General features: G+C 52.1%; 8 protein-coding genes, 1 long non-coding RNA gene and 1 other non-coding gene across 19 annotated transcripts; 5 read left to right on the forward strand and 5 right to left on the reverse strand.

Moving 5' to 3' along the window:
* Positions 1-224: 224 nt before the first annotated feature.
* MGAT5B (alpha-1,6-mannosylglycoprotein 6-beta-N-acetylglucosaminyltransferase B) lies at positions 225-75,839 on the reverse strand. The gene is made up of 17 exons (XM_067308192.1): positions 75,746-75,839; positions 67,801-67,913; positions 48,590-48,734; positions 37,153-37,265; positions 34,422-34,495; positions 32,774-32,944; positions 31,909-32,073; positions 30,994-31,163; positions 17,370-17,501; positions 16,150-16,283; positions 14,695-14,825; positions 11,673-11,828; positions 10,743-10,889; positions 9,391-9,507; positions 2,721-2,795; positions 2,124-2,395; positions 225-841 (listed from the first exon to the last, which is right to left on the reverse strand). Exons 1-17 carry the CDS (start codon positions 75,811-75,813, stop codon positions 643-645), a joined length of 2,382 nt encoding a protein of 793 aa, XP_067164293.1. The 5' UTR covers positions 75,814-75,839; the 3' UTR covers positions 225-642.
* An 11,842-nt stretch (positions 75,840-87,681) lies between these two features.
* MFSD11 (major facilitator superfamily domain containing 11) lies at positions 87,682-136,358 on the reverse strand. 7 transcript variants are annotated; one of them, XR_010886071.1, is made up of 16 exons: positions 135,577-135,819; positions 135,201-135,371; positions 133,018-133,073; positions 131,849-131,956; positions 131,324-131,403; positions 131,129-131,225; positions 128,967-129,025; positions 126,401-126,542; positions 125,503-125,543; positions 124,299-124,364; positions 122,111-122,236; positions 120,959-121,133; positions 119,771-119,906; positions 117,796-118,409; positions 112,477-112,699; positions 87,682-87,780 (listed from the first exon to the last, which is right to left on the reverse strand). XR_010886071.1 is itself a non-coding variant. In XM_067308309.1 (15 exons), exons 3-15 carry the CDS (start codon positions 135,294-135,296, stop codon positions 118,245-118,247), a joined length of 1,347 nt encoding a protein of 448 aa, XP_067164410.1. In that variant the 5' UTR covers positions 135,297-135,371; positions 135,577-135,736; positions 136,330-136,358; the 3' UTR covers positions 114,579-118,244. The 7 variants fall into 7 exon arrangements, 4 of the variants coding, with proteins under 4 accessions (XP_067164410.1, XP_013799190.1, XP_013799189.1 ...); XR_001292716.2 differs by lacking the exon at positions 87,682-87,780 and having other exon boundaries at positions 112,269-112,699; XR_001292715.2 differs by lacking the exons at positions 87,682-87,780; positions 112,477-112,699 and adding an exon at positions 113,297-113,969.
* Positions 136,359-138,339: 1,981 nt separating this feature from the next.
* Positions 138,340-141,885, forward strand: SRSF2 (serine and arginine rich splicing factor 2). 3 transcript variants are annotated; one of them, XR_010886058.1, is made up of 4 exons: positions 138,340-139,068; positions 139,445-139,755; positions 140,842-140,950; positions 141,451-141,885. XR_010886058.1 is itself a non-coding variant. In XM_067308221.1 (4 exons), exons 2-3 carry the CDS (start codon positions 138,707-138,709, stop codon positions 139,746-139,748), a joined length of 666 nt encoding a protein of 221 aa, XP_067164322.1. In that variant the 5' UTR covers positions 138,340-138,471; positions 138,675-138,706; the 3' UTR covers positions 139,749-139,755; positions 140,842-141,885. The 3 variants fall into 3 exon arrangements, 2 of the variants coding, with proteins under 2 accessions (XP_067164322.1, XP_067164321.1); XM_067308221.1 differs by having other exon boundaries at positions 138,340-138,471; positions 138,675-139,068; positions 140,842-141,885; XM_067308220.1 differs by having other exon boundaries at positions 140,842-141,885.
* Positions 141,886-142,707: 822 nt separating this feature from the next.
* METTL23 (methyltransferase 23, arginine) lies at positions 142,708-144,892 on the reverse strand. The gene is made up of 5 exons (XM_067308219.1): positions 144,776-144,892; positions 144,475-144,579; positions 143,935-144,172; positions 143,518-143,602; positions 142,708-143,052 (listed from the first exon to the last, which is right to left on the reverse strand). The coding sequence occupies exons 1-5, from the start codon at positions 144,890-144,892 to the stop codon at positions 142,884-142,886; spliced, it is 714 nt and encodes a 237-aa protein (XP_067164320.1). The 3' UTR covers positions 142,708-142,883.
* Positions 144,893-146,044: 1,152 nt separating this feature from the next.
* On the forward strand, positions 146,045-159,506 carry JMJD6 (jumonji domain containing 6, arginine demethylase and lysine hydroxylase). Its single transcript, XM_067308550.1, has 7 exons — positions 146,045-146,215; positions 147,611-147,999; positions 151,110-151,396; positions 152,817-152,952; positions 153,060-153,198; positions 153,888-154,015; positions 155,525-159,506. The coding sequence occupies exons 1-7, from the start codon at positions 146,087-146,089 to the stop codon at positions 155,559-155,561; spliced, it is 1,245 nt and encodes a 414-aa protein (XP_067164651.1). The 5' UTR covers positions 146,045-146,086; the 3' UTR covers positions 155,562-159,506.
* Positions 159,507-166,232: 6,726 nt separating this feature from the next.
* On the forward strand, positions 166,233-200,635 carry MXRA7 (matrix remodeling associated 7). Of its 2 annotated transcripts, none has more exons than XM_067308551.1 (4): positions 166,233-166,739; positions 178,630-178,690; positions 183,054-183,153; positions 199,520-200,635. In XM_067308551.1, the coding sequence occupies exons 1-4, from the start codon at positions 166,242-166,244 to the stop codon at positions 199,632-199,634; spliced, it is 774 nt and encodes a 257-aa protein (XP_067164652.1). In that variant the 5' UTR covers positions 166,233-166,241; the 3' UTR covers positions 199,635-200,635. The 2 variants fall into 2 exon arrangements, with proteins under 2 accessions (XP_067164652.1, XP_067164654.1); XM_067308553.1 differs by lacking the exon at positions 199,520-200,635 and adding an exon at positions 194,612-196,371 and having other exon boundaries at positions 166,235-166,739.
* A 21,855-nt stretch (positions 200,636-222,490) lies between these two features.
* On the forward strand, positions 222,491-233,929 carry ST6GALNAC1 (ST6 N-acetylgalactosaminide alpha-2,6-sialyltransferase 1). The gene is made up of 10 exons (XM_067308624.1): positions 222,491-222,582; positions 222,903-223,325; positions 223,689-223,947; positions 228,325-228,493; positions 228,688-228,859; positions 229,259-229,397; positions 229,781-229,884; positions 230,485-230,574; positions 232,199-232,298; positions 232,726-233,929. Exons 1-10 carry the CDS (start codon positions 222,491-222,493, stop codon positions 232,894-232,896), a joined length of 1,719 nt encoding a protein of 572 aa, XP_067164725.1. The 3' UTR covers positions 232,897-233,929.
* A 9,792-nt stretch (positions 233,930-243,721) lies between these two features.
* On the forward strand, positions 243,722-259,131 carry ST6GALNAC2 (ST6 N-acetylgalactosaminide alpha-2,6-sialyltransferase 2). Its single transcript, XM_067308160.1, has 10 exons — positions 243,722-243,928; positions 252,745-252,837; positions 252,973-253,030; positions 253,728-253,902; positions 254,855-255,020; positions 255,438-255,576; positions 255,738-255,841; positions 256,456-256,539; positions 257,271-257,370; positions 257,634-259,131. Exons 1-10 carry the CDS (start codon positions 243,804-243,806, stop codon positions 257,799-257,801), a joined length of 1,212 nt encoding a protein of 403 aa, XP_067164261.1. The 5' UTR covers positions 243,722-243,803; the 3' UTR covers positions 257,802-259,131.
* A 1,355-nt stretch (positions 259,132-260,486) lies between these two features.
* LOC106485389 (uncharacterized) lies at positions 260,487-264,137 on the reverse strand. Its single transcript, XR_010886098.1, has 4 exons — positions 264,078-264,137; positions 263,177-263,293; positions 261,261-261,357; positions 260,487-260,564 (listed from the first exon to the last, which is right to left on the reverse strand). It is a non-coding gene; the product is annotated as an uncharacterized lncRNA (long non-coding RNA).
* LOC136993707 (small nucleolar RNA R38) lies at positions 263,363-263,437 on the reverse strand. The gene has a single exon (XR_010886112.1). It is a non-coding gene; the product is annotated as a small nucleolar RNA R38 (small nucleolar RNA).
* Positions 264,138-266,959: the final 2,822 nt, after the last annotated feature.

The raw sequence follows: 266,959 nt of genomic DNA on the forward strand, positions 1-266,959 counted from the left end.
CCCAGGGCAGGTGACGGACTCCCCCAGGAGATGGGGCTGCTCTTGGCTTCTCCCACCCTTCCTGAGCCGCAGGGACCATCCTGGCTTGGGCACCAGGATCCCATCCGTGGTCCAGAGCCGCTCATCCCACCCCGCGCCCCAGCGGGGACCCTCAGCATCCCGCCGGACCTGCCCGAGCCCAGCTCTTCCCAGTAACTCCTCAAAGGACTGGGTGTTGTCTCCCCTTTAATTTACCACTTGTTGGGATTAAAAATAAATAAATAAAACAACCTGGGATGTTTGAAGAGGATGAACACCCTGAAACTGGAGTCTGCTGGTGCCTCGTCCCGCTGCCAGGAAGGGGGGAGGGAGGCCCCCACCCGCCTCCCCTCTCCCGGCCACCCCGACCCAGCGCCAACACGGTCCAGGTGGGTTTGGATGGGGAAGGATGACACGCCTCGAGGAGAAACGGAAAGAAACGTCAGGACATGGGCATTCACAGTCGACTGGCAGACGAAACAACCCACGGAGTCTGACATCCACGGCTCACCGTGAGCCTTCCCACGGCAGGGACCCGTCCTGCCTCCTGGGCTATCGCAGAAGCTTCGAGAAAAAGCCCCTCGTCGCACGCCGCGCGTCGCACCACCCGCCGCCGGGGCCACGTCACAAGCAGTCCCTGCACAGAGCCACTTGTCCTTTCCGGTAGTCGCGGCAGGGGCAGAGCCGCCGGTACTTGGTGTTGTAGCCGGCGCAGCTGAACAGCAACGGCTCCTTCTGGAGGTAGCACTCATGGACGTTCTCAGCCACCGCCGGGTAGAGGTGGTTCATCTCGTACTCCGTGCTGTCGCAGGTGATGCTGAGCCTGGGGACAAACACAAGCGTGGGTCAGTCGGGCCGCGTCCACCCGCTCTCAAGGCGGGGAGGGCTGCCGAGCGCTTCGTTAAAGGGTTTTTAATGCTGTCCTGTCCTTCCTGGAGCGTTTCCTTTGCCAAGTGTTGGGCCAGCTCGTTGCTGCTTGCACCAGGAACCGCAAGTGCTGTGTTTGGCAGGGACGTGAATGCCTGTGATCACCCTGAAGGACCATGCAAGACACAGGTGACCCTCGCAACTCAACTGTGCAACTCAGAGATCACCTCAACCTTCCTACAAGATGCAGATGACTTGGGAAATCACACACAAAGCCCAACCACTGCCATCAAAATCTTTTATATTCCCCCCCAACCAACAGACAGAGCTCCGTCTGCTTTCTGTGGGAACCTCCAAGAGCAGTTTTTGGCCCCTAGAAGGACACAAGTCAAAAGGAAGCACGTTCCGGAGGCTGGCGTGTCCGCTGCTAGCAGGGATCAGCCGGCAGAACAGCGTTGGGCTGGCGTCAGCAACCTCCCCCGAGAGGCAGGAACGCACGGCACAAATCTCAGCTTCTCTCTCGCTCCCTCCGATCCGTGCTTGTGTCTGCAGATGGAGCTGCAGTGCTGGAATTGCCTCGGCTCAGCCCAGCGCCCAGGGCGTCTCAGCACCCCTCGGCCCTCTCCGGCAAACTCCCACCTCAACCGATGAGAGAACCAACGATTTCCCTGAAACGGCTCATTTTAAAGTTTGCAGCGGGGGGTCACGAAGGGGGAAGGAGTGGAGAGAGTGAAATCCAAGCTGCGGCTCTTAATTTATCATATAAAAATGTCACGAGGACTCAAACTGCCTGCCTGACCAGCGTGACAGAAATGGTAATATTCGCGTTTTAATTGTCCACAGAGCAGCACGGAGTCTGGTGGCAGATTTATACTCTATTAAAACTTCGCCGCTGTGCGTTCAAAACGCAGTTTCATAGAGGAAGATATAAAAAAAGAAGAGAGACGGGGAGCGAGCATGCACGAGGTGGAGAGAAGCAGGGCGGGAGATGGAGGGAAACGCGCCTGGAGAAGCCTTCGGCGGCTCTGGAAGCCAGAAGCTCTCCAAGGCCAAGGGGTGCAGCGTCCCGCACACGTCACTTGGGGCACGAAGGCCACCTCGGCAGCCCTTCACCACGGGGGACACCAGGAGACCGGCCGCTGGGGACGCCGGACAAGGGGGACCGTCGTCCCGCACCCCGCTCCCTGCCTTCCCCCACCCGCCGCCGGGGCCGCGCCGGGCACGGTGGCCGCACTCACTGGAGAAACACCTCCTTCTTGTTGAGGAACCTGAAGAAGGTGGGCTCGCAGACCAGCCCGCGCCGCTGGCAGGTCTCGGTGCAGGTGTGCCGGCCCTCCGACACCCACACCTGCAGGGAGCGTGTCGGGGGCCAGGTGCTGCCACCGCCACCCCAGCCGGCCTCGGGCGACCACACCAGGTGGGTGGCGTTGGGGGCCAGGGCCAGCGGGCTCCGAGGGCTTTGCATAGCAGGGCTCTTGGCCGCGGGAGGCGACGGCGTGCCGCAGAAATCCTAGGCGGGAGAGAAGACGGGGGTCAGCGAGCGGAGACAAGCCCGGGAAGCCCAGGCAATGGTTTGGGGCGCTGAGCGTGGGCTTCAAAGGTGGAGGTCTCCCGCCCTGCAAGTAGGATGGGCATCTCCAACCATGGGAGCCGGAGGCATCCTCCTCTCCCGGTGCTGCCTTGCTCCCTGCGGCAGAAACGCCCGCACTCCGCCGCGGCGCCAGAACCTCCCAGCGCCCTCCGCCAACCTCCCCGGGCTTTTTTGGCCCACGACACCCCTCCAGCCCCAAATCCCGGTGCTCTCCGCGCCCCTCGCCGCGAGGACCAGCGCCGACCTGGTGCTGAATGTAGGCGTGGATCCGCTCCAGCATCCCCTCGCAGGTGTACTCGTAAGGCAGGTAAGGGTCCACCTGGGAAAGAGGGAGAGGGGCCCGTAGCGAGCGGGGATAGCCATGCCCTTCCCCTCGGCCGGCAGGACCCGGCGCCAGCAGAGCCCCCGGGCGCGAGTCCCGGCAGCGCCGGCACCGCTGCGGCACGGCGACAGGGCTGGCGTAAACGAAAGCAAAGTGGGTTTCCCGCTGCTGGCTTAAATAGGCGAGTTTTCCTGCCCTTTCGTTTAGCGCCGGAGCACAGAGAGGCGGTAAAATCCGCTCGGTTCCCGCAGGAATCGCCCCTCGTAATAACAACCGATAACGTGCACGGGCGCCGCAGGGCTCAGACTCACGGTGGGGTTGGGAAATCTTTGGTCCAACTGGGAAGAAAGCTAAGACTGGAAAAAAATCGCAAGAAAGCAAGCGCTCAGGAGAAGCGGGGGGAAGGATTAACTCGGCTCCAGCCCAAGGAGCGGTTAAAACAAAGTCATCCTGTTCCATTTGGATGTGACTTTTTGCACTTTTCAGGCAGCCAGACCTTCCAAAATGAAAAGTTGAACCATTTCAGCCCAACAAAGTTTCCACCAGCTCAAAAGACTTTGCTCCAGCTTTTGCTCCACGCACAGAACTTAGCCCAAGTCAAGCTGTTGGGCTTGGTGCCCCAACCGCTCCGGAGCCATCACACCCCGGCAGAAGGTTGTTCCCAAGGGTCTCCTCGCATCGCGAGTACCGGCAGCCACCAAGCCGGCAGCTGCGCGCGCACGATGCCGGGGCTCCAGGTTCCCACCCAGACGGTTTTCCCGGGCGTCCCCGGAGCTGCTGCAAGCGCCGCGCGCCGGAGCTGGCGGTGACGCCGGCGGCAGACGCTCGCCGCCATCTGCTAGCGGGCGGCGCGCGAGACGGGAACCCCGGCGGAGGCAGCGCGAGCGGCCGCCGGGCAGCTCCTGCCCTTGGGGCCCGTCTCCTGCTCCCAGAGCAGCGCAACTCCTGAAGCCCGGAGAAGCGCAAAGAGATCCGGGAGAAGAGCCTGGAGGGGCCTCTCCGCACCCGGCAGCAGCGGGATTACATCCGCGTCTCGCTCGGAGCAAGCCCTCCTGGTACTGCTGCTGCAGCAGCAGGAAAAGCCGAAGCTTCTCAGAACATCTGGAATGAGGTGGCTCTTCTCCGGAAACACCCAAGCAACCGGAAAGCCGGCACTTTGCCCCAAAGAACCTCTGCGTTATTAACATCTATTGCAAAATCAGCAATAAAAAAAATTTAGAAAAATCAGTGTTTTTCTATCGTTAGCGTTAGCGTTTTCCCTCCTCTGCCCCGTGGGCTGTTTGCTGCTGCTCTTGGGGGGGGGGGGGGGGAATTTGGAAGTCGGGAAAGTTTCGCTCCCGCCCGCAGAAACCTTTCGCCCCCGGCACCACGCAGGACGAAACGCCCTCGGCACGGAGCTCGCGCCTCCGCCGAGACCCCCAACCCCCCCCCCCCCGAGCATCCCGGCCCCGGGGGCGGCTTTGGGCGTGCGAAAGAGGCGAACAAATCCTGCCTGCTCCCCCTGCCGCCTCCCCGCTCCGCTGCTATTTATACCGAGCCGCCGACAGCTCCTTCCCTCGCGCTCCAGACACCGGCGTATTTTTAGCTCGGGTTACGCAACGTCTCCGGGAGCCTCCGCTGCGCCTCCCTCCCGCTGCAGCGACCCGACGCGCAAAGCCGCCGCCGGCCTCGGCCGCCCCCCCGCTGCAGGGATTTATCCGCTTTCCACCGGAAAAAAAAACCCAAAAAACAAAAAAAACCCGAAAACAAACAAAAAAACCCCGCGGTCGCCTGTGCTTTCCCCTCCGGCGGCCGCTCGGGCAAGGAGGGAGACGGGAGCCACCGGCGAGGCGGCGGCCGGAGAGCCCATCGGCCGCGGCGGTTTTCCCCGCGGGTCTTCTCTCCGGCACAACCGATTTTTTTTTTTAGGGAACTTTCCGCCCCGGAGAGAGAGGTTTTCTGGCTTTCCCTTATTTCTTCTTTCTTTCGGGGAGACTCTTTGCAAAGCGGCTCCTCCGCGCACGCAGCTGGGAAACCGGGAATGGGTTCGGAGGAGCCGAGCTGCTGCACGCGCATCCCAGGAGCGACGGGTGCCCACTGCGACAGCCGCCTCGCCCTGAAACGCCGGGGGCCATCCGGGCTCCCGAGCCCCCCGCGGGGCAGGAAAGCGTCGCGGGCTGTTGCCTCCGGAGCCCCCCAGGTGCCGGGGGAAGGTGCCTGGGAATGTTTTATTTGTTTGTTTGTTCGTTCGAATGGTTTCCCATCAGGAATCCCAGCACGGAAGAGAGCAATCAGTCTCCCTCACTCGAGAGGGAAAGAAAGAAGGAAAAAAAATATATATCCAAACGTCATCGGACAAATAAGGAGAAAAATAATACAGTTGTCTGCCAGCGTGTAGCAGCAGGCTGGGAACGCTTTAACCAGCTATTTTCACCGCGATGTTTAATATGCCATTCTTCCAAGCATAGTCTGAAATGTATAATTTTCCATTATATTCCTGTATGTTTGACTTTAATATAATGAAGCCTTCTCCCTTCGCTACCCCAGAATATTGGGTCTATCAAATTGCTTGCGTGGGGACTATTTTTGACGACGGAAAAAGCCGAAGCCCAGCAAAATGACTGTGCCCGAAAAGCTCCTTCCTTCTCTCGCCTCTAACCTCCGCCTGAGAGCGGTAATTCATCACCGGGCCAATTCCTCTGGCGTCGCCTTTCCCGGCGGGCTGCAATTTGTCTCGTTTTCCTCCCCGTCGGGCCGCGGGCGACCGAGCAGCGGTGCGATCGCTGGCGCAGGTGGCCTGGGCGCCTCTGCTCATCGACTCTTCCTTACGCACAGGGCAGCGATCGGAGCAAGCAGGGAAACAAGGAACCGCCCGGAGCGGGGGCAAGCGGCGCAGCCCGGCTTTGCCGCGAGCATTTCGGAGCGCTCCGACGGTGACCTGGAGCGGGTGCCGCTTCCCAAGGGGGGACTTTCTGGCTGCTCATTAAAATTAAATTTAAAAAAATTAAAAAAAACACATTGCAAACTCCAGCCACGTCCGAGCCACAATTCCAACCTTTCTCAAGAAGGATGAGGTTTCTTCCGAGCAAACCTAGGCTGGCGCACGGAGAGGGATGCCTGCTGAATCTCAGCTCCCGCACTGGCCAGGCGTGCAACGAGCCCGGGTGCCCCAGCCCTGGGGAGACACAGCTGGCACCCGGGGGGGGCAGGAAAAAAGACAAGGACACCCGAGGCGATGCCGAGAGAGACGCAGGCGAGGAGAGCGGCTGCTACTGCCGCCGAGAGGCGAGGGCAGAGGCCGAGCAATCCCCGCCACCAGCTTGGAGCTTCCCTGGGCGTCCCCACCCCCGCCAAAAAAAATAATTACCAGGTTTTGATTCAAAGTTGCAAAACTAGAGCTGTGAGATAAGTGATTTTTCAGCAGAACGAGAATAGAATAGAATAGAATAGAACAGAACAGAACAGAACAGAACAGAACAGAACAGAACAGAGAGTTTCAGGTCGCTTTTCTATTTCCAATGTTTTTGCACACCAGGAAGGAGAAAAATGCTTCGTTTCAGGTTAGGCAACGTGTTTCGTCTGGGGAAGCAGAGGGAAACGCATCATTTCAGAGAGCGGCGTGCTTTCCAATAAACTAGCAGGACGCTTTCAAGCAAAGATATGCAGATGGGAGACAAAACCACGCTAGTTTGTTCCCGTAACGCTGAAATGAAACGTTTCGAGTAAAATAAATAAATAAATAAATAGACAGAGATTACGCTGCAACGCAGACAAATCTGCCAAATGCTCTGATAACAAAATGCACCATTTTTCCCTGGGGGAAAAAAAAAAGGAGTCAGTAAAAGAGATTCTCCGAGCCCCAGTACCCGGCTGAGAACAGCAACATTAAACTGCCCAGCTACTGCTTTCTCCCCCTCCTCTTGCGCTACATTTGTTTTCCTTTCCGGCCATAGCAAACATTATTCTGAAGACAAGACACCGAGGGATTCCCGAAGCAAAAGCCCATAATAAGGCTCTTAAGCTTGTAAGGTAGGTCAATTTTCAGGCTTAATTGCCTTGATGGTGTCTCTAATAAAGCAGACCTTTCTATTAAAAAAAATAAAAAATAAAGTTGCTGCGAGCTGCTCATGTTCGCTCCCTCTTCTGTTTCCAGAGGATTTATATATCGTCTTTGAAAAAACAGCACAGGCGCGTTACGGGATTAACCCAGGACACCGCTTCCCGGGAAGAAATAACTCGCCGCCAGAGTTAGTGCGTGTTTTAAAGGGAAGCGCGACATCGGCTGCTGCTTTTATTCATTTGAGGTGATTCAGTGCTGAAATCCCCTGGAAGGCGAGGGTAATTGCAGGGGCTTAACTGCTTTGCGGGGCCTGGGGAGCCCTTCGCCGAGCAGCGCCCGGAGCCGGGGCCAGGAGGGAGCCCGACGCCTCATGCCGAACCCCGGGGTCCGGCACCCGCGGGGGAGCCCGGTCCTGCAGGGCACCGCTGCGCCGCCCCTCCGAAAAGAGGCTTTTTTGGGAGGCGGCACCGCAGTCCCCTGCGGCTGCAAGCGCCGCTGCTGAGACCCGGCACGCTCGCTGCATGCCAGGGCAGCTCTGCAAGCCCAGGCTGCCTCCTTTCCTTAAAGCAAAGCTCGCTCGGAGCCGGCGTGGCTCCTTTCCCCAGCCGCTGGGGTGCCACCGGGCCGAAGCGCTTTGGGGAACGAAGCCGTGTTTCCACCGCGGGTATCGCGCTGCGATGGAAAAAGCACGGGAAACGCGAGGCGAGCCCCGAGCCGGCCCCAGGACCTTCGCCTCCGGGGGCGCTCTGAAAACTCCCCCGTTTCCCATCGGGTTTATGGACGCGCTTGGTTTCTCTTTGCTCCCCTGCCTTGTCAGCGGTTTAGCAATTTAAGAAAGGGCAATTAAGCGAGGAAGGCGGGATGGGCCACCGCTGCGCTGGATCTGCCTTCGCACAAATGGCTTCAACGGGAACGGAGCGAAAACCGGAGAGCGGAGCCTGTCTTTTGGCAAAACGCGGATTAACTTGGCGGCAGCGGCGTTCCCGCAGCCGGTCCCACCGCTCCCCTCCGGGCAGATGCCCAGCCCAGCCCTTCTGCTTCCGCAGCACGAGTCCATAAACCCCCTTTCCGCACAAACACGGAAACCTCAGGGATTTCCATTAAGCACCTAAACGACCTGGTCGACCGTCAGCTGGTATCTGCAGCGCAACGCGGCTGCTCAGGCACCAGGTCACCCCCAGAGCCAGAAGCGCCTTTATTATTTTTTTCCCCCTTCCTAAGTTCTTCAACCGGTTTTTAAATCCACCGCGCAGGGGGCTTTAGGGAAACAGCACCCAGAGACCCGGGTGCAAGCGCACGTCCCTGCAGGGACGGCTCCTGCCCCTCGACTTCGCAGCCTCCCTCCTGCGCTGCCGACGATTGCAGGAAAGCGGCTTTGCAAAAGGCGGCGGACAGGTGCTGGGATCGCCCAGCCGGAGACCTAGCTGCTACTCATTTAACTTCCGCACGGAAAACGCTGCGCAGAGATTAGTTTCCCTCTCTAAAGCCCCCGGTTCCCTGCCGATTTCTTTCGAAATGCTGGAAAGATCCAGCACGCGCGGTGGCAAAGTGACCCCCCCGTCCCCGTCCCCGAAACGCCTGCTCAGCCACCGCGGTTGCCTCTTTTGGGGAACGCCGCTCCAGGCCAGATGGCGTCGGGTCAAGCGCTGCCGCCCGCGCCGGCTCGCGGTGACAGCTGGCCAGGCGGCGCGGCGGCAGGACCGTAATTATTCTTAATTTAATATTAATCGGGAGAGCGTAACGAAGGCGCAAAACAACAACTGTTTCCCCGAGTCGCTTTTTGTCAGCTCTTTGCAAACTCTTTGGAAAAACGAGCTGGCGACGAGGCACCCGAGAGCCCCGCGGCAGGCAGAAGGTCTCGGCGCTTTTCTCCCCTCCGGGAAAACTGACTTGAATAATTGGGACAAGCCGAAAGGCTCCTGCCACGGGGCAGGGAACCGTTTGCCGCGGGCGCGTTGCAGGAGCCCGAGCAGGTGGCTCGCGCAGCGGGAGCTGAGCTCTCCGCCAGGTCCCCTCTGCCCCTTGCCTTCCCCCTCCTCTTTCTTTCCTTCCCTTCGTCCTTCACGCAGACGAGTCTCGGGGCCCTTCCTATCGGCTGGTTCGACGCAAATAATAACGATGAAGAATTAAAGGATGGAGAGACCCGCTGGGTTTGGTGCTTGCTTCCCGTGTCTGGCACTGCCGGGCTTCTCCGGCCACCTCGACCTCCTGGTCCCACATCTCCTCCTGGTCCCACATCTCCTCCTGGTCCCCCCTCTCTTCTCAGCCTCCGCACAGCAGATTCCCAGGGGACCCTCAGAGGCACCAGATCCCCCCCTTGGAGAAATGCCTTGGACACACCATGCCAAAGCAATTTAGGAGCCCGAGCCCCACCGATGCTGCGGAAGAGCAAACTGCAGGAGACCGGGGTCTCCACCTTGCGCCTACAAACAACTTCCGAGGGGGAAACGAGGAAGCAAAAGCACCGGCAGAGCCAGAGCAACCCCTTCCGCCCGCGGCTCCCGCAGATCCGACAGCGGCGGCGCTCGCCCCGGCGCTCTCTCCTCGCCTTACCTGGCTCCTCATGATCGCTTTGATCGCAGCTTCAAACTCCTCCGAGTTATTGTAGTCGACGGTCCACACGTGCGGCTTCCCGATGAAGTCTTCGGCGTACGGGTGTTGGGAGGACACCTACGAGACGGAGGCGGAAGCCGTTTTCTCGCGGGCCCTGCCGGGACTACGGATATCTCCTGGCAGCGCCCACCGAGGGAAACGGGCTGCGGCAGACTCCGTCGCGGGTGCGTTTTCTTTTAAGCCGTTGCATGCGGACGTGTGTGCGAAAAAGAACATCTCACCCGGCCCCAGCTGCCCCCGGCGCCAGGCCGAGGCTTTGAAATCCCTGTCGGGCTGCGATGCCGCTGGCCCTTAATGCTACGCCTCCGCGTTATCCCCGTCTCCGTAATTCAGCTAAAATCTAACCTCGACCTCAAACTGTTCCTGGGAGCAGCAAAAACAAACCGAAACGGCAAAACCTGACCGCCGCGGTGCCGTCAGAGCTTTGCCAGCTCCCAAAACAAGGCAAAGGGGAAAAATCCGGTGCCACCAAGGCCGGGGCGGTTTCGCGTCAGGATAAATGGGCGCCCAAAGCCATGTGGCTGCCGCCCGACGGCGGTTTTTCCTCTCTCCGTTTTGGGGCGTTCCTCTGGTATTTAAACACCAAAGCCGCCCTCGCCCCCCCCGGCCTGGCGGAGAGGCAGCCAGAGCCGCGGCGCTGCGCTCGGGAGGGAGACGCCGGCGAGGGCCGCGCGGGCACAGCCGTTCCCGACGGGAGCGAGGCAGGCTTGCTCCGCGTTATCCGCTTTATGAATAATAAAAGAGCCAATTTTCTCAACCCTTTAACTTTTAAAGGGGTCCAGCTTCCTTTCGATTGAATTCACAGCGACGGGCAAAGCCCGGGAGGGATTTTGCGCCGCTGCAACCACGCAGAGGCCCCGGCGTCCCTCTTATTCTGCAAAGCGAAGGCGAGGAGCAGTAGGAACTGGGGGCTCAGCTGAACAGGGGAGCATCAGCGCCGGGTTTGGGAGCAGGGCCTGGGCGAGCGCCGAGCCGTGCAGCCGAGGGAGCACTTGGGGCTGGGTTTTGCGGTTTGCAAAAGTTTCCTGAACCGTTGCTCTCTTTTGCAAACCAACACCCAAGGCAGGGTCCCCTTCATCCGAATGCTCCGGACCAGCGAGGACGCGGGGAACAGACTGCGGAAAGGCGACCCCCCCCCCTTGCACATCTGGATTTGGAGGAAACTTCTCCAAAACCCTCCAGTTAGCCACTGCTCTTCCCTGGGCCGGCCCAAACCCAGGAGCTAACGGGGTGGCCGCGGCCCGTCCGCTCGCCTCCTCGCACGCTGCCAGACCGCCGCGCGTCGGACTTGCCTCCCTCGACGTCGGCTTCCCCCGGAAGAATTCGTGGTTAAGGGAGCTGTGCGGAGGGTTGAACCGAGCCTGCAGGAAAACGCAGCCGTTGGCGATCGCCTCCAGCGGGGCAGGACCTTCGTAGGGGAACCCGAACCCAATGAAGAGCTGCAGGAAGCAAAGCGAGGCGCTGATGAGCCAACCTTGCCCGCATCTCCCGCAGTCTGGGGTTAAGCCCACGGGAAACTCCCGAATAACCCGCTGGTGTCTCTCTCCACTGCTCTGGTCCCTGTGCACCAAGCCTTTACGATTCCCTGTAGCTTAAATGGATTAAAAACTTCTTCCCGAGTCAGACGGATGCTATAAGGCTCCCAGCCCACTTGTAAAAGACAATGGGATGTTGGAGCTAGCGGGAGCCGCGGCTTCACTCGCGGTGGCTTGGCCGGTCATACCGGTCCTGCCTGCACAGATAGCAGTTCACCAGCGAGATTCAGGCCTAAGAGCACCAAGAGGCTGCTGAATCAAGGTTATTTCCCGCACACATTGGCTCGTGGTGACCCCCCCAGGCACGCTTGCACCCCTCACGCTCGCTCCGATATTCCCGTTTATCATCGTCGCTGCTGAGGCCAAAAATAAAATTAAAATAAAGAAATAAAATAGCACTTAGCAAATGAATTAATCAAACTGCGCTCTGTCTGCGGACGGGCCGCAAGGAGGAGAAGCTCATCAGACCCAACTTGATTCGACGTTAGGTGCTCCGCGCGGCCCCCCGAGTCATTAGCCCTGCCGCCAGCGCCCGCGAGCCGTCACCACCAGCGAGAACGGCGGCGAACGCGAGCTCCCACCGCCCCGCGCGTTAATTAGGTTTGCTTTCTCGAGGCTCCACGGTCCCAGCTCCTCGTCTCCCCGCGGACCGACGGGGGGGGACTATCACCGCCGGCTCGTGCCCACCTTCGCCTTGCGCAGCAGCTGCTGGAACTCGTGCTGCGGCAGGAGGCCGTGGTTCTTCACGAACGCCGGCACCTCCGGCGGCCTCTGCGTCTCGTAGTACACCGTGCCGTGGATCTCCATGTACTTGTTGAGGATGGCCAGGAATTTCTCTTTGCCCTGGGGAGGAAGGCAGAGGCGGGCAGTTGGCCGGGAGATGGGTCTGATCCCCGACCCTGCCACGGCGCAGGGCTGAGGTTCAGCTCCAAAATCACCACCCCAAAGTGCCGGCACGGCAAGGGCAGAGCCAGGGCACCGGAGCAACCCCACTGTGCCGACGGGGATGCTCGTGCCAGCCAGTATCCGCAGGCAGCCCAGGTTGAGCCACCACACGGAGCCCCAAGTCCCAGCGCTGCCGGACCCAGCAGCCGGGAACGCGCCACCAGCTCCCGCATGGAGCCCCTCAATAAAAGACGACAGGATTCAGCGGGAAGTTTAGAGAGGCCAGAGCTTGTTAACAGCCTGTTATTATAAAATAACAGTCTCCAGGATTTGTTCGCTCAGGTTTTCCCTGGTTTGCTATCGGGAAAATCAGGGGGCATCAATTTTCTTCCCTTGGGGGCTCTCTTGCTTTTGCACCCCGAAGCACCCTTGCACTTCAACAATTCCCACGTTGCAGGAAGCTTTGCTTCAAAAAACGCACAGGGAGCGCGCTTTGGCTGCCGTATTTTCAACCCATCCCAGTGCTGCAGCAGGCCCCCAAATGAGCAGAGCCTGGGAGGGAATACGGAGGCCTAAAGGAGGAATTTGAGGCAACCCTACACGTTGCCTTAAAGCCTTTCTGAGCACCCTATTTGTGCACTCAGTCGCGCATCTCTGGACTCCTCTACGGCTAAAAGCAAGCGCTGCATAGAGGGAAGCTGCCGAGCATCCCGAGACAAGGCTGCAGGGGCAAATCCTTCCCACGGCCGGAGGCGCTTGCACCCTTCCCGGCAGAGCGAGAGCAAGCAGCCCCCGGCGCGCTGGAGCGCCTGGCTGCTCCAGCCCCATTCCGGGTTAATGCCGCGGCCTCGGAAAATGGCCTTTCCGGCTGATTAAAACTTCTGCTCCTGTTGCGAGCGGGAAGCGGGAGCTTCACAGGGCTAGGAAATGAAAAATAACGGGAAGGTAGGTTTAATCAAATGTTTGGAAATGTCAAAAAGGTTCTGTTTTTAGAGAGCGCGCTTGATCCAAAGCTTGCAAATAAGCACTTGGCTCTTCGAGATGGAAATGTTCCAAGAAGCCTTAGCTGCCCTTTCCTTCCCAGACCTCAGGAGCACGCTAGAAGCAGAAGATACGCTTCCCCCGTCCTATTATAGGGGACACGGGGCAGAGTGAGCTGCTCCCCCAGGCTCACGCGCAGCGTTAGACCTTCGCCCCCGTCTCCAGCGAGACCCGCGTCTCTGGCAGGCCCTGCCCGTGGTTAGTCCGCAGAGCCAGAGCCAGCTTTTACACCGAATAACAAATTAGCCGAAACATGCAGCTTGGGGGAAGAGTGAAACTGGTCGTAAATCCGGGCTGAAAGGAGCAAACGTCTGCAGCGCTAAAGAGGGGAAAGGAACCCGTCCAAGGAAAGCCAAATGGTTCGCCTCAATAGCTTGGCTCTTTTTGACTCCTTCCCAAACTGACCTAAGCTCCGATGAAACTTCTGAGCAACAACAAGAGGGGCAGGAAAAGCAGAACAAAATGTTACAGTTCCCCTAAAATGCAATTCAGCGGGTTTCCTTTCAGCTCAAAAAAGAAATCAGGAAAATATCCTTCCGTATTCGACTCACAGCAATATCCCCCTGTTTTCTTTGGCTGGCAGCAAGACCCAAGAGTCATATTTACTCAGCGCTAAGGCGATAAGACTCTGGGGCTTCAGCTCGCTTTGATGCCGCGACCGCATCTCTTATTCGACACGAGCTCCGTTGTTGCATGCACCACAGTAAGCCGTGTCGCGCTCCCAAAATCCCAACGGGATCCCGGCCGGCATTAGGCATCGCGGCTAGGGCAAAGCCGGCAGAGCTGGTAATCAGGGAAGATGGGCATGGGGAGGGGATAAAACCACTGGCTGCATCAATCTCGGCAGCTTGGGAGGGCCGAGCCCGCAAAGGGGCACATTCAACTGCTGAAAAACCCATTTGCTATCACGAGCGGACATGCAGAGTTAAAGCACAACGGCAGCTCGGTGCGATACAGCGCGTGCAACACGGTACCTGCAACTGGAACGTCCCAAGGCGGTGCATAAAGGGGAAAAAAATAAATAAATAAATAAATAAAAGTCAAGAGACAGTGAGAATTTGCTCCTTTTTTCAAACCCTGGAAGGAAAAGCACCTGGCTCACACCAGGCAAGAGAAGGGGGAGTTACAGCCGCTGCCCCGTCATGCTTCCCGGGCGTGCTACAGCGCGGTGGCTCTCTCGAGGAGGGTGCCGATGGCGCTGTTGGTCTTCTACTCGGTGGCAGAGCAGTTTTGGGGCTGGAGGAACAGGCAAAGGCTTTTGCCCCTCGTCTGCTGGCTCAGACGTGGCCTCAGCCGGGACAAGCCCCACGTTGCTCACACCTGGCTGAGCGAGGGTGAAACTGCACCTAGTCAGCTCCAATCTCACCCCCTGTCCTGTTTCTCCCACTAGCTCTTTCCATGTGAATTAGCAGGATGAAGCTCCAACCCCAGGCACCACCAAGGTCCTCGCAAGGACCAGCATCAGCCACCGCCGAGGACGGAGCAAGAGATAGGCGGCACAAGCACCATCTCGCAGGACACTCGAAAGCAGGAACAAACCATCAGGAACATAATGCAGGAAACCACCTAAGGGCAGTCATCGTAATTAATACGTAATACTAGTAACGTGGTATCAATGGTACAACCAGCCTACTGGGAGGAAGCATCGCCTACAGAAGAGCATGGGATTGGGTCTCAAGAGCACGGGATCGGGTCTCAAGAGCCTGGGTGCAGCTCTTGCCTCTGATAGTGCCCTGCTTGCTCGGCAGCCCGGGGCGCCCGCCGCGCCGGCGAGGACACCCACCTTCCAGATGCTGGCTTCCTTCCCGTACACCACGGCCATGTTGCTCACTTTGTTGGACTTGATGAATTGCCTCTCGGTCCTGTTGAGCTCCTCGGACACGAAGCCCATGAAGGAGTTGTCGGGGGTGTGAGCTGTGAATGCCAAGGGGGAAAGACACGCGTGTTTGGATCTAGCCTGGGAACCGGGGAGGTTTTCCCGGCATCCGGACCTGCTGCAGGTCAGGCCCGGCGCATGGAGCTGCCCGTCCTAGACGGCCGCTGCCTGGCTGAGCTGAGGCCTGGCATCGCTTCGCGTCCCCCCCCTGGGGCAGCTGAGCCTGGAAAAGGTCATACGTCTCCAGGCAGAGCTGGGAAAAGTCCTAAAAAGTGGTAAAATCAAACCAGCAACCGAGGCAGCTTTGGAGAGGGCTGTTCAAGGGAGGTTTTCATCCCTCTGCCTGCCACTCCAGCTATTTCTCTATCCCAGAGTGAGGTTTTTCTTCTCCCCTCCTCCCGTTTTCCTGCCGGGAGGCAATGCCCCATGGGGCACGCCAAGGAGGGCCAAGGCCGGTCCCCTGCGGACGCGGCAGCTCAGGCTGCAGCCCAGCCGGACCCACCACGCAGCCCGTCGGACGCTCACTGCTGCACCTGGGCTGAAGGAAACCAGGCTCCAAAGAGGTCCTGGAGCGCGTTAGAAAAACAGCGAGAAACCCCATCAACAGCAGCGAGTACAACACAGGCTTTGCGACCTGCTCGAGGGGCTCTTTAAGATAAAAAGGCACTTTTAAGACTGCCGAATGGGTTATATGCAGCCAGGAAGACACATCTGAGTCGCCAACGGGTCGGCAGGCTTGTTTCCGACCAGCGAGTCTCCTTTCCACTCCGCAGCTTATCAGACAAACCTCAACCACTGAGTTGCCTCTCGCCTCTAAATCCAAGCTGCCCTTTGGCCAGAGGAGCGGGTCTCGGCTGAAATAAAAGCACGCTTTGCAAACAAAAACGGCCCAGAGAGACCCTTTTGGGCACTCGTAAGCTCTGTCCGCACCCGAAGGCTGGCCAAGGAGCCCGTTTCCAGCCACCGCCACCAGCACCCAGCCTCTTTCTCGGCACCCAGAGCCGCGAAAGGGAGCTGCTGGCCGCGGGACGGTGCTTCCTCCCGCTCGCCCTTCGCCCACAGAGCAGAGGACCGACGCACTCAGCTGCTCCGGGGATCACCTCCCCGGGCCGAGAAGTCACAGCTCATCCCTCGGCTCCAGGAGGAGTTTTGGGGAGTTTTGCCATGCAACTGTTCCTAGAGCAGGGCAGGTGGGAGGCAGGCAGGAGCAGACCTCGGGAGGGCGGCACCATCCGTGCATCGCCTCCTCGAGGAATTAAGGCCTGCTCCTTGGCGTCCTGCGCGGCCACCTGCGAGCCCCTGACATGGCCCCGACACGCAGGAGCGTCCCCGTCCCCGTCCCCATCCCCACCCCCTGCTTACGGAACATGGTCATGAACTGGGTGGGCTGCAGGTTCCAGTAGCCCCAGTTGGTGCGGTAGCCGCGCAGTGTGGCGTACTCCTCGTGGTTGTAGGCCGGCTCCGTGCCAAAGGTGTCGATGACCCGAACGCGGCAGCTGGGAGAGGAGACAGGACCAGGGTTACATCCTGCACCCCCGCGTCCCTTCCAGGCACAGCAGCCGTCCCAGCACCACGCAGCTCAGCGCACTGCACGAGGCTGGAGGGCACCCGGCTTGGAGAACCCCGCCGCTACTCCAACGTAGACTTTGCCCTTCAGGAGACCTGTGCTGATGCCAGCAGAACCAGCTTCATGCCTTTTCTCCCTACCGAGCAGGGCCTAAACCACCCGGCCCAGCTCGCTGCTCCCTCCCCTAACGAACAACTTCCCATTATATTTCATCTCCCCGATGTTTTTGAAAATGATGCATCTCCTGAAGACTTGCTAATGCTCTCCCCAATATCCCAGGAATGCTGAGGCAGGCATTACCAGCACCAGACCGAGGAGGGAAGGGGAACATCAAACCAGGGAGGAGAAAAACAAGCCGAATGCGAGAGCAAATGCATTTATAATAAAAGCAATAACACTGCTTGTCATTTTTCTCTCTAATAAAATTGTGTAGGATAGGGGAAGAGATGGGAGAAAACATAATAAATAGCAGGACTATCAGTGCTAAATTAAATCGCATATTTTCCCGGCTGCTGATATACCAGGGGATGATGACATTTGTCTTGATGCTGAAGGAGCCAGGGACAGGGCTCTGCTTCTTGAAAACACAAAAGCATCTTGCTTCCTTGTGCGGCGCGCCAGCCTGCGCCTGCAGACTGCAAACGTTATTTGGGAGCACGCATGGACCCGGAGACACATGCCAGGGGGTTTCCAATCCAAAGTCTGCTAATGAGTTTTTGTCTTAATGAAGCGGTTCGCAAGGCAGCAACCTCATGCCATGGCAGTGGGGCCGCAGCGCGAACGCAGCCCAACGCCAGGACCGAAGAGCTTCGGCCGAGCTCAAGCCGCGTTGGAGATCTGCAGCTGCGGGGGAGCAGCCAGCAAGGACCAGAGGGGAGTTTGCAGGTTATGCAGCCTGTTGCTGATGGATTTTGCAGCATCTCTGGTCACCCTTTGTCCTTCAAGGTCATTAGCAGTCATCGCGGCTTGCTAACGAAGAAACCGCAAGGCAAGAAAGGGGGGTGGCTTTGCTTACCTGTATTTCTTAAAGGAGAGCCCCATGTGCTGCTTCATCTGTTGGAGACCGTGGTAGTCGGTGTAAATCAGGTCGAAAGGCAAAGGAATCATCAAGGGACAGTTCCCCCGTCCCGGAGGCACCCCTAGATTACTGGAAAGAACCAGGAACAACTGATCAGCTCCCAAACACCATAAAAGCCCCGTCACCAACCCAGCAACACAAACACTCATTTCCCTGCCAGGAAATCATGAACCCGCTCCCTTACATCTGCCTTGAGCTCCACATTGCCCGTGTCCCCTGCGGACAGCAGGACAGCCTTGCTCCCCTCATCCTTCCCCGGCAAAGCTCTCCGATGCAACGCTGGACGAGGATGGACTTCGTCGATGCATCATCTTTGGGGGCACAGACGGCTGAAGACAGGGCTGCAGCTTCTCCTCTCCAGCTCCCCGGGGTCAGGCTCGCCAGCCTGCCTGTGCAGCCGTGCTGGGAACGACCTCCCCAAAGCATGCCTTAGTTATTTTTCAGCTGGTCCAGGTCCCCGATCACTGGTTCATATCCCTGCCCACAAACAGCTGCATCTCGCTAAGAGGTTAGTGCCTCTGCAGCAGGAGGACAGCAGATGCTTTACACCCAGCTTGCCTGCAAAGGTATCACTGCCACCAAACAGATCAGTAAAACACTGCCAAAAAAATCTGGGACCTGCTGGAGGCTCCGCGCCCACCGTCGCTGAGCAAGGCAATGTGCCTCCTGCACGCCCTCGGTATTTGCCTCGTGCAGCACAGGGCATGGGGACGCTGATCCCCATGCAGCCCTTCTGCTGCGCGCCCCACCGGCACGAGCCTTGCCGGGGACTGACCAGGCACATCCATGACCAAACGACCCATTCGTAGCTCACGCCAACACTGGGCGTCAGCTTAAACCGCTCTGATGCTGATCCTGCCTTCTCTACACGGAGTGAGACAAATGGCAAAGGAATCATTCCCCCCCCTCCTCAGCTGTTGTTTGCAGGGCTGAAAGACATGAAGTTTAGGGAAGGTCCCTCCCCATCTTTGCACCTGCTCCAGGCGAGCTCATCCTTCTCAGACATGGAGGATGCGGCTTTTGCAGAGCATTTCCAGCAAGGGCTCGCCAACACCTCGTTGGACACGCACGCTCCCCTTGCGCAACGCGATCTCTCGCATCAAAGATGCCAGATTTCGTTTGCTTTCTTTGCAACCACATCGGCGACTTAGTTATCCTACAACAGGTCTGTGCAACCACATCCCTCCCCTCCTCTCTGCAGGCAAGGTTCCCCGCTTACCACAGATCTTCCCGTCACCAGTCCCCGAATCCCTTCCACTGCACACGTGCTATGCCATTCCTGTACTCCCATCCTTGCAGGCACTGATGGCTTCCTAGAGGACCCTAAGATCCTCCTGCACGTTGGGGATACTGCCTACTTGGCTGCTGTGCAAATTTCATCAATGTTTCCAACTTTTTGTACCACGGCTGGAGCCAGAGCAGAACCTCGAGGCAGTCTGACACCGGGTCTCTCTCAGCACCACTGCACTGGTTTTCAGGCAGTTCCTTACAACCGTACTCGAGCCCTCTTCCCCTCGGCAGCGTATAAAATGCTTTATGGAAATCCAGATAAACTAGATTGACTGCAATCGCTTTATCGAGATCATCAGTTACCCTGCCGCCAATGCAATATGTGATTAATCTGGCATGATACAAGGCTGGTAAACCTGCGGCACGTCTCGTTCCATTTTCCATTACCTCTGCGAACTGATGAATCTGCCTTTCCAAAGCTCTTCCATTAAGTGTATCTCTGATGTTAGCCTGACAGCCCATCTGCTTGTCTGGACCATGTTTCCTCTTTCTCAGGAAAATCCGTGACACCTTCCAACTTAAGCAGGTGTCTTAAAAATCCTTGTTACATGTACCTGTGATTTCTGAGTGCAAGTTCCTCAAGAATATAAATGATCCATCGCTCAGTATCAGTGTTCTTGTAATTTTTTCTCTTAGACACTGTAATTCCTTCAGCTCACTCCCATTTTACTATCTCACTCTTCCCCAAAGACTAACAGCAACATCCTCATAGAAAACTGAAACATTGCATTCATTTGGTCCATCTGGGCTTTGCCCCGCTCCCACTGTGCAACAGTCCCATTTCTTTCGTAGCTCTTTTTTTTTTTTTTTTAAACAGGGCTGAAGAATTTATCTTTTATTTTGCAAGTCTGAGCTCAGTACAGTGAAATTTCTCCCTCAGCTCCTGACTGCTAATATGTAGCTTTTCTTACGCATTAATATTTTTTCATTTTCTTCTGGGCTCTTTGCTTATTCCTAGCATCTATTTGGAGATGAGAATTTACGCCACACATCCTTATAAGTACTTTTCCTTTTCTTAGGAATACAAGATTCAGTTCATTTTTAAGTTTCCAGGTTCTTGAAGCCCTCATGCTATGTGACTTCTCTTACCGGTTCTCTTAATTTCTCTACATTTGCCCCTCTGAAATTGGGGGTCCTCTTTACAATCCTACTGGGGTTTTACCCTGCCGTTCAGTGAAACTAGAGTGGGTCTGCAGTCACATAGTCCACGGGTCCTTTCTCTGAGGAGCATTTCCAAAAGGTCCTCATCCCTTGCCCAGACCTATGACTATGACATTTCATCTATCAATCCCATGGCTGTTCAGAGAGGACATCAACGGCTCTTCCACTTGAGCAACAGCCCAGTTATACCATTATGAGATGCATTTGCTCTCCAAATTCTCCCTAGTCTTCACCAGCACCATTAGGTGCCAAAAATACTTCAGATGTGACCAGCATGATTAGTTGGTGATTATACACATGATACAGGGCTCTTGGTCTGCTCCTGGCCATATCTCCCTCTTCTTCTGAAGTGGTTTGCAAGTCCTTGAGTGCTGGGCACTAAGACTGCAGTTGGCCTGGTGCATAGGAGAAGATCCTTCTCCTTCCAGCCCCATTCCAACCTGAGAGCCAGGCAGACCAGTGAAGGGCCATTCTGAAGTCATGGATACAACCATGCCAAGCAACTCCTGAGAGCGAGTGCATGTGGAACCGCATCACTCACCAATGCCAGAAAAAAACACAGATTTTCAATTTAAGGTGAAGAGCAGCATTTGCAGCCGCTTCACTGCTCTTGTCACAAAGAATATAAGCATCAGCTCAGGGCAGATCAGGCTGGGTCAGCCGCAGGCGAAACCAGCTGCAGTTTTATCACTTTTATGGGCAATTTTACACGAAGCGGCTGATTGGGAACATGACAGGAATAGAACAGCTCTCACCTCCAAGAGCCACCGCAGTAAGATAAATAGAGGAACAAGAAGTCCCAACCCTCCTTGGGAAGCCAAAGTGGTTGCTTCAAAGGATTATATGCCCATAGCACCAAGGAGGAGACATTGCCTGGTGGCTAAGAGGTGGCCTCGGAAGCTCCTCCTCACGCTCTTGACATGCCAGCAGGTAGGATGCGGTCTCAGGAGATGCGGGCTCAAAGCTCAGCTCTGCCATACCCTTGTTGCATGACCAGGTAAATCACTTTGCCATTCCACCTTGGTCGTGCCCGATTAATGCAGAGCCCTGGGCAGCAGGGGTGGCCTCTTCGGTGAGTGAATACAACAGGGCTTGACCTCATCTAAACGCAGATAGCAGGAAGCAGCCCCTGGCATCATCCAAAAACTCTGTGCTCCAGAAATAAGGTGCTACTTCAGATAGTGGTATTACAATTTTATAATAATGCAGGATATTGAAAAATAAGGCAGGGCCTGGGGAATCCCTGCTCTGAGCTGTGGTGCAGCTGAGGGCTCTGGGCATTACTGGCCCCCCAGAGATGTGGCTCTGGGTGGTGGATCATGAAACAACTGAACCAAGGTTTGAGCGTTGCACGGAGAGGCCACTCTCTGCACAGGGGAAAAGCCAGCAAACTGGGTCAGGAGCAGGGAAGAGGAATTTTTTTTTTAAGTCAGTTAAAATCCCAGGGATTTTATAGAGATATAATAACAAAGACCACATTTCTTCACATACCTCCTATTTTTTCTCTGCGGACATGCTGTCCTCAGTGATCCAGAATGTATATTCAACAACTACAGCAGCGTTGCTGCTGGAGGACGAGCACCTATTTCCCCGTTTCCCTGACCACAGGGGACGTACAGCACCTTGCGCTCTGCTCCATCAGCAGAACTGCTGCCTGCGAGCCAGGCCTCCGCACGGTCCTGCAATAACCCCAGGGTTGTTCTGCGTGCCCAAGACCCCAGGTAACCTCGCCACGTCCATTCGCCCCAGGATACCCATCCTCAGAGGCAAACACCCTCTGTGTTAGAAAAACATCCATAATTTTAAAAAGCCCTAACCAGGCTCGACAAAGCACTGCGGGAGACAGCAATTTGTGCACCTCGTACCGAAGCCTCCAAAAACTTTCCAGGGTTAGGTATAACAGGACTGCCTCTCCCTTTTTCCGGTTCGTCGCCACGCTCTGCCACACGTCCTCTCTGCCGGCATTTGTTATTTGCCAAATCAATTCACACTCCCAGCATCCAGGTTGCAAGTTAGGAATAAATCTAAAAGCAACACTAGAGCCTTTGAAGCAGAGCATCTCTCTGCATTTATCCCCTCCATCCCTCCTAAATACTTTATAACTACTGATTTTAGTATTCCAATCATGCAAATCCTGGCTGTACCTTCTAGGTGGTGAGATTTTTTTCATTCCTCCTTATTTAAACATTCTTTATTTGAGCTTTCATCATTTGCCAGTTAAGTCAACTAATTTTCTACTAAACCCAATTTCACTCATGGCTGGAGTGAGATTTCCGTGATTTTTCCTTGTGCCATGTACTATTAATGGCGCTTGAAATTATGCAAATAAAATTGATGAGCGCAAACGCCTTTTTCGCAGCGAGCTTAGCCAAGAGATTTGTTTTGAAAAACAGTCGATCCCTGCACCACCTCTGAAAAAACTTCCGCTCGGAAGCGAGGGAAGGACGGCAATCCGCTCGCGCACCCCGCGCAGGAGCCCGGGCATGGGCAGCCCAGCCACTGCCTGGGCGAGCGCCTCGGTCCCGTCCTGACGGCCGAGATCAGCACGTCAGCGTTGCTAAAGCTCAGCTCTTGCTTCTGCTCGCGAGGCAACAGCCGAAGCGGCGCTGGCTGGCGTTCTCTCCTTTAATTAAGCCAGTTAAAAGAGCTGCGCCTGCCTATAGCATCGGCCCTTTTGCGCTGCTCTCAGCCAGCTGCCTGCAACAGCTGTGCCTACTCCAGAATAAATCTACGGCAGCTTCTTGTCCTGCTATTTTCCCCTTATAGGTACTTCAATCAACCAAGGGACCCATTCCCTTCCTGAGCTTGGTGAAGGCTCTCTGAATTCAGATGACTGCAGGGTTATCTTTACATCCCATTGACCTATTTTCAAATTAACCCAACCTTTCCTTCCAAGTTATTCCTCTCCGGGCTGGAAAAGTCCAGCACTAAATCGATCTCACGGGAACCTGCTGACAGACTGGGCCAATATCCTGTATCATATCTAATTGCGTCTCCGCTGCCCGCCTCCGCTGTCATCAGCGAGCCGGAACGCAGCAGCGGAGGGGGAGAAGGGCTTTGCGCCGAGCCTGCAAAAGCAGACGTCTTCCGACACTCGGCTTCCTCCTCCTCCTCCTCCTCTCGGTGGGACCCCCCAGCACTGAGCACAGCAGAGCAAAAAAGCAAGAAAAAAAAAAAAGGCAAAAAAAAAGTGGCTCATCATGACTGCTAAAGCTGCCTCGGGATTTCAGCGCCTGAGCTCCGCGCGGCTGACGGACACTCGGCACGCACCGCTTTCTGCAAAGGAGCAGTCGCCGTCTTGACCTTCAACATCCACATTGAGACATTTGGCTCCCATTTCTGGGAAAAGCCCATAGACTTGTCACCAGCTTTCCAGTGCCCTTTTTTTTTTCTCTTTTTTAATCAATGAGCGGGGCATGTGGGCTGTCCCACGCAGCCTGCAGTCCCACAGGTACACGGTGGAGGAACTTGTCTCGATTTCTGCAGCTCTCCGGCACGGGCTCGTGGCACCCGCGGCCTCGCTCCCCGGCTGGGCCCTCTCGCCGAGGGCAGCACGTTCACCCAGCCAAAAACCCGGCACACGAGTGAGCAGAATGAGCCCGAAAGATTGATTTTAACGGTCCGCTGCGTTTGAAGAGTCTCACCCGCAGACTCTTCCACTCCCTTCCTAAACTTCTTCAGCCTTTCCTGTTCGGCCAAATCCTTCGGAGACCAGTGACGGATGGTAGAGCCGCTTTAGGGGGAGCCACATGGGTTTGGAAGGAGCTTTCTGAGCCCGAGGTCTCAGCCACGATTCCCACCACCGCGCCATGGTATCAGCCCGTCCAGACCCCCTGCAGACCGGCGAGCCCGGGGGGTCTGCAAACCCAGCCGCCTGCACCTTCCTCTCCCTCACTCCTGAGCCTTCCTCCGGTGCAAAACCTGGGCTTATTCCTTGCTGGTTTATGCCCTCTCTGCTCCGGCACTGACATCTCCCTCCGCTTCTCCCAGTTTCCAAGCACGATGCTTTTACCCGCCGGATAAAGGTGCGGGGGCCAGGCCCAGCTGCACGCGGCGGCCGCGGAAAGCCCCTCACGAGCAACTCAAAGCGCAAAGGGGAGCCTGTGGGATGGACAGCCCCCACCGCACTGCCTCGGAGCCCAGCTCTTCTTCCGGCTGGAAAGGACGCTATGACCTCAAAAGTGAGCGGTTTTAAAGAATTTATAGCATTCGTTTGAAGCCTTCTGCAATGTTTTTACTTCTGCAATGTGCTGTGGGCACCCGAACTCTTTCTGGCCCATGATCGAGCCCATGTGATGCAGCAGAAACAGGCTGGGGGTGAGGTTCAGCAATCCATCCACTCGCTCCTGAGGTTTTCCCATGCCATGGCAGGAAGCGCACTCGCAGGCGCCCGGAAAGACGGCAGCACTCGCTGGAGACACTTGCAGGAAACGGCAGCGCCAGGTTCCTGCTGCTCCCCCGAGCCCGGCAGAGCCCTTCCACCGCTCGGTGCCCGAGTGGGCACCCTTCGCGTTTCTCTGGGCCGCGGAGATAAGCCGTGAGGAGCGAAGAGGGATGCTCACGTCCCAGAAGAAGAGTGAAGCCCTCCGGAAATTGGGAGGCAGCCGTCCTCCGGCGCTGGTGGCGGAGCTTGAACCGGGGGCTCCCGGTTGAACCGTCGCCAGATTTGCCAGAGCCACCAAAACGGCTGCTCCATCGTCCCGGCTCCCTCCCCGGCTCTGGGCACTTGCAGGGAGGGTCGACGCTCCCTGTGCCCAAAGCACGACCCCTCCGCTCGCCTGTGCTAAATTACACAGTATTATATAATAAGGTTATGACAACCTCTGGGTAATAAGACCAGGATTTCGACAACGGGCAAAGAACCCAGCTCCGTGAGTCACCGTTTGGCTCCAAAATAAACATATTTCACAAAGAAGCGCAATTTAACAGCTCAGTAATTCCTGCTAATTTATGCACCTTCCTCTCTCGCAGGATGAAGCCCTCAAAGGCGGGAGAAATCCCTCCCTGTCACTCCTCGCAGCTTATCCGCAGTCCTCACGCGGGAGCTGTCAGCAAAGCTGCCTCCCCGGAGGAGCCGGGAAGCTGCTGTAATTAAAAGCAGCCGCTTTCGCAGCCGCCCCGGCGCGCTGGGCTCTCATTTCACCCTACCTGGCTTTTCGTTTTGGAGCTCCGCGGCTGCACCCCGCACGCAGCCGGAGCCGGCTGCGAGGGGCCAAGAGGAGCAAAAGGGCTCGGCTCCGAACTCCAACCAACTGCAGCAATTAGCTGCGCTCGGAAACGCTCTCTGCCCCATGCACGGCTGGAGCAACCGGCTCTTTCCGCTCAGAAGCTGGGCAAATAATCAAGCACCTTCCTGGGGAAGGCAGCTAAATATCTGGGCTAGTCCAGCTAGTGGCAGAAGCTGAGCTCAGCCCTAGCTGTACTGAGCCGCTCCAAAACACCTGCAGCAGCTCGAAATAACAGGATATTTTTAGCCAGATCTTCAGCAGGTGCAAGTAGAGCTAAGCTGATTTCCACCAGCTAATGTCCTGGACCCCTGGCTACCCATCGCCTAAGATGTTTCCAGTGGAAACGTGTCCTGATTAAATAAGGACCGGAGAAAACGGTCCCGCTTAGACACACAGTTGTGTGCACAGCATTTGTGCAGCCCCCCGGGTCAGTCCTTGCCACCTCGCCCTGTGCAAGGGTTCGCAGCGGCCGAGTACCTGCGGCCGGGGAACCACCCTCGGCTCCCAGCGAGCCCACGCGACCGGCCGCCGTCGGCCGTTTGCGCTAGCGATGCCCAGCTTGCCCGCAGCACGTTGGGAGCCGTGGGGCCAACTGGAGAGCAAAGCCTGAGCCTGGGCGTCGCTCTGGTTTTCCGGTGAACAGATGCAAGACAAAGATGGCTTTTATCTGCCAGAAAATAATTAGAAATGCCTTCATGTGGACATCGCGTTTCCGTTTGAATGGCCCTTTTTGTAGTCTGAGCGCACCTTGGCGGCTGCGGAAAGCACAGGAAAATAGCAGCTATAATTAAGTACGTGCCAGACAATGCGACTAGAGCCCCGGGAGCGGGAGCGTTTGCTGGGAAGCTCCGGAGTGGCGTCTCCTCTCCTCTGGAGCTCCTCCGCGCCACTGCACGGAGCAGAGCTGCGTCCCACCGCGGCACCCGGCTCCAGCCCCGCCGTGCAGCCCCCCGGCTGCTGAACCACACGCTGACCACCGTGAAAAGTCAACGCTGCAGCTGCCCAGCAGGTAAAGGGCTGCAAGCACAGGATACAAGCGGCTGCTTAAAATGAACTGCCTTGCCAGGGCCCAGATTAGGAGCCCAGAGCTCGACGCCGGAGCAGTTAAACTCCGAGTGCGCTTCGTAGAGCCCTGACCCCATGAGGCATCAAATCCCGTTTCCTTCGACTTTCTGTCCTTCCTTACGAGCAGTTAATTTCAAGGGGGCAATTTCAAAAGCACCTTCCAAAGTCACCGAGATCAAAATTCCCAGGCGCGTTAGCAGCTTGCAGAATTGCACCCGCGGTCTCCTACCAACCCTGCAAAACCAGCGCGAGAGGCTGGTTTGATCGCTTCCGCTGTTTTCTGACCATGTGGCACTGTCGTGCCTCTTCCTCGGAGGAAGGAGGCGACCCAGCGAGGCCACAGCAGAGGAAGGCCGCATGCCCACGCCCGCGCACATCCTTCCCGCCGGCAAGGCTCGCGGCGCCCGGCCGGATGCGCTGCGCCAGCGCTCGGGAGGAAGAGATCCATGTGCCGTGCAGCCAGCAATTCCTGCGGCTCTTGCGCCGGGAGAGCTGCCGCTCTTAACGTACCGCTGGTGGTCTTTCAACCTCTACGTCTAAGCTGCCTCATTAACAACCCAGCTCAGGTTTTCCAGGCAGCCTTCCTTTTCCGTCCTCACCCGCCTCCCGCACCGAGAGATTCGTGCACGCACGCTGGCCTCGGTTCTCATTTCCCCAAAAGCGCCTTTCGGCTACCAAAGCGACGTTAAGGGGCCTTCAGCGAGAAGCAAGCCTTCACATTCAAAGCCAGCAGGGTCCTTCCTCCCTCTTCAAGGCTGGACGAGAAACACTGCCTTCTTCCTACTGCCGCTATATACCTAGCACAACGTTTTCAAGGGAGACAACTCGTAACTAATCGGTTCAGCTCGAGGCCTTTGCTGCAAACTGCAGTGGGTATTACAGTGCAGCTAAAAAATGTCCAGCGATGCTTTGCATCGGCCACCAGAAAATCATGCGTTTCACCTCTTGCCCGTTGACATGCATCAGAAGGAAGCTACCAAATTCACTGAGAAACGCAAAAGAGGACAAATACCTGCAGTTAGTTCAACTAGGGGAGAAGCAGCTGCCTCTGATAAGCCACACAGCAGCACATTTCACAGGTTTTGAAGCTCCCAAGGGGAGGGAAGATAAGCCAGATTTGTCATCTTACTTGTAACTCAGTAGCCCCTGCAGTTCATCAGGGTGCACTGCCTTTGAAATACAAAATATGGCCAATCCAGAAGCATCTGCACCCTGGGCAGGCCAGGCAGACGGCAAATGTGGTGGGGAAACACGGAGAGGTCAAAGGAGGTGACTGAGGGCACACAGCAGGCCGGTGGCACGGTCAGGAATACAGTCACCTCTCCTGGCTCCCAGCAGTGACTTTGCATGCGACTGTGTGATCTCTCCTCTGCAAAAGGAGGAGCGATTTGATGAAGACCTGGAGCCCCATTTTGACTGCCCCATGGAAAGCCAGGGGTGAGCTCAGTGGATCTCATAGGGATCCCAGGCACTTGGACAGTCACTCGCCAGCTGTAGAGGAAGTCTGCAAATCCTCAGAGTTCCTTATATTCACTCAAAATTAGCACTCATCCGCAAAACCACCTGGGAAAGCACAGTTTAACACCCTGTGCTATTCACCATTTGCAATTTGCCATCTGCTCCTCTCCCAGTTAGAGCATTATCCCTCAGGGGACAGATGCAATGCGACATGATTTTGGCTGACCGGCACACGCTGTCACGCTCCAGATCCTGCAACCGCACGTGTGGACTCTTCCTTTTCACTTCCAACCCAGCAGGGCTCCCATCGAGTACCCAGATGCCCCAGCATGGACCAGAACCTCTGACTACCAGCTTCTGCGGTCAGATGTTGTCTTTTCCTACTGGTCTGCATGATCCCTGGCATTTCAGACCCAATCCTGACCAGTGCCTCCGGGCATTGCTGCATTGCGATCAATATACACACTACTAATGAACAGCTCTTAGATAACTATTGGCTGAAGTGTAGACACGCAAACCTTTTAGTGATCCCTTGCCCATGATCAATATATGTATAAAAATCAGCTCAGAAATTTGAAGAGAGAAAAATCAAACCAGGAGAGAGGCTATTCTGTGTTGAATAATTTATGGGCACCAGCCTTTCTGCTGCGAAGGCCATGCTGAGCGGGAGAACTTGCAGCTCCAAGCCCTGGAAAGAGGCTGCCAAAGAGAAATAAAGAAAAAGTGGAAGCAACGCTTCACATTTCTGGGGTAAAATATCTCCAAATCTGGAACCCGAGTTGGTTATTGCTAGGCTGCGACAAGACCCAGTCGAACCCCCAAGCCTCTGCAAGAGTTGGCACTGTTAAAGAGGCTTCATCCAAGAGTCACCGACACCATCTCAGCTCCTCCCAGCACTGCCTGTGGCGTGGACCTCATCACTGCCCATGGTGGCTGGGACCCATCTGCTTGTGTCCTCAATAGCCAGTGGATGGCCCCTGTGCTCCTCTAGCCTAAAATGACCTAATCTGTTGTCTGCCATTGACTGGTGAGGGCGGTTGTTGCATGAGTAAGTATAGTTAAGTCCTTATGGAGGCACCTCAGGGTGCTAAAGATCTGGGCTGGACCGCCGCTTGGCCAGCAAGCAGAACGAGGCCGCAGAGGAGCAAGGAGCTCCCTCGCTGAGCTCAACATGCGGGGGACGCGGGCAGGTGGGAGTCATCCTGGACCGAGAGGTGGCCCAGCCACCCTGTGGTGGTGCAAGCAGACTGCTCGGCCACAGATGCACAACGGGAGAGGACAAATTTAGCCTTGGTTTGCTGTGCGTGTTTCTCACCTGGGCTGGAGGGAGTTTTCTTTCACGTGCCCAGGAAAGAAGGGGCCGCGGGACCCCGGGTCCCATCCCAGTGCGCTCCCGGGGCTCTCCCCGGAGCAGGGCACCAAACCCAAACTCGGCATCCTCGTGCATCCCTGCAGCTCTCCCTGCACACTGCCCCTGCCCAAAGTTGTGTCAACGGGTGAAGTCGTCTGCCAGGCAGGAATTAATTATGCAAGACTAACGATTAGCACAACTCATTATTAATCAGCCATGTTCTGCTAAGCCTCCCGCTTGCCTGTGGCAGCGCGAAGACTTATCTCCACACTCCTCAGAGCCAGCGCCTAACGCCGTGCCAACCTGACAGCAGGGACGTTTCCAAAATATCTCCTTCCTTGGAGATATTCAAAAGCCGTCTGCACACAATCCTTGGAAACGTGCTCTAGGTGACCCTGCTGGAGCAGGGGGGTTGGACTAGATGATCTCCAGAGGTGCCTTCCAACCTCAACCCTTCTGTGACTCTGTGACAAGGTTGCAAGCAAAGCAACGGATCGCTGGCATCTCTCGGCCCTCTCATCCCACCGCCGCTGCAAGACAGGCTCACCAGGCCACTGAGCGAGGGCCATGACAGCACCGCCCTTGGCGTGACAAGCCCCAAGGAGCATTTCCCCACCGCGGCAGCAGCCCCACACGCTCGGGGAGGTGGAGGTGGTTTCGATTGCTGGAACAGAGAGAGGTTAAAAGGCTGGGCAAGAAAACAGCCTCGGGACGAGCAGCGAGGCAAGTAGGTCACGCTGGAGTCTGAGGCTTGGCCACTCCTCAAGGTAAGCCGTCTCGAGGAGGCAGCCTCACTTACAAGCCGAACTTCACGGCAGATAACCAGCGCACGCAGTTCTGCCGCCGCAATCCAGCTCCCTCGCTCCCAATCCCAGCTAAGAAGAGGAACAGTCGGAGCTGTCATTCACCGCTTCCTTCCTCGGCGTCTCAGGGGACACGTCCAAACCCACGTAGGGAGGGAGGGGAGATTTCATCAGAGCTAGTGGATGCCTGAGCCCCTATTTCTTAGGAAGGCAAAACACTGCAGGCAGCACGGCAGCCGCTCTCCAGAGTCGCTCGCCGAGGGAAACGCATGCTTCAAACCCCCCGGTAAGATTGAGCCAACTCCTTCCCATCATTAAACGGCCACCGTGAGGCTCTTCATTAAAAAACACAAACAAGAATCGTACAACAACAACAAAACCCTCCCAGCCATTAACTTCTTTCATCCTCGAGTACATGGATATTATTTAGCACGTCAATTTAGCTCAGCACGCAGCGCAACCCAGCGATCGCCGGGATGCCTGCCTGCCTGCCTCTCGGAGAAGCTGCTGTGCTCTGCATTAGGACCAGGATTATTTTTTTGAGTTAATTAGTCGGGAGCTAATTCTGTTCATTAATTCTGAATGCTGCAGGGGCCGGGCTGGATTTTGTGCATTGTTTTTTCCAGCATTGTTATTTCTCCCTTCCCTTTTCAGCGTGCCTCATTATGCGGCAGATGCTGGCTTAGCATTGCCCAACATCTCCTCTGCCCATGAGGCGACTTCAGGCTGTGCTTGATTTATATCCTGTTATCACTTGCATTTGCACCAGCGCTCGCCCTCCAACTTATGATCTCTGCGAGGAGGAGAGGAAAGCTCGCGAGGTCCTTGCAGCCACCGCCAGGACACCGTGCAACGAGTTTGGGGCAGCTCCCGGTGACGGACCCCTCAGCTGCAGCTTTTCCTTGCAAGGGATGCAGGTTATTTTTGGCAGCCCGCCCCGGCTGGGCAGGAAGGGAGGAAGGGAGGGAAGGAAGGAAGGAAGGAGCAGAGTCACCTCTCAAACCACGCCGGTAAAGCCCTGGGACTGCGCACAGCCGTGCATGCATGGCGGGGTGAGCCGGCCGGCCCCCGGGACACCTGCATCCTGTGGCCACCAGCCCGCAGGGACGGTCCCCGGGGGACGGAAGGAGCCTTTCCCGCACCCAAGCCAAGGCGGGAGACGCCACGTGCTGCCCAACACCACCAGAAGGCGAAGCAGCACCTACCTCTGCAGCTCCTTGAGCGAGACGGTGACCCGCAGGCTGTGTCCCAGGAGGAAGAGGGCGGTCAGGATGTCAGCCCACTGCACCATCTCCCCCAGCGGGCCCCCCTTCAGCACCCGCGGGCTGAAAACATCCCCCGACTCCTCCGTCAGGAAGCCGATGTGGATCAGGATCTGGTGGGACAAGGAGAGGCGATGAGGCACAGACCGCAGGCACGAGGGGTGGCATGGGGAGAAACGCGGTTGTGCTAGCGGGGAGGGTGGATTTGCCAGGATCCGGTCAGAAAGGAGTTACAGTCCTGATTCACTCCCCGCTCCTTTTGCGGGCCTTAATACCCAAGGAAAATCACTCGGGTGTGAAGACAAGCAATCCATGTCTAATTAGCAAAGACCCAAAATTCAGTGGCTACCAGCCCCCACTGCCTGGCTCGCTGTATCTCAGGACCAGGCCTGTTTTCCCAAAGTCCATCAGGGTCTGGCTCATGGACTGGAGGCTGGGTTTCATTGTAGGAAGGCATATAAAGGCCACGCTAAAAAGTGCAAAAATGTATATCATTTGTAAAAAGCATTTGTAAAAATGCAAACAGAAGGGCCAGCGACCTCCAGCACCCCCAGGCAGGAGAGGTGCCAGCCCCTTCCAACCTTCTTGCTAGAGGTCTATCCAGCTGGATGTGTCTCGTACCACCAGGACCCATCTCTGAAATTCAGCCCATCTTTCAGCCAAGCTGATCCCGCGGTGTCCTGAATGCAGAGACATGCCCATTCCCGCTACGCCCACAGACCGGACCCTCCAGGCCCACATGCATCCCTAAATCACGTCCCCTCCCAGCCCATTCCTGCTCCCAGCTGCAGTCCCCAGCGTCCCTGATGGTGCGGCCTCCCTCTCCCCCTACCGAGACCCCATGCAAACTGCTCGTACGTGTTTCTGGTCTCTCTGCCGGCCCTTCAGCTTCTGCTCCAGGCGCCGGGCCGCCCGCAGCCACTGCTGAGCCAGGTGCCGGATCCTCTTCTTCATGAAGATGAGGGACTCCTTGCCCGTGCCCACCAGCTCCAGGAGGCGAGTGAGGTCGCTCCGGAAAGCTGCCTAGGGAAGAAAGTGGCTTTGCTGTCCGAGTAGAGGGGAAGCAGCTGCGAGAGGAGCCCAGGGACTCCTGGAGGACCAGAAGAGGTTTGCTCTCCCTAAGCATCTGCTGCACAAGGAGCCCCCGGCAAGGAAGGCTCTTTCCAGCCTCCGGAGCTGTTGAGTATCAGCTGGGGGCTAGCAAGAGGTTTCCCTTGGAAAATCTGGGACAGGAGAGCAGGCAGGAGAGGAGGGAATTTAGGGGGTGTTTTGCCTTCCCCACTGCCTCTCCTCTCAGCTCCCGAACTGACAGGCACATAAAACTACTCAAAAAGGATCTTGAATTATAAATGAAAGCTCACGTCCGGGGATTGTGTTGGCACAGCCGATCCCAGACCACCCGGAGCAGCCCGTAACACAATAGCCCATTGCACCAACTGTAAATCCTGCGGAGCTGACGTGACACCTGGCACGTGTCACCTGGCACCTTTCCTGAGCCACAGCCCGAAACCAGAGCTCCTCCGCTTAATGCACCAAATTCCCAGGGCCCTGCTGCATGTGATGATTCCTGTGACACTCCAGATGTGAGAAAACTCATGTGCTGCCTTCGGATCCATCTCAGAGACCTGCTGACACTGCTGTCTCTGGGAACGCTTGTCTCAGCGGCTTTAAACCCTCAAAACCCCCCTCACGCCAGGCAGGACACGAACTGCCATGGCCTTACCTGCCCCCTGGGCAGCGGCCCGGGCGAAGGCAAAGCCGCCGTCTGGTTTCTCCAGGGCAGGGGAGGGCAGAACCACTCGACCTCGCTGAGGTAGATGAGGAAGGAGCACTCTGTGCCGTCCACGCCAAAAAATGCATAGCAGGGGTCAGAGGTCCACCTGGCCCTCATCCACTGCAAGGGAGGCAAAGAAACCCGTCAGGCTCCCGCTCCCGACGGGATGCTTCGGACCCCACCACGAGAAACCTGGCAGCCCAGCGAGGCACCGGCATGTCAGTGCCTTTCCGCACCAAGATCCCTCTTTTCCACAACCTTTTTTTCCGTGGAAGCTAAACCAAGGATTTAGGCACAGATTCCAGCAAGAAGGGGCACGCTCCCCCAGGACAGTCACTAATTCCTAGCAAACGACACGCTATGGGGATTGCTTCTCGTTAGCTTTGCCAAGGAGCGAGCTGACCTGCCGCTTGCACAGCCCTGGGCACGACGGGGCGAGGATACAGCTCCACGGCCAGTCCCAGGGGATGATTTCCCACGGAGGAGAAGAGCCAGCAACCGCATCGCCAATCTATCATCCCCTGGAAGGGCTTTCGCCGGCCTCCTTCTAATTCAACTACAAAAGCAAATCTACTCAGGAGACAGGTCACTGCCTGCAATATGTAAAATGCACCAATCATCCAGACAGGAGATCGAATTACAGCCTTCGACAATTAAATTACACTCCGAATATACTCAAATCCTGGAAGGAAAGGATGCCTAGTGCTAGGGGAAGAGGAAAACACAACCACTGGTAACATTTCAATATACCCTTCAGTATCGTTTCATAGAGACTCAGCCCTACAGAAATCTAAGCAGGGTTTGAAGCAGGAGGCTGGGAGGGGAAGGGAGATACTTTTAATTAGTTCACGTAAATATGCTCTCTGTCAAAGCAATCATGCCCCAGGCCAAATGCCAGGCTGCGTTCAGGTGTAAGGAGCACGCTGTGGCAGGCAGGACATAATATTTGAGATCAAGGTCCTCGTCACCTGAACAAGATGCTCTTCTGCGCAAGGCTGAGATTGCTCCCCAGATACTAGCTAACGCTCCAGATATTTAAAGAAGATGTGACAGCGCTTTCTCCTCATCATGCTTCTGTCATTAAACAAAGAAAATGCAGGCGGTGAGGTCTGTAGGTGGAGGTAATCTCCTGGAGCTGACTGGACCGCTGCTTGCAAGCCCTGCTTCTTCTGCCCTTTGGCTACTGCGGCTACAATGCTTCACGCTACCAAGACCTATGTGTCGTTATTGAGGAAAACGGTTACATCCTAACAACAAAAGCTCCAAATCTGTCCTCCGTGGGATGCCTACCTTTGTGTTTTCTCCCCACGGGGCAGCCATGCCCCGTTTTCTACATGGGCCCTTTGGCTGGCCACAAAAGGCACCTTCTGCTCTTCCTTCTTCAGTGGGCCCGACCTGGGTCTCGTTTTAAAAGGAAGGGTCATTCTGGGAAGAGTCACCCTCTGCACCGTGCGTCCCAGGTTAGACTCCCATAGTAGCTGCTTTATGCCTTTCCCCAGCAGTTTCCACTTGAGGACGAGCCCCTCTCCCAGAGGAACCGGTCCATCCCGAGACGGGCGACCGCCCCAGCCGAGGAGGGAAGAGAGCCCCGACTCACCTCCACTTTCCCAGCGCAGTCAGGGTACTTGGGGTCCCTGGGCACCTCGCACTGGTCTCTCCTGCCATCCATCACTGCAGAAAGAGAATTTGGGCAGAGGAGAGCCGGGACACGCCGGCAGGTCAGCCAGCAGCACCGGGAGAGGCAGCAGGGTGATGGGACCGGGCTGCTGGTCCCTGCATGCACCCGGCTGTGCTCCCGCAGGCTCCCGCTTGGCAGCACACGCCCTGGGCACCGCGGCCAAGCCGGGCAGCAAGGCACACAGCCCTGTTCGATAGTCCTCTTATATATATATGTGTATATGTGTATATATATATATTTTTTATTATTATTATTTTTTTTTTTTCTGCTCTCTCAGCCTAAATTACTGGATCTGGTCTAGGTCCCAGGTGCCACCTATTCTCGCTCCTTTTAATAAACAGGCTGCAGGATCCAAGGAAGTACTTGACAGCCTTTGCACTGTAAACTCGCAGCGAAAATTGTCCCAGTCGGTGCTGCTCACACACTCCAGTGCGATGCCAGAGAAGCTGGACCCCCCCAAGATGGACACCCAAAGCAGGGTCTGACACACAGAGCCCCCGGGCCCCAGACACCCTCCAACGCAGATCGACAACATCCTTGGAATAAGGCACGAAACAGGCTAGAAATGGTAACGAGAGTTTTCCATCCCCTGCTGTCAGTTTAGTAAAAGACACTACCCCTTCCATACACTCTTCCTTTCCTATAACCAAAAAAGCTTCCTCATGAGAGATGAGACCGAAGAGGCAGAGCAAGCATCTCCCACGTGAAGACTCAAGCCCCCAGCCTCCACAGCCACCCAAACTGCAGCAGTCCGGGGAGCCGTGCTGCTCTCCAAGCACTGCCGGGATTGGAAAGGGAACATCTCCCAGCTCTGGGTCCAAGTCCCCAGGCTCCGGTTCCAAATCACCAAGTCTTTCGATCTGGCTGATGGCACTACTCCTTGCCCCAGGGCAGGAAGGCAAGTAGGCAACCCGCTGCGGGAAGACTGGCTCAACCGAGTGCGACATTTAACTCTGACTCAGTTCAGATTTGTCACCACTCCTGCCCCTTGCAGGCACGAGTTTCACAGGTCTCGTGCATTGATTCCCCAAGCTCTCAAGTCGTCCTGGCCAAGTAAGGTAACGCTTTAAGGAGGAAGCTGCTGGTGCCAGAGACCACACAGTGTGGTTTCTTATCCAGCCTCCTTTTCCAGCCCTCCTGGCTCTAACGGCAAGGCGTCCTAGATGCCTCCAAGATGGGCTCAGCCCAAACTCAGGACCTCCTCTCCCTTGAAGGGATGCTTCCAGCGTGCTGAGCTGCGACTAATTACAGACGGTGAACGTGTCCTGTATTGGCACAGGAGACAACTTTCAGCCACTGCTCCCTTGGCCCAAGCGTAGGCAGACATCTGTTATTCAGATCCAAAGACTGAATAAATGAAAATGGGTCAGGGGCATGATGAGAGGCTCCATTTGCTCTGTCTAACATGGTGCTGCCAGTCATGCAAGTATTTATGCTGTTAACACTAAGTATACTCTCCTCCGCTCCTTCGCACTGGGAAATGGGTCTCCATAATAGAGATGGACATTAAATATTGATATCAGGAAAGGAATCTGCTGCCTGGCCCAGATCTCCCCCCGTATCAAAGGGGGCAGAAAAGGCTCTTTGGAACATTATCTGTGGCCAGAGGAAGAAAAACTAACAAGTAGCTAAATATTTCATACCCCAGGGGTGGTCTGAGTGCACAATGAGGAAGCCAGTCATAAAATGCTCTTGTATCTGCTACACTGATCTTGGGTATTTTACCCTTACGCATTTGCTGTTTCCAAGACCCTGGTTTGGACCCAAGGACAAGAGAGGACAACACACTGAGGTTTTGTCACAGAGCCCAGAAAATGGAGCAGGAAAACTTCTTGAGAAACCATCAGCCCAGCCCTCTGTTTGGTGGTAGGACTGGTGATATTAAACCACCCAAGATAAGGGTGCCAGCTAATGAGCCAGTGTGACGAGGCTGATTTCCCCTGTGAATGGGATGCCGCAGGAACAGACACACAGGCAGGTATAAACTCCAAGTAAAATTTTACAGCCTGGTCCGCAAAGTCCTGGAGTCTCTGAGCATCACGGTCTGATGTTCCCCTTCTACAGGTTGGGAAACTGAACAAGGGAAGTGATGGGACTCGCCCAAGGCCATCTTGTGAGAAGGTTTGGCTATTGGTAAAGCGATACCACAGCCAGAGCAGTATCCGTAGAACAACAGATGTATGTCAACCATCTCAAATAAAGTACAACCTCAGCCAAAACACATTTGCTCCCCCCAAAGCAAGACACCAGTTGCGGATCAACGTCTTCAAACTGCTGATTGGCAGAAGTGAGGAAGCCCCAGTGGGACCATGACCTCTCTGTATCTCTCCATCGTTTTAATTCTTTCCCCAAAAGGCAAAACAAGATTTGGGCTCACCGATGTCTGGTCTGACCACATACTACACTCCCACAGAGTTAGACACAGGAAGTCCTAAGAGGTCTGCCAAAGAGCATGAGACGTCCTACTTAATTTTGTAGACAGGAGTGAGGTAGGTAACCTCAGATCAACATCCCTTCCCCTGCGTTTTTACCAGGCCTTCTGTGGTAGGCTTGGCTAGATTTCCCTGTTGCAACTGCACAACCCATATGAATTTTGGAGCATGTGGCTGTGTCCAGGGCATAGGCTACGGGGAGCCCCTCGCACGCTTACCTTTTCCATTCATGAGGCTGTTCCGGAGAATCTGATCTACTTTTATTGCAATGTCCGAGACATTTTGAGCTATAGCTTGGATCCTCTCCATCAAACCGGCTGCTGGCTGGAACCTGGAAAGAAAACAAATAGACCCTGAAAACATGATGTCTTCTTGTTGCAGCATCCAGGTTTGTTAGAAAGAGCCAGGAGGGCTTCCTGCTTCACACAGCAATCTTTCTTTCTTTGCAAGCTGCTGGCACATAGAGCTTAGCCCCAGGATGTAAAGCAGGAATGCATCTTCCAGTATGTGTCCGGCAAAGATCTCATTGGCTTTAAAGAGTTTTCACTAAAACTACATAATCAATTCTCTGCCGTTTTGTTCAGTGTGCTGATAAACGCAGATACATCTGTGTTTTACATGGGGAAATGAAATGTGCTGGCAAAATTTGTTTTCTTTATTTCAAATATGTTATGTCTGAAAATCCTTTACCGAGATTATTGATCTTGCAGTGCATGCAAGAAAAAAAAAAAAAAGAGGACTAAGAACAAAAAATCCAGAAAAAGGAAAGGTAGAAAGTGGAAAAGAGACTAGGAAGCTAGTAGGGCTGGAGCAGCCTACCGATGGCCCCAGCCACAAAACACACAGGACATGAGGATGGGCTGAACCGGTCTGGCCAATCCACTACGGATTTAGGTCAGCAGATTTCCACATCCTCCAGTGATTCCCGGCCAACTGGAGCGAGCACAGCACTGCAGAGGTGCAGCCACGAGGTATCCCTGGCGAGCACTCGTGCATCACCCACACGCAACCTTTTTGCTCGGGAGTTTAGCATTGCCGGACTACATTTAATCTGCGAACAAATACAAGCTGGCCCAGAAAAGAAACGACCTGGTTGCCTCCATGAAGAGGAAGACAGTGATGACACCTTCATTGGTTGCGTCTGTCGCATAACTGTGGAGGAGTTGCTGTCTCGTCCATCTTGCAGAGAGCAAGAAAGGCTGGGTGCAGGGTACAGAGGGCTTTGCACAAACCGCTCACCCTTGCTCCCCAAACACTATCGGGGACAGCTTTGCTCCTTCAAGCAACCGGTGAGGAGCAGCAGGTGAGGGCCACATGGGGCAGGGTCACAGGGCGATCACCCACCGCAGCAGGGCTGAATGCGGCATCGCGGCACGGGGCAGCTCCAGCAAAACACACGTGCACCTTCCTGCTAAGGCTCGAGACCAAATTCCACCGGTTTGAAGAGGACTTAGCCGCGTACGCTGCCTGTTGAATAAAAACTCACTATCGACACCAGCCTGGGTAAACAGACATCAGCCCCAGTGTCTCAGCTGCACCGGGTATCACCTGGGCTGGAGCTACACTAGTGACTGAGCACTGCAAAGGGGCCTTGATGTGAACGAAAATCTGCTGCAATATGTAAAAGAGGACAAGAACTCAGTCCACCAACAGCGATGTCCTACCACATCCGACAAGGAGCCAGCTTTCCACCTCAAACGCTTCGTTTGCCACATCCACCGCAAACGACGTCTTGAGCTCGGTTATCGCTGTAAATAATCTCCCCTTCTGCAGCGTCTGGGTCATAAGCTTTTCCCCCAGCTGCCCAGATCATTAAGATGTACAGAAATGTCATAAGTTGTGAGCAAACCCAAAAGAGCTACCTTGAATACTCTTGGCACAAAAATATTTGCTGATTTCAGGCCCTTCCCACTGAAGTTTTATGTTTGTTCTCTAGCAGATCAGCGAACCTGAAGGCTGGGATTTAAAGCGCCTCTGTCCTCAAGGCTAAAAAAACCCTAGTTTTATGAACCGATACTGCTTCGGCTGTTGATTTAAAGTCCATTCTGTAGCAGCAAGCAGCCCACATTTTTCCTTCTGGCATGGTTTATGACCGTCAATACTGAACCTTCATATCTCCACAGGGGACCACATAACCTGGGCTTTTAAGAAATAATAATTAAATGCAGAGGACACCATTGCCCCCAAGTAGCTTTCAACCTTTCGCAGAGAATAAACCCCGAGTCTCCTGCCAGCAACTTTCACTGCTGAAACAGGGAGGCCTGGTAAGATATGGGCACAAAAAAGACTTGTGATGCTTGTCAGCATGGCTCCAAGGAGATAAAATGCTCCTGTTCCGAGGGCTGAACAGCCTGGCCAGCCCCGAAAGCTCTCAAAACCCCAGTTTCATTTTGCAACCTTTTTTCCATAAGAAAGCAGCAATCAGACCATGAAGGTGATACACACGCACTCAGAAAAATCGGGGAAAGCTGCAGTGATCAGTTTAGCAAGAAATACCCCAAGAATTCACTGAATTTACAGCTCATGGCCCAACCGCCAGCAACAGAAGGGGAACGTCCACATGGCAGAGATGCTTCTCTGGTTCCTCCACCGCTCCAGGTGCCGAGACACACAGCTACAGCACCCCTGCTCCACCTTTCAGAGCACCTAGATCAGCCCATGACTCAACTTTTACCTGCCCCGACACTCGCTCAGGTCTGAGCCAGCCCCAAAAAGCCAGGTAATTGCCCAAAGGCTGAAGGCCACCTTGGTCTCCATCTCATCTCCAATGGCTTGGGGGGTGAGCTCAGCTAGGGCTGAGAACCAGCACAGGCAAGTGCATTCAAACACAATCAGCATCGTTGTCCCAAATAAACTGCTTTCTTCTAGGCTCAGCATCCCAGCCAGTGAAAATCCTGCTGGAGCTCTGGCCGCAGCAGAGGTTTTCCCCAGCTGATGAATCCAGCCCTGCATTTATGTCGGCTTGCCCAGCTCTTGCAAGCTACAGATGTTCCCCCAACAAAAAGATTTCAAGCCAGAGCCCTTTGATGCAAAATGTATGTTTGATCATCACAGTCAGGCAACGCTTTGAGTTCTTTGAAACGCGAGCCCCAAGTCACGTTAGCGCTGCGAGGCTTCCCACGAAATGCGGAAGGGCCACCGAAGGGGAAATGAAACCTGAAGCGACCAGTATCAAGAAGCCAAGGGAATATTACACTCCCTTCTGCTATTTTGGAGCTGGAAAGTGACACAAAAAATGTCCATCTTGGTTCTTTCCCATTCAAAACGTCCCTTTGGAGCAAGCAGCCAGCGCGTAAAGCCGCGCTCCTATGCGGACAGTGCTGATGGACCGCGGCTTTTGCGCTAATGCGGGCGCCCGCATTCACATCGCTGGGCAGCATGGGTACGACTTGAGCATGTTTCATTTACGGTATTAAAAAGATGACCAGAAGGTTAAGCATAAGTTACCGAAACTATCATTAAAATGATTTGTCACCTGGGCAGAGGACAGGAAAATAAGGTTTTTAAAGCAAAACCTCAAACACAAAACGGTTTTCTGCAGCTCATCAGAATCTGATGCCCTGTCCTTAGTAACCAGAGACACCGGGAAGGACAAGGTAAGTGGCTTATTCCGCCAAATGCCAGCTAAGCGGAATGGAAATATTTCAACGCCCTTGTTCATTATCCAAAAATGGGAATGAGATCATCAACTGTTTATCCAGCACAAAAATCAGTCCGTGCAGAAAATCAGTGCAAAGCTGCAGCCTCATTAAACCTCACTTAGGACAAGGGTACCCGCAGGAGGCAAAGGACGCATCGGCATTGCCCAGCCGGGGGACGGCATCGCCGCGTTCAGCGGAGGGACTCCCTGCCGCAGGCTCCCGCGCGGAGACCTTCGGCCACTGCACGGCCTCAAGGCGCAGGGTTTCGCGCACGTGACCCTAACGCCACGACATGCAACTGCCGCAGCGCAAAGTGACCTTTGCATTAGCGACGAGGGGTCTCGCCCCCAAATACCGACACCTACAGCAGGCAGCGCAGGAGCTGGCATCCTTTGCACGCTGCCCATACAGAAAAGCTTTATTCTGTTTTAGCTGGAACGCCGGCCTCGCCTCCGCCGGCGCCGCTGAAAGAGGAACTCGCTTCCAGCGCAGGCAGCGGCGACGTGCTTTTGTCCCTTGTTGTTGTTTTTTAAAATTTTTCTATAGTGACAATATAAATGCCACCGAAATAGGCTGGGGCTGTGCCAGCTATTGAAACTATAGTAAATCGCTATGGGTTTCCTAGAACAAATTTTTCCCTGGGACCTTAGAACCGTTTACTACAGCAAATATAAGCACTTTTACTTCTAACCATCAATATTGATTTCGTCTTTATTATTTTCAGATTTATATTTCCCCATGATGATTAAGATTCAGATCACAGTGTGGCTTATAATGCACCATCTACAGTATTCATCTCGTTTCAAAAACTGCTATTAAGATATATCTTTCCCCACTGGCAGATCATTTGGCACATAATGTAGCTGGAGGTTGAGTTTTCTTTTACTTTTTTATGCATTAATTTGGTTCCCTTCGCTTTGTCTCTTGTCCCCAGCCCTGCAGCGGCAGCTCAGATTCAGCCTGTTTATCCCTTTACAAGGCCCTGTATTTTTATTGCCTTTTATAAAAGGGGCATTATGAAAAGATGAATCTCTTTCTATTTGCGTGTTGTCTTCATAATACAAGCCCTAAACATATTTGCTTGCTCATCCTATATTTCTTGCTATTAACTGCCGAAAGCCGTGACTTTGGAAAGACCGATATGGAGGGAGAAAAGCAGATGTTTCAAAGATAATGCATCACAAACGCAACATTCGCACAGCGAATCCAGGGACACGCGGCTCCGCTTTCCCCGTTGCGCCACGACACTGAACCGGGCAGGACGAGCGTGCAGTCGGACACTAGGAGCAAAGCCGAGGGGTCCTGGGGGGACACCAAGAGCTGGGAAAGGAAAAAGGCCATTTCGAGCTCCAGAAAGTCGGCGTGACTCAGAGCTTTGCTCCTCTGGCGGAAGAGAATCAGGGTAAAACTCATCAACGCCGGAGGCAAAACTTCCTCGGGATCCACGTCCTTCTGCCCGTCTCTTTGCACCCCTCCGGGCTCGCGCATGCAAGTGCAAAGCGGAAACCGTCCTTGCAACCCTTGCATCCATGCATCCTTGCATCCCACGCCGAGAAGAAACAGGGAGCCCGGATCGCCCGCAAGGGCAGGGGGAGAAAGCAGAAGGAGAAGCCCGGGGCCCTCGAGGGCTTCACCTAGCGGCCAGCGCTCCTCCTAAAAGCCAGGTTACTGGCCCCTACCGGATCCCGGCAGACAACAGGGATCAGCACAGGAGATACAGCGGCGATGGGCCGGGTGCCCCGTTCAGGAGGATCAGCTGCGCATTTCTGTGTTTATTTGACTTGTAATCCTGCTTTTAATCCTCATGAACTCCAGTGCTGGAGCTCTCGCCCCAAGCCTGGATAAACAAGCGCTTGCTCGGTTTTTTGCAGGGGGCTGGCGGGGAGCGAGGGCACCGTCGGGAGTGGGGACGCAGCCCGAACCCCCCCGTCGCTCCCGCCTCATCGGAAATTTATAGCATCGTCGCAAAGAAAACAGCAGGGAAGGACAGACGGCGCGGGGCAACCGTGCGACGCGTCACCGCGAACCTCGCCTCCAGCACGGCAGAAAGCGGTGCCGAGGCACCGGGACCGCGGCTCCGGCTCCGGAGGTAGGACGCGCTCCCGGCCTGGCTGCGCCTCCCCGGCACGGACTTGATGGAGGCATTCGGCCCCTCCGCGCCTCAGCTTCCCGGTGCTAAAACGCGGATAACGACGCTCCGCCCGTCTTTGCGACTTCCCTCGGACCCACGTCGGAAAAGGCCCGTTCAACTGGCAAGCGCTTTTCCGCTTCGCGGGCAGCTCCATCCACTCAATTGTATAAAAAAAACCCTAAAAATCACAAAACAGCGTACACTTCAAATGTAATTCCTGGTATTTCTGCATTCCGCAGTCTTTTCTATTATACCTCAGGGCTGAGACAAACAGCTCAATCTCTTCTCCATGAATATTTGAATAAAGACCTGACTCCGCTCTGGCTGTGGCTGCGCTCCTTCTGAATTCATATTGGACAAATATCCTAGAGAACGCGTTTCAGGAAGGGCACGTTCCTTGGAAACTCATTTCAAGCAAATATTGGATGATGCACAGGCAGAATCGTGTTCCAAACTCCTCCAAAGCTAGGAGTTACTTTCAGCAAATTCGGGAAAGGAAACCATGGCACGTGACCAATCCAAGCTGTCCAAATGATAGATCGTAAAATAAATACCGGGGCATTTTACTCACTAAAGTAATTCAATTTATTTTAATTTCAATTTGCATTGGGCAAACTTTCTCGCGCAAATGTATTTACAGGATTGAATCCTTAGCTAACAGAAAGCCAGCGGCTGCACAGCCTGCAGGAAAGCTCCATTTCAGCAAGCTGGCAATAAATTTCGAGAAAAATAAGATCTCGTCGTGAAAACGTTGACCAGTTTTGCAATCAAAGCCAGCATTGCAGACCCGTAACGAACAGCTCACGCGTACCCCACACGGCAAAGAATTTGCCAACACCATATAAGCAAGATGGTTAATTAAAATATTTTACAAACGCTATAAACTGCTCAGAGCTCCTTCTTAAGCCTGAATACGAAGCTGGAGTTAAAGCTGAACCCAAGCCTTCGTCTTCCTAACGACTTGCAGAGCAGAACGGAGAGTCGAGCCCAGGCACCAACAAATTTCGTTCAATATATGGAGGGTCGCAGGCGCAAGGGTTACTGGGGTCACTTTGATGTATGTTGATTTTTCCTCAATTGAGGCATAAATCAGAGATATTCGTTTACCTGCTTAGATTGCCCGATTCCCACGGGCTGTGGGAAATTTGGCATTAGGGTCCCCGGCCGCCCGACCACCCTCCTCCCCTTGCACACGTGCACCCAGCGGCCAAGCTCACCCATCCGCCCCACCGCGGAGGTGGCTTTGACCCCCCCCCGCCATGGCACCAGCGGTCAGGGCTGGAAATGCACCAAATGGACCCAAAACGGAGCCCGTTACGGAATCAGGTGCAGTGGATTGAGCCGGAGGGGCACGAGGGAGGCTCGCGGATGCCCATCTCGCCCCGAGGCGGCACCGGCGGGGAAACCGAGGCAGGTTCGCTTTCCCCCAAAGAGCACCCGAAACGGCCGTTTCTACCCCCAATATCAATCCAGGCCTCTACAAATAAGCTAAGTCAGCCCCGCGATGCACCAAGGAGGCGCGGGGAGGTCCGGGGGCGGCACAGAGGGCCCCATCGCCCCCTCTCCAGCCCCGCGCGGGGCCGGTGAGATGCCGCAGGCTCGGCTCTACCGCAGGGACCCGGGAGCATCCGGCGGCGGTTTATCGACAGCAATAATTTAGGAATTAACAGAGCCGGGCCAGCAGGAGCATCGCCCAGTTTAGCGTTGTAGCGTGCGACTTTTAACGACGAGAGGAACGTGGGGTCCCGTAACGAGCGCAAGAGCAAACGCTCGGAGCGCGCGGAGGCGATCCAAGCCGCGGCAGTAATTAAGCTTCAAGATTAATCAGTCATTAGCGAATCACGCCTCCCGCGGGGAAGCGGGGCCGGGTGCTGCAAGCGCTGCGGGCAGCAGGGGGGACGGCGGGGCAGTCCCGGCTCGGAGACGGGCCCCCGGCAGCTCCCGCTTGCGGTGCCAAGCTTGGATCCGCCGCTCCGCGCCCCGGCCCCCCTGCTCCGAGCTAACGCTCCCCTCGCCCAGCAAACTCCCGCAAGCGCTTCCAATTTCCGCCCCGCCGCCGATCCACGGGGATTGCATTCGATGAACGGCCACACAGATTTCGCGGAGGCCGGCACGCCGCTCGCGGCCCTCGCCGCCGGGCAGGCATGGAGGGAGGACTCGGCAAACCCCAGCGGCCCCCGTGGCAAGCCGGGGTGGGGGGACGCCTGGGAAGCCGCCGGGCGGCTCCCACCGAGGACAACGGTGCAGCTCGGGTCACCAAATGCTGTTTCTAAAGCGGGGCGAGAGGCCGCTGGGCTGCCCACGGGGGCAGCCGTATACCCAGCCGCAGGCAGCAGGGGCGAAGCTGCCCTCCCCGCCGCCCCCTCGCCTCGGGGCCAACCCCAACGCGCCACGCTGGCGGCTGCACGGCGGCGTGGACACCAGCCAGAGGGGTCCCAGGGCAGCACGAGCCATGCCGATGCCCGGGGAGAGCCGAAAGGGAGCCAAGACGCAGGCAAATGCAGCGGCCGCTCGCTAAGAAACATCCTGGAATAACTTTGGGCAGAGCAAAGCTCTTTGCCCCGCCAGCTCGGAGGCTTTCCAAGGCGGGTAATTAATTGCACCTCGTTTAAGTCGCTTCCTTGTGCTTTGGAAGTGAAAAAGCCATCCCTGACCTCCCGGCTGCGCAGACCCGCGGAGCAGCGCTGGCAGCGGACAGCCGTCACACGAGCGCTTCGGAGGCAGCTGCGCTTCGGCAGGGAGCGGGCAGCGATTGATTAGACGGATATTTCATAAAGCCCAGCGAGGGCTTCGGCTCGTTCTTCTTCGGGAGGTGCTCCGCAAACCCAAGTCCTTCCGATTTCATTTGGGACCCAAGAGCAAGGAGAAGAGCGCTTTGTAAAACCGAGCGGCAACCCGCTTTTGCTCGGGTGGCATCGCGGACGGCTGCGCAGCGGGAGAGATGACCGCGGCAGCCGTGTCAACCAGAAACGCTTTAAAGAAAAAAAATCCCTTTGAAATTATCCCCCTTTAACTGCACTATTTTGCTGACAGCTTCAAGTCAGTCACTGGAGATCCAAGGGACAGAGATGGGGATGCAGGGAGGAAGCAAACCCCGATGGAGTTCGGTGCCTTCGCACCCAGGACCGCGGGAGGCCCCGGCCCCACTCTGCACTGGGGTTCCCGCGGGACCCGCGGCGCATCCTCACCCCCCAGCGCCGCAGGGACCCTCAGCTGCAGCCCGTTATCCTCCCGCAGACGGTTTCTTGCTGCAGCATCAAGGTTTTGCCCTAGCTGCCATTCGGGTTGCCCCAGGTTGCTTCGCTCAGGGCTGGACAGCAGGGACACAACCCGGCACCGCTCCCGTGCCACCCATGCGCCTCCTTCCGCTGCGGCGCAGACCCCAGCCGAGGCTCCGGGGAGGAGGGAGGCATTAAAAAACACTTAGGAAGTGTTTGCAGATGCTGCTGGCGCTTCCCTAAGGATCACGGTAATAATCCAATATTGGGCTGGTGGGTGAACTGAGATACTAGGCAAGTACATGAGTCAGGTACCAAGGTGGAGAGAGCCACGGAAAAAAGAAAAAAATACAGATTCCTACGGGGGAAAGTCGGGAGCCCAGGTAGCAATTCCTCCCGCGTCAAGCCTGGCTGCCCCCGGCAGGTGCCCAGGAGCCCAGCCTGGAGACGGAGCATCCACCCTTGAAGGACCAGAGCCAGGAGATACCCTGGTGATGGTGCTTCCTTCCCTGGAGACGCTTTGCCCCAGGAACTTGACCCAGCTTCAGCCCTTTGGATTCAAAGGCTAGACGAAAACAAGGACATTATGCAGGCATGAGAAGTGTTTGTACTGCACCATTTGATGTCCAGCCTGCTTTCCCACCTGCTGCTCTCACGTACGGCGGTATACGAGCTATGGGAAAGTCCAAGTTGCACAGCTCCCTGGAGATGCTCGTGGGGCTGGATGCATGGGACGTTTCCTGCTGGCGTTTCTAGCACGCAGGTGTGCACGTACGCACACCCCTACTTTTTTTTTATTTGCACTTGGATTCATCTCAGCGCTTCTGCTCTTTGGATCTCCGTTCTTGGGTTTGCTCCCCAGGCCGTGCAATGTCCCCAAGGCGCTCTCCCCCGGCATCGCCACCCAACGATCAGCGGGCTCCTGCCACGCGGGACCCAAAATAAACCCAGAGCAGCTAGGAGAAATCGGCTCCACCAGGGAACCCCTCGGACAGCGAGATAATCAAGAGAGACGCGTCCTGCATCGCCCCATTGCCGCCAGGCACCTTGCAAACAGCGGGAGCAAAAATAAGAGGCGCTTTTGCCGGCTGCTGCCCTCCCATGTAGGCACCAGCCAGCGCCTTTCTCCTCCGCTACAACCAGCGAAGCACCAGTTGCAAAACCAGCAAGGATTTCCCAAGTCCCAAGTCCGACTGGCCAAGGGGACCGAGACCACCCAGACCCACCTGCAACAACCAGCTCCTGCAGGGACGCTGGGTACCATAAACCGACCTGGAACGCGATATTTCCATCCTAAGCAATCACTGCCAGTTCACACAAACGCTTTTAAGCCCGTCTCTTGGCTGCTGCTACGCAGAAATTACTGTAACCTGAAATTACTGGTTCTTTTTTCACCAGAGAGTGGCCAAGAAAATCATCAAGCGGGCACAAGCTACCCCGGCGTTTTTTCAGCATTGCAAAATTTGTTACGAGTGCTGCCCCCCCCCCCTTTTTTTTTTTTCAGTTCTCTACCCCTCCATGTTCCAGTTGCTTTAGTTACAGTTTTTACAGGCCTCGGAGTGACAGCAAAATTAGCATTAGTAAATGCTTAAAGCCTCTCCAAGCAAAGGGAAACGTCTCTTTGGTAAACCAGCGTGGCGTTGCGGGTCTGATGACATCTCTCAAGCCGGCAGCGCGTGAGACGGATGCGGGATGTTCCCAGCAGCGGAGCCAGGAGCACCAGGCCTGCGCCACCAGCATTTCGGGGCCGGGCAGCTTGCTAGCATTGCGTTTGAGGCGCTGCTCTACCCCAAGGCTGAACATATCAGCCCTGGATTTCAAACAGCATCAATGGCTGCTTTGGCCTGATCTTTGCATTTCAGAAAAGGGAGGATGGAGAAGAAAGGAGAGGAAGTCGGGGAGAGAGAGGAGCCGGTGGCTCAGTGCCCAGCAGCGCTGCAGGAGACCCAGATTCGACTCCACTTACAACCTCTTCCAAGATCTTGGGCAAAGACCTTTTTTTTTGAACTATCAAACACGCACACACTCTGCTAGCGCGTGCCATCTCCTTAAAAGCCACGCTCAGTTATTTGTGGCTAACTCAAGCAAGGCTTAGCTCCGAAGGAGCCAGCACCTGCGTTCAGTGGGGACAGGCCCGAGCACGGACAAGCCCAAATAGCTGAGCATCTCCCCCCTGGCGCGGGGAGTTAATAGCAGAGGAGGGAGCAAAGTTCAGGCCCCTGTGCAGCAGCTGGTGCTCTGGCTGCTGGTGGTTCCCACCTCCAGCTCTACCACTGATGAAAAGACACTCTTCCACACTGCAATGCTAGCAGCTGGGACCAGCACTACAGACGGCCCCAAAATTCATAGGCATTTCAGAAACTCCAAAAGATTTCCAAAAGCAGCAAACAGAACTCCAAAAAGCCCAAGCCCTGGAGGGCATCGCATGCCCCAAACCCCATGCGGCGGCTCAGCCTGGTGTTTCTGGCACTGTGCAATGCCTGGGGGGGGGGGGGGGGTTTGCACCCCATCAGCATGGTTAGAGCCACTGTCGGAGAGGCTTTGCAGAGGAACGTCCTGCCCGGGGACCCGCTCGGCCCTGCCGCCCCCCCGGCAGGAGGGGACTAGCTCTGCCTGCCCCAGCCCGGCCCCGGCCCCTCGTGGGGCATCGGCGCGCCCGACTGACCTGTCCAGAGGGAAGCGCGCTTCGTCCCCTTTGTGGAAGTCAGTGCTATTCTCCAGCCTGGCCAGGATGTCCATCCTCTTCATCAGCATCTCCAGCATGTCGCTCATTTTCCGCAGCGCCCCTCGGGACTCCAGCGCGCCCATCACTGCGGTCACACAAAGAGCAAGCGAGACAGCGTCACGGGCCGGCCAGGGGACCGAGAAACCCCCCCCGCCTCCCCGAGGCTTCAACCCCAGCCCCAGGGCACCCAGCGCACCGACCCTGCGGCTCGCAGACCTCCTTGGGCTGCACCGTCATCCTGCGCGGGTGCTGCGGGTGCCCTAACTTAGCCGGGCTGCCGCGGCTTCTCTGCTCGTCGGCAGCCAGCAGTTACCCCAACTTCAGCCCTGAGTTCAGCTGCCTGACCTGCTTCTCCAAGGCGTAAAACCTCGACGCATCCATCCGACCCCTCCTGCTTGTCCCGAGTCCTTACGGGAAGCCAAGTTTTCTTCAACGCTAAGCAAATAGCTTTTCATTATGCACTTTTTTTTTTAAAACAAGGACCCACCTAGTCCAGCATCCTGTCTTTGACAGCAGTCTTTAGGGGATGCAGAGGGAAAAGCATGGGAAACGGCACAAATACGTGGGCCTCCCCCAGCATATCCTCCCGGCAGCGCCGGCTTTTCCTGTCGCAGAGGAGAACCTCTGCCCGCATCAGCCGGCAGGGTGGGCGCCCCGGCGCTAGAAATAGCTCAATTCTTAAAACGCCGCCACTACGTCGCGTCTCAGGAAAACCCCGGAGCGGGGAAGCGGCCGTTCCCCATCGCCGCAGAGCACGCTGCTTGCCGGGGACGCGCAGAGCACTGCCGTGCTCGTGGCGAAGCCCAGGCGAGCGAGGGCCAGGGGCACCCGCGCTCCCAGCGTCGCCTTGCCTCGGGACGGGCGGCCTGAAACCCCAGCACAGAAAATAACGTTCCCGTTTCATCTCAACCTGGCTCATTCCACGTTCGTAACATCTCGATGGGTGAACAACCCCCCACATTTCTCCCGTTGAGGGGAAAGCTCCCCCGCTCGGCCCGCGGTTCATTTGCCAAGCAGCAGGAGGGAACGGAGAGCCCATGGACAAGCTGCCGGCCGCACGCGCAATCCGAGCCCGCAAGCCCTCCTAGGAGCCACCAGGAGCTACGGAGAAGCAGGAGACCTTCCCAGGGCAGTGCGGCAGCCTCGAAGGCCTCCCGAGCCGCTGCCGAGCTCGGGGTTACGGGACGCTCCGGGGGGGAAAAGAGCGGAAACTCGGCAGCCAGCGCCCAATTTTTGCTGGCCAGGAGCCTCCCCAAACACAGCTGAGCAAACGAAGGAAAGACGCAGCCGGGGAAAAACAGAGTAGCTGAGAGATGGGCTGAAGCCCGAAAAGCCACGTTAGTTATTTCAGTGTAGGCTTTCACCCCAAGAGTGTTGGAGCTTGGGGACAGGCCAAACCCAAGCCCGAGCTTGCAGCATCCGGCATCTCCTGTCTGTCCGTACGAGTTTGGCTTCCAGGACCAGTGGCCACCGGTGCAGGGAGCTCCGCACAGGACTTGCCACCGCTGCAACGTCCCGGTGCTGCCGAAGGTCAGAGCAACACGGCAGGAGCGTGATGGAGGCGGTTTCTCACGCAGGGACCCCGTCCCGCCACGGCACTCGCTGGTGGCCGGAATGGCCGCAGCCTCCAGACACGTTGCCGTTGCAGCCAGAAGGGAGGGAGAGGTCGTTGCATGGCCAAGGCCACCCCACGGGGCCTGACCCCATAGCTGACCAAATGGAGCCAAGAGGGATGGCTTTGAGGAGGACCCAAAGAGCTGGAGGAAGCCACCAGCGAGGAAGTAAACGCACCTCTGGCAGCACAAGGAGACTCGCAACAGGAGCAAGAGCCCATGGGTCCTTTTCCCAGGACAAGAAGTTAACCAAAGCTCCGCGGCTGTGCAAAGAGGATGTCTTTGCCCCCCAAAAAGTGCAAGCTGGCAGCTTTGCACTCCCTGCCGTGCTCACTGCATGCGCCTCTTCCAGCTGCAGCGCATCCTTCTTGCGCACATCTCCGCAGGCCGCCGAGTCCAGAGGACAGCAAGAGCACCCGATGCAACAGCTATAGCCAGCTACAAAGAGCTTAAAACACAGCCACAGTGTTTTCTACGCCCACACGGCAGCCTTGGCCCCGGCTCCGCAGGTGCGGGACCCTTCCCACGGAGCACGGCTTCGAGCCCGGAGCTGGCTGGGGCAGAGAGATGCAGAGATCGGCCACGAGCGACACGGCCGGGAGCGCGGAGGTGACTTAGAGCCGCTGCCGCCGCCTTCGCTGTTCAGGGCCAGGCCGTCACCTCGATCGCAGCCGGACTGCATCTGCTTAATTAAGGCGGCTCGTGTAGCGGCGCGGCTCATTCGAAATGGAAACGGCAGCGTGCAAAGCCCCGGTGGAGCAGCAGCTCCGCACGGGCACGGAGCTGGTCACCGCAGACGGGACTTGGGGCCCGGGAGCCTTTCCAGCCGCGCCAAGGGGTCCGCGTGCCGCAAGCCTCTCCCCCCGAGGAAGGGCGCGGAGGCGTGCACGCTTCAGGAGGCCCCTTCTCGCCTCCCGACGGCCGATTTTGAGGAAGGTCGGCACAAGCCAGCAAATAAAGCAGCCCTGGTTCCCCCGCCAGCGCACGGGGCAGGATGAGCAAAGCGCTGTCTTAAACGCAGCGGGCCTGGAGCACCAAGCAGCGCAGCCCTTTGCTTGCGGCTCCTTCTTCATCATCGTGAAGGAGCATTTCTGGGTTTCCCTTCACTTCAGCGCGAGCAGCCCTACGGCATTTATCACCCCGTTCTCCCCTGCGCAAGCAGGCGCTAATCGTTCCTGCGCAGAAGGCAAGGGAAACTGAGGCACGGAGCGACACAGAGGATCACGGGGTTATCTTTGCAGGGAGGACTTTCCCTGCCGGAAAGCAGAGCTGTCACAGGACTCATCTCCCCCTCGTCCTCATCCCTCCCCGAGCTCTCAAAGATGAATTCTGAAGTCTTTCCTCATCAACACCTATTTTTCTTGTTGTCGGAGAGGTTTTTTTTTTCCTGTTGTTGTTGCTGTTCCAGAAGCTCAAGAAGGATAACAAGAGTGATTTGACATTTTTGGCAATGATTATTACATCTCTTGGAAAGCGTGCCTCATTAAAACCAAGAGCAAGGAGGAAAAAGTGCTGAAGAGATGCTTTTGGGAAAAAAAAAAATGCAAGAGCCGGGATTAATTTGTTAACCTGAAGTGGAGTCCCGGGCACCCGCAGAACTGCTGCTCGGCTGCCTGACAGCCAGGCAGGAGCCAGCGACTCTTAAGGCAGGTGACGGAAACAAAGAAAGGAATAAAATAAATTCCTTTTCCACGCCGGGTGACGGTGTTTTGCAGCACCCGACAGCGTCGCGGCTGTGCGGGTGGGCAGCTGCGGCCCAAGCCGGGATGCTTCTCGTGGCGCTCACCACCGCAGCCAGCCCCATCCGAGCCGGGGCAGTTTTGCCTGCTCCTTCTCTCCAAAGAAACTGTTTAAAACCACCGGCCGGCAACGCAAGCTCAAGCCGGGCTTCCCTGGACACGCACCCGCGTGCTGGGACGGAGGGGTTCTGCAAAACGTCGGGGATTTGCAACCCCATAAGCCAGCGACAATCCTCAAGAGAGTGGAAAACAGCACCAAAGACAGGCAGGATAAACCAAAACCTGGCTCAGTAGCACGAAAACCCGGCAAAATAGTCGTGCAAGTAACTTTTGTTTTAAAAAGCAGCAAGAGAGCCGCTAATTACAAAGGAGAAATAGTCTAATTACCCTTGATAATCAGCAATGATGGGAAAGACGACACAAGCAAAACTGCTCAACAGATTAATTGCAGTTTGCTAAAGTATGCCAGGTTTTTGACAGGTTTCCTGAGTGGCAGACGCTCTTCTAAGGCAATCACTGAACCTGACAGAGGTTTTCATAGCAGCACTATGAAATAATGATTGCAATCAATCACATCTTACTGGATTTCATGAGACATGCTGGTAAACACAGCAGAGGGAGGAGAATTATTTATGGTGCTTCAGAAGAGCATGCAGCTAAGTAATTGGATGAAATCAGGGGGAAAAAAAAAAGAAGGCATCCCCTAAGGGCGATGTCTATTGGAAGAAGAAATAGTTTCTCTGCAAAACCAGGGGAACAGTCAACAGCTGATATGTTCAAATTTGGATGGGTCAAAACCCTGGAGAATTCACTAATGATACACTTGTCTTTAAAATGCCTTGTCTGAGAGAATACATCTCTGGGCAAACATCCCATCCATCGTGTTTATTCGACACCGAAACCTCCAGAAATGGGAGCCGGGAAGGACGAGCCGGTCAGTGTTGCTGCACGCACGGACCGGACGTGACAGCGAGGTTTAGCACCAGCCGCGACCCAAAGGGGCGGGAAGCGGCCGAAAAAGCGGCGTTGCAGGCAACACCGCCCCACGCGAGCTGCTTGGCCGCCCAAGGACGGAGGCGGCTTGGAGGGGAGCGGACGCAAGGGAGGTGACTCGGCGGCCGCAGGAGAGCGGGACGCCGAGGCTCGGCCTCGACCTGCGGCTCCGCAGAGCGGCGGCGAAACGTCCCCCCGACGTTTAAAACGCAATTCCGCAATACGTCGCCGCTGCTCGTAGCACAGCTGATGCGTCATTGCTTTTCACCCCCCTCCGACATAAGCCGCGCTCCTGCCCGGCGGCCGCCTAACAACCGAACACTCCGGTACAAGATGGGAATTTGCTCAGAGACGGCAAAAATATTACTTATGTCCCTTGCAAATACCAGCCGAATTCATTTCAATCTGAAGCGTCATCTGCTTCGCTTCGCTTCCCTCCTTTAAAGGACAACTCCGTGCCGGTTAAACCCCTCGAAAGGGCAACGGGCTCCTCAAGAAGCGGCTCGCAGGGTGGAACGGCCGGGCGCCGAGACCCCAGCGAAAGCCTCGCGGGGGGTCAGACGGAGCCGCCGGGCCCGCGGAGCCGGGACGGCCGACAGCGCCGGGCACCCGCGTCCCGCGACGGCGGATGCCACCCGCCCGCCCTCCCTTCCCGGCACGCTCCTCTATTTACTTTCCCTATCGATTTTGACTCGAGCAGATTAAACGACCCGAGAGCCAACTAGCCAAAGGCTCCGGCTAACCCTGACACATAATCCATTAAAATCGCAGCCCGGAAACCCGGCGCGAACGGCGACAAGCAAGCCCGAGGCCAAGCTTGCCAGCGAGCCGCGACGGCAACCTCCCCGTCTCCGGCCCAGCCGAGGGCCTTCGCCGCCAACCGGAGAAGATTGAGGTCCAGCGCGGTGGCCAGGGTCCTTCAGGGGGGACCTTGCCCCCCGGCGCAGGCAGCCCAGGCTGGAAGCCGCCTCCTGAGATCCACCAGGCTAGTTTTGCTCTTAGGCCACGCAAAGACGGCCCCGTCGAGCAGGCACGCCGCAGCAAAGAGCGCCTGTGACCAGCCAAATCCCATCGCCTTACGCCACCAGCGAGCGGCTGAGAACGTAGGTCATGGCCCGTCTGCTCAATACCGTCACCTGCACGAGTCACCCACCCCTCGCCCACGCTTGCGATCGATGGCAGCTGACGAGGCTCCAGAGCGCTCGCGTTTCTCCCCAAAATCCCACCCTAAACCTCCGCACAGGAACGAGCCGGCACCGCGGTGGCACCGCCAGCACCCAGCTGGGCTCTCGCCACCTCTCCCACAGCTCCTTCGGGCCCTGCTGGACTCAGCACCCACCCGCTGCCCCAAACCCAACCCCTCTGGGGTCTCGCCGCTCGCCCCTTCCCTCGGGAACGGCCCCGTGTGGGTCCCGGGTCCGGAGCGGCGCAGGGGCAGACGGGGCTCCCGAGCCCACATCCTCCTCGCTAACCTCCCCTTTCCCCGTGCCGGCTGAACGGGGATTCCGTAATATTAGACCGCAGCTATATATCTCCCCACTAACACATGTTTGCTCTCTATTTCCATATAAATAAGAAAAGGCAGGAAGCTGAGCAATACAAATAGACACTTATATTTATAGGTAGGAGTATTTCATTACTGCACGGGAGAGCGTGAGGCTGCTCCCCCCTCCCCAGCTGGAGACCCGGCGAGGGAAGGACCTGCTCCGTGGGAAACGTTCGGCTCCGCGCTCGGCGTTTGGTGGAGAGGGAAGAGCAGCTAGGGCGTCTCCTCTGCCCCCCAGCAGCCCGGCGGGACGGGATGGAAAACGCATGACCCCCGCATGAGCCGCACTTCAGGGCTGCGGTGCTGGTATCTATTTTTTACTCCCATTTTTTTTCCCCCCCTCTTCCCTTTCCACTTAAAATAAATAAATAAATAAAGCCTAGCAGGGTATTTTTAGTTGTTCCTCTATTGTCAGTCAGCGCTATTTTAAATTGCATTAAGTTACTCCGCAGCGCTCCAAACACTTCACGCTGCAGGGGAGGCTCTTGGGAGCGACGAGATTAGCACCGATTTAAAGACGCTTCTTAAAACGCAAGGGCTGCAGGGCAGGGGTGGCTCAAGGGCAGCCGGAGCTGAGCCCCGGCCCGGAGGATGCCGGCGCTCCCAGGGGCACAGCTACACCCCGCCTCGGGCTGGGCGGCCTCGGCCCGCGGGGCAGAGCCGGGGTCCGGTTTCAGCGGTTGGGGACCCCCCGACGCGGAGCCAGCTCGGAGCAACGTCCCCGGCAGCCCCCCGAGCGCCGTCCTGCCCCCGAGCCGAGCATCTTTCCTCGCCCGTGGTTTTTGCAGCGCAGGCATCTCTCCAAGGACGTCTGCATCGATCCCAACCCTTCCTTTTCCCAGCAGCCAAACAGCCGCTGCGTAACGATCCCTTCGGGCACCGCCGGCCCAGGGAAAGTTGCCTTCGCAGGAGCTGACGCCCCACGGACGCTACGCTAGAGCGGGGGCTGCCGCAGCTGAGCACCAAGAAGACACCTCCGAAAACGCGCAGGCCAGGCAAAGAAAACAAATCACTGGCCTGACTTGGGAAAACTGAGGCAACATGCAGGAGATTAGGTCAAAACCGAGGTCACGACGCAAGTCCGTTCTCAGCTGACCGCTCCAGAGCCAGGAGAGGCGCATGGGCAGCGGTGGCGGGAGCCAGAGCTGTGCAAAATGGTTTTCTCACAGCAGCTGAACTAAAGCCGTTTAAAAATTGGATTTCTCTCACTTGATGTTTCTCCATGGAGAAAAGGGAGGGGAGGGACCCACAAACAACCCACCCACTCCCACCTCCAGGAATGCAGCTTTCTGGAAACCCTAGGGAACATCAGCTGCTTTAAGGGAAAAAGGGACCCCAGGGCTCCAGCCTAAGAGGGAGCAGAGGAAGAAGGGCCACCACAGCCCTGCAGCCAGACAGACCCTGGTTTCAGGCATCCTGTCTCCATCTCCAAACAGGGATTCGAACCGGGGGGGCTCCGGTTTTGGGAAGCACCACAGGCACCAGCTGTAACACCTGGGGGCTCGGCAAGCACAAGACCCCCGACAATCTCAGGAGAGCCCAGACCAAAGGCGAAGAGAAGCAACAGTGGTGGGAAACCAGCTCAAATCCCACAGGCAGGGGGAAAATTCAGACCTGGTGTTCACCTGCCCCAGGGCCTGCTGTGCCATGGCAGGAGACCCAGAAGCCCCCTTCCTCCTCTGCACATCTAGCACCAGAGCTCCCAGTCGTGTTTACAAGCGTCCCAAAATATTATGCTTCAGAAGCAGCAGAACTCACTAATTTAGCACTTCCAAGCGATTATCATTTCTGTTTCAGCCAAAACTATTGGCCAAGTAGTTCCAGGCATCTTGCCACCCCATTTGCGAGGGGGGAATAAATCCTCCCCTTCCTCCAAAAGCGTTTGCCTCCACCCAGGTCAGCAGCAGAGGGAGGCAGCGGCCCCGCAAGAGGCAGGGGCACCGGCAGGGCCTAGGGAAGAGCCTTGCCTAATCTCTGACCAAGCAAAACTGAGCCCTAGTCCCTCATTTAGGCCAGAGCAACAAATAAATCAGTGGGAGAAAACAGCTTTTACAGCAGCTGCTACGGTTCCCACTGCGCTAGTTCCATTTTCTGGAGTACCTGCCTGCCTCCCCGGCTCCGGGTGAGTTTTGATTCAGGAGCGAAAGGGGGTAATAAAAGCATAAAGAGCCATTAACATCCCTCCTGGCCTTGGTGGGCTGTTTGCGCGTCACACGTTGATGGAAACACCATATGACTTTCTTATGAGCTACAGAAGAGAGAGAGAAAAAAAAAATCAATTAATTTAATCATTCTCTCAAAAAAAATGCTGCTTATGGAAATAACAGACTGCCACAAGCCACTGTTGCTCCCGCCGGTGGGACAGGGCCGGGGAAAGGGCGCAGGCAATGCTCCCATGGTGGCACATGCTTGAACCCCAAGGACCCTTTGCTGCAAGCAGCCAGAGCTGCTCAGAAAGACCGTGGAGGATGAGGCCCCCGACCAGGCTCCCAAGGCAGCCGCGTCGCCCCAGACGGCCACTCAGCAGCGCAAGCGGCCACGCCAGGGCTCGGGGCATGCCGCCGCTGGGTTTAAGCCCCTGGAGGGGCATCACGCCTTTTGGAGCCGCGGGAGGAACCGAGGGAGACCAAAAAGCAACGATTCACATCAAAGCTGCAGCCAGGGCAAGTGGACATCGCTATGGTCTTCTGCTCTGCTCCTCCCCCCAAAATGGGCCACTCCACCAGCTTAGGACTTTTGAATTAAGGTTTCCACCTTCCAGCAAGTGTGGTGGGACATTTAAGCCCACAGGTCTCCGGCTCTGAACAGTGATGGTATCAAACGGGCACTTCTTCAGCCCCCAGGATGGACTAAGTCTCAAACACCGCTTTTGCTTCAACAGCGTTTCTGCTTTTTGACACCTTCGCCCTGCAAAGCAGCCACCTGTGCTTCACCCCTCCGCACCCATCGCGGGCAGAGCGGCACCTTTGCTCTCCCCGAGCACAGTCGGCCACCGCAACGCGTCACCGGCAGGACCGCACCGTCATCCTCGGCACTACAAGCCCAGGGCTGTTCCCACACTGCTGGGGCACCGGCATCAGCCTGGGGAGCGCAAGACCCCGGCGTCAGGCTTTTCTCGAGCAATAACTAGTGCAACAGCACCGAGCGAGAGCGTGGACCGCTGCCTAACGCCTGTTTGCAGCCTAACGCCCACTTACAGCTATTTTTCAGCACAGAGCACAATTTTAATCATTAAAAAAGCCACCCCGTACTCAACAGGAACAGCAGAGCAAGTCGTTACTGCTGCCACATGCGGCGTTATCTCTGTAAACGAGAGCCCCCAGAGCAACCGAACATCTGCCAGGGAGCAGGGCTGGGAGGGAGGCAGCAATCAAGGCAGAAAGCCCCCGCGGCGCCTTCAGGCGCTTTCTGGAGGTGACGAATCGAGGTGGCAGGGCAGGTCACAGCAGCTCTGCTGCCAGCCCTGCGGCAAGAGGCACGAGATCGTCCTCAGCCCTCTCCCTGCAGGAGGAAGATGCTGGTACCGAGGAAGGACCAGCCCTGAAGGGCAGCTGTTCAGGTAAAGCCACCGGCGATGCCAGGAGCATCGGCATGCTGCGGCATCAGCCACCATCCCCAACCACAGTGGCCATGGTTCCCACCCAACGGGAACGTCTTCGTGGCTCGTCCCGCACTAGCGGGAGCTCTGTGCTGCCACCTCGGCGCGGCTTCGCCCTTTAATTCCCTTCTCTCCACCCACATGCAGGCAGCAGGAGGGAGGGAAGGAGGAAACCGTGCCGAGTCCTGCCGGAGCTGCCCGCGGCAGAGCCCAGGCACAGCGTCGCCCAGCTCAGCTCGCCCTGGGGCCGGCTCTGCCATCCTGGCCAACGCTCCGCTGGAGGAGGAGGAGGCGGCAATCTCGGTGCCAAGACTGGGCAGCCTCTTCCCAGCATCACGTGGCTGCTCCTAATGAAACGAGACTTGGCAACATGCCTTCAAAAGAGCAAAACCCTCCGCGGCTGCTTGGAGCTGCAGAAAAAGAGACTTCGGACTGGGACAGCAACAGTGAAGCTGCAAACGCATCACTGCAGCAGCTGCAGGATGTTAGAGGCCCTGGGGAAACCCGCCAGCAGACTCCCCACCCTGGCCACCGATTCTGTTCGCAGCCTCCATGAGCAGCACCAGAGGAGAAGGAGGAGGAAGATGGGGACAGGGAAACCTCCTGCTGCCTTTACGCAGAGTTTTGCAATAGGCAGATTCCGAATTCAGATCACGCGTGTCCGTGAGAACAGCCTTATCTCTCAGCTTGTACTTGCCAGTCCTCAGCACCCCGGCCGCTGCCCTGCACGATTCGAGCGAGACAAGCTCACAGTGCAAACAGCTCCCGACAAGGTGCTTACACACCGCTGCAGACAGTTATTCGCAGTTACTCGGCAAACATCAAACAACGAAGCGGCCCTGGAGAACATTTTAACTCACTCGCAACGAGATGGGGAATGAATAGTGCTGAGCTTGCACAGCAGAACCGGCCCCGCGCGGGGCCTGTGCGGTCCCCGTCACCGTCACTTGGTTACACAAGATTTTGCAACTGGTTCTCCTGTTGCCTTCACTGTGCATTAACGGCAGCAAGACCAAACTGTAGGAAACCAGCATCCCTGGAAGGGCAGATCTATGCATTGCTTCCCAGAGGCAGCAGGCCAAGCTCTCGTGCCCAAGCGCCCTCTCCAGCGAGAGGCCCAGACCCGTCAGATAAGAAATGAGGTTGTCAAACCCACAAAGCAACTTTTGGTTTTTTCCCCCTGCTTGTCTCAACCCAAGCTCCTATCAAAAGAATTGCATGCTTTGCCAGAAAGCAGGGGATGAAACAAGACCTTCAACGCAGAGCCCAATTAAATCACCCAGACAGGCTGCCCATCGCTCACACGTGCCACTAGCCCCTGCCCGAGATGTGTCAGGGCGCATCAAGACTGGAAAAACCCCGTGCCCCCCGGCACTGCCCCGAGCCATAGAGCAGGGGAAGGGAATGGCCAAAGACTGCTTATGCCAACCCACCTCGTAACCGCCACCACCTTCAGAAAGGCCTGCCGCAGCCTCTGCAAAGGTTACCTTCCACGCTGCACATTTGTTCTGCAGGCAGCTTGTTAGCAGTCCGACAGCGGGACACATGGCTGCTCACAGGCACAGGTTGACTTCTGCTTCGCAAGGCTGCACTGGGTCACGCACCATGAGACAGGTCCTTGGAGGAGGCAGCACACTCAGGCCTCACGGGCACGGCACAGGCTCCTCCGGAGCAGGAGGAAGGCAGTATAGTGGCTGCACATTGGGGACCAGATTCGGATGGGCTGTGCTCTCTCCCCAAAATGAGTGGTGGTATGTGCATGAGCTGGCTCGTGGCACCGGCAAAGTTGCCACCACCACATGGCTGCACACCTCGCGCAGCAGAAGCACAGACCCTAGGACACCCGTGTACGTGGCAAGCTGACCAGGCAGCCCAGCACCCAGTCCCAGCAGCGTACCAACCAGCTGCAGCTTTTCTACATGCAATTCATCTTCCCAAGCAAGAGAAAGCACAGCTAGCCAAGAGACCCGCTGTCAAGGGAAACACCTTGCCCCTTGCCCTCACCCACGCCAATTACTCAAAACCATTTATTAGCATCGTTACCAGTTTCAGGACTGACAATGTGGCCTTGCACGTGACAAAGGACAACTGTCCATAGCCCAGGATGGCTCTAGCTGCACTACCCACCCTGCCCGGGGAGCACATGGTGGGTCAGCAGCTTGCACACAGGCTTCCCCCTTCCCTCTGAGCACAGCTGATCACGAGGGAGGATGACAGTTATTCAAGCTCACTCTGTCAGCGATTTTGAGCTTGACCTTTCTGCACCTTCTGTGAGAACAAACGAAGATGGTATCTAACCATGTTAATCCAGCCAGGATGCTGCTGGAGCAGAAGAAAAACCAGCATAGACAGGAGCAAGAGCAAAGGACCCCTCTTAGGAGATCATGTAGGTTCACGCATTTCCAGTCAGCCTCTTTGCTCCACTCCTCAGGGAGCCATTCAAAGGATTGAACTAACACGAGATCCCATCATTTCACAGTACTAGGACTCTAGAACAGTGAAGATGCCCTACAAAACCCTGAGCAACCTTCAACATTATCTTCTGTAGCACAATTCCCTGTCCTCCACCTCCCGTCCTCCTCCACTAACATCCCTCTCTTGATAGAAATAGAAACCACAAACTCCAAAATATTCAGCTGTTCTGAACAGCCCTGAACAATCTCTCCCTCCACTTGTGTGCTCATTGATGGAGGAAATTGTTTTATGCAGGTAAGACTCCAGGAACTGGAGCAAGCAACAACTGCAGCAGAGGCAGAGCACTTCTGTAGTGGTAAAACAGGAGGGGCACTAGGTTTTGAGAGAGCAGGGCAAGCTTTCTGCCAAACAGCATTAAGTAGCATTTCCAGCACAAACTGCCTTGGATGTCATCTGCTTAACCTCTCTCAAAAGCCTCGTATCCCAGCACAACAAGCCAGAGATGTTCAGAAACCCCAGAAAAGCAGCACTGCTTGGACTTAATCATAGCTTGAACCCAAGGCAGGATACCTTAACTCCTTCAGCCTAACAAGAAGGTCTACCTCAGCAGCATTTTTCCACCACCTTTTCAAAATTTTCTTTTCATTCCTATGCAAAGTAAAAGCTAATGACAAATCTCAGAGGCTTTTGCAGAAAGTGTTGCTTTCTGGCCACCTGTACTGCACACAGCCCCACTCTGCCCTTGCCCTTCATAAAGCCAGGCTTAAGCTACTGCTTGTGGGTTTCTGCGCATTAGAGAGAGACCTGGGAGAAGGTTCCTGGGAGACAAGGGTGGAGGAAAAAAAAGTCTTCTCCTTCAGCAGCTGATTGCAGATATGAAAATTCTTCCTAATTCCACAGAGACGTCAAATTTTGCAGATGGCCCCAAAGGCACTACAGCATGCAAGTTATGACAGTACCTTTGGAAACCACTTTCCATGCTGGCATTCAGCAGAGCTTCACTCCAAACAGGCCAGCTCTTGCACTCGGTTCCCCTAGCAAGACCGAGCCATGGGGCACATGCATCTCCTCTGACTTCTGCTACACCACAGACCAAGGGAAGAGTCCCCCAGGGGAGCTTTGCTCCAGTCTCCTGGATTTCAGGGAAGCCCCAGGCCAAACTCCGCATGTTCTTGTAAAAGCCATGCTGCTCGCGTGCATTTTCCAACTTGCTCTCCGAAACTGGCCCTGCTCAGCTCCTTGCCCTTCCTGCTTTCCCTGTCCCCCCAGCAGTTGAGAAAACACAAGTAGCCCATTTGTGGTCACCAACAGGAAGCCATCTGGAGATGCTGCCAAGAGCTCATTTCAGGGGGAAAAAGAGGCAGGTGTTGAGTTTCTCAAGCTGAGCATCAACCAGACAGGAAACACTTGAAAATGGGTTGAAAACACAGTTATGGGAACAGAATCAGTAAACACACAACTCCGGTGCTCAGCAGACAGCCCAGAGACCTCTCAACGGTTTCCAGATTCATGGATATCAGCAGGAAAACTTCTTTTCCAGCACACAGACCAAAAGAGCACTGACAAGTATAGGAAGCACTTGAAGTACTTGTATCGAAGCACTACCAAAGTCAGCTGAACTTGAGCCAGATCTCTCAAGCTAGCACCATGCAAGAACCAGCAAGCTACAGCAAGAGCAGTGGTCAGCTCTGGCCATTTTGGGAAATCAAGACTGTCCTACGTCCCCTGAGCCTGCAGCACTGAGCTCCGGGGCAAATTCCTCCAGCGCCTTATACACTCATGTATGGGAATCAACAACAGGAGGATTAGAAGTCTTTCAGTTTTTAAACTAGCTACAGCAGTTGCAAGCAATATTCCAGGCCGTATCTAACTGTGTTTTAACACTTAATAACCTATTTCTCATCACTAATCCCCTGCAGCAGCAAGCTCCACCAGCCGGTTGTATATCACCACAGAAAACCAAATTGGGACCCACAAACAGCTGCCACCACCAAGGGCAGAGGGACTGCTGGCCATTTCCCCCATCGACCACACTGCAAGCTCTTGCTATTAAATTTCTGCCCATTAAAGATTTTGGCTTATTTTTAAGATCAGAAATCTGCCCCAAGACAGCTGCATGCCAGCAGTAAAACAAGAAAAAAATTTTCAAATTCTGACAAGGGGGAAAGAAATGGGCAAAGAGAGCCGGATCTCTTGAGTCTGGAGCTGTTCCCAAAGTTTCTCCTATATTCAAAATTTATAGACTTGTCTATTTTCTTTTTTTTAATCTGGATCTTTGTTTGCAGAACAAATTCTCTTGGTGGCCACTTCAAAACAAAGGAACCTTTGTCTGTGTTTACTTGACAGCAGCAGATTAGGATAAATAACTTGCATTTCAGAAGGTTTTTCATTTATTGTTAAGACGCAAAGTCTCTGCAGCATCAAGCCATCAAGCAGAGAATCCATCCGAAGAATGATTTCTGGCACACACCGAGAAATTCAGTTTCTGGAGAGAGCCTCCTAGAAGAGGATTCACATATAAAGATAAAATTAAAAATGGGATTAACTTTTGGACTGTGGCATTATCCATTTCTCCTTTTCATGCTTTTGCCTTGCATCTATCTTCATTTTGGTTTTCATCAGCTGCTCACACAGCCTGGAAGCCAAGAAAGCTCCCGGCAAGACTACGGTGTTTTCAACATGTGCTTCTCCTGCCACCCTCCACCATCCTGGGCACTCACCACCTCCTTCTGGAGCATGTTTGGGGTAAGTTCACATCAAGAGTGGAGTTTGGCTGACAACATGCAAGGGGAGCAAACCCACAGCTCACATTAATACTCCCAAGGTTTAACACTGGGTTGGGCTGGGCACCCAGGGAGAAATAGGAGCAAATCCCCCAGGCTGAACCCCTCGGCTACAGCATGGGTACAGCACACATCGGATTTTAAACAGGCACTGGGTCAACGGCCTTTTCCACTTAACCACAGCTCAACAGGATTCCTCTGATGCAAGTTATTTTTAAATGGTCAGGTGCTGAGCTTCACCCTGCAATTTTTTGCAGTCACCCAAATCCTGCAAGCGTTCAAGCGGAGATGTGGGTTCACTTGTGCAGCTCAACCCAGCAGGACACGCGGAAACACGGACGCATCTGTGGAGCTGGAACCAGAGGGCACAAACGCTAGAGCCAAGATCACCACCAGGAAGGAGTGCAGGAGCGGGTCCTCGCTAGCCACAAATGCGCCTGTGTAGATACATCAGCCTCAGTAGCAGAGCAGCACGGGGAAGCTGTGCTGCCAGCTTGCAATACAGAAGGAATAAATTAATGAATAACGCTCAACAGGGCCAGCTAAACCCAGTGTTTCAGCCAGCACATGCTGAGAACGGCAGCAGCAGGGACGGTTCGGCACTCCTTCCTCAGGCAGGACAGCCACTGCACTCCCCAGGGTTTCACACTGCTCCGTGCACCCCAGGACAGGCACTCCGTCCAGAGAGATATTTAAGCCCACGCATAGCCACTTGGCAGACTTTAGCAGGTACACCCAAATAATCCCTCCAAACTGGGCCAGGAGGCATCTGAATGCCAGCGTGATTGCCACCATCACTCACATCAGCAGCTCATCAGCCCAGTCAAATTAACCTGCTCCTCAGAGCAGCACTGCACACTTAACAGCAATGTAACAACCAGCAATATTTCTTTAGTTTCCTTGGGATCCATAACGCATGTTAATTAAATACCAGTTTATTATTCAAACAGACCTACTGAGACTTTGCAGCATTGTAATAAAAAGCATATCCATGTCTGTTCCCCTCAACTCTCATTGAATTAAACATGCATTTAGTGCACCTCCACTCCAGCTCAGCCTAACTTCAGTCAGGAGAGACCTCCTGAGCCTCTCCTGCACAAAGCAGAGCCAGCATGGAGATCAGAGGGGTTGCTCAGGGCCTCATCCAGAGATGTTCTGAAAGTCTCCCAGGAGGGAGCTTCCACCAGCCCATCTGAGGACATGGGTCATGGTTTCCCCAGGGCACTGGGGAGGATGGTCAGCACGAACCTCCCTGGAGCCTCCCGCTGGCCCTTCTGGAGGACAGGAGTGACATTTGCTTCTTCCACCCATCAGGGACCCCCAACTGTCACAACCTTTCAAAGTGGACAGAGAGGGGTCTGCAGTGGCTTTGGCCAGTTCCCTCAGCTCCCACCCAGCCCCAGGCTTGTACGTGCCCTGTGGTCTTGGTCTCACTTTGCCTTTGGTATGTTCGGCCACACATGATCATGTACAGGCCAACTACACTGCAGAGGCTTAGTTACTCTGCAGGAAGGTCAGACCCTAAGCACTGGTATCACAGGAGAGGTTGAACCTCAGCAGTCTGAACCCTGGGCTAAAGAGCCAGAAAATGCATTTCAAGTTGCGCCTCAGAAGCCCTGGGTACAAAGAATACAGTCCAAAAAAGTATCCTTCCTAAAAAAAACCCACACACATAGGAGAAAGAATCCTTCACTTTCCAAAACTGAATTAGACAAATGAACCAGATCTTCCCAAGCAAGAAACGGATAACAGCCAAGTCTGCAGCAGTTCATCTGGAAGCAATAGCTTGTTCTTGCAAATCCCATCCAACAAAGAAAAAAAAATGGTTTTATAGTAAGTTTTTTGTGAGTTCTCTAATGAAGCAGTACTCGCCTGAGCCAGAGTTACAGACCTAAGAAGCCAAAAGCTTGAGTGTTAGAAGACCTGAGTCAAAATCCAGGGGTTCTCCTCCCCTCCACCCCCCCTTTTTTTTTTTTAAATAGCATATAATCAGCAATTACCAGAATTAACATCCAAACCTTCTCAGCCTAGGAACGAAGCAGCAAACATCTATCCCTCCCTACCTGCAAGGAAGGCAGCTTTTTAACAGACATCTGCTGCAGCTATCAAAGCCAAGCTGACCCACAACTTGGAGCTCAGTTGCAAGAAAGTAAATCAAAACATATAGATTGGCTCAGTCACCTAAAACAATAAGTGTGGATGAGTCAGAGGTGAGACAGTCTGAAAAGGGATGGTTTTTGCTCACTGATGAGTCCTTACTGTGCTGACACTGCATCTGTTAAACAAGAGGCACACAAGGACGGGAAAGCAAGGTCTTGCATGTCAGGATCTAGCTTAACTTGATGACAAGTATAAGGGTGAGATGAGCTAATCCACTTTAAGGCATCCATAAAAGGGATAGAGACAGAATAATTGTCTTTTTGCCTTAGTTTCACTACAGCTTTGGAGACTCCTTAGGGGTGGGACCAAGGACTTCTGCAAGTTTCCCGACACCTTTGCCTGCTGTTTGCATTGTGATTTGTGCTATCTCTCAGTTCTAACTGGGTCCTACAACTAAACAGTCCCCCTCTCCTTTCTTCTAGTTCTCCATGTGCCCCCTTCTCCCACCGCAAGCTCCCCGAGGGTGCTGGGGCTCTCCTGGGACAGAGTGCAGGGATAAGAAGTGACACTCTTATTCTAAACTTGGGAATTTCTTCACTAAACAGCTCCTAAAAAAGGATGAGTTGGGACAAAGCTCTGGGCTCACACAGCACTTCTCACCCCAAAGCTCAGCTGTCAAGGCCAGCAACAACTCAACGACTTTGCGTTAGCTGCCACCTGGCCAAGGGGAGCTCAGACCCGTGCCACGACACAGCAACCTCAGGAACAGCCTCACCATCAACCACAAAATACAGGGAGAGAGCCCAGACGGCCAAACTAAGGAGCAGCAAGGTGTCACCTATAACCAGCTTTGATCCACCGGCCACCAGCCCAGGGGCTGCACCTGGCTTGGGTACAGGGGTGTTACTGCAGTGCCCTCGCACCCCTCTCCTGCCTTCCCCCCTCTGCAGGAGCAGATGTCCTGACCACAGTAACGCAGGCAGGAATTAAGGAAAGGCAAAATAAGGAAACTCGGCACTGCTTGGGCTGATGTCAGCTGCGCCAACACCAGTCCCTTGGAGAGGGGACTTAACGGAGTTTGCGATGGGAACAATTAGGGGAGCACGGGGGAAAGAGAAATACGAACTGCTCATACTCTGTCCACCAGGGAAAAAGCTAGGACAACCGCCAAAGGCTGCGTTACACGCTAATCTCTCTGGAAGGCAGCTAGTTTACAAGCACCACCCGAGTTTTGGAAACCGCCTCTCTGGCCATCTCCTCTTCTAGGAATGCAACACCATCTCTTCCAGCCCCACAAGGATTTAACACCAGAGAGCACGTTCCGGACAAGGCTGGGGAGCTCCAGTCCCTCCACACCTTTGGTATATACCTCCCAAGCTGGCCTTCCCAAACCTACCTCGGCCTCCTCACAGAGGTCAAACAGGGCCTTTTCCTCAGAGCATTTTGGTTGTCCTGCTCCAGGCTGAGACTAAAAAGTCAGTGCAAAACTCAGCTGAGTGCAGCAACGTCCTCCCTGACCAGCAAAACCCCACAGTGGGAGGAGTGCTGTGCCCCAGAGACAGTCCCACGCCCCGCTTCTCTGCTCGACTTCCCCTGCCCGGCCTGGGGCCAAACTCAGACACTTTGCTACCTCTTGCTGTGTTTGTCTCATGACTGAAATGGAGACTTCCCTCTGCAGCCCTGACTGGAGAAGAGGAGCCAAGCCGGCTTTCCAAAGAAGGACACCAACTCCCTCCTGATGAGGGAGCTATCTCCTGAACTGACTGCACATCTTGCCAGAAAAACCATTTTGGAAAAAAATTAACAGAAAACACACTTTGTTAAAATTGGAATATTTTCTTCAACACTTCAGAGCCTCCAGGAAACAAAGGCCTTTTGTTTTCCCAGCCACATGGAACAACTTCTAGCCCCTGCAGACCAAAACCTCTCAAAAACACAAAGCCCTCAAAGCACCAGAGCCAGATCCCTGGCACATGGGACCAGGCGCAGGCCCATGACCAGCACCACAGCTGCCAGCCCCCTCACCGGTGTTTTCCTCATCACCCCGCTGCAAGACAGGGTCTGCTTCAACATGCAACACGCGTGCCCCAGCTCCTCCTGCAAAAGCCTGGATGCCAACACAGCCACTTCCTAGCCACAAAGCTGCAAAACTGCCCCAGGCCATGCGAGGAAAGACCAGCAGGACCTTGGCTGTCCTGACACATCTGCAACCAGCCAGGACAGCCAGAGGGAGCTCTGGGAAGAGCAAGCACCCAAGCACCATCCTCCCTGCATCCCCAGAGCATGGCCAGACCACGGACCCGGCAGCTGTCAGGCGTCACGAGGGATGGGATGGGCACCGAGCAGCCCCACGTGGGCCCTTACCTTCAGTGCGGATGGTGAAGGGCGAGTCCCCCAGGCGCTTGGCCGAGAACTGCCCTCCCAGCGACGTCATTAAGAAGCACAGGGTGAAAAATCCAATGCCCAGCACGAATATCCTGCGGGAGAGAAGCAGAGCGGTCAGGAGGAGCGCCGAGGAACCAGCCCCCGCGAACGCCCCTCCGTCTCTCCAGGCCCGCTCCGGAGTAACCCCCCTGCACGTTTCTGCTGCCCCCAGCAATGCAAGCTCGGACCATCCACCCACCCATCCCACCTCCAGCCACAGCCAGAGGCGACCACACTTCATAGAGAGCCCCGAGCAGACGCTTCTGCCTGAACGCGGGCAAAGAGCAGCTGGGCTTTGCCCGATGATGCAGGCTGGCATCCCTAGCCCCAGCCCCACAGCGACAGTCCACCCTGCTTTAAGTCTAGTCGAGGCCTTGGCCAGGCTGCGGGCTACCAGGTAGCACCTTGCAAATTCGGTCACTCTCTCATAGGACAATTTGCCTGCTAAAGAGGGTTGCTAACATCCTCCCTTCCAAACCACATGGTGAAAGAGGCAAAAGGCCTCTGCTCCATCAGCCCGACACCTTCCAACAACCTTCCACTCCAGCGCAGCCAGCACATCCCAAAAATCACTGCAACCTGCTCTAGAGGCCAGAGCCCTAAGGGGCATCAAAGACCCAACCTTCGGTGGGAAACTTGGGACAGACCAAAACTCACGTTATGAGGCATTGCTATATCTAACCCAATAACCCCCAACATCCCCTGCAGATCGCAGGAGCCGTTACAATAAACAATACCCATTTTCCTTCGGAGACGGACCAAAAGAAAGAGACCTTGTACCTTCCTTTCCTTCCAAAGGATCTAAAAAAAAGCTCCTTTGTTCCTCCTGCAACTAGGCCACTGATACTTGTCACCGCGCCCAGCTCCGCACGCAGGGAGAGGCCAGCTCCATTCACAGCCGGCGACGACTGACTGACTGGTACGAGCGGCAAGAGCCCGCAGCTCGGGCACGCTCCCCTCGCCGCTTGCTTTGTCCGGAGAGCAGGAAACCAGCTCCCACGGGGAAACGGGCGGCAGGATGCCGATCTGCACGTAGCGCAGGGCAGAGCTCGTGTCACCTCTTGCTTCGGGGGGTGCAAGAGCTGCCAGCGTTACTCTTACTGGCCTGGATTTGACCAGAGCAGCATTTTGAGGGGTGAGAAGCTTGAATGCAGGAACACTGGGCAAGGGGGTGGGTTATTGCACAAGGGGGAAGCACAACGCAAAGGCCTTCCAGCCTCCCCGGCAGACGAGCATGCAACAGGCAGCATGCTGCACGGAGGGATGGCGAGGAAGAGGAAGGGCAGAGGCCTTGGTCCAGCCAGGTTTCTCCCAGAAAGGATTTTGGAAAATGCGTTCCAGAAGAGAGGCCTCAGGTCACACACGTGAGCTTTAAAGCCTCTTCTCCAAGAGGGAGGAGGGGGAAGAGTTTTTTTATTAATTTCTGTTGAAGGGCATTTTCTGGAGGCCATGAAGGAGCTCAGGCACTCGCGAGACCTGACAACCGGCACTGGGGGACAGCAGCACCCGGGGCTTCGCAGCAGAATGGGGCACGCCAAGGTGCTGGGATAGTACCTCCTAAACCCGTTCCCCCACAACACCTCTTCTAAAAATGACATTTTTACAGCAAACACTTTCGAAAGCACCCAGAGCTCAGTGCCTGGAGCGCTTCCGTGGGCCACATCAGGGCCGTTCAGCATGCAGCTCCCGTCAACAGGGAGCAAAAGTCCCCTTACTCTTTCAAGAGAGGATTTGGCTGCTGTTAACAGGAATGCAGCACGCTGAAAGAGCCAAGACACAGCAAGCACTGCTGGCCATTTTCCACAGCCTCGGAAAGGAGCTGCTGCCACGTCCAAATCTCCTTCAAGGTGCAGCGTTCTCCAACATGCATGCAAGCAAAACACAGAGCAGAGCGGTTTCTGCTCGCTGTGGGCAACAGCTCCCAGAGCTGTGCAAGTAATGCGGGTTTTGGCAAGCCAGCCAGCCAAGCCCAAAGAGTATTTCAAGGAGAAAGGGGAGCAAAGACAACTGCCAACCAGCCTTGTGAACAAAGGCTCAGTCTTAAACAGGCGAGTGCTCTGTCCGCGAGGGAGCCCACCACCACCACACATGCGCTCATTAGCATTTCTGCCTCTTGGCATCTCCGGACTAAAGGAAAGTAAGCCAGAGAATAAGAAACAGCAGCTCTCGTTGACAAGTTAACAGCATTATCTGCAGAGGTCTGGAGCCGCACGCAGAAACCCAGCACGGCTGCCCAGGTACAACAGACGCTTTTCCAGAGGCCGGTTCGGAAAGGAGCACAACATCCCAACACAGAATCATTATACTGTAGCCAAAAGGGCAGAGGATTAGGAGCCAGCTGTAAGCTTGGCCTACAATACATAAGCATTGCAATTATCTACCGCTACAACGGGCTGGCAAATAAAGCGACTGGCTTTGAAGCACTTGTTAACTACAGGAGATGTTTGGGAGGGATGAAGTAGTGCATTAAGCACTTTCCCAGGGAGGAGCCTGGAGGAGCACCCACAGCAGGTCCCCAGGAGGCCCCCCAGGCACAGCCCCAGCCATCACCAGCTGCCCCCGTGAGACATGGCACGCTTGGGGGAGCCCGCAGGCAACCTACCTCCCCACGCCAGCATCGATGCTCCCCTCGCATAGCGAGGGCACGCTGAGCCTGAGCCCCACGCAACATTGCTCACAACACACAGCCAACTCCAGAGCAAGGTGCTTGCTCCAAGGAGCCCAGGCCCTGCCCACCACAACAACCCACCCAGACCCAGCCCCATCCCTCAGCACCCTACAGCTCCTGCCCAGCTCACATTTATAGACTCTCCCCAGCTGGGTCTCACAGCAGATCAAGGCCACCTGGCCACACTTCCAGTGACCGTGCAGCTCCCAAGCAACTTCTGACCTCATACTCAACCAGGAGCAGAGCAACACCCTGCTCGTTATCATTAATTTGGTGAGCCTGGAGGAGGAGCTGAGGTCTTTGCCTCCTGCATGCAGGGGGAAGGCTTGCAGCACATGGGAGGGAGGGAAGGAGCATTTCTCCCATCTCCGCCCTCCTCACCCCAAAAAAGATCACCTCCTGCCCCAAGGGACCAAGGCTGCAGCATGTCCCTGCTCCAGCTCCTCGGGCAGGGAGGGAGGCAGATGGCGGTGAGGGGCTCTGCTAGCATCTGGTGGTGAGTGGCACTGAACGCCAGCACCAGCACTCACAAACTGCTTTGCGGACCCCCAGCAGGCATTCAGAGGGCTGATCTGCAGGAGAGAGGACATCCAAGCGGATTGGTAGAACCGCCTAAAAGCCCCATGTAGACAGTTCAGGAGCGAAGCAGATAGAGTCCCTTTCATTTCTGAATGAGCAGCCCCTTGGGGACGGAAAACAGTTTAAGCAGGCTATGAAAAGCATCACACACTTGGCTAATCCAGGCTCATGTCCTTGAAGGCCTTTCTGCAGGCAAGTCTTGAGTGCCCTTGAGCCACCACCTCCCCGGCAGATGCTCGCTCACCACCGAGCCTCTGCTTCAGCATGTGGAGACACAACTACCATCTTCAGCCCCCTCTCTCACCAGGTCCCAGAGGCACCCAAAGCGGACCTCGGAGCAGGGTTTACTGAGAGCCTTTTGGCTCAGCTCCGGGAGGGAGCTGGGTGCCGAGGCAGTAAAGCATCCCTGACGCTGTGAAGCAATGTGGTTCCCCAAGATTTGGGGACCCAACTCGCTCCCCATCCGCCCCATAGCACGGCCCTGTGCCCAGCCATGGGGCGCAGTGATGGGTCCAGAAGAGGCTCTCCTCTGTGATTTGGCACTTGAGAACATGACAGAGTGGATGGCAAGGGCATTGCTGGATCCCAGCTCAGCCTTAGGGAGGCTGAATTTGCCCTAAAAGCAGGATAGGGGGAAAGCTGCCTGCTGGGGCATCTCCCTGGCAGAGGATGAAAACGGCCTTGTGGAGAACGCACGAGCTGAAGAAGTAGGAGGTCAAGCCCCAGTCAAGCCACTGACTTCCTGCATAATCCTGGGTGAGGCCCTCAGCCTGGGACCGAGGGTCCTTTCTGGGGGCAGGTCATGGGTGTAAAACCCACCCGAGGGCCCCATCCTGCCTGCCAGCTGCTCCCCCTTCCCCAAGGCACGTTTCGGTGAAGCATTGCCTGAGGAACAGCCATTTAAATCATCAGAGCTGATCCTGTTCTTCATTCTCATCCTTCCTATTGATAATATCTTCATCATTATGCAAGACCTTGTTTACGCATTTTAATTTTCATAATTATAATCTGGTAAGGAGTGATGGTTGAGCACAAGAAAGAAAGAAAAAAAGAAAGAGAGAAAGCTTCAAAGGTGATCTGTGCTCTAGCATCTCATTAGGAGACAAATTCTCTTTGATTTTGAATGGACTACAGAGATAGTGGGGGAGATTCAGAATGCTTTTTTAAAAAGGAGGCATCAGAGCCTAACCCTAATTAATTTACCTAAGAGAGAAGTGGCATCCAGTTCAACAGAAATGCCCCAGTGAGTAAGGAGATTTTGGAGACTTGCTTTTAGTTTGAAGAGCAAGTCTCTTTTACTCTGTGCTGATCTCCTGATGAATAAAAATCCTTGGCCCTGCCTCAGCCAAATGTAAATTCCTTGTGCAGAAAACTAAAACCGTGAAGCTGATAAAATATACCATGGCCCAGACCTTCAGAATTGCCCAACAAATGCACTGGGCCCTCTGTCCCCCAAAATAAGTCTCACTCACTGAAGCTCACACAGCTTCAATGACCAAGTAGCATCTCCTTTGCAAGCTAGCTTTGGCTGTCATCACACGTCACATTTAATTCATCATCACGGTGCTCTCACTGCGCATAGTTCTGCCGCCAGTTCCCTCTACAGATCCACCCCAAACTGAAATTTTCACAATTTTGCATTCTGGCTTCATGCCCGAAAGAGGAGGAAGCCAGGTTCTGCTGTGTCTTTACTGCAAATTGGAAATGATGCCCCAGCATGGCACGGTCACGGAGCATTTTAGCCTGCACAACTGAAAGCTGAATGCGGCCAGGAGGACCTGTGTCACGAGGTGGGACACGACCGAGCGGGGGCCCCGGGACGCGGCGCGGGGACGCAGGGACCACGGGCCGGCTGTCCATGGTGCTGCAGCGCCAAGCAGCCGCCCACTGCGCTCCTGGCCCATTTGGGGAGAAGGCTACTAAAACGCTTGGGGACCCCAGGGGAGAAAGACAGTATCCTTCATTAGACAAGTTTTCAAGATTCAAGTCCCCTGAGCCCAAAAGTTGAACCACAATTTCTAACAGCAGCAGCTGGGCGAATGAAAAAACACTCCCTCTCCCACAAACCTTGTTTTGCTCGGAGCCCTACGCTGCCACAGCGCTGCTGCTGTCGAAATGATGCTCAGCCACAGGAATCTTCCTCCACACCAGCAGAAGGGCAGGTGGAGTAATTTCTGTTATCGACCATTGTTGAAGACACAGGGAAACCCCGGCTTTGGTTTCCCGCTGGCAAACTTTCCCAAACTCCCTGCTTTAACTCCCCGCGCTCCGCAAAACCAACACTTGGGCTGGCTGGTGCCAGGACTCTCCCAGCCCCCCGGTGGCTTCCTGCCTGCATCTGGCACTGTCACAGATTAAATACTCTTGTGCTGCTTAGGTTGAAGTCAGAGCCGTCCCTGGCTGTTTCAGCAAATTGTTCCTACAACGGCTTGCTCTGCTTCCCGTTTGCTGCAGGCACTTGCACAGCTCAGGGCTTTGCACCGCTTTGCTAAACGTGTCTAGAGCATGATTAATGAAATGTTTTGGTGCACAGGGTCAGGTTTCCCATTCGGTGTTTGCTGATGGCACCGCTGCCAGGAGTTTACACCAAGCAGGGGATCACACCACGGGTTTCTACAGAGCAGCGCAGCTCTGCCCAGCCAGCAACGCGAACCTGACTTACACGACCTGCCCTGGTTAATGCCACAGCAGTATCTTCTCCTGCTCCCAGCAGGTCACCACTGATTCATACTGGCTGACGTGGGGTGCCGATTTTACAGGAGCAGTGTTGATCTCCACCAGGTTATGGCTGGACTTGGGCAGCCCATGCAAGACCATGCTGGGCTGCATACAAGGTGACAACACCACAGGACCGAGATGCTACGAGGCATCAGGCTCAGTCGGCCACCAACACAGAGGAAACACATAGCTGGACACTGTGGGACAACAGGACGAGTGGGTCATGGTAGACACAGAGGGAAATTTCTCCTCTTAGGAAAAGCCTGACTGCTTAACAACTGAGTAACCGCATGGGTTCCAGTGGTACCCTTAGTGGTTTGCTCTGGTTTGAGAGCAGAAGCCAGCTCAGGGAGTGCCAACAAGACTATTCGGCGAATTTGCTCTGCTACAGGCACCAGGGACCCTCCAGCCTGGTGGTCTCCTTTCATCACAAGACCCTCACATGCCCACCTCCTCGTCTCTGATCAGACCTTGCCGGCACCTCACAACTCGCTCCCTGGACTCCCTCCTCCTGGAAGTCCGATCCCAGGTCACGGCTGTTGATGAGCTTTCCCCGCTCCGGCAGTGGGGATGGGGGGAAGAGGGATGCTCAGGCCAATAACGTCAGCATTAGGGACTAACTAAACCCACTTGGGAAAATAAAATAGCCACTCTCCAAGCTGTGCTGAGCATACACCGCCTCTCTGGGGTGCGCATGTCCTGCCCGTCTCTCACGGCCATTCCCACTGCAGTCGCACACTCAAAGCCTCAGAGCTTCACCCCTTTCTACCTGACCACCGGCAGGCAGGAGCCAAAGTCTCTCCCGCGATGACGGGGAGGTGCCATCCCCTGCTGACCCACCTCCCCACAGAGCTGCCCACACGCCCCGCACCTGGAGCAGGGCAGACCCTGCTCAGAGCATGACCCAGGCCACGGGGACCCCACCACCCTGCTCTGCTGCCGCTTTCCTGGGTGACCTTGGCCAAGTCCCTCAGCCGTCCCCTCCAGGGCACTGCCACGGGATCCAGGAGCAGGAATCCCCCAAGGAAAGTGGTGCAGAGCTGTGCAGCTCCTGGAGCAAGGCAGACAAAACCTCCAAACCTGACCGCAAGCAAGTAGCACAAACACAGCCCTTTCCTCCCTCCCCAACCCCAGACCGGTAGCCTGTGGCTAAGTTAAAAAGCCAGCGGGCAGGTTCCTCCGACTCCTTTACACAGCAGGCACCACTGGGAACTGCTGAGATAGGCTCACCTCACTCCCTTTGGGCTTTGCTCCCCGACACTTTCCCCTCGTGTGGGTTTTTGGTCCCTCTCCCCGTAAAAAAAAAACAATTATTGATGTCTCCGATGCTTTTCAAGTCTGGGAGTGACTAAAGCGTGAATAAGGAAGCTGGAGAGCAAAGACTGGAGAGGGGAAAGTGAAGGCGAGGAGGCAAAAATGGGGAGATTTACAGCAAGGGGAAACAGCAATAGGTGGGCATGGCCGTGCTGGAGCCGGAGGGTCTCAGGCTTGGCTATCAAGCCCACCTCTGCTGCCAGTTACCCAGGGGTGGATTTAAAAATGCCTGTCAGCACCAGGGGATTTAAACCAGAGGAACCGATTCCCCAGCGAGTAGAAATACCTCTGAGGACGGTATTAAAAAAAGACAGCAACAGCAGACCTGCAATCAATACCCGAAGGATACCTGCGTGATGAGCGCATGACGAGCCGAGGGGCAGCGAGCGCCGCAGCACCGGCTCCCCGCACGCTGACCTGCGGGCAAACTTGCCTGCATCCCTGACATTTTCATCTGGGATCTGTTCCCCCCCCCCACAGCCCCGGGGAAGCTCCCGTGCAAAACGTGTTCAGATCCCGCTTGCAGTCGCGCAGGGGCCGCGCAGGGTGGGGAGAAGGCGCCGAGGAGAGGGGGGAAGAGGAGGGACAATAAACCAGCAACTTTACCTAAAGGGTCTCAAGGTGACCAGGCATCTTCTGACCATTATCTTCCCATCCGCGTTGACTGTGATCATCGTTCAAAGTTGCGGCGGAGCGGGGCGGCGGCGGCCCCGCACCCCCCGGCGCCGAGGCGGCGAGCGGCGCTCAGCGGGCGCAGCGCGGGGCGCCGCGGGGGCGCATGGCCGGGCGCGCAGCGGGCGCGCAGCCGCCGCCCCCAGCCGCGCCGCGCTACCCGCTGCCGCCGGCGCCCATGCCGGGGCGGCCGCCGCGCTCCGCTCCGCTCCGCACCGCGCCGCGATGGGCTCCGCGCCCCGCGCCCCGCGCTCCGCCCCGCGGGCAGCTCCGCGCTCCCCGCGCCGCCCCGCTCCGCGCCGCCCCGCGGAGGCTGCGCCGGCTGCGCCGGGCACGGCGTGCCATCTAGCGGCCGCGCGGCCCCGCCGCTCCGGGCAGCCCCGCTCGGGCGTTTGGGGGGTTTGCTTGGGTGGCTGGGGTTTGGGGGGGTTGTTTTTTCTTTTTCTCTTTTTCTTTTTCTTTTTCTTTTTCTTTTTCTTTTTCTTTTTTTTTGTTTTTTTTTTCCAGAATTTAGGAGTCCTTAAGGGCACTGGGGTTCAGGCAGCCTGCGGCAGCGAGTGACTTGCAGAGCGTGGCGGCGGCTGGGGGAAGGACGGTCGCTTCTGGGGGAGGACTGTCGTTTCTGGGGGAGGATGGCTGATTTGGGGGGGAGGATGGTCACTTTGGGAGGGCAAAGACGGCCCCTTCCTGGGGGGAGAGGATGGCCCGGGGTAGGCGGTTTTGGAGCAGGGGTGGCTGGGGGGGGGGTGGCAGTCAAAGCAGAACCACCACCTTGCACCGCACGCTGGGAACAGGGATGCTGGTTTGCTTTTTGCGGCAAGAAGAGCAGGGCAAGCTCCACTTGGAAAGTGGGGGAAAGGAAAAGTGGTGTGTGGAGCAGGCAAGTCCTTGGGTCTCGAGTCCAGCTCTGCACAGCACCGACTTGTGGCTTTCTGCCAGAGTGACCTGTTTTATTTCTGTTGCGGAAGGCCCTGGGGGCTGCTCGCTCCCACCTCCTGGACCCCACCATGAGGAACCGTTGACCTAGTGCCTTTCCAGCAAAAACAAGCCCTTTTGCTGGAAAGAAAAGAGAGATTTGCCCTAGATGCAGCCCAGGGCACCGACTGCACCTCCTTCGGCAGCCTGCAGGAGAGCGGGAGCCGCGGAGGTGCCACCAAGCCTCCTTGCACACTGCGGAAGGACTGTTCCCCGCGGCCGCGGCTTCCCAGCGCCTCCTGGGCCCCATAGAGAGCCCATCTTCTGGCTCACCCTGCAAGGTGGGTGCTAAATCAAGGAAAGGAGCCCCCCGCCCCTGGTCTGCGCAGCGTTTGGCCGGTCTCCAGCACAGGACCAGGCTCTGGTCTACACGGGCTGTAGTGCCAGGAGGACCCCTCGTGCCACGCTCGCCCAGCTGGCCGTCCCGCTGTGAACCTGGCACCGTATCACGCCTCTGGGTAACACCCTAGGAAAGGAGGCCTTTGCCCCCGCCGCAGCTGGGCGCTCTCCTCGCCCTTTTCCCACTGGCTCGCTTCCCGGGCGAGAAATGTTCCTCCCGCCCCAGCTGCCCGCCGGGGCTCAGACGTGTGCTCTGCTAGTGCTGCAGAGTTACTACGGCTCCACCACGATAATACGTCAAACACCCCCTCTTTTATAAACTAATCGCAGGCTTTTTTCGCTTGTGCAAAATCCTGACATTTTCCCATAAGGCTGATCAGCATAAAATGCCGTGTTACGACTGCTGTGATACCGTAACTCCAATTTCCACAGGGATCCCAGGCACAGACTCTGCTTCCAGGTCCCTGATGTAAATCAGGGGTGACTTAAGTCAGCAGAGCGCCAGGTGGCAAACGCTGCAACGGCATCAGACACAGGCAGCCTCGCAGACGGAAGGCAGCTGGAAATTTTCCATGAAACAGCACTTCCCCCCCCAATGAAATAGCACTTTTCGCCAAGGAGAAGTGAGAAGGAAAAGCGTATTATTTCAGGGAGTTCACGAATACAAAAGGATTTCTGTGCTCATCCGTATTTTTCATGGGCAGAGGAGAGCCAAAGTCATTGCCCCAGCAGGTCTGAGCAAGGTAGTACTGGGCAAAGGTAGGTGGACGTACAGATATAGACTTTAAAAGCTGCTTTTTCCCCTCGCTCGCTGCTCCAGAGCAGCACTCCAGCAGGCAATGGGAGGCAAGGCCTTTCGCTCCGAGCCCAGCGTGGCGCAACGGGGCTGGAAACCTTCCTAATGGGCATAAATGCACAACATCGAGTGGTTAACGGAGCGGCCAAATTGCTGCGTCCCGCGTGCCGGGAGCCGGGCTGTGCCTTCCCCAGCGGCAGGGAGGCCAGACGGAGCGTCCCATGGCGGGAGGCGCGGAGTAAAGGGCAACGGGAATGGCGGTGCGGGGCGAATTTCATCGGGATGGAGGCGAAGCGGGGACAGGAGGGTCCGGGGAGGGGACGGTGTCCCCAAATGCCTGGCTCCTGCGCAGCCGGGTCGAGGAGCCGCCAGCGACACCGGGCTGGCTGCCTCCTCCGTCGGGCTCGCGCGGGCCTGGCCGCTTGCTCCGGCGGGCTGAGGGCAGCCTGCGCTGGCTCCCGCCAGGTGCCTTTGGCAGCGCCAGCCAGCAAAAAATATGCATCAATCCTGTCTTGGCAATGCCCGTTTAACAAGCTTTTATTCTGGCTCCAGACGGCATGTTAAATGGCAACTGTCCATTAGCCGGCATGGGAGCGTCAAGGCATTAATAATCTTATAACAGCCCCATTAGCAATGTGCAAAACCCCATAAACACAGCGATTAGCCGGGGAACCCTGACTCGCAGGGACACCTCCATGGCCAGGGAGGGCAGAAACCATGAGAGCCTGCTGCTTTCCTCGCTGCGGACCTCGTTGCAAAATGTTTAGCCTCGTCCCAGGTGTGCCAGGCCGTGCCGGGAAAAGGATCATCCAGGGAGGAGGAAAGGCATTTCCCATGGGAGCAGCCCGGCCTGGGAGGGTGCAGGCGATGGCAGGGAGCAGCTGCATTTCCAGCAAAGCAGTAAATGCAATGGTCCCCTCTGAGCCCGCAGGTGTATGCGAGAAAGAGCAACTCCCGGACCGTCTGGGGGGTACAAAAGAAGCCAGTTTTCCACCAGAGTTAGAGCTCCTGCCCAGCCAGAGCTAGGGAGGGAGCATCACCTCCCGCTACGGCCCCCAGAGAGGCAACTCGACAGCCCTGCTCATACCCAGGGCCGAAGTACGTGTGTAGCCCTGGCACAAGGCAGTTGCTCTTCAGCTCTCATACACTCCTATTTTTTTGCATCATCCAACTTCCCTGTGTGGTTTGGCACCATTCCCTTAAACGGATACAGCATCGGGGGAAGAAGCATTTTCAGCACGTAGTTAAGGCCTGGCTGGTGTCCTGGGATTACCGTGCGCTCCCAGGGCCCTCCCTGCCCTGCTGGGGCTGCGGAGGCACCCTGGGACCCTCCAACAGCTCCCTGCTCCAGCCCAGGACACGTCTTCAACGCTTTCCAACGCTTGGGGCTTGGATGCTGCCCACGTTTCTCCTTGGAGTCTGCTCTTGAGCCTACAGCTGCCGGGTCTTCATGGAAAAGTAATGATCACAGAGGAGAATCACAGCAAACCGCTGCGCTGTCATGTGCTATGACAAGCTTCTTTCTCGAGTTCTCCCTGCACCCAACTTTGCCCTTGAGATAGAAAATATGATTTGATTGCAGGAGCTGCAGTGCCCAAACGCTCTGGGCGTAAGATCACTTAGTCACAGGAACTTCTCCGTCCCCCTCAAGCGACACCGCACTGCTGTTGCTGGACACAAGGCCCTCTTTACTGATATGAAAAAATCTGCGCTTGATCCCTGGCTCAGCCTCAATTCCTGCATTCCCGCCTCCGTCCATCTCTGTAGCAACAAGGCGTAAAGGCTCTGAGCCAGGTACCAACCTCCCCGCGCTGGTGAGGGCCCAGTCTACTCCCGGTTTGCCAGGGCGCAGCAGAACAGCCCCAAATTTGCTCACCCGTCAGCATCCAGAGAGGGCACCGAGCAAAGAGCAGGGAGATCGTGACAGCATCCTAAAGGCACCTTTATATCCCAGCCTGCAGGGAGCGCGGGAGCCGAGTACCTGAGAGTCCAGGCCCGTTGGGGTGCCCGAGGGGACGGGAGAAGGCTGGGAAGCTGCCCAGGAGGTGACACCTTCTCCAGCATCCTGGTGGGGACGGGCTTGAAAAGCTGAAGAAAAAGAAAAGCTAAAGACCCGTCTGATGGCGTATGAAGTCCCCTGTGTTTGCAGCCTCCAGAGGACGCAACATTTCCCATCAAAGCTTGAAAACTGCAAGCTCTGCTGGGCTAAAAGGAGGCTGTGAGAGCTCCTGAGCTCCCCAAGGGGGTGGTTTCCCGGCGCAACGGTCCCTGGGGCCGGGGCTGTTCCCTGCTCCCTGGGGCCGTTTGCTCAGCCGAGGTCTCCGGAGAGGCAAAGCAGCAGCAGGCAGCCGCCTTTCCCTCCTCTCCTCCTGGGAGAGCAGCCGGGATTCGAGCGGCGAAGCGCAGCATGATGCACTGCTTAAAGGTCAGAGCCGGCCCGATCCCCCCAGGGACACGTCAGGCAGGGTAGAGGCTGCCTGCAGCCCTCTGCAGCTGGGGCAGAGCCTGGAGTCAGGCTGGGTTTTCCCAACTAACCGTCTGCACGCGGGGGAGCTGCAGGAGCGTTGCAACCCTTCTGGGGCTGAGCTTTTCCCTGTCCGGCACGCACACGCCGAGGGGACTGCGGCCGCTGCACGGGGGACACCGCCTCGGATGCTCCGGTACCTGCGGGAGACGTGCCGCCAGGGCCTGGGCCAGGCGTACGACACGGGATCCTGCAGCTCCTCTCGCTACAGGGCAACACAAGGTCAGCACGGCCTCGCACGGGAAATTCGGGAAGCTCCCGTCTTTGCAAGCCTGCCAGCACGGTGAATCCTTCACTTCCATTAGCTGCTAATTCACTTACAGCAGAGGAAAATCATAGAGGTAAGGATCGCTGCTCGGCTCCCGATAGGATTATGTGTTTTGAGAGTGGAAGGGATGCTGAATTTTCCCTTTTCTTTCGGGGAGAAAAGAAGAAAGAAGTTGCTGCATTTTTCTTCTGCTGTTAATTAAAAACAGCGATGGCCCTGGCTTCACAAGGGAAAAAAGGGCAAAAGGTAAAAAGGGAGAAGAAAGCCAGAACCTCTTTATTGGTCGCAAAGGTTTCCTGGCTGCCCTGCTGCAAAGGGAGATGCGCGGAGGAAACAAGAGCAGCAATTAAAAATTAAAGAGAGAGAGATGTACAGCAAATTACTGAGATGCTCTTGGATCCCTGCAGTGCATTAACAGGGCTGTCAGTCCCCTCCCGGGCGACTCCTGCCACCGCAGGGCAGCAGCTCTGGGAAGGCAGCGGAGACGCCCGCAGTCGTGACAGCAGTGGCCAGTTCTGGCCCCTTCAGAGCCGGACGGGGAAGAAGAAGCAAAGAAGGGACCAAGTCGGGAGGAAATGAGGGCAGGAGGAAGGTGCTGAACGGCAGCCCCCCTCCTTCCCCCAAGGGGAAAGCGTCTTCCCTCCGGAGAAGGTTATCCGAGGTTAAACCCGCTCGGGAGCCCCAGCCGGGGAAGAGGACTGGGCAGCAAGTTCCCGGTTGGATCCAGACACCCTCAAAAATCAAACGCAGGGGCCGGATCCCATCGGGCCGTTGCCCTGAGCTGCCGCGGCGAGGGCTGCCGGCGCCAGCGAGGACGTTGGCCTCCGCCGCCCCGCAAAGCTCGCCGGCCCCGCGCCGTGGGGGGACACAGGGGGACACGGCGATTTGGAGAGGCGCCTGAGCTCGGGCAAGGAGGAGGGCGCACAACGGGGCCGCGAGGCAAAAGGGAGGAAGGCAGCGCTCGCACCCGCCGCCGCCACTGCCGCCGCCTCCCGCACGGACTCGGCGCTGCCGCGAGCGGCCCGTGTCCGAACCGGGAGCCCTGGGAGCCTTGGTGGGACGGGCGCAAGCTGCCACTGACGGGTCTGGGGAGCTTCCTCCAGAGCCCGGCGCGGCGGGGTTTAGCAGCAGGCTGCTGAAAGGAGGTTTGCACCAGCGTCAGGCTGATTAAGAGGAAGAAAGCACGTCGAGCTTCAGCTGTAATTAAAGCAAAAAAGCCGGGCGTTGGGAGAGCAAGAACTCGCCAGCCTCGTAATTACTGCGGGAGACCCCCCCCCCGGCTAAACGGGGCTCGCGGCACTTGCCGCTGGGGTTATTAATGAGCAAAAGAGACGGCACTGCCCGCGGCCGAACGGGGACGGCGGGCACCCGGCCCGCTCCGTGCCCCCGGGGCCAGGGATAGACCCAGGCGCAGGAGGAGAAAGCTGAGATCGGCGGGACGAGGGCGCCTTGGCCCTGTCCTCGCTGCCACGACGCTCCTCTCCGAGGGGGCGGCCGGGGGGGTTTACGCCCCGCACAGGCGCCTTCAGCTGCAACCCGAGCAGCCGGCGGCAAGCAGCGCCCATCCCCTCGGCCCGGGGACAGAGACGCCCCGTCCCTGCCGAAAGACTTCAAAAATCACCCGGGAAATCGTATATCATCCCGACTTATTCAAATTCTTGAAGCAACAATTTGAAAGCCCCTAGCCACGGGCTGTGATCGTGCAATTAGACCATTAAAAAAATAAACCTCTAAAACCCTCAGACATTTAAAGCTGATAGTCTGTATAAAGAAAAATGTTCGCTTTTCGTGTACGACGAGTGGAAATCATTTTAGATTTTTATTATTATTATTTTAGAAGGGAAATAAGCATATTTCAATCCAGTCAAGAGTGAAATTGAGTTTAACAACAAAGCAATTTCTATTAGTGGAGGCCCAGGAAAAAATATGGATGAATAGAAAATTCACAAAGACGGAGAAATGTGTCAGACAATGGTGGAATTAAGAATTAAAAGCGACTTTGCTTTACTGCCGCTAATATAAGCACATAATGATCCACCTCATTGCAAATGTGCTCCCTTCCCACATAAATATTGCAAAAGCGCAACAGCAGGAAAGAGTAGGATTACACTTTATACATCCCCCCCGCCAGCAAAGGACAGGAAAAGGTGCTGAGTTTGGGGATTTCTGTAAGGGGCCCGGCGAGGGGACGGGGTTGGCGGGTGGCACGTGGGGGATGGAGGGACGAGAGCAGCCTGGCTGACCCCAACACCGTGAGCGGTTGCAGGGCAGGCGAGGGCACGGGCACCGCCGCAGCCTCGTGCGCCCAGACGGCACGAAGACCCGGGTGCGTCGGCTCACACGGAGACGTTCAGATTTTTGCAGGTGAGATTCCTGTTGCTTTTTTTTTTTCCACTCAGTGGGATGAAAAGCTCCCTTTTAATTCAGGGCTTCTGATGGGTTTCCACAGTGGTGAAAACCCCTCTCACGTCCAGCCTTCGGAAAATAATTTTTTCTTATTAGATATAACAAGAAAGCCCAGACGCAGCTGCGGGAAGACAACGTCCCCTCGCTCCTGCTGTCCGAGTGCCTTCGGGCATCAGCGTCCTCCAGCAACATCCAGGTACCTCCCAGTTGACATCCGACATCGCAGCACCAGCAAAGATGCTCCCACCCGCCGGGTCCTGCCGTAACGGGGACAAACGCAAACTGCGGGCAGGAGGGTGAGCGCGGAGCCCCCCTCGGTGCCTGCTGCCGGGGGAAATCACAGCGCTGCCCCACGAAGGGGCAGCCACCACCCCGCTCCCGAATTTCCCTCCGTGTCCCTGCTTCACCCTGAGGGAGCCGGCAAAGCCCCGGGCTGCGCCAGGCGCCCGCGTCCCCGGGGTCCATGTCCCACGTCCCGCGTCCCGCAGCCTCGCAGCGCTTCCTCCCCACGGTGCTGGCGCAGAGACGCGAGGGCGCCGTCGCTTCTCCTCTCGTCTCGGCCCCCTTGTCAAAGATCTAGGTCGTTGGGTTAAAAATTAAAAGTTTGAATAGGCGAAAGCGTCAAATCTTGAAGCAATTACACTGTCCTAAATCTTTATTGGCTTTAAAGATTAACTTCTCATCTCCGACGAGGCAGCTCCGCTCGCTTCTCCTCAGTGGGCTTCACAATTGGAATATGGAGACAGATTAATATTGATCGCACTGTGTATTATTAAATGACTTTTTTTGCATCATTTTCTTTAATTTTCCTTTCTTTCTATTGCTCTTTCTCTGTAGACAAGCCAGTGAAGGTGAAGTGCTGCAGGAGCCGCAGAAGGGGCTGCGAGCCGCTCTGTCATGGGCACCGGGAAGAACGGAAAACTCAATTTAAACCACGTCCCGTTCCCTTTGAAATTAATTCCACAGCTCCCGAGGACCTGGGTCAAAAGGAGACAGACTGAGGCAAGCGGAGGAGAGGCGGTTTACTAAACGAGCAGCGAAAGCACGGAGCCGTTCACTTAACTGCTACCGATCCATCAGCGAAGACAGTTTTGCAAAGGCATCGCGGAGGAAGACACGCTCTCGGCACCTCGTTTGGCACAAGGCTTCAGCCGAAATCCCCCTCGGCTGCGTCGGGAGCGCGGCTGCTCCGGGGCGGAGCGGGGCCACGGGAAGCTGTCCCGGCTGGAGGGAGCCTGTAGGCCACGTGGTGGGTTTTCCCGGGAGTCGGAACCCAGCGGGGGGAGCCCCGCGGGCGGCTTTCCCACGGTCGCGTCCACTTGGAAAGAAACCTCCGCCAGCACCGAGGGAGCCTGTCCCCATCCTGGGGAGGATCAGCAGCGCTTCAGGATCCTCCCGGCGCATCGGGGATCCAGGCACCATGGCAAACGTGTAGCAACAGCAGTGCCGCTCCCGAAGGGCCCAGACGGTGATGGAAAGCCAGCTGGGAACAGATGGTTCCTAAGGGCCTGATGTTTTGGGATTTTTTTTTCCCCCCCTTACATTTATTTAGGTACAAGGGAAGAGAAGGCTCCTGGCAGAACACGTGTTCCCACATTTACCCACGTCAAAGCTGTCTGGGAGCCCTTCTCTTCTGCGTTTCCAAAACCGAGAGGAGAAAACCAGAATCAGCAAACTGAAGCGTGGTTGGAGCTGCGCTTGGCATTTGCGAAGATTAATAAATCTCCTCCGACATAAGTAAATAACCAGACTTCGCCGCTCACTCAGAGGAGAGAGCATCCCCCCCTTTAAACACCTGCAATAAGACACTTGCAATTACTGCTTTGTCTCCTAGAAACTAGTAAATAATTCAGACTAACTCCTCTTTTTGCTTTTGTTTCTCATTTTAATTAATCCACACAGAATTTTGTCCTCCAAACGTAATCACAGCAGAGCAGGAACAGCAGGTAGAGAATCTCATTACCCAGCTTACCAGCCAGATCCTGGAGCCATTATTAATAGAGACTTCGCTGCACGAGGAATTAATAAAACCTGACTGCGAGGGGGCAGGGAACCGCTCCGCCTGGAGTGCATTACCTTGTCCCCGGGATGTCCGACTTTTAGAGATGCCGGGGGTTGCCGCGCTTTTTTGGGCGACGGGCGCCTTGCCTTCTGCGGCGTCTGCAGCCCTCCGGCCGAGCCCAGCCGTGCAACCTTCCCGCGGGCGGCGAGTACACGCCACACGGGAGAAGGCACGGGAGTCAAAGCAAGGCGAGATCAGGAAACGGGTGTCAGGTCAGCGCACAGACTCATGGCCGGCCGCTGGCAGAGTTCAGACATGCGTTCCTGTGGCACCGCATTAATTATGCCTTTGTCTCTCATTATATTAGTGGCTGAGCAACAGATATATCCATAGAGCACTGCCTAATTGCTCCCATCCGTGGGTGGCATTACAGAGGCACAGACACCCAGGTCCTCCATATCTACCACAGGTTTTGGAGAGAGAAGAGCACCCCAGACCCCAACCCCCAGGCCAAGGTACCCCAGCAGGCTGGGAGGGGGCAGCTGGACCCATGCTGATCCCGCTGCAGGGAGGAGCGGTGTGATCCTGCCCCCCCTGCTCCCCCCCGTGCCCCGGGGCTCACGGCCCCCCAGCACCAGGAGCTCGGCAGAGCCATCTGTCCTTGGGATCCCGGTGGGGCTGCTGGGCTCTGGGGACACTTTCCTGCTGCCTCCGCTCCCCGGGGACAGGAGGTTTCTGCAAGGCTCCCAGAGCAGAAAAATGCCCCTGCTCTTTGCAGCGAGAGCGCGGTGTGGGACAGTGGTGCCCTGCCACCGTGGGCACCACGGGCCAGGCTCCCTGCTGGGTCCCCGAGCCGGCTGAACCTGGCTGCTGCACCGGCCCTACAGCACAGCGAGTGGCGCAAAATGGGTGCCAGCACCCCAGCTGTGCTGGTTCATACCCCAGCATCCTAACTGGGGACACCGCAGGGCTTCTCCACAGGGCACCTTCCTCCTGCAGGGCTCGGCATGCACGGCCCGCTCAGTAAGGACTGCCAGCGAGGAAAACGCCAGTATCGCCTGAAGTTGCCTGCATAGACATAAGACACGGACATCACTGACTGATAGCACACGCTTGTTCTGCTATTTTTTTCCTAGTTGGTTTCTTTTCTTGGAGCTCACCGAGGTTCAGGGCTGAGAAACACAGGGGTTCGGCATGCAGGCTGCTGCATTGCAATACCCAGAGGTGTGATTCACTTAGGTTCAATGGCTTCTTTGCCTTGATCAGCCGCACTTATACAAACAGCAGTACATCAATAAGCAGCTTTAATTAGAGGTGTTAATAGTGCTGGGAGCTGGGGGGAAGCACATCAAGGCAGGAGGGAGAACAATTTGCAATCTAAGGAGAACAACAGGAGGAGCTGCGAGACCTGGAGACCTCAGGACCTTCCCTTTCTGCTGCCGGGGAGTCACTCACATCCAGCAGGTGGGAAAATCAAGCCCCCAGGAGCCCACGTGTAATTGCTGGGGAAATATCACCCGTGCTGATTATCCTGAATAATTCATGCAGATGTTATCATACATTCAGATTTTATGGGAGTCCTGCAAAGCCATGATCCGAGTTATTCACAACTGTCTGCCCCCTTCCAGGAGAAGCCCTGCCAGTGGCAGGGTGCGGAGGTGCAGGTGGGGTGCGGGTTACACCCCAGGGACCTCAGCTCCCCATGGGTGCTGGTGGCAAGGAGCAGAACCGCGTCGGGGCAACTGCAGCCCCTGGGCACCAGCTGGTTTTCACTCCTCCTCCCCAGCATCTGTCCTCCCCAAGTACCCCCAGTGGAAAAGGGACCCAGCCTGGCTGGCATTGGGACCCCAGGGCACCGGAGGGGAGGGGACAGGAGACGCTGACAGTCACCGGTATGGCACCACAGCAGCCCAGCTCCCATCGCAGCCCTGCTCTTGTGGCCAGCTCACTCGCACCCTGCCGTGGCCCTGATGCTGCAAAGCAAACAGGGCTGCCGAGGAGGGGACAGTGCATGCAGCGCTGTCCCCTCTGCCCAAGGAGCCGCCACGCAGGGGGACAGATGCCCCAGCTGGTCACAGCAACGTCGACTGGGACGAAAGGACGGGAGCCGCTCCTGGGGAGAGCAGGTCCCCTCGGCCTCTCCCCGGGCGGGCTGCGGGCCACGGAGCAGGCTGCTCCCAGGACCCGCTCTGATGTCGAGCTGTAAAATCTTTAAGGCTTTTAACGCTTTTATTGCCTTTCAAAGCAGGCTGTCGAAGCGCCCTCACCTGCTGCGTGCTCCAGGCATGAACCGCTGTCTCCTTGGAAACTGGAGCCTGGCGGCAGGAGGAAGGAAGGGGGAATTATTTCCCTTTGGAAGAGGAAGGGAGACAGCTCCACGTCTTTGGTTTCAGCAATAGCGATGGGTGAGAGGCCTTCACCCTTCTGCTGCCCCTTCGTTCCCCGCAGCTCCTTGGGACGAGCGAGGGTGGCAAGCCGTTCCCACATCTTCCCGTTGCTCCACGTTGCCATCCGCTTCAGGGTCCTTCTCTCACCGACAGGCAAGGGGAGAAGACCCGAGGCCAGCTGGGGAGGTGACCGTCACTGCAGGAGGAGCAAAGGGCTTTGCTCGGGGGTTCCAAGAGGGAGCAAAGGAGGGAAGGGGCAGGTGGTGGATGGGCTGGAGAAGAAAAGGGAGGAAAAAGTGGATCAGGGAAAAATTTGAGGAACAAGCACCAACAGAGGAGGTGTGGAGATCATGTTGGAGGAGGATGTAGCTCCAAGGAAGCCCCCTGTTACCCAGTGGAGCAGGAAGTTGAGCACCCCCCCCCCCTTGGTGATATTAAACCAAAAACACCGGATATTTGAGGTCTCCGTGGTTCCTGCTCCTCAGAGGGCAGCAAAGATACTGAAACACCAGCATCCTGCCCAGGCAGATGGGGACTGCTCACTGGGACCCCCCGTGTCAGCCTGACTCCACGTGCACCAGCCACGGCACAAACCCACAAGCAGGCTCGATCCCCTGGGTGCAAGGGGCTCAGCCTCCCAGGGCGCATTTCAAAATGTGTTGGCCACCACCATCCAAAGATGGCACACAGAAGAGCAAAGCAGTCCTCTACCAGAGGAACACTGGCCCTTGAGCCCCTCTCCTCCTTGCCAGTTAACCAGGGGTGAAAATCCTGGTGTGTCAAGCCAGGCTTGGGGGAGGACAGCTGGAGGGGTGGCTAGTGCTAGCAGGCAGCAGGGAAGGGCGACTTGGCTGCAAGATGCAGGTCATGACGGACGCCCTTCCCTGAGGTTGCACCTGGCTCATGTTGACAGTCTCAGGCAGGGGGAGTGAGGAAGAGCTGCCCCTCACTTCTCGGGTGCCCTCGCACACCCACAGCACTAGGACTCAAGTTGCTCAAAGCACCAGGGACGGCTACCAGATTTTCTCCCTTCCTCCCATGAAATTCAGTGCAGCCAACGAAAGCCCACCCCTAGCGCTGCCCACCTCACGTTGCGATGGAAGGACTTGTCGCACGTTACAGCGTGGCTGAAATAATTGAACAAGAGGCATCTCAGTCTGGTTGTTCAGACTTCAGCCTCTCAAAGGCACAGGGAGCACAGCAGAGACACAGCCCTGCTTCCTATCCAGAGGCTCCTGGCGGAGGAGGGATGGGCCCGTGCCTCCAGCAGGTCCCGATGCCCATCCTCAGGTCATGCATCCCTGGGGGGTCTCGCAGGGCACAGCAACACACCTGGCTGCCCTGCACAGCCAGTACCGCGCCAGCAGCCCCAGGGAGGGCCACCGGCACTGAGTCCTTTGCTTTTTCCCTCCTCTCCCCACTGCCACCCCCTATTTTTTGTTATTATCGTTCACCTTCAGTGGAACACCAGGGAACGTTCACTCGAGCTGCCTTGTCTCTGCCTTCAGCAAGTTTCATGTATTTCGATTACGGAGCCTTCCCCAGAAAGGCCAGAGACCTAAGCTCCTGCAATGCAGAGCAGAGGGATGGAGACAAACAGCCTCCGGCATGCCTGGGCATGCTGCTCAGCACCTCATTTATCACTTACCAACAACACGGGCATGCCAAGCCTGCCCCAGCACCAGGCACAGAGTGAGCAGCATCCTGACAACAGCTGGGGTTAATCAAGCTTGGCCCCTGCAGCATGGGGTGATCAGGCAACATCTCCAGCTGGGGAAGGAGCACACTGCATATCCAGAGGCAAGCATGAGGCCAGGGCCTCATCCAGAGCTGAGTTTCCTCAGGGGGCTTGCATGGAGACCAGTTAACACAGCACCAGTGATTTATTAGAAGAGCTACTATTTGTAGCAGCTGCAAGCCGTAAGGCTGTAGATACCAGCATCTGCTTCATCAGGGAGGGGTTGTTAACACCACCAGGAGACTTATGGGGGGAAGGCTGTTGTTTTCATGGAGCATATATAGCATGGAGTGACCGTCCAGTCTGGCTGGGGTCAGGAGAGCTGTCACCAAGCCTAAAGGGCCTCTGCGTTTGCCTGGTGATGAGCCACGAGTAGCAGTGCCTGGAGACAGGGGCACCCATCTGTCTCAGCACGGCCCAGCCAGCAGCTGGGATGAAGATCCTTGCTGCTCCACTCCCCCTGCAATGCCAAAGGATCACTGCAACACCTCATCCATGGGGGTCTGCACCCCTCCAGCCCCATGGGACCAAGCACCTCCTCCTAAGAAGGTCCACAAAGGAGGACTGAGAGAACCAAACCTGCTGTCAAAGGGTTAACACTCACACCTCTGCATGGGGCCCAAAAATCCCCAAGGCTGAAGTGCTCTGAGCCAGCAGTGTCCCAAGGTGACCTTGGCAGGTTTGCGGCAATATCTGCATGTCAGGGGCCATTTGCCACACTTCCCACCAGTGGCCATGCTCCCACCAAAGTCAGGAGCAACTCTCCATCTTCCAACGCTTCCCCTCTTTGTATGTACCCAGTTGATTAGCTAGTACTCCTTAGCTTATTAACTGAGCACCTCTGTGGCTGTGACAGAAGCATAGCACATCTCAGGATGCAGCTCTCAACAACCAGCACCATCCTATATCCAAAAAGACCTTCTCCAAGACAGCTGCAGACCCTGAAGGCCTCTGCTCTTGGCAGCATTAATCCTCCAGAGCAGAAACTTGGAGCTATAAATGCCCTGATGCAGTTTCTGCAGGGAGATGCTGAGGAAGCAAGAACCAAGCACTGTTTTCACAGGGATACTTCAGTAATACCTTTTAATTGCCAGAATATTTGATTTTGCCACAGTTGGACAAAACAGCTCCACAGTGCTCAGATGAAATAGGAACATGAAGGGCCGCCATAACCAGTCTTTGTGCTCCAGCGCTGTACTCAGTGTGCTGTGGATGTCTTCAGAGGGAGACGACAGTGATCTGCCTGTGTTAACTCATCTCGACTGCAAACTCATCTTGACAGGAGAGCAACTCAAACAGGAGACAAAATGAAGTCCTGGGACCTACCAAAGCATTTTGGCCTTGAAGAAGTGAAATATTTTAATTCAAGCTCTTCCACAGAGCGTTGCCTTTTTCTGCATCTTCCTCCCAGATTTTCATTTTGGGAGAAGTAGTAATTTTTTCTTGCTGGAAGAAAAAGATGGTTTGTGCAGCACAGAAACCAAAACCCTCATACGTGGCTGGAGGGAAAAGTGTCACGTGCTTGGAGCAGACTACTGTTTTTCACATGGTTCCCTCTCAGAAAGGCGGCCTCTGAAATGGGCCTGCCTGCACGCATGCGGGGCCCTTGCCCTCGCCCCCTCCTGCAGGCAGGGCACCTACAAAACATCTCTCCTCTCCGGCCACAAAGGAGCTGACATCTTTCCCCATCACGCAGCTTTGGCCCAGGAGAACAGCAACCCTTGCCAGGCACAGGGGAGCACAGAGCTGGGGAGAAGAAACTCCATCCTTCCCCCAAAAGACCGGCTCCCAGCTGGGCTCATAAACGGGGCCAGCAGGGCTGGACGCAAGAGCACATGGGTGCCGGGGTGGCATTCCCCCTGCAAGGACACAGGGATGGGGCATCCCCATGGCGACCACCAGGCCACTGTGACAGGGGGTGGCATCGTGCCCATCACGCCATTGTGATGGGGGGCGTCCCCATGGCAACCACGTCCCTGCCAGGGCCAGGGCCTCCCAGGCTCCCCACTCCGAGGAGAGCAGCCCCATCAGGAGGCAGCAGCTCCCCTTGGTGCCAGGGCGGCAGCTCTTCGCCACAGCACCCAGGAGGTGTCTGTGCAGAAGGTGGAAAATGCCCACTCCCAAGCCCACTGACGGGCTCCCGGGCGAACAGGAGGGCAGCCAGGTGAGCCATGCCGCTGCAGGGCAAGGCCAGCAAGGGACACGGCACCCGCACACACAGCGAGAGGCCCGTGGGGAAGGGGAGCCGGGGCGAGACAGCCAGCCTGGAGCTCCTCCAGCAGTGGAGGAGATTCATTCCTGCCTCGGGGCACTTTCTCTCAGGCACGGCTACCTCATGCAGACACCCCAAGGCCCACACAGCCACACAGAGACCAGCCCTGGGCTGAGCTCAGCCCGGCCAAGCTCAGCCAGCAGGTTCCCTTGGAAATGGGGCTGGGCTTTCCGGCACTTCGGGGCCACGCCTGCCAAAGCCACCACCTCCGTCACGCATCTTCTCCCCACAGGTGTACCACACGGAGCCGCTCGCAGCCACGAAGCATGGCCACACCCCGGCTTCGTCCCACCGGGACAGGCTGCCCTCGCTCCCCACCCCAAAGCTCTCACAGGACAACGCACACAGCAGCCAAAAGGTACGCAGGTGAACAGAGACCGTGCTCGAGCCTCTTTGCGGCTCCTCGGAGCTGCCGATAACCGCAGGGGACGTCCTGCAAGACAACAGGACGGCCCCAGCACCCCCCCGCAGGCCCACCGCCTGCTACGCACGGCGGTCTGCAAAGCCACCCCTCAGGGCCTCCCTTGCCCCGCGCTACACAAGCCCTCTCCCAGGACCGCTCTTGCGAGCGCGGTGGCAGCGGCCGTCGTGGGTTCGTGGGGGAGCTGCCACCAGGTCTCGTGGCAGGGGCTGCAGGACGTCTGGTAGCTGAGAAGGACAGAGCGTGGTGGGGAAGGACTGCAGTAACTCGGCTCTTCTTGGTTGCTTCTCTTGCAGAGCGACAGGGTGTCCCCACAGGGTCACACCACACACCCGCCCAGGCTGAGCCATGGAGGGCTGAGCACTCCACTCGAGGGCACCACGACACAGGTGCTGCACCGCACAACAGCCGTGGAGGCGATGGCCCCCTACAATGGAAAGGTCACGCAGGTGGCGCACAACATTGTCACCAATGCCCTCCACGCAGCCCTCGACGCAGCTCACGATCCCCGCGCCTCCATGTTACAGAAGGCTCCCTCAGAGCGCAGGCAGGGACCCCATCTGCTCTGCTCTCTGCCTCCCCCAAACAAGGCGGCAGCCAGCGCTGGGCTGTCCCTGGACACACCACGGGCAGCTCAAACGCCAGGATCGCCAGCTGGAGACAAGCTGCCCCGTTTGCAAACGGCCCAGGGGCCTTCTCCCAGGACCAGCGCAAATGCCGCACGCAGAGGAGACCTGAACAACGATACCATCAGCGCGGCAAAAAACGTCCTGAAGAGGCTGACTGCCTCTCAGCTACCCGAGCAGGATGCTCATGGCCTCCTCAGCACCAGCAAAGAGCCACCTTACAGAGCAGTGCTGGGAAAGCCAAGCACACTGCATGGCCAAGGCTGCAGCATAACTCTTCCCCCAATCACCGGGAAGACTTCAGCACACTCCCCTTTTCCTGGGGGAGACAAGAGCCTTCCCCAAGGGGACAGCCAAGGCAGGCCAGCACACAAGGAGCACGACGAGCCATTGGTGACCTCTCCCATTGCACCAAGGCTGCCACAGCCCCTGCCTCCGATTGATTCTGCTCAACGCGGACAACAAACATGCCATGAGCTAAGCAGCAGACTGCTCCCGGCTCCCAGAGATGCCTGTGCCCACCAGCACAAGCCACAGCCTCCAGACATGAGGGCGCCTGGCAACGACTCAGCCTGCAGTGAGTGCTCAGGCTCCCAGAGCACACACCTGCAGCCTCCCGACCTCCAAGGGCCTCCCGCTGAGACGCCCCTGCTGATCACCAATCTTGGTCCCGTAGCTGACGGCCTGCAAGAACACAGCTCCGCCGTTTCCTCTGCGGATGCCGACGCCAGGCAGGACACACTTGCAGCAGCTGAGAGTTGGAGCACTCTCGTCACGGGAGAAGTTACCAACCCCCCGGAGCAAGAGGCGCAGGGAGAAATGGCATCTTTGGCCCCACAACCCCCCCTGCACTTGGATGCCACTGACAAAGAGTTTTCACAGGCGGCTGAGCTCAACCACACCCAGAGCCGGGCTCCCAGCCCTCCCTGCCCAGACCTAACACTCAGTGGCAACCAAGACACTCTTGATGGGTCCCAAAGGGAAACGGCCCCATGCCAGCCCACCTCTCCTGCCCCCACTGAGTCTGTCACCCTGGCTCCGCACAGCCTCGACGAGCGTGACACAGCACAGAGGGCGCAGAGCCAGCAAACAGCACATTCCTGCCTGCCTGCTGCAGATGAACCCACCAAGGAGCTTGGCACAGCCATCACGCAGGGCACAGCAGCAGATGAACCAGCCACCGAAGCCCAGGACAGGACCACACAGCATGGAGACACCCCAGCCCCCATGGATCAACAAGGGTCTCAGCTCCACGTGCCTGGGGGCGAGGGGGCTGCCAGCGAGGCCGTTGCGCCAGCTTCCCCACGCAGGGGCCGTGAGCCAGGGCACCTGGCACCACCACGGCAACGGCAGCGCCCATGAGAGCGGACGGTGAACATCGTCCCCTGCATCCAAGGCAGGCAGCAGCGCCTCTACACAAACGTCCTCTCAGAGAGCCTCTCGGTGCTCTCTATACAAACCGAGCCTCTGGAGGAGCTCAACAGCACCTGCCTGGCCCACACTGGGAAGACCGTGGCCCAGCTACGACGAGCTGCTCTCCACGAGTGGGAGGATGGCCCAGAGCAGGGCCAAGTCCCGCAGCACAAGGGCAAGGGAGGACGTTCGTCCTTGGGAGCCTCGGGACAAATCAACGCCCGACCCTACGAGGTGAGTGCAAAGGACGGGATGGGGCAGCATAGCCAGGGAAACGGCTGGCATCTCCCAGCACTCGCTTTAAGCACACCCCCGTTGCCTTCTAACCTTCCCCACGCTGCAGCCAGCTGCAGCACCGTGCTGCACCTGCCTCAGTGTCCCCTGCGGCCCTGCAGGGGGACAGCACCCACTGCGGCCTGCTCTCCAGGAGCCCCTTGCCACCAGGAAACACAGCTCCCTTCACAAACCTCCCTCTCCCCTTTCAGATCTTCTGCAGAAACTCCTTCTACAACCTGCAGAAACCTGAGGTCACCCGAGTGCAGCTCCTCAAGGATGTGAGCACCTGGTGGAACGGCTGATCGCCCACGCCCCCAGGAAGCAGCACGGGGGGGCAGCAAGGCAGACAGCCCTGCCAGCGCGTGGGGGCAAGCAAGGAGAAAACACAGGCAGCAAACGCAAGGAATTTACCGTGAGCACCAAGCTGGACCTGCCAGAGCAGCTGCTCGCTCCATGCTCCTGCTGCTCCTCTGGGGCGTGGGCAAGGCAGACAGCCCTGGGAGTGCACAGGGGGAAGCGAGTGCAAATGGCAGAGGACAGGAAGAAAGGCCTCAAGAACAAGGCTGTAGAAGTGGAGCAGCTGAAGAAGCCCATGGCTTTCCTTTCCACCACAAGCACCTCTGCCCATCCCAACACCCCCCCTCCCAGGCAACGGCCCTCGCTCCTCAGCAGGGCGCTGCGGGCTCTGCGCACAGCTTTCTGCTGTGGCAAAGGCTAGCAGGAGGGACTGTGCAAGGCTGCAAGTGCCAGGCACCTCCCCTGAGATCATGGCTGGCCCCGGGCACCACCAGAGCACCGTGTCCTGCTGCCTGCCCTCACCCACGGCATCGAAGGAGCAGTGCGCTTAGGCACGCTGCCAGACCTCCGCCGTGCGAGACCTTGCAGAGTGCAGAGCGACTGGACCACACCTGAGCACTCCTTTCCTTCAGGAGAACCAACAACCCCTTCGGAGAGGGGCCACCACCAGCACACGGGGGACACCACGCGCATGCTCTCGTGCGCAAACACTCCTCAGGCTACAGCCATTCTCTCCTCTGAATAAAAGCCTCTGAACCTATGTCTCCCTCCGACATTTTGTGCCAGGTACACCTCACGAGAAGCTCCCTTGCAGCCAAAGCCCATGAAGACACACACGCCTGCACACTAACCAGCCCAGGCTCTCACGCTCACAGAGCAACTGGCGGCCAAAGCCGGCCTCAGTCGCTGAGCCGAGCACCCGGACACGCTTCGGCACTCGCGAACCCCACGGGGAGCTCAGGCAGCACCTCGCGGCTGCTACCTCCGCAGCCCCGGCCATTGGCGCGGCAGGGCCACCACGCGCAGCCCCGCCACCAACACCCAGCCTGCGGTGACGGCTTTCTGCCATCCCGCAGGGCCTCAGAGCAGGGCCCGCACGCAGCCTGCTGCGCTGGGCGCTAACGGGGCAGGCGGGCAGAACCGCCCGGGGCCAGTCACAACCGGTTCCAGCCGGTTCCGGCTGCCTCCAGCAGCCCCGCCAAGCCTGGACCAGGCAGAGGAGTTTCCATGCAGCAGTCTCCACACCATGCTGTGTTTCCCTGGGTATTTGGTGAATTCCTTCCGATTTCTTTTTCCCTCAATATCAGAATCAGTAGTCAGAAGTTTGTGTTAATTGTCAGAAAAATACATTAAGGTAGATTCTCCGAGTCAAGACTGTTTTGCCCACGACACCTGCTACTGTAAGCAAATGCAACCCTCTCTGAAGCCTCCCGCTGAGGGCTCTGGGCTCCCTAAAAAGACTGGATGCATTTCCCTAGGAATGTGCATGCAAGAGCCAAGTTTTCCCATTTTGGCTCAAGACTGCTGTTGGTCACGAAGCAGAGGCAGAGGCTGCCTTTCTCCAGGGCCAACGACACAGATCTGCACCCCAGTGCAGGGGCACTCTGGTTTCCCTTCGACTTTTTACACCTGAGCGTGTTCACAGCCACGCTGGGACCCATGGGGCAAGACAGAGCAGTAACCCGAGGTGCAAGCAAATCCCAGGCGTCAGAGAGACCTCACCGAGGAACAGGAGGACAGGAAAGAGGGGCTGGTAGGAAAGGCAAGGGCTGCCTAGCATAGGTCTGGTTTCAAATCTCAGTTCTGCGCTCAGATGGCATCAGGAAGTCCTGTAGCTTTTTTGTGCCTCACCTAAAAAACAGGGTCTGGCTCCCTTGCTGACCCCTCAGCTCAGACCACGAGCTCCCCCGAGTTGGGCTGTCCCCTTGGTGTGCATCCAGGGCCATCAAGAGACAGGGCATGCCAGAGCCACGCAGCCCCGAGGCTGCCCAGACACAGCCGTAACATCGCGAGGCACTCAACGCTCCCCTCGGACCTGGCCTGAGATCAAACAGGGAGGGTGGAGGGGGAAACGAAAGCCAGCACCTCCCATCCTACACGGGCATATAAACGCCTCACCCGGCACTGAATTTGTCTGCAAGCCCTGTAATCTAAGATGACACTGGCCTGAATCAAGAGAGGCAGTGATAAGTGCAGCAGTGACCAAGCATCTGTGCACACAGCCGGCTGATTGCTGGCTCTGAAGTGCGCCCAAGCTGTCAAATTGCAGGGGCCTTTGATAGCAGATGGAGAGTCTGATTGCATTTGCTGATAATGGATTAGGAGGCTTATCTTTGATCTCGACTTTCTCCTGGTTAGCTGATTTCCTGAGGGGCTCTGCGGGGAGGTGTTACAAGAGATTTATTAACAAGATGAACTGCAATGCCAGGAAAAGCTACTTCTGCAAAATGTACTTCCCTTCTCATGAACAGGTTCAAACCACTCCCTGTCTGAATAAACCCAGCATCTGTACTCCTCCAGGGACTCAAACAGAACTGCTCCTTCCCTCTCTGCAGATTGGCAAAGCTGCGTAGATGCAAGCAGAAATTGCTTCAGTCCGCCCTCCCTACCCACCCAAAAGCATCTGAAATATATTTGTCAACAACAGCAAACATAAGCACCTTAAGAGTTAGGCATCCAGCACAGAAGAAATTGCAAGTAGGAGGGAGCAACAGAGGAGCCTGTGTCCCAAGTTATTTCAGCACTGTGATTCAGTGATACAGCCTTTTTCTGAGGACTAAACTCCTCTGACTTGCTTTTGCAACTGGGCCTGGGAGCCCAGCTGTTCCCCGTTGTTTTCACAGTTCAGCATCTCCAGAAATACCATGATAAAATTATCTTTTTTAGTGCCTAAGGGTTTGACTGAAAGGCCAATCTCCCAGCTCAGTTTTTGGAGAGCAGGTGAATGCTCCCCAATTACCTTAGACAAACTTAAAAAATAAATGAGTACTTCCAGCAGTGTCTCATGCTCTCAGCTCTCCCTGAGACAGTGGAGCAGCAGCAGACATGCAGTCCCCTCCTGGATAGAAGTCTGCTTACTTTGGTTGCCTGCAGCTAACATTTGAAATTTTGCCATATTTGCCACATTTGAAAATGTCACCTGCCACCCCCCCCCCCAAACTGTCCCTCAGCATGTCCAACCAGAGCCCCGAAGCAGGGCTCCATTTCTGCAGAGGCAACTGCAGATATCACTCACAGCCCAAAGAAGAGCGAGTCACTGACACTGCAAGTTGCTGGCCAGCATACTTGAATAATAATTCATTTTCAAACGTTTTTCCTCAAAGCTCCTCCATGCATCCACCAAGCACTCTTCATGCGACCCCCTAAAAGTGGGCTATTTTAGTAATGTTCCCATCTTTCAGATGGGGAAAACTGAGGCCTGCTCTGCCAAAGTCACTTTGCAAAGCCAGCAAAAATGACAGGATTAGAAATTTGGACCTCACAGCTCAGACCACTAGACCGTGTCTATACTGTACCATGCACGGACACAGCACAAGGTGACACTGCTGGCCTTTATTGAGGTAGATGTGACTACAGCTACCTACCATGCAGTAGCTGTAGGGGAAGGAAGGGAGGAGCAAGGAAAAAGAGAGATCAAAGTGATGGGGGAGGCAGGAGAGAAGCAAGGAAAGCAAAGGAATGAGAAGAGAGCAGGGAGGTGACTTGTGCATTTATCACTCTGAGTCTAACAGAGGTTTCTGTGGGGGCTTTTGTTTTCTTTACACGCACAAATCTGTGCTGCTGCTTTTTGCTGCTAGGGAACAAAATTGCCCTGCATGTACTGATTTCGTTCTCAAGCAGAGCGGTGCAGCCACACGGGACTTATGCCGCCAGCTCGGACTGCTGTCTACCTCAGGCCAGATCGTGCACAGCAATTGGGAGAGTACTCAGCACTAAAGAGGAAAAAGCAGGCCAAAACCAGCCCCCTCTAACTTCAGGATGTCCCAGAACACCTCCTGGAGCAGCCTCAGGAACTGGAAGGTAGCTCTAGCCGTTCATCTCCTCTGCCAACAAGGCAAGAGAGCTGTCTTGAGCTATCTAGTAACACTCAGCTTGTAACCCAGCCTGCAGCCATGCTGTATTGGCCAGCCAGCTAACGCAGTTTACCCCTGCTCCCTTCCAAAGCAAACACTGCAAGTGAAAATAAAGCAGAGACCCCAGCTAGATGGCTTCCTGATTTTCTCTGCCAGCAATTATCATCAGCTGTGATTTCTCAGTGCTTTTGGATTTTGCTGCTGATCTAGAAACCCCTTTGCTAGTTGGAAGAGCATAACTCCCTCTTCTGCGCAGAAAATGAACACCTCCAAGTGATGCAAAGCCAAAGCGCACATTTATTTTCCACAACAAAACCACCCACTGATCCATGGCATAGCTCTGCACCACAGGACTTGCCATTTCCCATTAACATAATTATTCATATTGCAATAGCATTCAAAAAGCCCCAGCCCTGGACCCAGGTTGTATGAGAAACTCTACAGACTCTGTTCCAAAGAATTTGGAATCAAACTAAACAGTCATTTATACGGCGCTCTCTGCTGCTCGTGTGATACATCCATGCTGTATAACAACAGCCAGCCTGAGAAAAAGGTTTCACAATTAACTCCAATGATGGCAATAAGGAATTGGCCAGCCTCTGGATTTACACCACAGGATGCAATAAATGAGTGCCAGTATATGCAAGGAGAAGCGCTGAATGACAAGCAAATTTGATGCCACTCACAGTTTGGAAGCAAATGTTTCTTCTGGAGCTCTGTGTCACTCCAGACCCTGGGTACATCGGGGACGTTTCTGTCTGTGGGCAGACGCCTCTGGTTGAGCTTTAACCGGCTCAGCACACTCACCCCTATGATTCTTTGGGCCCTTCTAAGCTAGGCTGAACATGGCCACTGACTCTGTACGGCCTGTATATGTGAAGAGGCCTGGGGGGAGGCCTGGAGAAGTCTTAGCTCAAGTGGGGTCCCTTCAGCCAGCTTTTCCTCACACCTCCTGACTCAGTTTCTCCCAGGCAGCTGTGTCTCTGCCACTCCTTGCTCTCAGATGCCCCCACTTTGGGTTTAGGGTCTCTGGCCCTCACCTGTCTTGGGGGGGACACTCGCACACTCCTTCCGCTCAAAGATCAGGACGTGCTAACACTGCCCTGAGCCCTGTGGACTTCTGGACCTGCCTGTTTCTCCCCTTCAGAAACCCCTACTCAGCAGTCATGACCATTAGGTTTTTTGAGAGAAAGGAGTTTACTCAGCAGCTCAAAGCAATAAAGAGGAAAGAAGTAGCTCTAAAACAATAAACAGCCTGCTGCATATTTAATCTTATGCCTCACTACAAGCTAAATAAATTGGCTTTCCTCTTAAACGCTGTCACTGTGCCAGGCAGTCTGAAATGCCTGAGAGCCTGATGGCATCTCAAACCCTGTGTCCAGCGTGATCCATTCACATTAGCAAGACCCCAGGTCAAATCAGAGTGGTTGTGTTGCCTGTGAACAGCCCATTCGCTCTCTGAGAATTAATCACTGATCTTGTTACCTTTCCTCCCTGAGGGAGGATGGGGGAGCTGGGGAAAGGTGTTGGATTGCCTGGTTCATGAACACCATTACAAGCCTAAAGCATAAGTTACCCCCGGGGACACAAATCAACAAGCCTTATTCTGCTTTCTACATCAGCATGTGGGATACTTGCAGCAAACAAGGCCCTGGGCAGAGGGAGAACATGGTAAATCGGCAGCTCAGACTGCACAAGAGGGTGTTCTTGCGTCTGCTTGCAGATCCAAGAACGAAAAATGAATTCAGCAACCAAGCCACAATTCATCTCAGCTAAGTTCTGCCTTTAAAGCAGGGATCCAAGCGTAGACACCACTTAGCCTGGCCAATTTCTTGTGTTGATGCTTCACCCAAGACCCTGGCAGAAGAGACTCATTAATTACAGAGGCTGGAATTGTCTCTCTCTGCTAGATAAGGGGGAAGCCTAATGCAGGTCAGCAGCTGTACGTGCCCAACAGAGCAATAAACTCTGCTAGTGAACACTGCTACAAACTAGCCCTAGCAGGAGACAACGCGACTGCTGCACGCTCAGCTAACCATCCCTGTGGGCTACCCCAGCACTGTTGCAACAGGTCATTTTGTGGGTGGAATAATGATGCCATGGGGACGAGAGATGCTGTTGCATTCATGACGTCATTGCCAGCTGTAGAAAAGGTTTCCTCACCTTTCCGAGCACCCCTGGGCTCCTAACATCTGCTCATTTCCATCCACTCATCTACAGGTACTTTGCAAAGGAGGTCAGTAACTCTACAGAGGCACCTTGCCCCACGGTCACCCAGCAAACACAGGGGCAGAACTGCTTCCTGCCGCACGGTCACCACACACTGGCTGGAGCATCCCCAGCCCTACACGTGGGCAGGTACGGATGGGAACCGGCCTCCTGCATCCGGGGCCTGGCACGACCCGTGCAGCCTCACTGCTCTGTGCCTGGCAGCCCGTGCAGTCACCCTGGGAGGGTGAAGGCATGATCAAGGTCACACATGCAACCGTCCCCAGCCAGGCCACTGATGAATCACATCAAATGCAAAAAAAAAAAAAATCAAAGTGATATACCACACACTTCTCAGGATAGTACTGCGAGCCTCTTAATCACCTTCCTTAGTCGAACGGATGAAGCTGCCACCCCACAAAGAGCAGGGGAATTTTCAAGCATCAATCCCATCCTCAAATACGCATCAAAACTAGCGATTATAAAGATAAAAGCCATCTTCCATCTCTGCTGTACAGCACCAAGCACCTTCTTTAACCGAGGACAATTACAATTATTGGCACAACGGAGGTGAATGCAGGGACATCACCAGAAGGGCTCAGATTTAGGAGCAGCTTCATCCCCCTACCTTGCATCCAAGAGCATCATGTTCTGGCTGCTTCGGGAGGATGTAAGAAACCCTGGGTAAACACATGGGACTACCTGTCCTCACTGAAGCCTGTTACTGATTTCTACCAGTTAGAAATTGGATTACATACCCCAACATTAAGAATCCTTCTGCTACCTCTGTGGTCATTAATTAAAACAACTTGGTCTATCAGGGTTTTGCATGCTTGAAGGGCTGCACGTACAACAGCTAATTAACATTATGCACACCCTATCGCTTCTCAGTGCCCCTGACCTCCCATCCAAGCCCACGGCTCTGCAGAAAAAGTTGCTACAGAGAAGGGTGGGGAAGAAATGAAATTATGGTCACTCCTAGCCCAACACTTAAAAAAAAAAAAAAAAAAAAAAAAAAAAAAGACGCATTTCAGGAGTCTGCTGGCTGGTAACCTCCTTCAGTTACAAGGGAGGCTGCTCTTCAAGAGCTGACCTGAGCTGGATTTAATTGAAAGCCAGCTGCTGGCAGAGGGAGTGAGCTATCTGAAAGGGCACCTTCTTGCTGGAAGAAAAAGATGGTTTGTGCAGCACAGAAACCAAAACCCTCATACGTGGCTGGAGGGAAAAGTGTCACGTGCTTGGAGCAGACTACTGTTTTTCACATGGTTCCCTCTCAGAAAAAAGGCCTCTGAAATGGGCCTGCCTGCATGCATGCGGGGCCCTTGCCCTCACCTCCTCCTGCAGGCAGGGCACCTACAAAACATCTCTCCTCTCCGGCCACAAAGGAGCTGACATCTTTCCCCATCACGCAGCTTTGGCCCAGGAGAACAGCAACCCTTGCCAGGCACAGGGGAGCACAGAGCTGGGGAGAAGAAACTCCATCCTTCCCCCAAAAGACCAGCTCCCAGCTGGGCTCATAAACGGGGCCAGCAGGGCTGGACGCAAGAGCACATGGGTGCTGGGGTGGCATTCCCCCTGCAAGGACACAGGGATGGGGCATCCCCATGGCGACCACCAGGCCACTGTGACAGGGGGTGGCATCGTGCCCATCACGCCATTGTGATGGGGGGCGTCCCCATGGCAACCACGTCCCTGCCAGGGCCAGGGCCTCCCAGGCTCCCCACTCCGAGGAGAGCAGCCCCATCAGGAGGCAGCAGCTCCCCTTGGTGCCAGGGCGGCAGCTCTTCGCCACAGCACCCAGGAGGTGTCTGTGCAGAAGGTGGAAAATGCCCGCTCCCAAGCCCACTGACGGGCTCCCGGGCGAACAGGAGGGCAGCCAGGTGAGCCATGCCGCTGCAGGGCAAGGCCAGCAAGGGACACGGCACCCGCACACACAGCGAGAGGCCCGTGGGGAAGGGGAGCCGGGGCGAGACAGCCAGCCTGGAGCTCCTCCAGCAGTGGAGGAGATTCATTCCTGCCTCGGGGCACTTTCTCTCAGGCACGGCTACCTCATGCAGACACCCCAAGGCCCACACAGCCACACAGAGACCAGCCCTGGGCTGAGCTCAGCCCGGCCAAGCTCAGCCAGCAGGTTCCCTTGGAAATGGGGCTGGGCTTTCCGGCACTTCGGGGCCACGCCTGCCAAAGCCACCACCTCCGTCACGCATCTTCTCCCCACAGGTGTACCACACGGAGCCGCTCGCAGCCACGAAGCATGGCCACACCCCGGCTTCGTCCCACCGGGACAGGCTGCCCTCGCTCCCCACCCCAAAGCTCTCACAGGACAACGCACACAGCAGCCAAAAGGTACGCAGGTGAACAGAGACCGTGCTCGAGCCTCTTTGCGGCTCCTCGGAGCTGCCGATAACCGCAGGGGACGTCCTGCAAGACAACAGGACGGCCCCAGCACCCCCCCGCAGGCCCACCGCCTGCTACGCATGGCGGTCTGCAAAGCCACCCCTCAGGGCCTCCCTTGCCCCGCGCTACACAAGCCCTCTCCCAGGACCGCTCTTGCGAGCGCGGTGGCAGCGGCCGTCGTGGGTTCGTGGGGGAGCTGCCACCAGGTCTTGTGGCAGGGGCTGCAGGACGTCTGGCAGCTGAGAAGGACAGAGCGTGGTGGGGAAGGACCGCAGTAACTCGGCCCTTCTTGGTTGCTTCTCTTGCAGAGCGACAGGGTGTCCCCACAGGGTCACACCACACAGCTGCCCAGGCTGAGCCATGGAGGGCTGAGCACTCCACTCGAGGGCACCACGACACAGGTGCTGCACCGCACAACAGCCGTGGAGGCGATGGCCCCCTACAATGGAAAGGTCACGCAGGTGGCGCACAACATTGTCACCAATGCCCTCCACGCAGCCCTCGACGCAGCTCACGATCCCCGCGCCTCCATGTTACAGAAGGCTCCCTCAGAGCGCAGGCAGGGACCCCATCTGCTCTGCTCTCTGCCTCCCCCAAACAAGGCGGCAGCCAGCGCTGGGCTGTCCCTGGACACACCACGGGCAGCTCAAATGCCAGGATTGCCAGCTGGAGACAAGCTGCCCCGTTTGCAAACGGCCCAGGGGCCTTCTCCCAGGACCAGCGCAAATGCCGCACGCAGAGGAGACCTGAACAACGATACCATCAGCGCGGCAAAAAACGTCCTGAAGAGGCTGACTGCCTCTCAGCTACCCGAGCAGGATGCTCATGGCCTCCTCAGCACCAGCAAAGAGCCACCTTACAGAGCAGTGCTGGGAAAGCCAAGCACACTGCATGGCCAAGGCTGCAGCATAACTCTTCCCCCAATCACCGGGAAGACTTCAGCACACTCCCCTTTTCCTGGGGGAGACAAGAGCCTTCCCCAAGGGGACAGCCAAGGCAGGCCAGCACACAAGGAGCACGACGAGCCATTGGTGACCTCTCCCATTGCACCAAGGCTGCCACAGCCCCTGCCTCCGATTGATTCTGCTCAACGCGGACAACAAACATGCCATGAGCTAAGCAGCAGACTGCTCCCGGCTCCCAGAGATGCCTGTGCCCACCAGCACAAGCCACAGCCTCCAGACATGAGGGCGCCTGGCAACGACTCAGCCTGCAGTGAGTGCTCAGGCTCCCAGAGCACACACCTGCAGCCTCCCGACCTCCAAGGGCCTCCCGCTGAGACGCCCCTGCTGATCACCAATCTTGGTCCCGTAGCTGACGGCCTGCAAGAACACAGCTCCACCGTTTCCTCTGCGGATGCCGACGCCAGGCAGGACACACTTGCAGCAGCTGAGAGTTGGAGCACTCTCGTCACGGGAGAAGTTACCAACCCCCCGGAGCAAGAGGCGCAGGGAGAAATGGCATCTTTGGCCCCACAACCCCCCCTGCACTTGGATGCCACTGACAAAGAGTTTTCACAGGCGGCTGAGCTCAACCACACCCAGAGCCGGGCTCCCAGCCCTCCCTGCCCAGACCTAACACTCAGTGGCAACCAAGACACTCTTGATGGGTCCCAAAGGGAAACGGCCCCATGCCAGCCCACCTCTCCTGCCCCCACTGAGTCTGTCACCCTGGCTCCGCACAGCCTCGACAAGCGTGACACAGCACAGAGGGCGCAGAGCCAGCAAACAGCACATTCCTGCCTGCCTGCTGCAGACGAACCCACCAAGGAGCTTGGCACAGCCATCACGCAGGGCACAGCAGCAGATGAACCAGCCACCGAAGCCCAGGACAGGACCACACAGCATGGAGACACCCCAGCCCCCATGGATCAACAAGGGTCTCAGCTCCACGTGCCTGGGGGCGAGGGGGCTGCCAGCGAGGCCGTTGCGCCAGCTTCCCCACGCAGGGGCCGTGAGCCAGGGCACCCGGCACCACCACGGCAACGGCAGCGCCCACGAGAGCGGACGGTGAACATCGTCCCCCGCATCCAAGGCGGGCAGCAGCGCCTCTACACAAACGTCCTCTCAGAGAGCCTCTCGGTGCTCTCTATACAAACCGAGCCTCTGGAGGAGCTCAACAGCACCTGCCTGGCCCACACTGGGAAGACCGTGGCCCAGCTACGACGAGCTGCTCTCCACGAGTGGGAGGATGGCCCAGCGCAGGGCCAAGTCCCGCAGCACAAGGGCAAGGGAGGACGTTCGTCCTTGGGAGCCTCAGGACAAATCAACGCCCGACCCTACGAGGTGAGTGCAAAGGACGGGATGGGGCAGCATAGTCAGGGAAACGGCTGGCATCTCCCAGCACTCGCTTTAAGCACGCCCCCGTTGCCTTCTAACCTTCCCCACGCTGCAGCCAGCTGCAGCACCGTGCTGCACCTGCCTCAGTGTCCCCTGAGGCCCTGCAGGGGGACAGCACCCACTGCGGCCTGCTCTCCAGGAGCCACTTGCCACCAGGAAACACAGCTCCCTTCACAAACCTCCCTCTCCCCTTTCAGATCTTCTGCAGAAACTCCTTCTACAACCTGCAGAAACCTGAGGTCACCCGAGTGGAGCTCCTCAAGGATGTGAGCACCAAGCAGGACCTGGTGGAACGGCTGATCGCCCACGCCCCCAGGAAGCAGCACGGGGGGGCAGCAAGGCAGACAGCCCTGCCAGCGCATGGGGGCAAGCAAGGAGAAAACACAGGCAGCAAACGCAAGGAATTTACCGTGAGCACCAAGCTGGACCTGCCAGAGCAGCTGCTCGCTCCATGCTCCTGCTGCTCCTCTGGGGCGTGGGCAAGGCAGACAGCCCTGGGAGTGCACAGGGGGAAGCGAGTGCAAATGGCAGAGGACAGGAAGAAAGGCCTCAAGAACAAGGCTGTAGAAGTGGAGCAGCTGAAGAAGCCCATGGCTTTCCTTTCCACCACAAGCACCTCTGCCCATCCCAACACCCCCCCTCCCAGGCAACGGCCCTCGCTCCTCAGCAGGGCGCTGCGGGCTCTGCGCACAGCTTTCTGCTGTGGCAAAGGCTAGCAGGAGGGACTGTGCAAGGCTGCAAGTGCCAGGCACCTCCCCTGAGATCATGGCTGGCCCCGGGCACCACCAGAGCACCGCGTCCTGCTGCCTGCCCTCACCCACGGCATCGAAGGAGCAGTGCGCTTAGGCACGCTGCCAGACCTCCACCGCGCGAGACCTTGCAGAGTGCAGAGCGACTGGACCACACCCGAGCACTCCTTTCCTTCAGGAGAACCAACAACCCCTTCGGAGAGGGGCCACCACCAGCACACGGGGGACACCACGCGCATGCTCTCGTGCACAAACACTCCTCAGGCTACAGCCATTCTCTCCTTTGAATAAAAGCCTCTGAACCTATGTCTCCCTCCAACATTTTGTGCCAGGTACACCTCACGAGAAGCTCCCTTGCAGCCAAAGCCCATGAAGACACACACGCCTGCACACTAACCAGCCCAGGCTCTCACACTCACAGAGCAACTGGTGGCCAAAGCCGGCCTCAGTCGCTGAGCCGAGCACCCGGACACGCTTCGGCACTCGCGAACCCCACGGGGAGCTCAGGCAGCACCTCGCGGCTGCTACCTCCGCAGCCCCGGCCATTGGCGCGGCAGGGCCGCCACGCGCAGCCCCGCCACCAACACCCAGCCTGCGGTGACGGCTTTCTGCCATCCCGCAGGGCCTCAGAGCAAGGCCCGCACGCAGCCTGCTGCGCTGGGCACTAACGGGGGAGGCGGGCAGAACCGCCCGGGGCCAGTCACAACCGGTTCCAGCCGGTTCCGGCTGCCTCCAGCAGCCCCGCCAAGCCTGGACCAGGCAGAGGAGTTTCCATGCAGCAGTTTCCACACCATGCTGTGTTTCCCTGGGTATTTGGTGAATTCCTTCCGATTTCTTTTTCCCTCAATATCAGAATCAGTAGTCAGAAGTTTGCGTTAATTGTTACAAGTTACAAGGGAGGCTGCTCTCCAAGAGCTGACCTGAGCTGGATTTAATTGAAAGCCAGCCGCTGGCAGAGGGAGTGAGCTATCTGAAAGGGCACCTTGATGGAGGCTCGGTGCACAGAGCCGCAAGGAGGGACAGGGCGAGTGAGGTGGATGGCAGCAGCGTGAGCAAAGAGCACCCTCTGCAGCTAAGCCAAGGTGGGCGGGCGATGCTTTAAGAGCTAACCCTTCATTTGGGGAGTCTGAGATTTTAGAGTTTCAGTTTGAGACCCCTGGGCTCTTTTTCTGTGCTGCTGCCTGTTTGATTGGATTCAGCCTGCTTCTTTCTCTGTGATCAGCACACACTGAGGCTTCGGCAGGGTAAAACATCTGACGGCAACTGCACTACTTACATACAAACACTGCATTAAGAGAGCCTGTGTCAAGGCACCAAGCCCAAAAAATCTGGCTTCACAACACTTGGAAGCCCATTTTCAAGGTGTTTATCCATAGAATTGCTAAATGCAGGGCGGACACGGTGCATTTTTCTCTGCTCCCTCTGTACAGCTTCCCTCACTTAGGCCAAATACACGTCTTTTCCATCAGCAGTAAGCCCTGTAAAATCTAGGATGACAGCAAACCAGCAGTAAGCTGCTGGTGTCTTCCCCCACCCTCTGCTACTACAGCGCTTAGAACAGAACAGGTACACAAACAAGCAAGTCCTTCGAGTCCTCGCAAACCTCATCCATTAACCATCTTGTAAAGATGTAACACTAGCCGCCTCTTGACCCTCAGACAAGGCGGCATGCGTTAATTTTAGGAAAGCATTTATAGCCCAGGGTAAGAGCTATTTATGGATGCAACAGGCTCCCAGGATGACACGGCTGTCTGAAGGCTTACATGTTGGATTAGCTGAGAGCAACACTAATGCTAATCCCAGCTCCACCACTGGCTATGCCTGTAGCCTTGGGCAAATCATTTCACCTTCTGTCTCAAAGTTATCCTGTTTTGCAATATTTATCCCCTGTATGAAGTTTTTGGGAAATTTATTAGCAGAGGGAAAGCAAATGAAGCATTGCACAGCAGTACTTTGCAGTAGAAGATACTCAACAGTCTCTACATCTAAGTACTATTGATATTTTAAAGCCTTTTAATCAACTAGAGAGAAAACAAGTTAATTTGGGAGTTTCGGTCAATGACCCAAGAACACAGTCCTCCTTGCTAAATATGGCCTCTCATAAGAACGCTGTGCTCCTGACCACCACACTGTACTTTCAGTTGCTTATAATTTATCAGGGTATTCTGATTCTTTTCTGTGTAGCCTAATGCCCTAATGCTATAAAACTTCGTCAACATCTGAAAAGAGGTTTAAGTGGCACAGCATTACCCTTCATTCACTCCAAAATAAAGTGACACATGCACACACATGCAAAGAGCAAAACCAACCTACATCATTGTGCACTGTTCAAAAGCCAATGCACGGACACGGGAGCTCTTTCTGCGCTGTGTACAAGCGTGACCCGTCCTTGCTGAAGGCATATGGGCCGATCTCCATGGACAATCAGGGACTGAGCTTTGCTCAGCTCACGTTATTGCTACTCGATATACTGCATCATCATTTTATAACTCACTATTGCCTTAATACAAAAAACAAAACAATCCCCTTGTTTTGCTTCTTTTTCTTTTGCTCACCACTGCCTTGCTCTATTGCCTCTCTGCTTCTCACCTTGCTTGTTAAGGACCACACTCTGCCACGTGTAGCTAAGGCCTTTGCTCCCTCATGAACCCAAATCTTTTCCTTTGATCCTGCAGTGAATCCAGACCAACAGTGGAGGCAAGCTATAGCTGGAAACCAGAATCAGACACGTATTTTTTTTCCACAAGTTCACAATGGGGTGTGCAAAATTGCCTAAGCAGAACCAGCCTATGTAGCGGGAACCCCCTCCCCAGCCCAGTCATGAAAATCAAGTGATACCTCAGTTGCCTGGTGAAAAATTGCTCACATTGGCTAAGAAACAAGGTCTGATTATCCATAGTTTCATGACAGCCATACGAAAGCATCCATCGATCCGGAGCTCCCCCCCACAGCAAACCCAGAGGGGTTTAACAAGCGTGCATGGTTAACAAGGCAGCCGAGCTGCTCAGCATCAGGGAGCAGCAGAAGCGGAGGCTCTGCAAGGTGAGCTGAGAGCAATGCCCTCACTGATAAGGGTGCAGGCCCACAGTACCCAAACGAGGCGAGCAGAACAGGTCCACTGATGGTAGGCAGGGTCAGCCAGAGCCCAGCAATCACCAGACAAATCCATAGTAACAGGTCCAAGGTCAAGCCAATAAGTCACATCAGCAAGGCATGGTCAGGATCAGCACAGTACAAGGCCAAGCACAAGTATACTGACTTCACAGCTCAGATGATGACCAGCAGCAAGGGCCTGAGCTTAAGTGCAGCTCCTGAGCTGGGGGCAGGCAGCAGAACAAGAGCATGCTGGCCAGGAAGGCTGGAGTCATGGAAATGGGCACATGGAAATGTGCTTGCAGCTAGCATGCAGGGGGGAAAGAAAAGTCTCTCTGAACATCTCGGTGGTGGCTACAGTGGCTGGCCTCTCTCCAGCAAAGTCTGACAGGCACTTTCACTAATGAATGGTGTTGCTTGGCATGCCTGAATCTCCCTCAGCACAAAGGTGTCTTATCTGGGGAGCATGTTTTGAACATGAGGCTTCCAATGCTACATCAAGTCATCATCTCCTCCCAGTCCCTGGGACCGGTGGTTTATTTGTGTGCTGCAGAACACAAAAAGTACTTTTATTGGCTGGCAAACTTAAATCCGATAGCTTTCCCTGTGAAATGAAACTCAGTGTGCACCCTCTCCTTCCCCCACAGTCCTTTTTATGTGTATATCAAATCACAGCAGTGCTAGCGTGAAGCGTAACAAGCAGTGTTCCATGCTGATTCTGATGAATACCCGCAGAGGCGCTGAGCACTGTCCTCTGCCACTGACTGGGAAAGGGCAGCACTTCCCATCTTACTGACGCATCGGAGAATTTGCAGGATTAGGCTCTTATGAAGTATAATTATTATAATTATCCACAAATGTCATTGAGATCAACCTGCAATTGCTGCTCTATTTCACTCTGAAAGGAGGTAAGGATGGCATATAAATGCGAACGCTGGAACGCTTCCCTGTTACTCCAGTCTCACTCATGCAGTATTTTCTTTAGAACTTCCAAATACGGCATAAGTGGTCACTGCATCAGTGAGTTTAGCACTGCCTAGCATCTAACAGCCAAGCGACCTAACGAGTCAACGCAAACCATCAGTCTTACTCCCACGCACTTAGCCTGCTGCCTCCAAAGGCAGCTAGTTTCACCATGCCGCAAGGCTGGGTCACCAGTGCACACTGGGGAGAAAACACCCAAATGGAAGTACCAGCAGATGAATGCGTTTTTTCTACCCTGTGTCAAGCTGAGGCAAGACAGCGTTCATTTATATTGTATATAGATATCCTACAGGAAAATGGATACAAGAAAGAGAAAGTTAGTCTAAAGATTTAGCCTGGAAATTTAAGATTAGCAGTAAGGAGAGATTTACCACAAGGGGAAAGGCTGAGCCTTCATTGCCATCCTCCGCCTGTGTTTTCCTCCATCAATCAGGCTGCTTGAATGGGGCAGAGGTACTCTGGCAGCTGTCGATTATTTCCTCCTCTTCCCCCTTTTAGCACCACACTCTCAGTCTTGGGGCAAAGGAGCTCAGCATACAGCCCTGGGCACCCTCAGCCTTTTTAAAGGAGTGATAAAAGAAGCATCCACCAAGATCTTTCTAGGGATTCCGAAAGCTTTCGTAGATGAGTAATACCCAATTTATATTTAACCCAACTTTCTATAGAAATATGATTGCACATTTCTTTACCTATCTCCACCTGATCATTTTTCAACATGCTCCCTGACTGCAACCCAATTTGTTAGGAGGCGAGTGGAAGGCAGCTCAAAGTGGACCATTTTCCTCCATACACAGCACAAACAGGCAGCTAGGAAAACAGGAGAGACCTTGTAGTTGCTCTACTGTCAAGAAGGATGTGCAGTGCACTCAGGCAGTAGCAGGCACCAGAAAATCCATGCAGGAAAGCATTTGTTAAAACATCTGTAGCGTAGGAATTTCAAGCCGAGCTTTCTGTCAATGGCGAGGCACAAGGCCAAAGCAGCCAGGCGTCACTTGTGTCAGTGCTCACTTATTTCCCAGCCGTTTTCTAAATCACACTGCCCTAAAAGACTGCAGTGACCTGGATGCTCAAGTTCTGCCTAAGCACCCTTTTAAGCAGGTAAACACTTCAGTAGAAGACAGCTCTACTGAAGGAACCTTTCATTTCAGAAGGCAGGTTCAGATGAGAATAATCTACGTGGCCAAGGCACAGAGCAAAACCTAGGCATTACAGCTGCATCTTTAATATCCGCATCCAGAATTGCTAAACAATCCCTTCATCCAAGCAATCTCCACTGCTGTGTGCTATTACGAATTAAAAGAATCATTTTGACCACTTTTAAGAAATGAGCCCTTAAGTGCTGAAGTAGCAATGCTTAGGACAAAAGCAAAACATTGTCTACAGACCATAAAATTAAATTTGCTCTTAAAACCGTATCTTTTTATCAGGAGTAAAGTCAGTAAATTAGCCATCTTTCCTACTGTTACCAGAAAATGCATAGGTCCCACCAGTTCACAGATTCAAGTGAAGGATTGCTTGAATGATCTGTGTTAGTGTTCTGTTTGCACTGCTACAGAGGAAATATATATATGTATTTTTTTAATTTCTCCAGTACAATCAATCAGCACTGGAGCAGTTAAACAAAGACTCTATATCACAGTTATACTTCTGCAAGCATGAAACAATGATGTATGATAGTATGGCTCTTTTAAACAGGTTATTATCTGTGTAATTGTTCTTTTACAAAGATTAATAATCGTAACAAACTCTGCAGGTCAGACATTACCACAAGATGAGTGGTCCTGACAATAAGCAGTGACCATTGCATTTAGTCAGGTTGCTTAATTGAAGCTAATTTCAGTAAGTGACCTTAACAAATAGCAATTTCCCTTTAATATGACAGAATGGATGATTTTTCATTTGAGGCACAAACCTCCTTTCCATTTCCTTCCCTTCATGACATAACTTTGAAATGCAAACTCCAAAATGTCCCTTTATCCCAAGATTCAAAGGGTTTTGTGTAGAGAAAAACTAACCTAGGAAGTTTTTATATTTGTTCATATAAAGGATTTTAAAATCAGCTATTGCATATAGATTCTATACCTTGGAAATCAGAATACTAAGGCCATCCCATCTTCACACTAGTGGAACTACAGCAGATTTCAAAGATTCCGCAAGTTACAGAATCTGCAGGGAAAAATGCAGCAGGCAAAGCTCCTTTGTACTGGCCTCCTGGCATGAAGCACTTCATACTTTCCTTTGGTATCTTCATCTCTGCAGTCTTGTTCTTTCACATACAATCCACTGCTCCCTCCAAGCCCTCCAGCTGCAATAAGAAAATAGGACTTGGACTGAATCATGTGTTTCACCTACCTAGTTTCTGATTGAACAGCAGCCCTCCTCACCTACATTTAATTTGAGATAAACAGGATCCAAAGTAACAATCTATAACCCATAATTCTGACCAGTTTTGCAAGGGACCATCAGACATGTACACACGAAATTAATTGGGAAGAAAATACCTGCACTTGTGGGGGAGGATACTGGAAGATGGACCAACACACTAAGAAAAGGTTAGAACACATTCTCCTTTCTACAGCAGGGTCAGTTTTCACAAGACGAGCTCTCCAGTGGAGCAAGGGAACGGACCAAGACCAAAAGTCAGCACCGATTTCCTTAAGGCATCTCACTAGTCTACGCCATGACTAGAATTAAGTGGCTCAAAAGGGCTGTTTAGTGCTAAACAAGACACATTCATTTTCTTAAGCGGGCCCTTACAGGTGACACAAAGCACTTAAAGATCCACCAGCCAAGACTATTTGTCTCCTTTCTACAAAGCCCCTGGCATGACTATACAGTTTAAAACAGCGACAAGAGCGAGTTGACAACTTAACAAGCATATTAGCAAAAACACTGGCTGTGATTCACTTTTATTTGCATGGCTGTGACAATAGGAAGAAACATAGTAAAGAGTCTGTTTTCACTCTGTACACTCCCTTGAAATCACTACTTTCATTAGGATAATAATTTTGTGAGTCTGTTCTCAATTAGTGTATCACCAGCTCTAACCCAAAGACACCTTTTATTAACGTAGAAAAGGTTTAAACCAATTTAAATTAGGCTTTGCACAACATCGAGATGCAAACAAAAGAGAAAGGATAGCTTGGAAGAGGACTAAGATGAAATAATAACTAAGACAGCAGAGAAAATATGAAACAAATAGAAATTGAGCAATGCCAGCAGCAGCTAAACGCCTAAGCTCAGCTGACCAAAGCACTTCCTTCACTTGCCTGCTGTGAAGTATTCTGCCTGGTTCCAAATTTGCTCTCTATTGCACTCTAAGGATGTTTCTTCCACTCTCTGCTCATTAGTGCTTTCTCTGTGGCACTAACGCAATTTCTGGAGTTAAACTAATCAAACATCCTTCTGAATTTATCCATGGAAACCACAACAAATAAGAGTCTCGGCACTGCTTCTCAACCAAGGTGGTCATATCAGAATGTCAAGTAGTATCTTGTTAAGCAGTTAACTTCTTGCCTCCATCTCCACCTTTAAATTCTGTCATTTTCTGTATTTCTGCCAGCATGTTAGAAAACCTAATGGAGAACATGGAAAATATAGTATTAACTAGTGCTCACATACAATTAGCTTAAGTGAGGCATGGATAAAATCTTAGAAAATACATTTTGCTAGAAAATTCAGACATGACCTTAAGGTCCTATATTAACTAATATACTTGCACAGAGTCACAAATTTGAATATTGTGTTCACTGACACGTTGAACACAGTGGTTATTTACACAGATGGCAAAAAATTACACACTGCCCTAAAAAAACACAGTCTTTGAGATTCTCTTCATACACAGCCTACTTTTCAGAGCCAAGCTCTTAGGCAACCTCTGTAACATTAATTAGTGGCATTTAGTCATGACAGTAATCAAGGAACCACATTCCCCAGCTAAAGTAAACTACTGGAGTTCAAAGGGAGTCAAATGGAGCTTTGTCAATTTTGTCAACTGACACAGCGTCCTGAATGTAGAGTTTTCTAAACGAAAATTATTTTTTCATAAAGTTATACCAGCAAACTCCACCAGGAAGTTTTCTTTCCAGTATAGTTTAAACCAGTTACAAAAAAAAAAAAAAAAAAACCACAACACTATACTAGCAGAAAACTTTCTTGCTTTTAATAACTGCACCACACATGGGTTTCCGCTAAGATAGAGACCGCAGTAAAGGTTGCAATTTCTTTCTTTTAAATGCCCCTTACTGGTTTAGCTATACCTGCAGAAATTTATATAGATTAGATTATTTTATAAGGAGTATTTTATAAATGGTTCTATTCCTTATTTCAACTTTCTAACATAGATTATACTTAACCAAATTAACACAACAAAAATAAAAGCATATCACTTAATTATGACCAAGGTCTACAGAGAAATTTTCTCTTTGCATACATTTTGATATTATACCAGAATGAAAACCAACTGCCAAGACAAATGCAGATACGATCACATGCTTATGACAAGTATGAAAGACTAATTTGTAACAGCTTCTTTAGCACTAAATGTCAGGAATATCAGTTTTCATTTCCTCTTCAGCACTTGTTTGAAAAACTTTGGGATGTGATATGCCAGAATATTAAACCTTACTAACAACATAAAAGGATAAGAGGAGTGAAAAACAAATGAAAGAGGGGTTTTTTTTAATTAACCCAAGCAACATAATGTGCAATTTTGTTCATAAAGTTAAATTCCCAATATAAACCAAAACCACAATACAACAAATACAGCAAAAGCCTTTTTCCAGTTCCACTGAAAAAAACCAGAAAACTCCTAACTCAGATTCATAGGAAATGGGTTAAATGCCAAGGGAGGCGAGATGAATGGGGCACAGTCACAGGGCCTGTATATGCTGATAAAAAGATGGAGATAGAATCATAAATGGATGTCAACGTTATCGCTCTTTATACTGCGGTTCCAAAACTGACGGATCTGACTGCCGTCTGTAGCTGGATGCATTTTTCATCTCCTGACACACCGAAGAAATATGACTAAGTTAAAAGTAATCATGTGTCATGGCCTGCTTGAATAACTGAGATTTTCTATGTTTCTAAAGATCAAGTGTTAGAAGTGATATTCATATGGTTAATAGTTAAAAAACATTGGCTATCCATGATGCAGGTTTGAAAAATTTGTGGATTTCTTGTAAAACTTGTCGCAGAGCAGTAACAGTTCACTTTAATGACCCAATAAATAGTTACAAATGGCCCTTTTACATTACCTGATATTGAACATATTGGTGATGAACACCATGATATCGGTGCTGAACATGCACAAGCCCTATTTCATTAGCATCCCTGAAAGTCAGTTCAAAGTTCTTGCTGAAAACAGGCACATTCAGAGAAGATCTTTTTTTAACTTTTATTAAAATAGTCTATATAATTCTTATATCCCAGATGAACAACACAGAAGTTCATTAAAAGGGATCAGTTTTAAAAGCAACCTCGTGAGAACCATTGCCCAGCTAAAATTAAATTGCATTATATTAAATGCACCTATAAGTTGCTCATCGCCGCAAGACCTGAGAATCATTTTGTCTTCTACGTACTGTAAGACAAAATTGCTCCTTGTGGACTTTCAGTCTGTCTTCTCTCATTGACATGTAGGGGAGAACAGGTCCCAAGAACAGTTTGAGGACTAAAGTCAATAATTCCGTATCTTAAGAAAAGCTCTTTATCCCTTTTGGTACTTTAGAGAAAGTACTAGCAAGTATCCAACAAGAGAAATCTAATCACTGAAAGCATCCTGTCATCTATACCTTTTACAGTGTACAATATATAAGAATAGTATGTTTCAAATTACAGCATAGAGACTGCTTAAGAGACATTGAAGTGCAGCCAGTCACATTAACCATATATATTGATTGAATACCACAAGCACTGCTTTTTCAGTTTGCCTGGCAAATTAGAATGGCTACAGTAACCCCTCTCTTGACTTGTGTTCTTCTCCATCTCTTTTATATCACTTACTGAGTCTCCTGGAAGACAGGAAGGCTCTCCTGACTCCGCTAATTTCTTTGCTTGCCAACTGTTCAGGTGCCCACTAATTTCCCAATTAACACCTCACTGGCCTCACAGCAAAAGCCTGGAGTGAATTCAAAACTCCTTTCTATCTGCCTCAGAAAAAATGCTTCTCTGCTGTTTTACCATGCACGAACAGGGATTTGCCTCCAGAGAGCTGCGTTACTCGCCCTGTGAGAGCAAAATTGACAGCCAAAGTCACAGGAGATACCATACTCCCTCTTCAAGTTTAACCTCTGCTACATCTATGTAGTTATGACATGCAGGAGCTACCAACACATACTCCAAGGCAACTTTCTGACTTGTCTTTAAAAAATAAGACATGAACATTCTGAGTGTGCATAAAAAGGTTGACAGACAGTACTCTCCTAAAAATAGCCCCATGGAGTGTCTTAAAAATAAATAAATAAAAATCTTTCTCAGTGTTCCATATCTGCTCTCAGTTGCATCTTGTTTGTCAACAGGACAGAAACATAACTGCAAGTACTACAAAGTCAAGCAGATAAACAAAAAATCAAGGTGGGTTGCATTTGCTGTCTATTTTATATGACCATCTATAACAGTTTTGAATTAAAACCTTAGTTGCTATGGTATTAGCCTTATTTTTGCATTTGGCAGAATAAGCTTACAGCACGTCTTCCCAAAATATACTAAATAAAACAACCTATGTCAACCTTTTCAGATATTTTTAGACTATGCAGTAGGATAAATACTGCAAGATCATTTTTCCAGTTCATGTTCTGAGTCTATTCATACTTTAAGAGGGTATCACAGAAAACGCTCCCATCACAGAATGCCTTTACTAACAGGTAAATCTAACACAAGCTGTCATCACTCTGCAATTAAGTTATAATAGCAGATGAGAATTTCCGTGAACTCAACAGAATTATCTGGGAGCATAAGTGATTTTGGGAGGGAAACCATGTCTTCATACAGCATTATATGAAGAAAGTTACAGCACCCATCCCAAAGCAGTTTGATTCTGAGAAATGGTGAACACTCCACTCCAACAAATATACCACTGTCAACTGTCAGTGCTCCGCAGATCTCGGGATCATGTCCTTGAAAAGGACAAAGCAAAAGGGTCTTTGCTCAAATTCTTGTAAAAATCTATTACATCACACTACAGAAGAGTCACTTCCTCTTAAAAAAAAATGCATCTGATAAAATTTAAAAACATGAAATAGATTAACAACAAACGCCTGGAAATCAAGGAACTGGGTAATAATACCGAATAAGAAGACATCAACTTCCACAGAAATGCCTCTGTGTATGTAATTGTTGAAAAAGTCAATGGCATGAATTGATTTGTCAGTCATGCAGACACACTGAAACATAACGTACCTTATAAAAATATCACTCATTCAATAGAAGAATTTGAGCGTCTGCAGAACTGGAACCCAGATAAAATAATTAAGGTGAGAGGAACAAAACCGTAATTTCTGTAATGCAGGACAGAGTGAAATTAGGCAATTGAACATTCAGAAAGGGATGTCTCAGAACAATGTTGTTCGATGCACAGATCTCCATTTCCTCCCATTTCTAATATCTGATTTTTGAGAACCTGCATCTCATGCTCAGTTGATTAAAGCAAAAAAAAAAAAAATCCTTTCAATTTTGGCATTTTTCCCCCATGTTTCCTTATCACAGTTCCCACCAGTTAGATCGACAGTGATTTAGCAGCGGCTTCCTTCATCTTAGCCTCTGCAGCTTGATCTTTTCACCTTCTCACATCACTTCACAGTAAACGTGCCTGTGCTTTTCCTTACGCTGGGCTAGACACGGCACCTCTCTCAAATGCTGCTGTAGTCAGAGCCACGGGCAACAAAGGCTGCTGCTTCCCACTCCACGGTAAAGAAAGTAATTGTTCCAAAGAACCCCACAACCACCATGATCAGGAGTTGCCACTGAAGGAGGAAGTAGTTGCTGTAGAAATATGCAACTGCAGCACAGATGGACTGAGAGGGGAAAAAAAGAAAAAAACAAAGCAAAAGATTAGCAGTGGAAATATACGGTCTAGCATTACTATACAAGTATTATCAAACTGACATACAGTTTAGCATGCAACTTATCGATGTCTTGATAGTATGTCTCTTCAGTAGATGGTACCGTTTTAAAACTTTATTATATTCCAGCACGTGTCTTGACACCACACACAACAGATTTAGTTTTGACTTGTTATTTAAATAATGTTCACCGTAGAAAACGAACGCCCACACTCGGAAGCGCTTTTCGCATCACAAATGCGATTCTCTGGTATTTAAGAACAGTTAGTCTGGAAACACAGCCAAAGCATGAGTGGGATTTAAGACAAAATCCAGAGAACCTTTTTCAGTTTTATAACATCACAAACAGTTCTATAACAAAATAGTTAGAAGCTCTGACAAGTATCATTGCTTACTTGCAATCCATCCTTTTTAAGGATAAATATTCATTAGACCTCACGTAGCGTAAAGAATCTTTATATTCGATATCTATCTCGTAAGTTATTACGCATCATCCAGAAAGATATTAAATGGAGCACTGCATGAAAATCACTGAAAATAAGAAATTTTTGAAGGAAGCACCTGCGATCTATTAAACTAGACAAACCCTAAACTCTGCCCCCAGCCCTAGCTTACTATGATGTGACCACGCACGAACAATTTCAACACTTTGTACACAATTTTTCTACTGATACCTTTCACCGACACAGGTCTTGACCTGCAAAGTTCAGTACCAAACAAGGCTAATGCCTGTAAGTGAAACGATCTATCCAGAACACAGCAGTTGCATTCATATAATACAAAGGACTTTTCATCCAGTCTCCAACTAGTAAAAGTGCGTTTATTTGGGGATTATGATGACTTTAAAAAATAATAATAATAATACAATTTAATTCTTATGTCTACACACTGGCAACTCCCAGTGACATGGCACAACATCTGCAAACTCTTCAACCACTATTTAAATAACTCTTTTCCTTTTAACTTACTTCTCTATCACCAAAGACTTCCTTCAGTAAATAAATTTGGTAAATAAATATTACCAAAAAACCTGCTTAACTGTACTTGCCTTTTGACTTTAAACCAGAACAACCAACATCTCTCACCTCCCTCAAAACACATTATTGAACTATCACTTATGAATCACTTGCACCAAGCTACAGAATTTAGCGACTGCTACCTGAAAACTTCTTTTCCTCCTGTGAACAATAATAATAAAAAACAGGTCCCTATCCTTCGCAGGAACAGCAGAATTAATTTTCCTGAGCTCATTAAAAAAGTATTTTAATAGTATACCAATAAACATACATTCAAAAGGCTGTATGATATAATACCTGAACAAACTTAAAGATGGCAAAGGCAGGAGCGCTGTCTTCTGAATAAAGGAATCCCAAAATACTGAGGAGTTGCGTGTTAAAGCAGCTGTCTCCCAGGCCCAACAGAAAGCTGCAGAAAATAGCCACCTCTTTGCTGAAGAAAAAAAGAGGAATCAAATCTAAAAGCCATTTGTTCAAACAGCCTACACAGCTACTGATTAAAGTAATGCTCTACCCCCATAAACTATTGTTGTCAGACTTGTTTGGAAACAGAGCAGAAGAAAGTTATCAACCTCTAAATTTCAACGGAAAAGAACTGTGAACATTTGGCTGGCAGGAAGAATAGTTTCATTGGATTTTAAATCCTGGAAGGTTAAGATTTCTGCTACTGGTGCCTGCAGTCAACTCTACACTGAATGAGAGCTGCTAAAAGAACTCATGGTGCTTGGAGCCATGAAGCCCACAAGGCAGTGATCCAAAGCTGACAGACACGCACAGCGAGTTCATAAAAACGGAAGGAGCGTGACAGAAAGACAGAATCATTCATATTGCAGAAAACTGTACGTACTGCAAATACTACAGTTTGAAAAATAGTCATCTGCACAGTCACAAATACTTAAAACTGCAAATTAGCAGTTGGGTCCAAACAAAGTGACAACACTATGTTTACAAACAAACTGGCAAAAAATACACCCCAACAGAAGGTTGCAAGGATGAGAAAAAAAAACTCCCTCAATTTCTTCCCTAACAGTGAGCCATGTAAGCGACAGAGAGAGTCTGGCTCCAGGTAGATCCCCTGGACTTTGACAATAACCATTCAAACGCCTTGGGTATCAGTATAACAGTGTAAGGCTGGTGCTCTGTGCTGTAGTAAAACTGACTGAGCCCAACGCTGTTTTAGAAGAAACTCAGTTCCTGACATCTAGTACAACAGCTATTTCTCACACCTGTTACAGTTATGCTCTCAAACAACAGAATTGCTACCAAATATCATCACATGCTTTCTATTCCCATGCCATTTAAATTCCTAAACTGGGTGTGAAATGGTAGACTACCTAGCGTTAATGAAAGCTGAGAATTCCTCATAGCCTTTTCTACGGGGTTAGTCTCTACACAGAAAAATCTTTGAAGCTGCTTTTCTATTAGAGGAACAAGCTTTTTATATATATCCTCAATTACAACAGTCAAAAAAAAAAGTTCACATACCTTGGAATCATATAAGCAATACCATCTGTTCCTTCCATAGGAGCAATAGGAGCATCATTTGGCATGTTGAAAAAAATTAAATAAAAGGCTATGAAATGCACAATGATGCCTAGCATCACAACAGGGTTCCTGCCAAAGCGATTCTTCTTGCTCACTAAACCAAAGATTCCACCACCTGTTGGAGTGGAAAAGATTGGATAATCATTGTTACTTAGGAAAACAGAAATCTGAGAGTTTAGTTACTTCCCTTTAAACCAGAACTGAAAGATATAAAGAAATGAACCAAACTCAAAATATTGCAACAAATGCTGAAAACAGATTATGAACTTCTCCATATTAGATACTGAAAAAGAGACCGACAGAGCTGAAGCCAGCCCCAAGGAGCTTGCCACACCTGACAGCCCTATTCGCCAGATGACAGAACCTCTGGGTTGTACATATTTTGCCCACAGCCACCATTTCCTCCAGTATTGCAATAGTATCGAGTGACAGGGGATAAACTTAGGCTTAGCTTTATCAATTGCAAATGCATGGATCTCTATGGATTGCTAGCGCTAGCGTTTAACACTGCAGTACTTTAGTTTTAGCAAAAACCCAGTGTATTTACTTAATGAACTTTATTGGTATTCAATTTTATTTAAATATCAAACTCTCATTTAACATAAGCTTACCCTTTTTTTCCCCTCTGAATAAATTTAGCTGTGCAATTGCTATTGTTCTTTTCTTTAAAAAAAAATAATTAAGAAGTATTCACCTAAGAAAAACTACAAATGTAAACAGACTACTATTTAAAAACAAAATACTGAAATGCTGAAAATTTCCTAATAACATGATGGCCTCGAGTTTCTAAATCTTGTACAGTGCTTTGCACTAAGCCAAAAAGAACACAGAATCTTAAGATCCGCAGTCAATAGTATTTCACATCCTGGTCTGCATACACTTTCTTTCAGTACAAACAAGGTGTAATGCACAATTCACAGTGCGATAATGAACAATGTTGACAATTTTTTTTATATATTTGACTTTTTTTCATGTAATCATTGTTAGAAGCTTGAAAGACACTACTGAGTTAAACACAAACAACATTTTGAATAACTGCAGCATCTTAATCTTTTTTTTTCTCCCTCTAAAAGTTAATAAGTTTAAACTCACCTAAAATTTCTCCAACACCAATAAAAATACCAGAGAGACCAATAAGGCTCTTCTCTTCATTACCAAATCTATTCACAGCACCAATGCACGTTCCATATACTCCAGAAAAGAAAGTTAATTCCAAACCTTTGAAGGAAGCCAAAAAAAATGACAGATGAACTGTTATATATTACTTAAGAAACAGTTATGAAAAGAATTATGTCTAAATGCTGTTTATCCCTAGAGTATCTTGAAAATACATATTTAACTGAGATATATGTAATAGAAGCAAACAGGGGGTGATTTTAAGCTATCTAATTATGAAACACTGTCAGTTTGTGTAAGCAATATTAGAAACACACTCTGTGCCACACTTGCTAGTGTCACACATGCACTTAAGTTCAGTACTGGCTCTATTGATGCAATTACATTTGGGTGATTTCCCAAAATTCATAAAAAGAGCCACATGAAATAACACTGCACAATAATTAAGGAAAGGAAATAAAACCTATTTCAGAGTAAGAAATGCTATAATTTGGAAAACCTTTTCTGAGGAAGACCACCTAGATCCCCAAATCACAAGTAGCAAGATTCCTAATACAGAAAAGCAGTATAATATGTTAAGTTTTAGTTCATTATGTATGTAAGGACAATGTTTTTAAAACTCTTTCTTTCTACTGCCATTACTGTGAGGAAAGGGAACAGAACTGAGTCTAGCTAGTATGACCATAACAATTTTTCAGTGTATAAATATCACTTTCTTAACAGAAAGTATATTTTAAAACAAAGTGTTATGCTCAAACAAGTAAAAAACAGTTTAGAAATTAAACTGTTTTTGTATTTCACCTCCTCTGTTCTTTGCCACCACAAACCATAGGGTGCACCACATAATCATCTAGCAGTAGCAGGCCACCTAATGTGGTATGAGAACCGCAGAGCCTCAAAAAAGGATGATTTTTGAGCAGTCTTAATAATCAGAATAACGTTTGGAAGCAAAAGCTTTTGCTGACCTTATGAAAATTTGTATTTTCCAATATAAAGTGGCAATCATGACCGTTAGCCACCAGATGGCAGCATCTAATCTTTCCAAGCCGGATTGATTTTTTTGAGCTACCTGGAAGTCCAAATTTTGGATTAATCAAGCAAAACTTGACGTCTTGCTTCACATTCCCATTGCACTAGATGTTTAAGTCTAATTCAAATTAGTCAGTTTGGGTTAAAGCAACACTGGAGATACTGTTAAGTAATTTGTGATTCAGATTAGTTGCTGGTGCTGACTTCATAGCTGCTACTGCTGCGGCCTCACTGGAAGACACTGACTGCAAACTTTGGCAGGTATTACAGCACCGTTAATACTTTATTCACATTTTCAAGTTTCTTTTCATGTACAAGAGCTTTTTTTTTTTTTTTTAAGTAATGCTAAATCAAAGCTGAGGTCCTGAAGATGTACCTATTCTCCCTAAAGCTTAATTTGATCATAAACGGAGCTACATCTGAAGCCAAATAAAGACATAGAGACACCAAAAAATCCATTAAAGAATCCCAGTAACATATTTTTGTGTCTGACAGTCTTTTTAATGGAAGAAACACTTCAGTTTATGGAAAAATACATCTATTTTTGTTCTACAACTCATACCTTGGTCTAACATTCCAGAGCAGGTTTAACTAAAGCTGCTAAAAAGAGAGTTCCTGCCACTGCAAATACTAATGACAAAAAGGTAGAAAATGTCTAAACTTTTTCCCAATAGAAGCAACACTAAAATGAGGACTCTTTTAGTAATCTCCCACACCTCATTACAAGGCTAATGGAGGTGACACTGAAAGCCCCATTTACAAAAATGGATTTAATTCAAATGCAATGTAGTTACATTAAATATCATCTACAACTTATCAATAAGTTTAATGTCAAATCACAGAGACAGCTATGTAAAACTTGCTTAACCCTCATTTGGGTGATCCAGAACCTTACTGAACAACTTTTATTCCATCTGTCAGTTCTAGAAGAGTTAGATGTGCCTCTCCTCCCATACGGGAATGATTTCCAGAACACAAAAGTGTCATAAATTGATAACCCATTCAAAGATGATCCAAATATTCAGGTAATATTTACAGAGATACAGAAAAACAATCCCAGTCTGGTGCTCTTGGTTAAAATCCCAAACAATGCCCTCATGCTGCTACATGATCATACATTTTGCTTGCTTTATACCTGTATAGGCTGTTGTAACACTGAGAAGCAGAATCTCTTTGGTAAAGCTCAGCTTAATAGATCTCTCTGTAAAGAAATAACAAGGGAAATTAATATAACTTCCACTAACATTATTCAGAGAATCTACGCTCTCTTTTGATCTTTGCTTAAAGTAAAAATAGGCTAAAATTATGCAAATTATTATTTTCTTTATTACAGTAAAAATATGGTGCTAAACAGACAGAGCCTGACTTGCAGTTTAAAAGAAATGAGGTGAACTGAAATCCTTTTTTGTAAGAAATGGAAGGAGGCCAACAGTTAAATGCTGTTGGGTTTTTTTACAATTTTTTTTTTTTTACTCATTGCATTTTTGTACTCTCTTAGCTCATGGTGATCATATCTTTAAAGAACAAATTGTCAGAAAAACCCTTCATGTTCTCAAAACAAGCCAATTGTCACAGGAAGACCACATCAAACTTCAGTGGAAGCTCCAGACACTTACAGCTCAGAATTGTTGTTCTTAAGTGACATCATTTGGTGACAAAATACAACAATACGCCACTCCTGTATCCCATTAAGTGAAAAACACTTTCATGAAGTGGCTTTCCCAAGTGATGACTGTTCTCTTTGAGGTTATCTATATAAACAAGCTATTGCAATGTAGCTGGGATCTGAAATTACATCAAGGCAGCACCCCTCCAAACTCCTCCACAATACTAGCATGTAATAGATGTAAAATTTACCTCTCCTTGCTTGCAATCAAGCTTTGTTTGTATGATATGGTCATCTGAAAGGAGCTCTTCTGAAGCACAGCCAGCCACCTCACACCAATTGCACAGCAACAGTAATTTGCCCACACATTAGTTCAGGGGTTCCCAAGCTTTTCTAGTTGCAAGCTCCATTTTTGCTAGGCTCAAAATCACACATACTCATATATACTCCTGAATGTCTATCGGGCTCACAGCTCCTCGGTCCTGTGTCCCTACACAAACTGTAATCTCTGGCCTGAAAACCACTGCCATTTGGCAGTCATTTCCCCAAACAGGACAGCCCTAAAGGTCTACATTTGAAGTAGAATAACTGAAATGCATTCTTAAAACTGTAACTCTCTGCAAGTTTTTGTTCTAAGTGATTTTTACATGATTGCGTATCAGCAGAACCATGGAGAACTGGAAAGGATATTTCAATTTTTTCGGAAGCAATTCTTATGTGAAACAGTACTTACTAAAGGCAGCCACTGCTCTCGTCATTTTGCTTTGGGAAGACCTGTGTAAATAAATGACTTCAGTCAAAATGGAAAAAGAATAACCACCACACTATAGTCACTATGGTGGAAAGTAGATTCATTCATTTTTCAAATTTTCTATACATTTTCTAGCCCAGCATTATACACTGGAATACACTAATATAGTATTAAAAGTTTCTGAGAATCTAAACTACTAACCACAAAATTTATTTGCTCTCTGGGCAAGCGTATGCTATTCAAAAATTAACCTTAACAGAGTCTTTCCTTTAAGTAACATTGAACTTTTTTTTTTTCCCCACTCTTGTACTTGCTCAAGTTTCTCTAATATTTTCACTGTTCTATTAATAAAACAAATGCATCTAAAACAATGCCTCAGGCAAGACTGTACCAAATCTATCTGTCTACCTATGCATTTCTAATTTATTCACCATGGTGGCATCCACGTATCTGCAAAAAGACTGAGATAAGATGCAACGAACATGTTTCAGTATGTAAAAGATAAACTATACAAAGGAAGAGAATAATCTCTACTCATTCCAACCCTTAAACTGGACTAGCGAGGGCAAGAAAGACTACGAAGGGCAGATACACGTTTAATAATCAGTGAAGAAAAGTAGTAAATGATCTTTCCAAAGACATTTATTAATGGAAAAACTTAAAATGCTGTACTACACTCCATACTTGAGAATGTCATATGAAGAACACTTATTAATTCTCACTTGTTAAAATACAGACACTTCTATTAAATCTGTAATTCTACAAGTTGTTCACAACTTTCACGTTTTCAGTTCAGAGGGGAAAGTGAATGTGATTTTCCACAGAGCAGGAACACATACACCTGTAAATGTGGCAATACATTATTACTCTAAGCACTTACGAGCTATCCCCCTGGATTTCATTAGTAGAATCTTCCTCCCCTGGAGCTTTTGTGTCCTCTTGTTTTCTAATCAGAAAGAACAGAACTGTGCCCACAAGACTGATAACAGTCAGAGCAATGAAAACAGTTCTACGATCACTCTCTGTGGAAAAACAAAGAAGAGTCATAACTAGATGCGCAAAAACAATTCAAGTCAAGTCAACTACCTTCAAAGAACTAACACAGGTATACTTTGTAATAGTGCTTAAAATACATAGAAAACAACAGCTTTTAGTATCTTGCCTCATATATGGAGGAAAAGGTACTCAGTAGCTGGCAAATTCTTGTCTCCGCTTTATGATGCCAATAAAATACTGGCATATTGAATATTAAAAAGTGTCACTCACATTTTTTGTCATGCAAAGGCTATGACTAATAAGGAGCCAATTAACACAGAAAACACAGAAAATATTTATTAGCAGAAAGCACATCTTTCAAGACTTGCTATGTCCACTTTGAATTATATAAACTACCCAAAAACACTTTAGATTTCTAAAAAAGCTCCTCTTTACCACCACCACAAATATTAGCGGTATATAACATCATAAACTGCAAGACTTGTAAACTACTAAGGCCTTAAAACCATTGAACTCTCAGTAACTGACACAGCATGTAATGAGTATCTGAAGGACACTAATTGCTGCCGCATGCACCAGCTCTGCTGCACTAATCAACTTGTTTGGCATAGGAAAGTCTGATACAGCAGTCATTCCAATTTACAGATACTAGGCAGAAAAAAAATGCTATGAAGCAGCTAACAGTTGTGATTGAGAAAGACTAACATTTGGACCAGTGTTCAAGCCTAAAGATATTGCCTATGCACTTGCATTTATTTCCCTTCTAGCTTAAAAGTAAACAGAAAGTTGTTCTGAGTCAATTAAAAATAATCTGCGTATGGTTACACACCAAAAAGAGAGCATGTGCTTCTTCTTGAAATGCCTGTTACGCTTTCATATACATAGGAAAAGGAAGAAGGAATTGATTTTTAAATCCTGTTAGATCTTGTGATACCAACACCTAGCTTTTACTTAAGAGGACACTCAAGACATTTCAAGTGTTTTCCATTTAAAGAGGAGACAAAGGTGACAGTGGAACTCCCTCACATTTAAGTGCTGTATTCTGACATTAGCAAGAGCAGTGTGAATGCAAAGAATTTCAGGCCCACCAGATTCAAAGCACCTCCAGTATTTTCAATAGTGTTTAAGCCTGTGTGATAAGGAAGAGGGAATGTAGGAGTTAACCTTTAAAACTTAACCTGTGATGTGCTACCAAGCCCGTGTCTGTGGAGAACATGAAACAATGGCTCTAACAGAGCTATGAAGTGGACTATTTATCTCAACAGGGCAGTATTTCTGCAGCCGGATAATTATCTTTTAAAAGTCAACATTTTATTCCTTAATGACTACAGAAATATCTTCATCTTCTGAATGTTAGAAGAATTGATCAGTTTAGTAGATACCGTATTTTTTTTAGACTGCAAAAAAGAAACCCTCACAACCATTATAAAAGAGGATGATAAACTTTATTTACTCCAAAATGTTGTTTTTCCTGTGATGCTCATTTTGTGTAATTAAATTCTTAATTTTTGCTCTAATTTCACCATTGCTAGCCATTTTCTTAGCTGATACCCCCCACTCACCTTGCCTTGCTTACTTACAGTAACAGTTGCCAGCAATCTCTACGTTAAGACCTATGAGTTTCAACCACTAACCAGCTTAAGAACATGAATATGTACATGCTGCTCTAATTCCTGCTCTTTAGCAGTCTAATGCAATGTCAAACATAGAAAATTATAGTATTATAATCCTATTAGGAAGTTAGTCTTGATTAACTATGCCAAGAAAGGAAGACTTGCAACTACAGTTGCTTACACACTTCTCCAGCAATTCTACCAGTTTAAAGCAGCTCACTCTCAGTCCAGCTGGGCACCTCAACCTCTGTCCTGCTACTGCTTTGTCATAGGACAGTGATTGGTGCAACCTTGAAACGAACCGGGATGGTTTTCCTTTCTTTTCCTTTATTTCATAGATTAATCAATCCCCAATCTGATTTAGAGCGCTGGTCTACACAAAGAACTTATTCTGGAAGGGGGATACAGTGTGTATCCCCTTTGTGGATGTTAAAACATACACCTACTCCAGAATACCTTCCCCCATGAATATGTTTATTTTGGAATAAGCATGTCTACACAGGGAAAATTCCAGAGTAGCTATTGTGGAACACTTTATTCTAAACTAGCATCTGAAGAATTTCCCAAGTAGACAGTATCTTAATAGAAGGTACTCAGAGTGCATTGCATGCAGGAAGATGGATGCAAAGATACCCCACAGCCCTTGTATGACATATATCGGAACACGGACTCAAAAGCATACCCCCAAAACAGGGACTATCTAACAAGGAGCTGGGAAAAAAAAAAAAACATCTGCTATTGTACAAGTTTCCTGCCATTTTCCACTTCATTATTTCATCTATTTGTTCCTGTTAACAGACTTCAAAGGATAGCCTTACACAAACAAGTAACACTCACCTGATATGTGAGTTTTTCCTTGCCAAGCAAAGTATATATAGAGGTTTCCAAAAAACAGGCTGAAAACAAAAAGAAAGGACAACACAGGTGAACAGCACTTTCTATGGTAAGATTAAAGTTGCAGCATCATGGTAATACTGCTCTATGCAAAAGTAGTATTGTGCAACTGCAAAAAAAACCAAAAATTAGTCACACTCTCCATGCAAACCGCTTACTCTATACACTTATTTTAAATACAGTAGAGGATTCTTCCACATAATGCTGGCTATTCATTTTGGGGGAATCAAAACACTAGAAGGTGGCAAAACAGGGATATCAGCTTCTAAATTGCCTCTGTCACTAATTTTGGAACTGAATAGTTCAGAAAGCTGCCTTTAATCTACAGAGATCGTTTTGTAATGATTCCTTAAGAGAGTCTTTTGTCTTGCCTGAAGTATTGTCCCAGCAGTGCTATCTCGTTTGTTAATGGCTTAAGGGAAATTCTGTGCATCTACCTATAGCTCCCTAAAATATGGTAGCTGTGAATTAGCAGTGATTCAGAACAGAATTAAGTTACCTCATGTAAAACAATGCATTTTACTCATTCTAAAATACATGATTAGTTGAGTTGGTGGAAACAGCATTTCAGTATATTATCAGAGTAGCAAATTCCTGCATCTGAAACTTAAGGAAAAAGGAGAATTGCCCCACTGGTTCAGATCAACGGAGCATCAACTCAGTATTTTGTCTCCAACAACGGCATTAGGGCATGCCATTTAGGGCAAGCTCATGGGTATAGCCACTTTCTGCCATTCATTCCCCTCATTATCTCCCAATATCCAGAATTTCTGTATTAGGGGTTGGAAAAGATATAGGCCTGCCTAGTCCTTTTAGGAACCATTTAAGGACTTGTTGCCAATTAATTGGTTTAATCCCCTTTTGAACTTGCTGACACTTTCCAACTCCACAATCTCCTGTGACAGCAATTTCCAGAAGCTGACTACCCACTGTGTAAAGACATACTTTCTTTTATCTATTGCAAACCAATCTTCTACTGGCTTCACCAAGTGCCCCAAGTTCCGGTACAGCAACGTTTGGTGAGCAACAGCTCTACCCATCTGCTGCCTTCAGGATTTGGTAATCCATGAGTATAATCCTCCTCGAGCTTCTTTTCTTCAAACTGAAGAGTCCCAGCCTTTTTAGTCTCTCCTCAAGGCAGCAGCTCCATCTTCTTGTACATTTTAATCGCTTTTCCTTAACTTCATCATGTTCTTCTTGAGATGCAGAAACCATATGTGCACACAATACTCAAGAGCACACTAAGGTTTCATATGCAACATGGCATCCTCTCTGTTATTCTCAGTGCCCTTCTTGAGGCCCAACATTTTGTTGGCTTTTTTCATTATTAGCACATTAAGCCAATGATTCCAGAAAACCGTCAACAATGACTCCAAGATCTCTTTCCTGAGTGCTGACTGCTCCAAGTTCGGTGACTTCAGTTCAAATTATCAGAGAGCAGCAAGGGCCAGTTGCTCTCTAAGGAACAGGGAGCCAAGCATGGGCAAGCAGGGCAGACCCAGAGATCATAGCCAGGCTCAACCAAGAGTCCAGATCATCAGGCAAGGTTGTGGCAATGAAGCAGGTCCAAAGTCAAGCCAGGAAGTCACTTCATGGGTCAAAACTGTTCACTGTCCTGGATCTACAGGGTCAACAGCCAAGCACAGGCATGGCTGAAGCTTAGCTAGAGACCAGTACTCCTCCAGCACAGCTCTAGAAGAACTGAAGGCCCAGGGCTGAGCTTAAATGGAGCTCCTGGGCCCCAGAGGGTGTGCTGGAGGCCCCAGGTGAGGCTGGTCAAGGCCATTAAGGCTTATTAGTGCACTCAGGGCCCTGACACATATTAACACAGCCCTCCATGAGCAACAAGATTTCTGTCAGATGTGAGGGATACTAAATGCTCCCATAACAGAGATGTGTCCTTTTAGCACAACAAGAGCAGAGGCCTGCAATATAATTTTTATTCCTTGCTCTATATTGCACAATAGAAATGTTGCTTCCAGCTCTCCCTTCCACTTCATTAACTGCAGTTCCAGTTTTATTTTTAAACAGTCTCCCACTTATCAAAAAGTGTAAAAAGTAAAAGATGCATATGACCGAAGAAAGATTTAACAAATAAAGTTTACCTAGACTGTAAGAGTGCCCAAAATATTCCACTGTTCCTTCCAATAGTAGTTTCATCAGAATTTACAGTCAAGCAATTTCCCTGTGCCGTCCATAGCACTGAAACAGACAAAATATATTAGTCAAGCAAGAAAAATATTTTAGAGGTATATACAAATGCAGTGAAGAACAGTGAGCAGGGTAAGAACAATGCTTACCAGCAGCTGCAATGCCAATAAAAACCGAAGCAGTGTAGAAAGCCCATGTAGAAGGCTGGATAAAAACTGCAATGTATAAGCTAGAATAGAACAGAACAGTTTATTGAATATTGATTTAAAACAGAAAATGTTCTTTAACAATTAGATATCTTACTTCCTGTAAATCAGCCACTCCCTCCTAAGTGACCTTTGAAAATAGTTCAAGTCATATGTCAAAAAAGGTAATCTTTTTACTCCACTAAACATGTAATAATTTTTTTAAATGTAGGCATTAACCTAAGACCACAACCTGAACTCCAGTCAGCCAAGCCTGGAAATGCTGTGGAAAAAAATATGCTCCGTTTCCTGTAGGCTGGAGTATCCTGAAGTTACAGTTGTATCTACTGATACAGGTATCTAAGTATTTGTGTAAGAAGATGCCTTACTTAGACCTGTACAATTTCATGGAGAGCATGGTAGCCTTAAGTGTGAAAAAGTAAAGGAGACTTCAAAGGAGGCAGACAAAACTTCAAAAGTAGTACTTACCTATAAAATACACCACTAATAACCATGGAGAGTTGAGGTCCTACTATCGCAACTACTGAAGGTGAAATAAGATTTGATGCAGAGAATACTCCATAAATAATGGACATGCTACATAAATAAACAACAAAGATGATTAAGTACTTAAAATAAAATGCAGGGTTCAAGTGCAGCTAATTTAAGACTGTTCAAACGATTCCAAAGTATCAAGTTAAATGTATGTATAGCTTAAGTAACTGCATAACTTCCATATTCAAACATTTCCTTCCTTTCTGTTGTTAATTACCTTCATCTATTGCACTTTATCTTGATATAGGAATATAGGAGTGTACAGTATTTCTTGGATCACTGAATCCAGTCCCAAACTACTGCAGGCAACCACATCTTGTAATTTATGACAGGAATTTGTCAAGCCGTGACTTAACAACAGGTATTGTATTTTGTGCCCAGTATTTCTAAGGGAGAATATTCCAGACCCTCATTCATCTCTTAGTGAGGTTTTAATTTCCTGGCAAATATACCACAGAGATATTATAGACATAGTCTTGTGCCAGCTCTATTTTCAGTTTAAATTAAGACTGTAAACCCTTAAAAGCAGCAACCAAGTTTTCCTACGTGACGGATCAGTTTGGTATACAAAAAGTCTTTGTTCATGCTTGAAGTGGAAAGTGAATATTTCAGTAGTGAGTCTGGCTATGTTTTTTCACAGCTTTGAACCTTGCTTCTCTTGTCTTTCTCACTGCTCCTTTCACCTTTGTGTTGCAATCTTTCCTGCAAGCTGATCCGCACAACCTATCATACACAAGGGCACAGAGGTGCACAAAGGCAAATAACCAAGGCCTTAGTTAGCAGTTTTATTAAAAAAAATAAAAAAAATCCACTTTCTTCATCTCCTAAGATAAAAAGCTGAGAATGTGATGACTATATAGTGGGGGGTTTTTTCTTTACAAAGAAAATATGCAAAACAGATATGCAGTTCAATTAGAAACTAATAATCAGAGTAAAACTAGACTGTTTAAATATGAAAAGAACATGTTCAAAACTGTTCAAAATGTTATTAAATTGTGACGTCAGCAGAACATTACAATCTCTTGAGAGTATAAACCTACCAGATGTAATTATAACTGGCTTCACCCTGCAAGAAGCAAAGCAATGAGATCTCTGTAAATTACCTTGTATAGCCACTGCCATGAAAATCTGTGTTGTTTAAATTTGTGATAACCGTTTGCTGTGAGGAGAAAACCACATGTATTAACATGTTGGAAAGTATCTGCAGTTTTAAAACATTTGCATTAGATAAAGTCAAAATTAAAAGTTAGAACTGGTCATTAGCAGATTCTAAAAAGTACTCAAAATAATTAAAATACTAATTACAACTCTCAACACCTCTGCTACAAAGGTAAGTGTTACTGGGCTACCTGTTTACTTGTATGAGAAATTTTCCAGGAGACAGACTCCAGTACTATAGTCTGACCATAACAGTGAAGACACACTATCCTCATAAAAACATAGTTATTGTTTCTCTCTCCTGTGCAATGGAAAAAGAACACTTCGCTCTAGATTCACCTTACCTCTTTTGAGCATCTAACTTAGACGCCTAGTTTTGGGGCAGTGTCACCCTATGTCCCCTCTCTACTCAGTTAAGAAAGAGGTACTTCTAGACAGGAGATTCAGACTCCTAAATGCAAGATAAATCACCCTAGGGAGATGCCTATCTCTTTCCTCTATATATAGATGGAATAAAAAGCACTGGTGGTTTATCACCTTGTGTTTTCCCTTTGTTTCACTGTACCTTGTTTATGCTTGGAGTAATGACAGATTAAGCCATGGAACTAAGATCCGATTTCCTTCACTTCAGGTGAGGAATAGATACTAAAGGTATATTTATGAAAGCATGACCCAATGAGATATTTGACAGGGAAACACATATGTTTGAAGCAGTAAATAGTATTTTATGACTTTACTGTGATTTCATCAGAGATGTTAAGGTATTTCAAAAACCTTCTGTTTCACAAATCACCTCTCTTAAGTAGATATGCATGACTTTCCTCATCTAAAAAAGTGGAAACAAAGGCTGAAGTTTCACAATACTTTCAACATGAACTGTCAGCTTCTGCTAAGAGTTTCCATTCTCTTCCTCTTCCCATTAGTTCCCTGTTCTTTTTTTTTTCCTTGAATCAGCTTTAGTGATCATGAGACCATGTAGTTAGTTCGATAGGCTGGCAGATCTGACTGAAAGTCATTTTAATAGATACTTAGCATGACTGCATGATCACTAGGTCAAATTCAGCGAGGTGCTGAGAATTCACTGCTTAAAGGGAGGGGGGAAGGTAAAAACAGGACCACTTCTTCTAGCCGGAATCTGAAGTTGAATGGGACTAAGTAATATGAAATTGCACCTAAAATACAGAAATTGAGCAACATCTGCAAAGTCTGTAGAATTAGGAACAGAACATCTAAGATCACTGATCATGCTGTACTATGTTTTTCACAAAAACTGCTTTAAGTAATTATTTCTATAATGCAGTGAAGGACATTTATACATCTGACCCCAGAAAGGATTCTTCCTGCATGCAGAAAAAGAGAAGCTGTAAGGCCTGTATGTTCAAGAAGTATTTAGACACATGACTCTCCTTCAGGCATATAACTAATATTCAAAGTAACATCAACATCTAAGTTGAAGGATCTGGCCCAGGTATGTTAGTAGCAGGATTGTAACAATTTAATTAGTAAGAATGCAATCTGCTTTTAATAGTAATGTATTTTATTCCCAATTTGCTTCAGCATGCAAAGAAATACAAGATACATAAGTAGTAAGTTATTTATTTTAACGGAAGGTGACTTGGCAGTTCTAGCAATTGTGAAAGTCTGACTACTTGTCAGATGTTATTCTCATGCACCCTCAATGGTTAGTTTGCCAAAACAGAAAATATGACAGATTAGGAAAGACACTCTAGGAGAAACTAAGAGGCGTGGTTAATAACTACATCTTAGCCAAATATATATATAGCTACTACATAGAAAAATCAGAAATATGAAAGGTCTAGTTTAATTCAATTGTTAAATATTGCAAGTGTCAATGCAGATATTATTTTAAACTACAAACATTTGATAGGATTCTTTAACTTTCTACTTTCTAAGCAGACACAGTTACATGCGTAACTATGATATCTTAAAGAAACTAATTGCCTAAATATCCAGTTAAACACTGAACCCAAAAAAAGGAGATAAAATGTCAACGTCTTGCAAAATAAATATCCCAAGTAAAGCAACTATTAACGCTAGAGTAGGTGGAAGACAAGAAAAGAAGAGTAACTGTGATACAAATGTGACACGTTTTGCAATTCACACCTACCGCAATATTTCCACATGTTTGGAAAGCAGTAAATATAAACATAAATGAGACTCCCAAGATAAGTATGTTGAAAAGTTTTTTTGATTCAGGAGACATTTTGTGTTTTCTTGGGAAGCTGTCAGCCTCAGTCTGGAAAAACGCTATTTCTCTTTAAAAGTTTCCTCTTAAGCTCTGGTAAAAACAAACAAACAAAAAAAGAATAAAACAAAAAATAAAGCTTCAAAAATGACGAGCTACTTGTTAATTGTTAGGACATAATCACCAACAAATCAAAAAAATCTTATGACTACCTTAAATAATGTACAGCAAAATCTGCAAGTGCAAAAAACAAAGATAAAGGTCTGACACAAAAGGTAAGGATAAAGATACTCTCTACCTTTTCCCATGAAGTTAATAGAGCAGACTGCAGCGTATTACTTCTTCATGTCATCTCTTCCCCCTAAAAGAGGCAGTTTTCCAAATACTGAACTAGTTAATCAGCACAGGTTTTTGCCATTGTTCTGAACCAGGATGCTGGTCAAAAGCCAGTAAATCACCTGACAAAGGAAAGACGAGACACTCATACACACAAGTCATTCCATTCATGTTCGACAGGAAATAAGGAAAATTTCACAATATAGATCAGCTGACCTAGATGAAAAAGCCCTTGTGCACTATGGGAAATGCAGTTTTATGAAAGTACACTTTTTCTACTGTAAAGGATAGCAGTCTCCTAATCCTTAAAATAAGATTTGTACTAGTTACTTAGATACTGTTCTCCATCCACTACATAATAAAATATCTGGCAAGGTAAAAAATGTCTTAGAAGTCTTCTAAGAAAATTATCTAATTAGCTTAATTCAAAAATACAAAAAGTCATTCCAAAGTGAAAAATTATTCCACCCAGGAGAAATTAAGTGTTTCAGTGTCACTAACATATATGCTCTTCTCACTGCTTCTGCCTTTTATCATTTTATTGACTCTGGAGCAGAAACAGAGTCTTTATAATCTTTCACTGCTTTGTCTCAGGAACTACTGGGTTTTAATATTTATATTTACTTTATAGTATTTAACATAATAAAGGTCAATTAAGCCTGAAGTTTAGAAAATCTCTGTTAAAATGTCAGCAAAATTATAACAGGTCACACACCTTGTACTGACTGAATGTTTGCTTCTTACTGTTATTATCTATGTATATCCTATCAGGCTTCCAAGTCAGGACTGGTGCATTCAGCAAAGTCAGCTCCACTTAACTGCAGGACAGAGATAGGGAAAGAAATCTAGAACTGATTGATGATGATGACAAATCAGCAAATTTTATTATTTGCCTTAAAGGACTTGTCCAAAATCTGCATCCCAGCTGTCATTACACATTTATTACTCCTTTTTAATTTCTGAGCTCTATTTTCTAAAAGTGTCATGGATTTTTAAACAGTATTTGATTTTTACTTGTGGAAGAAAGTCAATAAGATTCCTCAAAGGCTGCTTTACAAAGATCAGAGTATGACAGCCTTACTTTTTAATTCAAGCAAAGCTCTCCTCTTTCCATATTATGAATCTACAGTCGCAGCTCTTTAAGATCCTATTTTTACAGTTACCTTAAACTGGCATCTCCATTAAAAAAAAGTGCAAATTCCCTCTGCCTCTAGCCACTGTGCACCAGTAAGACCTGCTTTTTCCCTTGTGCTAGCACAGTGAATGAGAAAATTTTAAATCAAACCACTCGGGGGGGGGGGGGAAGAACAATATAGTATGAAAAAATAAATCAAGTCCTAATATAGTAATTGTTTTATTTTGTAGCTGGTGTTTCTTCTTGTTTTATATCAATGTCATTACCTATTTTTATACTTCACAGTAAAAAATATTAAACACAGAATTACAATAAGAACATGGATTTAAATCCTGGTACTGAATTTGCTTTCTCATATCAATACTGTCATTGCATTAAAAAGATATCAGCAGTGAGTTTTTTGTTGTTGTTGACGAAGTAGTATTTTGAAAGACACGGACACAAACATTTATCCTCCTTGTAAGATGAAAACTAAATATCATAGCTTATGCCTGGGGTTTGGGCAATTTTATTCAGTGCCTGAAGACAGAGCAACAGTTTTGGGGCTGGGGGAATAGCTTTCACCGAATTCCCTAGCAAAACTCAGGGAATTTGCTTGTCATCCTTGCGCAAGGGCTGTGCTAACCTTCTCCCTCGTTATAACATTAGGGCTTGTGCTGCCAAACTAGGAACTTCCAAAGAACGCACGATGGCCGAGACGAGGTCTAACATTTCTCAGCTCGTATCATACTCTCCCAAGTAGCGACATGTTCGCTGGAAACTGCATTGTTAGCGACGTGAGGAGCGGTGGGCGCCCGAGAAGCCCACGCACTCCGCCGCCAACACCGCGCAACGGGCGCCCCTCGCAGCGCGCCCAGAAACGGGGATAAAAGGGCGCAGAATCCGCAGGGCTGAGGCTGACATCCCGGCTGGCAGGAGACGAGAAGAGCACGCGGAGCGCCCACGCCGGCCTGCCCACATGGCGGCGCGGGGTGAACACCCGGCGGCGCCCGGCCAAAATGGTATCACCCGCTGCGGCTGCGCCCGCAGAGCGGCTCTGCACGGCTTCCCGGGACAGCTACCGCCACACGGCTCCAGCCGAGGGGCCATAAACCCCTTCCCGGACCCCGCCCGTGCCTCCCCTCGTCCACCGACCCCCTCTCCTCAGCGTCCGCCATTTTAAACCGTCACCTTCCCCCCGCCCCTTGGCACTGGAGGAGCTTCTCGTCGTTATTTTTTTTTTCCGCACCGTAAAGCTTTTCCCGCCTGTTCTCCCCCCGAAAAGACCTGCCTCAGCTTATTTCCGTTTTTTGCCGTTTTCAGCACTCACGGTTTAAAATTTCCCCGCCTCTACCGATTTCTTCCGGGTCATGGCGGAGCGGCCTTAACGGTCACTTTTAAAAACAGAAGAGTTATTAATTTAGAGAGGGATTTGCTATTCGTCCTCCAAGACCGCCTTCGGAAACCGCGGCCCGCAAGTTAAAAAGAGTAATAAGTATAACAAAAAAGGCCTCTAACGGCCACCGCGCGCGCGCAGAGGCCCCACTTCACGGCGCGAGCTGGCGAGTGAGCGCGCGCCAGGCGGCGCCTTCGCTTCCGGAGCGCCGGCGGCCATTTTGTGGCGTTAAGTAGGAGAGCGCGGGCAGCGCCCCGCTCATTTCCTCGCAGCAGCGGGCGGGGGCAGCCGTTGCTGGCGCTTCGTCTCCTCTCCGGCCTTAGGCCGTCTCTCCCCGGACCCCGGAGGTGGGTGCCTGCCGCTCCCTTCATCCTTCCCTCCCGCTGGCGGCTTTTCCTGCCTCGCCTTCCCCTATGCCCTGTAGCTTCCCTCCTTCCTGGACTCTGCTCGGCCGCCGCTGCGGCACCCCCTCTCCGGTGTGAGGCGCTTCGCCCTCGGGGCCGCGCCGCCTCCTGACTCGACCCCTTTCCCTCGGGTTTCTTCTCCTCAGCCGCAACCGCCCCTCGGGGGCAATTGCCCGCCATGAGCTACGGGCGCCCCCCGCCGGACGTGGAGGGCATGACGTCCCTCAAAGTGGACAACCTGACCTACCGCACGTCCCCGGACACGCTGCGGAGGGTCTTCGAGAAGTACGGCCGCGTGGGCGACGTCTACATCCCCCGGGACCGCTACACCAAGGAGAGCCGCGGCTTCGCCTTCGTCCGCTTCCACGACAAACGCGACGCCGAGGATGCCATGGACGCCATGGACGGGGCCGTGCTGGACGGCCGCGAGCTCCGCGTGCAGATGGCCCGCTATGGCCGCCCCCCGGACTCGCACCACAGCCGGCGGGGCCCGCCGCCGCGCCGCTATGGCAGCAGCGGCTACGGCCGCCGCAGCCGCAGGTGAGCACCTGGGCGGGCGGAGGGGGGCAGCAGGGTTTCGGTGGTAAAGAGGGACGCCGGGGCAGAGCCGTGCGCCTGCACACCAGGGCCGCTCCGAGTTTGGGGTTTTTACTATTATTCTTTACGGGGAGGGTCTTATGGGTGGGGACTTTCAGTAGTAAAAGCACGTGGGGTTCCTCCGGAGCCGGAGGGTTTGGCCCTCGTGGTGGATTTAGCCCCCGGCCACTCACTCTGAACAATGGCGCCTTCTGAACACTCATTTTCTCGCCCACGTGGGCCCTGTTCCGCCCTCCCTGTCCTGAAGTCGTCGCGGGAGTCTGTTGCGCCGCCTGTGTTCAACTCTTAACACACTTCTCCTTCCTTTTCTGTGTTTTAGCCCTAGAAGACGCCGTCGCAGCCGATCTAGAAGCAGGAGCCGCTCTAGATCCCGCAGTCGCTCCCGCTACAGTCGGTCCAAGTCCCGATCTCGCACACGCTCTCGGTCTCGCTCCACCTCGAAGTCCAGGTCTGCCAGGAGATCCAAGTCAAAGTCCTCGTCCGTCTCCAGATCACGGTCCAGGTCAAGATCTCGGTCCAGATCTAGAAGTCCTCCACCTGTCTCAAAGAGGGAATCTAACTCCAGATCCAGGTCGAAGAGCCCTCCCAAGTCTCCAGAGGAAGAAGGAGCTGTATCCTCTTAGGAAAATGGTAATGTACCTTGGGAACAGCAGACATTGCATGTTACTTTATTGTAGCACTTAAGTGGGGTGTTGGGTAGTACTTAGAGTATTAATAGCCTGAACCAAGTGAATCCTAATGGGGCACGTTGTTAGCTTTTTTTTTTTTTTCTTTGAGCAGTGCTGTTCGGTTATTGGTTAGGGAAATTAATACCGAAGGGCTTTCTACAGAGGACATTTTCATGTTTTGTTGAGAGATTAATGGCTTGGTTTTAATAAAATATTGTATGAGACGCAACCTATTATGAAAATGATTATTTCTTACTGTATTTATCCAACATCTGCATTTTCCCCTTTAAAGCTGCGGTCTCCTGTTTGCTAAAAGAATATTGGCCAGTATTGCAGATTTTAACTGATTTGGCTGATCCTCCAGGGACCAGTTTCTGTGGGCGTGTGTTGGAGCAGGTTTGTCTTTAAATGTTAAAGATGCACTATCCTTTTATAATGGAACATCGGTTCAGTGACCATTATACTGACTGGAGGTAACTGTTCTAGAAAAGTGGCAAATTCACTGCAACAAGAAAACAATGGAAACTAGTTTTTCCTCAAGTGAAGATCTTGAAGAGGCTTCTGAGGATACACTGGGTGGGGAAAGGATAGTGTGTCTTTAACCCTTCAAACTGTTTGGTCCTGTTTTTAAAAGGAAAGGGCCTGAGTTAGCTCTGAAGTTAGATAATTGTAGCAAAATTAGTGACACTTTGTTTCTGAATGCTAATTAAAGTTTAGTTAAGTCTTTTATCAAGAAGTACTAGTTTTATATAACTTTTATATAACTTTTGTAGTTTATAGATGAACAGGCTGAATTCAAGTTAATGGAGGTTTGATCTACAGCCTGATGTTTATTCTCCGTTGTAACTAAATACTTTTACAGAATCTCACATTTGGCCTCTGAATTAAAGCAACACGTGGGGGGAGGTGGAGCACTCTGATATTTTGTAAAACCTAACAATATTAGGCAAAGCCAGTTGAAACACACCTAGAAGTATACCTGAAGTCATCCACAGAACAAAAGAGACACAGTAGAAACCTGGCTGAACTTTTCTTTCTTCAAACCTAGATGCATCAGATAGAGAATCTACATAAAGGACGCCTTTGGGGGAAAAAGATCGCTTGAGTCTTCAGTCCATTGGAGAGACCCCTGGCACAAGCAACCAGCTGATGAAAAGGTTATTTTGTAACATTTTGTCTAACTTTTTACTTGTTTAAGTTGCGCCTCAAGTGGCAGATTTTACATTTTATGTGCCATTTTGTTGCTGTTATTCAAATTTCTTGTAATTTAGTGAAGTGAACGACTACCGATTTCATTATTGGCTTGGATATTTGAGGTAAAACTTCATTTTTGTTTATATAGTGCTGACTTTTATTTGAAATTAAACTGATGGTAACTTGCTGCCTCAAGTTTCATACTGAGGAAACATGCAGCCATTATATGCTGAGTAGCTAACTGTCAAAAAGTATTCTCAATTTTGTCTTCATTCCTTAAATAAAATTCTGCAAAACTTCAATTTGAAATTTACTGTAAATGCTTTTTTACTTTGAATTCAAATAGTATCTTCAAATCCAAATTGGTAGAAATCTTTTCAGGTGACAGTTGATTTTTTTTTTGAAAGGATTGTTTTATCAGACTCAATTCTAATCTCTTCTCTTATGTATTTTTGTGCACTAGGCGCAGTTGTGTAGCAGTTGAGTAATGCTGGTTAGCTGTTAAGGTGGCGTGTTGCAGTGCAGAGTGCTTGGCTGTTTCCTGTTTTCTCCTGATTGCTCCAGTGTAACGATGCCTTGTCGTGCAGAAACAAATGGCTGTCCAGTTAATTAAAATGCCTGACAACTGCACTTCCAGTCACCCGGGCCTTGCATAAAAATAATGGAGCATACAGTGAGCACATCTAGCTGATGATATACACACCCTATTTTTTCCAGAATGGTAAATCTCACCAACATACATATACGAACTTACATATGAGAAATGTAATGTTGACAGAGAAATGGTTCATTCCTTTGTAAGTACTGATTGGTGTATCTTTTGCTTAAGACATTCTGTACTATACCCACTGTCTCTGTAGTTTAATATTAAACATTTTTCTGTGTTAACTTTTCTCAACTTAATGTCTGAGTCAGCTTATTTTTAGCTTGAAAAGATTTCTGCAATTATACTGTCAATGTTTAACTTCTATATAGTAACTGAATGCATTCTACCGCTTCTAAATATTATCCACTGGGGTTGCTTTTAAATTACTAAGGGCAAATTTACTAGTATTGTGACTAACCAAAACACTGTAAGATGAGTATTGCACACCAAACTATAAGAACAAAATTAGACAGGTCTGTTAGATGTTGTTATGGAAGATATACACTGAGCAGTACTAATTGCATTTGCTGTGCGCTTGCCCTGACTCAACAGGCTGCTGCTTGATGGTAGCTAATCTTCTAGTGATGAGGTTTTTTGAGTTGGATACTAAGTGAATTGTAACTTCAACCATCATATGTCAAGGGTTATTGTAATGCCTTGTTAACTTTATGCATGTATGTTAAATGGAAATGGAAACATCTGAATACTTAATCTGGCTTGATTGAGGATTAAAAATACTTTTCTACAAGCTGAGGAGTTTGTATGTTCCAGGACTGCATGGCTGGCAGCAGTCTATGTAGATTCCCCCTTTAAAAAAAGGGGGGGGGGAGGGTTGGCTTTTGTATATGAATCTTCAGGAAAGAGTTTCAGTCCTGGGAAACAGATCTGAAAGGGTTGTTTTTATCCTGAATGAGTGTAGTTAAAATTCACAACTGAACTATGGAGAAAAGGGTAAGTTGGACCTAGTGGATTGTAAAGCTGTTAAGCTATGTTGTGTGGTGGTTTACATAATGGAATTGAGTCCTCAAACTATTAAGTTGTCTTTGGGAAGGACAAATTTCTCAAAAGCCATAGTTGAAGACTTGAACAGCTTTATTTTTACAATGCACGTTTAAAAAAAAAATAAATACATACTGCTAAAGGTTTCTGCTTCCCAAGAAATATGCATGAGGTTTGCTGCAAATTAGACTGTTTCCTGCAGATCCATGCTACAGTATCATCTTGTATTGGAACCAACAAGTGGAATAAACTTAAGTACCATCAGATCTTGCTAGTGAGATGATCATCATTTCAATTGTATGTCTTCCTGGTAAAGAAGAGCTGGCCAAGTGCTCTTTATCTGCATTAAATGACTGTAGTGGAACATGGGTGTTCTTCAGTTTCCATTTGCAGAGCAAAGCTTCAATAGACCAGTCAGCACTGCGGGGAAGAAATGTCAGATGGGTGAAAAATGTAATCCAAGCTTGTAACTTCTGCGCTAATGATAGGAGACACTGTCAGCAAACTTAACTGCAGCTGTTCATATAATTGAGTTTGTAATGGTTTCCCAGTCAACAGTAGAGTTAATCTGTACTGGTTCTTAAATATTTTTAATTTAGCAGCTTTTGTCTGATATTCCTAGGATTTATGGGCTAATACCAGCCTAAGTCAGAATCTGTCCTTTGGAATCAGTGTGGTGATGGTGCCTCTGAGAAGTTAGCATTGCTTAATAAACAGGTAAAGGAGCTGAGACATGGCTGCAGTATTCTTGGGACAAAACTAAACTTGCTCAAGCTGGGTCATGCTTTCCTCATACTGTAGTTAGTAAATGGAGCTGTGATGCTGAAGATCTTGGGTGTTAATGATTTTAACAAGATTTAAGACTTAAATAGGCAAAGAGTTTACCTTCGGACCTGATATGTAGTCCAGAACTGAGCATGTGGATTCTTTTCCATTAAGAAGTAAACTGTAGTTAAAATATCTTCAAAATCTGCATAGTTGGGGAAGATTAAACAAAGTTTTGGTTAGTCTCTGGATTCTAGACATGGTTAAATATGCCTTCATCTGTGTAGGAGACCTGAGAACCATGGCCTTAATCAGTTTGGCATCTACTCCATTTTCTATTGACTTGTTTTCCTGTGGTATTTATAGGATATCTTAATATTAGAATTACCTTAAGAAGTAGTTCAATGATGCATAGTTTTACTACCAGAAAAACTGCCATCTCATCTTTGACATAGTTCCCAGTACTACTAAAGTTGGACTCCTTGAAAATTTAAGTCCTTGCTATTTTTATTAAGTTACTTGAGAGTATTAGTGTACCTTTTGGTTCAAAAAAGACATCAGATCCTAAAATGATGTCTACAGGAGCAAGAGAGAGCAACTCTGGAGATACCCGGCCCCAAGTGAGACCTATAACAGGTACATCAGGCAGGTCATTCAGCAAACAGCTTTTTCGACAGTTCTCCAAGCACTGAGGTAGCTCTTCGCTATCCGATAATATAACTTCAGCACCGCACTTTGCAGCTACTAAGCCAGGTAGGCTGACGCCTGCTCCAATCTGAAATTGCAAAAGAAAGCAATGTGATGCAGATTAAAGGGTTAATGCATTGATGTGTTGCATATTTGATCTTTGAAGCTGCTTATAACATTGTAATTTGGCTGAAGCCGGGGGGTAAGGGAAAATTTGCCCTAGAGTTGAATGGGAACAGGAAACCCAAAATAGAAGTAGTTACTCAGGAGAAGGGGCTGGCTTGCAAATACTGAAGTGTTTTAACCCGCTGTGAAGGGGGTGGGAGGAGGGCTGCTTTATCACTTGGGGACTCTGTTTTGTACAGGAGAAAGCGCTGCGCTGTTAGTTACCTCCAAAACTCTCTTGCCGCGTAGCGTCGTCCGGTGAAACCACACATACTGAGCGAGCACCACGGCGCAGGGCCACACGTACAAGCCGTACTGGGAGTCCAGCACCTGCAACACGCACCGGCGGGTGACAGGGCAGAGCCCTCGCCCGGGCCCGCCCCGCGCTGCCGACACGCGATTTCACCCCATTTCCCTCGGTTTTATTCCCATTTTACCCCTCCCCGCCCCCCCCCCCCCACACAGGCTGCCCGTGGCGGCGGTGCCCGAGAGAGCCCCGCCCGCCGCGGCCCCCGGCCTGCTGCACCTCGGGGACGCGCAGCGCCAGCGCCGCCCGCCGCTCGCCGCCCGCCGGCCCGTCCGCGAAGCGGTACCGCCGCTCGCCGCCCGCCGCCGAGCCGGGCCGCCGCCGCGGCTCCCCCATGGCCGCCGCCGCCGCCGCGCCGCCGCGGGCCAATAGCAGGCAGCCACGTACTGCACCAGGCCGCGCGGGCCAATCGGTGCCTTCTCCCAGGGCGACGTCACGGCGGAGCGCCCGCCCCTGCCCCGGGAGCTCGTGGCGGTGAGGGGCGGCGGCGAAGGGCGGGTGGCGGCCTGCCCAGACCCTGCCGCTTTGCCGGAGCGGCTGCCGCCGAGTGTCGAGCTTAGCCCGAATCAGGCCTAAAATCGAGCTCCCGCTCCCCTGGTCACGCGGGACTTGTCGGGGCCTGCTCGGGCTGCGGCCGGACAGGAGCAGGCTGGTTAGTAACGGCGTAACAGGCCGCTCTGGAGCACTTGCAGAGGGCTGTGACCGGGCCCGTGAAGAACGGCAGCGCGGGGGCCCGCGCCGGTGTGTGCGGCGGGAGCTGCCCTGGCACTGCGGGCTTTGCCCGGGCCAGGGGGCGGCTCTCCTTCGAGTTCCCCGATTTCATCAAACCGGAGCTTCACGATGCGGGGCCGCTACCAGAGCGGGCTCAGGATGCTCAAGGAAGTCGCGGTGGGGAACAGCACGATGGCGCAGCCCAGGCCGAGGGGAGAGCCCCCCGCAGCCACGCGGGAACGGCCGCCCTCGCTGCCTGACCCTGCGCCCCATCAGTTACACGGCAACGTGCCCGTCGCGACTGTGGGCGGGCAGCCCCGTTGGCGCCAGGGGAGCGGAGGGCACCTAGCGAGGGAGAGCGAGCCCAGCAGGGGGAGGGGAGGGCAGAAGCAGCACAGGGCTCAACGCTGAAGTCACGCCCGTGACACGGCGGCGGCGCGGGCACCGAGGCAGCATGGCCAAGGGCAGCCGGCGCGGCCCCGCTCCCTTCCGCCCCCACGCAACCGCCCTTCCCAACATGGCGGCCCGCCCGCGCCGCTTCCGCGCTTTGGCCAATCAGCGCCGGAGGGCCGTGCAAGCGTGGCGGAAGACGGCCGCGCGGCGAGCCAATGGGAGGGCGGCGGGGGCGGGGCCGCGGCGACAGCGGCGGCAAGGGGGGTGAAATTTCTCGAAGGTGCGGCGGCCGGGTCGAGCCGGGCCGGGCCGGGCGCGCAGCGGGGCCGGTGGCGGGCGGCCCTGGGCACGCCGGGGCGGCGAGCGCGCTGGGGGCAGCGGCGGGCGGCGACGGCGACGGCGGCCCCCAGCGCTGCCGCCACCACCATGAACCACAAGAGCAAGAAGCGGATCCGCGAGGCGAAGCGCAGCGCCCGGCCAGAGCTGAAGGACTCGCTGGACTGGACCCGCCACAACTACTGCGAGACCTTCCCCCTCAGCCCCGCCGCCTGCAAGGTGCGCGCCCGCCGCCCGCGGCTCGTGGCCGGCTCGCCTCCGCTCGGCAGGGGGGGCTGAGGGGAATGGGGGGGGCTGTGGGGAAGGGGGAGCTGAGGGGAATGGGGGGGGCTTTGGGGGGTTGGGGGGGCTGTGGGGAAGGGGGAGCTGAGGGGAATGGGGGGCTGTGGGGAAGAGGGGACTGAGAGGAATGGAGGGGGCTATAGGACTGAGGGGAAGGGGGAGGGCTTGTGGGGAAGGGAGCTGAGGGGAATGGAGGGGCTTTGGGGGGTTGGAGGGGCTGGGGGGAATGGGGGAGCTATAGGACTGAGGGGAATGGAGGGGCTTTGGGGGGCTGGGGGGCCTGTGGGGCAGAGAGAACTGAGGGGAAGGGGGGGGCTATGGGACTGAGGGGTGGGGGGGATTGGAGGGGCTGAGGTGATTAGAGGGGCCCTGTGGGGAAGGGGGGGGGCTATGGGACTGAGGGGAAGGGGGGATGGGAGGGGCTGAGGGGATTAGAGGGCCCCTGTGGGGAAGGGGGGGCTGAGGGGAATGGGGGGGCTATAGGACTGAGGGGAATGGGGGGCCTTTGGGGATTTGGGGGGGCTGAGGGGAATAGAGGGGGCCTGTGGGGAAGGGGGGGCTATGGGGGGATTGGGGGGACTGAGGGGAGTGGTGGGGGGCTGTGGGACTGAGGGGAAGGGGGCGGCCTGTGGGGGCAGCTGGGGAGGCTGAGGGGAAGGGAGGACTGAGGGGAATGGGGGGGGGCCTGTACAAAATGGGGAGGCTGTGGAGAATGAGGGGGCTGAAGGGAATGGGAGCCATGTGGGGAAGGGGGGCTGTGTGAAATGGGGAGGCTGAGAGGGATGGGGGTGGGGGACCGGGGGCTGGCTGATGGGAATGAGGGAAGCGCCTGTTCTTGAGGCGCGTTTTGCCCCAGAGCTGCTGGGGCTCCCCAGGGGTGGGGACTGTCAGGAATAGCCGTCTGGGTCCGTTCAGGGTGGGAGCACCCATGTAACTCCAGGGCAGCTCCCAGGCCCCCCTTCCTTAAGGTATCAGGGGTGGGGGGGGAGCAGTGAGTGCTCCCTGCCCCGGGGAGAGGAGTGAAACGCAGCGTCGCAGGGAAAGTGTCAGCTGAAAGGGCAGAGGTGCCCTCTGCGCCTGGGTAATTACCTCGGCAGGGAGAAGTGCCAAGCAGAACTTCAGCCTGCTGATGTAACTGATGTGTGTAAAGAGCTGGGCATGAGAAATGGGACTGCGGTCTTGGGGAAGCTTAAAATAACACATAGGCAGCTTAATACTCGCGTGGTCCTTGGAACAAAGTATGAGCGTGAAGTGCATATTTAGGGAGCGCAGCGCTGGGAAGTTAATCTGTCCTAATAGCTGCTGTTTTGTATTTGTCTCTTGCTTTCACAGGATAACGTAGAAAGGGCAGATGCACTCCAGTTAACAGTGGAAGAATTTGTTGAGCGTTACGAGAAACCTTACAAGCCTGTAGTCTTGCTGAATGCTCAGGTGGGCTGGTCTGCCCAAGAGAAGTGGACTCTGGAACGTCTCAAACGCAAGTATAGGAACCAGAAGTTCAAATGTGGTGAGGACAATGATGGTTATTCTGTGAAGATGAAGATGAAATACTACATAGAGTACATGGAGACCACACGTGATGACAGCCCCCTCTACATCTTTGACAGCAGTTACGGAGAGCATCCCAAGCGTAGGAAACTCCTGGAGGACTACAAAGTGCCCAAATTCTTCACTGATGATCTATTTCAGTATGCAGGAGAGAAACGAAGGCCACCTTACAGGTATAGTACTGTGAAAGCAAGATAAAACTAGTTTTATTTTTCCATCTCATTAGTTATTCCTCAACAGATATAATTAATTTATATAAAACAAAGCAGTAGCTTTACATCTGCTATTTTAAGATGAGCCTGCATCAGTAACCTGGAAGGAGGGAGATGTAGTTTTGTGTATCACAGTTTCTGGTTCTGCTACCAATAGTGCTACAAGTTCATTACATCACTTTTTTTTTTTTTTTTTTAATGGTCAAGACAGTTTGCCTCGCTTCTTAGCTTAAAAGAATTGACTCGTTACTGAAAGTTGTGAAGATTAATTTCTTGATGTGTGTGAAGTGCCTTATGGTTCTCAAATTTCTAAGCATCTCAAGCCTACTTCGTGGGTTTTGCCCCAGTTGCTTATGTGCAGTGTGGGATTTTGTTTAATTATGAGTCAGTCCTTTTAAGGTAAAGATCTTAAGATTATGTATGAAGCGTGGAGACAAGTTTCTAGCTCCCCTTCAGATGGTGTTGAGGGAGGACAGTATTTATTTTGCATTTACATAATCTTTTCCACCCTTTTTCAGCATCTAGTTGAAACGACGAAACATCTAGTTGAAAAGAGGATTGAAATGACACTTAATTCCTGAAACCAAATGCAATTACCTTGTATTCAGGCTGCTGGATACAAAAATGATATTTATCTATGTTAATATTATTCTTCATAACAGTATGAGCATTAGCTGAATGTTTCCCAAGTAATTAGAGGCTTTACATACATGTTCTAATTGACGGAGGATGGCTTGCCCTTTGAATGGCATGGGGCGGTGAGGTTGTTTGTGGTGGCAGTGTTGTTCTGTTCTAATCAAATAGAACAAGCGATGAACACAGTGGTATTCTGCTTCTCCTCCCTGCACTCTGTCATGTGTCTAGTCCAGCTGTAAGTTTTCAGGAATGAAGTGTGAAAACGATTTCTTTCTAAGATCACTGAAACTGGTATTTTTGCAATGCTGTAACAGGAACATTTTCATCTTTTGCTTCAAAGAAAGAGCATACAATGCTGCGATCAAACACCAAAGTGTACTAGGTGTAGTCTCTGTTAGAAACTGGTTACATTTGGGAAATGGGTAATCATTTATCAAAGTTCTAGATAAACTAGATAATCTGGCTGTGACTCACTTATATCAATCTCTTTTTCCCCCACCCCTTCCCCACCCACATGCGCATGCTGAGCTCCTTGCTGGTGATCTTGGTATCCACAGAATTCTTACAGATGTGTTTTTGGGGTTTTTTTTTTTTGAAAGCGTGGTTTTGTTTGAGGCTGTTACTGTTTTTGAGGGATGCAAAAGAGCGCACTGATGCCTCTTTGGGTTATGGGCTTCATCTAGGTACAGGAACAGATGAAAAATATATAGCAGTTAATAGCATAACTGGAAATTTAACAGAACATGGTGCTTTCTAGTCGTATGATCAGAATATGCACTATACAGATGGACTCCTGCATTGAGAGATGTGGTGGTGTATAGATCTTAAAATAAGAACTCTGGCTGCTTTAAGCATCTTGTCTTTTAAAATAATGGCTTCCAAAAGTTACTGCCTTTTACTGAAATGACTGTGGGGTTTTTCATTCAATTGTTTGGGGGGGGGGGGGTTTGTTTAAAAAAAAAAAAAGCATGACAGGGTATTGCATTTCTAACAGTAAATCTGAAAACTTGAGGCAAACTGGGTTATGTTCATTATAAACGCCTGGGGGAGGATAGTGGTAAATTATAGTTTTGCTAAATAAGGATTTAAAATCTTCCTGTATGCGTAGATTCAGATTATAGTCAGAAAAGCAGTATTGAACAGTGCATCTCTTCCTTTACTAGATAGGCCTCCACATGTTCAATTTCTTATAACTTTTATTAATAAAACACTTTCATTCTGCTGCTAGTGGTTTAATTAGTTTTCCAAGGCTAATATGAATCTAAGGATTGAACTGACAATAGAATGGACAAATACCTGCTTGCTTATGTTTTTATGGCTCCTTTGTGAAGCAGGAAGAGCACAGCTTGAAAACCAAACTTATGGTGCTATAATCAGTGCTAGCAAATTACACCTGCAAACTGCTTAACTTACTCCTGCATGGGAGGGGGGAGATAGTCAGGTAACACTCAGCAGAAGGAGTTCAAAGGCTCAAAAAATACTGAACATCACAAAACTATCTGCCACACAATGGAAGGGTCTTTTGGGAAGAAGACTCAAATTTGTAGTGCTTTAGTTTCTATCTTCTTTGCCCACTAAAGAATTACTGCCTTTTTTTCCTCTTGACATCTGATAATATGTCACCTTGCTTACGCTGTTTTATCTGGTATGGTAGATCTTATTCTTCTGTTTCAGAGAGAAAGAGCAGTTGAAGGTGCTGTTACTTTTAAATGCCTATAGCAGATAAAGTTCTCTATAGGGAGAAATGGCCTTTGGAAATGGGGAATGAAAATATATACGGCAAATTCTGACTGGCCATTGGAATGTAAGCCATAACTAGTTAACCGTTCCAGTGAAAAGGCTGTTGTAAATGAACAGAAGGCACAGAGGGCGGCAGGGGTTGCGTAACTTTGTTCTATTCCTTATTTGTGTCGCCTTTTGTTCCTCATTGTTCTGCCGTTCTCATGCCATTTATGAGTAGCAAATTTTAGAAAAATATAGGATTAGGAAGAACCTCCTGCGTCATAAGACTCCTACTGCAGGCAATTATGACTTAACCACCTTCATAAAGATTTCTAATAAAATGAGGTGGAGACTTGAAATCGATATATATTCTATTGGAGAACTGTTTATATTTCATAGCTGTACTTTGTTTTAAGAAGTCATCTTCAGTTTCTTGGCCCAGAGTGCTTCCTGTCACAATTCATGTTGATTTTTAGGTTAAAACTGTTGTATCTTTTGCTGTAGTATTAATATAGCAGTCTTTTTTGATGCAATTTTGCTTCCAACTCTTTCTAGAATGCAGATGAAGAGACTGTAACTATATTGCTTCCCTTGGTTTCTAACTATATTTGAAATTAACAGCTGTAAATATCTGTCTAATATGAAAGAAAGGTATTGGAGAAGGTAGCTATGTGCTTGCAATATGACTAAAGAATTTTTTTCCCCATGTGCAGATGGTTTGTGATGGGCCCACCTCGTTCTGGAACAGGAATCCACATTGATCCCTTGGGAACTAGTGCTTGGAATGCCTTAGTCCAGGGACATAAGCGTTGGTGCCTGTTCCCCACCAGCACTCCCAGAGAGCTGATCAAAGTGACCCGAGAAGAGGGAGGGAACCAACAGGATGAGGCTATCACTTGGTTCAATGTCATATATCCTAGGACACAACTACCCACCTGGCCCCCTGAATTCAAACCCCTGGAAATCTTACAGAAACCAGGCGAGACAGTCTTTGTGCCGGGTACGTATGACTCTCTCCAGTAAGGAAATCTGGGAGAGAAAAGCATATTTTTACATATGTGCAGTAGAAATGAAGGAAATAGTGCAGCCTGACTCATCTCGTAGAAAACAAATTACTGAGCTGTTCAAAAAGGCTACGTATTGTGAGGCCATCTTTGAGATTGTTCCGCTACTTTCTGAATGCCCTGAAACATAGAAGGCCAGTAGCATAGGATTGCGTGCAGTACAGGTGTCAAAACAGAACTTGAGATGCAGTAAACGAGTCCAGAAATGTGATCGTGAGCAAAATTATGGTAGTCGGAAAACACTAAGGCATAAAAGAACAGAAGCGTTTGAATACTGGTAACTCTTACGCAAGTTTTTGAGGTTATATGCAGCGTAGCAAATTCACGAGTGGATTTTATACTTAGTAGTCTGATTGCCTATGACTTTTTTTCTTGACTGTGGGAAAAGAACTACTTAAAGGCACTGACACATTCCACCTACTTCCCTGTGACTATGCCTAATCTTGCATTTGAAATCAGAAGCCTAAGAGAATAGTATCCTTATCAGATCTTAGAAGGGCTGCATATTGTGTGCCCGCTATAACTGGGAGGTGGGGGTGGCTAGTGGATAAAGTGGGCAAGTTCAGTGCCTGAATTCTAACCTCTAGATCTTGCATCATTTTTGTGCAACATGGCATATCGCTTCTTTCCACTTGGCTTGTCTCTGAAATACAGATGACTTCATGTTTGAAAAGTGCCTTGTGATTGTCTTGGCACTTATTAGTGACTCTTCAGTACCTTCTGTTAAGATTTTGTAGCTGTCTGCTTCCATTAAACTGTTTCTTCAGTCTTTTTTATGGGGTTATTAGTGGGTTGTAAGAACATGACTGTCTGGTTTTATCCTGTGTGGGAAAACAACTTGCATCTATTTTTTAAATGAAAGGTTAGTCTCTAATCGTAAGAACCTTACTAAATCAGCATGGAAAGTGCTGTCCAGCTTAACAGAGGATCTCTGTGCCGACTGGGTTACAGTGGCACTTGCTATTAAATAAGCTGTCAGTAGCCAGTGTGCTGCTGTCAAGTCAGATCTTTAGTGCACTCTGTGAGCTGGAGAATTTGGTCAGAGCATTGAGCAGCCCTCTATAACAACAGTGAATTCTAGAATGTGACTGAAGAAGAAAGATTCAACAACAAACTCACCTGGGTTTGGGAGATAAGGTCCTATTTCCACCTCTGCTGTGGACTCCGTAGCTTTGGGCAAAGCAGGATTTCTATGTTCCAGTCTGTGACAATGAAGTAATGTCATAGTTTTGCTATACTGCATTGGAAAGCTGAACACGTAGTGGTTTTGTAACAGGTGGGAAAAGTATACGTGGCTGTTCTTAAGCATGCTTTCTGCTGTGTAGCCAGGAGTGGTCATTGGTGTTGTATTTATAGGTGGCTGGTGGCACGTAGTTCTCAATCTTGACACAACCATTGCCATCACGCAAAACTTTGCCAGCTGTACCAACTTCCCTGTGGTGTGGCACAAGACAGTAAGAGGGAGGCCCAAATTATCACGGAAATGGTACAGGTAAGAGATTTAGTAACTTTCTTTTCATATTCTCCATAAAAATCGTTGTTCATTTTTGTGCAGCGTTACTGCTCAGAGGCTAATCCTGAAATCTCGACTGTATTTAGGATCCTAAAGCAGGAACATCCTGACTTGGCAGCATTGGCTGATTCAGTTGATCTACAGGAATCTACTGGTATTGCTTCTGATAGTTCTAGTGATTCTTCCAGTTCTTCAAGTTCTAGCTCCTCAGACTCTGATTCAGAGGTAAGGTTTTTACTACAACAGGTGATCTGTACTCTGCAATTGCATTGTTTTCCCCATACCTGTGCATGGGCCAACTCTAAAAGATCCACCTCCTAATATCCATGTCTTATGGAGGAAATGAATAGAAAACAAATAAAAAGCGTATGGTGGAGGAGTCTGGTTTTGTTTGCTAAAGGCTATCTTTGTATTGCTAAGTAAATTTGACTTGTTTGATCTATGTATACATAACATGTAAATCAATTGCTAAGCCATGCTTATCTGAACTGGCTGCAAAACTGCTGTTTTATAAATGGGGAGGTGGACTAAGATACGGAACAGAGAATGTCAGTTATGACCCTGGACTTCTCTAGGTGTCCAGTTAAGATGCCTGTAATGACTTAAGCATTTCAGAAACTGCTGAGTCTGCATTCATAAAATGAGGTCTCTTTAGGAGCCAAAGTGAAAGCACCAACTGTCTTGTCCAAAATGTGCTGTAGTCACTGATGAAACTTGAATATGCCTGTCCTTAGGCTTCAATCACTTAATTTTAAATTGATTTCCTCAGTCAAATCTAAAATAGCAGATATTCTTTGAATTTTGGTTACTCAGCACTAATGTGGTACTCTTATGAGGAATTTTGTAGCACAAACACAGTTTACTAGGTTTCTCTAATTTCACTGAATTCTGAGTTTTCTCTCTTCGTACTCTAGTGTGACTCTGGCTCTGAGACAGAGGGAATGATGCATCGGAGGAAAAAGAGGCGAACATGTAGCATGATGGGTAATGGTGATACAACTTCCCAAGATGACTGTGTGAGCAAAGAGCGCAGCTCCTCCAGGTGACCCCATGGCAACTCTTTTTTTTCTTTAACGAACAAAAGACGATACAAGGCAAAGCTGGCAAAGTTGAGATAGGGTGATTCATCAGGATAGGGAGATGGAGAGCAAGATTCCCTCACAGAATGTGAAGCTATTGGCCAGTGGTGATATCCTCCCTCCATGAATTATTTTAATTGCTCCAAACTGAAAACTAAGATTTTTGGTATTTTTTAAAAAATGAGCTTTTACCTTATTTAATAAACAGTTTTATTACTTTTCTTAGTTGTCTCTTTTAATAGAGAGAGTATCTTTTTTATGGGAGAGGTGGAATGTTTTGATTGTGCTCTTCAGAGAGTACAAAAGAATAGTAAACAGCTAAACATGAGGAATGATCAGGTGAGACCTGGGTTTGGACACTGGTTGTCCAAACAGAAAACCTTCAAGTAGTGGCACAGTTTCTCTTATTTTCTCATTGCCTGGATTATTTCAATTTGGCCTCCTGTTTTATCCGTTAAAGACAAAATTTATTCAAACCCCCAGGAGTATGTAGTTATTTCAAAAAAAAAAAAAAAAAATCTTTTAGCCATTTGGGGTGAATGGAGGGAACACTAAGACTGCAGAACTGAGATGAGGTATTGCTTGAAATAAAATGAATGAGGAAGGAAATTCTCTGTGAACTGGCCAGGTTAAAAACTGTGAAACACTAGGAATCTGGCAGTATATTCCATGGGGGAAACTTAGCAATTCTTTGCTAAATTAAGCATTTTTCTCCTATAGAAGAAGCTTGCTTAAGTTCTTAAGTTTATTCCTCTCAGCGTGGTTAACTGATGCTGCTATATTAGCTGCCTGTCCTCAGTAGGGTGTTGTCTAGCTCTTGGTCTGTTGGTTGCTCCAGATTTTAAATGTATACAAATACTGTGATGACCTAGTGTATGACCTGCTGAAGGTGTGTGATAGCAATTTACCTGAGGAAGTCCCGGTTACCAATAGCATGCCTGACATCCGGTGCGGGGTGCTGCCTAAAGACCTGTTTGCTCCTGTATACGTCACCGTTTATGTTGCTGTGATGTAGTGCTCTCTTGCTTTCAGGAGTTGCTCATAACTGAATACAATTGAATATAGAAGTACAGAGCACCCTTAAACACCTCCACCTTAAACAGCTGGAGAGAACTGTACTGACTGCTTGTTTTTGTCTGGAGGTTTTAACAACTTGTTATGATGTTATCAACTTGTGTTTCAGCAGCTGGTTGCAATTCCACCTTGCCTAGAACCTTTTCTTTCCAGATTTCACCATTCTTCCTCCTGTATGTTGATTGCTCCTCCTGTATGTCTTGAAGATGGGTGGGATTTCTGCTCCAGCTATATGATGGATTAGTTAATAGAAACAGTTCCGAATATGAAATCATGTCTAGCTTGTACAATTCGGTAGGAGGCATAAGCATATGATTAACCTGCATGCTGCGATCTTGTGTCATGGTGTGAAGGGAAATGCTATAGTTGTTGACAGGCAGTTGTACTTTTTTTGACAGGATTAGGGAATCTTGTGGAGGCCGCACTTACCCCTGAGAGATAACAACACCCGTCTAGAGGCAGCTGCCATTCGAAGCTCCATTAGCAGCCAGCCAGCTCTGTTCTACCCCCTTCTGCTCCTATTTCTCATGGTCCTTAAGTTTTTGTCACTTCTCTTCGATCCAAACATCTGTCTTCATTATGTACTGTCGAAGGTTGGCTCCTTACTAACTTACAGGGGAACGCCCTGACTCTACATTATTGTGCAATGCTTTGTCCCCTCTGCGCCCCCGGTGAGTGCACTAATTACCCAGCTTTGGGTAAGGACATGCCAAGTATTTAATGGCTCACGTGACTGGCAAGGAAGACAACGGTCAGCTTTTAAAGAACTCTTTTTAAAAACAGCAGGTAGATCTAGAAACCTGCCTTGCTTTGACACTGTCATATGTTTACATGTTGTCCTGTACACTTGAGGAAAGGAACACCAGCCCTCCTGGCCTATCTGAACGTCCGACGGATCTTGTACCAGAATTTCAGGAAGGGAAGATGGTATGAATGCTTCAAACACTGAAGTAACTTCAGTGGAGGTGACCACCTATCTGAAGCATCTTTTGTGGTCTTAATCTACGTGCATGCATCTAAACCAGCCTGAGCAGTTTATGAGGTGCAACACCTTGACCAGCAACAGTCCATTTACTTTTGCTCTGTGTCTAAGATGAATAGTAACGAAGATGCACTAGCACCTTGCTACAGAAAGCTTGAGGGAACAGGAGAATCTTGGAGTTTCTTGCACAGCAAAAAAACAGTCAGCAGTTGCCAGTAGTTACACTCCTTTAGGTGCAGGGGTGATGTTTATCGCTAGGCAATAACTGACAGGTTCTGACTCTTATAGTAACAATGGTTGCTGGGCTTTAAATACCAAGCAGTTACAGTGCCATGGGCTTATTCAGGCCAGTGCAGTTCACACACAAATGGTTCTGTGAGGTTGTGGGTTCAGAAGTTTCCAGAACTAGTGTTGCCAATTTTAAAGGACTGGGAGAGGGGACATACTGTTGTCTTACATTTTTAAAAAATGTGATGTGATGCTTGAGTCTGTGTAGATGCATTTGAATTATGCCGGGGAAGCTCTTGTCCCTAAGGGATGTGTTGGAGCTGCTGGTTTTTTTTTTAGCAGGGGCTGTGGTAGTGTCACAGAGGTTGGTCTTGCTGAAGCTGTGCTGCAAGAAGAAAATGGTCCTTTATCCTCTAGTCTGAACAGCACAGCCCGAAGCTGACTGTGTTGGGATATTTCCTTAGGTGTTCTACTGAGACTGAGGAGAGGATGTTAGATCTCATTTCAGTGTTGCTGTTTGGAAGAGGAAACTTGGAAGAGGAAGTGGCATGCATCTGCTAAACGTGCAGTAATGTCCAGGTCCTGGTCACTTAAAAAGCAGATTGGCAGCCTTAACTATGACTTTCTTACGCATGTTGGGTTTGATAGAACCCAGAATGTTGCTTGTTTGGGTTTTTCCATTTTTAACTTTTTTAACCTTGCCTTTTCCTATTTAAACACCCTCTCCCTTTTTGGAGACCAGGCCATAGCCTGTTGTACAAAGGAACCCTATTTATATTTGTCAGGATTTGTTTCTGAATATTCTGCGCTAGTTACTTCATGTAGGAACAGCACGGTGGTGGAAAAATGGAAGGAGGGAAGGCTTATTGGTATGCTCCTTAGCTGTCCAGACTCCTGAACTTCCTGGTGATAGCCAGGTGTAAATGAGCAAGCTTGCTCTGTAGACTGCTGCAAATTCTTCCACAAGACTACTTCTGTCTAAAGAAAACTTCCCAAACTTCCAGCACTTCTGGCCAAGGTTGCCTTTTTTCAGTTCAGCAGCCCAGAAGCCTGTGCAAAGCATATAGTCCTCATCAGGTAGAGCAAGCCACAACTGCTGCCTCTTGGAAGAGTAGAGGGTTGGACTGACAAAGGCTCAGAAGTCTCTGTCTCTGTCATGGTGAGGGGAGCCCTTTTTAGAAAACTGTCTACTGTTGTTTGAGCGAGGCTGCCTGCTCTCTTGATGTCTTGGCAGTTGCTGGGTAAGGTAAGATGGCTTCTGTTGTAGCTTTCTATTGCTTTGGGCGTGCGTGGTTACAGCTTTGCCATCTGAAAATCTTACACGCTTGAAAGTCTGATTGCTGTGCCAGGAAAGCCACACCTGTTCCGTCAGAAGCACAGTTGGAAGATCCAGAACGCAGAATATTCCTCTGTGCCTATGAACTCTTCGGTAGCGTGAAATAAAACAATTTCAAATTGAAGCCTGTGTTCGTTTGACATCCCTTACTGAAAGGCAATGTGTTTGAAATGAACTGCAGGCATTGTAATACCAGCAACACTGTACTGATTTATCCACAAGGCACTTTCTGATTTGAAACAAAGGTATGCCTCTTTAGGTTACCTGGGAATTGGGACTCCTGGGATCTCTGGTTCTTCTGCTCACAGGCTGTTGCCTCGGCCAAACTGGTGAGCTTATGTCTTTGTTTTATTAGATGGAAAAATACCTACCTCACAGGGGTGTTGTGAGGCTGAAATGTAATTACTGTGTAAGATGCTTTGAAGTCCTCCTCCTGCAGAAAGCGTTCCAGAGATGCTAAGCAAGCTGCGACTTTCTCAACTGGCATTAGCTTTTCCTACCGGAAAGCATTAGGGATGCTGTTTAGCACTTTTGGCCGCTTGGTTCTGTAGTGGCCCCTTCAGAATCATTGTGTAGTAGACAAATTGTGTCAAAAGGAGGCTTTTTGTTTTCGCCAGAGTTTAACTGTTGGCATTTTGTGGCCTGTTCTAAAGAGGAGGTCCTGCTAGATCAGGATTTTTTTTCTAAATTGGGCTAGATAATTTATCTCTTATCAGGGAGTCAGCCTCACTGGCCTTATAGGAAGGAGGGGGAACTGGTCCTTCCGAGGCCCTTGTTCCAAGCCAGGTATGTGTGGGCATTTAAAATAAATAATAAAAACCCAACACTGTGCTCCCCTTGTGCCTAGCTCCATGCTCGTGGGGAGCTGAGGGGGGAGAGTGGTTTCTGTGCTCTCGCTCCCCCAGACCGAGGCAGCAGCTCGGAGCGTTGACGTCTCTGGAGCTGCCCCTGCCGCCTCCGTGTGCTGCAGAGCCCCTGGAGCACGTGGAGGTGGCAGGCTGCCGTGGTCCGCTGAGTCCAGACCCAAAGTAGCAGAGCTGCTCCGCCTCAGCCCCCACTCGCGCTTTGTCAGCCTGCCCCGTGGCAGTGCTTTGCGGGCTGGTTTATTCCCTGGTTTAGGCCGCCTTAGAGAGCTGCGTGCTGGCTCTGGACTGTGGGCTTCCTGATCTTACTGTGCATGTCGGTGTCGTTGTCCTGCCTGCAGTGGCCAAACGTAAGGGATTTGTGAGCTCTGGCCGTGCTCCTTAGTCTAGTAACCAATACGGATTTGTCTCCTGTGACGGTTCAGGAATAAACTACTAAATATCCCATCAGAGCTGTAGATGTTAACAACATGCACATGTATCTTAGCACCTGTTCTCCGCACAAGTGCGCTGGGGGCAGGTGACTCCACGGACGGAAGTACTGGCATACCTTCCTCCCCTTTCTAACTCGGGTAGGCTGACTCCAGCTTGTCTTCTCGATTACATTAAGCCTCTCCAAACGCTTAGAAGAAAGGCAGCAACCTCTTTCATCGTTAACCTAGACCCTTTTCCTCCCTGAATCCCCAGCCGTCATAGGGCAGGAAGTAAGACTGTTGGTTGAAGTAAGTCCGAAATGCCTGTGTGGGCTACTCTCAAAGTGAGTTTTTGACGTTCCCCTCAGATGGGCAGAGGGGGGAAGGAAAGAAAGCTTACTGACTCATGTGACAGTCACACTGTCAGCTCTAAGCCCTGCCACTGCCATTAGATGCTTTTATCACCCCATCCAGCAGAGCTGGGATATTCTTAATTGTCTTGTTTGGATGATTGTGTTTTTGCTTTTTATTTTAAATAAAATCAATTATTTTGCATTATCCTGTTTGTTAGTCTATTTTTTTTCCATATCATGATCTGAAAAAGCTGCAGGTGTACACGGTGGTTTCCTAAATTATTGCAGTGTAGTAAATGGTATAGCTGAGGGGATGCTTTGAGTGCTTTCTGTAGATCTTTTCTCGCATGTGATTACTCTGTGTGGACCTACCAATGCACATACCAGTATTATGTTTTGGAAGCTGCTGGGGCTGTGGTAGTTTTAGGGAGAAGGGTTTGGCCAGTGGCTTTGTTATGAGCCTGCTGGGTGCCCCTTCTTTCTGTCCTCCCTGATTGTATTACAAGAAGCCTTGTGCTGCTTCTCTTGCTACCTAATACTGGCGAGAGGGCGGTTCATCTTCCAGGTGTCACATATTGGTTTCAGCTTAAGTTGCAGATAAGACTCACAGCGCAGAGGGTCACTGTGGAAGGCCTGAACTCCAAGCAGAGAACTGATCTTCCTTGCCCCATTCCTGTATATCTGGGGGAGTCAGGGGAGAGACCCCCCCCCCTTCAAGGAGTTCCTGTATATATGAAGCCACCTTTTATGTATTTGGTTACATATTGGAACAATGATTGGGAAAGTGAAAAGTTTGTATATTTCTGTCGTTCAGCTTTGTTGAAACCAGTAACTAGGTAAATGAGCTAAAGCAGAGCGTGGGACAGCAGCCCGGAGGCTCTTGAAATATTTTTGTAAATATGCTGTAGAAAGGTTTGAAAAGTTTTGTGACTGCAGACAGCATGATTTCTGACCTCTGCAAAACCTGCGTTCTTCTCTTCCCAAGCGCTGATAGAAACGCTCTCGTTTACTGTCCCCTCTAAAGCCAAAAAATGCCCCCCTCCTTTCCTATTACTCTGCAGATCTCTCCCAGGGCCCTGTTCATACCTCTTCCTCTCCTAGATGCTGTCTAGCTCGATACAACCAGTCACAACTATTAAATGAACCTCTGCTCTTGGTGTATGCTCTGTGGGGAGCATTAGCACTTAGCATTTAACGAGACCAAATGCCAGAAAACATGAATTGTGGTGGCTGAAAGCAATCCAGAGCCATTGTAGAAATGTTTTTGTAACGTCTCCTGCTTTTCATTCCCAGAGATGATTTTTGTGTGGTCCCAGCTTTAAGATAATCCTATCATTCTTCCTAATTTGCAGGAACTATTGGTACCTCATTCAGCGACGCTGTGGCCTTACAACCTGGAACTGACTTATTTTTATTCTTCCGATTTACCTATGTTCCTTTTTGCGACAATTGCGACATAATACCTCCTTTCAACTAGGAGGGTAGCGTGCTCAGGTTTTAATTGCTGCTGGGGAGCTAACAGGACAAGGTTACATCAGTGGGAATGCGGAGCTGCGATCACGTATGCAGCACCCTTGCTGATGTTCTTGTTCCTTTCCTCCAGTTTGATGTAAAAGCAAATAACTGCTGTTTCTTTCATGCCATTTAGAAAGCAAGTCACAAAGAGAACAATGCTACATTCTTACGTTAGCGTTACCGCAGCACGAAGTAACCACATGGTTTTGAAGGCTGGTTTGGGATTAAACTAATACGCTTGCAGCATCTCATCTCTTTTTCGAGGCACATAAAGATTCCCCCCTGCATGCACATCTGCTTCAGGTGAAATGTAAGCTGAGGCCTGTAGAGCTGATTGGAAATGTGTTTAAAAGAAGAAATCATTCCATCTCCCTTCCAGTTTGAGAACTGGCAGCTCCCACCTGTGCGTGATGCCTGTAACAGTTGTGCTTCCTCTGGTTCAACGGAAGGACCTGAAACTGCGGAGTGTCGCTGTAGTGAACATTGTGCAACCTGCCGGGGGGAGGAACGTCAGGGCGGTTTGAACAGTAGCAGCAGGTCCAGCCGTGTCCTTAACTGTGCGAGCAGGGAAGTCTTGTCACTACGGCTGGAGGAGAATTTCAGAACCGCTGTTCTGATGCAGCGCTGCCTTGTTTAGTCCCAGGGCTGCATCTTTCACCAGCCTTTTTGCTGCAGTCGGGAATGGACTGGCTGCGGGTGTCTGGGAGCTTTTGCTTCACTGTTAGAAGGACTTTCAGCTTGTATCAGCTTGCTTTCAAGGGCAAGGCCAATCTTACTGCTGGTTCAAAACTTTGAAAGCCATCAACAGTTCCTCAGACTGCCCTCACAAAGGGATTATAGTGGAAAACAGAGTTTGAACACGATGAAGGAACATTTATACTGGATCAGACCAGAGGTCTAGCTAGCACAGGGACTAGTAATGGGTGCTTAGGTTAAAAAGTCTAAAAATGAGCTCTCACAAGAGGGCTAGTTCAGTAGGATTATTCCTTTCAGTGGGAGGAAGGTTCATCCATCCCCTCCCTTGTGTTGACTCTGACCTCTTGGTGAACTAAAATCTCTTCTTGTGGTGTTTATTCTTCTGCCGCTCGTGCGAGTTAAACAGCTCTCTAAGGCTCACTGGAGCATCAGAGCTAGCACACAGCCATGGGTGAAAAGGCAAAATAAGGAACAACAAACACGCAGGTTAGTGACCTACAAGTCTATGTCAGCTGAAAAACAGGGTAAGTACAGAGACTTTCCCTTGGTATAGCTTCTAATTTCTGACATTTGGCATCAAAGCATAGAGAACATTACTGTCCTTGGCGAGAGGAGAAGGAGGAAAAAGAAAAAAAATAGCACTGACTGGGGCTTACAGAAGCAATCTGAGTTCAGACTCTAGGACTGGTCTGTGCTCAAGCTTTATTTGAAGGAAAAGGGGTTCTTAGAGGACTTGGGAATACGGAATCGTCCATCTGGAACAAGCACTGTCTGAAGTTGCTATGGTCTGTGCCAATCAGCAGTTGCTGCTTTCCCCACGAGCCAGCACGCATCTGCCCACCTAGCTTGGATCTTGTAGGCTCTCGCTTGGATTACGGCTGTGGTGGCAAGAGGGGTGTTGCAACTCATCTTGCCTCAGCTGTCTTTCTGGCTTTGGGAGGATGGGGTGCATCTGCGTAAGCAGAAAGCCTTGGTAGAGTTACTGCCAGCCCAGTTTATATGCTGGGGCTGGGGGAGAGGACGAGACAGTAACCTGGTAAATCTTTTTTTGTGACAGCTCTGCCGGCTGTTCAGCGCACCATATTCAGGAGATTGGGAACTGTGCCCGACTATGACAGTAGCCATAGCAGCCTGGGCCAAACACTAAGAAGGGAGCTAATCAAACTAAATACCTCTTGTCGGGAGATTTGCGGCACAGTGTTTTCCGTGGCGGGGGAACGCTTCCTGGAGCAGTTGTCTTTGCAGCTCTCTTGAATCCTCCTTTGTTGGTAAAGCTCTTCAGCTGTTGCCGTGCCCCTTGCTCCCCCTGCTGCGGTCGGTAGCTGAGGGCTGTGTAAAAGCAGCTTTTGTCCACGGACCGGGCTCCTTCAGTGGATTGTTTCCCAACCAGCCCTTTCCCTGGCCGCAGCCGGAGCGGCTGGTGTAGAGCTATTTTTCTCCCAAGAGAGGGCAGCGTGCTCATTTGGCTTCATCCGCTTTGGGCTGCCTGCGGCAAGACTCGCACCTAACAACTGCCCGGACTCGAGCTTCGGTCTAAACCTGAGAAGAGGATGAGATTGTCGTACCCAAGGACAGATTATCCACCCGCCTCTTCTCCCCTCTTTCCCCCAGCCCCAAGGCCTCCCCTTGCCTGTGGTTACTGTGCGGAGGTCGAGACAGAAGGTAGGGAGGGCGGCAAGCTTCCCTGCGACAGCCAGCCTGGCTCTCCAGTGAGACAGGAGGGAGTTGCCACCAGCCTCCATGGGCCACTCACCCTGCTGGAGATCAGGTTTTCCCATCTCCTGGGAAGTTCAGAGAGACAGCAGCATGTTTTTATGAGTAAGCTGATGGGAGGAACTATACAGATATCTGTCCCTCCCATGGAAGCCCTGCTGCATCAGGGCAGGTCTAATCTATCCATTTGCCTCCTGAGAACCACAGAGGGGACAGGAGGGTACCGTTCAGGACCTGCTGAGCTGAATTTGTATTCTGCTTGGGGGACCATCCCCATTGCATTGAACCAGATCTGCAGGAGAGTCTAGCTATTATCTCAGGTCTGGGTGTAGGGAGCTGAGCTTTGTTGCTGATTCTGCCACCAAGTCACTGTATAAAGCTAGCTAAGTCAGATCAGATGTTCATGTTCTTGCAAATGTGTCCTTGACACTCTCGGGTGTTGCTCTCTAGACTATGGGTGTTTTTCAGAGATGCCTGAGCCCTGCAGTTCTCATGATTCCTAGGAAGGTGGAAGGTTGCAGCAACCCAATAGTGAATCATTACAGGTCCAAAGTCAGAAGTTGCTGGTGATCATCTCCGGCTGTAGCTCCTCTTTGGTTTCCCTTCAGTGAGCCCTATCTCAGAAGAAGCTGTGAGGGTTAGTGCCACATATTGTAAGGAGGTGACAGATCCTGCTTGGGAAGGTACACATTGAAGTGCTCAGGCTCTGCATTGGGTTAATGACTACAACAGGGTTTGTTAAGTATTGCCATTAGCACCAACAAAGATAGTCTGGTGCTGTGGACGGACTGGTGCACTGGGACCACTTGAGATGGTAAAACCCTGGGCTGGAAGGGGCTCTGAGTCTGGTGCCCTGTGATTGCAGCTGGGTATCTCCAGGTCATTTACTGTTGAATTTGCAGAGCAGCGCAAGCCATGTACACTGTGTTTTTATGCACACAAAAACCCTCTAACAGGCTGCCAACCAAGAGCCATGGAAAATGCTCGGTGCTAGAGAAAGAGAACAGGAAATATCCTGGTTGGCAGTAATCAAGGGCACTGTAACAGCCGCAAATGTGTGCGTGTCAGTGTGTAAGGCCAAAATGCCCCAATTCGCCCTACTAACAGGCCCCGTTGACCAGTCTGTAGCAGTCTCTGCCAGTCTCGCCCTGAAGAAATTCCTCCTAGACCCAAATCTGATAGTCCATCTGAGCCTGGAGCAAGGACCCAGTCAGAGAAAGTCTCAGTCCTGTGAGTTCACCCACCCTATTTTTGTCTCTAGCTGTGGGCAACTTCCAGGGCTTAGGGGAAGGGAAAGGAAATCTTAGAAAACAAGTGATGTGTTGGAACTGGGAGGGCGTCTTCATGGCTTCTGCAGGTGGTCAGCTGAATTCCAAGGTTACCTAAAAACAGAAGAAATACAAACAAATCCGATTAAGTGCCAACTCCCAATCCACCTCCCCAAACACATAATGACACACCACATATGCGGAGCCTGTGCCAGCTTCTAATCGAAGATCATCCTGTCTTGTGAGACAAACCTGGCCATGCATCCTTCAGAAAAGGCTTTTTGCTCCCACTACCCCCTGGAAGTGTCTTCCAGAAATGGCTTGATGGAGAATTTCAGTCTCGATGTATTCCAGACCTATTTATATCTACGAGCATTCCTGACTGTTGCATGCATCATGCTTTTCCATTACTTTCATCTAGTGAGTCAAACTTTTGGAAGCTGGTAGCTTTGCTAAACTAAAGAATGGATTTGGACAGGAAGGGAAGAAAACGGACCCAAAATACATCATAAAAAGAATAACATGCTGCACCAAACCTCTGTTAAACAGTCTCTGGATTGTTTGGGCTGAGCTCTAGAGTAGCTCTGATGATCGGGGCCCATGAAATGCAAAGCTACACAGGAGAAGGGAGGATAAGTACCATGGTCACTTGTCACTAAGAATACAGTTATCCATACGCTAATGATTGCCTGCTTGATAGGATTACCGATAAAGACAAACTGCAGTGAGGATCATGGCTTCACTTCCTTCCTCCCGCCCTGGGGGATTTAATCCTTTGTGTTTTGTTTTTAGTCAGTTGATAAAAAGCTCTGCTCACAGAGACATCTCCAAAGCCGTTTTCCTGCGGGAAACTTTAGGGGCAGATTCCCGCATCTGCTCCCCTTGCGCACAGTTGGGAGAAAGCTAAGTGCCAGTTTTACGCTGGCGAGAATAGCTTAGGCCTTCTAATTTCAGAACGCGTTGTAAAATGGTGGCTAATCCTTCCAGCAATCTCAAGAGGCTGGAAATCCTGACAACTCCCTGGTTAGTCTCCCCGCTGACTTTCGATGGCTTTTTGACATCCCGTTTTTAAAACGCCCAAGCAGCAAGGCACTCCTTGCCATGTAGGGAGAGGCTCTCTTGCAATCCGAGTATCCTCAGTGCCCGTTTACGTGGTGCGATAGCAGTTGCTGTTGTGCCCTGTGGCCAGGGCACGAGCATGCCGCTGCTGTCACCGCAGCTCCCAGGGAAGGTGGGGGAATACTCCGAAGCTTGGCGCAGGATCACTGCCAGATGCTCCTTAACAAGGCAAGGCAAAGCAGCCTTCCTTTGCAGTAAGCACCAGTGCCAGCTCCTGCACTGCCCGGCCAAGGACTAATAAGGTGCAAAGTAGTCGTTTGGCATTACGCAGAGGCCCGCTGACACCCCAACCCGCACAGAGAAGACAGAAGTGTGAGAAGACCTTTTCAAGTTAAACAGTTACGGACGATTCCAATGAGCGCGCAAAACTCTCGGGGAATGCCTTTTCGGATACGGGCAGTGTCTAAGCACAGATCAGCCTGCCCAGGGCTGGACGCTTGCATCAGGCAGGACCGGGCTGCTCGCAGTGCGGTCTTCCTTGTTCCCTCTTGTGCTTCCCTGCTTTCCCAAGCCGCACGCGTGCCGGGGGGGGGGATGCGTGTGCATCCCGGGGGGGGGGGGGGGCAGAAGTGCTCCCTATCCCGGGGGGCGGGGGGGGCGGGCCGGGGCTGTGGGCAGGGCCCGGGCAGATGACGCCGGGCGAAGCGGGCCCGGAGCCTGCCCAGCCCCGCCGCAGGCCGAGCGGGCTGGCCGCGCACCCCTCCGCGCCGGCAGCAGGCATGGACGTGGCCGTGGACCTGTACGTGGCCGTGCCGCTGCTCTTCACCGTCCTGGCCCTCGTCCTCGCCTCGGTCTTTGTGAAGCTGCGGGGCGGCGAGGGGGAGCGGGCGGCGGCGGCGGCGGCGGAGCCCCGCGAAGCGGCGGCGGCCGAGCCGGAGCCCCAGGGCGGCCCCGGCGGCGAGGCGGCGCCGGCCCGGGCGCCGGAGGACGAAGGCGGCCGGGTGCCGGTGGAGGAGGTGGGCGCGGGCGCCGAGGCGAAGGCGGGCGCCGAGCAGCGGGAGGCGGCGGCGGAGGAGCCGGGCCCCCCCGCGGCCGAGCCGGGCCCCCCCGCGGCGCCCCGCAGCCCCCCGCCGCGGCCGCCCGCCGAGCCCCGCGACGCCGGGCGCCAGGAGGACGCGGACGGCAAGGTGAGGCCGGCGCTGCCCGCTCCCCTCCCCGGGGGGAGCCGCGTCCCGTCCCGTCCCCCCCCCCCCCTTGCAGCGGCCGTGCCCCTTCCCGGCCCCGGGAGCCGCCGGGATCCCCGCTCGTCCCGGCCGCCCCCTCGCCGCAGGGGCGCGGAGAAGGGCCGGTGCCCGCGAACGGCACCGCGCCGTGGGCTCCGCAGGGGCGCCGCAGCCCGGGCTTTCCGCTAAAACGCGAGCGGTCTCGGCAAGAGCTGGGTTTCGCCCGCGGGGGGGGGGGGCGTTTCGCTCGATCCCTCTTCCCCCCCCCGCTCCCTGTAATCTTAAAAATAAGACGGCGAGGATTTAAGGGAAGATAGTATATGCGTGAATCTCTCGTGTTGGAAAATCCAGCTTGGGAGTTTTCTCCTTCTCCCAAACGCTAATCCAGGGGTGTGCGTGTGTGTGTGTGTGGAGGGAGGGGGATTATTTTTCCTCCGTCTGTCTGCGCTCTTTTTCTGTAGGTTGTGGCAAACTGTCCCCTCGCTAGCGTGGGCTTTCCTTGCACCGGCTCAGCCGTGGTCCCCTTGCCGCCCTGGGGCAGAAGGGCCGAGGTTCACCCTCGCCTGCAACCCCGGCACGATGCTCGTCCCACGGTCTGACCCCTGGCTGAACTGGGGAGGGTTAGTGGGGGCAGTGATGCCTGCCTATAAACGCCTGGAAAATCCCCCTCCAACACCGGATCTTGTTTAAAAATAAAAGGCTGACCCAGAGTCCGGGGAAAGAGCCCGCTCTGCTCAGACGGGACTCTGGATCCGGCTGACGCCTTGCGCCCTGGGCTCAGTAACGACCTGAGAAGTGCAAACTCGCTGCATTTGTGGCTTTCTCCCAGGGCGGCCCCTTGTACCAGTAGGGGGAAGCGAGTAACAGGAGGGAGGCTCAGAAATTCAGGAGAGACGCGTCCTTAATGTGCGGGCTCTAGGCAGCGTGTTTCAGCTCAGGAGCGCAGGCCTGGGGCCCAGGCAGCCTGTCGGCTATTATTAGCTGCATTTGTAATCCTCGGCGCCTGTATCCAGGCCGATGGGCAGCGCGCAGGCAGACAGGCAGCCTCTGTCTTGGAAAGCATCACCGCGGACTTGCCGGACATCCTTGGGCGAGTCCTGGTGGGTTGAGTTGCCCCCTGTGTATCCTGATGCTCTGTAACGCGTACGAGCGAGCTCTGAGCCCAGCGTGGGGCGTGGGGATGTGGGTCTGCCTTCGTGTGCTGGTACCTTGGCTCTTCCTCATCTCCCATCTTCTCCTCCGGGACCTGAGCTTCGGTTCGCTCCCTCCTCCTGTCCCGGCAGATCCTTCGCTGGTGGGTCCGGTTCCTGAGAGCAGCCCCCCTCTCTCGTTGCAGCGTCCTGGAAGTACTGGCCGCATCTGTCCCTTTGCAGCGTGATTTATTGGTGCCTCTGACTACAGCGGTCTTTGTCGACCTGGAGAGCCCCGGGGCCGGCTCTGAGCTGGCAGGATCCTATCTAGGCTAGCTCAGAAAAAATCTGGCCGCCTGGCCCGAGGCGGCCGCGGGGCCCGCGCTGCACCCAGCGCTTTCTGCAAAAGTGCAGCACCCCGTTGAGACAGACGAGCTTATCCAGCGCTCCCCAGAGTGCCGGGGCTCCTCTGTTTCGCTGGCACGCGCCTCCTGGGGAATGTGTTTCTCCTCTCGTCTCAATATGTTTCTCCTCTCCTCTGCTCAGTCCAAGTCTCCGAGCAGACACGGCTGCGAACCTCCCTCCTTCGGAAACGTGCTCGGCTCCTTTCACCATCTGGGGCCCTTCTGCGCTCGCACCCCCTCGCGCTCCCGTCTGCTCCCTGCCTGCGGCTGCGCTCGGGGCAGCCCGCGGGTTTGCTTGGCCTTTTCTCCCCCGCCCTTGGGCTCCCCTGGGCAGGGAGAGGGCTGAAGGAGCGGGGGGTGCCGTACTGCCTCCCCTCCACCCTTAGCCCCCCGCTAGACAGCACCGGGAGCCTGGGAGCTGCCTTCCCATGGAGAACCGCCTCTCTGTCTGCTCGGGGTCTGGGGGAGACCGGATCGCGCGGTGTCCGGAGGTGGCTGAGAGGTGGGGGCACATCCCTCGGGGGGGGGGTGGGGGCGCAGCTCCCGTGTCTGATAGAGCCGTCGCGTCCCCTCTGCCCATCCGGAGGCTTGGCGGGGGCTGCCCGGGGCTTTGCCGTCTCTTGCCGGCCTCCGGCAGTTAAGCTGCCCTCCCCGCCTTGCGGGCTGGGAGGAGGCCCGGCAAGACCGAACCCGTGGAGGGCAGATCTGCCCCCTCCGCTCGTGGCGGGAGCGTGGCTACAGCGCCGCGGCTGGAGATCTGCTAAATAACCGGGCGTCCAAGGAGGGGAGATGTGTGCGACATCGAGTGCAACGGGGGTACGGGGGTCCCAGTGCCCCCAGATCCGAGTCCGGGCTGTGGCACCGTCCGAACTCTAGGGCTGGCCTCAGGCCAAGGGCTCGGTCATAGCAACCTTTATGGGCAGCTTCGGCTGAAATGCGTCCCGTCAAATTTGTCTCGGCTCCGCTGCAAGCTGCGGTCCCTTGATGGGACTCGGCACGTGAGGGTCCTGGTCCCATCCCTTGAGCTGCTCCGGCACGGTGTGGGATGCTGTGCAGGCTCAGGGCTTCTTGGTTGACTTGGTACGTCAGAAAGCAGAGAGGGTTGTGTCCAGCACTCGGAGAGCTCTCTTTTCTCCTTGAATTTTTTCCTTTCCCTCCTCCCCATCTGCCCAGCACGTACTGCGTCAGGCTGGTTGCGCTTCGCTGCAGCCATTAACCAGCCGACCAAAATGCCGATGGATGAACCTGCTCTGGGAGAGCAGCGGGGGCGCGTTCGGGGCGGCCTGGAGCCGCGCGCCCCGCTGCCCGCGACGGGCCCGCTCTGTCCCCGCGCCGCGCCTGCGGCGAACGCGCGCTGGCTGAGCGCCCCGAGCTGGCAACGTCTGCGCTGCCCTCCGCCTTCCTCGGGCGCTGCCCTCCTGCCTCCGTGCCGCCGCGTGGGCTCCCAGCCCTTCTCGCCCTTACGGCCCACGCGATGCTTGGCCTTAGCGCCTTGGTGGGACTGTGCGGTGCCTGGTGAATGCTACGGCTTGGCTTTCCGGAGAGCCGCGTGCCCCGAGCTGGGAATCTGCCTGGCAGGTGCTGTCACCTTGCCTGTGCCTGGTCCGCAGGCAAAGCACAGGAGGGGACCTGCCCTGGAGCTCTGCTTTTCCCCAAAAGGCTTTTCTGCAGCGCGTGCCCTCCAGGGTGGAAGTGCAGGTAGCCACGCTCCCGCGCATCCGTGGGGAAAAGTGATGTGACTTTTCCAGCCTCCTTTGGTAGCCAGCGGCAGTGGGGGAGAGCCCCGCGGCTCAGATCCCCGGGCTCTGCCGGCTCCTGCCGCCGCCGGCTGCTCCCTATCGGAATGGGAGAACCTGCGGGCCGGGGAGAGCTGCTGGGGCAGGTCCGGAAGAGGAGCCTGTTTGGGGAGAGGGAACCTGCGTCGTGAAATCGACTGTTAAAATCGGTGTGGGTCAAGGCTTCCCTGCCCCTCTCCGGGAGGAAGGGGCCATTGCAACGTCCTGCCCCGGATCGTAAAACGAGTCGGTGGCAAAGCAGGGGAAAGGAGCTGGCAGTCCCGTCTCCATTAACCGCTGGTAGCGATTCCCCTTGTCTCTGCTGGCTCCCCTCGCTGAAAAGTTAATTAGTCCGTCATGGTCCGTCCTCATCACCATCCCCAGCTTGTTAACGCATGAGGCGCTTCTGTCGGAGCGCTCCCGAAATCAAAAGCTGTTGGGTGGGGGAACGGCAGAGCCACTGGGAGCTGCCAAGTCCGGTTCCAGCAAGAAACGGGCAGAAAATTCCAATTCTTAATTAATCCTTCCATCCTGCCCGGAGGCTCCTGATCTTCACATGAGAGTGGTGTGGGTAGGAGAGATGGTCCTTTCCTATCACGGGCAGGGAAGGAAACGAAGGCAGGAGAGGACAGAGCACCCGTGCGGGTGCCCAGAGCAGCAGGCACTGCTTCTCCATGAGAACATCTCAGCAAAGGCAGAGAAGCCTCTGGAGACCTTCCTATGGAGATATCCTCCGTACCAAGCCCAAAACAAAGCGAGGAAGGGATGCAGAGGAAGGAGCAATGGAAGACGGCAGGGGCAGAGCAGGGTTTTCAATGGTGGTGGCCCAGTGCTGCCACTGGGATGCCATGGGGAGAGCGAGCAGGCAGCGCTGGGCCCTGTCCATGGCATGGCAGGGCAGCTGCGTTGTGTGTGTCATCCTGGAGCGGGACAGATCCCCTGGTGCCACTCTGTGACCCCAGGGGACAGCAGTCATGGCTGAGGCATGCACTTGCCATCGGTGTGTGAGTCAGGGCAGGCTTGCAATAAATCAGTGCTCTCTTCCTCCCCCGGAGGCTGGGACGGGCCAATTTGCCAGGGATTAACCCCAGCCCATCAGTGCCAGCGAGGCCTCGGCTGGAGCAAGGCCAAGGGGGCAAAAGTGGGGAGAAAGGGGACAACTTGGGCAGAAGATCCAACCAGAGGTGGCCTTGCGCTTGGGGGTGTCCAGCTCAGCCCAGCCAGGGAAGATCGTGAAATCCTGCCTGTCGCCGGCTAGCGAAGGCACGACGGGGCTTCCGCCTGCCTCGGCTGCAAAGCTTCCCTGCGCGGACACCTCCTCCCCGGGGCTGAGCTCCCCCCGCCGCCTGCCCTCAGCACCCTTCTCGGGAGCCCCGAGTGTCTCTCACCGTACCGCGTAGCTAAACCCAAGTCACCCAGCTCCCAGAAGGGAGCAAGCCGGCGGCTGCCTTCAAATTAGGAAGTCGGCATCTCCGCCCTCAATTACCTCCTGCCTGCCTTCCCCAGTGCCGGAGGCGAGACGGTGTCTAATTAGCCTGGCTTTAATTGGCTCCTGGCAAGCTTTGCTGGGGTTGGAGTCGAGCAGGCTGGTGCTGCGCTGCCCCAGGGCTGGAGCAGGTGCTCTCCCGTCGCCGCAGAGCATTCGGGAGGGACGGCGGCGATGTGCTTGCCATCATTGCAGACTCAGCGTCTGTCACAGGTCGCTGTCACCGGGACACGAGGCTGGGCACGCTCTCCTGCTGATCCCTGTAACCGCTCCGATGTGCTCCGGCTCTCGCCCAGCGCAGGCTGCGCCGCTCACGAACATGCTGCCTCTTGCAGCGGCTGCAAATCGGAAAGCAGCGGCGAAGCAAAGCAGGACGTGCCTGGTCTCGTCGGGGAGCGCGCGCACGTGTCCTGCCCTTCCCTCCGTCTGAGCCGCGGTGTTGTAGCGCGGTGCTAACGCTGGCACGCGGTGCAGGGGGGCTCGGGGCACGGCTGCGTCTTGGCTTTGCGGCTGCTTGTGGCAACGCAAGGCCTTTGCTCCAGGGTCCGGGTGGTCAAGCTGCTGCTTGGTCCTGCTGGAGACAAGACCAGGCTGGGGCGAGTCCCTTGGGTGTCTGACCCTCACGGACGTAGACCACTGCCGGAGGAGAAGCGCGAGGGCCAGGCTCCTACCTCTGTGCCCTGTGGCGGGGTGGCCAGTCGCTGTTGGACCACGGCAACGTCGGCAGTTTTGGGAGGTGCATCAGGGCCAGGATGCTGGTTAACCAAAGCCTCCGCTCCCCGCAGAGGCACCAGCGAGAGGTTCCCCTTCGCAGGGACCGCCGCCACCCAGGGCTGGGTTGCATGGGCCTCCAGGATGTCACTGGGTCTCAGAGGCTTGGTTGGTGGCCTGAGATGTCCTGATGCCCCAGCGAGGGATGCCCTGGTGTTGGCATCCGTGGTGTTGGCTTGCAAGAGGCACTAGCAGACGGGGAAGCGCCGGACAAGCTGGTTGCGCGCAATATTGGGGTGCTGCTCTGGGCTAGGACGTGACGCTGCCTGCGGGGGCCGAGAGGGGCTTGGCCCAAAGCCGGGACTGCTCACCCTGCTGAGGACGTGCCTGGGTTTCTGCAATCAGACCTAGCGCTGCCCGAACCCTCGCTGGGGGCTGCGTTGCCCCACGGCTTCAGTGGGGCCGTGGCCGCACTGCAGCTCATCCCTGCCGCTCTTCAGCGGTCTTTGGGGTGGACTGGCAGGAGCAGACGGTCCCTGGAGCTTCGGGGAGGCCTGAGAAACGCCTCCGCCACGCAAAGGCACGTCCTTCGGCAGCCACCCCGCTCCCTGGGGTTGGGAGGACGATCTGCCGGGGCAGAAAAGCAGCTCTTGTTTTGTAGCAGCTGCTGCTTTTGCCGCAGGGAGGATGGAGAGCCCCAACGGTGAGGTCGGGGTGAAAGGGAACTGCCGGCATAGCAGCTGCCTCGCTTTGCTAAACTCTGCCCAACTTTTTTTTTAAAAAAAAAAAATTCTTCCTTCCCCTTTTCCTCCTGTCTTTTCTTTTTCTGGCTCGCTCTCTGTCTGTCTGCCTTCTTCGTATTCTCTCTCTCTCTTGCAAAGTCTTGCATCAGGCTTGGATCAGAAAGTGCGGCCATAAATGGCAACGTGCTGGGCCCAGGAGTTTATTCCAAGACAATTTTCTCCCCCCCCTCCTTTGCAGCCTGGGATCTTCGCTTTTCCCAGCGTTGGAGTGGGGCTGTCGTTTTTTTTCCCCATCCTGTCCGCAGACGCCAGGGCAGTCCCTTTGACCGAGGAAAAGGAGAGGGACAGCCTCCTCATATCCCTTCTGAGAAGGGAAACCCATCGCTCCGAGGGGTTTGCCCCGGGGATGGAGGAAGCGGAGAGGAAATGGCTCTGGACGGCCAGAAACAAGCTGAAAACCAGATGATACTGCGACGGCGAGTCCGAGCCCTATGTCCCTTACAGCAGGGAGCTAAGTTTGGCTTTCCTGCCTGGGAACCCTTCCCTCGCCCTGGGGTAGGGCTTCGAGTGGGCCAATATGGCTTTGAACACACAGAAGTGTCTTACGGGCGTCTGCTCCCTCGGGGACCTTCCTTCACTGTTATGCCACCGTGGGCTTCCTAACCTGGTGGAGGTGCAAAAGGGGGGACGTGGCCATCCCACTGCAGGGCTGCGAGCCTTCGCCGGGGTGTCGGAGCCCCTTTCCTCTAGGGCTGGCAACGAAGTCCCAGGACTTTGTTGCCCATAGTGGAGGCAACAAAACCAAGAGTTGGGGGTTTTGGAGGGCCAAGTCTGAGCTTATGTGTCTGAGCCACCCCTCTTCTGGGTGACTTGGGGCATCAGCACCGAATGAGGCCCTCTGTGGCCACCGCTGCCCGTGCCTGGAATTTCCCAGGGGGTCTCATCCTCCCTCCTGCTTGTCTTAAGCCTCAGCTGCTGCAGTCAGATGAGTACATAGGCATCTCGGTTGTTGGCCATTGCAATGAAAGGGCAAAACCACATTTCTGATGATCTAACAAATGCTTAAGCTCGAAAGCCAAGAGCTGTCAAAGGATAAGACAAATGTATTGTCGCGTTAGTATTAAAGGTTGTTGGATTTGGAGCCTGCGGTGGTGGTGCTGTTTTTGGAAAGAGGGCTGTGACTCCAAGGCAGGTGTTAGCTGACTGCATTCTCATGGCCACCCTGGGAACTCCGTTCTCTTGAGCTCGTTCCTAGCTGGCTCCGGTCTGGAGTGAGTTGTCTAACCTGGTTATCAGTTCCCCCTCTGCGGCACGTAACCGGCCGCGCTGGGCTTTCTGAAGCCCTCGGAGAGCAGGCGTTATTCAGACGTGAGCGTCCCTGGCACGGGATCTGCTGCGAAGAGAGCCGGGTCCGGCGGGTTTGCAAGCAGGCGCGGGCTGGGAGCGCGGAGGGACGCGCTGGGTGCGTTCCCAGCCCCACGCGTCCTTGGGGCCAGGCAGCTGCTGTCTTTCCGCGTCCCCTTCCCGAAGGCCGCGGCAATGCGAGCTTTGTTTGCTGCGACAGCTGGCCCAGGCGGCCCGTGTCAAGTCTCCTCCAGATGCTCCCGGATAATTACGTGGCTGCTTCCCTCCGGCCCGCAGCGCTTTTCACTGCCCTCTCTCTCTGCCGGGAGGCTTCCTCGTTCGGAGGTGCTTGCTTAGGCAGAACGGCAGTGAAATGCGGGCTAACGGGCCGGCGGTGGCGACGCTTGGGTTCTCGCTTCTCCGGCGGGTCGTGCTGCCATCTGGACCCGGTCCACGTTCCCCAGGTCGCTTGGAACGGTCTCCCTGCATCGCCTCCGGGCTGCACTTCAAGTAGAAACTTGCTATAGCGCCTGGCGCGGGCGGACGGCTGGGGTGCTGCCAGACGCATCCAAGCCTGTAACTTGTGACCCTCTTCGGCCGTCGAGTCCCCTAGCGTTGCCCCGACACCTTCCCCTTCCGCTTATGAGCTGCAGCCGGCGGGCGCCTGCCCTGCCCTCCAGAGCATCGCCAGGCCTCGGCCGTGGTCCGGCAGCCCCGGGCTGGGGGCAGCGCTCTCGGCCGCGGCAGCCCCGTGGCTAAGAGGGGAACCAGCACAGCGGCGCCCACCCGCTAAGGCGCGACTCAGGAGCCGGCCCTGAAATTTGGGGCGAGGTCCCTGGGGGTGTCGTGATGCTCCTCCCGGGGAGGCTGGGACGGCTCTGCGCTGGCTGGAAGGGGTGGAGGGCACAGCCGGGCTGTGCGTACGTGTGTGCGTGCGTGGTTTTTGTCCCTGCCGACTGTTTTGCAAGCCTGCCGGCAGGCTGCTCCCACCCCTGCTTTGCTATTTTGCGCCGAGGCCAGCTGGACGCGATGTACCCGGCCCCTGCCCACGCGGATCCTCCTCCGCGGACACCGGCCTGGCACGGCCCGGGGAAAGGTTCAGCCGAGAGAAGCGTTCGGGCTGGGGAGAGGGCGGCGGAAGGAGAGCTTTGCACGGGCGTCGAGGCGATGCTGCTTTCAAAGCTGACGTGGGGCCGAGAAAACAGGCTAGCGCGGCGCCGGGGCCGGAGCAGGGGGGAGAGGGGGTTTCAAGGAGATGCGATCCTGCAGAGGGTGGCCGCGATGGAGAAGGCAGCTAGCAGAGCACATGTTAAGGGACCGAGTGTCTCCGTGCCTTTCCTCGCCTCTGCCCCTGCCTCCTGCTGCCAGCCTAGATCTGCTGCATCAGCGTCCCGGGGAGCTGCCTCCGGCCCTGCCGGCAAACCCGGGCGGCCGAGCCTGGTGGCGGGCGAGACGCCTTCCTTCGCCTCCGCCGGCTCCTCACGAGCGTCCCGGCCCCGGCATGTGTGCACGGAGGGGAGCAGCTCTGTGCTACGCGGATGCCCACAGCCTAGCTTGAGTCACGAGCGTTTCAGGTCTCTGTTTGGCGTTCCTCGCTCGAAGAGCGGCGTTGCGGCTTGGCATGCGGAGTGGAGGGCAGCTCGGGTGTCGGGGCAAGAGGCGGCTGCTGGCCCCGTAGGAGGATTTGCCTCTGAGATGTGTAATGCCTTGCTCGTGTTGGGGGTCCAATGAGTTTGGTGACGTTTCGGCAGCCTGGGGATGGCTCTTGGCGGCGGTGCGGAGACGGCTGACGGCTGTCTTCTCCATCCAGGCGCAGAGCAGCGAGTTGCCCGAGGCTTGTACATCAGCCTGGCGAGACGTGTTATTTTTCGGGCAGCATGGAGATCTACTGGGCTGCCTTCAGTGGGGATAAATCAGCATCTCCCCACCGCCCGGGGCGCAGCGACTCGCGCTCTCTCTGCTCCGATCAAATGTTTCTTCCTCCGGGTTGGAGCTGAGGTGCCCTCCTTCCTCGGGGGTTTGGGAGTCCTCCCTGCTGGGTGCTCCTCCGGTCTCGGCACGGAGACTCCCCGGCCCCGCAGCGGCCCCGCAGACCCGGCACGAGGCCCCTTGGGGCAGGGTCCCCGCTGGGGCTCATCCCGTGAATCCCGTGGGGTTTTGGCGCTGCCGAGGTGGCGTCTGGGAGGCGGGATGGTGCCAAGCTGGGACGGTTCCCATGCCGAGTGGGTGAAGCTGCTGGAAAAAGACAGCACCCACGTTCTCTACTTGCTTCCGCCGTTAAATGCCCCGACCCGCTCGGCTCCAAACGCCCAGGCAGGGAACGGGCCGCAAAGGTCCCTCCTGTGCGGGAGGGCTGGGTCTCCCCATGGGCCGCGCGAGCCCGCGAGCGAAAAAGCAGCCAAATGGCTGTGAATAATGCGCATTCCTCGCTGATGACAAACTAACCTAGTTCTGGGTTCCGGGCTGCGTGCCGCGGTGCCGGCTGTTTGCACGAAGCCGGGTGCCCAAAACGCCGCGCGCGGCCCTGCACGGGGTCCGGCTCGGGCTGCGCCAGCTCCTCCGAGCAGCCGGCCCGTCCGCCCGCTCGCCTTGGTTTCCTTTGGGCCTCCTTCCCCCCGGCTTCTGCCGCCTCCCGCGACGCCGCGCTCCTTCCCCCCGTCCCGCGCGGGGCTTTGCCAGGTGCTCGGCTCGGCGGGAGGGAGGGAAGGAAGGAGGGAGGCACGTCCGCGGGGGCCTTGCCGCCAGCGCCTGCCTTATCTCCGAGACCGTGGCGGTCTTTGCTCTCCCTGCTTGCCGTCTCCGTGGCTTTCCTCCGCGCGTCCTGCGAGCGGAAGGAATCTGGGCTCGATAAAGCTTGTCGTAGCTTGTAGGAGGCAACCCCAGACGTTTCCAAACTTGCTTTGCGTTTAAAAATAAAAGGGTGTCGTTTAATTGCTGCTGCCGCCTCTGCTCCGAAGATCAGCCGGGCCGTGGGAGAGCCCGCGCTGCCCGACCGCCCGTGGCCGAGGTGCAGAGGAGGGGACGGGGCCGGAGGCAGGAGCTCTGCCCTCTTTTCCCTAAGGGGAAACCTGATGTCAGCACATGGAGCACACGCAATTCCTGGAGCAGCAGTGAGGGCCCAAAAGCACCGGACGTGTCTCACAAGGAAACTGTGGAAAAACAGAGGCAGAGCAGTCTGTTTTAAAGCCAAACCATCCCCTTCTCCACCGCTTTCTGATGGCTTTATTTTCCTGCGATGGTCCAGCCCTCCGGGGCTTCGGAGCAGCAGCTTGGACCGCGGCCGCAAGGTGGCTTTTGCTGGGGACCTGCCTGTCGCTAGCGCTGTGACGGGCCGTCCCCATCCGGCCGGCGCACGCGGCAGAGCTGCCTGCGGCTCGCAGCCCTGGGCGGCACCTTCCCTCGCCTGGGTCCTTCTGCGCCCGCACCGTGCCTGAAATCGGCCTCTTGGGCTCTGGATGCTATTTGTGGTGCTCAAGGGCCCCGAGGGAGGAAACGACTTTAAACCCAGCCCTGTGGGCACGGGCACTGGGACGGCCCTTCGTGACACGAGCGCGTACGTGCTCGCGCCCGCGGGGCGCCTGGCGCAGGCTGGGCGGCGGATGCTGCCGAGCGCGTGGGCAAGGGGCCGAGGCTCCGAGGGCTGGCGGGTGCTCGGGGCGCCTGGAGACACCAGGCAGCGCAGCGGGTGCCCGGCCCGGAGGAGCGGGCGAGCTGGGGCTGGTGGGACAAGACTTTGCCTTGCCAGGAGCCTTGCCTCCCTATTTTCCGTGGACGGTCCCTTCAGCGACACATGCGTCTGCCCGGGAGCCGCGTGAAGACATTGGGCTGGGCAGTCTGCTCCGAGCCCGTACGGCTGGTCTCGCTCGGCCCTAAACTAGCAGGGTACTTCTTAAAAACTTTAATTTCCCCTTTAGTATGGGGAGGTTACTTGCAGTTCACAGGCCTTCCCTGATGCTAAGGGTCGATGGAGAGACAGGCCCCCAGAGAAGTCCTCAGGGAAGAGGCTAGCTCAGGCCCCAGCCAGGCCAAAAAGCCACCACCGACCTGCCAGAAGAAAGCAGACGAACGAACGTTGCTCGCTAGCGAGCATCCTTTTGCCCTCTTCCCTGGAAGAGGCAGGGAAAGAGTGACCAGCCCTCGCCTGGAAAGCTCCAGTCTGGCCGCCTCTCTGCCCAGCTGGGACCTCGGGCCCTGGCCAGGCACGGCTTAACTTGGCGCGGCGCCTTATCCTCATGGCCGCTCTGTTTGTAACTCCCTCCAGGAGGAAGATCCGGACTCAGAAAACGAGAAGCTGGTGGTGAAAGAGCCGGAGGATGAGGATGGTGAGTGGCGGGCAAGACGGCAGCTTGCGGGGAGGATCACAGCCGGGTCCAAGGGGCTAAAGCTCCCAAGTGCTTGGAGATGGTCTCCTTCCTCCAGGCAATGCAGAGGAGGGGGACCGAGGTCCCAAAATGAAAGGGAAATACGGGCGGAAGCGACGCCCCGGGGCCCTTGCACGCAACCGGAGGGTGCACTTCTCCCCCCGCTGGTGGTGGAGCCCAGCGGAAGGGAGACGGGGCGAGCGGGCGCGCAGGGCAGCAAAACTGCTGCTGTTTTAATTCGCTCGGCAGCCCCTACCCCGCTCTCCCCATCCCTCCGGGCGCTTCGTGCCCCACGCCTGGGGCAGCTCTTCCTCGTCCCCTTTCCCCAAGAGCAGCCCCTTTTTGCTTCCCCTCCCTGCATCCTGCCAGATGTCCTTAGGCATTTTGCCATGGGGAAGGCTTTCGGCTTGGCTTTGTGGTGAAGCTGCCCAAAAAGCTCCTTGCTTGCATCCAGGAAGATCTCTAGAGGCTTTAGCCAGAGCCCTGTTTAACTGATTAGTCAATTACTTGATTGGAAAATGATTAATTGACTAATTGGGGTGACAACTGTGCTTGTAAGAAAATGAAACAGATGGTGATGAGCAAGAGCGTGTCCAAAGGGGATTCTGCCCTCCCGAGCAGCCTCGGAGATGCTGGGACACCCTGGCGAGCCCCTGCCTTGGGGTGGCCACGGGGAGACGGGGGCAGCGGGAGCTTGGGGCGTTCCCCCTTCCCTGCCCCACTTTCCGCCTGCCCTTTTTAAGGCGCCGTGTGGCAATCCCCTGGCTCGGGAGGATTACGCCTAATACTGCAGAGAAGCAAACTTTAATCCTGGTGCCGTGCCCACGAGGTCGGGGGCTGCGCCGTTTTGGAGACATGAGCGTGAGACAAGAGGAGCTCAGGGAGGTGGCCTGGGGGCTGCTCCGCTCCTGGCAAAGCCGGTTTCTGGGATCGTTGCAGCACCGCTGTGCATCATCCTGATGTGACTGTGGTTCAGAGAGAGATGACTTGGCCATGGGTCGTGGCTAGCCCAGAGTCCTCCCTAGGCATCTACTGCAGACAGTCACCGACTCATCTCCTAAATTATTTAGAGCGTTTCCTAGGTGTTTCAGTGAGACTGGATAAAATGATGCCTCAGTCTGGGTTTGCGAGGGGGCAACCTCTGTCCTTCTTCTACCATGTCTCCTATGTGTTGCTTAGGTTCTGACTGATAGGGACCTCTCACCACCGCAGATTGGCATCTGCTGAAGTCCCTGAGCAGATATTGCCCTCCTGCTCAAGCGGAGGTTTTGGTGATCACCCAGGCAGTCTGTTACCGTGCCAGGAGTGGAGTCCAGGCCTCCTGGCTGCTGCTGCTGTGGCCAAACCACAACAGCAGCCTTCTCCCTGCTTTTTGGGCAGCAAGGATTAAATGGGAATCGGTGGGGAGGTGGCAGGTATTTGCTGCGCTGCCAGGGTGTGCTGGAGCATGCGTGCGGGGCAGAGGCGAGCTCCGAAGGGCGCTTTCCCCCTTCGAGATGCTGCCTGCTCAGACGTTACCCTGCAAGCCTGGGGTCAGGCACTTGCAATGCCAGGGAGAAAGGTGAAAGACAAATGTCTTCTTTAATATTAACTCGCTGAGGCTCTGCATAAGTAGGTCACCTCATACTTCTGCAGCGTTTTTGTAGTCCACGTGAAAATCCTGCCTCCTGTTTTCTGTTTGTTTTCAGTCTGCAAAGAAAGTTCCTGAGCTCAATAAACAGCCAGTGGTTTTAGAAGCCGCATGCTGGCTCCTTCTTAACCGCAGCATGTGGGCAGTGAGATAGGCAGCCTCCTCTCCTCCCTCTTCGTTTATTCTTTTCTGGCGGGGTGGCAATTAAACTGCCCTTTTTTGCACAGGCAAAATCCCAAATCTCAATTTACTTGGCAGAAAACCATGTGAGGGAAACGATTGTAATTGTCCTTGAAATCAGGAAAGCTATACAAAGGTAATAAAATGGCTCCTGGTCTGCATCAGGGTAAGAAACAGGATGTTACACCCTCTTTTTTTTTTTTCCCCCCTCTTAATATCTCCCAAAGCAGCAGCCAGCTGAATTTTCTTTCAGTGCACTTTTACGGCCACCCCGAGGGGCTGATAAGTTGCAACATTACTGCTTGTTTCCAGCTGGCCAGACTTGTTTGTCTGCCGGTGTGGAGGGTTTTTCCACTGAGGGAAGTGGGATATGGCCAAGCTGAGTGTTCAGGGCTGCAGGGTCAAAGCGCTGAAGTGCTCACGTTCGGATGCTTATAAAGGTGTTGGGGAAGGGTTAGCCTTGTTTTTCCCTTGGGAGGCCAGACGATGTTTTAGGATTAGAGAAATGCTCCAGGTCAGTAACTGATCCATTAGGACTTCCCAGGAAAGCTCCCCAGGACCAGCGATGCACGGGAGATGTAGAGAAGAAGGGAGGAAATGTTGTAATCTGCAGGGAGGAGATTTCTGTGAAATCTCCAGCCTTAACTGCTCGCAACCCGCTAACATCGTGTCACACTGGACGCCAGGCATGCTCTGTACATTGACTCACTTCCTCGGACTCCAGCGGCAATGACCTTGCAGTGTCTGGGACGCCCCGATCCTGTACCTGGCTGTGCAGCCTCCGCGACTTGTTTTCAAGATCTCAGGTTTCCCCATCTACAAAATGGGGTTCTGACTTGCTGAATGCGTGGGAATCCCCTTGGCCTGTAAAGTTTTGGCTGCAGCTGTACATGAGTGAGCTTGGGGTTGGAGAAGTCTCTAAATCAAGCAGTTAACCCTTGAGAGGGGGAGAAAATCCTTAAGGACAGTGTGGGCAGGAAAATAAAGAGAAGTAACTGATGCTGAGTCTTCTGGATGTGAGAAAGGGAGAATGAGAGAAGCTGTGATGCGTTTTTCATTAGGGCAGGTGGAGCAGGAGAGACATCCCTGAACATGGTGCCTGCAATAGCCGTGGTGTGGACTGGAAGTGGCTTCTCACGTGGCTCAGGACAGAGGGTGGGTCCATAGGTTAGGTACAAGTTGGAGCTTTCTCTCCTGAGACAGACGACCACCTTTGGAGTCTTGCTGGTGCCTGGAGGTATCATCCCAGACATTTGGTTTGTGGATAACACATAACTGTTCAGGGACGTGCAGATAGTATGATACCGTTTGCCTTTTGTGGACCCCTTGGAAGTAGTCCCTGGGCTCCTAGGATCCAGAAACTCTGTGGAAACAGCAGATGTTTCTACGTGGATGTGCAAACAGCAATGCTAGGTGGCTCGATGTGAGGCAGCCCAGTCCTGCAGTCCTTGGGAGATAAAGGTTCACAGATAAACAGCCCACAGATAACCACTAAAGGCAACTACTCAAAGCATCCGTTCTTCCTGGGCTGCCCTTTGGGTTGACCTCCACTCCTGTTGTTTCCTGCCCATCTGCAGGAAGATAAACCAGAGGAGAGGTTTTTAAAAGCAAACAGTGCTGTGACAAAATCCGATTGGAAAAGGATCGGCTTTGTCTCAGAGTCCGTGAGCTTCAGCACTCTAATTAGCACAGGGCTGAGGCTGAAGAGTCCAGGGTGGGTGGGAACGCAGAGGAGAGCACCCGGGCTGGGAGAAGGAGACCCATTCCTCTTCAGGTCTGTCAGCTGGTGACAGGGAGACTTGGGCACAGCTGTGGTTGGTGTCGTCAGGGTGGCCTTGGCTCAGCTCTTTTTGCAGCCCCAGGCTTTCTTCACAAGCTTTGACAAAGGCTGCGATTTGAAAGGTCAGGCTGCAGGGAGAGCTGATGGAGCTGACATGGGCTTTGTGGCTTGTGGCAGCTCTGCTTGTAGCACCATCTGTGGCCCCAAAGCATGGGAAATGGCCCCTGGATGAGGAGGGGGAGAGAGGAGGAATGCAGGTCTGGAACAGGAAAAAGCAGTAAATGCTGCAAGCTAATCAGGGCAGGATTAGCATGTCTTGATAAGCCAAGATGGACCTGCAAGTCTCTGAATCCAGGCAGAGCAATAGCATATGGTTCCTGTGCTTTAGGATTTACTTGTATTTGCATCCAAACAAAGCTGGTCACGCATAGCAGTCCTCACACTGGTAAAATTTCTGCAGCCTCGGGGGTTTCCAATGCTAGCTGCAGCCAGGACTCCTGCTGTTCTTTCCAACCAGCAAATGCCTTGGTCTCCAGGAAACTCTGGAGCCAACTGTGACCGAGTCTGCTGGGATGGCATAGCATTTGGGGTACGTGCTTGGGAGGAGGGGTCAGCAAGCAGCTCAAGGGAGCAAGCCCATTGCTGTTTGTCATTGCTGTGCCGTGCCTGCTCTCTGGTTCACATGATCTCCTGCTCCTCTTTGTCTCTCCCTCTCTTTCTCTCTCACTCTCCAGCTGCAGATGAGACATTCTCCTTTAAGTACAGTCCTGGAAAGCTGAGGGGAAACCAGTACAAGTCAATGATGACCAAAGAAGAACTCGAGGAAGAACAAAGGTAAGCTGAGTTTCCTTTTGCTTCTTGCCCAACATCATCATGTTGGCATCCTCTTGAAGCAGTTGGGTGTGTTCAGACCTCTCTCTCCCCAAATTACCTTGGGAGACTTGGCTCAATAACTCATCACACATTGGGTCCAGTCCTCTCCCACGCAGGAAGACATGAGAACAAATAGAAGAAAAGCTGATTTAGGAGATGGAGACACGGTGGCCCTAGATTCCTGTGGAGCTGTTCAAACTCCTCCTCTGGATGCTTAGACCAAATATCCCAGCTGATGCAAGCTGATGTAGTTCCCCCGATCCCATAAGCACTATGCTGATTTACATCTGTTGAGGACCTGATGTCTAGCTTCTAGCACTTCCTCTCCCTTTACCTTGTGGATGGCCTCCAAACCTAGGATGTGGGTATAGCTCAGAAGTACTGAAACAAAGTGAGTGATTGTAGAGTTTTAGAGTTCACTGTGACTGGGGAAGAGGATTGGGAATGTCTGTACCCAGGGCTGGCTTCTCAGGTGCAACCGATGGTGAGGTTATGCTGTATAGTGTGCCTGGCAGAGAAAGAAAATTATCCGTTTTCACTTATTTGCTGAGAAATCTCTAAGGTTTACCTCTGAGCTTGAACCCTGCCTGAGGGAAGTGCCTGCCCTGTTACCAAAGACCAACTTTCTAACTGAAGAATTCACACTTCCCAGCCTATACAAGGAAAATCAACCCTAACCTTGCACCTGGAGCTGCAAAACCCTTCCCAAAGCTGGTCTGTGCTGTCAGTGTGCAGTGACCCCTTTCACCGGGCAGTGTGGGCTCTGTGCTGTGCGCAGAGGGAGTCCTTCGACCCGCGGGCACCCTGAGCCCACACGAAACCAGAGACATCAGACGCCGCAGATGAGGGTTTTGCCCTACAAATGGGCTCTGTGGCAAGCTGTTCCCTAGCAGACATGTGCAGCTTCTACCCCTTCCCTTTTGGGAGAGCTGCAGAGAAATGATTTCCCAGTGGAGACCCAAGGCAAGCCTGGGAGATGCTGCCTCCAGCTTCCCTGGTTTGGAGACAGCTTTTCTCCCCTGGGTAACTGCAGGCAGAGGCTGTTTCCTCCCTCACTGTCCCTGTAGAAGGGCTGAGGGACCTGATTCTCCACCCTGTGGTGCCCACCTTCTGACATCATTTTGGGAAATTTGTGGCCCCTTGCCTGTGATACCATGGTTTGGATACCGTGGCAACCTGCATGATATAAAGGCCTAACACAGACAAAGTGGAAATTTGAGTACAGCAGGGTGAAGGCAAGGACAGAGGGATTGTATCTCGTCCCTGGATCAGGTGCTCTCCTGCTAGGCAAGCCTTGCTTCAAGGCCCTTGTACTTCTGGCTATTGGGTGTCGGAGGCTGGGCTAACCGGGGTCTCTCTGCGGGGCTGTGTGCAAGGGCAGTGCAGTAGGCAGCTCTCAGCCTTCCATCCTCGTGGGGTTGAGGGGGAGCAAGTGGGGCCCGCCGTGTTCTTGCGAGCTCAAAACATGGGAAATGTGAGTGTTAGCTAGCAAATCTGGGACCTGAGAAACCTTTCCAAAACAGAGCTTCTCAGAGCAAAGAAAGTCTCTTTCCCCTTCAGCCCCATCCTGAACCCACCCAGAAGGGTTGTGCAGGACTAAAGCATAAATCCAGGAGCCCGCCCAAAGAACAGATTTGCTTGCTAGCGGAGCAGTTGCAAAGCTGAGTACGGAGGACTTTTGCCATGGCTTTTCCCCTCTGAACTAATCCTTCTTGGAAGGAGCCAGTGATTTCAGGATAGTCATCCTGACAGCTTTCCTCTGGGGCCAAACAGCAAGGGATAGGGTCTCTGACTGGAGGGAACGAAGAAGCTGCACATGAGCCTTTCCCCTCTAGTAGCCTCCAGGCTGTCCTGTCCTCGCTGCAAAAGCCCTGCTATGTCCTGCCCCATTAGCGAAGGTGTCCTCAAGAAGGAAGCCAGCGAGCTTGAGTCGGATGCTACTGGGGTGTAGGAAAAGACTGGCTTTGCCAGATGATCCATGGCTTGACAGAAGCCCTGGCAAATGTCTGTTGTTGCTTCAATGCTGGACAATTAGGAGCTCGTGGGGGAGCCTTGCTCGTCCCTGGCGGGACCACCCTGCTGCATATAAAAGCCACGGCTGCCTTGAAGGGCTGTGCTTCACATCGAGTGCCATGCCTGCACCTCAGGCAGTAGTACAGCATGGAGGCACTAGGACTGGTGCTGAAACGAGCTAGCTTATTCCCGGGGTGAGCTCAGGTGGCCGCATGGGGCTCCATGCAGGCTGCCTTAACTAGCCGAACCTACAGCCCATGGCATTTCTCTCCATGTTGAACCTGTATGACTTTCATGTCAAGCAATGGCTTCCCTTTCTTCCCTGCCTTCCAGGCTCCCAACTCTCCTGGGATCTTGGGCTTCATCTGCCTTATAGCACTGCTAGGAGCAAAGATTTGCAAGGGCTGTGAGCTCTGGGGTCAGCAGCTGAAAGGAGATCCAGATTGCTGCTGGGTTGACTCTGCATTGCTAGCATCAGGAAAGATGCGGTTTGCTGTCTTTCTTTTGTTATATCTTTATTGTACCTGAAGTCCCTAACCCGTAAAACACTAAGAAGGTCTGTTAGCTTCGTTGTGTTTTCACTCAGGGAGGGTGGCAGTGCAATGAACTGAGTGAATGTGAAAGAAACCCGCAGGGCTCAATGGGAATTGCTTTTATGGATCCTGCTAAGCACTGATACAATAATCTACCTGGAACAGGGAAATTCAGACCAGCCCTTTTGCACCAGTGGCTCCCCCCAAGCCAGCTGAGCAATTGCTGCTCAAGGTGTCAAAGCCATGAGTCCTGCAGGGCCTCAGGCTGGTTCCTCTGTGGCAACAAATGCTCCTGCCTTCAACCCAGGGACACCAGCGGGAGGTTGGTGATGGACAGCAGTGGGACTGGGATTTCATACTCTGGACTGTAGGATGGGCCCGGAGAGTGGTGGACCCTTCCCAGGCACGTGGGACCTCCCAGTCTCACGGCAGTCTGGAGTGGTCCCAGGGTGCGATTGTGTGCATAGGACTCATAGACAGCACATTGGCCTTGGGGTCCCTTCTGAAGCTCTCAGCAACCTTCCATGGCTAAGGGCCATTGACAGACTTTTTTTTTCTACTGGTCCCTTATTTTCTTGTCTCTGTTCCATATTTGTGTTGTTTGTTTCTTTAAGACAGCTTTGTGGATTTTTTTTGTCTTGTTTTGTTGCTGGCTTATTTCCCCCTGCCCTTCCTATGGCATCAGCAACCTTTCCTTCCAGGCCTGAGAGGTGGTGTAAGGGGGCAGGGCTGCTGCCAGGTAAGGCGCTCACTGGGCGAGCTGAGCTCTGTCCTGCACCTCGCTCCCTCCGCAGTCCCGTTCGTCTCCCCAACTCCATGCACCTCCTGCTCTCCTGCAACCCGACCATGCTGCCGTTCTGCTGTGACCCAGGTTTGCCACCTTTATGTTGCAGGATTGAGCTGACCTCTGATCTCACATCTCTGTAGCAAGTACCTTAGGTCCTCGGCCACAAACATTCTTGCAAATCTTTTTGGTAAGGACACGATGTTTCTTAGAAGTAGTGGTACCACTGATAACATCTGCTAATGTGTCTTTTGCTTTTGGGTTTCTTTTCCTGGGGGAGGGTTTGTTTCTGTGCTGCAGTTGACCACCTGTCCCACCTCCTTCCCAACATTTCCTCTTCCCTCCTCATAACAGATTAATGAGTCTGCTCCCCTCTGCCTCCATCTCCCTTTCCATGAGCACTCCAAAAGGACCTGGGGGAATGGGATCTCTCACATTTGTATGCTTACCTCTTCCATGTGGATGCCTGAAGTTAGACATTGCCAAGACCACTTCTATTTCCTGATTTGGAAAATTGGGGCCATGGAGTGAGCTGATAGGAGTTAGTCCTAAAGTGTGTAGCCTAAGCTCAGAGACAGGTTTTGTGTTTGCTTTTAGCCCAGCACTGTCAGCCCTCCAGTTTTCCCCTGGACCAGCAGGTACTTTTGTGAAACAGCTTGGAAACAACATCCCCAAAAATCCAAGTGAGCCCTTCAGATCCCCTGGAGGCTACCTATGATCGTGCTTGTCATCAGTAGTCCATGGCTCTTAATCTGGGGACTACTGATTTTGGAGGTGCTATTGAAAGAATTACTTGTTTTTTCCAGGAAGATCTATAGGACTTCAGACAAGAGTGGACAGACAGGCAGTAGAATGGGTTATTTAACCAAAAACCCATTCAGCTCTAATCCGCATCACTCCAAAAGTTGTGGTTGTCTTGGCTACCATTTGCTGAAGTCTTGTGGCTTCCAACTGGTGCTAAATCTGGACTAAAAGGGGAAGGAATGTGACCTTTACTAAGTGATGCAACTTCCTGCCTCTGGTTACTTGAGTCTTAAAAAATAGAGGGACTTCTCAGTAAGGGAGAAGGGCAGTAACTGTAGTTGGCAAGTGTATCTGCTTGGGTGGTGACTATGCTTGATCACACCTGGTAGATCACTAGTAGTTTTAGAACAGAAGCACGTAGTGTTTGCTCCCTTGGGGGAGAAAAATAGTTTGGGCAGGAAGGGGAAGAGTGCAGGGGAAGGATGCAGCCTTTAGTCAAACCAGCACAGCCTGTTTCCCAAATCCTTCTCCTCTGCACCTGAGGCTTTTGGCCATCCATTGCCAGCTGTAGCTGCCATGCTGCAAAGCACCGGCTCGGACTGACAAACGTGACTTGTAGCAGTGCAGCTTGCCCTGGTTCAGCTGGGGAGGAGTTGTATAGGCATGAGACGCAGTCTGCAAGGGCTGACCGCTGGGTGATGCTGCGCTGGCTGGGGCACCTCTGTTCAGATATGGGCGAGGAAGAGGAAGGGCTCCTCAGGGTGCCTTCAGGACCTGGCTTGCATGGACGGATTGAAGTGGTCTCTGCCAGCTGCTTTTCAAGCCTCAAGGTTTGAAAGTGGTGTTTTTTTTTTTTTTTTTTTTTTTTTTTTTGCGGTTAGAAGGGAAAATGATTAGGACTTTCTTGAGCCATGACAACTGCTACAAGGCTGCGCTTTTACTAAAGAGAAAACAAATGAGAAATGATTCTCTTGGGCCTTAGCTTTCAGATCTTTCTTTCCAAGGAGCAGAGCAGGTCCTGGCCATGTCTTGGTTGGTCTTGGTGTTGCCAAGGGGTTGAGCTGTCTACACTCTGTCCTTGCCACTCTTCCTGTGGTGTGTTGGCTGGAGAAAGGAGAGCTGATCCTGTGTGACAATCTGTGGAAAGGTCTCTTCTCTCTGTCCTCTCTCTTATTTCCGTGATTTAGGAGGAGGTGGGGGTGGAAAGCCAGAAGCAGCCCTGTGGGCAGGAGACAGAGGTGAATCTCTGGGGTGAGAGAAGGGGCCCACAGCTGTGTTTCCTGAACATTCACCTTCCCTGGCCATCATGAAGTCACCAAGATGCTTCTCATTCCTGCATGGGCTGCAGCGCTAGGCAGGGGCCACATGTTTGCTCCATACATACTAGAATGAAAAGTTTGTGGTTTTGCACAACCTAACTAGCACTGGGAGTGGAGTGGAAAGGGAGAGCCAGAGAAGAAGGTCAGGAAAGCTGCTGAGCCTGCATGGCCTGGCTGCAAGAGGAAGAAATCCCTGTCATCTCCAGAGCTGGACAAAATCCTGTCCCAGCGGCTGGCAATGCTGAGGGTCCGGGCACTCTCCGCAGTGCCTCACAGACCCATCGAGCAGGGTCCAGCAAATGCCACCAAACTGCTCATACACACTCTGCTGTTTGCAGGCCCACTCATGGGATGGAGCCAGTGAACTGGGGGATGAGGTGATGCCCCAGACCACAGTCCAGCTTCTGTAAGATGGAGGAAAAGGACAGTTCCCTTGGCTAATGGGCTCAGTTCCCATAGCCAGCTGACCCAGTTCAGAAGCAGATTCTCTCCCTGACTCCCGATCCTCTCCTCTCTTCTCCTGGCCAGCCTTGGGTGGGTTGAGGAAACAGTGCTTGAATCTAGGCTAGACTTAAGTCTAGGGTTCAATTGCAAATTGGAATTCATGCATGAAAATGGGATGGGTGTAGATCTCAGTCCAGTTCTTTTCTTGGCTGTAGTTTAGCAATGGCTTTGCTCCAGCTGGGTTCACAAGAGCATTTTGGTTACATGGCATCTGAATAAACCCAGGCCTGGACCCTGGATTTTCAGCAAGGCAGGGTGCCCCAGACTGCCCCTGGCTCCGGGGAAAAGCAGAGAGAAGAGACCTTTCCCTGCTCTGCCAGACATCCTGGATCAAAATGGGGATGCAGCTGTGCTTTAGGGAGAATCCTGCTGAAATTCAGTTTTGAACTAGACAATGCTTGCACTGATGACTCCAGAGCACACAAGGGCAGGAAACAGCTGCAGGGGTTTAATGACCACGTTGACAGACTTTGACCTATTTCAAACACCTCCACTACTGGTGCTCCAAAAATAACTGGATGGACTGGGCTGGGGGAGGTTGCATTTTGGGAGAGCTCTTCATCGGCACCTGTCCTTGTCCACCTCATCATCCCATCACATACCCCTGGCTTGCTTGCTTGCTCTCCCCTCTGTGTAGCATGGGCTCTGGGTCTCTTTCTCCTTCCTTCCCTGCTGCTAACCCTCACCCGCAACCCAGCAGCTTTGCTGTCCTGTTCTGTCCAGCATGGTGCTTCTTTTGGATGAGGGAAGCTGGTAAGTTTGGGCTTTCTTTGTTTTTTTTTAATTTGTTTGCTTTTCATCTTCTGCAGCACGATAGTCGTCCTGGGCCGAGGGAGGACAAGTAGCAGCAAGGGACTGCAAAGACTAGGACCATGGGGCTCTTCAGGTCAGGCTGGCCACCGCTTCATTGCGGCCACCAGCCGTGGGGATAGCATCAACCATGGGCAGGGTTGCCTTCAGCAGCAAAGCACCTGGCGCACGAGGCGTGCTCCCTGCCTGCCTGCCTCTCAGAGGAGAGTGGTGCGCTGTGTCTGGTGGCCACTGCTATGTCTGGGGTCCCCGCTGAGCTCTCCCTGCCCTGACACTCCCTGTGTGGGTGCCAAGCCCTGCCTGTGTGAGGAGCAAGTCTCCTGGTGGCCTGGCGCTGGTCCTTGCCTCCACCATATCCCCAGGGAAGATGTCCTCTGACCCATGAGATGTCAGTGGAGTTGAACTCTGGCCCTATTTATAGAGTATCTGATAGTCATGAGTCCCCAGCAGCTTTAATCTCAGAGCAACTAAGGATGCCTCCCTCGGAGATTCAGGGAAGGGGTGGCCAGGAAGCCCCTTCCCATTCCCTCCTCTCCATGTGCAAGGCTCCTGTTCCAGAGGGGAAATTTTTGCAAGCTCCCCAGTAGCCTTTGCAGGGCATGAATCTCTGACAACTCCATTTTGAGCTCCCAGGTTTTTTCTTTTGGCCCAGGTCCTGAATTGTCCCAGCTCGTGGCTGCTTCTCCATGTCTCCCTCACCCAGTGCTCACAACTTGTCTTCATCTGCTTCCGCTTAATTCTGTGCGGCATGGGCAACTTGCCGTTCTCTATCTGCTTACTCTCTGGGAGCCTGGGACTGACTCTCTTGCTATTTCCCCGTGGCCAGGAGACACCGAGGGCTGCAGGGAATCTGGGCAAAATACCAGGCTGTGTGTGAACTGGTAGTGAGTAAGTGAGGTGGAACACAAACGCCAAGGGACGGAAGAAAGTGCAGGCTGGCCTGTCCACGGCTTTCCCCCCTGCTGTGGCACTGGCTGGTTTGGGGGATTTTCAGGACTGTTGTGAGGGGATGGGCACACGGTGGAAGGAGAAAATCGCAGCCTCTCAACTCAGCTGAGCCTGCAGAAAGCTTGAACCACTTTCCTGGCTGTGCTATGGCTTTTGTGGCTGTAGCTGCCATGGCTGGGAAATGTAGGAGGCTTTTGCCATGCTCTCCTTTGAAGCAGCGGTGGGGAAGTTCAGCTTGGTGGGTGGCTGGCAGCGCAGTCCTTGACCCCATGCGTGCCTCATGTGCCACTAACCTGATGTAGGTGCCAAAGGTGTTGGGACTTGTGCTCCCAAATCACGTAGGCTCTGGCAACCTTGGCTGTTTTCCTAGTGCTCCTGAGCAGCAATAGGTATATTCCCAAAATCATATGTACCTTTTGACTTTTCTGTCCCCCAGGAGGAACTTTGGATTTGTGTTGATAAAAGCTCCCTTTGGTACCTTTCACTCTCCTTGCTCTTCTCTTTCTTAAGCTCTGACTGTCTTTCCCTCTTCTGCATTTAACTCCTCTCTCCATGTTTTACCTATTGGCTGAAGCAAATGGCCCACACTTTTGGAACCACAGGGAAAGCTTAGATTTAATATGTCCTTCCTCAAAGTCTTCCTGCAATATGCAGATCCTGGACAAAACTGGATTATGGTCACTACCAAAAATGAGATGGCAGCTATCCCAAGGGTAAAGAAAAGGGAAGTGGTGGTGATGGGACCTTCCAGCAATGAGATGGGAGGGAGCTGCCTGAGGACAGCTTGACAACCCTCTGCCGAGTCTGCCCAGCTCCCAGAGCCTTTCCTCGTTGTTCTTGATCCTCAAAGGTCAATCCTGGTCTGTCTAAAGTGAGGAGAGTCTGGAGCCAGGTTAATATCTGCCATCCTTACCTGGATTTCAGACCCAAGAACTAATGTTCCCAAGAAGCTCCCTCTGCCAGGCAAGGAGCTGGGAATGCTCCACACTTCTGAAAATCAGCTTCCTGAGTGAAACAGTTTCTGGAAGGGCAGAAGCAGTAGAGAAGGATGCTCTGGGATCTTCTCCTGGAAGTGTGCCAGGACTCCTTTGGAAAACCATGGTCAATGGATGAGCTACAGGATTTCCTGACCTCCTGCTGTGGATTTTGCATGTGAGAGGGACAAACACACATGGGAATGCTACCTGCTTGCCCCATTTGTCAGTGCTGGGACACTGTTTGCTCTCAAAGGCAGGAAGCTCCTGCCCTTCTGCCAATGCCATTGTGGAGTCAGAGTGAGGAGAATGCTTCTGAGGCCATCGGAGGGACACCCCATTTCCATCCACACTGGAGGTACCGCTGTCAAACAGAGGAGGGAGGAACTGCAATCTGAACTCCTCTTCTTGCAAGAAGTCCCTTCCAATGACTTCAGCAGTAGAGGCCTGTTATCTCATGCTTCTTGGACTGGTGGTCCTCATGTTCCCACCACATTGCCCTATCCTCAGGAAGGAGGCTGCCGCAGAGCTCGGCCTTCAGCTGCCAGTTGAGAGATAACATTCAGGGGTCTAGACATGGTGTCTCAGGGCTACTCTGGGGTGTCCTGGTGGAAAGGGCCTGAAGGCTCTTGTATGACCCCCCACTGCCTCTCATTCCTCTGACAGAGACGTTGCCTCCAGATCCCTCATAGCTCAGGATGAAGCATGGTCTTCCAAGACCTTCAGTGCCTGAGTGTCCCTTGTAACTTTAGGGAAGGGCAGGTGTTCTTGTTCTCTGGTTGTTCCTCGTATGTTTTGTCAGCTGGATATCGTTTTGTGTGAGCTACTGACTTGGGCCTCAGCTGGAGACAGAGCAGAGATATCTGGATAATCTATATCCGAAAAGAGGATGTGGGCCTCCAGCAAAGAAGATCCTGAACTGATTTGATTCATGTGCCTCAGGGGGAAAGCACTCTGACCAGGCTGATTTCATAGTCCAAGGTGAAGGAAAGGAGGAAAAAGCTAAGGATAGTGGCGGCTTGCAGCTCTCTGCCTCCATCCTGAGATAATTAGGTCTTCCAGGCTTCATGGTAGCATGTGTCCTTGCCAATGCCAGAATTTCTCAGCCTGGGGGTGTTTATGTGGCCCCAAAGTCCCTAGTGACTGACTGCCTCGTGCTCTTTAGTCTAATCCCCCTCACAGCATACTCCAGGAGCAGAAGGGGAGTGGCCCTGCTGTGCAGATGGGGAATTTATTTCTCTGACAAACACACTCCGTTAAGTTCATGCTTGGTTTAAGATGTTTCACCTCCACTGTCTGCCTGGCCCTGTCCTGGAGGTGAGTATCCTGATGGAGGGACTGCAAGCTGCAACTGAGCCCCATTCTCCCTCCCTGACATCCTCCATCCCTCCCTGCTCTGACAGCAGCCTGCTGGAGGGGAGCTCTCCTTCTGGGCCCCCGCGGCAACGAGCTTATGCCCTCGCGCGTGAAATCTGATTATGCCTGCGTGGCTTGAGCGAGATGATCCAATCCTCAGCACTGTGAATCCCACAGAGCAATTATCCACTCCAGAGAATTTCTTTTCTTTGTGCTAACTGGCTGGCCACTGAGCCTCCTCAGCGTTGCTTGAGTAATCCCGTCCCACGTGATGCTTCACCTTGCATCTCCCATCCGGGATCCGGGTTGTAGAGCATACCTGTGAGGCTGCTGGAAAGGGGAACCTTTTGCAGCGTGGTAACCAAGGAATGGGGCTGTAACATGCCTTCATGCTATGGCCATTGCAGATTCCCAAACCCACCATGGATGGGGGAGCCCAATGCCTTGTTGATGGTACAGAGATCTGCTTTGACTCAAATCATGAGCAAGTGTCTTTCAGATGCGGCTCAGGTATTAGGAACTGTGAATCCTGTTGCAAACAAGGGGAATTATGCTTTTTGGGTGCAACTGCATGTGTTTGTAAGTGTTCAGGTGATGTGTATTGTGGCTTCCCTCTGAATTAATGCAGGTCTCTGTGTCCATGGGAAGCTGTCCTACCTGCTGGCAAGCTTTTGGATGGCCATGAGAGATGCTGGAGCAGTCAGGGCAGAGCATCTGAAGTGTTCAAGCTAAGAACAGATGGCCAAATTTTTTAGCCCTGGCACTGCTAACAATATGCTGCAAGACCTTGGGGAGTGCCTAGATGTGCCCATCCATAAAATAGATTTAATCATCTCACCCTCCTTCCCTGGGACATTGGGAGAGCTTACTACCATTGAAAGGAAGCCCTAAGGATGGGGAAGAAGGCAAAAACCGTAGACGGGAACAGACACATCTGTAGGAAGGTTTAGAAAGGTCAACCTGTTCAGGTTCACTGCCCAGTGAAACCAGTGCTTGGTTCTGGCTTGTCTGCCTGCAGGTGGGAGGAGGAAACTGGGCTGGACAAGCAGGCTGGCGGCCCAAGGAGGCTCTGCACAGGACAATGAGGCAGTAACCTCTGGAACTAATGAAGGTTGCCAATTAGCTGGGCTTCCCCAGCTCTCCTTGGTGGGGCAGAAGGGTTATGACTTAGGTCTGGTGCCAGGTGAGAGGATTTACACCTCTTTGTTTGGGTTTAGACTATCTTGCTGCAGTTGATGAAGCAAAAGGTCTCCTTCTTAGAGGCATGAGGTTTGCAAACAGTGGCTTGTTCTGCCCTGATATGGGAAGTTGCCTTGCCTTCCCCTCCCACAGTGAGTTTTCCCCTGCTCATTTATGTGAATAATAATGAACCAAACCTGAGGGGTGAAATGACTGAAATGATTTCTCTTCTTCTCTCCCTGTTTCTCTTTGCAGAACTGAAGACTATATGAAGTTGTCCCTAGCCTCCTCCTAAAGGCATCCCTTGGCATCTTTAAAGGCTTGAGAGAAATACCAAAACCAACCAAACACACCCATAAGAGAAATCCAAAAACCCTCAAAACTTGGGACCCCCCCCTCTTGGTCTGAAGTTGAGTTCTTCAAAACTCCTGTGGTATCAAGTTTGAGGAGATCCTATTGTGTGCCTCCATGGACTGGGGCTGGGCCCAAGCAGTGACTTGAGTTGTGTTTGGCAGGGGGGGCTGGGATGTCCTAGGAGACAAACCTTCCTCTCCCTCCCCCAAACAGAACCCAAACTGGACACCAAATATGCAGCAAGTGTATTAGTTGTATTCAGCACCGTGTATAGCCCTGCTGTGAAATCTGTGTTTCTTTAGCAGGGTGGGTGAATCGTAGCTGTTCTCCCAGACCTGCCTGGACCTTATACCAGACTATCAACCTGTCTCTTCCCAGGGCCAAACTCCTCCTTATTGTTGGGGGTGGGTGGGAACTGCCTATGATTTCAAACATTGTATAGCACTGTTTTATTCTGAGGGGTGGAGGGACAAAGTGGGATCAAAGTGAGGGGTGGCAAATCGTAGCTGGAATGACTCTAATCTTGCTTCTATAGTTATTTTATCAGAGAGCTGATCCTTTAGGTAGAGAGAAGACTCAAGAAATGAGTATTGATAGTTTAGCTGTTCTGCTTGTGGTGAAGGTTTAGGAGACCACACTTTGGCCACTGTTCATATCTGGATTCACACTTTTCCCTACTCTGGTTCCCAACAGGAGAGACCTGAGGAGGTAGCAACAGTATCATGGGTTCCCTCTGGCTCAGAATGAGATTGTGGGGGTCCTGGAAGAGACACCCTGCCCCTTCCTCTGCTGCTTGCTGTTCCATTGCCCTCTTCTTTTACTAGCCCTGTGGTTTGTCCACTGGAATCAGAGCTCAGCGTCTCTCCTCAGCTTTGTCATATATAGGAGATAAATTTGGCTGGGCGTATATACCTGCTTCAGGGAGAGCAGGAAAATCAGACCAGCTGGTTTGCAAGATGTATCCCCATGGCAAGAGGGCTCAAGTCCTCTAGAGATGTTGTAGAAACACCAGGCTGGGTGGGGATGTGTCCTTCAGAGCTGCTTTCTCTCACTGCAGGACAACTGCCTCTTGGCTAAAGCTTCAAACATATCAGAAACCTAGCAGGCTGCTTTTTTTCCTTTCTAATTCCTATGCGGACAGTACTTGAAACCTTGTACTTGGTTGTCCTTTCCAGCGCATGAGGTTGGCAAACTCTTAATAAAAGGGCTCATTTAAAGAACAGCAGGAGGCTTCAGCTTTAGAAGAGGCTGGGCTGCCCCTTCCCAGCCAACAACCGCTAGCATATTTAGTGGTTTGCATATGAATTTAGACACATCAGGACCCTCTGCTTCAACTTCCCCACTGGTACAGCTGCTCAGTCTCCCCTTGGTGCTGGCTGGCTGACTCTGTGTCCCAAGCACCCAACTATGCAAAGAATGCCTTATATACATTGTGTTTAAGTTACATGGCAATATGTACATCGAGCTGAGTCCAGATTTTTGCTAGTGGCAGCGAGTCAAACTATTTCTTCAACTCAAATGGCTGTCTGGGTATTTTTTACTTTTGTTTATTTTGTTTGTTTTGTATCTGATGGTGGCTCTTGTACAAAGGACTGTAATTCTAGTGGCTTGAATCTGTAAAAATTGCCTTTGTTTGGTCCAATAAACCTTTGAATAGTTTATTTGGTTTGTGCTTGTTCTCCCTGCCTCTAGCAGCTTGTAATTTCTTTCTCAAGAGATTTGTGTTGAAAATCTGGAGTTTAGGTTAGAGGTACATTTTGTCCTCATATGCCTTTTACCCTATAAATGGTTCCACTTCCTTAAGAGCAGAGTCAGACCAGCAGTGAAATTCAGGTTTTATGGTTTGGGTTGTTTTTGCCTTAACTCTGCTGGAGTGATGCACTATTGCAGCAGGATTCCAGTCTTGTTTGACAGCGGAGAAGTTAGCAAAATTCCCAAATGCGGAGCCTCTGCCCAGGATTTCAGCTGCTGAGAATGTGGATGCTCAGCAGTTCCTGAAATGCAGATCTTCTTTAATATACCTATGACTAACTGCCCCAAACCTCCAGTTAATTGTAGAAGTTTTGGGCTGAAATGTCTAAAGGAGCCTAAGGGAGTTGAGTAGGCAAGTGCAATTGTCTATCAATAAGAATTAGGCTGCTTTTAAAATCCCCAATTAATCCATTTTGTCAGCAATAAGTAAAATCCTATTTGACCTCCTGAATCGAAGTTATTTTGGGGACAGTGCTTACAGGAAGAGAACATGATTTACTTGTGAATGGGGTAGGTTTGATCTGAAACCATTAAGAAAATAAAACCCAGAGCACCACAAAGTTGTTTTACAAGGTCACCTTTGATAGGAGAAGCTCCTTTTTGAAATCAGTATCATGTTTTCGATATCTTACTCTTACTTCCCAGGCTCATTTCTCCATTTATCTTTGTTTACCTCTCTCCCTGTTGTAGATTGTGTAGCACAGAGAATTGTTTAACAGCAGTAGCAGCTCTTTTCTATTTCTGTTTTTAAACACACAGTCATGATATTTAACGTCATTTCTGTCAAGGGACAGCCAAAATGCATTGATGTTGGCTTAAAGAAAAATCAGAGTGGACGCTGTCTGTGATCTTGATTTTGGAGGTGGGGTGTGAAAGAAGCAGGCCTTTGGGGAACTGAAGATTTCTGTAGTGTTAATGTCTGTGAAATAATGAGGGAGGGATGCAGACCTGTGTGGAGCATTCCCAGCTGGCGCAGATTTCAGATGTGCGAAGCAAAGATGCGTATTGAATTTCTCCGTACCAGACAGGAAATGTGCCCTCTGGTGCCCAGTGATGGTTTAAAATAAAATATTGATCGATAATGACTGCGCTTCCCTTCCTCTGGTCTGAAAAGGGCAATCTGATGTGTTCTGTGTGAACACAAAAAGTATAGAAGGGACAAATCCAGGCAGCTGACAGCCTGTGGCCAGAGCTTTCACAACCAAAAGATCCTACGTCATTATCAGGATATGCTTGGCCTTAAGACAATTGCATTTTAATTGTAATAGAAAATAATTGGCAAATCAGCTTTCTTCTATCAGAATCTGCTTTCTTTCCCCCACAACCGCCTGCTTACTGCAATGGGGCTGAAAAGACAGCTTGTTCCTGCTCCTGCTGTGGCTGAGCCCAGGAGAGAGGAAAATGCAAAGCCCCACTCGTCTGGAGCTCAGCGCATGAAGGCTCCTCTGCTCATTCCTGAATCTCTCCTTCCCCGATCTTTTTCGTGGTACAGTTGATTCTGATGTACTGGTGCTGTGCTCCCTTCTTTCAAACAAAGATTGTGTCCTGGTTTTGCCTGTCTATAGGTAATTCTACTGCTCCTGTTACTGGAACAATGTGGACAATAGCTTGTCCACAAAGGACTCGCAGGAAAACTACTCCACTTAACTAATGGTGTGCTTTTAAATGGATTAATTACAGTGTATTAAAGCCCTATGCAGGAAGCTGGCTGTGATGGGGAGAGAGGACTCTTGACAGAATGACTATGCAGAAGTAAAAGCCAGAGTCTGAATTTCCAGCCCAGGGGATCACTCATCCCAAGGTCAGAGACGCTAAAGAAGCAGGAGGAGCCAGGACTGCTGCAGATCTGTGCTTTGCATTGCTGGGCATTGCAGCAGAGCCCCCAAAAAAGAGAGCCTTTGAAGTAATAGAAATTCTTCCTCCCTTGCTACAGCCACAAAGCACCACAACCTCATTAATTCTTTTAATCTCACACAGGACAGTTGGTTATGAAGTGTAGTAGGCAATGCTGCAATCTGTTCCCAATCATATGGGTGCCCTGTAGTGAGAACATTCCAGCCCATAGTCAGCCCTGACTAAAACCAAAGTGCATCTTCATTTTACCCCAAAATAGGATTTTGTAGACAGCTGCATCATTTCATGAGCTAAGGACAACTTGGTACTTCAGAATGAATGACATTCCTGTGCTGCCCACCTTTCTGTATCCCTGAGTGATGATCAGTTGACATATGAACGATATAAACTCTCCAATAAAGCCCTGAGACAGATACTTTGTGCCGCAGGACATACAGCAATGATTAACTGCTTCAGGTTCGGGAAAAATGTATTGGCTGGGCATAAGATCTATTATGGGGAGAAAGGAAAGGTTAATCACCTGGTAAGGGCTAGAAGTCTGAGTTAGATGGTCCACTGGTCAGAATATGCCCACACATTGATCATCCCATTGCTTGACTGGCTACACGAGCACATCTCACTATTTGACATTGGCAGACAAACCCTTGAATCAAAGCAGTTTTCTCTCTATGATCTTATCTTCCAGTGGCTGATTTAAAGGCATGTCTACACTGGAAAGAAGTCTAGTCTCTAGTTTTCAGGTAGGGTATACATTTAAAATTTAATAGCGGTTCCTGAATTACTCTGTATCTACACAATCTCATTCCAGAATGAAAGTACACTGTGCTGATCAACCTTAATCTAGTTTTGCTATAGAGTCTGCTAAATTGGGACATGGTCTTACAAAATTCCACATGTGGAGTTATCCTGAAACTCTGAGCATAGATAAGCCCTAAGAAACTGCAAAGCTGGTCTTAAAGCAGTCAGTTTATCTCCATATTAAAAGAATTGTAGAGAAAAGTGCAGGATGATTGGATAGATAGGAGTGGGTGGAAGAAGAACCTGAGGCTATCTCTTGCTCATCTCACATGGGCAGATTTCCTGAAGTCAACAGGGCTTGTAAAATGACCCTCTTTGGCTTCATGTTTCATTTGACCATGGTGTTCTTGCTCAAAGTGCCTTCTGGGGACTGGCTATTCCTACTTCTCCTTTTCTTCTTGACAGGGTTCAGAGAGAGCAGCTGGCTGCCATCTTCGGGCTCATGAAGGAAAAAAGTGACACATTTGGAGAGATGTCTGAAGGAGACATGAAGGAACAGCTTAGACTGTATGATATATAAGCTTGCAGCCAGTGAAGACTATGCCCAGAAGTCATCCAGCCATTATGCAGGACACTGGAGAGTGTAGTGTTATAAGTGTATTTCATTTGTTATTTTGTTATTCCAGGGTGTTTTGCAGATGCATATAGGCCCTTGATATATATTTCTAAAGATTCATAATTTCTCTCCCTTTCTTTCAATTTTCCTGAAGAGTCATTTTCATCTCATGAAGAGATTTTTACCTCTTTCTGGCTGGGTCATATGTCTCAGTCATACAAAGTAGATGATAAGCTTGCAATTTTTTTTCTCACCATGCTTTGTAAAAAATATACTTTCTAACCCTAGTCGTTCATGAATTTGATATCTGAAGAAAGCCAAAGACTGACAAAACAGCAGATGTAAAATGGATGGAATAATAGAATCATAGAATAATTGAGGTCGGGAGGGACCTAAGGAGGTCTCTAGTCCAACCTCCTGCTCCAAGCAGGGTCAGCTATGAGATCAGATCAAGTTACTCAGGGCTTTATCCCATCAAGTCTTAAAAACCTCCGAGGATGGAGACTGCACAACCTCTCTGGGCAGAGAGGCTGCCAACCCTTCAGTTAGAAAATGAATAGCCAAAGCCAATGCATTAGTGCTCAGATTAGAGGTGAGCTGCAGTTCTCATCTCCTTGAAAGGAATACTTCATCCTCCTTCAAACCGACTTTTTGAAACAAATCCAAGACGGTTCCAGCTGACCCCACTGAGCTCATCTTCACGCCTGAGAAAACAGCAGCTAACTTCGGGCTGGAAACAGAAGCATCACTTTGCCTTTTGACACTGGTAAAAATGCTAGAGAAACGTGGCTGACCTGTTTACAAGGATGATTATGTCCAACTCAGACCCTGTTCTCCTAATATAAAATTTCTGTGGGAAACTACATACTTGAGAAAGCTCTGTGAATTTACCAAATATTTTGAACAGTTTTGACCTACTCTTGGCAGTTTGGGTACAGTAAATCAATACGCTTTCCTAATTTTAACTGAATGTCTTCTGGTGCACTTCTCTCTCCTATGAAATCCTGTTAAATACTTCAGTATTGAGAAGGATTTTCTTGATTTATATCACCACTGACAAAGGAAGGCAAAGTTTTCTGACCCAATTTTAGGGAATGATCTCTTAAAAGATTAGTTTTTTTTTATTTTGTGCAATTCTTTTGATTTTGAGAAACCAAATATCTCATTATATGGTCACAATTTCCCACTACAGTATATTTGGTAACACTGTACTATTTGACTTTTAAAAATCATTGTAACTTCTAATTGTTTTCACTTGATTGAAGACATATTTATTAAGTGATGAAGCCGGCTTTACTGCCAAATCATGAGTTAATCTAAATTTGATGTCTGAAAATTACCTCTTCTTATTTAACATGAAGGAATTAAGTGGGCAAAAGAGTCCCTTGATATGAAAAACCAAGCAGACCAATAGCTTGCTGGTGCATAGACAACAATTTTCTTTGTCAAACTATTTGTGCAAGAGGAGAAGCGTAGGAAATATGTATGTGGGAGTTCTCCCTGGTTCAAACCTGTGAGCAGGCTCTTTTCCAAAGTCCTCCTTGAAAGCAAGCAAAGGCGAGTTTATTTTTAGTTGATTTTTTTAGTCTTTGTCTTGTAGACTTTACAGTTTATTTCCAAAGTATTTTTTATTTCTTCTTTTACATTTGGGCCTTCGCTGAAGACGCATATTTCTGAAAGAATTCCTCTACCTCCCACCCTAAGATTATGTCAGCAATGATAACCCTGAATGCGGAAGCGCAGCTGGCATTAACCCTGTCCTTTCCATGCCTGCTCCGGAGCGACCGAAGTGTGAAGACGCTGTTGATGGCGAGACACTGGTAAAAGACTACTGTCATTTACAAGGCCCAAATTTCAGAAAGAAATGAAGCTAAGTAGCGAAGGCTCTGCCTGGGACATGTGAGGAACAAAGCGACAGCTAGATGAAAAACCCTTGGGTCTAGCACGGGAAGAAAAGCACGGCTTCTCTGCGTGCTGTCGCAAGGCTGCAATAAAGAGGAGCCTGCTGGACGTGCCTGCGTGCGCTCCATGGGCAGCAGCGGGGCAGCGGCGTTCGGCCCAGCATTTGGCCCGGCTGCGCCCAGCTCTGGGCAGCCCCGGCACCAGCCAGGCCCGGGGCGCCTCCACCGCTCCCCACACTGCCCCGAGGCTGGCGGGGGTACAAGCGCCCCAGCGGACAGGGGTACACGCCACCTTGGCAGGCCACCTTCTCATTCCCTTTCCCCTCTGGACTCATCAATATTTATGCAGGAAATGTCACCAGTTGCTACAGCAGCAACCCCCCTTCTGGGGCTTGTCCTTTAAATAACACTGGCTGCTTTTCTTCAGCCTCGCGCAGGCCTGTACGGCACAAACGCAGCCATACAGCTATGCCGGGGGGTGACGCGGGGGGATGAGACTGAAGGCTGTTGGGGAGAAGCGCAGACAAGCACTGAGGCTCGGGGAGTTTGGGGAAACGTTCCTCCTGCTCAACAGGCTTCGGGGCAGAAACCGGGTGGGGAGGATCCCGTGTCTCCACGCTTGCTCTGAGGGGGATCTTGCGATCTGTGGTAACACTGATCTGGCCCTTTCGAGCCTCAATTTCACAGGGACGAATGGCCGCCCCAGCACGGGGAGCGCTCCTGCCACCCGAGGGGGGATGAGGGCGAGAGGGGCCCTCGCCCCGCTGCGGCCCTGTCCAGCCCCGGGTGCGGCGGGGCTCGGGCACGCGTGAACGCGGGGCCCGGCGCCGGCGGGGCCCAGCGCTGCAGGCCGCAGGGGAGGTGGCGGGCCGTTGCTATGGCAACGGGGCCAGGCCGCCCCGAGCAGCTCGCAATCGGGAAAAACTGTCCGTGCCTGGCACCCGTACTGAAATGCGGACTTGGCCTGAGTTGTCCCTACCCGGCCCTCGTAAGCCGGGCAAGCCGCGGAAGAAGCTGGCTTTAGTCAGGCAGTGCGCAGGCGCCTTGTCTGGAGACACGCCGGGGGGGGGGGGCGTGTGGTCGCCTTTGCGCGCATGCGCTGTCGGTGACGCGCCTACAGAGGCCACCGAGGCGGAGCGCGCATGCGCGCGGCGGCGCGGCGCCCCCCCAAGATGGCGCCGGGCGTGAGGGCAGAAGGGCCGAGCCCGGCCGGGGGCCGAGGCCTCCCTGGGCGGCGGCGGGAGGTCATGGGGCTGGCAGGAGCCTCCGGGCCGCTCGGAGAGGGCCGTTTCGCGGCCGCCGGTGCCTGCGAGACGGGCCCAGGCGGTGGGAGGGGCCCAGGTGAACCCCGCACGCCCGAGCAGGCCGCGGGGTCCCGCCGCGGCCCGGCCCAAAGGCCGCCGAGGTCAGCGGGAGGTTGGTTTCAGGGGCGCGGAGTGGGAGAGCAGTGACATAAGTCGAGATGGCCACGGATTAAGCGGTTCTTTGGTAAATTCATGTTCTGTGGTAATCTTGGGATCTGCCCGCACCGGCACCTTGGGAAGTGAATCCTCTGTCCCCCTGAGAAATGTGCCCAGAGCAGTGTGAAGTCTGTGCTGCTGCCCTCACCGGCAGGCTTGACTTGAGTGATCCGTGGCAGATCTTTGCTAGGGCATTTTGTAGCTGTGGCTTTTTCCTGATACTTGTATTTATGCTTATTCCTGGCCTCACAGTAAGTGTGCATTCATGTAAACTAGTGTTAAGATTCTTTACCCTGCAGATAAGAAATAGATTGCGCTGTGTTGATCTAATCTTGGGTGGATTGGAGAATGAGAGCATTTTGTTATGCATCTTCAGTCTCCTTGAATGTGTTTCTCAGCCCTCATATAAGCTCAGGCAGTCTTTGAGCACAAAATAGAGACCTATATTTAAAAAAAAAAAAAAAAGATTTAGTGAAGGAACCTTAATGGAGGAGGAGGTGAAGACAGGGAGAGGAGAAGGCACAGTTCCCCACCTCTGCTTCTCCAGGTGGATTTGATAGGGATTTCAGGTTTGGAGACTTTTTCTGCAGATCTTTTAAATTAACTTTTTTTGCATAGGTTGCCTGTGAAATTGAGAAGCCATGTGCCACATGGTTAAATAGCATCTATTTTGCATTCTAGCGCTCATGTAAGTTGCCTAAAATTGGGCTTGGCATACTGCATTAACAGTCTAGACAAAGTAGTTGTCTGTGCCAGCTATATGGGGAATTGTGCTAGTGAACTTGTCAAATGTATCTGTTAGCAAAGAGATGGGTTTCCACTGTCATTTCCTTTGAAGGAGGTGGGAACAGTTATAGACAGGAAAAATATGGGCTGTTTCTGTGGTCTGTACCACCATAAACCCTCTCTCTTTCACTCCTGCATTGTTATTTTCTGTCTTATATTGCCTTTTGCATTCTTCAGGGTCTTTGCATACTATGTCAAATATTTTGAATAAATTCCTCTGGGGCATTTCTCAGAATGCATCAAAGGTAAAAGTTCTCATTAATATCCACCAGAGAAGAAGAAGTGGAGGTTTCCAGACCAGCTTTGGAGTTATCTGAATACTAAAAAAAGTTCTTTTTTTTCCCCCCAGTCCCTCATGTCTCTTAATCATTGTATCTAGGGTACACGTTTCTGACAGCGAATTAAATCCCCAGTCTCTCTGAACTTATCTTAGGCTGGTTTTATTCCCATAAGGATGGTGGGAACAAAGTTCAAAAATCATGTTGCAGATAAGTCCCTTTTAGAGAATATCATTTCCTCTGAAGAGTGAGATAACCATTTCTGAAACTTGCAATAACTGGTGGCTATATTGAGTCTATGTAGTAATCAAGCAGTAAGTGAATGTGTGGCAGAAGTATTGCCAGTTTTAAGAGGGCAACTTTGCCTTTCTTACCCCCTCCGCTTTTGTTCTTGAGTCACATATTGGTATGACATGAGGACTGTATAAAAAAGGCCAAGGAGACAAATCTGTATAAACCCCTTAATTTCACAGCCTTTTCTTCTTATATTTCTGTAAGAGTTGTCTGAAAAACATCGTCTCAGAGGTGGTGGAAAATGTACAGTGGTGTGTACCAACCCTGTGTTTGTGGTGTGTGAATAGTATTTTGTTTTACTATCCTCTTTGCATAACATGACTAAAGCTTTTCTCATAAAGGTAAGATTTTAGAGGCATTTTGACATGTCCCAGGAATGTGATCTTTCTTGTGAGTCCTCTCTAAATGTCAAATGAAATAACTCACAGATCAGTATCTTGGCTGTGGAAGCAGCACCAGATAGGAAGAATTCCTAAAGGTAAGCTCGTAATATAAAAAATGAAGTGCTAGTATCACATATTTGAATTTGGCCTCCTATTAGGACAGGAATAGAGCAAAACATGGAAGTCTTTGTGATGTTTTTTTAACTTTGAAAATATATATTGCATATCAATCCATCCAATCAGTAGATCCCAGCCAAAAACTCTGTGGGACACTCTTTTTTTCTAAATGGAAAAATATCACGTCTTCAATGCTTTTTAATTCCCAAAGTAGGTCAGGAATGTGGTCACTGAGATACTTGCGTGTAGTGAGTCATGGTATGATCAGCTGTTGAGAATGCTGTATATCACTCACATTTGTTAACTGTTAAATTGTATTGAAACCAATAAATAACAAAGCGTAAGTATTATGTAGTTTGTTTCATCTTTATTTACCTTAAAGAAGGGGCCTAATTAAGAGGGTAGTTTCATACTGACTAGGGACTGTGACTATGTTTTCACATGTTAAGCCAAATCATTAGGGATGCTACTGTAGAATGAGATGAAATGGTCAACTGGCATCTTCTTTGGGAATCCTGAGCAGTCCCAACACATCTCCAAAACCGGCAGTGCTAACTGGGAGAAACATGGCAGCGGTAGTTGCATACTTTCTCCCTGTGGCCGCATGCGGTCTCATTGCAACATATCTGGCTATGAAGTTGTTCCCAATAGTAAAATCCAAGGGTGAGATATGATGAGTGCTTAGCCCTCCTTTAGGGTCAATTTTTCCACCTCTTTGGTGGCTGAGAGTTTGCAGGCTGGGTGCAGGGAAGTGTAGCGTTTGGGGAGAGAGAGGGTGCTGCGTAATTTGCTGCTGACAGAGCTCCCTATTGGTAGAAGATTTGTTTCTTTTTGGAGCCGTTTTTTACCTCTCCTCTGAAATGTCTCACTCTTTCTTACCCAAAGCTAATGTAAATGCTACCCTGAAGTCCTGGACTAGGAGAAAATTTATATCCTTCATTTTTTTGTAGATGAATGTAAATAAATGTGAAGTGATGGGAGAGGAAGGGGGTGTTTCTGCGTGAATATACATCTGAATCACTAATACATACTGCTTGAAATTCCATTCGTGTAGCATTGCCTGTTGACTTGCATTTGATTCACAACTGGGCTGTTATTGCTAGTTTAATGAGATCTGTGTCTGGGAAGACAAATGACTTTGAAGCTGAATTCTGACATTTGGAGCAGCGCTGTGAGAAGTAAGTGGGTAATAGGGAGAAATGAATGGGAATTTAAACTTCCCAATAGCAGCAGCACAAATACCAAGTGCTATCAATCTGCAGTTCACAGCAGCGTTTGCTGGTAGCACGGTACTTGTGTTAGAGCTTTTTTGTCTGTGATCTGGACAACTGCTGTAAATGTGCATCGTTCCAGCAAGCAGTGTTGGATGTCTCGTTCTGCTGCTGCCCCGTTGTGGCTGTGTTACCTTCTGAACTAGACATGTCCTGTCCCAGAGGAGGACTGTCGCAGCAAGAGAAATCGCCTAAACAATGCATCAGCAAGTACTTGTCATCCGCTGGATGGTGCTGTTGTTTTATACAAACAGCAGTGAGGTCCTGCATAGCTCCAACTGAAGACTTCAAATACTATTTTGCTTCAGAGAGGATTAAGAAGGATGTGCACAATTCTTTTCTCCTTAGCAGATCTGTCACGAATCCTGTATGTTGTGATCTGCCTATTATCCAGCATTTCTGAGGCTGGCTAGACTTAAGTGATAACTACAGACAGGAAAACTCACACTTTTACCAGCTTCAGCCCAGCCCCTCTCATGTCTGAGTAGTTTCCTGGTCAGAATCAGATTTTTTTTTTCCTCTCTCATTTAAAACTTCCCTCAATCCCCCAAGAGTAAGCTTTGCTTCATTTGTGGAGCGAGTATTTGTTGGCTCCGTAAGGTGCAGTAAGCTAGCTAAGAGTCACTGGAAGAAAAGCTTGTTTTCAAAATCTGTGGTTATACCTCATTGTGAGGGGAGGGAAGATGCATTCCTCAAAACCTCATCTTTCCAGAGGCCAGGACTTGAGTTTGGATTTTGTTTGCCTACCATAGCATCAGATAAGATCGGAAGTAGGTATTTGTGATTTATTTGATGTTGTTCTAGTATCCTTGTACCTTGCTCTTACGTTGCTTTATTAACTCTCTTAAAGACACGCTGCAGTCCTTATAGCGGAGAAGGCCTCAAGGTTGAAGTCTGTGGATCATTGCCTCTCTGCAATGCGTCTGCCTTGACGGCAGTGTTAGAGCCTCACTGGAAAAGAAACAAAGACTCGTAGCCCATGCGCTCTGAGAAATTGCTCTGCTTGTGACTCAGTTGTTGGAATTCTGCTATTGATAATTGATGGAAGTAGAAATTACTCAAGAAGCTGGTTCTAAGGGAAAGGAAGGGTGGGAAAGGAAGGGTGGGAAAGGAAGTGGTGGAAGCATTTAGTTTGTAGTAAATGAAGTTATTCACATCAGCTCAGTAACTCTTCCTAAAGGTACACTTCCAATTGCTAGTGCCTTCCAGTATCACACGACAGGAGGGACTTATTGGCTTCTTTCAGTTTCCAGATCCCTCGAAATCTAGTAGCAGGGAAGACCTTCAGTCTCCTGGCAGCAGATGCGCTTCTGAAGGCTATTGCTAATCTGTGGACTACGGGTTGAAAACCACTGTGAGATGGCAGTGATTCAGTGACTCTGGCTGCTACAAACATGGGAGGAAAGCGGAAGTCTGAACAGAGAGTATCTTATTTTGAGGACATGAGTGGTTCATGTGTGAAGAAAGTCCTGACTTAAGATGAATAACAGCATCAGATTCATGCCTCAGTTTTTCATCTTGTAAGCTTTTTGGACTCAGGGTAGGAATTCCCTGTGAAACCACAATATCTCTTTCAAACCCCTCTTATCATCCTGAATTCCATGCTGCTGACATCCCTTTGTACAGAATGTGTCCTTTAATGTCAGCAAGGACCATTTGGAAATTGAGCTTTTTCATTTTGGAGGAGAAACATTACAGCCCAGCAGCTAATGCAGATGACTGTGACCTTTGGAGGGGATAAGGACTTGCTGAAAATGTGACTGATAGGTAAAACAGCACTGCCTGGCAGAACAGATTTGCAGGGAGGTGGAATGACTGACTGCCTGGGCTTGTCCCAAAATCTGACTTCTGCCCTACAAATCGCAGCTATATCTTTGCAAAATGGGGGAGTTGCAGTTTCTGGATACTTCTAAAATGTAGTCTGTGTGGGGTCGGAATGGCTGGAAGGGAGATTCCGGGAAACCTGCTGATCTCTGGACTTTCTGTATTTTCTTACATTTTGTTAAATGATCTTCTCTTTGCATGCTTATGCATTTGCATTTTGATCAGCCGGGGTTGCTGTTGACAATTGGTCTTTCATGGTCTTTGTTTTGTTTGTTTTTCCAGTTTGATATGAACTGTTGGATTAATTACACAGGGCGTTACTCTGTGTATTGACAATGGAAAGACCTGTGGAAATCAGATGGAGAAAATATAAAACCCAGCTTTTCTCCATACTGATTATGCTGAAATATTCACCCCCACACACACTTAAATCAACTTTTTAGTGGTGAAGTTTGATTTTTGGCATGAACAAAAAGACTTCTATTCCAAGTAGCGCTGCATGAAAATTGTAGGCTGGGTATTGTCAGTTCTTTTTCCTGCGTGGGCTGAGTTGCTCTGTCCTGCAGCAAAGGATTCCTCTGTTGTATGCCCCTGTCCTCGTGGCAGGATAGAGCTGACCTTAGTGAAGAAAAAGAGGAATACTGCGGTAGAGCTGTGACCTTAATGAAGAGGAACAGGAGTAACAGAGTATGTGAACCTCAGTGACCTTGAGGTGGGAGCAGTGGCATTCCAAAAATTGGTTTCTAGGGGGAGATTTTATTTTCCAGCTGTTTTCAAGCTGCCCATGAAAGCAGAAGAGTGTTAGGGCTCAATCCTTGTGTACAGACCATCACAGTTTCAACAACCCTACCATTCCCTTGTTAAATTGGTGCTGCAGTGAATGGGGTGATGTGACAGTTCACTGAAGTGTTCTGAGGAAATTGCGAGCTGTCCTACACACCTCAGTTGTTTTAAAAACTCCTGTCAGAACAGGTGAGATGGAAAATTCTCTCCTTGGCTGTTTGCTTTAACGCCTCGTTCAGGCAGTCCTTAGTGCAGCCTCTGAAATCTTCAAGGGACTCCAGTCCCAAGCTTTCTTTTCTCCCCTATATCTATCCTCACAGCTGAGCATCCACATCAGAGAGTAATAACAGAGGAGGAAATCTGATGTTACTCGAGCTGAGAACCCAACTAATTTTGACACAGAGGAATTTGTGTCGTACAAAGTCATAAAAAGAAAACAGTTGGCTCTTGAGCCTGCGCTCTGGACCTTGGGGAAATGCCTCTTCAGAAGCTGCCAGTGCTGAAATGTTCTGGCTGGGACACAGCACTGTCATATGCTGCTAAGATCCCGCTAACCGTGGTGTTAGCGGGTGATTTCCTGTTCTGAGGGCCGGGTACTTGTGTGGACAAAACTCAGAATGGTCTCTAGCCTCCTGTACTTTGCTGCCTCATGTGCTGCTCAGTAATCATCTCAGCAGAGGTGCTGGAGGCCTACGAGATGCCCCTTTATCTGTGCTAGTCTGATAATCAAGCTGCTCCATTGACAGTAAGGATGAGGAGTGGTGGTCTTCATCACTGTCACAACTTTGCCTGAGTGCACAGGCAGAGAAGATGATACACCTACATCCAGCACCTTATTAGTGGTTTCCAGCAAAAGCGCGCTCTCGGGAAGCCCGCCTGTTCCCAGGCTCCCTCGTGACAAAGGCCTTTGTTCAGAGCTGAGCGACACTGCCTGTCTGGATGGGTTCCCGTGGAGCAGTGGCAGTGTCATCTGCTCTCTGCTGCTGGCTCCAGCCACCCTTTTTTACACAGCCCATTGTGGCAAATGATTTCTTAGCAAAGGGTGAGTCCTTGTTTGCCCAGGGATATTCTGTACCCAGGAGTGATCTGTATTATGCATGACGGTTTGGTAATTTTTGTACTGAAAAGCCTGTGGAGGTGGTGCTGATGTCCCTGCTTCTGCAACGAGAGATGGGGCAGAACCCTCTTGCTAATTGTATGAAAACAGACTGGACTTTATGCTACCCTTTGAAGCTATAGCCACCCCCTGCTTATCCCCACCTGAGCAGAAGTGACAGTTTCAATGTCTAAGGGGGCATACGTACAAACGCTTGGGATTAGGATCTGGGAGCCCAAGACTGATCCACCGTGCTCTCCTAAGGTGAGAGAGAGAGTGATGCTGTTAGTGGCAGCGTGCTGTCCCTCAGCACATGGCAGGATAGCAGAGCTGTGAACTGAGACCCTTTTGTGCAAACTTCCTTCCCCTCCCCAAACGAATTTACCAGAAGGGGGGATCCTGTGCATTAACTGTGTCTCTCGTGTCCTTATAGTGTTTCCGTCTTTGTGAGAATTGCAAAATACCCGTGTGTGATCCTACAGGCCTTTGTACATTTAGATTTAGAGAAAGAGGTGGCACAGCGTGGAACTGAAAGCGCGCTCCTGAGATCACTTAGCCTGCGGTATTGACAGGTACGTTACTTAAAGTCATGTTTCAGTGCACACAGGAAGGGATGGTGCAACAGTGGTCTGTTGTTTGCCAGTTCTGCTCTTCTCTGTGCATCAGTTCCACTTGCTAATTGCAGTGCCAAAAAGAAATGCTGACCACCTTTTAGATCTGTTTGCTTCTTCCCCAAGAATCTGCTCTGAGTCAAACCAGGTTAATAGAGTTGGTGACCAAGTTGCTATTGCAGATGGGGATTGCTGGCATCAGTGTGACTCAATTTGGCCGGAAGGAAAACCCTGTTAATATTGGTGATTACCAAGCCTGGCTTGATTCTGGCATTTTAGGTGAGGTTAGCAGAGCCGGCGGATAGAATACATTCAGTCACAGACATTTATCTGACCCAGCGTCTGTGACACAAAATCAGGCAGCCTTGAGATACCATTTTTGTTGACTTTCCAAACCTCTGGTGCACTTGAAAGTTTGTAAAGCAGATGAACTTGTTCCTCCGGTATGTACAATGGAAGGCCTTTTTAATAAAGCATGCCCTGTTTCTTTATGCATAAATGGAGCCGCAGTCCTCTGGTTTACTTAAAGTCATAATGCCAGATCTTGTCAAATGCTGATACTGGGATAAGTGAGAGGCCAGCCGAATACAGCATTCGTCACAGAACAGTGAACAGTTGAAGGAACTGGCCTTTGAGACAAACTATCTTGCAATTCAACTGAAATGCCTAGGCCAGAAATAGATTTTCAGGAAAACAGAGTCCAAAGAGTAACCCCATGACAGAGCAGGGAATATTTTTTCCTGGATTGATTAGATAGCAAATTGTATGAAAGTCCAGCAGTAAAATGCTGCCCATTTGTCTTTAAAGAGAAAGAAGAGTTTGACCAAAAGACAATACGTGTTTTCTCAGATGTGAGTTGCCAGTGAGATAAGCTAATTCTGAAACCAAATCATAGTTTGGACAGGACCTAAACATTCATCCGTGAAACAGTGTAGTAACTCTGTACTTAACGTGTTTGTGGAGCGCTTGTCATATCCAAATGATTTTAGTAGGCTGACCTCCTGAACATCTGCGAAACACTTTGGCAGTGGCAAAACCACCCAGCTGAGATATGAAAGCTGCTGGAGCACTAGAGCTTCAGCTAGCAGGAGTACGAGTGGAGGGCATGATTAGGACGTTGTGGTAGAGACACCAGCATTCACATGAAGCTGAAAGCAAAAAGATAATTCCTGTTAGCTTTGGGCAGAAGCAGGACTGCTGGTGCCATCCTGGTCAAATTCTCATGTGATTAACTACATTTTACTGTTCTGTCTCCTTTCAGTTTATTTCAGAGATCTTCTGCGTGGAACAGGCTGTCTGGTGCTGTAGCATGGCTAATAGTATTCCTCCCATGGTTGCCTTTCAGTATTAAGCGAAGGAAATGCAATAAGGTAATTTGCAAGTGCTTTAGGGTAAATTACATAAAGGTAAGAAACCCTGGTGTTCATTAGATATGCTTGGATTCTCAAACTGCTTTATCATACAGTTAGAGAATAGCACGGCTAGTTAAAAGGACATAAATGTTATTTTACTAAGCCCTTGTTTTCCTAAGGAGTTTCAGTATCCTCTTGGTCTTGATTGTTTTGTATATTTACTTGCTGGGTTTTAATTTTTGAAGTTAACTGGGCTGGTGTTTACCCTACAGTTACAATATCGTGAGGTAAATGTGAATTCAAACACTGTCCAAGTGGAAAGGTTGGGTGGAACAAGGAGGGTATCATGGAAGTGAGTGAAATGGGAAGCAGTGAGATGGATTGCTTAGGAAGAGAGGGAAACTTCCAGCACTGAAAGATAAACAGGCCCGGACAGACATCTGCTTGGAGCTACAAGGATGGTTAGATATCGTTGAAGCTGGATGAGATGACCTATTGAGATCTCTCTTCCAGCCTTCATTGCTGTGGCCCTGTGGTGAGTTACTCAGTCCAGGTGAGCGAGCATGTAGTGATACAGTGCGTGAGGACTGCCTGTTAGAGAGAGGAGAGAGCTGTAAGGGCCGGCTAGCGGGGATTATCACAAGGGCTGGATATCACTTTAATTTGGCATCATCTTGTTAACGACACGGCTTAGACTCTCTCTGTTGCAGGCCTGGTCGTTCTCATTTGATACCTAAAAATGGAGACACAAGGGTCAAGATGCAGAGCTAGGAACAAATGCACTCAGTATATGTCCTGCTTGACTTCTCTGTGCCACGGTCTTCACTGGAATATTGCCTGTCTTAGGAAGTGCAGCTCACGGGAGATGCATGGTGTCATTGCACAGCATTATTATTAGAAACGGGCTGGCTGGTCTTCTTGGCCCTCGCTGAGACTGTGTAAGACGAGTGTCCTTCCCAGAGATCTAAGGCCTCTGAGACAATCCCCAATTGAACAGATGCTAAGAAGCTCCTAGGGACCCGGGAGAGGATGGCATGTGATTCCTGACCATAAGGATCTTGCATTTCCACTACAATAGCACAGCGTGCTGCTCTCCTGCCCAGCAATTACTTTGCTTGAGGTTTTCTCAGTGTGAGACGGATAGGTGTTGTGTAACCAGGGTGATAAACAGGCACCTTCTCTCCATGGCTGGCAAAAGCCTCTGCCAAGCTAACAGGAAGAGGGTGGAGATGACTAGCACAGGAGCCTCTAGGTGCCTAAATAAAACAGGAGAAGAACTGTTAAGGAGAAGAGGCAGGCAAAAGAGGGAAAATGGAAGAGAAGCACATGATTTCCAGCACTAAATGCATCTCGCTAGTCTTGCAGCTGAAAGTGTGACTGCACTTCTCCCATGAATCTGTCAGTTGAGGTCAGAGAGGAAGGCACTGTGAGGCTGGATTTTTCCAAGTGTAAGGCAGAGACACAATGGAGAGGCACTGATTTACACCTTTGAAGAAAAAGGCTTACATCTTGCATTCCTGTAGCACTTTTCACCTGAAAAGATGCCAGATGGCATAGTTGTCCTGCCAAATGTCAGGAGGAATGATCTTTGTTATTGACTCAGTGGGAAGGGTATGAGAAAGACCTTTAGCAAGAAGACATTCACATCTATGCAGGGCTTGGTTTTCACAGCCAAATGTGAAATGCTGTGATGTGTGTCTGCATTTCTCGCTGGGCTATGGAGAGGGATTTGGGCTTTGTGGTCCTTGTGATTCTCTCTCCAGAGTGGTGGAGTTGACTCTTGGAAAGCTCCTGCTCCTGGCAGCTGTCAGGGGCAGGAGCTGGAGAAGCTGCTTTTCTGGTGGGGAGCCAGCTAGTCATAAGGTTAATAAATTACCTGCTCACCTGCCTGCAGTAATGCTCTGCACCTTGGGGGAACAGCTCTCAGAGGTTCCTAGTCAAGGAACAGAATATATTCCACTCTTCCATCAAATAGGTTTAGAGAGAAAGAAAAAAAACCCAAAACAAAAAACAACCCACAAATCAGTCCTGAAGCAGTGTCAGTTTTGTCTGTCTGTCAGCTCTGCAGTGATATGCTAGGCTTCCTGCTGGGATGGCACGGACAAAAGGCTGTTGAGGGAGTCATTTGGATAAGGGAAGCCTGGTTGTTCCAAGCATGTGTAACTCCAGCTGACGTGTCCAGCCATTGTTGCTGGGAGCCTATTTTTCTAGGTTTTAAATTCTCTCAAATGAAGTGGCTCATCAGTCTTTTTGGCTCTGTGTAACTGAGAAAGGAAAAAGGAATGTGGGGACCAGAGCCATGTCAGTGTGTGCAGTTTAAGCAGAATGGGGACAATGGAGAGAAGAGCCCCAGGAGCAGCTCAAGAAGCAGGAAAGCAGCATGATGGAAAACTTGAGCCACTTCACTTAATACAGAGCAGTTAACACCTATAGTTGTGGCCATAGGGAACATGCTTAGTAGCTGAGTAGCCGTTGTGCTAGCAGACAGAACTGGAACAACTTTCAGTGGCTAGATGCTGTAATGTGGCCAAATTCTGACCAGAAATCAGAGCACTCATCCCTGCCCATCTGCTTCCAGAAAGAACTTGCCTCAGTGTGTGTGAGTTGGCTGGAGGAACCTGCCCATGTCAGATGACCGTAGGGGAATACTTGCAAGCGCAGCACTAGAAGAGGTTGTGGGAGAGTTGGTCCAGTAAATGCTGTTTTCTCTGGGTGTTTGTTCAGTATTTTTGGAGAGAAGGTTTGGTGTGGAAGGAAAGGGACTTGCTGGAAAATGGCCAATGAGCGTGGAAGCAATGTGGGCTTAGAAGTTTCTGGGCTTTCCTCAGTTTTGTTTGGTGAAAGCAAGACAAATATCTGTGCAGAGGTCTGGTCTTGTTATTTCTTCCACCATATCCTCAGCCTGAACTGGGAGGGGAAACAAGAATTTAGCGTGCCCAGGCCAAGCCCCGAGTGTTTCAATAAAGTTTCCTTGTCGTGCTGCCCAACCTTTGCTAGTCCACGGACATGGCCACTGAACCGTCACATTGCAGGCAGTGTCGTTCTTTGTCTCTCTCCCAGTTTTAACTTAGTTCTTGTCTCATCAAGCAATGCTATCAACAGGTCCAGACCCTGCCCATTTCCTGAGCAGCTCCTTATTACCCGGGCTTCCAATCAATTACTAGTTTTCTTCTGTTGTGGGCATTACTGTATGACAAGTTTGTCCTACTGTGAACCTTAATCAGTTCCTAGAACAGCTCTGCTCTTACAGTACATCTTGGGATGCCTCCTTCCATAGCCCAGGGCTGTTCTGGGGGAATGAAAAGCGCAGGGCGTATGCGAGTAAACAGCATTTGGTGCATGATCCTTTGAAGAATGCGAACACTGATAAATTGTTGCCATAGCTCAGAGAGCACCCACAACACACAATTTAAGGCCTAATGGCGATATGGTTTGTTTATTCAAAAACAGAGTGACAAATTTGCATGTTATCTGCCCAGGATGTAACTAAGGATCTAGTTAAGTGGATTTTGAGATCAAATGGAATATTGGAGATGGAAAAGTGCTAGCAGATAACCATCTTCACTGGTAGAATCCCAGGCAGAATTTGCTACAAGCATCTTGTTTTCGCAGTGCTAAAGAATCGAAGAATTTCCAGTGTGGGCACTAATGCTGGTAGCTGGGCATGCTGCATGTGCAGCAGCGTGCTGAGCAAGGAGCCTCTGCACCATGAGGGAAGCAGCATCTCCTGGGATTGCCAGCAGGACTGCCAGGGAAGCATGCAAAACCTCTCATTTGGTAAAGGAAGCTGAACTCTGGCCTGTGGGCCTTCAGAGGTTGCCGACCCCTGTGGTAGGTTCAGTCTTTGCTTATTTTCCCACTGGCTGTGGAGGTGAATGGAAAATAACTTTCTGTGGGCTGGGAAGCTTGTGTATCCCAGCGATCATACTTCTTACAGAGCTTTATAAGGGAGCAGTGCTATTCTTGGGCTGATCTTCCTCAGTTTTCACCAAGGTCATCCCTAGCCTTGGATGGAAGTGTTACAGTATAGGCCTGTTTCCCATGAGAGTCACCTCGTGATCTGACCTTGCGTCTGAGCGAACCAGCCTAGCTGCCTGAGCTCTCTGATAGATTGTTTTCAGCGGTGGGGTTGGATAGGTTATGAGCAAATGTTGCAAGGAAATGAAAGGCAACACTTTTAGTTCTTGGTTCTTGTTTTCTTACGCCAGTGCAAGAAGGTGAAAAGCTGTATGTTTTGCATAGCAAGCCTGCTTTCAGCTAATATGGCTTGCTAGAGATTTCGATAATTCCCCCCAAGCCCAGTCTTCCTTGGGTACTGCAGACATGGTCTCTCCTATTGCCAGAACAGTTCCTTAAAAGCAAAAGAAGTTGTCTTTTTCTGGTTTTAGGAATCTTGCTGTCCCTTGTGGCTCTTGATTTTGCAGGAATGTTGTATGGAGGAGGTTGAAGGAAAATGTTTGCTGCCTCCAGAGTACCCCTTTGGGAGCCTGTTAACAATAAAAGCCTTATAGTTGCACACAAGCAGCTCCTTCCAGGCAATATGCCTGAAGGTGCAGAGGGCTTGAAAGAGGAAGGCTAAAATGAAGCGATTGCTATGCATGCTGCTTATTAGTACTTTAGGACTGATACTTCTCTGTGTAAGGGAACATAAAGTTGGGGAACTTTGGGGCACAAAGTTGCTGCCTTCCTGCTGTACATCCAAATCTGTAGCCAGTGTCTGCAGAATTGCCTGGAACTCTAGAGGGCTGTGCAAGAGCCTAGCAGTACCTTGTCTGGTCCCTTTCTAAGCACCTGTAATTATTCAACAGATCTCCTTTGATCCTAGGCTCAGGCTGCGGAAGAGTAAAATGTTCTGCTGTAGATGGAGGCAGGGTTATCCCCTAGCTAACAGCCTTCCCCTGTGTTTCTTCAGGGACTTTTGAAACCTGTGGTAGGGATTTGCCTTTCTCTCCTGGTTCCTCTGATACCTGGTGTCTTATGCTTAAAATCCAGTGGCAGTAACTTGTCAGGAAACCTGGGCAATACAGGAATACAGCTACCACTGAGCCTGGTACAGGGAATCCCTGCAGCTTGGCTTTGCTGTGATGCATGGATTAGTGCAAGGTGGCTGTGAAGCCTGTCAACTGGGTTTCCTGTGACAAAGCAAACAGCTTAAGCTCTGTGTGTATTCAGGAACTGTGTATTAGCTTCTGAGGCTTGTGCTACTGACCACAAAGGCGTTTTTGTATCTGAGCTTAATTGTTGATAAGAGCTGTGCAAAACTAGGCTTTTTAGTAAGAGGCAGTATGGCCATCTCCTCTTGGAACTGTTGGGGTTAATATTTAACTGTTCTCCATGGATTAAAGTAGCCCCTTGCTGTAGCGTGTAAAACTGCATCTCTGGTACAGGTGAGCCTTTCCCTAGCTGTAGCGTTCATTTCTTCTAGTCTTTCCCTCTGCTGGTGGGGAGATATATTGTGGACTGCTGAAGATCGATCTCCAGGCAGACTGCTAGTTTTTGAAAAGGATAAATTTGGTTGTGTAATTACCACGGAGAGGATGATGTGCACGTTTTGGAACTAGGAACAGGGAGAGAGATTGTCATGTGCTACGTATCAAGGAGAAGGCAACATAGTCCAAGTCTGAATGTGCTAATGGGCTCTGCTCAAATGCAGCGCGCACCCACTGGGGTTGCAGCAGGGATTCATTATGCCTGGTGCAATCCATGCGTACCTTTCATCAGTAAAGCTTTGCTTTGGCTGGCACTATTAATGAGCAAAGCCTGGCTGCACTGGGCAGTACCTGAATGGCCAGGGTCCTACTAAGGACAGCAGCATAGAAGGCAGAAGGCATCTGTCTGTTCTTGATGACAATTCACACACATGAGAAACTTAATGCATTTTAGTGTTATGTGGAGTAAAAATTTATTTTATTCATGGGAGCATAATGCTCCCGTGAAACCAACTGAATTTCAAGTGGCAATGCTGTGGGGGTCACCAAGTTGATATTGATCTTTTAAATTCTGCCACCAGCCACAAGCTCAAATCCATCTGTGCTCCGTTTCAGTGGTGAATTGACATCGCTATTGTTTTCTGGCCACTCAGTGATCCCTGTGAAGCGATGGGGCAAGAGTTCAGAAGCCAAAACTGAAAGACCAGTTCCAGCTTGATACTTGGGGAAACTTGACCGAGAGCTCAGAAAGAAGAGCAGTCGGAGAGCGCGTACTGCTGCTCTCTGTGCAAGCAGCTCGGAGCTGAAGTGGCAACGTCTTGAGCCGGCTTGGGAACCCGAGTTGCAGGCAGGCTTGTGTAACAAGTTGATCAGCGATGGCAGGGTTAGATTGCGATGGACTAGCACCTTCCAAACAAGTGAAATGCTGGGTTAAAGTTTTTCCAGCTGCCCCAAAGGCAGGTAAGCTTTGTTACAGAGGGAAGGGAGTGTCTAATTCCAAGCCCCGTCCTGTAATGCTTTACCCAAACCCTAATCTGCTTTTAAGCACAAATTCCTCTAGTCCTAGGTGGATTTGCAAAGGGTCTGACTTTGACTTGTCCCAAAGCAATCACTAGGTAAAATGGATGCATATCCAGCCATCAGCTTTTGAGGGCAGGGGTTGTTTTTGGATTTGAGCTACAAGCAATTACTACAAGAAGAAGAAAAAATATATATATTTTAGGGTAGATCATGATCTGAAAGCTAATTTCTTTGACTGTAATGATGGCTATTCCCATAATTCACACAGGTGTTCCCAGTGATGTCTCCACCAGATTAGAGGTAAAGGGTTTCTTTCCTCTTATACCAGACTAACCCCATTGAAGACAATATAGGAAACCTCCCTTGCTTGCAGAAAATGGTGTTTCTTTCTCCACTCTGTGCTGCAGTAAGCTTAGGCCTATAAACAGGAACAGCGCAAAACTCCTGCTTTGTCTCAGAAATTGGATCCGTATGCAGAGTGTCTGGAAGCATGAGGAGAGAGGGTGTGCACATTCTCATAGGGAAATCCAGAGAGAAGACCAGCCCACTCTTTCAACACACCTTTGGGAAGCACTGCATAGTGAGTGCCTCTGGGCAGCAGGAGCAGAGCAGCTGTCTCTCCCTAGTGCCTCACCATGTGGTTTTTCAGGAGAAGGCTTCCTAAAGTTCCCAGGGTCCTCTCTTGGCTCCTTGTTTTAACACTCTTTCTCCTCTCCATTGCTAATTCTGGCTCCTTGTTTGACTTGTCGACGAGAACGATTGCCAGGTAAGAGACCCACCTCCTTGTAAGACGCACTGTCTAGACAGAGTGCTCGTGCTCTCTTTCTCTTTCTCTCTCTCTTTCTCTCTCTCTCTCTCTCTCTTTTTACCCTAAAACTTATACTTTTGATCTGAGTTAGATGACCCCTGCGCTTTAGCAGGCCATACCGTGTACAACCAGAGCACAGTACTGGAAGACTATAGCCAAAGACTTGCTTCTGCTGGACTGCTGGCTTTCGGTGTTTCTTTGTGCAGCTGTTTAAGAAACCAGCTTTTCCTTTTCTAACACTACATGTTTTCATACTTTGGTGCTACAAAGGATTTGCTTTTACCTGGTGGCTCACTGAAGGACCTCATGCAGCCCTAGTCTGGATTGCATTGCTGGAAACTGAATTCTGTGGGATACCTTTGTATTTATAGAGTTCAGCATTTGATTCCTAACACCAGTGTGCAGTGTCCTTAGTCACTGATGTCATGCAGAGGTGATCAATATGTGTACTATTTTTGATAGAAATAATTAAGTAAACCCTGCAAGAATGAGTGTGGAGGGATTCGCAATGTAGACCGGGATAAAATGTCTTCAGTATCATCGTTGGGAAGCAGTATTTGATGTATGAACACAGCAAGTATTCAAGCCTTTCCTGCTGGAAGCTCCGCTTGCTTGTGCGTTGGTGCCCTGTGTGTTGTGCATAGGAAACACTGCTCCCCAGCATCCCCCCCAACCCTGGCATAGTCCCATGCTGGTGCTGGCGAGCTCATCTCGGTAGGGTTAGTTTTCACCTGGACTTCGCAAGGGCTGGTGCTGTGGGACCAGGCTGGGAATGCCTCTTCTGGGTATGAGGTTAGATCAGCTTGAACCACTGGTGAGACCACACCTGGAGGGCAGTCATCGATCTGGAGAGGTCAGAGCCCTCACAAGGCGTGCAGCCTGGAGGGAAAGAGAGGGGAGGAGGTGCAGGGAAGTGAGTTGCTCTTAGTCACAGAGCCCATCAGTGGCAGAGCTGAGAGGAGAACTTGCTCTCCGAGCCCAGCTGCTTGAAGCCATTTCATTCTGCCATAGGCTCATGTGCTGCAAAAGTCCCTAGCGTTGCAATGTGTAGTGAAGCACTCAGGAACAAGCTGTGTGTGGTTATCTGTGTTTCACTTCTATTTCTGTGCCTTCATGTGCAAGCTCAAATACAGAAAGCGGCATTTTCGTCATGGCTTTATCCTGTCTTTCTCCCATGGCTCTGTAATTTGGAGAGCAAATATGACAGTAAATGTCATTGTGCGTCTGCAGTTGTTTGCCAGCGTGGGCTCTAGAGCCTGAAATTTGATGAGCTGGATTGACCATTTGGCTGCATTTAAAAAGCTGGTCAGGAGAGCAGGGCCCTGCGTAGGCACAGGCGCCTCACCGTGCTGGTCTGACTGCAGGAAGGTTTTGGATGTATCATTTGGATGTGAAGGGCCCTCCGTTTTACGTTTTGGTCTCCGTATGTTTGAATGAGTGTTCAAAATTAAAATCTAATAGAGCTGGGGTAGAATCTATTCCTGTAGAGACAGTACACAGGAAAAATCTGGTGTATGCGTATGGCTTGTCATGCTGTCCTGTTTCCACTGTTCTCTGCCCTTTAATCTTTAAACACTTTTTAATAACACAACAGAAAATCATCCAGGGATTTGAGATCTGCCTGTATTACCTTACCAAACTTCTCTTTACTTAGAGTAATATAAAATTTTCCCTTTATTTGCCAGGATGCAGTAACACAAGTTTGTACATGAAGCACTGTGATAGAGAGCAGCTGCTGCGTATTTGGTTGAAAGTGGCTAATGATGGTGAGGGGAGGTAGAGGAAGAGCTGATAGGCTGTTTACCAAAAACTCTTTTCCTTAGAAGCAGTGTTGGAAAGGTCCAGTATTTATCTGATACAAAATGATTTTTAAAAGCCTCTTTATGGTGATAAGTTTCTAATCAGCTTAATGAATGAGGAAACTCTCTGAAGCTTCAGTAGCACTTGAGCTGCTATCTACAGCCCGCTATCTACAGAGGTGCTTTTTTACCCGTTTGTCATGTCGGAAGCAATCCACAGCTCTCTAAAAACAAATGGATCATAAAATGGGTGAATGTGAGTGTGAAATTAGACTGCCACAACTATGTTGGTTTGTCCTGAAAAGCTCTCTTGTACATAAAGGCTCAGCTGCAGAAATTTTGCAACTTCCTTTCTCCGGTTCACCCTCCAACCACTTGCAGATAAGCATGAATGTTTGGGAGAAAAACTCAACGCTTTTGCCCTGATACTTTGCTGGGTTTCAGCCCAGTCGTCTTCTTGCAGGTGGCTTTTCTGGTGTTTGCAGCTGTATCCCCTTGTGAGATTCATGTACCTGGCTGCACCTCTAAATCAGGCAGCTGTCATATTAGAGGCAATTGCTGAAAATGCAGGGATTTTACATTTTTTCTGCTTAAAATTGCATTTTAATAGCTTTAAAATGCCTGTGTGTGTGTGCCTAGTCAGTGCGGCGTGATGCCTTTGGATTGCCTGGCTAAGAGGGTAACGGGAAGGAAAAGGTGCCTTGTAGCCCCAAATACTCAAAATTTGGATGGCTGGATTCAGTCCCTGGTTCTGACCCATACTTGAGCAGTGAAATTGGGCCTCGCATGGTCTTTCTGTGACTTGTTCTGTATCTGTGATCAATGCTTTTGTCTTTTCTCTGCAGAGCTGTAAGCTTCCCTGGGCAGGATCTGTGCTGGTGCTGGGCTCTGGGTGATGGGACGCTTGCAGGGTAGCAAGGAGCTCTCTTTGGAAGGGATCCCCTTACGCAGATCTGACGACAGAGCTGCCTGTCTTAAACTTCTCAGCTGCCAGCTCTTTGAGGGCACTGAAGGGAAGGAGAGACAGCGCATGTGCCAATGGGACCAGTGCCCTTTCCTTTTCTGTGTGTTGTGCCTTTATGTGTCCTAGAGACTGCGGAAAGTCCCTGCCGTTTTGGGTTCAGCTCTGAGCAAGCCTGTTACAGAGCAACCCAGATCCTGTTTTAATGCTGATATTTACCGCAGCTGTGCTGCCCGTTCCCACTCATTGCTATGGGTGGGAGCCTGGGATGTTATCAGTTTGCATTAAGTCTGATTGGCCACTCTGAGACAAGTACACATCTATGTTTCATGCTAGTTCGGATTGTAAACTGATGTTTTCGGGCAGGGCCAGTTTACAAAGAACACAGTAGCAGTAGGATTTTTTTTTTCCTGGCTGTAATTTCAAATATCTGAAGTTCAAGCTGTGTAAAAGATAAAGGAATGAGTTTCACTCATTAGATTTCCCTTACTGAATTATGGAAGATCTTCATGCTGCATCTGTCTCCAAAGCACCTGGCTCTCTTAGCAAGGAAGGTAGAGAGCCAGGTGGCTGCCTTCCTGGTGTGTCCAGTATCCTGAAGGCAGGATTTCCAAAACACATTCCTGCAGTTCTCTGGGACTGTTGTCATGGGTCCTGCCTACTTGGGGTGGGGGGAAAGCTGTTCTGTGCTGGTTCGCCATTGCTGCCAGTGTGGATATTTCAAGAGACAAATCTGGAGGTAAGTGTGGGATATCTGGGATTTCCTTATTGGGGAGATCAGGCCAGAAGGGTATGGGAAGCTTAATAGTCCTTTGGTGGCAAAGTTGTAAGCAAAATCCAGTTCAGGCAGTGTCCTTCAAACAAGGCACTAGGTTGCTTTCCTGCAGAAACTCAGTAGCAGTTATCAAGTCAAATCCTCTGAGTGTGGCTGCTGTATGCAGCTGTGCTCTGAAGCACAGAAAGGGGCTCAGAATCAAGAACACTCAAAATGGGCTGGAGGGTGCTTAGTGTTCAGTGGAAAGTGTGTGATGTGTCTGCTTTTCCTTTGATTGCATTCAGGCAATTCAGCTTCTTCCAACCTGCCCCGAATGCTGTACAAGTAGACACCCATGAGCAAAAGGTTTCAAACTATTCTGCTAATGGGAACTTGACGTTTTTAAAGGTGACCTTGGGAAAAGATGCCATGAGGCTTGAACAAGATAAGCCTAAGAGCACACCAAGCTGGGAAGCAGAAGAGGAGCAGAAGACAGTGAAACTAGTCCCTGGAGGGGTAGAGGGAGCCAAGAAAGAGATGACTGCAAAACCAGCCCTTGGGGTGGAGAGAGCCAAGGACAAGACAGTGGTGAAACCAGCCCTTGGGGTGGAGGGAGCCAAGGACAAGACAATGGTGAGACCAGCCCCTGGGGTGGAGGGGGCTGAGGAGGAGAAGACAGCGAGACCAGCCTCCGGGGCAGAGGGAGCCGAGGAGGAGAAGATGGCGAGGCCAGCCTCCAGGGCAGAGGGGGCCAAGGAGGAGAAGACAACGCCGAGGCCAGCCTCCGGGGCGGAGGGGGACAAGGAGGAGAAGACAGCGAGGCCAGCCTCCGGGGCGGAGGGGGACAAGGAGGAGAAGACAGCGAGGCCAGCCTCCGGGGCGGAGGGGGCCAAGGAGGAGATGACAGCGAGGCCAGCCTCCGGGGCGGAGGGGGCCAAGGAGGAGATGACAGCGAGGCCAGCCTCCGGGGCGGAGGGGGCCAAGGAGGAGATGACAGCGAGGCCAGCCTCCGGGGCGGAGGGGGCCAAGGAGGAGATGACAGCGAGGCCAGCCTCCGGGGCGGAGGGGGCCAAGGAGGAGATGACGGCCAGACCAGCCTCCGGGGCGGAGGGGGCCAAGGAGGAGATGACGGCCAGACCAGCCTCCGGGGCGGAGGGATCTCATGAAAGCAGCATATCCGAAGACAAAGCAAAAGAGCCTCTTGCATCAGCAAAAACCGATGGCTTAAGACCTGTGACTCAGGCTGCTGCAGTGACAGAAAAGAAAAAACTGAAAGCTGCTGATTTCAAATCTGAGCCACAGTGGGATTTCGAGGACCAGTACGTTCTGGACAGCTCATCTCCACCATCGGTAGGTGTGTTGGCCATGTGTATTTGTCCAGGAATGACACCTCCCTGTTGACTTCCTTATCTGCTGTCCACAGCACAAGTGTGCCCCTTGCCGTGGAGGATGATCTCCAAGCTGGTAGGCCAATCCACCACTATAAGCGGATGCTGCCAGGACCCAGAGAGGGAGAGTTGTATGAGTACAGCTCAGTTGGCCTGGCCAGCTCTCTGCCATGCTCCAGTATGAGGAATTGTTGTAATCGTGCCCATTTCCTTGGGTTTCTTTGAACATTGGCTGGACCTGCCCTTTCTGGGGCTCAAATGCATGAGGAGCTGGGGAAAATATCACTCCTGTTAGATGTGCTATGAGATGGGTCCCACACTAAGGTGCCTTGCTCTATTTGAAAGGAGACTTAGGCACACAGTGCAGGCTATACGTTCCCTGTGACAGAGCATCCCAAGGTAAGTGCTATAACACCTACTCTTGCGATGCCTACGGGCAGGCATTAGGTGTCTGGCACTAACATAGTGGTCCTAATGCAGGTGTCCCATCCATCACCTGGTCTCTCAGGAAACTGAACATCTGCATTCCTATGAAGATTCAGCTTTCTAGTCCCCAGATTTGCCTTGATCTTGGTTTCATACAACCTAGCTAAATAAGCAACCAGGCTCCTGGTGAGGGAACAGGAGTAGGAATGCCTGTGTGTATGTCTGTTCATCCAAACATGTATGTACCAAAGTAAATCAAATGCTTTGGCAGCAGAGGGAAACTCATCACACTTGTGCTGTGTTAGACAGTAAGCTATGATGCTGGCAGCAATGGTGAAGAGGGGCTCAGTGCACAGGGACAGAAGCTGTATTAGTTGTTTGTATTAAAGTCAAAATAAGGTCAAAGAAAAGGGTTAGATGGTGATCAATAAATGTGTGCCTGCCTGCTTTGGAGACGGTATGCTAGAAGCTGTTCCCATCTGTAAGGATTTCTGTCAATATTGGCTAAAATTCAACTACATGTGGGTGTGCCCCATGAGGGAAAAGTATGGCTGAAACAGCTGAAAGAGTATCTTTATTTCTGTTCTTGTGGTTTATTATAAACAAGAAGATGAGAGACTCTCCCAGGTGTTGCTGAATAACCTCCACCTTGTGTGTAGATGCTCATAATGGGCAGACAGATCCTTTACCCATTCAGAGCTCCCCTGACTTGAGATGGTCCCAGCTTGTTGGGTTGCTGTCTAGGACTTTGTTGCTATATATTGAACCATCATCAGAGCAGAGCAAATCATTCATAACAGATCCTTCATTAACAGATCTTTTTTTGTTCCTGTTTGTTAAATAGGAACAACTGTAGGCTTGCTCAGCACAGGAAGAGTATTTTGGTAGAGCTGAAGATGGGAATTTCAAACAATACAGTTGGACCTGTCAAAGCAGTAACACTTGCACAGTTACAGTTTTAAAGTTTTCTTGTGTATCCTGCTTGTTTGGAACGTTGTTCTGTTAGTTAGTTCTAGTGACTATCTCTAATTGACTGAGTAGGTCATGTTACTGATCATCTTCCAGAATGATAAGTCTGGTCCCCACCATCAGGTTGTCTTAAAAGCCATGGAATCTGAAAGCAGCACTTCGGTGTCTTTTTCTTTTCTGTTTCAAACTGAACTCTTGTTTTAACCATATTTTTGAACTTTCCTCCATAGTGATGAGGGTTAGGAACTAACTTAAAATGAAATCTGAGTATCTCATAATCACTTGAGTCCAGGATCAGGGCCTTTAGAAAAGTTATGAACAATAGCAGAGCAGTATCTTGTGCGAGCAAGCAGATAAGAGCAGGCTGTGGTGCATAGCACTGTCTCTGTCCCCCATCTCATGGTGGTAACTCTTTTTAAAGCATACCCAGAGCAGTTCCAGGAGTTTTCCCCAGCACCCCTGTCACTGGGAGCCTTGGACAGGCAGGTGGCTCTCTCTAGAGTGAGGAAGGTCTTTACACGTGGGTGTAAATGTCCTTTACACGATGATGATGTGCTCAGAGAGCAGGGATGGCATAAGCAGTTCAGCAGAGCATGGAAGCTCCTGCTTCAGCTTGATGGTCTTAAAGAGCCATTTGCCCATTTGAAGTCTCAGTGCCACAATCCTCCACCATAGCCATGTGCTATTTTGGTGGCATTAAGAGGAATGTAGCTGTGGCTCCAGGGGCGTGCCAGGGCTGCAGGCACTGTGTTGCTCTGCCTGGACCTCTACCAGTGGAGCAGGGGCTGCTCTTGAAAATGTTGACCCTGCTCCCCAAACCCAAGGTGCCCAGGATGCCCTGGAAGATATGTGCAGAAACCAGAGGTAAATGAACTGGACTGATGAAAGATCTGGGGATGGGTTTCATCATTTTGATGTTTTCTCTTTGAGTTTTCTCTCCCCTCCTGTCCCCGTGGTATTTTGGTGTTATTTCTCTTCACCCCATTTGGCAATGCGAGCCGTTATGTTGCTGATGGGGTGCACTCTTCAGCGTGGCATTGAGCCACTTAAGAGAGGAGCAACTGGCCCCAAGGTTATGTCTGTTATCCAAAGATCTGCGGCTCTGTTAAAGGCAGAACTTGGTCGTCAAACATTTGAGCTCATATGTTGGCCCAGCCTTACTGAGTCACAGCAGAGGTGCCTGCCAGCTGTGCCTGTCGGTGGAGCAGGGTGTGCATCCTCCCTGCTAGGCTCTCCTGGGCTGGAGGCACCCAGAGTACAAACGGAACTGGGAGAACTACGTGACTGAGAGTGCACATGCCATGTGGGGCTGTCCCTCACTCCTCCTGCCCAGAGGTAGTGCCTGCCTGCAGGTGCACTGGGGTCCTGCTCATTGTTGGAGGTGGTGAGTCCCAGGGGGTCTTGTGTTCTCATCCAATGAACTGCAAGAGTGTGTGCTCCCCCCTGCCCATGCAGCCATCTCAGTAATGCAGAGCAGGACCTGGCACTTACAGGGGGAAGCTGAGAGCGTCCTCCAGTGTAGCTGGGGTTGCAAAGTATCTGGGTGTGCAGAACAGCTGGGACAGTGGGAAAAACCCTTTCTCAGTGCAGAAAAGAGGAGAAAATGCACACAGAATGTCTTTAATGAAGATGTGGGTCCAAATGTCACATGTTGGGTCTCGCTCTTAAACCTGATCCCCAGTTCTGCAAGGAGAGAGAGTGACTCAGAAGCACCTCCACGTCTTGAGGCCACCTCCTTCATTTCCTGCACGATCAGACTTTCCGCTAGAACTCTCCCACTCTGATATTAATCCAGTATAGCTGCAGAGGCACAAGAAATCCCAAACCTAGGACAGTATAAAGTACAGCTTGAGCAGGAAGGGAACGTCCCTGTCTCTGGACATGAAATGTGCTCCAAATGAAACGATGCCAATATCAAACCCTCCACAGTGTTCTCACTGCACTCATGCTGTGAGCAGGCAGAATGAGGCCTGTCTTCTCAGACTGCAACAAGATTGTCACCTTCACCCATAGCAGTGAGCCCAGTTCAACTGCAGAGCGCACCCCAAGCAACAGCAGGCAGGAGATGTGGAACTTGCTCTGTCATGCTTTTGCATGTCATGCTTTTGCATGACAGAGGCTCAAAAGGCTTTGGCCATGCAGTACTGTTACTGCTGTGGATTTGAGCTGAGCCTGCATGCCCATTTGGTCCCCTGTTTTGTCTTTCAGTGGATATTGTAGTAAATATGTGGGGAAGATGCCTGAGAAGGAAGGACCCAAACTGACTCAATGCAGGTCTACCACAGTGGAGTTGTCTGCTCTCTGTCTGCACATGCAGGCTAATACCTGCTGGCAATAGTAAGGCCACTCTTGTTACCAAGGGTAAACAGGCTTGGATTCCCATCCCAGCTGCACATTTCCCTGTTTCCTCTTTAACCTTGAGCAAGCTGTTTGAATGCTTTTTCTTGTCTTTGAAGATGATGATAATGGTCATCTGATCCCACACATTCCTCACTGTGTTTCTTCATGTGCTCAGCTCTCTGAGGCCGGGACCTTGGGAGGTACATTACCAACAGGGGACGCTGGCCTCATTTAGTGTGTTTAGGTTAGGCCTATCACAGGTATTGAGTTGCCTCAAATAATGAGGCCCCAAACCAGTAAAAGTGATTTTGCTTCTGATGAAAGGTGTGATAAAAGGTCGCAGGCCTGTTGTCCTGAAGAAAAAATTCTTAGAGACCTGGAGTCACACTGGCTTCCTTGTGGGTGATTTTCCATCAGCTGGTTGTTGATGTAATGCTGAAATTGTGCCTCGCGTTCATGGTGATGGGACATTGAGGGGGGATGGCTGATGTATAACTGGAATTTCTTTTCCGTATCCTCACACACAGACGCGCGCACTTGACACTCAGTCAAGTTTGTCAGCTCACTGCTAATCAGGCCTTTCATTTTCTTTTTGTTCTTCAAGGCCTGCTCTGACTCAGTGAAGGCCAAAGCTGCCAAGTCTGACTGGCTGCGAGATCTTTTCCTGCCCAACATTACGATCTTCACAGATGGGAGATACTTCAATGATAGTGAGTGGAACCGCCTGGAGCATTTTGCACCTCCATTTGGCTTCATGGAGCTGAATTATTCATGTGAGTACCTCAGGGCATATTCAGATGGGACCACCAAACTCCTGGCAGCAATCTTGTGGCAAGTAGCTGGAGGTTTGCAGCATCTCTCTGTCGCAGACGGCAGCTAGATGGATCCTGTGGTGGAAACTGTGCAGTTTCTCTGCGTCCATTTCCCAGGCTTTTGATGCTAACTCTCCACTGTGTTTGCTTTGCAGTGGTGAAGGAGGTCATGTCCCTGCTGCCTCCAAACCCCCACCAGCAGCTCCTCCTGGCCAACAGCAGCAGCAACATGCCAAGATGCATCAGCTGTGCCGTTGTGGGGAACGGGGGGATACTGAATAACTCCGGGATGGGCCAGGAAATTGACTCCCATGACTATGTCTTCCGGTAAGACAGACCCTTTATTGCTTTCCTTCTTGCAAGATACCCACTAGCCTATTCTGGCTAGCAGGATAATTGCGGCTGGATAACTTTGCCTCTCCTCGTATTGCCCTGCCTCCCACGTGCCAAAATGGCAGGTAGCAGGACAAGAAGCCAAACCAAAAAGGTTTTGGAAAATTCCTGAACACCAAGGAAGAGTCTGTCTGGATTTGGAGATGAGCCATAAAAAACCATTCCCAAAGCAGGGGGAAGTAGCTTTTCCACAGCTGAAGAGGTGTAGCTCAAAATGGGCCTAATCTGCCCTTCCTCCAGACTAATGCTCTCTTGTCCTTTTATAAATGTGGACACCAGGGTTTACCCTGATCATCTGCTAACTCTGCTCCTCTGTTTGATTTCCTTTCTCAGGGTGAGCGGGGCCGTAATCAAAGGTTACGAAAAAGATGTGGGAACAAAAACCTCCTTTTATGGATTCACAGCCTACTCCCTGGTGTCCTCTCTCCTGATCTTGAGTCATAGGGGGTTCAGCAAGATTCCAAGGGGAAAAGTAAGTCAGGTCCATGTCATACATGCTCACAGCTTTGACAGGATGCTGTTTGTGGTGTTCACTTCTGAACTTTCCCTCGATGAAGAGCAAAGGGACTGAGGTAACACCTTGGCATTACCCTTTGTGAGGGAACTGCATCAGCTTAGCTTGAGAGTGAGCATTCACAATGGCAAGCTGGGCTTGAGTCCTGCCCCAGCCCTTTTTTATATAAAGTAGCTACACACCAAATGTTATCTCCACTCTGCTTGTATAGAATAGTTAAAAGCTGTGGACTCTAGATCTGTGCCTGAGACACTCGGTGAGCCTAGATACCTGCTTGCTTTTTGTTTTTTAAAGAACGTTTCTCTCTCATGCTGTTCATTAACACTTACTTGTTTTCCTAGCATATCAGATACATTCACTTCCTGGAGGGCGCTAGAGACTATGAGTGGCTGAAGGCTCTTCTGCTGAACGGAGAAACCAGGAAGGGATTCTTGAATCAATACGGGTAAAACAAATGGGGCCCACCTCTGTGCCCTTGAGTGTAGAGCACTCCACTGTGCCCTCTTCCAGCCTCAGTGCTATGTCCAGCCCTGCTGAGAGGCAGGACAGGGTAAAGCGAGGTTAAACCCTCCTTCCCTTGCAGATTTGTTTTTATACCTCTTCTCCCCCCCCAGCTCTGAGCACTGCCTTGACCAATACACCTCCTTCCCAGAAATAGCTGGTTTCAGTGGTGTGTGCACATATGCAGTGAGTAGCGGTCTGTGCTTGGAGAAAGCTTTGGGGTCCTCTGGGATGAACATGTGCTATTGTCTGGTCTGGTGTCTGTACCTGGTGGCCTGCCTACTCATGGATGAAGGTCCCAATTTTACCAAGTCTTGTCTAGACATGCACACACTCTGATATTCCTGTGTCCTGTTGCTCCCCCTCTTCCCTGATCTCTTCCCCTGCAATGCACACAGGTTTTTGTCATCATCTGGGAAATGCTGCAGAATAACTTAACACCATTTGTGTTTTTTTTCTTATCACCAAGTGAATCAGGGCTGATGCTTTCCAGCCATGATGAGATATAGGAGCTTGTCCTGAGTCTCCCCATTCCTGTCCTTAGGCAAAGGCCCCGAGACAGATTCGATGAAGATTTCAAGCTGGACAGATACCTGGTGGTTCATCCTGATTTTCTCAGATATATGAAAAACAGGTGAGCAGGGAGTTATCTGCTCTAAGGGGATTATTATTTTTCTGGCTAGCACCTTCTCTCTCTGTCTCTGGGCTCTATCCTCCCAGCTTGCTCCCTCAACAACTGCAATTTAGCCACACCAGCAGCTTGGGAATGAGGTTAACCTGTGTGCAGTCAATTAAAATGCTCTATGGTACTGAAGTGGGATGTTAGCAGTGTGTAGACCTCTGCCTGGAGCAGGATATTACCCTCTGGCACCTGTGAGCTGGAGAAGCAACAGCTGTAGGTTTGGTTTTCTGCACAGAAAATATGTCCTGGGCATGTGGTACTTCTGGATGGGCAGTGTTGCTAAAGTGCCAGAATAGTTGATCTAGTTCAGGACCAACCTTTCGTGGTTCCCATAGCTCAGGACCTTGGAGGAAAGCTCCTCTTCTCACATCCCTTGACTCAGTAAGTTGTTTGTGCCCTCAAGCATGAGAATAGGCACTTCTTCAGTATCCCATTCCCTTGTCCTGGCTGCTGCTCTTTGCATCTCTAATCCTTTTTACAAGCCTTCTAGACGCTGTCACTGTAAGATCTGCCAAGCATGGGCCGCATGTGATTATGAGCTGCAGCAGAAGAGCTTCTGTTGTGCCCTACTTTGGCTACATTTACTCTTCAGTCTCCCTGAGGGCTGAGTTGTGCTTTTCTCTGAGAGAAGGCAAATACAATGCCAGATGGCTCACACTTACCTGCTTGTTTTGCCATCTCCCCTCTGGCTTGGGTCCTTTCCAAGGCCAAGAGGGCTCAAAAAAAATTTTTTTTTCTGGTGTGGAATCCTACCTTTCTAACAACCACTGGTGCAAAACCCCACAGCTCCTAACAGTTTTTGTGCTCCTACTCTGTGCCTTTTCTACATTTTTTTTGTTTCCCTCCTAAATGAATGGAGATAAGGATATACCAAGGGGCTCCAAAGCCACTCCTGTATTGCAAGGCAAAGGACAGATGTGAGAACAGGCTTTAATGCGGTAGATCCTTTAATCCACCACCTCTTTATGCCCACTGCTGGATGACCTACCACTTTCATAAAGCTTGGGCTGAGCTGGGCTCAGTGCAGGTTACAGTGTGGCTGATGGCTTCGTGCTTTACTGAGCATGCAACAGCACCCCGGCATACAAACACACTCATGCATACTTGGGTGCTTCTCACCCGGTCCTCAGTGCCGGTAGATCCGACTCCAGCACTGCTATGCATCTCTTCCCAGATTGTGCAGTGATAGTGCAGCACCCAGTTGGCTGTGCACTGCAGATGTGTGAGGCTTGATGGGTCAGCACAGACCCACACAGTGCATATTCCCTGGGGAGCGTGACCTGGCACTGTCGTCGTGAGCACAACTGGAGCTTTTGGTGATTCAGGGTTCAAGAGTCCAGCATCAGAGAAGGGTAGAAGAATGAGAGAGAGGGAGATGTCCTGACATTCTAGCTCTGTATCTGGCCCAGCTTCTGTTGCAGGCTTGCTGCCCTCATAGCTTGTCTGAAATGCCCAGCATGGGCACAAACTGCTGCAAGGAACAGAGGTGGCACACGGGCCACAGGGGGGCAAGCTAGAGCCAGTTTGAACCATCACACCTAGCAACTGCTCCCTGCTTTCTTCTCTTCTGCTGCAGGTTTTTAAAATCCAAAACACTGGATAAGCCCTACTGGCGGCTCTACAGACCCACGACAGGGGCCTTCCTGCTTCTGACTGCCCTCCATCTCTGTGACCAGGTAAGGGCATGATGATTCCTGACTGCCCAGAAGAGGGGATAGGATAATAGGGTAGAGCATAGGTGACGCCAGCCTCGACCACCATCTGCTTTGAGAGTAGAGGGATTCTTGTAAGCTGTGGGGGAGTGGATTGAGCACAAGAGGAATGACCCTAGAATAGATCACATACAGGCTGCGAAGCTTCCTGTGGCTTCAGGGCCTGAGGACTGTCCTTGCTCCCAAGGAGGTAGTTTGAGAGGAGATCAACCCGTCTGGAGCCAGCATTTGCAGTCTGGTCTATCTGGACCCCCATGTAGGGTCACTGGGAGGCAGCCCTTACTGGCATCCCTGTCGTATGCTCCTCCCCGTTTGGGAGCTGTGTTCTGTATTATACTCAGCACCTTCCATCCTTTGTACCTCTCCAAACTGAGCCCTCTGTCTTTCCCAGGTGAGTGCCTATGGCTACATCACAGAGGGTCACCAGAAGTACTCGGATCACTATTACGACAAGGAGTGGAAACGCCTGGTCTTCTACACTAACCACGACTTCGACCTGGAGAAGAAGGTGTGGAAAAGGCTCCACGATGAGAATATCATGAAACTCTACCAGAGATCCTGACTGTGTGGCAAGCGCCATTGCTTGGGATATCTCAACAACGCCTCACAGGGAAAGGAGTACTTCTAGAGCCAGGGTTAGCTCTGGACTTCCAGGCACAGATACTTCCTTGCTTTGGACATTTCCACAAATGTGCAAGTGCTACAGGTCGGGAGAAGAACAGCCAGCAAATGCAGCAGACCAACAAAGACATCCCCAATCTGACTACATTGCAAGACCCATTGTGGATGATTGTAGGCTCTGGTTTTGGGAGGGAGAAATCCAGGATGGATCTGAGTAGCAGCTGGTCATGCGTCCTCATCCAAGTTTACCCTCTTTGCAATGAGATGCTCCTCTCCTCAGGCTGGGGCTAGCTTTTTGTTCTAGGTGGTTCCTCTCTCTTAGCAGTGCCCATCTCGGAGTTGGGTGTCTTGTCTAAGCAAGCTCCTTCTGCAGCCAATGGACAGAGATGGATGGACAGATCCTGTCTCAGGTGGATGACTCGGGTGAGGTGCTGCTCCGGCTCTGCTGCCTTCCGATTAAAAAGAATCTGGATGCTTGGCTTGCAGACGGCTGATAGGATGGGATGAATCTCACTTTTGCTTCCCACCATAGCCTACTCATGACACTTCAGAAGGAGCACCATGATGGCTGGTGTCCGATCTGCTTCCCTGAGCTCACCATCAGTAAAAGGGAAGGTAAATGCTCTCTGCGGTGCACAAGGCTTGCCAGACTTGCTCAGTGCTGCTGGCTCTGTGGGCTCCCCTGGCTGCAGGACATGTTAGCATTGTGTTGCAGTCCTGGTGTGCCAAGTCAGTGCTTCGTTGGGCCTTGGCATGCTTGGCTACCACCTGTCCCAGGAGCACTTTGTTTGCCCTCTGGCCAGGGGAGATAGGAGCTCTCCAAGTCCAGGAATGGTTGCTATCTGTCCTTGCTGCTGGCTGGAGCGCCTGTCCCCAGTCATGCTGAGGGGGAGAGGCCTGGTTGCAGCCAGCAAGCCTGCAATGTATTGCCTTATGAATGGGGTTTTGCAAGCAAAATAAATGTCGCTGCTTTGGCCAAGCTGATTTTCATTGCAGCCCTGTGGGATGTGGTTATTTAGTTTGTGCCCAAAACAGTTGCTCAAATGCTGCTATACAGGGGAATGAAGCCAAGAAAGGGAGGGAGAAGAACGAGAAGGGCTGGGGGTTAATGACAATACCTCCATCTGCTAATGCTCTGCAGCTTGTGTGGATACACCTGAGCGGTCTCCAGTTGTCCACCTTGCTGTGGCAGGACAGGGATCAGAGCTGGCTCTAAACCTCCCTGAGAAAGTGGATAAATACCTGGCGAGTCTGTCCTTGTCCCAGTGCCTGCTCTCTGGGTATATCAGATGCTGGAGATGACTGCCTGGGGGGCTGGATGTTTCTCCCATGACACTACTCAACCAAAAGCCACTTCCAGTGTCCAGGCAAGCCCAGAGCCTCACCCTGGATTTGGCAGGCCCTGGACTGGGGCCCAACTGCACACCAGCTATCTGGTCCCGATGGACCTGCTTTGGCTGCAAGTGGTTTTTCTTTTGTCCAACGTTTCTGTCTGGCAGCGGTAGCGTCTCCGAGGACCCCCCGGCCTCTGAGGGAGGGCGTTTCAGCTCGGATTGTCAGCAGGGTTTGTTAGGCCCCATTTCCTTTGTCCCTTTATTGCTTGTGCTGCAGAGAGGCCGAACAGTTTCTCGTGTCTCAGTAAGCTTGTTTGCAATGGAGAAACCCCCCATTGACAATCTAAACAACGAATGCAGCTTGTCTGGGAGAGGCTGCAGCCTGCGTTGGCTGCTCTGCCCACAAGCCCCACGATGTCCGTGGGAGAGGAGAGCTATCCAAAACGCAGCACGCCTCTTTTGGGAATAACGTGTGCAGCGCTGGACGTGCAGGGATCCAGCGCTGTGAAGCCATCGCCCTCCTCGGCTTGGTGGGAGCCTCGCGAGGGCTGAGCCAGCTTCCCCTGGGCTGCGCGCGCTCTGCCAGAGCCATGGGCAGGCTTTGGACCAGGCCAGAAATACCGTTCCTGAGCAGCAGCCGGCTGGCTCCCTGAAAAGGGGCAGCCTGACGGACACTCGTCACCCTCCAGAGCCAACCGAGGACAAACTCCCAGTGACCCCAGGAGCTCGGGGCCCTGCCGAGTGTTGCCGATGTCCTGTGTCCCCCAGGCCCTGCCTGCCTTTCCCAGCGCCGATGCTGATGCTCGGCTGGGCTGGCTGCGGGGCTCTGGGCTCTCAGGGGGGTAGCGAGGAGGCTTTGTTCCTTCCCCGTGCCAAATTGCTGCGAGTTGCTAGGTGACCAGCCCCGCACGGGTATTCTTCCCCTCTGAATAGGGCTTTTCTGTTCCTGAGAAGTTGGAAGAAGTTTCTCTTAAATCCTTCCCTTCCCCCTCTTCCTCTTTTGTTTCCTTCTCCTCCGGGAAATGGGATGGGGCAGGGGCTGAGCCCCACCGTGCAAGGCAAACGTGGTAGGCGAGAAGACCGGGCGTTGTGGATGGGCTAGCAGCCCTGAGCCCATGGTTTCCCCCAGCACCCAGCTCTTCTGTATGGCTGACGTTTCCCAGAGTCGAGAGGAAGAAAACCTTCCTGGGAGGCTTTCCTCGCTGGCAGAGCCCATTTCCCTCCGAGCTCTCCTCTCATGATGGAGTCCAGACAGCAGAGGTTTTGGTGCTCTTCACTCATCAGTGATAAGTCAAGAGGGTTTGGAGACAAAGTCTCCCAGCCAACCCCTGGCGCAACTCAGTGTAGCAAAGCTCGTGGAGGACAGTTATAAACAGCATCCTTGGCAAGAGCTGGGATGCAAGTCTTGGGAGAATCCCCCACCTGTGCGTGTCACTGGGTGAAAGCAGCAATGCCAGGCAGCGCCAGATCAGCACCAGCCTCCCCAGTGCAGCTGAACAGAGCCACGCTGAGGACTGTGCATGGTGCCGTGGTGCCTGGCCACCCCAAACATCCTCAACCAGGTCCCTGTGGTTGGCAGGCCAGCAACTTGTCCCAGGGCCACCAGATGGCAGCTCTTGTCCAGGCACCCGGCAGCATTGTGCTGTATCTGGCCGTCCGTGTCTGGCACTGGCCGTGCCCATGGGCCGTTAACAGCTCCAGGGCTGCCCATGCTGTGTGGCCAAGTGCCGTAGGCTGGTGCTGTGCTACCATCCCAGTGCCTTTTGTAACACCCACCTGCCTGAAGGGTTTATGGACCAGGAACTCCTTGGGGTGCATGGGAACTCACACAGGAGAAGAGGTTTGGTCCTTGTGAGAGCCGCCCTTGCTGCTGGGTGTCCCCAAGAGCTGCTCCATGGATGGGGGAGCACAGGACGCTGCACTCCGGGTCCATGCGGAAGCATGGCACAGATTGCTACACCTTGCACGGTCTCACAGCAAATCAAGGAGAGCAATAACCAAGTGGAACAATGCAGTGCAAGGTGCGTGCAAAGGGACGGTCGCATCTTGTGCAACACGGCATGGTGCCAGGGACTGCACAAGTGAAGGGGCGCACGGCAGGATCAGGGCTGGGCATCCTGGGAGACGTCTCGGAGAGACACAGCAACTCCCACTCATATGGAGACAAGGTATCCCTGTGCTATCGGCCATCAGCGTCTTTCTCCGCTGGCAGCCAGAAGCTCCAGGTTCCTGCTGGGTTTAAACCGGGATGTTGACCCTCTGATTTGGGGAAGAAATACACAGCTGTGCTTCAGCATCCCCAGAAGCTGCTGATCTCTGCTGTAGTGAGATCTCTACTTTTTTGGGAAGCTATTGGTGAGTACCCGTTAGCCATTACTTCAGCTCTGCCCAATTCTTCCGTGGATTCCCCAGGGATAAACTGCCTTTAGACATTCCCTGCTGGGCTGGGAGACAGAAATCCATTTACCCAGAAGGTCTTGCAGGTGCCACGTCCCAGGCAGAGCTCTGAATCTTTTGTTTGGTTTTTACTTCTTCCTTCTCCGTGGTGTGACTGTTCACCTATCTATAGCAGAAGCAGGGACCGTGTCCAGCCACGCGCTGGCAGGCACGTAGCTCTTCAGCTGGGACCTGCAGCCAGCTCTGGAGCAGGAGAAAGCAGCTTTGGGGGGTTGCTGGGCTGAGGGACAGGGATAGTGCCTTGGGGACTGCTCAAGCAGCACTGCGAGCACTCCTGACCCATCTCGTTACCAGTCCTGGTTGTCCCACCCCGCTTTCTAGAGCCTGCAAGGCCTCTGCAGGCCTCTTGGGGCCATGTCCTGGGGCTCTGGTCACCTGTTAGCAGTGGCAAAATCCAAACCCAGCTGCAGAGCCCGGATGCTGTGGAGCGCTGGGAGGGCGTTGCTGCACGTACCGCACTCCTGGCTCCAAGCATGGCACATGCCATGATGGGGACAGCAGATCCAGCTTGTCACTCCTGTTCCTCTTTCCCAATCAAGAAACCAAGGCGCAGAGCAGCAAGGTGACCAAGACAGAGCTGGAAATCACCACCCAGCTTCCCAGCACTCGTGCTTTCTCCAGAGCCATGACTAGTATGTGCCGAACGAGAGCTCCGCAGGCATTGCAGGAGCGCAGCAGAGGTGTGTGCCTACTCCAGGTCAGCACAAACATCCTCGTGCTGGTGATTTGCCAGATGCTATTTACATTCCTGGAGGCAAGAGAGGTTTGGACCGGGCCCTTTGTGCACAGGGACACTGGGGAAATACACCCTCTCCTTTCTCCCTGTATCAAGGGATGTGGCAGCAGGGAAATCCAGTCAGACCAGAAAAGCTATTGATAACAGGGGAGGGAGAACATGATAAAGGAGCAGCCCGTGACTTTGCATTGCAAAAAACAACAGATGACCTCCTCGCAGCTCCTCTGCAGGAAGCCCTAATCTCTGGCTGCTGGAGCAGGTCCCCACAGGCAAACAGCTCCTGGAGGTGCAGCAGTGGCCGGGTCCTCGTGTCCTCCTCGCGGGCACACGGATGCAAGTCTGGGGGCCTTTGTTTTGGAGGGTGCAGGCAGGAGACCTGAACCATCCAGGCCCATTCCGAAAAGGAGATGACGTGGGGCACTGTTCAGCTGTACTCTGTGCCCGGAGGGGATGGAGGTAGGAGCTGGCCCCTCTGTCTGGGACTGGAGGAGTTTGGCAGTACCTCAAATCCCAGCTTTGGGGTCTGGGGATGCACACGAGCTGTGCTAACGGCAGAGAAGGAGCGATGCCCTCATAGGGACATCAGGGCTGTGCCAGTGGTGGAAGCACAGCTGCTCTTGCAGGCTCCTGGCTTTATCGCTTTGTTGGGGCTGGAAGAGAAAACAGAAGGCTAAATATCAAAGCAGCCTGAGCGAAGCCATCACCTACTCAATTTCTGGGATGCTTGTGGCCTGCTTTGATGCTGCTAAAGCCCTTCACGTGCTGGACATGGCGCTGAGGGGCCGCATCAGGCTGGGTCTCCTCAGCCTGGCTGGGCATCAGGGACCTGGGTGCTGCAGGGCTTTCCCAGCCCAGCCTGACCCTCAGGGCAGTAAATCCTGGAGAGATGCCTGCGAGCTGAGTCCTGGGAACATCCCGAGGCTCCCTCCCACGGACGGGCTCCAGTGCGTCACCCTTGCCAGGGCATCAGGCGGGGAAGGCACAGCCCCGACCTGCCACCCGCAGCGGAGACAAGGATGCGGCTCCAACCGATGCTTGGAGATGGTGTCTTCTCTCCTCAGCCCTGTCCCCCTCCCAAGCTGCGTCCCTCAGGGACGGACCCCTTGGCCAGGTGGCTTTGAGGGTCCCATGTTTCGGCAGACCTCGGGGATGTTCGCCCTGCCAAGAGCATGCAGCTCCCCAGGATCAGCTCACGTCCACCCTGGCTGGACTGGAGCAGGCGAGGGAGAGGAAGGCAGCGGTTTGGGTCGTGTCACCTAGATTTGCTGGAGGCGTTTTCAGCCCCGTGTCCCTGCAGAGGATAATCCAGGGCTTGTCTATTGCCTCATGCCTGTTGGAGGGGGACAACCTTCGGACTGCGCGTTCGGCTTATCTCAGCCGTGGTCAAGGGTGTGGGGCTGACCGCAGGCTCTGCCAGGCACGGGTGCTCGGAGATGAGGCTCCGGACAGGCCCTGCAGCCCCAGGGACAGCTGTCGGCGTGCGGAGGAGACCCAAGCCAACGTGGACTGGAGGCTGCATGCACAGCCCTGACCTGGCAGCCTGGCCTGTGTCTCATCCCGGGGAAGTTCTTGCTTTTGTGAGGAGCAGACCGGGGTTTGAGGAGGGAATTAAAGGGTGTGTTTGCCTGTTGGGCTGGATCCTGCTGGATTGGCCATAAAGATGGGCCCCATCAGCTCCGTTTCAGTGAGAAGCTGCGTCTCCAAGCTTCTTTCTCTCCCTGCAGTATGGGATTGCACTGTGGGGAGGGACGCCCCATTTCCTCGGACAGCCTTTGAGGTAAAAGGTGGAAAAGGCGGAGAGGCAGAGCCCGGTGCTGGGAGCCGCAGACACCGCGGGGTAGCGCGGAGGCCAGGAGCGCTGCCCTGAGCATCTCCAGTCCTGCGGCTGAGTGCTGGCACCATGCTGCTGTCATACCGGCCTAGTGATCCCCATGCCCAAGCATCCCTCTACGTGCCCGTTAGAGACCATCGCGACGACCGAGGAGACCCCAGCTGTCAGCTCCCAGCTTGTGCTTGGGTGGGTGACCGGCACCCCCGAACCAGGTAAAGCAAACGCCAGCATCGCTGGGGCAGCAGGCGCGCGCGGGGTGGGCACCAGCAGCGTGCGCCACGTGGCAGCGCTCGCGCCCCCGGGGCCGTCGCGCCGGTGCCCGCGACTGTGCAAGAGCCTCTGGCCCGGAGGAAAGAGCCCTGCGGCAGGAATACAGCTGCCTGTCCTCTGTGATGGCTGTTTCTCCTGCTCGCCTCCTGGCTTTGGTTGCAGTAACAGCTAGAAATCCTGACCAACGCCATCCGGGACCATCCGCCGGACGGCGCAGGCAGCACTCGGTGCGGGCAGGCTTTCTGCATGACCCTGTTTCTCGGGGGGAACCTGGCAAGAGGCGGTTTGGCCGAGCCGCTCTCCTCGCTGCTCTCCCAGCCCGCCGTCGGGAAGGGGCTGTGCGTCAGCCTCCCTAGACATCTGCTAATGAATTTTTCATTACGCAATGGCCTTGCCTCCATAGGCAGCCATATGGCCCCACATTCTCCAGCGGGGCCCGTGGAGCAACACATTTTAAGTCCAGACTTTGATTTTTCAGGGAAGTTTCCTTTGACCAGGTTTTTGGCACTTCCTTAAATGCTCCCCTGACCTATGCTGAACAGATTGAGGTATATAAATCCTCTGGGAGATCTTTGGAAATGGCTTTCTCCCAGCAGGACAGTTCATCATGGTAAAGCCCATGAGGCTTTCCTCCACCAACCTGTGGCCGACAGCCTACTGGTGCAAAATGTTCTTATTTTCCTCTCGCTGTCTCTAGCAATGTGGATGGCTTGGGTTTGGTTTCCAAGAAGTAATTACTGGAATAAAAAGCCCAGGCTAAAAATGATACTTGCTGGTTTTCATTGTAATTTCTTTGTGTTCTTTTTCTAATCTTTATTTGGCAACTATTGTTTTAAAGGGTTTTCACACTTATTTAACTCCTAAATAAGTAGCGCTTAATTTTGAGGCACGGGCCAAAATGCATCCTGGCATAAAATAAGTAAAGCAGATGAAGAACTGTACGTCTCATTTTTACTTGTAAAACACGAGTAAAAAACCTTACATTGTGGAAACAAAGAGATGGGAAGGACTTCAAGAAATCAGCTACTCCATCCCTCTGGGCAAATGTACCGAAGCCGCCTCTCGCCAGCGTTTGCATAATCGGAGCATAAAAGCCTCCCGGATGGTCAGTCTCTGACTTTCTCCAGGCCACTTGCTCCTGAGCTTTGCTCCTTCAGGGCCAGGGCCAGGGCCAGGGCCAGGCTTGCTGAATCCCTCGTGACTTACGGGAAGGCCCAGAGCTGAGAGCCCATGAGCCGAGACGGTGGCTCTCAGGGACCGAATCCACCTTGGCACGCCGAGGAAAACGGAGTTTTCATCTTTGTTTTGCGATACCAGATTGGCTAAAATGAAGGATCCGCAGGCGCAAGACCTGGCCCGCTAGCAAGGAGGGGTGCGCGGCGCCGGGTGCCCCGCGGCCGCCGTCTCCGCAGCCCCGCGTTGCTGCAGGGCAGCCTAGCGGCGTCGCGGTGCAGCGCGGGGCCTTTCCGTGCCAGCGCTAGCGCTGCCCGTTCCTGCCGGAGCCCCTGCCGTGCTGCTGGAGGACGGGAGCCAAGGGCACCCCAAAGACGTCATCCTGCAGCAGGCTCAAGACGAGCACGAGGGGACCCCTGCGTCACGCCGTGCGGGAGGAGTCGGCCGAGCACCCGCTGTTGGTCCCTGGCAGAGTCGGGATCCAGGCGCGGGGGCCTCTGAGAGGAGCCTGTTGTCCCCGCTGCTGGCTGGAGCCTCTCCCAGCCTGTGCCTGTACCCACCGGGACTGGGGACGGGCTTTGCCTGTGGACATAGAGGCAAAAAAGGTATCAAGTACTTCCATCGCTGCACCCACGTTTTCTTTCTCCTGGCTTTTGCTGCTGGGGTACTTGCTGAGTCCCTCTTGTTCCCCCTCCTTCTTTCCCCAGTTTTAGTTCCAGCGGGGCTTTAGCCCTCCTGATTTCATCCCTACGTGTCTGAGCAATGCTTTGTACCCCTCCTTTGCTGCCTCTCCTTCTCTCCACTTCTTGCTTGCTCTCTTTTTGCATTTTAGTTACCTGAGACGCTCGGTGCTCAGCCAAGCCCGCCGGCCCCAATTCCCCGTCTCCCTGCACAATGGGAGGATTTGTTCTCTGGAAGTTTTCTTTAAAATCAGCCTGGCCACCTTCCCCTCGTGGGGGCCAAGGTCTGATCAAGCCTTTTCTCCCACCGTGCAGAGGCCAGCGCTGCTGCTCGCCTCTGCAGCCTGCTTGCTGCAGCCCTGCTCCCGTGTTTGCACCAGGACGTTGTCACCCGTGCAACCTAGGTGCTTCTTCGGTGCCAGCCCCACGCCGTGTTGGCCAACCTACAGACATCCGCATAGTTAAAATCCCCCTGATGACCGGGTCTGGCGTTTGGGGGACTTCAGGTAGCTTGTAGGAAACCTCGGCCACCCCATCCCCTTGTCAGGCGGTCCGTAACGTTGCACCGCAACACCAGCAGTGGTACTGTCCCCCTGGCCTTGGCAGCTTGGCATGGGGCTCTCCGCACTTCTGTGTGGCTGAAGAGCTCCTTTCCGCAGGGGACAGCCCCCTCCTCTTCCTCCCTGCCTGACCTTCCCGAGCAGCCCCTACGCCCCATGCCAGTGCTGTAGTTGCAATATCCCTCCAGGTCTCTGGGATTGAATCGTAGCCCTGAGACCACACAAGAACTTCCAGTTCTTCTCGTTTGTTGGTCTGATATTAATTCTGAAATTGAAACTATTGACTTTTGGCTAGGAGGGAATTTGGAGAAAAAAGCTTGCTGAATGGACACCAAACTCGTTTGAAAATTTTTTTTTTCCCCCCTTTTTCTTTCTTTCTTTCTTTGAACTAGCAGAATCATTGGAGACAGATCTGGGCAGGTAGAAATTGAAGTGTTGGAGGAGGCGTTTGGATCCTGGGGCATAAGAAGTGTTGAGGAAAGTGCATTTGTGCATACAGCGGCCCGGGTGTGCACGGAAGCCCGCTTGTGCAATACGTTGGAGCTTCTCTTCTGGAAGAGTATAAATAACCGTTGCTTGCTGGGGATCTTGAAGGGTGCATGTCTCCAGGGGGTGGGGATGGAGCCCAGGGGGTGTTCGGAGCTGGGTTTCTGGGTTTCCTTGCTGAATCCCTCCTCCCTTCCCCCCGCTGTAAAAAATCATTTTGGTGTGCATTTCCTTCAGTTTGCAGGGCTGCTTTTTGCTTTAGATAAGATGCAACTAAATTAATCTCGAAATACTGTTTCGACCCAAGAAACTGAAATGCTTCTATTTAGAAAACATCAGAACGAATCCCTCAGCCTTCCCCCGGAACCCCGCAAACCCGTTTTGCCTTCGGCTAGCCAAAACTATTTGTTGAATTCAGCACAAATCTGTGAATAGTTCTGGTTGCTGTGAAACCGCGTGGTGGGGGAGTAAACTGTTAACCTAGAAAAGCGGCAGGTACCCGGCGGCATCGCTCCTCCTTTTGTGGCTTTGCCTGTTTTCCCTCTCGCCCCGGCGGGTTTTTCTCTCGCGGCGCGCAGGTTCGCCCGGGCGCGCAGCAGCGCGTGTGTACATACGGGAGCGCTGCCGTCGAGCGCTGCCAGCCGCGGCCTGTTTTCATTCCATTGCCTTGACTTTCCGATAAGCTACAATAAACTCCGCGGGCCGCGGCGGCGCTCGGTGGGCGTCTGGGCAGCGTCTGCCCGCCGGGCTGCCCGGCTTGCCGCGTCAGGAGGAGAAGCAGCCGGCGTCGGGCTGGCGTTGGAGCGTGCATTTGAAATGAGAAAGTTATGGAAAGGGGGGAAGCGCGGGCTGCGAGCGGGTGACATGAAAGGGAGGCGGGAAAAAAAAAAAAAAAAGAAAGAAAAGCGCGTTTCCCCGCTTGTCTGAGTAAATGTTTAATCACCAGCTCGGCAAAAAAGCAGCTCAAAAGTGCTTTTTTTCCCAGCAAGTCTGAACCAGTCAGCCTGGTGCCTCCTCCCTCCGGCTCACACCCTCCCTCCCACCCCTCCGGAGGAATATCCCAGCCTGCTCCAAGGTGCAGCCGAGCACCCACGGGAGCCAGGCCGGCGCGGCGCTTGCCCCACGCTCCCGGCGGGGGGCTGCGAGAGCAGCGGCGGCAGCGGCGGCAGCGGCGGCAGCAGCGCCCGGGCGGACGAGAGGGCGGCGGAGCCCGCGCGGACGCGGCGCCGGGTGGGCAGCGCTGCCGGTCTCCTGCCGCCACCTGCCCGTCCGCGCCGGGGCGCCGCTCGGCTGCGCCGCTCCGGTGGCTGCGCTGCCCGGCATGGGGTCCCCTCGCTGGAGACGCCTCTGCCTCCTGCTCCTGGCCGGTTTAACATCCTCCCTCATCCTGTACGGTCACTATTACGCTACGGTGGAGGCGCCCACCAGCCAGAGGCTCCTAGCCAGGTAAGGGGGGGACGTGGGGAGGAGGGGGCACGGCAGAGGAAGTGCCACTGCAGCCCGGGGACGGGGAAGGGGTCGGGGAGGGGGGACCGGGCTCCCCCGGCCGGTTGCTTAGTGCGGGTTATTCGAGCAGCGAGCCGGGCTGTTTGCTTGTTTGAGGGGTGTGATTGAAGCGGGCTCTGCCTCTCCGAGGTGTCCTGGGCACCCGGGTGCTGCCAAGCTGCCCCACGGCCTCCAGCCGTGCCCGGGGCAGCCAGGGAGGGACCCCCGGGCCGCGGGGGGCTGCAGGGGTCCTTGCACGGGTTCAGCCCCCACAAAGAAACCGTCGCTGGGTCCGGGGACAGCTGAGGGTGCTCAGCACCCAGTGGGATCAAAGCGCCTTCCAGCAGCAGCTCAGACCCTCTGCAAGAGCAATGTGTCCCCGCTAGGCTAATTCTGGACTCGAGGTGGCTGGTTTGCCCAGGAGGGGGGTTTGGCCCCCTGACTCGCAGCGATCCCGGTGCAGCGGTGCTGATTTACACCAGCTTCCTGGAAGGGCAGGGCTGGTCCCTTCCACTGACCCGTGGTTTTTCCTCCACCGGCTCTTGCAAACTCCCAAGGGCTCCAGCATTTCCCAGGCTCCAGCAGTTGGCATCTCCTCCTTTGCCTTCCCTCTGTCTTCCCCTGCATCCTCCACCCTCCCTGGGCCCCTTCCTGGGTGCGAGGCCGGGAGAGGGTGCTGGGGAGCAGGCGGAGTGTGAGTGAGCCTGCATGGCACCTGGCCTGCGGGACCATCCTCCTCCTCCTCTTCTGCAAGCGTCGGATCACCGATGGTGCCATGCCAGGAGAGCACTATGAGTGCCCCTTGCCTCCGCACTGTGCTCCCACGTCCCGGTGCTGCTGGTGGAGCAGCAGATCCTGGCAGCTGGCGCGACGGAGCCCGGCTCCCCGGTGCTCTTGAGAGAGGGGCTGGAGGATGCGGGACCGGAGCGGGTCCCGCATGGCGCTGGGCTACGTGCAGTGAGAGCTGCACTGGGACTCGCTGGGGATGCAGGTGGGCCGGGCCAGCGTGGGATCCAGATGCTCTCTTTTGCCCAGCTGGTGGGAGCTGGGGAGTCTCCGCCTGATCCGTCCTGTCCTGCCGCATGTCTAGTGCAGAGATCCCGCTCCCGCTGGGACGGTGCGAGCAGAAGTGCCTTCTTCTCTGCAGCCCTGGTTAGCGGTTGGGCCTGTTTCTGCCCGCGGGCGCAGCGCTGAGTTTGCAGTGGTGCCGGCAGCGTTAGCCGCACCGTGCGATGCTTGGGGGCAAGGTGGTGCTGGGGTGGGGATCGGCTCCCCGCATGGAGCTTTACACCCTGGGAGGGGAAACAGAGGCCCACGAGGGTGGCCGGCTCTGCCCAAGGACCGCGATGGAGCTGGGAACAGAAAGCAGCCGAGCCCCGGCTCTTCCCGGGGGCAGTCTGCAGAGGAGCCGGGAGCATCTTCCCCTCCCACCACATCGCAAACTGCGCAAGGAAACTTAAACCACAGCCTAACCCTGCCTACACCGCTCCTACCTCTGCACCGGGAACCCACAGCTCTCCTTGAACCCGGGGGGGACCCCTGTCCCTGCATCCCTGCGGGCAGGAGAGGAGGACAGGTTGTCCCTGGCCTGGAGCAAGGCAGCAGAAAGCTTGCGTGAACCCTGAAACCTGCAGGCTGTTTCCCTCTAAGTTTAACCCAAACACTTAAGCCTCAGTCAAACCAGAGCAAGACTTGTTCACCCTCCTTCCCGGTACTTATCTATGCAACAGGCTGTAGTTTCTACTTGTCTAAGCTATAAACCTGAATTAATCTATATCTGCCTTGGGAACTGATACAGGGCTAAATCTGGAAGCGAAACGTGTGCGTTCAGTGTTTCACAGATAAAACACGCTCACAGGCCACACAGTTGCGTTTATACAGTCGGCGCAGCGAGGGAGCGTTAGTGGTGCTCCTGCTTCGGTGCCGGCAGGTCTGTACGTGCAGCGCCTCCGTCCGGGGCGGACCTGCGGGGAGAGGAAGGGGTTCAGGAGGCGGGTCGCCCCTCTAGTTCACGCTGGCCGTTGCACGCCCTAAAGCGACCGATGTCCGGGTGCCCGCGGGCAATGCCCCAAATCCCCGCTCCGGGCCAGCGCGAGGCTGGCTACAGCAATGAGGATCCTGCAGAGATGGGCTCAAAGCCCCTGGGGGAAACGGCTGCCGCGCGGGGCAGCTCCCGGCCGTGTGCCGGTGCAAGCGCCAGCCCCCGAACAAAGCAGCTTGCAGCCAAGCGCGCTTTGCAGGGAGCCAGACCCTCTGCGCGCTGGCACGGAGCTGGTTGCATGCACGTTTGCGGGGTCGTGCGTGGGCACGCGGGGTCCGGCTCAGTGCAGTCCCCAGCCCTGCTCCCCGGGAGCACCCCTTGCAAACTCCGGGAAATTCCTGCCGGAGAGTCGCCAGGACGGCTCGTGGCCGTGTTATTAAGGCAGCGAGGATGAGCGTGGAGCTCTGCCCACCCACAGCGTCCCTCCCTGGCCCTGCGCCAGGGCGCGGATGCCCGCCGCAGCTCGGCCCTTTGCAGTGGGTGCTGGGCATTTTGCGGGATTGAGCAAGTGGCCCTGTTTACCTTGCTGCTTGGGCTCCCTGAAAAGGGTTTGCTGGGCCCTGGGAGTGTTTGTTTAAGATAGCAGCGCCGGAGTGCGCGCTCTCAAACACTTTTATCTTCAGGAAGTGGGGGGGTGGCCGTGCGCTGGAGACATCATATTTGTTAATTCCTCCTGGAAGATGGAACTCACCCAGACTTGGCTCTTTCTTGCGCTGGCGACCGTGCCCGGGAGGCCGCGGGCCGCTCCTTCCCGCGAGCGCCATTGTGCATGGGGCTGACCCTGGGGAGCCTCGTCATCTTCTGAGTCAACCAACCGTCCCGAGGTGCTGGGCCGTTAACGCTTCGCCACATCCTGGGCGGTGACGTCAAGGCCGCTCGGCTCCCCGGCACGCTGTTGGGACGTCGTCGCGCGGCGCCGCCGCGGCGCGGGTCCCGGCGCACCCCGCGCTCCCAGCCGGGGCCGGGAGGACGAGCGCTGCCTTCGGCCGCTGCGACGCCGGGCAGGTTGCTGCGGCAGCGCCACGTGGGAAGCGAGCCGCTGGACAGGCGGACGTTTGGGCTGGTTTTATCAGGTTAGCAGAAGTCCTGGACCCAGGCGAGTGCCAGAACAAACTATGAGCAAGCGCCGTGCATCGCGTTTGGCCGGCGATGGGAGGAGGGCCCCAGCGCCTAACGTCAGCAAGAGTCAAACACCTTGCGTCACCTGCACCCATCTCCTTCCAAGAAGCCTGGTCGAAATCAGCTTTTAACGATCTCTGCCGCCCCGGATGCTCTTACGACATCTCCGGCAGTTCAGAAAGTAGCGCAGGAAGAGCCGCTTCCCTGTGCACAAGCTGGCCGCGAACAGGAGCCCTGCGGCATCCGCGGGCCCAGGGTCTTTGCCCCAGGCCTTGCCGTGAAGGCAGCAGGACATCTCCAGCGAGGAGCAAGGGAAAGATCTTTACCAAGAAACACAAGTGGGAGATCTTGGAGCTGCTTTGTCCCAAGCAGGAGACCTGGGAGCCGGGAGCGACCCTCTGCTCCGGGGTCTGAGTGCTGCAGCCCTCACTTCTTGCTGCTGTGTCTGCTCTGGGGCAGCCTGTCCCCAGGCAGAAGGGAGGAAAGGGAGCGTGTGAGGACCGTCCTGCCTGGGAAGGACACTGGTCCCTCATGGCACAGTGGCTGTACTCCTCAAGCAGCACCAGTGCAGTGAGAAACAGGAGCAGACCCACGGGGCTGCAGCCCCTTCCCGCTGACGAATGACTTGCAACGTCCTTGTGAAGCAGGAGCACGAGGGGTTGTCACCGCTGGGGCTGGAGGCACGTCCTGCTCCTGGTGGCTTTGGGGACGGAGCGATGCGCAGAGCAGCTGCATGGCTGGGCCAGGGCTCCCAGCACCCAGGGAGCTGGGGGAGAGCGTTGGTGCCCCTTCGGGGGCAGCTCTCTGCAAGGGCTGGTGTGAGTGGAGCAGGTCTGCTCTCGGCACCTTGCCCCTTTGCTATGGGTCATGCAGGCCCTGAGACGTGTGCAAAACCAGACAGACAGACTGCCAGGGCTGCCCCGGCTGCCTGCAGCTCTGCCAGGCACAAGGGTTTAACCCCCAGGTCAAGCACTCGCAGGGCCTCCAGCCAGCTCCCCACCATCCCGGGGCAGCTTTCGGCCGTCCTGGGGCTCATGGAGGCAAAAGTTGGTGGGGATGAGAGCACCTTGTGTTCGTGTTGGACACAGGGAACGAAGGCCACCATGGACGTAGGCTCTAGTAAGGAAACTGAGGGAGGGCTGCTTGCAGTTGTGCTCAGAGGGGTGCATGGAGGAGACCCTTGCTTTCAGCCTGCTGTTTTGGGGTGTGTGAGTCCTGTGCTTAAACATGACCTTGTCTACAAGGGCATTAGAGGACACCACCTGGGCCGTACTGTCTATTTGCCAGGAGAAGGCCTGAGTCCTTTTGCAATCTGTTGTGCCTTGAGGTGCCATGGTGGGAGCGACGCCAAAAGCCACGGCATTCAGTGGAGCTTCCTCCCACCGTTGGGGAGCCTTGTTTGACCTGAACCTCGTGGGTCCTTGGACAGCCTCCATCCTCAGCGGTTTTCAAAGCACAGCTGGATACAGCCCTGTGCAAGCTAATTTGACCCCATCACTGCCCCCGCTTGGAGCAGCAGGTTGGGCCAGACCCTCCTGAGGTCCTGTTCAACCTGAGTTATCCCAGGAGCTGAGGACGGGGAGCTGGCAGGTTTGAGGCCACTGTGCTTCATGCTCTGTTCCAGGGAAGGAGAGCTGCAAAGCCTGGGGGTGCTCCGAGCAGTGCGATACCGGGGTGTGCAGCGGGGTGCTGGAGCCCTCTGGGCAATGCCGTGAGCAGGGCGTCACAGATATCCTGGGGCTCTGCACGGACGTCCCTGTGCTGGGGAAAGGCTGTGGCAGGACATTTCTGCAGGTCCAGCACCTCTCAGCTCATTTACCCTTCGTTTTTGCCCCCACAGCTGCAGCCATGCGGCTTAACATCAACAGCAAATGAGCTTAGCAGGTGGGTGCGGGAAGGAAAACAGCCCAAAAAGTAGTTTAGCTACCAGAGTCCGATTGTCAGCTTCTTCTTCTGCCAAAAGCATCCTTTGTGGCCAAGAGCAACTCGTCTCCGTGTTTCTCAGGATGACCCAGCCTCAGACACCTAGAGGGGGATAAAACCCCCCTCGCTGGCAGGAGGGGGTTAGGGGGAAGGTGGTGAGGTGGAGTGTGCACCTGGGGCTGGGCTGATGGTGAGGGGCTGGGGTGGAGGCAGGCAAAGCTGGGAGAGGCTGGTTGGGACACAGCTCCTGAGGAGGTGTGAGCCTGGTGAGCGAGGGGATAAGATTTCAGGGTTTGCTGGTGGGCTGAGCCTTGGTGGCTTGAAAAAAGAGTGTGTGGCCAAACTGGGGGACTCGTGTGTGTGTGCGTGCGTGTGCTCAGGAGATGTGTGCTGTCATGGTGCTTCAGAGGGGTCTGTTTGCAGGAGGTGGTTCTGGCTCTGGTTTTGGACTGAGGAGGTTTATTTGGTTCCCAGCTCAGCAAGCTCCGGGCTCCTGCTAATGGGGCACATTGCCCTGGAGCTGGGGATCTCCCATGTTGTGAAATCAAGAAACAGATGAGGCTTTGGTGGCTTGCTGGGGATTAAGCTGTATGCAAGCTCCTGCGATGGTGTGCTGCAGCTACGTGCAAAACATTGCTTGTAGCTGCTATGAGACTCTTAAAACTCACGACAAGGGTGAACTTTGGTTAGATGGGTATATGCTGCCTGTAACTGGAGGAAATGGGCTAAAAGAGCAGCTTGCAGTATGACCACCAGTCCCTGCCCCGGAGGTCTTGTATGGCCTTCAAACGTCCTTCTGCATTGCAGTAGGTGTCCCAATGCGCACGGACCTTGCCAGGATAGTTCAGGTCTCATCTGGAAGCTGAGGGAACAGGCAAGTTTGGTCAGGCTGGATTTATTTAGATGCTTGCAATGATAACACCAGAAATGCCTTGCAGAAAGTTGCAGCTCTGGAATATTTTATTGCCTCATGTACCAAAAAAAAATAAAAAATAAAAAGAGAGAGAGAGAGAAAAGCCACATCACAGAGGCTCATTGCAGCCTGAGCCCAGCGAGGGTGTAAATCAGCAGCGTTGCAGGCTCCGGATGCTGCCGGGAGCTGCTGCGTGCCGGCAGGGTTGGGAGGACGAGCAAAGCCGCGGCGACGGCCGCTGCCGCAGCGCGGAGTGGTGTGCCGCGGCCGGGTCTGCTGCAGGACCTGGTCTCCGGTGAGAGTTTCCCCGTGCCCGTGGCCGCTTGAGAGTGGGCATCTCCCGTCCTCTCTTGCCGCCCGCCGGCGGTGCGGCGTCAGCCCTCCGAGGTCACAGCGCTCGGGCGGGACGAGGCCGCGGAGAAGGGCTGAGCTGGGGACGTGCGCTTGGGCTGGAGCGTGTGTGTTCTGTGCAGCGGGGGCTCTGCAGGGGCCCTTGGCTGGCTCGGCTCAGCAACGTGCCCTGCGCCGGGCAGCCGCTGAGCTGCGGGCTAATAAACCTCCTCCTCGAGCAAGAGGCACCCTGAGCCCTTGGCGAGCGCTCGGCAGCCCCTGCACGGGGCCTCCTCCGCGCCTCTCCTCGCCAGGCCCCACCTGTAACCCAGCCCTGGGCCGATCCCGGCCTCCCGGCGTTTCCCCGCGTTGTTTGCGCAGCCCCTTCCCTTCTCCCCGCTCGGCGATCCAGCAGCATACCAGAAACCCTCCAGGCCCATAAATATGCATTAGGGGAGCTGTGAAATGCTCCGAGCGTGCGGGGGAGCGAACTCTCCGCAGACAGTGGCTACTCTGTGCGCGCAAGGGCCAGCTCTCAGAGCGAGCCCCCCCGCCGGCCGGCCTCCCCGCACCCCGGCGGTCGCCCGTCGGCCGCGCTCGGAGCGTCGCCCGCTTCCCGCGGGGAGCCGCCGGCCCTACGCACGCCGGCGCTGGGTTTTGGAGCAGGAGGTCCTGGCATCTCGGGCAACGGCCGGAGCTGTCCTAGCCCGTCGCGGGAGCTCTCCGGGGGTGGCGATGCTCGACGGGCGAGATGGCCGGGAGGACCTGGGGAACCACGGGGAAACCCAACGCCCGCTGAGCCGAGCATCGCGGCGGGGGCCGCGGAGGCAGAGCGCCGCTCGCCACCTGCCTCCACCTGTCCCCGGGCTCCTGGGCGAACCTCCCGCGACAACGCGGCCCTTGTCTCCTCCACAGTGCGGGCGTTTGAGCGCGAGCACCTGTCGATCGGCGGCGCCGGGGGCGCGTCCGAGGGCTCTTCTGTGCGGGGATGAACGGGAGCCTGTCTGCCCCACGGTGGGGGGCCGTCGCCCGCCCGCGCAGCCGGGGGCTGCAAACCTGTCTGTCCTTCGTCCAGAGCGCTGGGCAGCCTCCAGGAAGCTGCGTCTGCTTTGCCAGGCTCCGGGGCGGTCTGGGGACACCCTGAGACGCTGGCGGGGGAACCTTCTGCCTCCGTCTCCCACCGGTTGACTGTAGAGGTGTTGGCGCAGAGGTGATTTCTTTCCCTTGCGAGGGCAGAATACGTGTTCCCCTTCCCTGATGTGCTTCCCGGCTTGGAAAACTGGAGGTGGACCCAGTTAGCAAGGACTCAGCACCACAGAGGAAGGTTAGAAAAATGCTTGGGGTTGTCCAAGCCCCTTCTGTTCCCTATGGCAAAGGGGATTTGGAGACATAGCAGGGTGGCAGCTTCTGGCACTGAGTCGTTCGGAGGTCGTTGTTTCATGTCCCCAGGTGCTGGTGGAAAGGCTTTTGACCAGCGCTAAATCAGTGGTGTGTGGGATCAAGGTGAACCTCGGGACGGTGGGACTGCCCCATCACTGCACGTGCCCAGGTGCTATGGCAGGGCTCGATGTCTCTCCTCTTCCACTGCCTCTCCGGGGTGGCTGTGCTGAACGTCCCGTTACTCCGTGCTTTCACGGCATCTCGAGTTCGCCTTGTGCTCACGACTCTTGGGTGATGTGGTGTATTTCATGGGGTTGGGGACACTTGAAGCAGACGGGGGACAACCCCCTAGTTATTCTTTTCCCATTCCACTACTAAACCAAATACTTCCTAGCTTTCCAGTGCAATGGAAATTTAGGCTCTGTACCAGGTCTTACTGACAGCATCACCAGCCTGGTCACAGCCTGGGTTTCCAACACTAAAAATGCGTACTGTGTGCCTGGAGGAATCTCCAGAAGCTCTGAGTTTCCAACTGCTTTTCCAAATAAGCAATTAAATGTGGCCTCCTGGACTTCCCAGCTTGCCCCAGCCATGTATTCCTACTTGGGTTAGGGAATAGTGTGAGAATTTCTCAGTGTCCACAGCGATGGTAGGAAGCGCTAGAGAGATTTGTGGCCCTCTGGGCCTCTCAGGGTTTCCCCACGGCAGCAAGCTGGGCTGGATGCAGTTGGGCAGCAAGCAGTGTACGTGCGGTGGCCAGTGAGATCCTGAAAGTGAGGCTTCCCAGGGAGATGATGGCTGGTTTGGAAGAGGAGTTACTGCAAACTCTTCCATCCTGTGCTTTCTGCGCAAGCCCAGTATTTTGCAAATCTGCCGCTCCACTTGCAGAAGGCCGCACGAGGCGGGTTGGTGGTGGGCCTAGGCAGCAGTGGTTGAGGGTGGCCTCAGTGGAGGTGACTTGGCCCTGACCTGTGGCTCTGGACTCGTGTGGTGGATCTCGCTGGGGGGTGCTGGGGTGTGACGGTTTGGTGTCACGTCCCCAGCTGAGCCCCTGCCGCCCTCTCGTTCCAGCCTGCTGCAGCCGGAGCCGCTGGTCCTGGCTCCTCCGGGGACGCTGAGCCGAGCAGGGAGCCGCAGCTGGGCCCAGGAAGGCGGGTTGGAGAGGTAAGTGGGGGGACAAGGTGCACGTGCCGCACTGGTCCCGCAGGAGCGGGGGGAGTCTGCTCTGCCACCTTTGGGTTCCCCCATACCCACGCGACAGATTTGTAACTCCGTTATATGTTTTCCCCCTGCTTCTAGAGGGAAGTCCTTTAAATCTTCCTCTGAGCTGGTGAAGTCCAAACTCGTCAAAACCCAGGTAATAATTAGCAAAATGCTATTAGCGTCTCTGGTATTTTCTCCTTGTTGGGTTTTGTTGGTTCAAGGTCCACGCGGGGAAGCCAAGGAGAAATCTTGCTGCCATGCCTGGCCCCGGTGCGTGCGCTTGCCCGCGCCATGCTGGCGTGGCAAAGCCGGTTTGAAGCCCGCTGGGTCCCCTCACAGGTGAAGCCCAGCTCTGCTCAGCACCAGGCTGGCGACGGGGGTGTCCACCCTCGTGCTTTTCAGGGACGTTTTTGCTACGATAGCAACTCTGGCCGAGCCTCGCTGCTTTAAATCCATTCAAGGAAAATGCAACTGAGCCAGAGCAAAACAAAGCAAAATGGAAATCCGAGAGGTGGCAAGGAAATGCCAGAGTCATTAACCATGTCTGGAGGCCCCTTAGCAGAAAATGACCCTGGAGGAGATATCAAATCTTCTCCTTTCACAAAGCTGTTTGTGCTTTCCAAGTGGCTTTATAAGCCCTGATCCTCCCAACCCTGGTAAGGGGGTACCAAAGGTGTTTTGCAGCTGGGGAAACTGAGGCACGAGGGAGTGACCCAGCAGCAAGTGGGATGGACAAGGGACATTTCCGTCTCTGGATTTGTCCTTTCCTTGGTGACTGTCGAGTGGTGGAGATGTTAGAGGAGAGGTGTATCCAGCCTGGAAACTGAACCGTGGTCCTCTCTTCCTTCCAGCCCAGCGCTTGCCTCCATTCCGTGACAGCCAGAGCAAAGGCAGACCCCAAGTTTGGGGAGCTCTTCCGCTTTGACATCCCTGTGCTGATGTGGGACCAGCACTTCAGCCCGGAGACCTGGGACAGGCTGAAGGCACGACATGTCCCATACGGCTGGCAAGGCTTGTCCCACGCAGGTACAGGACCTGACCAGGCTGGGGGTGCCGGCAACGGAGGGGTGAGGAGGGCGATGGGAGGGTGCACGGCTGCTCAAAGGGGATAGGGGAGCCCAGCAGAAGGGACTGAAGCTGCAGGGTGGGTGGAGAAACCCTGGAGAGAAACTGGGGACCTTGTTCTCCTCCCACTCCGCCTGCCAGGGAGTGGCGCGGAGGGGATGGCTTTGCAAACACCGCTTGCTGCATCTTGTGACATTTTCCCTGAATAAAAGCTTCAGTGTCTGCATGATTATTAACTGGGGCCCAGAGGACCTCGGACAACCCGCTCCATTGTTGCAGATGGAGATTGTTTCCCTTCCTACCCCAAACCTACTCTCTGCTCTTCTCCAGCAGCCGCCGGCTTCAATCCCTGGATTGTGAAGGGTGGAGGGAAGTGCTGGGGGCAGCAGGGGGAGGAAGCTGGGGGAAGAAGCAGACTGGCAGTGGGCAGCGGCAGCTGCAAGGAAGCATTGTTGGAAGGGGAAAAGGCCGGCCGGCGCTTGCATCAGCATCTGCAGGGCTGGGCCGGGAGCGCTCCGGATGCATCCCTGTGCCTAGCACTGCATTGGTGTGGCTGCTGTCCAGAGCTGGCTTAGAAATGTGGGGGGCTATGAGGGGCTGACACCAGGGCAAGCCTAGGATAGAGGAGGATCTGGCCTGTGACTGCCACCACGGAGAGAGGATTCAGCCTTTCTGGGGGCTACAAAGCATTTACTAGATGGCATCCATCCATCCTACCTTGTAGGTCCTCTCCTCTGCATGAGGACGGCATGGGCTTTCTTGTGTGCTGCTCTTAGATGTCCTCCTGTGCAAGCTTGTCTGTGCACACTGTTGCATGCCTGTTCCTAATGCAATGTGCTCACTCGCACCTCTCGCACCCACCTTTCCCCCTCTTTGTGTCTCTGCTGACCGACCCTGTCCTGCTCCATTTCAGCCATCGGCAGCACGCTCCGGCTCCTCAACACCTCCTCCAACAGGCGCCTCTTCGACAGAGACAACTTCCCCAGGGGCTGCGTGCGCTGTGCCGTGGTGGGCAACGGCGGCATCCTCAACGGCTCGCGACAGGGCAAGGAGATCGATGCTCACGACCTGGTGTTCAGGTAGGACTGCTCTGCCGGGGCCTGGCAGCTGGCTGGGGCCTGTGTCCAGGCAGGATGGGTCTGGGAGCCTGCAAAAGTCTCCTGTAGGGACAGGCAGTGGGTCAGGGCTGCCCAAAGCCCCCTCACCCTTGGGAAGTTGCTGGGGGTAGGTGCAAAGAGACAACTTTCTCATGGTCTAGCAGCAATGACTGTCATTGCTGGGGCCCAGTGTTGATTTAATGGTTGCTGAACACTCCTGCTGGTGACATGTTCACAGCAGTGGTCCGTACCTGCTGTCTCGTGATGGCAGAACGAGGATGAACTCCAGCCATACCCGGCTGGCGTGGGGTGAGGAGCATCCTGCCCACCAGGGCAGCGTGGGCACTGGTCCACAGAGAACACCCAGCCCTGGACATGCGTCCTGTGATCCTCCCACAGGCTCAACGGTGCTGTGATCAAAGGCTTCGAGGAAGATGTTGGTACCAAGATCTCCTTCTATGGTTTCACAGTGAACACCATGAAGAACTCCCTTATCGCCTATGAGGAGTATGGCTTCACCCAGATACCCCAGGCCAAGGTGAGATGCCCTGGGCCCTCAGGGCTCGTCAGGGGTGGAGGGGTTATCCCAAGTTGTCCCCTGAGGCCAAGCTACAACTTGCCCCCAAAACCTTCTCCAAGTCTTGGGAGACCTTGGCCCTAACAAAGCACCGTGTATCTGCTCCTGTGCCCCCACTGCAGGACCTGAGATACATCTTCGTCCCCTCAGACATGCGCGACTATGTCATGCTGAAGTCAGCCATCCAGGGCAGCCCGGTCCCCGAGGGCTCGGACAAAGGTGACGAGTGAGTAACCCCCTGGCCTCCCCACAAGCACCTCCAGCACCTTCAGGCTGGCGTGGCACCGGACTGCTGTTGTCCATGCAAAGGGTGAATGTACCATAGTGGGCGAACACGCCGGTGCCGGCTGCGATCCCTGGGGATTACCCAGCCCGCCTGGCCTTCGTTTGCTTCCTCGGTGACAAGTCCTTGCCATGTTCCAGCTTCCTGGATGATGGCAGGCAAGTCACACTCCTGCAGTGCCCTGAAGGAGCGAGAAGGGATAGGAGGAGCACCCCATCCCACTGGGCCAAAGTCACTTTTCTGCCTCCTCTTCCCTCTCAGAGACTGTTGGTTCCTATGACTCATTTTTGGGGCTGTGCTGGGCACCAAAGAGCCTTGCCCAGGGTATCCAGCAGTGGCTGAGATGTTGCAACACAAACCAAAGCTCAGCGTCTCATCGAGTTTCTGCCTCGGGAGCTGAGTGGGGAGGCTCGGTCCAGAGAGCAGCGCGTGTTGTGTCGTATCGAGTGCTCTCATGCTGCTTCAGCTGACATGTTTGGTGGCCTTGTGGGATAAATCCCAAGCGGCCCCAGGACTTCTGTGACATGAATTCTGCTTTTTCCTTCTCCCTGCTGCAGGCCACAGAAGTATTTTGGACCAGAGGCATCTGCAAAGAAGTTCAAGCTGCTGCATCCAGATTTCCTACATTATCTAACATCAAGGTAAGGAAACTGAGGGGCCGCAAGGCAAACTGTTAATTCGCCCCCCCCCCCCGCCCCCCGCAGGCTTCTCTTGAGCATCGGCTCTGCATGGGTCTGCTCCCCACTTGGCTCTTCGTCACCAGCTATAGCCAGACCACGATTCCAAGCCCTTCTCTCTTCTGTACCATCTTGCAGCTGCTCCCCACTATCAAAACAGTCCTGATCCACCCTAGCCACTGGAACTGCCTCTGTCCTGTTCTCTGGGGCAAAGGCCAAGAGATTTCCACCTGTGCCACTGCCATTTAGCGCAGGACAACTTATGTCCTTTCATAGCAGGAAGATGAGAATTCTACATCCTCACCATCTTCACCTTGCCTTTGTTTCCCCCAAATTAGTTGGCCAATGTTGACCTAGTCTAAGAGGAGCAAAGGTGGGGATGAAAGGGATTATCTTTTCTATGTTTCATGAAAACAGGTGGCTGGGTCAGGGGGATTGAGAGCAGTGGGGAGGTGCCCTTTTAGAATCCTGCAGAGAATGAGCTGAAGCTTAGTAGAAGGCATCAGAGAATCCACAAGACAGTTATGAATGCCATGAGAGGATGCATTTCAGTTGCTGCTCCTGCCTTATCAGACACCAGACACCCCAAGTGCCTGATGTACACTGGAAAGGCAAGAGGCTTTGCTGCTGTAGTGTTTGGGGGCCTTGGTGCTGTGATGGTGGAGGTCTCGCTAACCTGCTGTCTTTACTGACAGGTTCTTGAGGTCAGAAATCATCAATACTCAGTACGGCTACCTCTACATGCCCAGTACCGGTGCACTCATGCTCCTGACAGCACTCCATACCTGTGACCAGGTAAGAGGCTGCAGGGCCATCTCCCCCAGCACCTGGAGCGGGATGGCTGCCCTTCCACTGCCCAGAGCCTGCAAATGGCCCATCCATTATGTGACAGAGCTTGGTGTGGGCTAGCCTGCCCTTCTGGGGCTTCAAATGAGGATGAGCATGTCCTGGTGGAGCTCGCCGGTTGCTGTCCTACATGTGTCACAGCTACAGATTTTATGACTCCACCTGACCCTATTCCCATCCTTTGCCAATCTGTTTCATCACCCTCCCTGCAGGTCAGTGCCTATGGGTTCATCACTGACAACTACGAGCAGTTCTCGGACCACTACTATGAGCTGGAGAAGAAACCGCTGCTGTTTTACGCCAACCATGACATGATGCTGGAGGCAGAGTTGTGGAAGAGCTTGCATCGAGCAGGGATCATGAAGCTTTACCAGCGGTGAGGCAGGGCAGCAGCCCACAGGGTCAAGCCCCTCGGACTCGTTGTGTGACAGAAGTGGCTCTTCTCTGCTTTCCTGAAGGCCCTCTTCTCTTTCCTAAGGCCCTCCAGGACTTGTAGGCTAGTTGCTGAGGCACAGGCCCTCTACACTTCAGTTGCCAGCAGGTGCCTGCCAACTTGCAGCTGGGCAGCGGTGTGGGTAGGGGTGGTGGTAACAGGCCAACGGGGTTAGGGAAATGCTGCAACATTTCCTCAGGGATCTGTAGGAACTTGTTTTGCGGCTTAGCGCAATTGAACATGGCCTTTGTGGCACCAAGAAGCACCACTGCATGTGGCTGTAACCTCCCAGTGCCATGAACACCTCTGTGGGGCAACAGCAGCCCCCTGGGAAGAACTGTGCCCAGCTACCAGGAGGGGCAGGATGATGGTGGAAGAAGACACTGGGGAAGTGTGGGTGTGACAGTCCCACCTTTTTTTTTTTTTGCCTTCCCTGGATTTACAGCCTGCTTTCTATGAGCGTAAAGCCTCTGGCTGGAGAACACCTGGCTGGTCCTTTACCTTTCTATCATATTCCAGTACCAAGAACCATCAGCCCAAATGCTCCTCACCACGGTGAGATCATGATGGGCATGAATCCTTAGACTAGGCTGTTCAGCTAACTAGAATGGTGGTGTGTTTGGAGAACACCTCTCTCTTGGACTGCATAAAGCCTGACCGCCACAAAACTCTGGATTGACGCACACATCTTTCCAGAAGGATCTCTGCCTCCATCACCAGAAGATGGCAGAAGCTTGGCTGCCTTCTCTGTGACAGATGTAAGATGTAATGTGTCTGCAGTTCTTTTCTTATTTTCTATGTTGTGGTGTTGGCCAAGGCAACGAAGGGTCTTAAAAAGAGAAAAATAACCATCAGGTAAGACTAGGATTACTGCAGCTCAACTGGAGCATCAGAAATGCGGCTGGTCTTTGATCATCTAGGAGAGGAGAGATAGCCTAGTGTCCCCTCCCCCTTTTTTTGCACTGGGGAGACACCTGATGCCCTCCACATGCTTTAAGATGGCAGCCCCCCATACCAGACGGGGTAGGGAACCAACAGCTGATGGTGCAAGTCTAAGCTGTCATCAGTCTCAGTAAAAAAAAAAAAAAAAATCCAGGAGGAAAAGATCTTGAACCCCCCCAGCTATCTGCTGTGAGCCAATGCTGCGTAACTAGGAAGACCCGTTGGGGATGCTACTTCAGCAGTTGGTGGCTGGCTAGAGGGATGGTACTACACAATGGAGGGGATGGTGTAATCTGAAACATTTTCCCACTTTGTATAATTGCATAAATGTTGAATGACCATTTTCTTTTATGCCTGCTTCTGTTGTTTTGGCGAATGGGGTGGGGTGACACTGACTGACACACACACACACACACACACACACCCCAGTGAAAAGGTGAGACTTAGACTTGGGAATAGCCAAAAAAAGGCAGGGATGGGGAGAAGGATGGAAGTAGGGTTAAACCCCCAGCCCTTCCCAGAGGCAGGGAGGCCTAGCTCACTCACCCAGCAGTTGGTAGCCACAGCTGATGAATGAGCCCAACGTATCAAGCCAGAGGGCCACTGTGACAACTTCCCTTGGCTGGTTTGAGCAGTATTTCTCACTTTGGATGCTATTTGTTGTCAGCTGGGGAGAAGCACATAGCTGCAGAGATGGCAACAGATAAGAGAGCCTGGCAATTAGCCAGTAAACCTCAAAAACCCCCCTCAAGCTCAGTCTATCTTTAAGGCAGCAGGCTTAATTCAGCTACCTTTGAAAGCGTGTTAGGGAAGGCTAGTCAAAAAGTCTGCTTCAGATGTAATTTCTAATGTGGAGACCATCTTGTGTTCTCAGGTGAGTCTCAAATTAACCTTTGTTCACGTCAGAGAAATTTTACAATGGCATCAAGGCAGCCTGTTTGGCCTGTTTTCATACACAAGCACACTCAGCAGACAAAGCCTCTTCCCTGACAAGAACTAGCCTGATTCTCACATCACCTGACAAAGACGGCACCACAACCTCCCAAAACCAGCTCCGGCCAAACATCTGCCCAGCCCGTATCGGTGGCTTTGTCAGCTGCACCATGACGTACGCAGCAAAAAGACCTGCTTTTAAAATGAATGTTATCGTTGTAGAGCAGCCTGCCAGGAATCCAGTCCAGCTCATCACCTGCGGAGGTGTTTGCACAGAACCAGCAGGTATTCCACTTGCAGACCCACCTTTTCTATTTTTAAACAGGGAGGTTTTCCAGCCAATGGTGCAACACAGCACTGGAGATAAGCACCTCCATTTTTAATCAATTTAACAGATAAGGGACCTCATGGTTGTAATACTGCCTCCCATTTTCCCCTTATCTGAGCTTCCAGACAGCCCATAAGAAACATTTTTCATCAGTCCTAAAGCTTAGTCATACCTGGTTTTTCCCATGTAAACTCACCTTGTCACACTGCTACCGTGAATTGCATTTCTTTAACTTTCAGCCTGTTCCCCTCTGAAGGCACTGAAGTCTGAAGACTCTTTAGGTATCTCAGAGAAGAAGGCTTTGTTATGAAGGGTAAGCTTACAGTTGCCTGAATTTCAGTAACCATTTCAAACCAAAATCCTTTTTAACTGCTCAAAACCATTTCTGTTTGAGTAGATGTCCTTAACAAGAACTTTCAACAAACAAGATTTTCAATAATTTATTTTATTCTGGAACAGAAGACAGTAGGGAACAGCCCTTTCCTCCAGGCAGCTGTAGACCAGGCCCTAGTGGAATAGACAGTATCAGAGCAAAGGCAACAGTCAGCTGAAAAGCTCCTACTGATTTGCATTATTTAATCAAGAGGTCTCAGAAGACTGAAAAGTAAGCTTAAGAGATGCTGTGACCAGCTGTCAGAAGACCTCGTACTGAACATGAAGAGTTTGCTCTTCCCCACATCATGCCTCACTAGAGCCAGGACTCTGGCATTCAAAGAACTGGTCCTCCCAAGCCCAGGGCACTAGTACCCAAACCCTCTTTGGCCTTAGTGGGAACTTTCCCATGATGCAGTTACAGCAGCCACTGAACAGCAAGGAGGAGCCTGCAGTTATTCAGAGACGGGCAATTTGCATCATTTCAAATGAAGTACTAGTGGCCTGGGCTCTATTTGTGAGACCCACTCCAGAGCAATCTTCCTTTTGGTGCTTCTGGAGTTAGGAGACACAACAGAACTGTACTAAAACCACTTTCCTAACAAGTTTGAACCGATTCCTGTCTGTCTTTATTCTCCAAGTACTGGATAGCTTTTACTTTTCCTATTTATCACCACACTGTCTCTTCACTTTTCTGCCCCCTCCCTTGGTCCCTGGAAGCCAAGAGCCCCAACATGCTCTTCCCAGTGACTTGTCCTACATCAAACAAATCTATATTGACAGAGCAACGAACACAATCGCTTCAGTATCATCTCCTCCCCTTTTACATACCAGCCTTCATTTCCCGAGAAGGTCCACTGTTGTCAGATATGCCGGTTCAGCTCGTCAGCCCATGACGTCACTGACCTTCAGCAAACAAATGCAAATCCTGTAAAATGAATGAAGCACTGAGCTGCTTAGTGGAATACGCCTGTCGGCCACCTGGAGATACAGTGCTGTTGCAGCATGTGTATTCAGTGACTGTAAATCAGGTGAGAGAAAAATGCATTTCCTACCTGCCCTCCAAGCCGTCACTGTGAAGATTGTTTGGACAAGCAACCCAAAAGAGCTCTTTGAGGATCTAGAACTAAACCACACTATGACAAGACCAGTCAGTGCTTGTCCTCCCTGCACTGAGTCTTGCCACATCCAGGCTCACGAGGGCAAGCTGCTGAACACAGCTTGGGCAGATGGGACTTTCTGCTATAAATCACATCGCAACTGCAGGAGGAAAGGGGACACTGCTTTTGCCCTACTAGTCCCACTGAAGTCATTTTAGTAGGAGGCACACTAAGGAGAAATCTATTAAGCCTCAGTATACAGTTATTTCTTCCTCACAGCTGAGCTGTCAGACAGGGATAACAGCACATCACTGGCTCAGTTTCTCCCCTGCCCTTTGCCACTTGAACTCCTCAAGTTCTACAGAGTTAAATAGAGTCAATATACAGATATGTCAGTGACTAGGATTCTTCCTGGGAAGTGTTCAAAGATAAGGTATTCTGGTCAGCAAGAGATGAGTCAAGCTGCCTAGAGATCTGGCATATGACAGATTCAAAGTGAGCAGCACACAATACTCAAGGATTCTCTCATCAGCCTGAAGGCTAACTTAGCAGCTACTTGCTGTCTTTGGGAGAAGACACAACCCTGAGAACTTGCAGGATGTTTGCCTCCTAAGTACAAGTTACATTAAATACTACTATAGCAGTTCTTCAAGTAAAGTTTGTCCACCCCCTCCGATAGAAAAACAGCACTGAGCCACAGAGTAAGAATTAAAGAAAGGAAGGTTTCCTTTCTCAGAGGTAATTTTTGTCTCACAAGCTGGGCGAAGCAGAAGCATACCCCTCAGAAATAAAGGAGCACCTTTGCCAGTGAGTTGTCTCTCTCAAAGACAAGAAACTTTGGGAGGTGTATGCTATTTAAATCCTTACTTAGGATAAAAGCATCAGCTTTGAGACTTTGGTGGATTAGACCCTTTTCAGCTGTTTCAAGCAGACAACATCCCTCAGCATCATCATACAAAAGCATCTTAATGCAAAACCCTCCTTACAGCCATGAATAATTCACTCATCTCGCATGTAAGTTATCTCTGATTTATTTTGAGAAATGCATTTGAGCAGACTTAAGACAGACACATATCCCAAAAGGAGGGTTCCTCAATGCGTGCCCTTTCTAGGATCGCCATTTGGTGTACATGAGCTGCACCTCCCCAGCTCCAGCAACCTGATGCAAGTTTAAAACAGTCCCAGTGCATCTCTAGGTGAACACGCAGACCAATTATTCTTTCACTAGGTCTATTTCCATGACAAGCACACTTCTGAAATGAGCTGTGTCAAGTGTCTCCATAATGGGGTGTCATCCAATCCCTCCTACCTCTAATCCCTTCTGCTTTCACTCATCTTTGACCATGCTGACAACCAGGTGCTCTACTGGGCACCAGCTACATTAAAATTCTCATTCATTCTATGCTGCCTTTCAACTTGTGCTCCATGATAGCAAAGGGATACACAGTCAGGTGGCAGCTGCAACACAGCTACAGCCTTGATTGGCTTAATTACATTAATCAAGCCACTGGGCTTTTATATCTACTCCCAGTAGCTCCAGGGACCAGGAGGATATCATCTGACACAGCAGAACAAATCTTGCTTCCATAGCTCAGCAACAGAGGAAGAATACAAGACTGTTACCCAACAGATTCTGGTGTTTCTCACCATTGTGCAGCTGGTGCAGGCTTAATGTCAGTCCAGTGAAGTCATCAGCTTAGTTCAAGTTCCCAGGAAGGTGAGTGCAAAAGATATTTTTAACCTTGCTTGATAACATGCTGTGCTCTGAAACAGAGGAAGAGGACAGAGTTAATTCATGCAACAGGCTGCTCTTTCACCTTTGGGTCCTTAATGCTGAGCCTCAGATTCACGTTTCCACAGAGGAAAGATTAGTTTCAGACAGGGATAACTTTATCATCACTTGCTCAGCTTCCAGAGCAGCTAAAGCCTGGATCCCGTAGGACCATCCTGCAAGCTCGGGTCTGCTCTTGCCTTCGTGTGCTCCTCACCCCGGGCGGGACAAGACCCTGAGGGCACACCGCTCCCCCGCGGCCCCCTCTCTGGCACAGGAGCCTCGGGCAGGCGCGCGGGGGAAGGCAGGCTCGGCCCAGCCACCGAGCCCCACCACGCGCAGGGTCCCCTAAAGCCCCAGGGCTGAGCCAGCGCTCAGGCTCAGCTATACCAGCTGCTGCTCCCAACGCTTTCCCGCGGGCACCTGCAGGCCGAGAGCCGGCCAAGGCCTGCGAGCTGAGCCCGGGCCGCACTGCCGGGGCGCCCTCGGGGCCGCTTCCCGGTATGGCCGCCGCGGGCAGGCCGAGTCCGGCGGAGGGATGCCGGGGCGCTGCCGCGGAGGGGACATCGCGGGCGGCCACGCAGCACCAGGGCCCTCTATGGCGGCGGGGGGGGGGTGCCATTTCGTCCCCACAGGACGCCATCGAAGCCTCGCCGCTCCCCCAGAGGCAGCCGCGACGCCGTGCAAGAGCCCCCCGCTCGCGTTCCCGCTGTCCCCGCCTCCCTCGGGACCGCCGTGGCCGCGGATGCCCGCGGATAGCGGGGCGCTCTCACTCACCGCCGCCGCCATGTTGTCCCGCGGCGAGCGCGAAGAGGGGGGAGCAGGCAGAGCGCGGGCGGGCTGCGCGCGCCAAGTCTCGGCGCGGCTCTCGCGAGAGGCGCGGGGGCTCCTGGGAAGCGTAGTCCCGCCGCGGGGCCGGGCGCCGCCCGCGGGCCCTGTGCGGCCCTTGGCAACCGCCTCCTTGGTCCTTCGCCGCCCGCGGCTGCGCGTGGCCTGCTGAGCGCTTCCAGAGGCCGAACAAGCCTTAGCTAACGTAGGAGGGGGCCCCTCGCGTCCTGCACGGCGCGAGCTGGCACCCTCGGCTGCTAAAGTGCCACGAAATCCCCAGGATCCCGTTAACTTGGTGGGGAAACGTAAGGGGAACCAGGGGGAGGAGAACTAGAGTAGCCAACGTCCGCCGTCTTGCCCCAAGCTTCAACCGCCCCGGTGGGGAGAAGCTCCAGCGGCAGAAGACGGATGGATCCGAGGACAGATGAAAGTGGAGAAGCCGAGCGTGGGCGAAAGCCCTGTGTTTGGCGGCGCAGCCCCGGGGTGCCCAACCAGCGGTGGGCCGGGAGCCGTGACACCATGTTTATCTGTGGGGCCTGGGTCCTCCTGGCCTCGTTTCTGGTTTTGGACTCTGATTTCTGCAGAGTGTGGGCTGAACCTGCCTCCAAGTTCTCCTGACTCTCCAGAACAGCCCCTGTAGCTTCTTAAAAATTCGGCAAATTGCAAGCAGTGCTTTTTTTAGTGATGCAAGAAGGCTGTAAAGGGATGCCAGGGTGCCCTGAGAAACTAGCTGCTTCCAGTAGGAGTGGTTGACCCCCAAGGCCTTCCCCAGCCCTCTGTGCCCCCCGCCGGCTGCGCAAAGCCTGCCAGGTAAGAGGTGCTCCAGCCTGGGTGGGAGCACAGGGGACGCTGCCGGCAGCGAGTCCTTATGTTGTGGCAGCTCTGGCCCACGGCGTGAGGACTTGAGAAAGCTTCAGTGCCCTCCTGCCCCATGCGGGTACCCTGAGGAGCTGGTTGCATGGATGCTTGGCTTGGTGGGAAAGTTGAGCGGCAGGGTCATGCTGATACAGACCTGCAGTAATTAACGGAGCCTTCATTGCAATGGCCTTTGCTCTGTGAAGATACAGCTGGCAACCTGCCTGACCACTTTTAGCTTTCCAAAGAAGCAGATATGTAATACCCTGCAACTAGAATCAGTCCTTTAAATCCCCAAGGGAGATGAAGTTTTTAAATAAAACATGACAACTAAAACTTCCCCTTGTGCAGAGTTCACATCCTGGAAGAAGAGAAGGCGTAGAGACTTGGATGTCCTGAGGACTTTGCTACAATCTCAATTTTCTGGGGGTGGAATCTGGTCAGGTATTAGAGTAACTGTCTACTTATGCCTCTGCCTGACAGGTAACTGCCCACAATAAATGGATGAGCTCTGCCAGATGCTCAGTAATGAACTGACTCAACAATTAAAAGCTCAGGAGAATGGTATGAGCTAAGTGCTCAGTAGTTTGGCTGTAATTATTTATGATCACAATGCACAGAAAAGTGTTTCCAAGCATATTTTAGAGGCAGAACAAAGACTCTGGATGAGGAAAGCTGGCCTCAGCCATGCCCACGCTCTCTTAAATTTCCGCAACTCCTTGCCTGTGCGAGTAGGACTTAATGAGGTTTTCACGGATGCACTGCATGCTAAAGCAGATGCATGTTTCATAGTTTCCCTTCTCAAATCCTCCTCTGCTCTGGGTTTGCTGCTGAGGTGTTGCTCTCCTTTAGGGGGCATTCGTGTCATACAAATCTTCAGCATGCAAACTCTGCCCAGGAGTTGCAGTGCAAGGCAATGTCTCCCAGAGGTCAGCATAACGTGGTGGCTCATCTGAAGATGCTGGGAATCTTCCTAGGGATATGAAGAGAGTTATATTCTGGATTGAACTCAGGCAGGTGCAAAGCTGCTCCCAGAGGCAATTTGGAAGTAAATTTGATAGATTTCCTATGGCAAAACTCCATCCCTTGTGGTGTTTTGGGTGTTTTTTTTTTTCCCTCCAATCTTTGAAAGGATTTCTGCTTTTCAATATTTTTCCCAACTTGCACAACAAAAGGAATGGTGATCTGTATGTGTTCATTTTGGGACTGCTCTCAACCTTTTGGCCACCAGAGGATCTGGAGTGAATTTCTTCCTCCAGTAACCATATGCTTGATTAAGCTCTCACCTTTCTGATTTCTCAAAGGTGTCCTGCATCAATCCTGCTAAAAAACAGCAGTCATTACCCTCTTCAAAGAAGTCTGAATTCTGCTGTAGAGTATTTGACAACCCCCTGATCAGATAACAGGAGATTGGACAGAACATATGACAGACGGGAAAGGAAGACAGGAAAATAAACAGAAGTCAATGACAACCCCACCAACGTCAGTGGGGCTCTGATCCATGCTTCAGTGGAGGACAAGGTCTCCTTCCAGGATCCCACCCGCTTCCCCTCTGTGTTGCCTGTAAGTATCTCCAGTGGAGGACCTCTACACACTCAGTGAGAGCTACTCGATTTTTTTTTTTCCCCCCTCTGCCTTCCAGCCTGTCCCAGCCCCACCCTGCAGATGGGGTTCTACCAAGCCTGGAGAAACAAAGCATCCTCTGAATCGGAGATGCCCCACTGTGGTTATCAGCTTCGACATATGGCTGGGGAAAGCAGCCAGCGTATTTGAACTCATTAAAAAGCTAGTCCCCCATTGCTAAATGTGCCTGGCAGGCACCAGCCCCCTGCATTGCTTGAATGTATGAAGCACAAGGAGAAGCTGAGGTGCAGGGGGTAGCTAGACTGATACTCGACTGTTACATATGCTGTGTGCACAGTGGTGCACAAAGAGCAGTCCCCGGTGTATGGCTGGAGATTGCTTGCTGGTATTTT

This window comes from Apteryx mantelli, chromosome 19 (genome assembly GCF_036417845.1).
Source record: "Apteryx mantelli isolate bAptMan1 chromosome 19, bAptMan1.hap1, whole genome shotgun sequence".
NCBI classification, from domain to species: domain Eukaryota; kingdom Metazoa; phylum Chordata; class Aves; order Apterygiformes; family Apterygidae; genus Apteryx; species Apteryx mantelli.

Bases quoted from the DNA above. Each gene is read 5' to 3' on its own strand.
- MGAT5B (XM_067308192.1), bottom strand. From the start codon at position 75,813: ATGATCACAGTCAACGCGGATGGGAAGATAATGGTCAGAAGATGCCTG. The intron at 11,829-14,694 runs GTGGGTGTCCTC...CTTCCTCCCCAG, and splicing joins AGGAAGCCAGCATCTGGAAG to GGCAAAGAGAAATTCCTGGC. The intron at 9,508-10,742 runs GCAAGTCCGACG...TCCGTCTCGTAG, and splicing joins GGAAGCCGACGTCGAGGGAG to GTGTCCTCCCAACACCCGTA.
- MFSD11 (XM_067308309.1), bottom strand. From the start codon at position 135,296: ATGTCTCCTGAATCAAAAAAACTTTTCAACATACTTATCTTGGGAGTC. The intron at 129,026-131,128 runs GTAAACTTTATT...TTTTGTTTTCAG, and splicing joins TGGGCACTCTTACAGTCTAG to CCTGTTTTTTGGAAACCTCT. The intron at 124,365-125,502 runs GTAAGTACTGTT...ATTTCTTTACAG, and splicing joins GAGAGCAGTGGCTGCCTTTA to AGAGATCTATTAAGCTGAGC.
- SRSF2 (XM_067308220.1), top strand. From the start codon at position 138,707: ATGAGCTACGGGCGCCCCCCGCCGGACGTGGAGGGCATGACGTCCCTC. The intron at 139,069-139,444 runs GTGAGCACCTGG...TCTGTGTTTTAG, and splicing joins TACGGCCGCCGCAGCCGCAG to CCCTAGAAGACGCCGTCGCA.
- METTL23 (XM_067308219.1), bottom strand. From the start codon at position 144,892: ATGGGGGAGCCGCGGCGGCGGCCCGGCTCGGCGGCGGGCGGCGAGCGG. The intron at 144,173-144,474 runs GTAACTAACAGC...TTGCAATTTCAG, and splicing joins GCGGCAAGAGAGTTTTGGAG to ATTGGAGCAGGCGTCAGCCT. The intron at 143,603-143,934 runs GTACACTAATAC...CCAACTATGCAG, and splicing joins TGTCTTTTTTGAACCAAAAG to ATTTTGAAGATATTTTAACT.
- JMJD6 (XM_067308550.1), top strand. From the start codon at position 146,087: ATGAACCACAAGAGCAAGAAGCGGATCCGCGAGGCGAAGCGCAGCGCC. The intron at 148,000-151,109 runs GTATAGTACTGT...CCCCATGTGCAG, and splicing joins AAACGAAGGCCACCTTACAG to ATGGTTTGTGATGGGCCCAC. The intron at 151,397-152,816 runs GTACGTATGACT...TTGTATTTATAG, and splicing joins CGAGACAGTCTTTGTGCCGG to GTGGCTGGTGGCACGTAGTT.
- MXRA7 (XM_067308551.1), top strand. From the start codon at position 166,242: ATGACGCCGGGCGAAGCGGGCCCGGAGCCTGCCCAGCCCCGCCGCAGG. The intron at 178,691-183,053 runs GTGAGTGGCGGG...CTCACTCTCCAG, and splicing joins AGAGCCGGAGGATGAGGATG to CTGCAGATGAGACATTCTCC. The intron at 183,154-199,519 runs GTAAGCTGAGTT...TCTTCTTGACAG, and splicing joins GAACTCGAGGAAGAACAAAG to GGTTCAGAGAGAGCAGCTGG.
- ST6GALNAC1 (XM_067308624.1), top strand. From the start codon at position 222,491: ATGGGTCCTGCCTACTTGGGGTGGGGGGAAAGCTGTTCTGTGCTGGTT. The intron at 228,860-229,258 runs GTAAGACAGACC...TTCCTTTCTCAG, and splicing joins TCCCATGACTATGTCTTCCG to GGTGAGCGGGGCCGTAATCA. The intron at 232,299-232,725 runs GTAAGGGCATGA...TGTCTTTCCCAG, and splicing joins CCCTCCATCTCTGTGACCAG to GTGAGTGCCTATGGCTACAT.
- ST6GALNAC2 (XM_067308160.1), top strand. From the start codon at position 243,804: ATGGGGTCCCCTCGCTGGAGACGCCTCTGCCTCCTGCTCCTGGCCGGT. The intron at 253,903-254,854 runs GTACAGGACCTG...GCTCCATTTCAG, and splicing joins GCAAGGCTTGTCCCACGCAG to CCATCGGCAGCACGCTCCGG. The intron at 255,842-256,455 runs GTGAGTAACCCC...TCCCTGCTGCAG, and splicing joins GGCTCGGACAAAGGTGACGA to GCCACAGAAGTATTTTGGAC.